The sequence below is a fragment of the Corythoichthys intestinalis genome, chromosome 8, assembly GCF_030265065.1.
Source record: "Corythoichthys intestinalis isolate RoL2023-P3 chromosome 8, ASM3026506v1, whole genome shotgun sequence".
NCBI lineage: Eukaryota > Metazoa > Chordata > Actinopteri > Syngnathiformes > Syngnathidae > Corythoichthys > Corythoichthys intestinalis.
In genome coordinates, this window is record NC_080402.1 from 17,216,326 (window position 1) to 17,433,078 (window position 216,753).

The 216,753-nt window shown below is 39.6% G+C and overlaps 2 protein-coding genes across 3 annotated transcripts; one reads left to right on the forward strand and one right to left on the reverse strand.

Annotated features, from left to right (window-relative positions):
• Positions 1-39,688: 39,688 nt before the first annotated feature.
• Positions 39,689-147,739, reverse strand: lcor (ligand dependent nuclear receptor corepressor). 2 transcript variants are annotated; one of them, XM_057843121.1, is made up of 8 exons: positions 147,583-147,739; positions 143,623-143,780; positions 83,237-83,302; positions 74,949-75,028; positions 65,038-65,173; positions 58,567-58,965; positions 50,067-50,142; positions 39,689-42,441 (listed from the first exon to the last, which is right to left on the reverse strand). In XM_057843121.1, exons 2-8 carry the CDS (start codon positions 143,753-143,755, stop codon positions 41,286-41,288), a joined length of 2,046 nt encoding a protein of 681 aa, XP_057699104.1. In that variant the 5' UTR covers positions 143,756-143,780; positions 147,583-147,739; the 3' UTR covers positions 39,689-41,285. The 2 variants fall into 2 exon arrangements, with proteins under 2 accessions (XP_057699104.1, XP_057699105.1); XM_057843122.1 differs by lacking the exons at positions 143,623-143,780; positions 147,583-147,739 and adding an exon at positions 139,247-139,415.
• A 144-nt stretch (positions 147,740-147,883) lies between these two features.
• LOC130920837 (MORN repeat-containing protein 4-like) lies at positions 147,884-189,536 on the forward strand. Its single transcript, XM_057844317.1, has 5 exons — positions 147,884-148,003; positions 154,599-154,670; positions 177,755-177,869; positions 177,950-178,059; positions 185,094-189,536. Exons 2-5 carry the CDS (start codon positions 154,604-154,606, stop codon positions 185,234-185,236), a joined length of 435 nt encoding a protein of 144 aa, XP_057700300.1. The 5' UTR covers positions 147,884-148,003; positions 154,599-154,603; the 3' UTR covers positions 185,237-189,536.
• Positions 189,537-216,753: the final 27,217 nt, after the last annotated feature.

Consider the following 216,753-nt stretch of genomic DNA (forward strand, 5'->3'; position numbering starts at 1 on the left):
AGAGATTGGCTAAGGGCAAAGTGGGTGGGGCTTAGCAGCGAGCAGCGGCGTTTAATGAGTGATTGATGCATCCCCCCGCGACCATAAAAGATAATATACATCCCCCCACCACGCCAAATGCCCCTACGCCTTAGCATGCACAAAGGAAGGGTGCAGCCAAAGCAGTCATGCGTCCTACACTTCACTTCTGCTCACGCACATAAATATGCACTCACACATACAAAATAATGGAAACACCTAACATTTTGGCATTATAGTCATTGAACATAATTGTTAAAGAATAGCATGAGGAACATTGTAATAAAGTTGAGCATATCATAATGTCAGTAGAATCCCCAGACCTCAACATTATTGAGCATTTAAAGTGCATGTGACGCGAAAAAGCATGTTTATTTCATAATACACGCGGTATTTAATGCTCCTGAATGATATGGACCACTTGGATGTGTGTGGAAGCGATCGCTATATTTATTTAGTTTTTTTAATCCCGCGCCATGAAAATGAGTGACTTCCACCTTCGGTCTTGCATTGAGGAGGAGGGCGCTGTGACATGTACGGTTGAAGGCGTCCTCTTCCCTTTCCAGCCGTACTGTTGTGAATGAGAACTAAGGATTCAGTTGATTTTGCGGATTAATACGTTTACTTTTCGCATCACGCCAGCCAAACGGCTGCAGAAAAATCTTGCTTTATGAGGGAGAGGCGTGTGCGCCTTTTTGGAGTTTCAAAAGGTTCCCATTCACCGTGGATATTGGCCAAAAAAAGTCCGAATACTGTGAGACCACTGGACTTATGAGGAAGTGAGTAAACATCTTGTTTTGTATTATGTCAAATACGAATACAGTGATTACAAAGTAAACACTACAAACTTTCTTTAAATAAAGGACTACTTACGTTTGATCATTGATAGGCATGTAAAAAGCTCTCCTCATGCACATTAGCTGCACGTTAGCTGCACAACAACCGCAGCCGCCCTCCTTCGGAGAACGAGCTGTAAATTGCTCTCCGCCGGGCGGTTTGCCGGTCCGCAAAGACAATCGACAACCCAGTCGTCATGTCAAATAATCCGGGCTAGTTATGTGCGATTTTCCGCTTCGCAGACTTTGAAACATCACTCGGTTCGGGTTAGCATGTCGGCTAGCTGCCACACCTCTTGGTTTGTTTACATTCTCCGAAGCCAGGAAAGGGAAATGACATATGTCCGAGTTAGGTGTCATAAAATATCGTTCAGGAGGTGCGACAGTAAAGGTGAAGTCGACAGTTTTGACCATTATGGAGTAATTTTGCCATGTCGTCCTCAATAAGTGCATTTTTATTATTTCATATTCCATTTAGCATAGGACTGTTAATTGTCATGACCTTGCCATTTATTTAGCAATTGGGGAAAATACTTGGATAAAAAGAATATCCTGTAAAAATATTGAAGTAAAGAGACAGAAACAATGACATTTTGCAGCTCTCTTCGTCGCGTTTTCCTCGTTGTGAATACTTCCCCCTCGACGGGCTGACTGGTCCTTCTCAAGCCATTTATTTAGCTATTGTGGAAAAATACTTGGATAAAAAGAATATCCTGTAAAAATATTGGAGTAGAGAGACTGAAACAATGACATTTTGCGGCTCTCTTCGTCGCGCTTTCCTCGTTCTGAATAATTCCCCCTCAATGGGCTAAATAGTAAAACCGATAAACCCAGTCTCCCGCTGACGTCATCCACCTGTTGGGGACGCTCGAGCCCTATAACGGTAGGCGTGGCTAACCGGCAGATTAAAAGACTAATTTCTCGTCATCTGCGCTTTGCTAAATTGTCGTATATAGTCGAATCGTCTCAAAATATGATTCTAATTCACATAATAATGCTATTTAAGACTTTTTTTCTCCTGTCGTATGCTTTGAGGTCAGTTTTAGAGATTCAATTAAGATGTGGATTTCCACCGCCATCGTCTCTAAAACCTATAAGGTCTCTAAAAGGGTGTGTTAACTAAAGTATGGATTAAAATTCCTTTGGAAACAGTTCACAAGTTTTATTAATCAATACCTCGGAGAATTGAGGCTGTAATTGCTGCAAAAAGCGGACCTACACCATACTAAATTACTTTTTGTTGATTTCTTTTAAGGTCTTTCCATTATTTTGCCCAACCGCTGTATATGCGTACAAACTTTTAATTAATAATAATTTAATTTTGGAAGACGACAGGAGACAACATGCTGGCGGATCGTACGTCCATTTAACGACATCTTTTATTGAAGTTGCCTTTATGTGGGTCGTACGACAGAGTATTTGGAGCTAATTTAGCTGAATAAGCACCTACGTACTTTACGCAGCGCGTTGCCGCGTACATTAAAATCAACAATATTGAAAGCATCTTGTGTATTAGAATCAGGTTTTACAAATAAGGAAATCCTTATTATGTTGCTTCATCTGCATCAAACTATAATAAATAGAAGAATTTATACTAATGCTAATCAGTACGTGTAGATGGCACAATTATGTCAACACATAAAAGCAAATGTAACAAGTTTTTTGTTTGTTTGTTTACGGGTGGAAAACGTTGTTAGGCAAGCGAAAATAAGTTGATGTGCCTGACTTAATGTACGTTGATGGACATATATCGAGGGTATGTGCGTTCTCCCCGTGGGTGGCCGAGAGGCTGGGGCTGGAGACGGGGACTCGCCTCGCAGCCAACCGTCAGGTCGATCCCGAGATCCAACTACGAGCTTTAAACTGCAGCAACTTTAAGATACGCTATTGCAGCTGGAATTACCGAGGACAGCGGGATAAAGCCCGTTCGGATGCCGCCGAGGGTCTGCGTAATGTCGGCTCAAAGTTTCGCGAAGCTCTCAAGCCGCTCTGGAGCTTTGCTGACTGACATCATATTCTTGCATGCTATTTTTTCTAATTTCATAAATTGTGATTTATTAACCTGTTTTCCACGTGCACCGATCGTTTTAAATAAAACAAGAAATGGAATCATGTTGTCCGAATGTTTTTTATTGCGATCAATATCAGCAATAAAAAAGAATGACATACTAGTTTTGTTTAAATGTACATACCTTGTAGTATTTCCCTGTAACAACAAAATCCGTGTTAGCCCCTCTGCATTCGGCAAATGTACTATAATGTGTAATTTCATCTTATTTTGGTCACTCAAGTGGCCGGCGTATCTATACCTCACGTCAACACAGGCTGACAGGTTGGTATAATTTTGTCTACAAATGATCAACAAAGTGATAAGAACAATCATACAATCTCATTTACGTCTCATTTACGTCGTGCTGAATCCGTTTTTTGGAGATTCCGTGAGTTTTTCTGGCTTGATTTTGCTGTTTTAACTTCGTCAACACACTGCTGACTTCAACCGCAACTCATAAGGTTATTTCTGAACCGGAAGTTCCAAGCAGAAATTTTCCAAGATCGCACCGCCCATATTTCGCTCAGGAAACTTGGCTATAGACTCAGTAGATGCACAATATTATTCCAACTCACTATTACATCATTCACATAATACCACTTAAAGCTACTATGTAGCTGGGAGCTAAGACAAAGTATTAGTATAAACAGGGGTGAAAGTGGGCCAGAACGGTCAGGAACGCAGTTCTGGTATAAGATTCAGGGCTGGAACGCAGTTCCGGTATAAGATTCAGGGCTGGAATGCTGTTTCGGTACACGGTGCTTTGATTCCAAAAATATGACGGCAACTGTCAAAACGCTAGTGTTGTATCGGTCACGAACGATTCGTTCTTTTTGAACGAATTGTTTGGGTGAACGAGACCGAACTAATCACCATCTGCACTGATTCGTTCTATGAAGTTGGTGCTTGTTCACTGCGTGGGAGGGCGTTGAGCAAGCGGCAGCGTCTTCTGACATCGCACACGACCAATCAGACGCCAGCCTCATCGCGGGCAGGGGAGGGACCGGAAGCAGAATCAGCGCGTATGTCACTCACTTCCACGTGTGGCCAATAAGCAGCCAGCGTGCAGGCAGGGGGGCAAGACTGAGTTTTGTCACTTCCCGTTCAGTGACTCGGTCCTCCGGCTCCTGACCTAGCTTGCTGCTAACTTGACTTTCCAGTAATGACTATGCGGTGAACGAATCAAATAATGAAAGGAAAGGACTTTGTCACATATTTGTTAACGTGGAGCCTATCAAATGCAGCTCTAAAAGACAAAAACACCACACAAATCTAGCGAGCATGGTTTAGTGTACTACTTTTCTCAACAGACTCGGGACTACCTATTACGACATACTATCAAATTTACAGTAATTTAAAACACGGGTAGCTACGAGGCAAGCAAAAGCTGAGCTGCGGTCGCGTGACGGCAATGAAGGAGGCAAAGAACTGTCACTATATGGAGGCTTCATGGCAGCGATATTTACCTCATATGTGCACAGAAAAAAAGAATATATAGTATGATCACCATAATACTGATTTGCAATTAAACGGTATATACATGTCCATTTTTTCCAAGTGTTTTATTTTTTTTTTCGTGTCAGATGTTGGTTGGTTTGACAAATTATGTCAATCCGTCCATCATGTGCTACTCAAGCGCCCCAAAACAACGCACATGGACACGGGAGATGTCGCAATATGTCTACATTTTTCTTATCAGACTAATGAGAGTAGAAAGGCGATATCGTAAAGAGCAAACAATTTTCTCGTCAGCATTTGACGATCTGAGATGCGGGGACGACAGGGGAGCTGACCGGATTATTTTATTTATTAATACCAGTGCAAAAATTCAATACGATCACCATAATACTGATTTGCAATGAAACTATATACATGTCAATTTTTTCCGAGTGTTTTTTTTTTTTTTTCGTGCCAGAGTGTGTCGGTTGGTTTGACAAATTATGTCAATCCGTCCATCATGCGCTACTCAAGCGCCCCAAAACAACGCACGCGGACACGGGAGATGTCGCAATATGTCTACATTTTTCTTAACAGACTAATGAGGGTAGAAAGGCGACATCGTAAAGAGCAAGCAATCATTTCTCGTCAGCATTTGACGATCTGAGATGCGGGGACGACAGGGGAGTTGACCGGATTATTTTATTTATTAATACCAGTGCAAAAATTCAATACGATCATCTTAATACTGATTTGCAATTAAACTGGCAAATATCAAAATGTAGTATTGTCTTTATTTCAGAGCAGCACATTCGACAACTAGCTATTTACACTTATATTTTTAACAATAGTGACTAAAAATAATAGTGATAATAGTGATGAGCATAAAAACAAAAATACAACAGAGCGAGATGTAAATATGATGTGTTGGTCGTTCCATATTCAGAAATTAAACTTTCGATTTATTTTTATTTTCGTGACAGCAAGCATGCTGCGTTGGCTGGTAGCAAGCAGCATTGTAAATGTGATCAAGAAAATGCTAATGAAAGTCCGTGCGCCCCCGACCCCAACCCCCCGCTCCCCCCACAAAAGGAAAATGTTTAACCGTGTCCTCAATCGAAATGCAAGCACGAGCCATGACTTTGAGCCCATAGAACTAGGACAGACGACGCGGAAGTTCTCCCTCGCTTTAGCAGCAGCGGGAGGGCGATGAGGCTGTCTGTGAAAGCAGAATGATATCGCCTGTCACTCATTTCTGAAACTACGACGAGTGGTCAATGTGCAAGAGAGGGAGGGACCAAGCAATGTCACTTCCCGTTCAGTTATACTGCGAAGCGGTCTTTGGTGATTCGTTCGGCAACGTCACTTCCCGTTCACTAACCGAACGATTCATTTGGGCGGGGAGGGAGATGAGGGGGGCGAACGATTCGTTGAACGATTCGTTTGAACGAATCTTTTTACTGAACGATCCGGAATGGATTCGTTTACTCAAGTGAACGACAGATCCCGTCACTACAAAACGCTATGTAAAAGAGTTGAGGAGGCTTATTTATCATATTTAGTTTTATTTGCTCTGATGGGGAGGTTCAGAACATCTTAGCTGTTAATGTGCACTTTGGACTGTTGAAATTCGCCTCCCCAGACAAGCCGCACGGAAACAGCGACAGCTGAACAACAGCTCCACGCGCGCCAACCGGGAAGGCGGAACTTCGCGCTTTCATCTCTGATATTAATCCTTTGTATTGACTCCATGTTCCAAAAGTTTGAAAAAGACTCACCGAAAGCAGGTTGACAATTTATTCGTCGACAATGGTCAAAAAACAAGGCAAAAATAGACGACGGAGGGACAATTCTGGATCCAAAACAAGGCTACATGTTTCCGAGCAGCAAAATCTGTCTTATCTCAGTGTCCAGTGTTTTTTAAGTCTGTGGGCCGGCCAGAGGTGTATCCAGGCATTGCTTTGGGATCATCCCTCTCTGGCCGGTTTCGGGCTGTTTAGGTTCGTGCGTGGATGGGATGTGGTTGTCACAGCGACCGACGCTGTCTTGACGTCAGAAGCGCCTGCTATCAACTTTGTTATCCAGGCTGGCACTACTTGTTTTAGGACAAAGCGCGCTGGTCTTTGTCCTTGTTCGTTTGTCGGGAGGACTGATTGCCAGAGTTTGTAGCGTCAATCTTGCTAGTGGCGCACACGTTTTGGGCTTCTGTGATAAGATGACATTGTGTATCTATTCTTTAAACTATGGTGTGCTATTTATTTTACATTAGGTGTGTTAGAGTAGTGTAGTCCTACAGTGAATATGAGAAATGATACTATTCCCTGATTGATTATATCACGTGTGTTCGAGTAATGCAAACAGTTGCAAACGGTGATACGAGAAACGGTACCATTTTTCCTTTTCCCCCTCATGAGCGCCGATAAGGTGATTCACTTTACTGTGTTCAAGGCCACTGAGTGGAGTCTGCCTAAACTATAGTTAAATGATGTGTTATACTAATGCAAACAATTATATGGTGTGTGCGAGAACGGTACCTTTTCCCTTCAGGACTTATATTTGTTCATCTATGTTTGGGTACTTATTCATTTCCTTATGATTTAAAAAGGTCAATGTTTGCACGATATCAAAATATATTCCATTTCACTCTGCATCATATAAGTCATTTGTACTTATTTTTCTGTATGTATGTTACTTATATCTTTGTTATTTAAAAAAAAAAAAAAAAAAAAAAAAGCAAAAGTAAATGTTTACAATAACTTCAATTTTAATATAAATCCTTTGTTCTTAAGTAGTTGAAATTGAGATTTGGCATTTAGTATGTGAGGAAATTAGGAAAAATAAAAATTAGTAGATGAAGTTAGATGGGTTATTGCTGTTTTTGTTAACTTTTAATTTTGCAAATCATTGAAAAAAATACAATTTTGAATGAAAATCTGTATTTGTATGTGTTATAGAAAGAACAGTTTTCTTTGCATTTCAGTAGTTGTAGGAGGTTTGAACACCCCCCCCCCCCAAAAAATAAATAAATAAATAAATAAATAAACAAACTTTCTGGTTCCGTGGCGACCTTCACGTAGGGGAGTTCTGGCAAGAAATTCTAGCCACTTTCATCCCTGAGTATAAATCAATCCATTGATCTTAATGTGATGTAGATGAGCCAAAATAATAAAGATTTTCTTATTTGTAAAACCGATTCTAAGACATAAAATGCTTTCAATATTGTGGATTTTAACAGAGGCAAAGTGCTACGTAAAGTAACAGGTGATTAGCTACATACAGTACCTACGTAATATGACTTTTTTTTCTTGTAGTAATAGTATGAGAAAAAAGTTGTTGCTATTGGTACGAGAAAAAATGTCGGACTATTTCTACGAAAATGAGTAGTATTATTTATTATTTTTATGTTCTCATTAGTAACATGTTGAAACTAGGGCTGTCAAATGATTAAAATTTTTAATCGAGTTAATTATAGCTTAAAAATTTATTAATCGTAATTAATCGCAATTAATCGCAATTCAAACCATCTATAAAATATGCCATATTTTTCTGTAAATTATATATATTCTGTTAAATAAATTGTTGGAATGGAAAGTTAAGACACAAGATGGATATATACATTCAACGTATGGTACATAAGGACTGTAGTGGGCATTTCACTCTACTATCATTTAAATCTGTCTATGCTGTCCTCACTCCGAAGCGTCTACTTTTTCCAAAGCTAGACAGCTAGTGAACGACGCCTTAATAATCAGACTTCTTCTTTTTTCATCTGATTTATTAATAAAATAGCCTCAAACCATTGTCCTCTTTAGACTGTCATAAAACTACAAAAAAAAAAAGTACACAAGCATTGCATTAGCAACAATGTTAGCTTAGCACGCTATACAGCTTCACTAAACATAAACAAAAAGCGTCTCATACAAAAAATAGAACATTTCGCTTACTAACATAATATGTACATTCTTTACAACAACCATACTTACGGACAAATTTTGTCCAAGGATCATATAAGCACAACATTACAACGTAGGCTTCAGCCCGAGACGTCGTGCAGCCATATGAACTGGCAAGAAAAAAAATAAACCATGTCGCAAAGCGACCACAAGAGTTCGCTGTTGTGCTGCAGCATAAAAAGCCTTGCTGTAAAACTTACCAAAAGGCAGAATACTGTCTGAGCGGGACATGTGCGTTAATTGCGTCAAATATTTTAACGTGATTAATTTAAAAAATTAATTACCGCGCGTTAACGCGATAATTTTGACAGCCCTAGTTGAAACATCTTACGAACACTAGTTCCATTGGCGCTTCTTATCAGTTCATTGCTCATCCTTTTACATCATTTACTTGCACCACAAAAACTGACTGTGACTGCTAATTGCATATTCAACCTGCCACTAAAATGACAAGTTGTTATCTAAATAAACACCTGTTTCCGCTATTTCTTTTACTCTTTGCAGTCCCAGCTATACTTTGATCCTCCTCAAATTCTTCCTTTTTTTGTATCAGTCCATTTCTTCATTCCTAAACGCACATTTTGGCTACCTCAGTCATCGTCTCCCTCCCCCAACATCTCAGTTTTTTTTTTTTTATTGATATGATGAAGATGATGAAGATGATGCTTAGTGCTCTCTAGGTGCCCGTTGCGAATGCACATCCACACATAGCAATAAGTCCAAGTGAGGACAAGAGAAGGAGGAAGCAAAAAAGAGGTGTGAGGGGGGATATGAAATGAAAAGATGGGGGAAGGGATTTTTTTTCTTTCTATCTTATGGGAGAGCTGCAGGCAACACGAATAATTTGACAGCAAAAGCGCCTTTGGAAAAAGAGGAGGAGGGGAAAGTATCTTCTGGATGAAAACGGCCAATCAGCATGAAGCTTACTTGGGTGTGCTTGAAATGGTTTTCTCTGATTGTCAGATTTTTTTTTTGTCTCATTCTATTACAAATTTGAATTAACTTTATTGTTGTAGATAGACATTATACGGGGAAAACACAGTTAAACGTACATACATACATATACTGAATAAATATATATACCTTAATTTTCAGATTATAAACCGCTACAATCTTCCCTCATTTTGAATCCTGCGGCTCATAGTCCAGTGCGGCTTATTTGTTGATTTATTTGGGTTAATAGGTAACACTTTATTTGACAGCGGCGTCATAAGACTGCCATAAAGCTGTCATAATTATGACATGACATTATCATGGGTATTAATGAATGCTGATGAAAGATGTCATTAAGTGTCATCCCGTAAATTACAGTGCCTTGCAAAAGTATTCGGCCCCCTTGAACCTTGCAACCTTTCACCACATTTCCGGCTTCAAACATAAAGATATAAAATTTTAATTTTTTGTCAAGAATCAACAACAAGTGGGACACAATCGTGAAGTGGAACAAAATTTATTGGATAATTTAAACTTTTTTACCAAATAAAAAACTGAAAAGTGGGGCGTGCAATATTATTCTGCCCCCTTGCGTTAATACTTTGTAGCGCCACCTTTTGCTCCAATTACAGCTGCAAGTCGCTTGGGGTATGTTTCTATCAGTTTTGCACATCGAGAGACTGACATTCTTGCCCATTCTTCCTTGCAAAACAACTTGAGCTCAGTGAGGTTGGATGGAGAGTGTTTGTGAACAGCAGTCTTCAGCTCTTTCCACAGATTCTCGATTGGATTCAGGTCTGGACTTTGACTTGGCCATTCTAACACCTGGATACGTTTATTTTTGAACCATTCCATTGTAGATTTGGCTTTATGTTTTGGATCATTGTCCTGTTGGAAGATAAATCTCCGTCCCAGTCTCAGGTCTTGTGCAGATACCAACAGGTTTTCTTCCAGAATGTTCCTGTATTTGGCTGCATCCATCTTCCCGTTAATTTTAACCATCTTCCCTGTCCCTGCTGAAGAAAAGCAGGCCCAAACCATGATGCTGCCACCACCATGTTTGACAGTGGGGAAGTGTGTTCAGGGTGATGATCTGTGTTGCTTTTACCCCAAACATATCGTTTTGCATTGTGGCCAAAAAGTTCAATTTTGGTTTCATCTGACCAGAGCACCTTCTTCCACATGTTTGGTGTGTCTCCCAGGTGGCTTGTGGCAAACTTTAAACAAGACTTTTTTATGGATATCTTTGAGAAATGGCTTTCTTCTTGCCACTCTTCCATAAAGGCCAGATTTGTGCAGTGTACGACTGATTGTTGTCCTATGGACAGACTCTCCCACCTCAGCTGTAGATCTCTGCAGTTCATCCAGAGTGATCATGGGCCTCTTGGCTGCATCTCTAATCAGTTTTCTCCTTGTTTGAGAAGAAAGTTTGGAAGGCGGCCGGGTCTTGGTAGATTTGCAGTGGTCTGATGCTCCTTCCATTTCAATATGATGGCTTGCACAGTGCTCCTTGAGATGTTTAAAGCTTGGGAAATCTTTTTGTATCCAAATCCGGCTTTAAACTTCTCCACAACCGTATCTCGGACCTGCCTGGTGTGTTCCTTGGTTTTCATAATGCTCTCTGCACTTTAAACAGAACCCTGAGACTATCACAGAGCAGGTGCATTTATATGGAGACTTGATTACACACAGGTGGATTCTATTTATCATCATCGGTCATTTAGGACAACATTGGATCATTCAGAGATCCTCACTGAACTTCTGGAGTGAGTTTGCTGCACTGAAAGTAAAGGGGCCGAATAATATTGCACGCCCCACTTTTCATTTTTTTATTTGTTAAAAAAGTTTAAATTATCCAATAAATGTTGTTCCACTTGACGATTGTGTCCCACTTGTTGTTGATTCTTGACAAAAAAATTAAATTTCATATCATTATGTTTGAAGCCTGAAATGTGGCAAAAGGTTGCAAGATTCAAGGGGACCAAATACTATTGCAAGGCACTGTATATATATATATATATATATATATATATATATATATATATATGAGTATCCTTATGGTCTGAACAGTTAATGTATGAAATGGGAGTTTGATATACTCCCATTGTGGTTGTTTATTATGTTTTATTTATTATGATAAAGCAGCAAACAGGATGGAGTCATGGGAGGACAGAAAGAAAAGAAGCAGACAAAAGAGGAGAAGACCAAACAACAATAAGAAATACATCGTTACACGCCTATGCTTCATATGAACATAGTGGTGCTAGCGTTAGCAAATTATGTCTACCACTGGACACCATGTGGGGGGCATGATAAACGAGGAGTAAGAGGAGGGAAAGTAAATCAAAAGGAAACGTGATTAGGCGCTGTGGAGCATACACAATTTAGCAAGGTGAGGTGGGAAACCTAGTATTTAGTAAATCTCCTGTAAGTGTGGATATGCTGACATCCTATTCTATGCTACTTGATCACTAAACCTGGCACCGACAAGTTCTCTATTTCTATCTATCTATATTCTTTATGTAATATACACTCACCGGCCACTTCATTAGGTACACCATGCTAGCAATGGGTTGGAACCCCTTTTGCCTTCAGAATTGCTTCAATTCTTCGTGGCATAGATTCAACAAGGTGCTGGAAGAATTCCTCAGAGAGTTTGGTCCATATTGACATGATGGCATCACACAGTTGGTGCAGATTTGTCAGCTGCACATCCATGATGCGAATCTCCCGTTCTACCACATTCCAAAGATGCTCTATTGGATTGAGATCTGGTGACTGTGGAGGCTATTTGGGTTGTGACGGCCCCTGGCCGTTTAACAGTTAATTTCTGAGATTTTTCCAGTCAGCTGATCGTCGCCTCCACCAGCTGGCTGCTTCCCCTCCCACTGTGACGGAAGCTGATCGACGCAGGACGGACCAACGACGTCGCCGCAGCTGATTGGCCAAGAAAAAGGCGCCAAGCTTCATAAACCTGCCGCTGTCAACGTTCTATGAGGTCGCAATTTGGCAGTATTCTGTCGCGTTCCTCCTCGCTAGCTGTTTGCTCGCCATTCACGCTCGTTTGCATTTTGATCGCTAGTTTGATACACTCCCGCTTTTTCGGTGAGATCTTTTGTGTTTATTCGTTATTGGATCGTTTTTGTTCACCACTGTAAATAAGAGCACTGAAGCAAGTAAGGGTAAGTCGCCATTTCTGTTCAACCCGTTTTCTCCTGTTTTGTATAGAGTAGGCAGTTAGGTTAGACGCTGTCTTTTCTTTGTTCCTTTTACATGACCAGGGTTTAGTTAGCGGGTGGGGTTTAAGTGTAGTTCCTTCTGTTTGTTGTTTTGGCCTGGGCTTACCCTGAAGTCACGCTTCCTCGGCATTTTGTACATATTCATTGCGAGTTTGATTATTGTGTAAATAAATTTGTGTCCACTTGTACAGTTGTGTGGCTTGTTTTATGTTACGCCTTTCGCGAGCCATCTTTGGCACGTAACAGGGTACAGTGAACTCATTGTCATGTTCAAGAAACCAGTCTGAGATGATTCCAGCTTTATGACAAGGCGCATTATCCTGCTGAAAGTAGCCATCAGAAGTTGGGTACATTGTGGTCATAAAGGGATGGACATGGTCAGCAACAATACTCAGGTAGGCTGTGGCATTTCAACGATGCTCCATTGGTACGGGCCCCAAAAGAGTGCCAAGAAAATATTCCCCACACCATTACACCACCACCACCAGCCTGAACCGTCGATACAAGGCAGGATGGATCCATGCTTTCATGTTGTTGACGCCAAATTCTGACCCTACCATCCGAATGTCGCAGCAGAAATCAAGACTCATCAGACCAGGCAACGTTTTTCCAATCTTCTATTGTCCAATTTCGATGAGCTTGTGCAAATTGTAGCCTCAGTTTCCTGTTCTTAGCTTAAAGGAGTGGCACCCGGCGTGGTCGTCTGCTGTTGTAGCCCATCTGCCTCAAAGTTCGACGTACTGTGCGTTCAGAGATGCTCTTCTGCCTACCTTGGTTGTAACGGGTTGTTATTTGAGTCACTGTTGCCTTTCTATCAGCTCGAACCAGTCTGGCCATTCTCCTCTGACCTCTGGCATCAACAAGGCATTTCCGCCCACAGAACTGCCGCTCACTGGATATTTTTTCTTTTTCGGACCATTCTCTGTAAACCCTAGAGATGGTTGTGCGTGAAAATCCCAGTAGATCAGCAGTTTCTGAAATACTCAGACCAGCCTTTCTGGCACCAACAACCATGCCGCGTTCAAAGTCATTCAAATCACCTTTCTTCCCCATACTGATGCTCGGTTTGAACTGCAAGAGATTGTCTTAAACCATGTCTACATGCCTAAATGCACTGAGTTGCCGCCATGTGATTGGCTGATTAGAAATTAAGTGTTAACAAGCAGTTGGACAGGTATACCTAATAAAGTAGCCGGTGAGTGTATTTTTCATGTGAAAAACATTCTTCTGTAAAATGTTTTGAAAAATTCAATTACCTTTAAAAAGTTGTTTTTTCCTTTTGGCTTCTTTTGATCCTTTTCATTAGCCAAGTGTTTTGATTACATGCTTATAGGAGAAAGCCACTTGTAAATAGCTGTACACTACAGCAACGACTGTCCCTGAAGGGATTTTAATACTATATTGCCAAAATATTTCAACTTTTCTTGTTGATACAAAAAAATAAAATGTGGTGTGTGTGTGTGTGTCAAAATGAGTGAGTGTAAATTGAGGAGAGGCACCGTGTATAGTCATTAATCAGTAAGGGGGTGGGGTACCTGCTGTGGGCAACCGTGTGGGGGGAACTGAACTCTGTTGAGCCTGCTGACATTCTCGCAGCATGTGTGAAAGAGAGAGACAGAGACAGAAAGGTCATCAAATGGTATTTTTCTATGTGCGGTTTCACATGACCACCTTTGACAACACTTTGTTTACTGACCATTCACGCAAAATGTTTAAAATTATATACTGTATATACTGTATATTTTTAAGTTCGCTATCGTTAAAGCCGGGTTGGTCAAACTCACCTTTGTCGTAGTCATGGTTGCTTTCGGAGGGTCATCATGTCTACCGACTATTGCTGCCACCATTAATGGGTGATCAAATTAATCGACAACTAATTTGATAGTCGTGTTGTCCGATAATGACTTCTTAACCGATAACCAATATAATAATCCGATACTACTATCGAACCGATACCGATATATGCGATCATGGACTTAACATATTATGGCTAATTGTATTGTGATGCCCTACTGGATGCTTTAATAATGATAACGCTCACATAACAAATCCCAAGCATCTTATTTTGGAGATATCTAAAGGTCGATAAGCATAACTGCTGTGCCAAACTGTAACCAGCCCTTGTACAAAGGCAGAAGGCTTCTACAATAATTTTGAAGGCAACATGCATATTGGCCCAAAACCGGAAATGAAAAGTCGATTTCAATATCCAGTGTTGTCTCTAACGCGTTACTATGTAACGTGTTATTGTAATCTGATTACTTTCTTTCAGTAACGAGCAATCTAACGCGTTCATTTTTCCATAGCAGTAATCTGATTAGTTTCCTTAGTATCTGTGTGTTACTATTTTGTTATTGCCTCATAATGTATGTAGAATGAAGAATATTGTAGTCATGTACAAAGAGCATTTTGAATAGAAAATGTTTGAAAGGTTCCCACTAAGCGTTCGTTTCCATGGTAACCACTCATAGTTACTTCCTGTTTTGGTCTCGGGTGACACATGCCAAGTGTTTTGGGACTGAGAAAGGCATGTGCCAGTTCGGGTGCCCATTTGAGCCGAGTGCAGCCACCTGTTGAGATTTGCAAGGGAATGTTGATCTGTGCGCGTCCATGAATGAACGTGAATATTTTTCCTTCATTCTGGACGGTTCCAGCGATAGGTTGGAGCCGCTACATGCGCAGTTGTTTAGTAGCTTTGGCCTTGCAAAGGCGAGTAGTCATTGCTCACGCTCGTCCTTGTGACATTGGGGAGCATTGTTTACATCATAGTCGTGTTGCTCATTTATGCAATCTTTGGGATGAGTTGTAAGTCCAACTGAGTGTAAATTGCTTAGTTGCCGCCACATTTTGTGGCTAAATTGAACACGTGTGTGTACGTGGTACTTCTGGGTTGTGCGCGCAGTCGCGCCTGCCCCCACCTTTGTGTTTATTGCACTCTGCAATTCATTTGTGTGTTGTTGATTATTGTGCAGTCAATTTGCATTGTTTTACATTGGCACTGATATGCTGTTAACCCTAACTCCTAAACCCGAAGTTCAGAATTTTTTACATTAGGCCTAATCTTTGAGTAAGCGAGGGTTTTACCTTATTTTTTGGACTATAAGTCGCACCTTAGTATAAGTTGCGCTAGCCAAAAATGCGCAATGAAAAGGAAAAAAGACATAAATAAGTAGCACTGGAGTATAAGTGCATTTATTTGATAGAATCCAGCACCAAGAACAGACATGTTATCTTGAAAGGCAATAAAATAAAAAATAAAATAAAAATACAATACAGAACATTATTCTGAATAAGTGTACGGTATGCTAACGTTACATGACGAATAAACAACGAACTGAGAACCTGCCTGTTATGTTAATGTAACGTAGCTATTAAGAGTTATTCAAATAATCATAGCATACAGAACATGCTAACGACCAACAATGATATTATAATGTGTTAATAATTTCACACATAAGTCGCTCCAGAGTATAAGACGCACCCTCTGCCAAACTACGAAAAAAACTGCGACTTATAGTCCGAAAAATACGGAAATTAGTTGGGGGAGTCGATTTCAACAAATTCCATGCATTTTGTCAGTGATTTGTTAGTTTCAGGGCTCCGGAGAGGCTAAGCTAGCGCTAGTCAATGATGGTTGAAATCAACTCCTTCGACTAATCAAACCCCCGCTAACTCGAAGATTAGGCCTTAAGTGAAAAATTCTGATCATTCCCTTTAAATTCAATTATCGGAAAGTCAATTACATGCGATGACATTTTTCCGTTGTCATTCTTATGTTGAGGAAGCAAATTGAGAAAAATTGGTAAAAAGTAACTGATTAATTCATTTTAAAGTAACTTTGATTACTTTTTTCAGGCGCTATCAGTAATTAAATTACTTTTTCAAGTAGTCTGTGACAACACTGTCAATTAGTGCTGGAAAGATTAATCGGTTAACTCGAGTAATTCGAAGAGAAAAAAAGATTTGAATTAAATTTAACTGCTTAGAGTATTTAATTAAAGTGGCGTAACGGTTGTTTTGAAAGTGTTTGCATTTAGTTTTATTGATCTGGTGGGGTTCCCCGCCCTTTCTTGGTGACAGTAAATATGACATAACTCATTTCACATGGCTGAATCCAGATGCTCCCTGTTAAGAACAACATAAGCTAAGTTTTTGTCTGAGCTAATGTTTTGTTAATGCATTCGTAATTTAGTTTATAGGTAGATTTAGCTGTTTTTGTGGGAATATGTGTTTGAACCATTTATTAAGAGCATTGTAAAAGAAAAAAATGTTAGCATTTGATAGCATTTAAGCTAGTGGACTTTTGCTATTTAAATTAGCCAATTGATCTTTTGTTGTACTTAGATCCTCATTTATTATTTTTTTTAAATACCATTTCAGGCTCAGCTCAGGTACTCTAATTTTTTATGTTCCTTATCCGATCACTCGATTATTCGAACTAACTAGTTCATCGATTAATGAACTAATAAAATAATCAATCGCTCCAGCCCTACTGTCAATATCATCCGATATCATTTTAAAATGCTAAACTCTATTTTATAGTATATTGGTTGTTTAGAAACATTGCTGATTTCATAATTTTCCACATCCTTTTTTGAGCATCTTAATAGTTATAGTAATTATTTTCAATTGTATTTATTAATTTATTTTATTATTTTACACTTTGCTAATTAAAACACATTTAAAAAAAAAAAAAAAACTAAAATCGTCTATATTGTATTTTTATTTTACGTATAAAGTGAAAGAGATTTCTTTTTACTTTTTTTTTTCTTTTTTTTTTTAAAGATTCTCACATTGTTGTAGTCCTTAATCTTTCATCAAAGATGACAGCTATTTTATTTTGAATTTTATTATCGCAAGAAACATGAAGTCGCTGCTCATGTTTCATGTTTTACTATCACAGGCCACAAAAATGATGTGGTGGGGCCTTGAGTTTGACACCTGTGCAATGGAGTACATAAATAGTGTAAACCATTGACTGTACAGTGGCCCATTCCCGTGGAACGTGTGCAAATTCGCAACACATCCCCATTCAAACAGTACGTATAGTGTTCTCTACATGGTATTTACGGTACTATACCGTCATATAGTCTAGTGTGATGTATGTGGCGCGGTTGCATATGCAGTATGCGAGGAGCGGCGAGGCCTTTTGGAGCCCGAGGCACTGTGTGAAAATAAATATTTGATGGGAGGATGGCCTACTTCTTCCGATACTTTCTCTGCCCTCTAAACTTATTTGTCTTTTTGCGGCCAGCGTCTTTTCTCCTCGGGGCTCCGAGACGCGTTGAAGGGCAGTCAGACGTTACGCTCCACATCTACGCACACACACACGGAAGAACAATATCCACACCAGGACAAATAACACAATAATGTGAGTATTATCTTGACAATCATTTTTATGTTACTAAAAAGTCAAACAATATTGTGTGTTTCAATCTGAATGAATCTCACAGTGTGGCATTTGCTTGCATGGAGGCAAAAGTAGATTAAAGCAATAAAGTTGGACACTTGTTTTATTTTGACAACCAAATTTATTAGAAGAATAGTGGTTTTGAAAGAAGGTTCTAGCATCCAGTGAATACTACCTTTTACACGACATCACAGCTGAAATGTGAAATGTTGCTTTTTTTCTTTCTGCTTTGTCTTATTCTTAGCAAATTGAAGAGAGAGATAACATAATAATAATACGTTTTTACACATGCACAAAGACAGATCTAATCAGCGGCGCAAAATAGGAAAAGAAAATCAGCATCCTGCTTTTTTTTCCTCTTTCATTTGTCTCCAAAATAAACACGATTAAAAAAAAAACAAAAAACAAAGACAAGGCGAGACATTTTACTGTTGTCCGATCGGATTTCAGCACCCGAACAAACAGGAAACAGTGCATTCAATCAATTAGAAATCAATCAGAAATCATCGATAATGAACAGTGACGTTAAGTGCTGATGTACTCTCGGAACAGAAGCCTACGAGTCACATGAAAAAAGGTACAAAACAACCAAAAACTTTATTGTACATAAATAAAACTACGTGAGAAAAAGCATTTGTTGAAAGTATATTTTTCCCATCCAACTGTAAACAGCATCGAAAGAAAGGAAGAAAGAAGAGGTCCTTTTTGGGGATTTTTTTTTTTATTTTTGGAAAAACTGTGTGTTGGGGTGCGTGCATGTGTGTGAGGTACAGTGTGGAAGGGGTGCTTGGGTGTCCTGAGCATCGGCACAGCGCCCCCTGGGGCCGTCTGGGCGGAAGGAATGAGGTATTTATACATATAGTCAAACCCGAAATGACGAGACGACAAGATCGAGAAGAAAAAAAACATCGGGGGAAACTACAGAAAGCACGGATGTTGCTTGATGCTGTCGACGCTAACCAACGGGAATGTCGGAAGTAGTTTTGGGGTAATACACCTGTATATATATATATATAATTTTAGGGGAATTGTTCAGTACAAAAAACACGCATTTAGCCTGAATACGCAACTTTATCTTCTGTGTACGAAAGAAAGCAGGAGTGACTATTGATATTCCGAGCTAACTTTGTATTCCAAGCCTAATAGGAAGGCATTGGTAAGATTCTGAAAAACAACAAGACATTTTTGAAGAAGAACGCAAAAAATCGGAACACAGCGGGAATGTCGGAAGCAGTAGCTAAAAATGTTTGGGAAATATTCTGTTTGAATGCTAGTTACAAAAAAAAAAAAAAAAAAAATCTGCCGATACGCTCATTTTCCGAAACTTAGGCTACGTCTACTCAAGGACGGATAATTTTCTCCAGGGTATTTTGCAGCACTTACATTTAAGGTGCGTTTAAGCCCCCCACTTCTGCAAGGTACGCCTGCATTTGCACTAACTACGCATGCATAGAAAGGAGCAGCTTCATATGTTGTGTCATCGCCCGCGCGGTTTACCTCTGAACCGGAAACTCATTACTCGCCAGTGGGAAATTACCGTATTGGCCCGAATATAAGACTGTGTTTTTTGCAATGAAAGAAGACTGACAAAGAGGGGGTCGTCTTATATCCGCAGTCTAGACATTATACCCATTCCCGACGCTAGATGGCGCCAGATATCATTGAAGCGATGTTCTGTCATGACAGATCTCAGCTACTCTAAAGTTCAACCAGTTTGCATTATTTTATTGCAATGTTTTTCCTTATTCCGATTTGTTTCAAGACTACAGTGACAGTTAGACTTCACTTTGATGGTTAATGCAGTTATTGCAATTTTGTTGTTTTATCACAACAGATTGGTTTATTTACATTTCAAAAACCAGAAGCCATTCATTTACGAATGTGATTGCACTTTACTTTATATTAGGGCTGTCAAAATTATCGCGTTAATGGGCGGTAATTAATTTTTTAAATTATTCATGTTAAAATATTTGACGCAATTAACGCACATGCCCCGCTCAAATAGATTAAAATGACAGCACAGTGTCACAATGTCCACTTGTTATTTGTGTTTTTTTGGAGTTTTGTTGCCCTCTGCTGGCGCTTGGGTGCGACTGATATTATGGGCTTAAGCACCCATGAGGATTGTGTAATTATTGACATCAACAATGGCGGGCTACGAGTTAATTTTCTGATTGAAAATTTCACAAATTTTATTAAAACATTAAGGGTTTTAATATAAAATTTCAATAACTTGTACTAACATTTATCTTTTAAGAACTACAAGTCTTTCTATCCATGGATTGCTTTAACAGAATGTTAATAATGTTAATGCCATCTTGTTGATTTATTGTTATAATAAACAAATACAGTACTTAAGTACCGTATGTTGAATGTATATATCCATCTTGTGTATTATCTTTTCATTCCAACAATAATTTACAGAAAAATATGGCATATTTTATTGAGGGTTTGAATTGCCATTAATTACGACTAATTACGATTAATTAATTTTTAAGCTGTAATTAATTCGATTAAAAATTTTAATCGTTTAACAGCCCTAGTTTATATATTTAAATGTTCAGATTAGAGCTGAAACGAATACTCGAGCAACTCAGGTAACTCGAGTTTAAAACTGACCCGAGTAATTTTATTCACCTCGAGGAATAGTTTCATTTTGCCAGCTCTAAGCATCATGTTTTGCCCGGACTACTTTTAATGCGTGACAACGTGCTGAAGTCACGTGCGTCAAGGAAGAAGCAATTTAAAAAAAAAAAAAAAAAAAAAAAAGCTACAAACTAGCCGACATTGCTAAAAACTACGCCCGCATGATGCTAGTGTGGTAGCAGGTAATGTCCAAGGCATCTCATAGATATAGCATGCATTTAGAACTAGATGCGAAATGACAGACTGGGCCGCGTCTGGGCAGCGTTAGTAAACAGCCGCCATCTTTAAGCAGTAGACTTCTCAGCGCTAATAAATATAACGTATACTGTCACTCGCTCACGTAACGTTAGCCCTTCGGAGGGCTAGGTTTCTATTGATTATGACCACTGTCGATGCGTGGCTAACGTGTCTTTCATACAGGCTTTTTTTAATCTGTAAAAACACAGCACTGTAGAGTGATGAGGGTGTAAAATTAAAACATAATAAAGCTAACTGTCAGTTTTAGCTCAGTAGTCATTGCTGAATAAAATACCAAGTAGCACTGGTCCCTAATGTGCTCCAATACAGCAGGTATGCTACATTTATTTTGAACACTGCAAAAACTCAAAATCCTATCAGTACTTACAGTTTAGACTAACTTAAAACTTAACTAGAACTTAAAAATAGCTTGACACAAATGGAAATTCACGTGGGAAAAGCACATAGCTTTCAAGTGATGTGTGTTATCAAGCGTAATTACATTTTTAGGTAAGAAATATGTTTGTTTTTTTTATAAGACCTAGAAGTTTTTTTGAGTGACAGCAGTGAATTTTTTCTTCAAGTCACATCTGAGATGCAATTGTTGGCTGTTTTCAACAATGTACATCGAAAATAAAGACATTGATTGACTGAAAATGGTTCATTATTGGATTAAATGTCTTTTTTTCTCATGTATATTTATAATTGCTCTTTACCTAAAAAAAAGTTTTACTCGATTAATCGATAGAATTTTCAGTCGATTACTAAAATATTCGATAGCTGCAGCCCTACTTCGATGGTTAATGCAGTTATTACAATTTTGTTGTTTTATCACAATAGATTGGTTTATTTACATTTCAAAAACCAGAAGCCATTAATTTATGAATGTGATTGCACTTTACATATTTAAATGTCCAGATATTCAGATTTCAATGAGGCAAAATAACATGCTTTTTCTCTCAAATACATTGTTATAATCATTTGTTTCGGATGTACTGTAATTATTTTCTGTATAAAAATGAATTTGGTGTTCAAAAAGTCTTTTTTCAAACTTGAGTCTTGAAAAAGAGGGGGTCGTCAAATAATCAGGACTGTCTTATATTCGGGCCAATACGGTAAATTACTACACCCTCTAGACCAGGGGTAGGGAACTTTGTTTCGTGATCACTGTTTTTTCGTGAACGCATCACGAGGGAGAAAGGGAGAGCACGCGAGGCTTTTATGAGCAGTCGCCGAGTTGTGATTGAAATAAATCTTTAGAAAAAAAACAACGAAAGCCTGAAATCGTTACTTGGGATTTTACAATCGATGCTCAGTTGTGCTATCGCCACGTGGAAAATAACTAATAGAAACATATGGTGTGGCGCTGTGTATATTTCCCGGAAGCTGCAACCAGGAGTGCCTGTGCATAACGGTGGCAATCCTGGAAGTGGCGACAGTTTTGACAGGCAGAAATATCATGAAAAAACTGATCTCGTGCCTCTTTGACGGGGGGTACATTTTGGGGTCACTTCTCGGGGTTTAATTTTTCATTACGCATTTTTATATACTCATGTTCGGTCGGCATTGAGGGGCCAGCTCTGCAGCTGGCTGATCGGAGACAAAGCGGGAGACGACCTCTGTAAAAAAAACGCTTATTTCCGCGTCATCCGCATTGGGAGGGCCACAAATGGGCACTGAATAGAAGCAGATTATTACGACGTAAATTGAAGGTTTAAGAAAAATGTGTGGAAAGGAAAAGAGGAGCGAGAATGCCACGTCATGATCGTCTGCTTCCTTCGTATCCGACTGTTGTACGGAGACAGCAGTCCGTATTAAGCAGCGGGTAATATTACCCGCCTGCATTATCCGTGTAACAACTAACCCAAGATAATAGGCATACTAGTGTAGCCGACATGCTGTATAGTTAATTACACATTTAAGACCATTATCCGTCCTAGTGTAGACGTAGCCTTAGGTGCATGAATTTCTGAAAGCAATGTCATGGTGCTTCTAATAACAGGAAAAATCTGGTGACGTCCAAATCAGATTTTATCTCAACGTATCAACTGAAAAAAAAAAAAAGTCACGACAAAAATTCAAAATCAAGCACTTTTTTTTTTCAAATCGTAAAAAAGTCAAAAGAAGCAACGTTGTCCGTTTTTCTTGTACTTGTTGTACCTGAACAAAGTTTGTGAGGGTCCCTGAGGGGTTCTGGGTAATGTATACTTTCCGATTCCGACACTTTTCATGAGTGACGAAAAAATAACGGACGCCAATTAAAATAATGATGATAAACGTCTTGCACACGAATAAACGTTACATACACAACCGGGAAGAAAAATGATTGCAAAAGAGCTTTAAAAAAAAAAAAAAAAAAAAGTCAACGGATTGTTTCCGATGGCGTTGCGTTTTCCCGACCTTTTCTTTCAAACAAAATGGGCAGATGGGGGCACATTTTATTTACACCGGCATGCAAAGCTGCAGAACCTTCGCTTGGCGTGGTCCAACAGTCGTTAAAAACACAGAGAAGAAAAAAAAATCAAACGTACGCTCGGCCTGAGGAAAAAGAGACTCCGAGGGTAAAGCATTTTTATATACAAGCGTCCTCAAGCCCCCTTATGTGACGTCATAAAAACAGAAAGCCCCTATAACCCGAGAGTTTCCAAAAAGGAGAAACTAGTGACTGGACGCCGAGACGTGAACATACTGCGCGGAACTGCCAGAATGTTTTCCCTGAATTATATCCGGAAAAGGCACCGCCCTCTCCCGCTTCAAGATAAAACTTTATTCTATGGACAATTAGACACTTTTTTTTTTCAAATATACATTGTGTGTCATTTTACGTGTATGTGTGTGTACGTGTATTAGAGGTTAGTTGTGTTTACATTCACTTGACGCGGCTCAAGAGGTATACGGAATGCCAAAAGGAATGTGAACGTGCACTTTCGAGCCCAAATAACGTGTGGGAATAATCTCTTGTCAGGAATAACTGCAATGTGGACATGAAGGGCACGAGAAGATGAGTGATGATGATCAGTTGGAAAGACATTGTGGTAAGCAATAAAATCTCCATCATCTTGTTGCTGTTTATTATTTCTGGTCTATAAAAACAAAGGATAATATGGTGCAAAGAGTTAAGAATGATTTTCTGTATGTCAAGAATGGTACTTCTTCAGTGAGTATACAATAATATGATAATACTAAGTTTACATATGTTTTTTAATTACTCCTTATGTGCACCGTTGGGAACAAAACTGTTGAAGAAGAAGACTTTCGTATTCTCTCTGGGAATATCTCTGACCGAGTTTGTAATTTCGCCCTTTTTTGTTTGTACTTTTCTCATTTTAACCCTATTATTTACATCATTTTCTCTCACAGCATTAAGGATCTTTGACCAAAGCCAACTTTAATTGTAATGGTAACCATCGACATAGACTTCAAAATTGTATTGACGGGTCACATCCGTCAGCCACTGCGCAACGCCTTCATGTAGGGCAGGGATCCCCAACCTTTTTTTGCACCACGGACCGGTGTGATTTGGGTCTTTATTTGGGCCGAAAAAAAGGGCAGCAGGCTTCCAGCTAATATTAAAGAAGCCGAGACAGTCTGCACATTTAAGATTAGATTAAAAACGTTCCTATTCAACAAAGCTTATGGTCAGGCTAGTTGAAGTCGGAGTAGACTCAAAGTTTAGTCTAAGCTGCACTAGAAGCTATAACGCTGGGGGAAGTACAGCCACTGAGTTCTATCTCCTTTTTCTCACTCTACCTACCACTTATCTTACTTTATTTCTATTTTCCAATGTTAATATCTAGTTGTCTAGTCTCTTCATCACTAGTCACCCGGTGTCCCCTTTCCCCCTCTCCCCTCTGGGGAGGGGCTATTTTTCAGCTGCAGCCTCCTGACTGTCCGGACCCCTGGCTGGATGGACGTCCTCGTTGCTACCCCCGTCTCATCTGGCTAGATGGACCTCTTCTTGTTCCTTTACTCCACTGCATCTTTACGTGCTGTAACTTCGCCTGCTAATTCCCATTAGCAGTCCTGGGGCTTCCTGTCTATCCGTCCTGGGATTGGATCTCTCCTGACTGTGGTACTCCCCAAGGTTTCTCATTTTCTCCCAAAGACTCTGGAGTTTTTCCTTGCCGACATGGAGGGTCTAAGGAAGGGGGATACCCAGGACTTGAATTTATTTATTCATCTTTGTTGCTTCATTTGTTGTTTCTGATTGTGTATCATATTGCCTCTGCAAAGCCCTTTGAGACAACGTTGTTGTGATCCAGGGCTATACAAATAAAATTGAATTGAATTGAATTGAAAATGTCCTAATTATTTGAATCTAAAGTTACGCTAATGTGTAAAATCCAACATTGGCGGCCATTACATAAGAAAGAGCTTTTTAAGTTGAAAATACTTGTAAATAAATGCGTAAATCCCGGAATTTCTATAGATATGAACGTAAAACAGTCTAGATTCTTGGTTAAAAGCAAAAAAAAAAAAAAAACAGGCAGTAATCATTCATTTTACGTAAATATGTCAAGCTAAAGTTACGCTAATGTTTTCCATACATTTCATTTTTTCACAACGTTTCAAAGTGCAAGCATAGTGCTATTTTATATAATAATTACATTGAATCCTCTACCAAGTTACTTTTGAGACACTCAAAACTTTCGTCCTGTTTCCACCTAAATCCGGCGTTAAAACACAGCCTTTGTTTGAGTTTATCACAGTGAAAGCCCCCTACGGGAAGCCGTGGCGCAATGTCTGTAGGAGATGTCTCTTCAACTAATAGTGAAGTCTATGTGCCAAACCTTTCAATCGAACGAACCCTCTGCGTAAAACTAATTCTATCCACGGCATAAATAACTTCATAATAATTTTTTGTCAGTCATCATGATAATTTAGCTCTATATAGAAGAAATTAGTCACCTATGTGCATTCAACTGAAAGATGACGTCCTAGAAACCTGCAATCATCTTTTTCGGGTATTTGCTGTACGTAGCTGAAGCTCGGACCAAAAAAAATAAACCCTACAAGAACAAGGCTTACAAGATGATGTGAGATTCTCCTACCACAATTGTTTTTCTGAGGTATTCAGTGTTTTTTCCCCTCTTATACTTTCTAATATCGTTTACACACCATAAACAAAGCACAAAAACTGGTTGGAATATTCCTAAATATTGTTTTTTTTTGTTGTTTTTGGTCTTCAGGAACAGCTCTCCAAAAATACAACATTTGAGTGTGATCTTGTACAAGGTGAGGTGTGAACTATGAGGTATGGATTTGCACAATCGCAGCGGTTTATAAAGCACTAAAGAGTTTTAGGCCAGAAAAAAAAATTTGAAAAAAAAAACATGATGCTAGAAGGCTTTTCAATGATTCAATGATTCCCCAAGCAGGAAAGGTACAGAAAAAATCGGCAACAACAATGACTGATACCTTGACGATATATTTGAGGTTACATGTGGTTCTTAGAAACTGTCAATCAACAAAGACACTGTGAAAATATCAGGAAACTAAAATACCGGCAAGGGATGGGCGCCGATTTACTGTTTTCCATCGCACAATGTAAATAAAATCCAAGAGTTTCAGAAGACGGCAGAATAAGTGGACGGTTCCTGAGTGACAAGACAATTCACAGCAAAGCCTAACTTTCGGGGTTGAGGTAGCAAGAATGCTAACGAACATCTCAGACATGAGACACCTCTTGGTAGGGAATGATGTGGAAGGGTTGCCATGGCTACGCACTCAGAAAACATTTTCTCCGGGCGGGCAATTTCCACTTCTATCTCGAAAAATAGATTTTTTTTAGAATTTGATTGCTGGACATGAGATGACTTGGATAAAAGAGCATGAGCGATGTCATATTTACCTCTAGCAGTTACAGTGGGGAGAACAAGTATTTGATACACTGCCTCCTGTAAATATTCAGATTTTTCCAGGTTATTTCATTCTGTGGGCATTGAATCAATCACAACTGTTGTTCTGGTCATTTTAGAAGATTCTGATGTAAAATGTAATCTTACTCTTTCCATAATCCAACTGTAATGCAGAAAAAACTAACCAGACCCAACCCTAGTCCTAATCCAATTCTAACCAATCCAAAATCGATATAAACCCAAGCCTAAATCCTAAACCAACTCTCACGCTACGTTCACAGTACGTATTGTAAATTCCGGTATATTCGTGTAGTAGTGTAGCATATGCGGCTCGCAGTGTGAAAGGGCCATTCATGTGCCGTCACACGCATGCGCACTGCGACCCGTGTGACAAGACATCACGTGTTACAGCTATGTGTCTAAGCTGTCAGGCTTTTGTGGCAATTTTTGAGGATTTCATGCTACCGGAGCTAACAGTTTTCTTAAAAACCTGATAGCTTCTCGTTCGGTATCAAGAAGCAAAAGCTATTGTGTGTGCCTTTATCCGCCATTGTTGGTTCATGACTTTTGTCGAACAGTGGCGACGTATTTCACTTGTTGATAACGTGTAGATTGGATGTGTAGAGATGAGCGCTCACGGTGCAGATGCATCGGAAACATATTTAATTTAGTCTATCCACATTAAAAAAAAAAAGGCTCAGGTTGAGTTTGAAACCACCAGAATTGGCCTGTACATACTGGATGAAAATGTCAGATACAGTGGTACCTCTACTTACGACATTAATTGGTCCTGGAAGTAGTCTCGTAACTAGACATGTGTCAATTACCGGTTTCAACGTATACCGTGGTATGAAAACGTCAAGGCTTCAAAACCGCAAAAAATTTCCATCATACCGTCCCTAAGCATTAGCTCTGTGGTTTTCAACCTTGCTAAGGGTACTGAACCCCACAAGTTTCACATGAGCATACACCGAACCATTCGGAATTAAACAATAAAGCAATTTTTTCCAAATTCAAAACTGATATAGCTAAGCTATAGCAAGCTAATATCTGAGTGATTACCCATTAAAATTACCTCAAATTTCAAATATACTACAGATAATTGTGCCTTTTTCTGTTGATATTCATGTTGGGAAATGAATTTATTGTTTTCATATCTACATTCTCACTTAGTGTTGCATCCTTGCATCACATACTATTTTCATAGTGTAAAATGTGACAATTTTATTTTTTGGGGGGGTTATCCTTCCTCGTACCAAGTGCGGGTCAACCTTCCACTGAGCAAACCAGTTTCTGCTCCCATTAGATAGACGGCTAGCAATTGAAAGAAACTGAATTACCGTAATTTAGGAAATAAGCCACTACTTTTCCCCTCATTTTGAATCCTGCGGTTTATAGTCCAGTGCGGCTTATTTGTCGATTTATTTGTCATAACACTGTCATTGAACAGTTATGTTATAATTATGACTATAATTATGACTTTCCACTGTCATGGGCATTAATAAATTCTTATGAGAGATGTCGGTCCGGCAAATTTAGTCCCTAACTCCTTTTCTATCCAGCTCAGATCATTTACATGCATCCAAAAGGGAGATCATTTGCCGTATAACACTAAATGACATCTGTCACAAGTATTCATTAATTAGGACAGCTGTGGCTTGTAGTCCGGTGCACCTTATCTATGAACAAATGCCATTTTTGAGTCAAAAATCAGCGGTTTATAGTCAGATTCGCCTTATAGTCTGAAATTTAAAGTAAGCTTGTAAATTGGGGGCAAACCAGTCCAAAATAGTCTAAAACAACAATTTGCCTTCAGTCTGTTTACAAAAACAGGGCCCCGTGTGTCTTAACCATCATCGAACACCTTAGACTTACTCACCGAACCCCTGGGGTTCGATCGAACCCAGGTTAAGAACCACTGCATTAGCTATTTCTACATCCCAAAAATGCATGGAGAAACCCCTCGCTTGCAGCTGCAAGGCTTCACCCTCCCTCACTGGTTGTTGCTCGGTGTCAGTGAGTCAGCTGCGCTACACTGTGGCTGGAGGAGGTGAAACACCTGAACATTTTTTCCCCATTGAAGAAAATAAAATCACTGGTATGGGAATAATTCGGCTACAGAAAAGTTACAGACGGCGGCGGCTTAGAGGAGGAGGGCCAACCGACATGTAAAACATGTTTGCGGAGGATGGCTGCTGAGGAGGCAATACCTTCAATATGATTTGGCAATTATACAAATTTAAAGGTTAGTTAACACTGTCATGAACGTTTCCGACCAGCTATAAGAGTTAACTCCAGCTTGTTTAGAGTGTGTAGCTGTGGTAAAGCGTGTTTTTTTTCTCTCTGGCAACTGTCTGCGTTGAGAAAGAGAGTGAGTGTATAATGTAAACATGATACGAGTCCTACAAACGTGTATTTTATGGAAAATAATTCAATTATTTTTGTTCTGATGGTAATAATGTTGAGCTGTGGCTGTGGGTATAGGCTCACCTAATGGACTGCATTTCTTTTAACTAGAATATATACTTAGCATTTTACTTATGTTCCAATTTGCTCATATGTTTTGAAAAATAAAAATCCCGTTCAATGGATTTTTTTTCAAAGATATCTCAAAGTAACACATTTTAGAGCTGTAATTGCAAAATACCTTGATACCATGAAAACTGTGATTTTTTGGCTTAAGGTTATCATACTGTCAGAATATCACACAGGCACATGCCTACTCGTGACCCGAAAATTCCTTAAGTAGAGACGGGTTTTCCATGTAAATGCCCTAATCCGTTCCAAGTGCTAATGAAACGCCACATTAAATTTTATAATTGGGGTAAAACCGGAAAAAAACAGCCACATTACAAGTATTAACAACCGTTAATACCTGTAATGAAGTAGATGATAAAACATAATGCAAAGGTAAAAAACAAAAAATTTATTATCTTACTTTTCGAGTGAGGCTATCTCATTCTTCGTGACACAAAAACATGGGGTGACCTGTGCTCTAATGTGCTACTAATGTAGTGAACAGTGTGTGGGCTTAAAAAAAAAAGAGGTCGACCCGCAATAACAACACCGTTGCGCCTGTCACGTCATCATACAGTGTCACACTCAAATTGAAACGTCATCAACAATTGGCCACTAGGATAGCAGAATATCATTAATGAAGCATGATGGGAAAGGTTATGACCAATAGGGCAACAGGAACTTATGGTGCGACATTTGCAAGCAGAAAGAAGGAGGTACATATGTATCTTTTACAATAGTGTATTGTATTTTTGCCTCTCGTAACGTGAAAATTACGTTCATACAGATGTTCGTAAGTAGAGGTACCACTGTATGAGTAGCATATGGACAAAAAATCCGAACTGACCTCCAGTGTGAACGTAGCAATTAACAATTAACCAAAGTATCAATGCAACAAGTGGCCTTTATGGAATGAGAACTTCAATAACGATTTAATGTATCAATTGAGATTACATTGATAAAACACAGAATGGCAGGCCGAGTTACGATTACGATTGTTTTAGTACATATTGTTCATTGAAAATTGGCAGCCAAACAGAGAAGGATTTTTTCTGAGTGGCAGACGAACCCAAATGATCGAGCAGATATTTTGAAAAATGATAAGGTTTATGCTGATTTAAACGTTTTAAAACCAGATTCTCTAATAGCAATATCACACAAAAACATCAGCATAAGGGTTTTTTTTAACGTAAAAAACAAACACTCCATTATCCAATTCTCAAAAACCTGTCACATTGTTACGTAAATGTAAACCAATGCTAATTAAATCAAGCCCAAGCTCAAACTCTAGGATTCAGTGATACCCATCAAAATCAAACCTTTCTCTGCTCCTAAAGCTGAGTAATTGAGCCTGTTCAAAGCTCAATTCTGACCTTTCTCAATCAAAGCAAATCTCAAGCCTTCTTGAATGTTCTTGGTCATGGAGTGAGCGTCTAGAGAGATCGAGAGGCTACTTAAGAATGGTCATAGACCAATCGTTGCGCTTTCTAACAATCTGAAGAGAAGCACACTGTGTTTTTGAAATTCGGGTTCTAAAGACCATTACAAATTTATTTTCTGATTGATTTGATTGGACAGTTGACACACTACCAAAGCCTACAAGACTCAAGTGAAACCTTATTGCAAAATGTTAGCCCCCTAAATCGTAGACTAATGTAATTCCAAAACCTCTAGCATGTACTCCAATGCAACCCCAAATAACAGTTTATATGAAAAGTCTATACATGCCTGTTCATGTTTTCCAACATTAATGTGACCAATAACCTTTACAAAAAAATGTATTTTTGTTGAGTCTTTTAAAGAGAGGGATTGTAACAAATTGAAATAAATTGCCTGCACAAAAATGTCAGCCTTGGTCAGTGGTGCGGGAAGTGGGGTGCTGAGGGTGCTGCATCATCCCCTGGTGTTGGGGGGGAAAAGTGTTCTGGTAGATTCTTTTTTGTTGTTGTTGTGGTTAAAAATAAATCAAGAAATAAAACCTATTGAGAAAAAAAAGCATATTTAACTTTGGGTCATTAAACATCTATGTTGAAAAGCTTTTTTTTCCCCTGTTGTTGTTAATAACATGGTCACTAACTGACACCTTGCATGCTACCAGGTCACGTCGAATAAAGCGCTTTTAGAACAGAAAAGTTAAATGTTGAAAGAGGAGGCGTTAACATGGAGCAAAAACGAATTAGCGATTTCTTTTCTTTACTAAAACAGCTAAATTTGCTATAACTCAACTCGAGGCCGAAAATGAAGATGTTTATGATAGTTTATAATAGTGTCCAGTGAGAAAAAGTTAGCTGCAGATTTACACCGTGGAGAACTTCAAATAGCTTGCATTGTAGTCATATTATTGTTTGTTGTTGCTGTTGAGCTGCCGCCGTGCAGAGTGCTGTTGGATATTTCTGTGCAATTTATTTACATGTTGTGAAAAGTGGGTGATAAACCGAGGCTTATCGGACCTTTTAGCTTTCAAATGTGTTTGTGTGTCATTGCGCCGTCTAGCTGCGGGGATTTGAATTATAATACACGGGCGCTTTTATTTCCAATACAAAAACTCCAACACACACTGTAAGTGAATTAGAATGCTGTCTTTGTAGCAGCCTAGTAGTAGTACTTAAACTATCCAGCATGCGTGTACTGCCATTGTGTACGCCTTGGATGGAGAAAAAGCACGAGCATAATAAATTTGGACCGAAACTACTGTTTTTGGATGGGGAAAAAAAAAAAAAGATCCTCAGCACCCCCTGCTGTGAGTGACTTCCAGCGCCCCTGGCCTTGGTTTCATTGAAACACAGAAAAGAAAAAAAAACTCCCAAGCATACAATTTAAAGAAGTTATGTTCTGATCATAAAATCGAGATTGATAGAAATAACTAGTGTTAGCTGCAAAACCTGAATATGAGCACAGCCACATCTTACAGGGTGTGCACACATCTGCAACCACATTTCATTTGCTTAAGTTTATCTTCTCTCAATGATTAAAATCTTATATTCAATAGAGTTGTCATGGGTCACATTAATGATAGAATTTTTTTTAAATGATTAATTTTGGTCTCATTTTTACATCACAAAAAAACTGCATTTGATCAGGGGTTTATGGACTTTTTGTATCACATATAGGTGACAAGTATTATTCTTAGAAAAAATCTGAAGCCGTTGTTCCTAAGGGTCTGTTGGCCTTTTAAGGTCTGCATTTAACTTTCTAGAACGCACTGGCACAATCGCTTTGACATTTTACTGAGTCTCCCAGGTTTGAGAGTCTCTATTAGCTTCAAATAACCCAAGGTGATTGTTAGCTATTACATCCACGTGAAAGGTAGGACTAATACAGTGTTCCTCATAGATTTCTAAGTGTTTTTTCATGGGTTTTTACAGAATTCAGAAGAAGTTTCTTTCAGTGTTATACTATGTGACACAAACGCCAGACAGCAGAGGTCCACTCAAATAAATTCCATGTAATTAGGCAGCAAAAGTGCCAATCTAAAGCTAGGTTCACACCGCAGGTCCTAATGCACAAATCCGATTTTTTTCCCCGTGTTTTTCCGACTCGAGCGAGGCATTAGCTTGACGATCTGAACGGGAATCAGAAGTCGCTTAGAAGTGAACCATTTCAAATCAGATCGCAGTCACTTTCGTATGTGGTTAAAATCCGATCTGGGACACATTTTTCAAATTGTGGCAGCAGTTTGAACTGTCAAGTCTTCCAAATCGGAATTCATGTAGCAATTCATGTAGCAATTATGTCAGCGTAGAAAGAGATGCGGGGAGGACGGCAGCGATTGAGCTACGGATTACTGTTAGCGCCTAGCTTGAACACTGCTTTTAGGACCACGGTCATAAAAAAGAAAAGAAAAAAAAGGTTAAGCCTGAGAATGCTCAGTTTTCTTTCTGAGTGCCAAATGAGCAATATTTCAATATTGCTAACAAGGCCGAGAGTCGGGGCAAACTGATCGTATGTGTGTGCGTCATGCACGCACAGTGCGTTCATTCGTTTAATCAATGCATATACAGTGCCCTCCATAATTATTGGCACCCCTGAAAAAGATGTGTTATTTAGCTTCTAATATTTTTTTTTTCAATTCAAATAACATGGGACCTTAATGGAAAAAAAGATAAAAATCCAACCTTCAATACAAGTGCATTCGTTCAGTGGGGAAAAAATCCCACATAAAGAAAAAAATATTTGACATCAAATAATGTGTGTCACAATTAATAGCACCCCTGGTGTTAATACTTTTGTACAACCCCCATTTTGCCAACAAAACAAAGTCTGGGGACTGAGATGGCCATGGGAGGAGCTTGATTTTGTGTCTGGTGAACCATTTCTGTGTAGATTTGGCCATATGTTTAGGGTAATTGTCTTGCTGAAAGACCCAGTGACGACCCATCTTCAGCTTTCGGGCAGAGGGCAACAGATTTTCATTTAAAATGTCCTGGTATTTCAAAGCATTCATGGTGCCATGCACCCTAACAAGGTTCCCAAGGCCTATGGAAGCGAAACAGCCCCACAGCATCTGGGACCGTGTGTATTTTTGTGTGTGACCAAGATTGAGCTTTTTGGCAACAAACACTCGAAGTGGGTCTGGCGTGCCACGAAAGATGCGCATGCTGAAAAGCACCTCATACCCACTGTGAAGTATGGGGGTGGGTCAGTGATGCTGTGGGGCTGTTTCGCTTCCAAAGGCCCTGGGAACCTTGTTAGGGTACATGGCATCATGAATGCTTTGAAATACCAGGACATTTTAAATCAAAATCTGTTGCCCTCTGCCCGAAAGCTGAAGATGGGTCGTCACTGGGTCTTTCAGCAAGACAATGACCCTAAACATATGGCCAAATCTACACAGATATGGTTCACCAGACACAAAATCAAGCTCCTCCCATGGCCATCTCAGTCCCCAGACCTTGTTTTGTTGGCAAAAGGGGGTTGTACAAAGTATTAACACCAGGGGTGCTAATAATTGTGACACACATTATTTGATGCCAATAATTTTTTCTTTATGTGGGATTTTTTCCCCACTGAATGAATGCACTTGTATTGAAGGTTGGATTTTTATCCTTTTTTCCATTAAGGTCTCATATTATTTGAATTAAAAAAATATATATTAGAAGCTAAAAAACACATCTTTTTCAGGGGTGCCAATAATTATGGAGTTCACGGTAAACTTTGAATATAAGAGTAAACAGGGATGACGTATCTATGTATGTTATTTGTGTACTCTTTTTGGAAATCAAAACATGGTCACCCTAGAATAACGGAGGGCCAGCATGTGTAGTCATTTGTTTTGATGCTTTTGCGCATGCAGGTCTGGACATGCGTAATACTTGAACGGCTCAATGGAAACTGGCAGTCTGAACTGGCAAAAAAAAAACGGATATGAAGAAAAATCTGAATTGTGCATCAATACTTGCGGTCTGAACCTAGCCTAAGTGTCATACTCACAGCACAGAGAAAATAAATCCGTGAGAATATAAACTGTCTGCATCTGTTGCTGCTCAATGTGTCGACGAGTAGCATTAGCACATCTATTGCATATCTTATTATACTTTAGCATTAACATAGTGGGCTTTTATTAAACGGTTTGGTTAAATATTTTGGTATACAAAATTGAATTATCTCATGTTTTATGTGTCAGTTTTATACTACAGTACACAAACAGCTTGATGCAATCTCTTTGCTTTCTCAAAGTGATTTTATACTGTATCATAGCCTCCCACTTCTTGGCAGCAGGAGTGCGAGAACAGGTGATAAGTTACAATAAAAAGTGTTTTATTAGGTTTAAATGCATGTAAGGGCTAAAACTACAGTATATAAATGATGTTTCTATATGGCTGCTTTTGACTTAATCGCATTCAGCAAAGTATTGGTAATTTCCATCTTTTAACAGACATTGATGACGTTTCTATATGGCTCCTTTTGACTTAATCGCATTCAGCAAAGTATTGGTAACTTCCATCTTTTGACAGACATTTTTTACATTTAGGAAGTGTCGGAAAAGAAGGCAGAGGAAAAAGATGTTCACAGAAGCATTGGCGACAAATGGAGCAAACGCGCCCACCACCTTCTTCGAATCGAGACATGCAATTAACCGTCTGAATCCGCCCACTCAACATATGGCTACCTGACGATGAGTGTGTGCATGTGTGCGTGCGTGTGCTCAAGAGAATAAGACGGTGCTTATTCACAGCAAACCTGACTTTTCAAAACTTAGATAAATCATTTTTTCCCAACAAGGAAAACAACAATACTAACAAGGGACAAAGATTCTTTTAAAAAGGGCTAAAAATCTGTAAAGTAGCGGCACTAAAAATCCTGATTTTTCATGCTTTGTGTGTGTTGCTATTGTACAATCAGCTGCTTCGATAAAGTGGTCAGACCTGAGGTATCCAACGACAACCACAAGTGGAAACAACCATGACGGGGGTAGACAAGATGACAGCGGGCAACGTGGTGTCTGAGAGGTTAGCGCAGTTTTCGTTTCTGGCAGTCTTGGAGACAAAAACACAAAAGAACAAAAATGATTGAACCAAGCACGTACAACATAAAAGCATCACATATTTACGTCTCCGATTTCACGGGTGAGAAAGTCAGGCAGACAAAAGGCGGGGTCAGTTTTTGTTGCCCCGGAGGGTGAAACTCAACCGCAGAAACCCAAAAAGTTGTTTTTAGGCATCCCACTTGGATCTGCCCCATGACTTCTCTAAGGTTGTGAGTGTGTAAGTGTGTGAAATAGAAAAAAATACGAGGTAGGGTGGCAAATATTGGTCAGTCAGACACTTGACACCTCATCCTCATGAAGAGGGAGGAAACTTAAAAAAACAAAAATGAAAGAAGAAAAAAATAATACACAGTTCTAACAATGGGAAAATACATTTCCCGTCGCTAGGATAGAGCAAAGTACGAGGCACGGCAAGTAAGTCCTTCTAGTGAGATTGAGGTATAACGTGTGGTCCATATATCATATTTCATATTCTATTCATATAATCTATAAATATGTCCATCTTCTTCAGGTAGTTATGTGAGTGCGCCACTATTTTTTTCCGACTGACTAATATTGCTGACCCCATCCCGCCGGCTGCATCCTGAGACGTTTACAGTAATGAAGGCTACCGTTCTTTTCTACATTCAACATGAGAGCCAGCGTGTTTTGTACAGATACATTGATCCTGCTATCATTTAGTATGTCAGAAGCATGATGAGGACTATATTGTTGTTGTTGTGACTGTGGACAGTCAAAAAACAAGACTGGACAACATCAAAAGAAATGGCATGCACCCCCGAGTCCAGTGGGCTCCTACAACGTTCGAGCCAGCTCAACATCTGCACTAGGGGGCCCTCAAGAGGAGTTAACAGTCAATGGAACATGGAATTTAAAAAAAAAATTTTTTTAAGTCTTTTTTTTTTTTTTTTGCTTGCTGGGTCATATTGAGGAAGAACAGACTAACGTTAAAGATTAAGGTAGTTTGTTTTGATGTTTTGAACATTTTCACATGATGCAAACTATTGTTTTAAATACAGCTCTGGATAAATCTAAGACACTAAAGAAAAATTATTCATTTCACTGATTTTGCTGTTAATTGGTGTCCCAAAATGGAGGGAGAAATCACTCCTCCTCAAGTTGTTGCTCAGTGTCAGGACATGAAACACATGAACTTTTTTCCCCATCGAAGAAAACAAAGTCGCTGGTATAGGAATACTTCGGGTACAGGAAAGTTACAGACAGCCATGGCTTAGGTGGGGCAACCAACATGTAAAACATGTTTGCGGGGGGTGGCTACCAAAGAAGGCAGTATCTCCACTATGATTTCGCATTTACACAAAATTAAAGGTTAGTCAATGCTGTCATGAACATTTCCCACTAGCTGCGAGAGTTAACTCCAGCGTGTGTAATATGTCTAGCATTGGTAAAACATACTGTTAATACTTTTAATTTATTTAACTTAAAATTTTACTTGTATTCCAATTTGTTATTATTTTTTGTAACTCAAAAATCTCAAAATTAAACATTTTAGAGCTGTAATTGTAATACTATGATACCGTGAAACAGTGATGTTTTTGCTTCAGGTTATCATACTGGCACATGCCTAGTCTTGGCAGACTAAAACATAACGAGACGAACGCCAGTTTTCTTCTGATGAGACTAGAACGAGATGAAAATGTGCCATAGTTTCCGTCTTATGTTCACAATGTGTGACATTTTTTAATCGTATTTGTAGTTAGCATCATAGCAGTGTTTGGTCCTGTCACTCATGTGACGTGCTGCGCTCTACCGCCCCACACACACGCACCAGTGTCCTCTCCAAGCTCCAGACTTGCTTGTTTTGAAACAAAAAGATTTGTTCTGTTATCTTTATTAGAGATAATATGCCATGTTGCTTTAGCCTTTAAATGTCTGTGCTGAGTGATCATCACACACTACATGTAACTTGCAGCGTTAGCATAGCGTTCTTGTTAGCATTAGCAATTAGTGTGGCGAGCGTCATCTTAAAATCTTGGACAACTTTTTTTTTTTTCAACCATACAGTTCGTGGCGTCTAGGTGGCTTTAATTAATTGAAAATAGTGTACTGTTTCCCTGCTAAGAGTGTATTATCATTGTGAAGACACTACAATTATGTGCATGTCTGTCAATGTTCCTTTGAAATTGTTGGAAACCTTTATTTATTTATTTTGAAATAAAACTTTTTGAGTTTTACAGACGAAAACATTTTAAGTAATTGTCGAGTAAAACTAGACGAAGACGAACATATTTTGAAATGACTAAAATATGACAAAGAATAGCAAGGATTTTAATCCTAAATACTAATACAAAAATAAAAGGGCTGCCAAAAACACTGATTTGCAGAATGTAAAAAAAAAAAAAAAAAAAAAAAAAAAGGCAAAATACCCCTTCAAAAAGGTTTTCTATGTTTCATTTTTCCCCCCAGAGCTGTATTTAGACCTAATTATTCAATCTCGGTTTTGGTTGATCTTATTTAATACTGATTTTCATACATTTGCAGTTACCTTTATACATATAGGTGGTTTATTCATGGTTACATGACTTTTTAATTTTGCACATTGCTGTTGTAGATTAACCCCCTCAAAAATAAGGGATAAGTGCTGCTAGTTTTTTCATGTAAAAATCTGCGCAATAAGTGCCAATTTTGTCTGTTTTTTTATCTTTACTTTTAAATAAACACAAATTCATACGCTCCACGCTAAAAACAAAATGGATGCCAATTTGTTTTGTAGCGGTGATTGGTCACTGATTGGAAGCTTTTTTTTTTTTAGACACTTCAAATGCTCGGCATTGTTCAAAGTGTGGTTGCATTTCATGCAAGATGTCTTTTCTCCTTTGGCCGCACATGCCTGCCAATTAAGTCACGAACGATTGTATGAAGCAGGTAATGAGTGGCGCTAATTAAATAAGCATCAATTGACTGGACAGGATCAATATCCTATAGGAGTAAGACCGCGAGCCTGCGTATTAAAATCAGCCCCAAACTAAAGCGGTGCATGCCATTTTCAAGGAAAACAATCAAATAAATAAATGTACAGTACATTTAGAGGAGTGAATTGTCAGGTTCAAAAGATATCTCTAACCAGGCATTGCCAGAGCTAACAAAATCAAGCAAAAAAAAGAACACAAAAGAACAACAAACAAACAAAAGCTAAAGTATAGGCTCTATAGAGCCTATAGACACGACAGAGGAAAAATGTAATTGTGGCTAAAAGAAATTAAAGATATAGCATGCGCACAAAAATGCTCATTTATGGGTTTAATACAGTTGCCCTTATACAACTTTTAAATGTAGCACACCTTTTCCCCCAAGTTTTCTGAATGATATTATCATTCATTTGTAAAAAGTATGTTTGTGTGTGTGTGTGTGTGCATAATCTACATACAGAGTGATCACATAATTTTTGTGCGCATGGAATACTTATTTATGTGTTTGACATCAACTTGAACATCTGGGGGCGCGTATGTTGCGCACCATGGCTAGAAACTGTCCTGTAGGAACATCTATATTGAAGCCACAATTCATTTCTTTACCCCCATATCATGTCTGAGGCTCCATACAAAAGACTGCAAACAAAAGCCTTTTTTCTTTCCATCCATCCTCTGAGTGATGTTTGTCCCACTACTCCCCCCATCCCCCAGCGAGAGGCGGACCTAAGTGGTGTCGGTGCGCTAAAGCTAGCTCCGCCTCACCCCCCGCCCCCAGAGAAATGTCAGGCTACTGTACATGCACAACCTGGCATCTTTAATGTCCCAAAGTGCTATGATGTGTATTAGTAGGAGGATGGTCGGGAGTGTTTTTTTTTTTTTTTTTTTTTTGAGTTGCGGTGCAATGTGCGGCAGGTCAGCTTGGCCGCCGCCGCGCCGCTTGCTGTTTTTGCTAAGTAGTCTCGTTTGAAAGCCACGTCTCAGTTACACCCTGAGTTCACAACCAGCAGAAAAGAAACAATTGGCTTTTTTTCAGTCGTAATAATTTATAATATATTAAATCTGACTATCAGCTAACCCCTCCCACCCCCACTGCATATGAACCCACCCTCCCTCCCGCCCTATATAAATGCACATTGTCATAGTAAACTGCCTTTAAAACTTGAAATTGGATGGAGAGCAACTCGATTAGCTGAGCTTGATTAGAAGAGAGATAAGAAAACAGGAAAAAAACAAACATTAGCAAAGTGTCTTGGCTTATCACAGGCTAGCTAGCTAGCTAGCTAGCTAAAGTGATTAGCCAAGGCCCCGCTAAAACATTAGCATAGGAGCGGGGGCTCATCGAGTGGATAGCAGCCGAGCTTCAGGCCCATCCTGAAAGGCCAAAACTGTGATGGCCTTCTATGGTTGGACACTGATGGAGGTCCATGAGGTAGCGCCGCCGCCGCTGCAGTGGATCCGTAACCGAATCTGGAGTGAGCGGCGTCGGCGGGCCCTCCCGACCCGGCTTGTGAGACGGACCGTAATAAGTGCATGATGCGAGGGCAACAATGCCGAGGTAACCTGGTCCGCCAGAGCGCCGGACCCAAAGTGTAGTGCAAAAGAAAGCAAAACCAAAAAAAAAGAAATAAAAAACATAAAGAAGGAAAATAATGATCTCACCAGTCAGTAGTTTGTCACAAAACTCACAAACATGCATCCCTGAATGACTTTTTGTGTGTCTTCTTGTTCCGCGCAGAACTCGGCGGGACGTCGCGGTCAGGAAAGAAAGGTCTTGCAGTTAAAGCATCATGGCTACCTGGCAGGTGGGTTCAGATTCACAACCCTGACGAGGAATCTTGACGGCGTTGATTCAAACGTACACTTAAGTCACTTTCCAATTTTTTTTTTCCCAACCGTATACCCCCCCCCCCCCACCCCCAACTCCATTTGTCTCTTTGCCCAGATTGGAATGTTCCCAAGAGACTGCATACATAAGCAGTAAGGGTCCAGGTCCAGAGAAGCGGCAGGGGCGGCAGTGTTTGGTTTTCAAGTTTTTTTGATCTGGGGATTAGGGTTGCAAAGTTCCAGGAATTTTCATGGTTGGAAACACTCCACGGGAATTAACGACAATTTATGGGAATAAATTAGGAATTTACAAAGTGAAAAGTATGCTTTCTCGGGGAAATGTAAATATATTTTTGTATTATCCTGACTAATTTGTATTTCATGCAATAAAAGTGGCCTTAACAGAAGATTTTTGACTAGCCATTGCATGTTTGAAATCTGAGGTACATTTAGCAATTAAGGTAACCGTAATGTACTGTAATGCCTTGGCATGCAGGCTCTCAATTTTGCAAGGAAATCTGTTCATGGCAAACCGCAATTTTGTTTAATATACTTGTATTATGATACTTTGCCACCTAATTACCCATAATTCCCAGTTAATTCCCATGGAAAGAGAATTTCCAAAATTTCTTTTGAGGTTTCAATAATTTACCGCAATCTTTCAGGAAAATGAACTTGAAATTCACCACCCGTCTGGGGATTAGCCGCATGCTTGAATAAATTTCATAAAATTGTCGTTGTTTGTATCGAGTAGAAAAATCTCAACAAAAATGTTTCCGATTAGTGGTTGGTCTCCGAGAACCCATCTTGCTTTTTCATCCCTGCATTTGTGCTCAGCCAGGATGCTGCAGAGGAAATTGGCACAAATAAAGCCCCATGGTTCTGGAGAAGTCTAGTGAGGTTAATTTTAATCAATGGGTTCCATCTCTTCCTTGACATCCACCTTGAGCTCGGCAGGGCCAAGCGACGGGGGTGCGGCGCCGCAGGCCACGTTGCTCAGGGTGACAGCAGGTGTATTCTCTGTGTCACCTGGGAATTCAGGACCGCCTGTCTCCATCTTCATCATCAGCTTGAGCTTCTTCTTTGGGGGGTTCTTTAGAGTACCCATGCGCTCCTTGACTTTGTACTCCAGGGTACTGTGAGGGATTCCGTACATGTTCTGCGCCTTGGAGACGCTCATTTTGCCGCTCATCACCACGGCAATAGCCTCCTCCAGGATCTCGCTGTTGTACTGCCGATAGCGCCCCCTCTTCTTCCGTGGCTGCTTGGAGTTGGGGTCCCCCTCCATGTCCGAGGTAGAATACGCCGGCCCGGAGGCAGAGTGTTCCAGGTCGGCGGTCCAGTATTCCGCTGCGCCGTCCAGCAGGCTTCCTAAACTCCCACCCCGCCGGTTCTGCTTGGGCAGGATGGCCCTCAGCTTCCGGTTCAAGGTGTTCTCGCTCAGGCCTCCACCACCTCCGGGTCCAATTCCACCATACCCGTACAGGTCGGAGGCGGGGGAGTCCCAAGAGAGATCCATGCCCCGGACCTGCGGGATCTTCAGGTCAACTGGGGGCGAATGATCCCGCTTGGCATCGTGGTGGTGATGCTGGGCCTTGGAGACCTGATTGTGGTGGTGAAGAAGGGAACTCTTGAAGGAGAAGGCGCCGTGGTGGTTGTGGTGGTTCTCCAGGAACTTAGGCAGGTCTTTGAGGTCCCCGAAAGTCCCGCTCAAGGCCCCGCTGGCCTGTTTCAGCTTGATCAGACTCTCCAGGTGAGCCTTGCTGCCCCAGAAGGACGAGGAGCCCTTCTGGCCCAGCAAAGAGTGCGACTGGCCGTGATTGAGGAGGCCGGCTGACTCCAGACTGGCCAATGAGAGTGCAGCAGGCTGACTCAGAAGGCGGTGCTTCTGGCTGAGCAGCTCCTCCTTAATGCGCAGTGAGCGGGCTAGCGGTGGCTTAAAAGAGCTGATCAAGTTCTCCCTCAAGCCGTCCTGAAAGCTTTGTGGTAGCATGACGTCGTCCTCGTCCGCATCCGGCATGGAACGGTCCACCTTTATGGAAGCGTCCATCTTCACGGGGCGCCTGTGTAGAGGAAAACAAGCAGTTGGTAAGATCTGTTCAGGGTAAGGAGTATCAAGACTTCTGAAGGAATAGTATCTTTTCTCGTATTTACTGTTTGACTGTTTGTATTACTCTAACGTACCAAATATAAAATAAAAAAAAACATTGATATCATAGTTTAAGAAAATCAAGCAGAATATATTTGACATTTGGCATAAGAGATACATGACGCCTTCTGACCACGGAAGCCCAATGCGTGCGTCATGCAGCTGACCGAGCAAGATTGACGCTGACTACTAGGTGAAAGGCAAGACATCTACAAGCCCACGTCTGCAACACCAAAACCTGCAATTAGCTCCTCAGGACAGTTCAGAACAAATGGCGGGACGTCCTGCACTACCACAACACCCGATAAAAAAAAATAACTCTAAGTTTGATAGCTCAGCACCTCTCAGAGGGGGAGGCGCGCCGAACCTCTCACCTCAGTTGCCTCATTAACCATGACCCAGCAACGGTGACACACGAACTTGACTGCCCAAATCTGCATCAGAAGAAGACCCAAACACACCCCTCTTCCTGCCCACGGCCAGCCCCACAAGAGCCTTCAAAAAGACTGAATGTTTAACTAATCGTTGTCAATTTTTCTCGTGAATCTTTTGTTGACTTGTGATATGCCAACCCTTGAACCATTCTGCGTCCTCGCCTGGGTCTGTTGATGTTTTGCCTTGCCGTTTGATCACTGTCGAACGGAATAAAAATGTCAACTTGTGTTTCGAAGCCTTTTTCCAGGTTTTAAAATGGAGTCGGTACAAGGGGATAAGACTAAGGTGAACGCGCGGAGTTTGGCCTTTTGGCCGCGTTTCGCTGGCCTGGGTCGTTGGAGCTGCGCCAGCGCGGGTCCGGCTGCGGTGATTGCGGCAATCTGGCTAAAAGGTCAGATTCCTTCAAATAATACTAAGAAAAATGTCAACAACAAATGTAAAAGTTCCAGGTTCGAAGTCACAAAATAAACCATGAACCAGTGAAGACCAGAACCAGGTCAAAAATCTGTCAAGACAAAGCTATGCATCTTCCATGTATCTTTCAGTTGTTCTGGTACTTTGGACTTTACTCAAGTGCTCACTCATGGACAATACCAAGAACAAATTCAAAGTTAAAAACCAGACTGGGCAATGCTCTAGTTTAGGAACATCTGGGTTTTCAACTTGTTAGATCGACTGACCGACTGAGAGACAAAGGATCGGGGACCTATGCAAATTTGACAAGAAATGAACAGACTGCTTTGCGGTAGCATCATAATGTGTCTGTGGCGAGACGAAAGAGGCAAAGGGCTTCCATTTAAGTGCTTCCATGGCAACAGAAGAAAAAGAAGAGGGGGAGGAAAGAAACGAATAAAAGGAGGAAGAAGAAGGCCACTCTCTCAGTAAACACTGATTAGACGGGTACAAAAGTATGACATATTTTTTTCTAAATCAGGGGAGTCAAAGGCGAGAGGACCAATTAAGCCCGAGGGGGTTCTTCGGATGTTAAAATACAGTGTACAAGGTTTTACTAAAGTAGCATAACTTTTTTCAAAGCTGAAATGAATGATTTATATTACTGGAAAGTTATGTTCAATAAAACAAATGTTTTAATCAGAGGTGGGTAGTAACAGATTAAATTTACTCCGTTACATTTACTTAAGTAACTTTTTGAGAAAAATGTACTTCAGATAGTAGTTTTACCATGCAAGACTTTTTACTTTTACTTGAGTAGATTTATGAGCAAGAAACACTACTCTGACTCGATTACTTTGGGCTATACTATAGTCATTACATTTTTCGGCTTTATTCGACACATTGACTTAATACTTTCCAGAGATGATTTTTGTATCATCTTTTTGGCCTAATATGGTAATGTAATAGGTTATAGTCAGTGTTGTTAATCTTACTTAAAAAAAAGTAATTAATTACAGTTACAAATTACTTCTCCCAAAAAGTAATTGCATAAGTAACTCAGTTACCTGAATGTAAGAGTAATTAGTTACATGGCAAAGTAACTGGTAATATTTTTTTTTTTTTAAACAACAAACAAACAAACAAAAAAACAGGTCACACAATGTGAAGTTTAAAGGGTTGTTGGGACAATTGGCCCAAGCCCAATTCTTTACCCTAAATTGAACTAGACACAGGGGTATTGCGGATATTGCGATAAATAGATCGTAACCTTTGCTATGTGTGGAAGTCATTTAATGTTGTGAATCAACCATTAAAGTTGTTAAAATTTACCGTTTAGGGCTGCAGCTATCGAACATTTTAGTAATCGAGTAATCGACTGAAAATTCTATCGATTAATCGAGTAATCGGATAAAACATTTTTTTTTTTTTTTAGGTAAAGAGCAATTATACATATAGATGAGAAAACAAGACATTTCATGTAATATTGAACCATTTTCAGTCAGTCAATGTCTTCATTTTCAATGTACATTGTTGAAAACAGCCAACAATTGCATCTCAAATGTGACTAAAAAAAAAAGACTAGTTCACTGCTTACACTCCTAATACTTTTAGATCTTATAAAAAATATATATATTTCTTACCTAAAAATGTCATGACGCTTGATAACACACATGACTTAAAAGTTAGGTGTTTTTCCTCAGTGTTTCAATTGAATTTCCACTTGTGTCAAGCTATAAGTTTGAGTGCTCAGAAGTGTACTGCTTTAAGATGGCGGCTGTTTCATTAACGCCGCCGAGTCGGTCATTTTGCATCTAGTTCTACGTACGTGTGATACCTATGACATGCATCAGACGCTACATGCTAGGCTGCTACCACCGTAGCAACATGCGGGCGTAGTTTTTAGCAACGTTGGCGCAGTTTGTAAAGGCTGCAGTAAGGTATTTTTTATTCCTTCTTCCTCTACGCACGTGACGTCAGCGCGTTGTCCCGCATTAAAAGTAGTCCGGGCAAAACGTGATGCTTAGAGCTGGCAAAATTAAAGGATTCCTCGAGGTGAATAAAATTACTTGGATCAGTTTTTAAACTCGAGTTACTCGAGTATTCGTTTCAGCTCTACTCCCATTATTGCATTAGTTCCCTTCTGTCTATTTTCGACATGCTTAAGTTTTAAAACTGTTTCATCATTTAAACATAGATTAAAGTTAAGTTTTACCGATATAGGAGTATTTTAGATAAAAAGTTACTTAAGTTCGCTAGGAAGGTTTTCTACAACAGAGCCTTCTTGAGAAGTCTACTACTTTAAGATGGCGGCTTTTTACTAACGCATTTAGTTCTTTATTATACATGTTGCTAACGCCGCCGTGTCTGTCATTTGCATCTAGTTCTGTATATATGTGCTATCTACCAAAGCATCATGTGGGCGTAGTTTGTAGGCTATCGGCTACAGTCAGGTATTATTGGAGCCACCTAGCATAGCAGCATCGCGGTTGCAACGGCGTCACCCTCCCTTGCCACCTCCCCACTCCTGCTCTCCTCTCTTGTCTCCGTGAGTCCGTCTTTTTCAGACTTTTCTCGCGTCAGTCAACCAACATCGCAACGCACAGTAGCGCTCGCTTTTACCCGCCTCAGTAACGGCGTTGCCAAGATGAGAAAACTAATTAATTAGATTACTCACTACTGAAGAAAATAACAAAGTTAGTAACGCCATTATATTCTAACGCCGTTATTAACAACACCGGTTATAGTACAGTATAAAAATAACAGTTCATATACATGAAGTTGTGGTGAGAAAAAAAATATACCACAGTTAAAAAACAAGCAACAAAAAAATCAGACGTTGTAAGCTGTCACTCACAGTTGACTGATGACTTGTGTATTCTTCTCAATGAATACTTTTTTCACTTGTGCTTGAGTAAATTTTTGGAAGACTACTTTTACTTTTACTTAACTAATATAATGTAGAAGAATCTCTCCTCTTACTTGAGTAAAATTTTGGCTACCCTGCCCACTTCTGGTTTTAATTGACAAACGCTGAGAAGAAGAGAAGAATCAATCAAATTTGTAACTTCAGGTTCCACTGTTTACAGAATATTTCGTAGGTGTAAGGGTGTGTGTACATGCGTGGGGGGAGGAGTCCTCAGCTGGAGCCTGAAAACAGATTATCACAGTGGGAGGGTCTCGGCCTCTTGGAGAATAATAATATGAGGTTAGTGACGGAAGCCAGAGTCCACATTACAATGGAGTCATCAGGAAGGCTGACATAAATAATGGTCTACACAAGTGATCTGCAACCTTCTACAGAGCCTCAGGTGGCTGTTTCATCCTTCTGTTGTGGCTTTCCATTACTAGGAAATAAATTATGAGTGTTTCATTTTTTTGTAATGTTATTCTAAAGTTTAAGAATATGGTGCTCTTGTTAATAATTTGTCAGTCAAACTACATCCTGATATAAGACACTCGATGTCAAAATGTTATGCTATAAAAGATTGTTCTGAACCTTACGGTTGTGCGACGCCTGTAAACCTGAAGTGCTGAAGCTGTGTACTTACATCATAGTTCATGTCTACTGTAAACATTCACATTCTATTCTACACGTAAGCTTAACATTGTATATTCCAGTGTATTTTTAATGTTGCATCTAGTACGTTGTTGTTTCAAACAAGAGCAATCAACCTGCTGAGTGAGGGAGTGCACATGGGGCAGTAGTGATCCATCCATGAGTGAATATTTCATGAGAAAATCATTAGAGAATTCCACTTGGGTTCTGTGCCTTAGGGGGGCCTGGAGGGCTCTTCGGGTCCCAAAGACCCCTGAAGACCCCCAAGCCGACTCCTGACTCCTGTCCTCAGGGCCTGTGCTGAATTTGGAAGCAGGACATTTGAGAATCACCTCCCCCATCAAGGTAGACGTAAATATGACAGAATGGTTTATATATAGCACTAAAGATGCACGATAATATCGGATACCGATAATTATCGGCCGATAATGGCAATTAGGATGTCACACTGATAATCCAGATAAAAATAAAAAATTCAACCCATAATGCAATCCGATAATTACATACTCGATTTAGCCTCCAAATGTGCACAACCGAAGAATTCAGCACCGCCGCCTCCTCAACCCCTCCCATCTCGGAAGCCCCTGAGGGAGGAGGGGTTGAGGAGTACGGCGTCATAGAGGAGGCGGCGTTACACAACAGGGTTGAGGCGCTCTCACTAGCGTGCGTTGATTTTTCCGTGTGTGAAATAAACGACGCTCTCGCCATCTACAAAACATGCAATGCAGAAGTTCCACGAGGCGGAAAGAAAGCCTCCTCATTCAACACCACTAACCCAGCAGCCTTTTAAAACTGCATCACACAGATTTTTGGAATGAATACGGGGCTGCTGCTAGCGTGAATGCTAAAGCTATTTCAAACAAAAATAAACTAAGCTAAGCTATGGGGCTTGTGACGATACAGATCTAAGGCTAAACACCGGCACGAGAACAATAGTCGACAAGTAGCCGTCTTCCGACGGAGCCCGCCGCTCTGGCCGGTCCGGCAGGCCACAGCCGCCTCGCCCTAAGCGGGGCGAGCAGGCAGCGGGACCTCCGGCGAACACCTCGGTTTCTCGAGCAATCCCCCACGGCGTGCGGGATGCGAGGCGCGCACTTCCGTCCGGAGCAGAGCCATGCCCCGAATATGTCGCGGCGAGCCAGCCGGTGCGGGCGGATATCCACCCCGGCCAGCTCGCCGCAGCCACTCGTCTCCAGTTCAACTCATCTAGCACCACGGCCAGACATAGGCCTGGCGCGGGTGCTAATTTGGCGGCCGGATGGACTGAAGGGCACAGGCGGGAGGAGATGCCGGACGAGAGACGTTTTCTATTACAGAAATGACCCGAGAGCCAAACCCCCGGATTTAAAAAAATGCAGTTTATACGACCACCTTTCTTCATAAAAGACATGCCGATCACATCAGTTTCACCACAAACATTTGGACAAGTGATGTCAAGTAAGCATGCTTATCATGACGGCACAGTGATTAGATGATAATTGTAACATCCACCAAACCACACAAAGAAGTCAGCCAGTCAGTAATGCATTCAGTACGCTGTAAATTTGACGTCTTAATCAGATCATTCTTCTTAAATCTAGTCAAATAATTTTCCCCATTTTGTTTTGAGTGTTAAAGACTAGTTAACAGATGAATGCGCCAGATTACTCCACTTACTTGAAGTAAATATTGCCTTTTGTTCTTCCTAAGCCTATACATCTTTTAAAAAATAAAATAAATAAATAAATCAAGAAAAAATTGCTTTCAAATAATGTTTTGAACCATACCTATTCTTGAATGAAGAACATTTCTGTTTTTTTTTAGGATTAAGTATAATAGTTTATTGCCTAAAATAAGGCTATTAAGCTTATTTTCAACAAGCTATTTTTCTTCAAGAAATCTGAGTGAAATATACTTGAAGCACTGGCAGATAATTTCACCTATTTCCAATAGATTTACACTGAAAACAAGGGAATTGAACTAGTTTTAAGGATGTGTGTTTTTGCTGTGTAGTAATGTTATACGTTAGGAATGGCTTACTTTTAAAGGCATTTTTGTGCAACTTAGGTACTCTGTAAGTAATTGTTGCCAAAAGTTTACCATTACACAATGTCAGACAATCAGTCTTTATTTAGATGTTGGAATTTACTACTTGTTCACATTTGATGTTAAAAAAGAGCAATAAATTACATTTTTGCACAGTAATATTTTCTCTTGTGTATAATTTAAAATTTTACATAAATCTTTTAATAGAATTATCGGCTTGACATTATCAGTTATCGGTTGGAACGTTGAGGAAATTATCGGTTATCGGTATCGGTTGAAAAATGTATTATTGTGCACTATATAGAACATTTAAAATAGACAGATTTCCCCTGAATGTACCACTACATATTTGTTTTCCATGACAACATTAGAGATGTTCAGTACACAATATGTAATGTGCCTGCTGAGGTAAATAACTTGAAGCAATACTATGATATCATGGCCTTGTCTTGACACCTTCAAAATGTAACCCTGATTTTAAGTGCTTGCTTGAAACCCCACATGCGATTAACGGCTATAGAACTCTATTCCATTTGAACAGGGGAGGTAAAAAGTGATCTATCACCTCAGTGGCAGCCAATGAGTTAACCATGGCTTCAAACCCCAATTTGATAACCAAATGTGGGCGGTAACCGTAATTTGAAACCTTAATCAATAACCATGGTATCGTACTTAGATTAAAAAAGACAAGGTTGTAACCTTTAGGCACGGTTGAAACCCTAACCTTTTGTTTAAAGCAATAATGCCGGCCTTATACCCTAATTTGAAACCCACAGCCACGCTTACAGTGCACCTTAACGTAAAACCTAACTCATTAAAAACCCTAATGAGGCAGTGACACACAATTTCAAACCTAACCTTGACTTGACACTCAATTTGGAAACATGAAACTCTAATAAAATCTTGGTTGATGAATAAACCTTGTTGAAACCCTAAATTTAAACCAGACATTGAACGGGAACCACAAGTTGCAACTACTACCACTACATCAAAACCCTAACCTAGCTGGTGCTAGGTGCTAAGCACTTCCAGTCTGCACTCTAAAGACATGTGTTGATTGACAGGCGGACACTCCTAACAGTGTTTTGATTGATAGGTGATGAGGTGAGGTGAGGTGTGTGTTTTACCCTTTGAGGCCATGAGGGGAGGAAAAGCCCTGCTTGTCACTCTGGTTCTTCTTAGTGGAAAGATCCAGAACACCATCTAAACGAACCACACAAAGAAATCCAATTTCCGATTAGTTATAGTCAATATTTTTCCCTATTCGGTAAAAATAAAATATGTACATGACATTATTTAAACAACATTTTCTTCTTGAATTTGTTTCTCCTCCTGGTATATACAGTAGAGTGATCCCTCATTTTTCGCAGTTAATGGGGACCAGAATCCGCCGCAATAAGTGAAAAACCGCAAAGCGGACCCAAATTTGTGTGTGTGTTCAATGTATTTATTCAGATTTAGCATTGGAAAAAGACACATACTGTATACAGTGGGGCAAATGAGTATTTAGTCAACCACCAATTGTGCAAGTTCTCCTACTTCAAAAGAGTCGAGAGGCCTGTAATTGTCAACATGGGTAATCCTCAACAATGACAGACAGAATGTAGAAAAAAAAAAAGACTAAAAATAATTTATTTCCAAATTAGAGTGGAAAATAAGTATTTGGTTACATACAAACAAGCAAGATTTCTGGCTGAAAAAAGAAAAAGAGGACTAACTTCTTCTTACGAGGTCTGACGAGGCTCAACTCGTTACCTGTATTAATGGCACCTGTGTTAACTCATTATCGGTATAAAAGACACCTGTCCACAACCTCAGTCAGTCACACTCCAAACTCCACTATGGACAAGACCAAAGAGCTGTCGAAGGACACCATAGACAAAATTGTAGACCTGCACCAGGCTGGGAAGACTGAATCTGCAATAGGTAAAACGCTTGGTGTAAAGAAATCAACTGTGGGAGCAATTATTAGAAAATGGAAGACATACAAGACCACTGATAATCTCCCTCGATCTAGGGCTCCATGCAAGATCTCACCTCGTGGCGTCAAAATGAAAACAAGAACGGTGAGCAAAAATCCCAGAACCACACGGCGGGACCTAGTGAATGACCTACAGAGAGCTGGGACCACAGTAACAAAGGCTACTATCAGTAACACAATGCGCCGCCAGAGACTCAAATCCTGCACTGCCAGACGTGTCCCCCTGCTGAAGCCAGTACACGTCCTGGCCCGTCTACAGTTCGCTAGAGAGCATTTGGATGATCCAGAAGAGGGCTGGGAGAATGTGTTATGGTCAGATGAAACCAAAATAGAACTTTTTGGTAGAAACACAGGTTCTCGTGTTTGGAGGAGAAAGAATACTGAATTGCATCCGAAGAACACCATACCCACTGTGAAGCATGGGGGTGGAAACATCATGCTTTTGGGCTATTTTTCTGCAAAGGGACCAGGACGATTGATCTGCGTATAGGAAAGAATGAATGGGACCATGTATCGAGAGATTTTGAGTGAAAATCTCCTTCCATCAGCAAGGGCATTGAAGATGAGACGTGGCTGGGTCTTTCAGCATGACAATGATCCTGAAAACACAGCCAGGGCAACAAAGGAGTGGCTTCATAAAAGCATTTCAAGGTCCTGGAGTGGCCTAGCCAGTCTCCAGATCTCAACCCCATAGAAAATCTGTGGAGGGAGTTGATAGTCCGTGTTGCCAACGACAGCCCTAAAACATCACTGCTCTAGAGGAAATCTGCATGGAGGAATGGGCCAAAATACCAGCAACAGTGTGTGAAAAGCTTGTGAAGAGTTACAGAAAATGTTTGGCCTCCGTTATTGCCAACAAAGGGTACATAGCAAAGTATTGAGATGCACTTTTGGTATTGGCCAAATATTTATTTTCCACCATGATTGCAAAGAAATTCTTTAAAAATTGAACAATGTGATTTTCTGTTTTTTTTCCATATTCTGTCTCTCATGGTTGAGGTTTACCCATGTTGACAATTACAGGCCTCTAATATTTTCAAGTGGGAGAACTTGCACAATTAGTGGTTGACTAAATACTTATTTGCCTCACTGTAAGACATATTTTTTTCACTTTTATCCCCAAAGTATAATTAAAAAAAAAAAAAACTTTGGGTTGGTTTAGCACTTCAAATGTATAATTATACGTTTTAAACATGTTACTGTTCCACCGAATTATTTTTAAACAAGAGTAATGTAGACAATGCTTGTCTTTATTAAATGCTTCATTGAGTAAGTCCACTAAAATCTGCTCACGCTGCTCACTTACACACAATGAGTTGCCAAAGCAGGTGTTTTAACTAGCTAAACAAATAATGGCCACATGCGGCGCTTTGAAGTTTTCGCTTCCAAGCATCTCTGGCAAGATCAAACCTATTCATTCTTTTTTTTTTTTTAATTAAAAAAAAATCCGCGATGGACTGAGGGCGCAAAGTTTGAAGGGTGAAGTAGCGAGGGATCACTGTATATGCTTTATCTCTACCGATAACAAATGGAGGCTTTTTTTTTTTTAAATCTTTTGTTCATTCACTTTAAAAAAAATAATAAATAAATAAATAACACAAATATATATACTATTTTCATAGGTCCGTGCTGTTAGCTAACCTTAAAATTTTTTTTTTAATGTTTAGACCTGGACAAATGTGCTCAAAAATGTTTTCATTAACATTTAATTGGGAGCCACATTTCGCATTGTGTCGCTCCCCTAATTGATTGGACAGTACTGCTCATATCATTAACCCAAATTTGTACTTTTTTTCAAATGTTTTTTTTATCAAAGTTCCTTCAACAACTTTGCAATTACGCTTCAAGAGTGACATCGTTACCACGGCAACACAGCCACATTGGGCTGTCAGCTAGCTGGCTTTTAGCTCGCTTACGACACGTCCGCACTAATCACTTTGCCGCTTACTAGTGGAGACAAGTCTATATTAGGCAGCATTAGCCAGTGGCCCTTATAATTAATTAGTCAATCAATCGATCAATCAACCAATCAATCAATCAATCATAAAGCTGTGAACCACCAATTAGAGGCAGAGGAGGGAAAATGAGACGTGAGTAATGTGTCACTGCCAAATATAACATTAGCTGTATACATTTACGAAAATGGCATACACATAATCTAACGATAATATACAAGTATATACTGTATGTGAAGTATCTATGTAATGTAAGACCTGGAATTCCTGGTAGACCATTTGTTAACTATAACAATCTATACAATTTAGTCCGTATTCTGTGGGCTGTGAAACATCAGTCAAATATGGCCAGTACCAAAGAGGGTTGTGTTGTGAGAAAATGGCTGGGATTGGACGAGTTAATTCAAGATCATAACAGATCATAAAAGACAAAAAAGTGACGAGAACAAAAAAAACCTAGACTGTTGTTGTGTTTTTCTTTCTAATGACTTCTAAGTGCTGTGTGTTTATTTAACATGCTGTTTTTCTTTCTGTGTTTGACGACTATAGTAATCCCTGAAGTGCAGCTGACCCTGCTGACCCGCACAGGCAAAGCAGGCCTGCTTTAAATGGGCCACAGAGCCGCTATGCCATGCTAAGCTATGCTACACTAGCCAATGCTTATCTTTAGTCTCAGCTTTTAGCATTTAATCGCACCAAAAAGAAAAGACGAGGTAGTACTGTAATGAACAACAACAACAGGATTATTTCTTTTGTGTAAACAAATATAAGGCAAAGCTAGTTATAAACAAAGTACTCATCATAATAAATGTTACAACAGTGTTACCTTGATTTACTGGTTACTTAGATGTTTACTTAGACTATGTCAGGAGTAAAAATTATAACTTATGAGTTGTAGATGGTGTGACAGAAAATGGCATAAGTTGTAGTTTGTCATTAGGCAAACTACAATCGAAAGTCTGTGCGTGCATGACCTCTAATGGATAACTCGTAACCTACATGCAATACAGGCACCAATAAATCCGTAATTAATTAATCAACCCTGACAAACACACACACAAAAAAATTGGGCTCAAGGATCAATAAATACTAACCAGTACTACATAGCTAACAAGTTACAAGATGATCGATTCACAAATGACTTATGAGTAGGACTTCAGAAGTTACATTCCACAAGAAGAACAACAACTACTTGATTGGCTACTTTAAAGGCCTTCAGCCTAATGGCAAGTGCTTGCTTCAGTAGTTATAACTAAGCCTGTCGCAATATGAAATAATTCCATTTATCGCGCGGTAAATAAAAATGAAGGCGATCATTTTTCCGCTGCGATTTATCGCCTTGCGTGCACCTATGTGCGCGTGTGCGGCTGACGTGCTGTTAAAAGTTCGGCTTCCTTGTTACCAACTACGCAAAATGCATTTTTGTTCTGAGTCCGGCAAAAAATAGCGCCGGAGTCAATTTGTTCCCATTATACATACGTTATACACTCAACGTATACCGGCCGCGTCAGTGCTCCGGATTGACTGCGGACCATCTCCGGCGTGCCGGAGCCCGCCGGATGGTTTAGGCTATTTTTTTAGTTTAGTGCAGTTTAAGTTTAGTGCAGGTGGAGAAAAAAAAAAGGTGACGCTTACCATTGAAATGAAGATGTGAATGATAGCAAAATATAAGCATGGTGTGTGCATCCATGAACTGGGTCGACAATAGGGCCGTAGAATGCGATCTCGGTCGGCGGTCTTCCTCCGTTCGCCAGTCTTTATAAGTGACAGTTCTTATTGTGGTAACATCGCCATAGAAATCGCCAGCTTCGTCAGGTTCCTAATCATTTATTCCATCAACTCGCCCAGTGTCCACTGCTGTTGACGCCAGGATCGAAACAGAAAGTAAAATAGCGCTCTCCTGCTCATCGTCAGCCCCGCGGTGCGTTCAGGTACAGCAAAAAAAAGTCCGCCACATTAGAAGCCGATTCGTTACATTATTACAGGTACTGTATTATTGTTATTATTGCTATTATTATATTATTGTTGATCTGATTTTTATTCATATTTTATTTGTTTTGTTCTTTGTAATTGCTATTTGCAATAGTAACAGCAGTATTTATTAAGGATGTAGTGTGGGTTTTTGGGCTGTGGAACGAATTATTGGAATTATAATGTATTCTTATGGGAAAATCCTGCTCGACATACGACCATTTCGACTTATAAACAAGCTCCTGGAACGAATTAACTTCATATGTAGAGGTACCACTGTATTACACATGGAATGCCATAGCAGAAGCTATGAGTGGAAAAGATTTAATTTGCCTAGATGCTTAAATTATTAAGTGGAATTTTTTTTTTTTTCCTTAAAAAACACATTTTATTTCTTCTGTGCTTCTGTGCAGTATTGATAATGTTGTCTTTTACTTAAAAGAGGCATGATCTATTGTTTTTAGTTGTGATTTCTCAAAAAGTATTTTTGAATTTAAGAGTAAACATTTATTGCGTTTAAATGGGTGTACGTGATCTATTCTATACTGTATTCTTAGTGTTTTTTTTAATTTTTTTTTTATTCTATCGCATATCGCAATAATTTATTAAATAAATTATCGCACACTAAAATTTGTTATCGCGACAGGCCTAGTTATCACACCTAATTTAAGTATAAACAGCCCTCAACATCAGTAGTCTCTTTTACTGTTAAAGTGAAGGGATCACATTATAACTTTATTGGCCTCAAAATAAATCAATAATGACGCATTAAGAAATAGTTGATATGATGTTTGATTCAAACATTCCTGCCAGCATGAGAGCGGACCAGAAAGCCCAAATAAATCCTTTTTTGAAAATGGACGAAGCTTACAAAGTGCTAAGATAAGCCGCTTCCTAAAAGCCTGTTCTTAAAACCAGGAATCTTAACGAGGGCAGGCGGCGGTCACACTGCACTGAGGGGGGATTGTACAGTCCTGGCGGTCACTGTGTCACTTTGATTATCGGTATATTTATTGACTTGAATTCATTTAGGTGTGTGTTATCAAGGTGGTCAGATGACACTTTAAAAAAATTAATTTTTGTAACTGCTGTTATACGAATTATCTCTAAAAGTCGACAATTGTTGTCGTTTGATGTGAGATTTCACTAGAGGAAGATCGCGGCTCAAAACCAGTCGCATATGGAGATGTGAGAATGTGAATGGTCATGTGATACATCATTGTCCTGTAGTGTACAAATCCAAAAAAGGGGTTTCCATTGTGCTCTTGTGATATGTTTTAAAATTGATATGCAAGGACGTAGGTTTGTTCTCCATGTTGGTAGGGTTAGGGTACAGCACAACCAGCATGTACTTTTTGCTGGGGACGGGACATCAATAAGACCAAACAGACTGGGTGAACGGCTGTCAGGGCTACATTTCTCACCAATAAGAACCATGACATATTAACTTTCACACTGTAAATTTACAGTATAACATCTTAATCTGATATTTCTTAAACTAGTCGATTAATTTTCTTCATCTTGTTTTGAGTCTTAAAGGCTAGTTAATAGATTAATGTTTCAGATTCTTCCAGTTTTTGGAAATACCGTTTGTTTTTAAGACCAAAAATCTAAAAGTCGGTCATTTTTTACCTAAATCCCCCCCAAAAAAATGCTTTCAAATAATGTTTTGAACAATATCTATTCTCGAGTTAAGAACATTTCTGACACACCAGTTTAAGATTAAATATAGAAACTTTTTGCTTGAAATAAGTCTGTTAAGGGGTTCAAGTCAGCAGCCAATCAAACGTGCGTTTGAGGAAAAAAAACATGGACTGGCTCATTCAGCAAGTGAAAAAGGGGTAAATGTAAGTCAGAACACAAAGAAAATTATTCATTTAATAATGGTAGGGTCGATTCTATCGTTACAACACATGGGAAGACAATCTAAATGACATATAACTGAACACATTATATACTGCAAATAAGGTTGCTTAAAAGTTGGTGGGGACAATTTGAGCCTCCTGAAAAGTTGGTAATGTTTTGTCCTTACCGTACCTATGCAAACCTACGCCCTCGTTGATATGTCTGAAAAACCTCCACATGAAAACGTCAAAATCTTTCTTTCGATATTTAGTGTATAATTCAGGCATTTCCATTACCAGTTTTTATTGGCGAGATTTCGGTTTTGCCAACTACGAGGGGTAATGGAAACGCAGCAAGTGTGAATTTCAAGCTTTGAAACTATTTTATTTCTTCACAATCGCTAGTTGTTGGCAGCAAAGTGGTATTCTCAATCTGCAGGGCTCTAAGTTAAAAGCTTCCCAACGGGCCTGGGTAATTTAAAAAAAGACGACAGGCAAGGTAAACCATATAACATTCTCGATCGAGCAAGCATATTAAAAAAATATAATGAGTGATTTAACCCTTTAACACCGAACGTGTCGACGGCAACAAAATTACGCATATCTTTGTAGCCTCGTCTGTAATTACGTCACCTACGTGCTACTGGTTGGTTTCATTTGAAAGTTCGGAAGTTGAGGTCCATGCCTGTTTTTACTTAAAGTCACTTGACAGGAGATAATGTCATTTAAGTTTTATAGTTTAATTGCCCTCATAAATAAGCATTAAAACGCTGCATGGACCATGTGTTTATGTCCATATTTCCAATTCTTGTCCTTTTTCAAAACTGCAAGCACCACGAAAGACTACATATCCCAGGAGCCATTGTGAGGTCAACAAGAACGGACATAATGTGAACATGTTTATTAAATTGCCGAGCGAGGCGTCACCTAAGGAGAGGGAGGCCAGGTAGCGAGCGACGGCCGGTTGGATTGAGTGAGCGACTTTGAAACATGAATGAATCTAAAACTAAATTGAGCGCAAGCTAATGCATTATTTCATCAACTCAAGGAAGAGGATGGACCAGATTTGTCGTTGTTTTCTTCGGATGAGTCGGCGAGTTGGGAAGAGTGACAGGCTGACAGCGCAAACGGAAGAGTGGGCTGTGTGACTTTGTCCTGTTCAAGGGGGAACTGAGTGGCATGCCTGAAAAATTGAACTGAACTAGTTTATTGTCAAATTTTTTTAAAAGACTTTTTTCCAATGTTGTATTAGATTTTTTTATTCACTATCAATCTTTTCAATTTGTATGATGTGCGTGTTCGAGAAGGTTGATTGTATATATATACTTCCGATAAGGTGATAGGAACAATACCTAACCTCACAAAGAGATATCCTCCAAACCCTTTTTTGTGTTAGATGATATATATGTATTTATATAAATATTTTCACTATTTTGCACTGTTGGTCTACTGTATATAAACTGTTTTGACCATAGTATGTGTAAAGGCCAACAACGCCTATGACCATTCCTGCTGTTTGTGTTGAATGTCAAATATAAAACTATTCAGTCTTAATTTTTTCTGTTGTCATTGGCACATCAATATTACAAATTTTGACAAAAGATTTTTTCGGGGGATTTTTTTTTTTTTTTTTTTTTGGGGTCCAAAATGTTGACTATAATTGGTCAGCGAAGAAAACAACAGTTTGGACATGAAGGTTATGGTGTCCTGAAAATCGGGACCCAAAAAGGCCATTGTAAACAATTTTTTTCTTTCCAATATAAAGGCAACATCAAAGGCATGCACATTCCGACAAAATAAGATCAGGTTTTAAAGGGTTAAATAAAATGCGCTGTCCACTTATGTTTTCACCCATGTGTGTGCACATGCATCTCACCCTGCTGGACAGGGGTCTCGGTTTCGGCCGGGCTCTTCTTGACGGTGAGGTCCAGTGGGCCGTCTTGGTCGGCCATGAGCAGCTTACTGAGGACGGGATTCTGCGTAGAGGCGGCAGCGGTGGTTGCGCCCCCCTCAGTGTTAGGGGGGCTGAGGCAGGGCGACGGCGAGGAGCAGGAGGCGGACGAGGGTGGCGAGCCTGGCGGTGGCCCCGGGGTTGGAGGCGGAGGCGAGCAGGGCGGCAGGCTTTGGTCCTTCATGGCCCCGTTGGGCGGCAGCGGAGGCGGGCAGGCGTCCTGAGTGCTTTTTGAGGTATATTCGGCAGCAAACTGGCGGATCATTCGCTGCATGATCTCACGAGCCACTAAGGGAATGTGGGGGTCCGACAAACTTGGGAGGTCTGTAGGATGAAAACAATGAGAGAAAGAATTAAATAACTTGACAAAAAAAAATACTGAAATTATGAATTGATGAAGGCGAAATTATCTACCAATCGAGAAAAAAAAATACTTGGTAAGATATCAAAACCAGTAAAGCCTAAAATGCCTTAAATTGCCTAAAATTGCCTAAAATTTTCTCTTGACAAAAAAAAATCAGCTTCAATATTTAGCCTGGGTTAAATTGTCATTATTACAGTGACGAACAAAAAAATTTGAAAGACCAACACGAGAGGCGCATCCTGCTGGAATAATCCTGGTGTGATGCTGAAATAATCCCCCAAATCACCCACGAGATCTCTAATCCCGCTTTGACACCAGATTACCGAGCACCATTTCTCTGTTTACAAACACTCAAAAAAAATTTGATGTAAATTTCTGATTTCTAGTGTTATTTTTTTTTCTAATGCTCTTTAGAAATCAGTAGCGTTCATACAAAAACCTTAAAAAATACTGCATTTGAGTATTAAAAACATTATACCCGACAGCTTCTATACCAAACACCATCCATGCAGGTTAACACAGAATTTGTGTGCACTGTCACACAGAAATACAACATTCAGTCAAGAAAGGGCAAGAAGGTTTTTACATGTAAAAATGTCCATCTGACCAAGATGTGTGCATCAGATTTTTTTCCTAACAAAAATAGGGCACAATATAGCTGCAGTTGCAACAGAAAATTCAGCATTCATAAAAGCCTTTCACACAAAACACAGCATTCATCAGAAAATATTAATGTTCTATTTTTAATTATTATTTTACACACATATCCCGAGTATTACAGAATACCCTTATACAAACACGTGGTGTCTAATCTGACTAGTTGGTATTAAAAGATATTGAAATAATAATCACAGTGGTTTGTTTAATCAAATTCATTTTAATCTCTTTATTTATTTGGAGGCTGACATGCAAACATCACAGCAGGCGGCCATCCAGGGGGCAGCCAAATATATAAATCCTTTTTGCGCATTAAAAAGGAGGACAAAAAAAAAAAAAAAGAGACCAATGTTCTATTGGAACGATGATTTATTATCCAGCGCCACTTGTAGTATATATATACAGTATATATGTTTATATATTTACTTCAGAAGATGAAAGTAAAAAAAGTGTCAAACATCGACTCATTACTTTACCTGTCATTAAGTGATTGTTTAATTATCTTTTGTCATTTCAATCCCATATCGAGGAGGTCACAGTGGAAGTTAATTGTCAACAACAGCTTCTTGCTTTTCAACGTTGCACCTCGATGCTTTATGTCTATTTATATCCATACTTCACGTTCAGTGTCGCTTCTCTGATTCTCTTGCTTGTCAACAACAAAAGCAAAGTACATACTGTACATACTTATCTAAATCAATACTCAACCAAAAAATGTCGTTAGGTATTAAATACTCTTGTACAAGTGAGGTAATCATAAAAACGTAATTTTACTCTGTGGCACTGTCAATAAAAAGTAAGCATTATTCTCGTGTTTTTGAACTGAATCTAATTGAGTCCTACCCATAGTTATCTGTTCCAGTCAGTTTATTTGGTGAAAATGACATAAAAATCAATCAGGAGAGTGTTATCCGGCTCACAAAACTGGGTCAGCGCCTGTGGCCCACTTTGTAATACTTTTACTTAGTTTTATCTTAGATTAATTACGTCTACCTGCAGGCATCACATCTATTCTGTTTAAAAAAAAAAAAAAAAAAAAAAAAGTATGTCCGTTTCCCTCAGGGTTTTATACTTTGCCCTCATTTTATTTGACTTTCTTTTAGTCATTCTCACCAAAATAATTAAAACAGATGTACAGAATTTTGTAAATTCGTATTTTTAATGATTTGTTAAGATTTCTGTCCTAATGCAAAAGTTTTTTTTTTGTCTAATTACAGCCACAGAACTCTTTAGCCCCTTTCACAAACATATGCCGGTAAATTGCTGCTGGTGCGATTTTATAACCTGTCATTTTTGATCTGCATCAATATTGGTCAAATCGTGTTTTGTTACAGAGCCGGTTGTGGGAGCGTTCCCGACGTCGTAACTGCAGCCAATTCAAACTCATTGAGACTATTTAAGCCCAGGCGATCCAAGAGAAGGGTGCCGAGATATTAACTTGCTGGCCGCCATTCGACACCTTGCACTCTCGAATTTTGTGCATTTGCTAGCTTGTTTGTCTGCCGCCCTCGTTTTGAAATCCCCAACGTTGTGCTGGTATTTGAGTATATTTGTTTTGTTGTCTTATCGGCTCTCTGCCTACCGCTTAGGTTAGTATTATTGATCCAGTCGACCTACTGTAACAGACCCTTGTGTTATTCCCCTTTTTCCGCGATCACATGTATTTTTGTTTGTATTTAATAAACCCTTGAACGCGTCCCTCCGTTGTTTTGTGCATTGAGGTACAAATGCTTGTTCCTGCAGTTGCGGACCCTAACATCTGCAACAAAATAAACCACATACTTCCAAAGATGGACGATGGACTCTCTTCCTCGGCTCTATGATCCAGTAGCAATTTAATTTTGCTATGTTTTCCAGTTTAATTAAGCTATTTCCAGTTTGCTCTGTTGAGATTGCTATGTTTGTTTACCGCTTTTCGTCTTACTGCGAATAAAGAGGACGTGACGATCGGCCTGCAATGATGTTCATATCACCAGCCATCATGCTGTGACCTGGGAATTTAACGCTTGCTTTCACATACGCCTCGTCCCAGGAAAGTCCCGGACATTATATAAAGACGTGCACTTTAAATGTCCGCCTAATCTCCGTGTCCGTCGACCCGGGAAGTTGTTTTCACATACAAGGCCGATTTAAACGGTGCTCTGGCGTATGTGAAATGGGCTTTGGCCTCATTTTAATTGAGTGACGCTACTTAATAGAGGTGTGCGAAATTTCCGATTCTTAGATTATTCGCGATTCGGCCGTGGAAGATTCGAGAACGATTCACAAACAACAAAATTCCAATTATTGAAATATGTCGAGCAAAGCAGAACTAAAACACAGTCAGCGCGGTCTACAGGACGCAGTGAGGAATGGACTGCATTGTGTCCCGAGAGTAAACATCATGCTTGTCATTACCCGGGTAATGACAATGCTCAACTCACGGCTCTGGATCAACTCAGGCCGCTAGATAAAAAAAGCAATAATACCTGACTGCTGCCGACAGCCGCTACAAACTAAGTCCACATCATGCTACGTTAGATAATAGATATCATACGTATATAGAACTAGAAATGACAGACTCGACGGCATTAGCAGCATATGTATTGCAAAATAGATGCGAAATGACAAACTTGCCGGCGTTAGTAAACAGCCGCTATCTTAAAGCAGGAGACTTCCCTAGAAGGCTGTTGTAGCGAACCTTCCAAGCAAATCTAATTAACTTTTTATCCAAAAAACTCCTAAATCGGCAAAATCTTGACTTATCTTTAAAACAGTTTTAAAACTTTCACATGTCGAAATTAGAAGGGAAATTATGGAATAATGGGAGCAATTTTAACAACTTTAACGGTTGATTCATAATTAAATTAATCAAAATTTAGTTTAAAGCTGCTGATACAGAATGGGGTCTTGAGTATTTTATTTACTGTTTTGAACTGTTAACTTGATACTGAAATAGTCGTTTATTTAAGTCTGAGAGGCTTTTTGTACAATTTATGTAACTAATGTACGAAACATTGAAAGCAGCTAATAGCTTGGGAGGTTTGTGGGTGTCATCAATAATCGATTTATAATCGAATCATAGCCTCTGAATCGTAATCGTAATCGAATCGTTAGGTGCCCAAAGAGTCCCACCTCTACTAGTTAATATCTTTACAATTTCTTTATGCATATGTAACGGGTACACGCATGTCCGTTGTGGAGTGTGGAAACCTCCCTGCCGATTCCTGCGCCGTTGGCTCGAGCTTTATTGGCACAGTGGTTACCGTCCTTGCCTGCCGAGTGGAAGCGTCGTGGCGCGCGGGTTCGCGTCCTGGCCTGGTCAGAGGTGGGAGCGGAACGCGGGGCGGCGCTGACACACCGGTTACATTGGTGCCGTGACCCGCATCGGCAGTGAAGGTTTCTGGGGGGTGAGTGTAACGGGTACACGCAGGTCCGTTGTGGAGCGTGGAAACCTCCCTGCCGATTCCTTCATGTAAGGACGCTAACGGCTGCGCCGTTTGCTCGGGCTGTATTCGCGCAGTGTTTACCGTCCTTGCCTTCTGAGTGGAAGCGTCATGGCGCGCGGGTTCGCATCCCGGCCTGGTCAGAGGTGGGAACGGAACGCGGGGCGGCGCTGACACACCTGTTACACATATATCCTGTCCAGGGGTCGCGTTAACCGGATATTTTCCGTCGTTGACCGGTTTTTTAAAACGGTGACGGAAAAAACTGAAGTCCGTCCGTCATTTTGACAGGTTGCAATTCACACCCCAGACCACAGGGTGGCGAGTTAGCATATTAATGAGCTATTGTCTCTTTTAATGCATGACGTCGTTGGCTCTTCTGTCAGAATATTGTAGCGTCACCGGGGTCTGGCGGCGGCATGGTGATTGACACATCAACGCGAGGTTCTTATTGGTGCACCCGGTGTGCCAGCGCGTCATCCAATTGATGGACAAGATTGCCGCCTGTGTATAAACCCCAATCACATGACGTCACAACTCCGCCCCCCTGACTGGAGCCGCCATATTGTGTGTCAGCTCGTCATGTTTACACATTACCGCTACGTATATGCCTCCTATTACTGCGTTTTTTTCTGCTCGTTAATATTAATAATCAAAATGGTGAAGGCGTGTGTGGCGGTTGGTTGCTGTAACAGAGAAGATAGACGGAGAGACTTGAAGTTCTACCGTATTCTGAGAGACCCGAAGATGAGAGCGAGATGGACTGCTGTAATTCGACAAGAAATCTGGGCACCAAACGATCACCACAGACTATGTAGTAGTCATTATATCTGGTAAGATGCATTTAATATATATTTAGAAGATTTTGGGCTGACAACCACAATTAAGATCATTGTGTGACGTTGGTGATTGGGGTCTATATCGTTGCCTCTTTTTCTTTGGGGGCGGAGTTGTTGGCGGTAAGCAGAGTAAAAAGGGAGAAAAATACCACGACTTCCGTGTCTAATTTTTCGCCGCCAAGCAAGCGTTACAATATTAATTGAAAATGAATGAAAACTAAATACTATTGAATATGTCATCATTATCATTTTAAAAATTTAAGTGACGGGTAAAAATAGACTATGACCGGATTTTTATGACCCTGTCAGTCAAAATGACAGACAACGAAAATGTCTAGCGCAACCTCTGATCCTGTCCAATGACAATGGAGGAAATGACGATCGGCCCGTCATGATATTTACGTCATCAACCTTCGCGCCGTGACCCGGGAATTAAACGGCTGCTTTCACACATGCCGCGTCCCGGGTAAGTCCCAGACATTACTCTAGGACGTAAACAGGTTAAATCCTGGGAGTTCAGCGTATGTCTGAAAGGGGCTTAATTGTCCACTGGAACACAACCCCCACACAGACATTGGACGGTCCACTCGGGAGGTCCAGTTTATGCTCATCGCACAAGGCCCTGTTCACATTTGCTCCGCCACTGTATACATTATATACAATACATTAAAAATATTGATGTTTCCGTTAAAGCATTTTTTAATGCCATTCTTCTATTTTGAATATTTTACCAAACAGGTCAAGGTTAAAATGTGTAAAGAATGTGTTTTAGTTAACTTGTGAGCTCTTCAAACATACTGTATTTAGATTATTAGGCCATGTACAAAAGTGAAAATCTAAATTTGGAGCAACTGAAAGGTATTAAAAAGTCAAATATTAATCATCCTCATACCAGAGCAGAAATGATTATATCCTCTGTATGTACTGTACGTGTGTGTGTGTGTTCTTTTTCGGGGGTGTACCCTCCTCAAATTGGTTAATTTCCCAGTGGAAGGAAGGAAATTCCCTGACTTAACCTGCCAGAAAGAACCTTTAGAAAAGCACTCATCCTCATATTTATGACTTTGAAGGGAAATGAGAGTGTGTGTGTGGTGTGTGTGTTACCATGTACCTTTTCTGTGAAACACAGCATTGAGGAAGTCTTGCGCTTGTCTCTCTAGTCGGCTGAGGCGAGTCTGTTCCCGTTTCGCGTCCTCTCCCTCCGATAGCAGCTGGACGTCAGCGACCGTGTCGTCGGCACTGTGATCCTGTGGGAAGATAGTTCAGAATATTAGGAACACACCACTTAACACGTGCGAAATGCGAATCACAGATTTCTTGGCATTGCTTATCGGTCCAGATTTTCGAGCTGTGGCTTATTTGATGCTATACCTCGTGAGTAAAAATTTCAAATCATCATGACTTATTTTTCACACATTATGAAGAATGCATCTGAGTAGTGTTTGATTACCTGTCTGTATGTATTACTACAGATGTTGTGTCGAAATATTCGTTTGTAAAAATTGATTTTTTTTTTTTTTTTTTTTAAGTATTTCTTAGTGTTTTAACGATCAAAGAAGTCATTCCAAGTACATCAAGGTATATGGGAACTGCTATAGAGGAATAATATACAATATACTTCATCGTTATTCTTCATTTCGACAAATTTTTGGGCAGTTTAGGGTTAAATTCCAGAGTTTGACGCCCACCTCACTCATGTGGAGTAGGAGAGAGCGCACATTTAACTGAACTGAGTGCATGAACTAACCAAGATTTTCTAGCAGAATATTCGGTTATATTTAGCATTGACTAAGCTTTCCGAAGATACCTTGATCATTACAAATGGTGAGGAAAAAAAGTAAGTTAGAGCTCTTTACCTTGCACCATTGGATAAATGGGTCACAAAGTCAGGTCCAGAGAATTAATGAATTTCTATTACTGTATTTTTCGGACTATAAGTCGCACTTTGTTTTTTTTACATAGTTTTTTTACATAGACTTATACTCAGGAGTGACTTATGTGTGAAATTATTAACACATTATGATATCATTTCACATGTTATTTTGGTGTTTTGGAGTGACACTGATGGTTTGGTAAACTTATTAGCATGTTCTTTATGCTATGGTTATCTGAATAACTCTTAATAGCTATGGCTACGATCGCGTTCTGCATTTGGCAATGTGTGTTCAATTGTATTATTGACTTTTTAAAATTGAAATGCAATGCTTTTCGTTTGTGGCGCTTTCACGCCCAAGTGGGGGCGCACTCGCACTTGTTTACGCAAAGAAGAGCGCTCACACGCCAGAAGAAGACTGACAGCTACGCAGCGTCTCTGAGCGAGTCGGCGAGAGAGAGAGAAACTCGGCTGCGAACCTGCGTTCATTGATTATGCTTGTAAAATATCTCTAGAGGCAGCGCCTATGTGTATCATCTTTTCTGTTGTTGTAGTGTGTTTTCCACCCACGATCGGACACTTAGAGCCAGTTGTGTGGTTGTTTGAACGATGTGCTAATGCTAGCGAAGGCATGCTAACCATTTGTGTCATTGCTGTAATAACACCTAATTATCATTTATTTACGTTGATGCGAACCTGTTTGGTATCGAGGACGAAATGCATTCAGCAAATTATACGGATGTCCAGCATCTTCATTTGGGAGTTTAGCTCGCTGTATAGCCAGGCTCGAGCCATAGCGCCCTTGTGAGGACAGTATATTCGCATTTCGTTGTTCATGCATCATGTATTACATTTTAAGATATTATTATTTGTTTTTAAATGTTTGAATAATCTTGCGCCGCCATATCTGTCAGAACTGCCTCAGCCTTACAGTCCAACCAGAACCCTCAGATCAGCTGACCACCTGCTACTAGAAGTCCCAAGATCAAGGCTGAAGCTTAGGGGTGACCGTGCATTTGCAGTGATGGCACCCAGGCTGTCGAATCAATTACCACTTACTATTAGACAGGCCCCTTCACTTACGGATTTTAAATCACGCCTTAAAACATTTTATTTTTCTTCAGCTTTTAATGTGCAATGACTGTTTGTTTATTTTATTTATATGTGTTTGTTTTATCTTTGAAAGTTAACTAATTTTGCTGTTTTATGGTATGTAAAGCACTTTGGGCTCCTTGGCGGATTTTTTAAAAATGTGCTATACAAATAAAGTTGATTGACTGATTGATTGATGTAACATCACACTGTACACTTATTCAGCATGTTGTTCTCTATTGTATTTTTATATTAAATTCCCTTTCAAGATGACATATCTGTTCTATGTGTTAGATTTTATCTAGTAAATTTCCCCCCAAAATGTGACTTATACTCCGGTGCGACTTATATATGTTTTTTCCCTCTTCGTTGGGCATTCTATGGCTGGTGCGACGTATACTCAGGTGCAACTGATAGTGCGAAAAATACGGTACACTCGTTGCCCAAAACTACCCCTACTTTCCCGACCTTTAAACGACCATCTTTGTTACTGCTTGACATAGAATTGTGATTTAAACGACCATCTTTGTTACAGCTTTCCATAGAATAATGATCATTTTATCATTGGAATCATGCTTTCATTCATATTCAAATTATTTTATTATGTTTTGTTTGCATCTCAAAAACCTAATTTTTTGGTCACTTACCTATACCTTTATAATGTAGATTCAATAATGAATGTTTTATCACATACTATTTTTATTGATGAATTTGACTTTATGCACAGTGAGTTGTGTCTACTATGAAAGTCCCTTTAATAAGTAAATACTAGTATATTCATTTTGACTATATTTAGTTATTGAAACAGCAAAAACTGTCAGCATACATGTGTGTGCTTGTATTTTAATGCGTAAGATAAAGTGCAGATATAAATTAACTGCCTCGCTCTTGATGTTTGTCTTTGGCATTCAATCAATGAATCTCGCCACAAAACAAAACACAAAAAGATGGTATTGAACACGGGAATACAATGGTGGCGTTTTATTTATCTATCTCACCGCATTGCCGTCAGGCTTTTTCTTCTTTTATTTTTAGATCGATTTCCATCTCAATTTTAATGCTCCACGCGAATGCTGTTTGGTTTAAAAAAAATAAAAAAATATATTAAAAAAAAAGAAGAGGGAAGAGCTACCGCTTCTTAGCAGGACAGATGGAATGGGACAATAGGGATGTCGGGGGGTTGTTTTGAGGATATTTTTAGGAGGCAGATGGCTGACCTGGGAGGTCAGAGCAGGGTCAAGTCAGAGAACAAGAGACACTCGACGAGATATTCTTACTTTCTTTGTACCCATGTGAAGCACCTCCCCCTCCCACAACAGAAACCTAATAGCACATTTAGCCCCGGCAAAAGCTAAAGTAATGTACTGTACTATTATAATTTGATCATTGAAGAACTGGCTTGAACTAAAAGAGTAAGAACATATTTGTGCAATTATGTGAACACTAACAAACATCTGAAAACAGCAAACAGACGAGTGATGAGCAATCTCATTGGCAGGGCTTTTTGCACTAGTGGTAGCAGGGCCATTCCCAGCAGCAGTGAGCGTTCGTGGCCTTTTTGCGCAGAAGGGCAAAATGAGAATTTTGCTGTACAACTATTTCAGAGCAGCAAACTCTGAGCAGACCAAATAGCATAGGTGCTGCCATAGATATATGTATCTTGCTGTTTTGGCAGATGTATAAACACAAGTCACAGCAAAGGAAAATAAATGCGCTTTTTAAACTCAAAAAATGGCGCATACATCTCTCTCTATTAAGTTAAACAATGTCTCGATTTGGTTGGAAGTGTAGTTCACGTACGACATTAAAGTATCCATGTTTTCGCCCAACCAAGCAAAGTCCTTTTCACGGCTGCTATAATCTCCTGTTCCTCTTCAAAATGAGAAAAGTCATGGCTTTTTTGAGCAAAAACGAAATATAAACGTATTCGTGGTTCACTTCCTTATGGGGCCTTCTTCTTTTTGCCCTACTGAGTTGCAGTATCCGCTGGACCTATTCACACTAGGCTGCCGCTTGTGTAAAATGTACTTTAAAGTGCATGTGACACGAAAAAGCATGTTTATTTCATAATACATGTGGTATTTAATGCTCCTGAATGATATGGACCGCATGGATGTGTGTGGAAGCGATCGCTATATTTATTTAGTTTTTTTAATCCCGTGCCATGAAAATGAGTGACTTCCGGCTTCGGTCTTGCATTGAGGAGGAGGGCGCTGTGACGTCTACAGGTGAAGGCGTCCTCTTCACTAAACAGCCGTACTGTTGTGTATGAGGACTAAGGATTCAGCTGATTTTGCGGATTAATACGTTTATTTTCCGCATCACGCCAGCCAAACGGCTGCAGAAAAATCTTGCTTTATGAGGGAAAGGCGTGTGCGCCTTTTTGGAGTTTCAAAAGGTTTCCATTCACCGTGGATATTGGCCAAAACAAGCCCTACTACTGTGGGACCATTGGATTTACGAGGAAGTGAGTAAACATCTTGTTTTGTATTATGTCAAATATGAATACAGCGATTACAAAGTAAACACTACAAACTTTCTTTAAATAAAGGACTACTTACGTTTGATCATTGATAGGCATGTAAAAAGCTCTCCTCGTGCACATTAGCTGCACGTTAGCTGCAGAACAACTGCAGCCGCCCTCCTCCGGGGAAGGAACTGTAAATTGCTCTCCGCCGGGCGGTTTGCCAATCCGCGAAGACAATCGACAACCCAGTCGTCATGTCAAATAATCCGGGCTAGTTATGTGTGATTTTCCGCTTCGAAGACTTTGAAACATCACTTGGTTCGGGTTAGCATGTCGGCTAGCTGTCACGCCTCTGGGTTTGCTTACATTCTCCGAAGCCGGGGAAGGGAAATGACATATGTCCGATTTAGGTGTCATAAAATATCGTTCGGGAGGTGCGACAGTAAAGGTGAAGTCGACAGTTTTGACCATTATGGAGTAATTTTGCCATGTCGTCCTGAATAAGTGCATTTTTATTATTTCATATTCCATTTAGCACAAGACTGTTATTTGTCATGACCATGCCATTTATTTAGCAATTGGGGAAAATACTTGGATAAAAAGAATATCCTGTAAAAATATTGAAGTAAAGAGACAGAAACAATGACATTTTGCAGCTCTCTTCGTCGCGTTTTCCTCGTTGTGAATAGTTCCCCCTCGACGGGCTGACTGGTCCTTCTCAAGCCATTTATTTAGCTATTGGGGAAAAATACTTGGATAAAAAGAATATCCTGTAAAAATATTGGAGTAGAGAGACTGAAACAATGACATTTTGTGGCTCTCTTCGTCGCGTTTTCCTCGTTCTGAATAATTCCCCCTCAATGGGCTGAATAGTAAAACCGATGAACCCAGGCACCCGCTGACGTCATCCACCTATTGGTGACGCTAGAGCCCTATAATGGTAGGTGTGGCTAACCGGCAGATTAAAAGACTAATTTCTCTTCATCTACGCTTTGCTAAATTGTTGTATATAGTCGAATCGTCTCAAAATATGATTCTAATTCACATAATAATGCTATTTAAGATTTTTTTTTCTTCTGTCGTATGCTCTTTTTAAGGCTTAATGTTTAGCAATAGATGTGTGTGGACCCGAAATCAATGTTGTAGGCCTACATAGTTGTAAAGATTTGTTGGTTTTTCATCAATCGCTATCAAAGAATCGATGTAGAGCAAAACTAACTTGGTAGTAGTTTTTGTGAACATAAAAAACAAGTCAAATTTACTATTTTAAGCATGCGGCTGTAGCTCAAAGCTAACATGCGATCACATTTGATGTCTGACAACATGTGGAATGTCCAGTTATTGTTCACACTCACCTACCATGAACAAGTGTGATAACCGCAGCAATTTAAGACCGTTGCTTTGCGCCTGCCTTCAATATTAATTACTATTAACACATCTGTTTATTTTTTTCCCCAGTAGCTAACATTTGTCAGCTGGTAAAAGCAGCAGTCACATTTGCTCAAATCTAACGTTTTAGCATATTTGACGTATGAAAGTAGCAATTCATCATTGCTTCTATTTTTTAAGTAATTGTTTTGATTTTTTTTTACACCTTTCACAGTAGCCTTCAGTTCTAATTTGTGTGGTGACATGCCAGGCAAAACTGAATTTGATCGATTGGAAGAGGCGCAGTGTATATAAAAATCTAGAAGAAGAGGCAGAAAAGGCCTCCAAATAAAGTCTACTAGTTTGTCATTTAAACAGAACTGAGAGAAAATACACCTATGATAAGTGTTGTTGCTCCATGATTTTTTTTACCTACAAATAAAGCAGGGGGGTTCTCAACTTCAACGCATTTCAGGCCATTCCCAAACCCTACGCAACACATTACCGTAATTTTCGGACTATAAGCCACATCTGACTATAGACCCTACCCACCGACGTCACAAAATCACGTGCTCGCTGTATGGTTCCGCCCACTTGTCCGTCATTTTGTGTCTGTATTATCAATGGTCTCAATTGATCGAGCAATTTATAATGCGTTTCATGGAAGACCCGGTGCTTTCGGATGCCGTAAACTCACTTGATGCGTTGCATAAAAGGCGTTATGTGGAAAAGCTTCAGTTTATCCATTCGCCAGATCCATATTTGATGCCTAAATCGATGTTTTTCGACCCGCTGTCTCCGCCGTATTTGCCTGACATCTGCTAGCTACCCTGAACTGTACAACTATCTTGTCCACACAAAATCAGCCTATTCTCACGAAAGTTTGAAAAACTTTAAGAGCTTGGAGGCTTATAAATACTTCGTTGCTGGTTGGGTGAAACAGGTCCTCGTCCACGAAAATTCGTCAGGAATCTATCTTGTGCTTGGAAAGGTGAGTTACGAAATTTTCAATTCAAAATCTTTTGTTCTTGCTAACATCCACTGTCAAGTCTAATGTATTTCATGTCATTTGTCAATGGAGTTAGGGCTTTTAATGTTTATATGGTTTAGCGATAGCACTCTCACTACATACATACGTGTATGTTGTCGGCGATTAGCCTAGCAATGATCTTAATTGTGGTTGTCAGCCCAAAACCCTCTAAATATATATTAAATGCATCTTACCAGATATAAAATGACTACTACATAATCTGTGGTAATCGTTTGGAGCCCAGTTTTCTCGTCGAATTGCAGCAGCCATCTCGCTCTCTCCTCTCCGGGTCTCTCGGAATCCGGTAGAACTTCAAGTCTCTCCGTCTTCTCCGTCTATCTTCGCTGTTATTGCAACCGACCGCCACACACGCCTTCACCATTTTGCTTATTAATGTTAACGAGCAGAAAAACACGTCGTAAATAGGAGGAATGTACGTAGCCGTAACAGGGAAACATGATGTGTTGACGGACAATTGGGCGGCACCAGTCAGGAGGAAGGAGTTGTGACGTCACGTGGGTAGGGTCTATAGGCCGCACCCAGCAAAATTTGACACGAAATTGGCATTTGTTCATAGATAAACTGCACAGGACTATAAACCGCAGCTGTCCTCACTGTATTATGGGATATTTACACCAAAAGATATTAACTAGTAACACTTTATTTTACAGTGGCGTCATAATACTGTCATTACATAATCATAATCATGTCATGACACTGTCAGGAGCATGATGGCATGATCCAGCAAATTATCTCACTTTTGAATGGATGTTAAAACTCCGGACTGAACATGAATCATGCTAGTGACAAAATTTGCAGGATGACACTTAACTCATTCACTCCCAGCTATTTTCACCGGTGCAACCCCCTTCGCTCCTGGCCGACTGGATTTTGACTGATTTTGCAAGGCCTACAGAAAATTCTGTTCTATTGCTATATAAACATGGAACCCATGCAAAGAAAGAATCTTCTTTCAGCAGGAAAAAAAAGGTAGATCATATCTTTTTCCATTCTTTCGAAATCAGCATTAGAAAATAGCTTAGTTTGAGCAATTTTCCAATTTCTGATGAAAAAACAGAGAAATTGAGCTTTTTGTGAAAACATACATTTCAAACATAACTTTGACTTTAACAAAGCTATTTTTTGCTTATGTGACATCCCAAACATCTGAATAATGTTTTCGTTCTACAAAATAACAAACAACAAGAAAAATAAAGCTTTTGATCGCAAAGTAACAATTTATTTACACATAATTAAACTACTGAACTGTTGAACTATTTGCGCAAATAACAACGGGGAAGCCTCAGTAATCTGATGAGTCCGGATCAAGATCGGTCTCACTTTTTTCATCTTCTTCATCATCTTCATCGTTGGTTTCAACCTCGGGCTAAGGAGTGACGCAACGTGAGCTCCGCAGAACGCGTGTGGAACCTGACGCTGTTGTGGACGTCACCGTCTGTCTCATCAAGATAGATTTTTTTGAATCCTTCTTTGACGATGTTTTCGTATTCTTTTCAAAACACTCCTGCAGTGCCATTTGCCTTTTTTTCCGATCGTTCTCCACATTTTTCTCAAATTCTCACGCGTCTTCACAAGATCCCTCCAACTTCCGTTTCAATCAATCAAATTTATTTATATAGCCCTTTAAAAAACCTGAAAGGCCCTCAAAGTGCTTTACAACAAAACGTTTGTTTCCTGACTATTTTTCTTCACTTCCTTTCTTAGCCTGAGATGAGTTCTTACCAAATGCGCTACTGACCACCAGTGGCCAGTTTTATTGTTTTAAAATGGGTTTTGAGCTTTGTGCATTGTATCTTAGATACATCGGTACCTATAGATGCGTTTTATAAAAAAAATAAATAAATAAAAAAAGACGCATAAATAGGTTTTTGGGACACTGAAGCAAATAAAAATAGAACGCATTTCTACGTTTTTGGGAGCAAATGAGTTAACTAGTAGCACTTTATTTTACTGTGGCATCATAAGACTGTCATTAGATAATTATAATCATGACATGACACTGTCAGGAGCATGATGGCATTATCCAGCAAATTATCTCTCTTTTGAATGGATGTAAAAGATCCGGACTGAACATAAATCAAGGTAGTGACAAAATTTGCTGGATGACACTTAATGACATCTGTCATAAGCATTCATTAATGCCCATGACAATGTCATATCATAATTATGACGGTCTTATGACAATCTTATAACGCTGCTGTCAAATAAAGTGTTACCCATGAACTCAAATATATCAAGAAATAAGCCACTATGGACCATGAGCCGCATGATTCAAAATGAGGGAAAAAAGCAGCGGTTTATAGTGCGAAAATTATGGTACATTTCTCATGCCCATGCCATTTACATTTGCCCATATTGATCTAAAACAATGTGCACTATCACTACAATGTGGTCCGCCACATAGATATTACATAAATCCAGCCATATGTCTAAAGACTGAGTCTGCAGTTTAAGTAACAGGCGGCCATCTTGTGTCGGAGGAATACTCTCGCTTGCTCTATTGTAGTGGATGTACATAAGGTGAGTGTTTTCCTCCACTAAAATACTGTTAATTCGCTGAATTCTTGACGAATTTACGAGTCGCTTGTTATATAACAAACTGTATTACATAGTTGCATTGAGTTCATTTTGCACACTTATAGACGAAGGCGGAAGTGTTCGCTGAAACATGTCATGTAATTAAATCACCTACTACTATAAAAATTTGACTGAACTGTATTACAGATGCTATGATTGTTTCTGGATTTTGAGAAAATGTTATATATATTCTTAAATTTTCAATAAATTTATTGCATTTCTGATTTTGTGATACATGAAGTCGTTTGAAAATCAGTTTGAAATGGAGCAATCTGTAGTTAGTCTTGACAGTTCAGACAGCCAGTCACGTTATGAAAAAATGTGGCCCAGATCGGATTTGAACCACATACGAAAGTGACTCAGGTCGGATTTGAAATGGTCCACTTCTATATGACTTGTCCCGTTCAGACTGTCAAGTTAATACCTGACTCGAGTCGGAAAAACACGAAAAAAATCGGATTCGTGCATTAAGACCTGTAGTATGAACCTAGCCTATGTTAGCGTAGCACTAGCATACTTTATTTATTATATGGTTTGGTTGAACAAAGCAAAAAAAAAAATCTTTTGGATGTGGATTAGGTAGCTCAGGCTTACCTTAACTTTCTCCCGTCGCAGGCAGCAAAAAAGACAGTTGTCATCAAACGACCAGTCGGCCACTTCCTCCGGCTCGCAATCTGTAAAACATAGGCACTTAATTGTGACAGGGTAACAGTTGACATGCACTTGAGAGTAAATGATGTCAGGTAATGAGATGACCGTGTGGACTTCAGTGTGGACCCAGTTTTTGTTTTGCATAATTGTGAAAGGACCTGAAGCGACAATCTTATATGATATTGTGTAAAACCAAAAAAAAAAAACAAAAGGAAGGCTGAAATGCACACAAAGGATACGCTTGCTGTGACATGCTATGCCTTAACATAAATCAATGGATTCCTTACTAAATAGCTAATAGGTTCATTTTTATTCAAGCTGCAACTAATGATATCCTATAAAAACTGGTACATCCCTGCCCTTCACCCAAAACCCAGCCAAGCGAGATTTTAAGAAATCAATGTCAGATTTTTTGTGCTGATAGCGCTGGGTGTCAAATAAAACTGATGAAGATGCAAATGTCTTGACCAATCAGATGAGCAGACAGACCCCTTCCCCCACCTACTCGCGCACTGCTCCCTACCATATGAGAAAAGAGGTCAACGTGGCATTCAGGATTCATGTGACCTCCCCCACCAACTTAGGGCATTTCAAAAAATGTACTTCTGACTCCTTTGTGACACATATGTGGAAAAACACATACATAAGCATCATTATACAATGTATGTGCTTATACTGTATATAATGGTCCTTCTAAAAAAAAAATTGCATATTGTAATAAAGTTCATTATTTTCTGTAATGTACTGATAAACATTAGACTTTCATATATTTTAGATTCATTGCACACAACTGAAGCAGTTCGAGCCTTTTATTGTTGTAATATTGATGATTTTGGCAAAAAAGTCAAGAAAATTCAAAAATCCCTATCTAAAAAAATTAGCATATCATGACAAGGTACTCTAAAGAAGCTACTAACCTAACCATCTGAATCAACGAACTAACTAAAAACCCCTGCGGAAGATACCTGAGGCTTTTAAAAACTCCCAGCCTGGTTCATTACTCAAAACCGCAATCATGGGCAAGACTGCCGACCTGACTGCTGTCCAGAAGAACTGTCCAGGCAACTGGACAAACTAAGCACCTGCGTCCGAGATATAAATACCTGGATGAGCACTAACTATCTTCTACTTAATCCTGAAAAGACAGAAGTCCTTATAATAGGCCCGAAAAGTGTGAGAGACTCTTTAGCTGCCCAGATAGTCACTCTGGACAATGTAAGTGTAGCCTCCAGCACCACAGTTAAAAACCTAGTTTTATTCGAACCTGACTTATCGTTTAAAGCTCACATTAAACAAACCTGCAGAACGGCCTTCTTTCACCTGCGCAACATAGCCAAAATGAGAAATATTTTATCTAAAAGCGATGCAGAAAAATTAATTCACGCATTCGTTACATCGAGATTGGATTACTGTAACTCCCTACTTGCAGCTTGTCCTGAAAGTTCTCTAAAAGGTCTTCAGCTTGTCCAAAACGCAACAGCAAGACTTTTAACAGGAACCAATAGAAGAGAACACATCACCCCTGTCCTCCAGGCCCTTCACTGGCTTCCAGTCGAGTTTAGAATTAAATTTAAAATCCTCCTTCTTACATTTAAGACCATTAATGGTTTAGGGCGATCTTATCTCACCGATGCTCTGGTTCCATACTGCCCCAACAGAACACTCCGCTCTCAGAATGCAGGTCTACTGGTAGTTCCCAGGGTTTCTAAAAGTACTGTCGGAGCTAGAGCCTTGAGCCACCAAGCCCGTTTTATGGAATCAGCTTCCAGCTAGTATTAAAGAAGCCGAGACAGTCTGCACATTTAAGATTAGATTGAGAACATTCCTATTCAACAAAGCTTATGGTCAGGCTAGTTGAAGTAGGAGTAGACTCAAAGTTTAGTCTAAGCTGCACTAGAAGCTATAAAGCTGGGGGAAGTACAGCCACTGAGTTCTATCTCCTTTTTCTCACTCTACCTACCACTTATCTTACTTTATTTCTATTTTCCAATGTTAATATCTAGTTGTCTAGTCTCTTCATCACTAGTCACCCGGTGTCCCCTTTCCCCCTCCCCACTGGGGAGGAGCTATTTTTCAGCTGCAGCCTCCTGACTTTCCGGACCCCACGCTGGATGGACGTCCTCATTGCTACCCCCGTCTCATCTGGCTAGATGGACCGCTTCTTGTTCCTTTACTCCACTGCATCTTTACAGACTGTAACTTCGCCTGCTAATTCCTATTAGCGGTCCTGGGGCTTCCTGTCTATCCGTCCTGGGAGTGGATCTCTCCTGACTGTGGTACTCCCCGAGGCTTCTCATTTTTCTCCCGAAGACTCTGTGGAGTTTTTGGAGTTTTTCCTTGCCGACATGGAGGGTCTAAGGATGGGGGAAACCCAGGACTTGAATTTATTCATTCATCTTTGTTGCTTCATTTGCTGTTTCTGATTGTGTATCATATTGCCTCTGCAAAGCCCTTTGAGACAATGTTGTTGTGATCTAGGGCTATACAAATAAAATTGAACTGAAGTGAATTGACAGAAGGCCATCATTGACACCCTCAAGCAAGAGGCTAAGACACAGAAAGAAATTTCTGAGCGAAAGGCTGTTCCCAGAGTGCTGTATCAAGGCACCTCAGTGGGAAGTCTGTGGGAAGGAAAAAGTGTGGCAGGAAACGCTGCACAATCAGAGGAGGGGACCGCACCCTGAGAAAGATTGTGGTGAAGGGCCGATTCCAGACCTTAGGGGACCTGGAGAAACAGTGGACTGAGTCTGGATTAGAAACATCCAGTGCCACCCTGCACAGGCGTGTGCTGGAAATGGCAGAAGCGCCTGAACTGGGCTCCAGAGAAGCAGCACTGGACTGTTGCTCAGTGGTCCAAAGTACTTTTTTCAGATGAAAGCAAATTTTGCATGTCATTCAGAAATCAAGGTGCCAGAGTTTGGAGGAAGACTGGGGTGAAGGAAATGCCAAATGCCTGAGGTCCATTGTCAAGTACCCACAGTCAGTGATGGTCTGGGGTGCCATGTCAGCTGCTGGTGTTGGTCTACTGTGTTTTATCAAGGGCAGGGTCAATGCAGTTAGCGATCAGGAGATTTTGGAACACTTCATGCTTCCATCTGCTGAAAAGCTTTATGGAGATGAAGATATAATTTTTCAGCACGACCTGGCACCTGCTCACAGTGCCAAAACCACTGGTAAATGGTTTACTGACCATGGCATTACTGTGCTCAATTGGCCTGCCAACTCTCCTGACCTGAGCCCCATAGAGAATCTATGGGATATTGTGAAGAGGAAGTTGAGAGACACCGGACCCAACACTGTGAATGAGCTTAAGGCCGCCATCGAAGCAGCCTGGGCCTCCATAACGCCTCAGCATTGCCAAAGGCTGATTGCCTCCATGCCACGCCGCATTGAAGCAGTCATTTCTGCAAAAGGATTCCCGACCAAGTATTGAGTGCATAGCTGATATCATTAATTGAAAGTTGACTTTTTTTGTATTAAAAACACGTTTTTGTATTGGTCGGATGAATTATGCTAATGTTTTGAGATAGGGACTTTTGGTTTTTCTTGACTTTTTTGCCAAAATCATCAATATTAAAACAATAAACGGCTGTGACTACTTCAGTTGTGTGTAATGAATCTAAAATATATAAAAGTCTAATGTTTATCACATTACAGAAAATAATGACCTTTATCACAATATGCTAATTTTTTTAGGAGGACTAGTACAAGATATCATACCTTTATTGAATACATGTTTATAATTGTATTTGAGAAAGGTTTACGATATTATACTCAATTCTTTTATATTTTTACCTGTCTGAAATAGCTAAACAAGCAAAACATGAATTTGTCATTTCAATTTTTTAATGATGGTTAATAAAATGATGAGATGAAAATATTAGTGCTGCACGAATTAATTGATTAACTCGAGTATTCGATTAGAAAAAAAGATTCGAATTAAATTTTGCTGCTTCGAGTATTCGTTTAATTAAAGTGCCGTTGTAACGGTTTGTTTTGAAAGTGTTTGAATTTAGTTTTATTGATTTGGGTGGATACACGGCCCTCTAGTCTACCTCATTTCACATGGCTGAATCCACCTGCTCCCTGTTAAGATCAACATAAGCTAGGTTTATGTTTCAGCTAATGTTTTTTTCCAATGCATTTGTAATTTAGTTTATAGGTAGATTTAGCCTGTGCGTGAACCATTTGCTAAGAGTATTGTAAAAAAAAAAATATATATAGCATTTTAGCTAGCGGACTTTTGTTCTGTAAGTTAGCCAACTGTTCTTTTGTTGTACATAGATCCTCATACTTATTTCTTTTTTAAATACCGTTTGAGGCTCAGCTATTTAAATTTTTTATGTTCCTTATCCGATTAATCGATTATTCGAACTGAATAGTTCATCGATGAATCGACTACTAAAATAATTGATAGCTCCAGATAATATTCAACTAAATAAAAAATGAATCCATTAAACAAAAGTAGAGATCGAACCGACATGACCGACTGTCTATTTGCATAGGTTGGCAGATCAATGGCTCCTAGGGTGCCTTGTGTGTAAAACCGAAAACATATTTTCGGAGTGAGATTTTAGTCTGGTGCGGCAACATTGCTCTGTGCAGCGGCCATAAAATACACTTGCCCTGACCATGGCCCTTACGGTCCATCGGTAGAAAACCTAACTAAACTCTAGATAGTGATACTGGCCCAGGCCTAGTTAGTTGGGTTCCTTGCACATCTTATATTCCTTGGGGTTCATTTCAGGTGTTTGCAATAAGAAAAGTAGAGCACACTCAGGCTAATTTTAAGCAAACTTGTCCAAAACAAGAAGCCCATTTGTCCTCTGATCATTTCTATTATTTGCCATTGAAATGGTTAGCCATGAGTTTTCTTTGTACAGACTACCATTATTGGTTTGTTTAGGAGGTAGCCAAACTCCTTGTAGGTGTTCTTGTCCTTCTCCCTTTTTAATGTGTTTATCGGCATGCTCTTTCCATAATGAGGTGCACAGTTTGTCCTTGGATTGTTAGCCTTCTACCTTTGTATTTGTGTTTACGCTAAGAAAAATCACGGCATACTTGTCCAGAAAAAAGATGCATTATTGTCATTCAAACATTGTGAATTAATGCAGAGAAAAAGTTTTTACTTATTTTTTAAATGCTTAGCCATGAGGTTTCTTTGCATACACTACCATAATTGTGTGTGTTTCCTGTCTTTTGTCGTTATTTTAGCAGGCATGAAAATGGGTCAGGGGTTAAAAAGGTGAGAAGGGTGTGGAGGAAATATGTTCCAGTACACTGTACACCCCAACAAAATATTGAGCTCTGTCGACCCACACTGTGTTTCAGCAGGGCCGTGCAGAGACCGGTGGAGGGGCGGGTGCTCGTAGATCAAAAGGGGCACATGAACAAGTATTTAATACACCTTAAAACAACATAACTTCAATTTTAACCAGCTTTAGATAATAATTGGCTGCGACTGTGACATACTTTAATTGGGAGGGGGCAACAGTGAATAGAAATCAAAACTGTCATCAACACTTTCTGGCTGTGACTCAGTCAGTCTGCCTCTTTTTTCTTCTTTTTCTGCTACGAGGCATGTCTATGTAATGAAATATAAAAATTTAAGAAAAAAAAAAAAACTGACTCCCCGGTGGCTTTTAGTTTTAAAGCTTTCTTAATTTCTTTCTCTCTCAATAACGATGGAGGTAGATTTGTGTTTTTATTATTCAATCAAAAAACAAAGTTACTTCTATCAAAAACAAAGTTGCTTCAATAATAATACAGTATATACTTTTAATCCCAAAAAAGTCACTTCAATAAAAAAAAATTGTTTTTGATTGCAAAAATAAATTTGAGACAAAAAAGCATTTGAAAACTATTTTTCTTGATTGAAACAAATTTTTCCTTTGAAGTAATGTTGTTTTGTGTTTGGGCCACATTTTGGCTAGGACATTTGTGTCTTTATTATTCAATCAAATAAGTTGCTTCAAACAAAAAAATATATATAAAAAGAAAAACTTTGCACATGTGTCAATCACCGTTTAACAAAGCCTGAGAGGGTTTGAGTAGACTCACTATGAAGCATTTAATAAAGCCAAGCATTTTCTTACTACTTTATTCTTGTTTAAAAATAATTTGGTGGGGCAGTAACATGTTTAAAACTTATCATAATTCTTACATTTTGAAGTGCTTGAAAACCATTTATGAATGATACTTTGGTGAAAAAAGTGAAAAAACATGTCATATATATGTATCTTTTTTCCAATGTAAAATCTGAATAAATACATTGAGCACGCACAAAAAAATGGGGGGTCGCTACTTCGCGGTTTTCACTTATTGCGACGGGTTCTGGTCCCCATTAACTGCGAAAAACGAGGGATCCCTGTATTTCTGAAAAGCTTTAAGAAGCAAGAGTCATTCCCACCACTCGTCGGGCCGGTGTTGTGCCGACACCGGCCGTCAGCTCAAGTCCCAGCCGAAAATAACGCGTCTCGGGCGAACGATGGAAGCGATGCGAGGCGCCCCCCCTCCATCCGAGAGCATGCTGCTTAATTTGACTCAACAGTGTGTTTCTTCATTTATATTACCGCTAAATACACAAGCTTGGCGCCAATTTAACGGGAGCTATGTTTTCACGGGAGATTTGGCTAGCTCTGGCAGTGTTCAACGCAAGCTGCAAAGAATGGCAGTAACTTTACTATATCGCAAAATATGAAAACAATTGAAACCATTACTCACCAAATTCAACCTGCTGGCAAATACAGGCAAGTGTGTATGCTGCGCTCTGGTCTGCTTCAGTGTGGATAAGGCCTGCTTTTTGTTTTCGCAGCCTTTCAATGCAACCAAAGGCTCTCCAAGCACTCCATTTACACGTAGAGTGCGCGCGATTGGAATAATGGAACGCTGTTTGGGCCGATGATTGGTTCTCGTCTGCGAATCATCTCGAAGGATTTTCTGACTGTCCAAGTGTCACTTTTATAAAGAACCGATTTCTTAAGTGCTCAGTTTACGTACTAAGTTAATCACATGATGATAATAATAATTAAATAAAACCTCCCGACCCCCCCCCTCCCAAAAATAATTTCTCCTCGGATCTACGCAATTCACGTAGCTCGCCCTTTTTGACTTCAAAACGGCGAATTTCGCCGAAAGGTGAGAGATTTTCATGCCTGTTTTAGGCAAGCATGTTTACATCGAGAAACGTAGTTGGACACTCATCCATAATGAGACACACATTGATGGTAATCTGTTAATAAATAACAAGGATATAATGGGCTGCTAAAACATTAAACGAGGCAAATTCGACATGCATTCGTTTTAGGATGAAGAAAAACTAGGATTGGAGTGCATCGCGCTGCAGTCACATTATAGCTACAGTACGTCATCAGTTTCTGCACTCTGAAAGTGGAAAAATACCTGCTGCATTTATCGTGAGCCGGTAATGTTCTGGACATTTTACTCGGATGCGAGGCGAAAATGTTCCGGCAAATATCTGTGTCAGCTGAGCCGGCAAATTACATTTACAATTGGACTCTAAAGCCCCTTTCAGATATACGCTGAACTCCGGTTAAATCCCATGATTTAAACGGGTATGAAACGGAGATGACATGGACATTAACTGTGTCACGTCCAAGTATAATGTCCGGTACTTACATGTACAGTGGGGAGAACAAGTATTTGATACACTGCCAATGGGATTGGCAGTGTATCAAATACTTGTTCTCCCCACTATATGTGTGAAAGCAGCAGTTTAATTCCCGGTTCACAGTGTGAAGGCTGATGACATAAATATCATGGCGGGCTGATCGTCATTTCCTCTTTCTTCGCAGTAAGATAAAAAGCGGTAAACAAACATCGCAATTATCAACATGGCAAACTGGAAAGACAACAAAATTAAATTGGAAACATAACGAAATTAAAATGCTACTGGATCTTAGAGCCGAGGAAGTGACAGTCCATCGTCCATCTTTGGAAATGTGCGGTTTATTTTGTTGGTGATGCTGACCAAAAATGACGAAATTTCCGGGTCATAAAAGCCTGCCCTCCACGCACAGAGAGTGCAGAGTCGCCAACATGGGACAAGTCTGAAGGTGTCTAACCCAGGTAATTCCCGGAAATCTCCCAATTTCTGAAAGCCATGACACGGGTAAATCCCACGTCACCTCACACAGGAATTTAGCGGGATATAAGTCTGAAACGGGCTTTAGTCTTAGAACATGTCAGGTAAATATATATGTGCTTGTTACCTTGAAACAGGGTGCTATCTTTGACTACTCCCGGCCCAAACAAGCCTTCCAGGATGCTTTCAAATCCTGCAAAGAAGAGAAGCCACATTAGCGCCCACACAACCATCATGTGATCACTATTAAAAACGCTTTCACTTTGTTGTGTGTATGTATATGCACATTACACGTATATGCCTGCATGTGTCAGAAATCGTGCAGTTCATGCAAACTAACTTAAATGATAATAAAACACAGGACTGCATCATTGTGTCAACGCAGTCTGACAAACACACACACTTAGTCGCAACAGTTACTCCATGCAAGCTGCACTGACATTAGCCAGCAAGATCTACTCAAATAAAGACATGTCTGGAGCTTGTTTTATGTTCACAAACACGCAGCCACACACTCACACACACACCCTGTCTTTCTTCTCTTTAGCGCTAATACACTAGCCAACTAATGCCACTCACTTTTTATTAACAGTAAACACCTAGCTGTGGCTGTTACCTAGCGACTGCATACAGTCTGCATAAATATATAAGACAGCCCCACACCCCCCACGCGCAGCCCCACCCCCCCCAAAAAAATCCGCCCACACGCAACACCAACACCCATCTCCCTTCCCCCGTTGCAAGCTTCCTTGTATAGAAATGTATAGAAAATGAAGACACACAAAGACGTGTGTGTTGAAATGCAAAAAGGTTAATAGGGCACACTCACAGTTCTGCCTAAAGGCTTCTCAGAAATGTTTTTTTAAAGAAAATACTGTATAACGGGGAAGCAGTGATGGTAACACATTGATGCTTGTCATTGCTTCAGCATGTAAAATGTATGAAATTTGGCAAAAATGTGTTGATTTTTGTAATGTTTTCAACTTGAGGGTTTGTGTCAAATATGATGTCACGAGGGTAGAAAAATGGTAAATAGAGAGGACTCATACTGGTATAGTGCTTTATCTACACCAATAAAGTGATGTAAGCACTTTAAAGGATGACATTCAGCCATTCACACAACAGTAGGCAGAAGGGGTGTGACAAAATATCGAAATGGTGATATATCGTGATACTTTGTATCCCAAAAGGTTAGGGATATGCTCCTGCCAAGAATCGTGATATCGTTTTAAAACGGTGTCAATGTTTTAAAAAAAAAAAAAAAAAAAAAAAAAACCTAACAAGTTGCTACCAAAATCGTCCACCATAATAATATCTCAGGGGCCGTTTACATTGTGACTCTCCAAAAATACGAAAAATTTCAAATTTGCATTTGCGTCTTCATTTGAACAATGTCGCAATTCCGCATGAAAACGATGTAGTATTCATGTAGTATTGAAGATTTACAGGGCAACAGAGAATGATGCACTTTGACCCCACCAAGCTCCCTCAGCTCAGAAAAAAAATATGCCCGCCCACTCGAAGCAACGTCATTTTTCTTTTATTCAAAAAGGCACAAAAATTGAAACATTCAACATATTTAATTTAAAAATATTATTCAAACAGTAAATTAAAGCCGACATTCCGCCATATTTGCTGTTTTTAATGTTTAATAGCACCGCTGCACACACCCAATGTGACGTGTACGAGTGCTGACGTTAACGGCGCGGTCTCGCGCCGCAGGAGCCTTTGATATGCATGCCGAGGAAGCCCCCCTCAACCCCCTGCAATCGGATTCTTCCACTTTGGAGGCAGGATTCAGAATTTTTCGTCTTTGCCTTCCGTCTTCTCCGACACCATATGTACGCCAGGCGAGTCCGCTACTCAGTCATTACGTCTTTGTGTCACAGAGTCGCCATGTAAACTGCCCCTCAGTTAACTCTAAGGCTGCCATTGACGGTGCGCAACGCCCAATTCATTTAGACTGGGAACATCATTCGGTTCGATTTTCGGGGCACTTACTTTTCATTTTAGGGCATTTACAGGTCATTTTCTGTTGAGTTCGAGTCACTGCCTTCGTGTTCTGTAACTCAAAATAAAGAGGTTGTGACCCGACCCATAAAATACCCCAAAATCTACAGTAAGTAACTGAAAATCAACTGGTAAATGATCTTAAATGGCCCAAAATCACCTCATTGCCTGGCATTGGGTGTCACTGACGGCCATAGACGTTCAATCCGTTTGAAGTGGGAGGGATGGCAGCGAATGAACGAATGTTCATTTTCTGCCACCCTCCCAGTTCAAATGGATTGGACGTCTATTAGTGATAAACTCATTCCAATTCCCAGCAGAAGCTTGTTTTTCTGTTTATTAGTTGTTTGTAGAATATCCTACAATGATTTCCATACCAATGTATCGATAATCGTTGTATCGCCATATCGTCAGATCATTGTTATCGTGAACTTTGTATCGCAAATCGTATCGTATCGTTAGGTACCAAGAGGTTCCCACCCCTAGTAGGCAGTGCTGCTGCCATGCAAGGCAGGTGCTGTGATGCCCACTGAGAGATATTCAAGGTTCAGTACGTTGACACGGAAAACTTCGAAAGTGGGCAGTCAGGACGAGAATTGAACTGCTGACCTTTCAGTGACTAGACATTATATATAAAGTGCAAAACATGCCGAATCAGCTTAATTGGCCATATGCACAGTAGACTCCAATGATGATGTATATGGCAGACAACACAGACAAAAGCAGTTTCTGCTCTTGCACCCCTCTTTAAAACAAACTGCTGTATTTTAAGCCAAAAGAACTGTTTTGTTTGATAGAACAATATGTCTATATTCTGCCATAGCAGTTTCATGGCGCATTAAGCCCCCGAACTATTTTCAATTTGTCCGTTTTACCCTGGAGAGCCCTGTTTACAGACACCGAGCAACCGCTTTTGTTTCAACCCAGCCATAAAAAGAAGTAATTATATTATTTGAAATGTATCATTTTTAGCTTGGACTCATTAATTGATGTCTAATATTTAGTTAAAAAAAAAACGACTTTATAAAATTGTTCTTTCACATAGTTTAAACTTTTAAACAAAATACATCACAATGAAAAAAAAAAGTGTCTGTAAATGGGTCACGGTTACTGCCGATATTTTAGATGATAAATAATCGATCCAAAAAAAGGAAAAATTGAAGAAAAAAAAGACAACGGGAAGATAATTTGAAAAAGAAAATCTCGACCACTCCTTGATGTCTGTAATTTCTGCATTGCGACGCTTGTTATATTACCGCGTTCTGCCAATAAAATCCTCAAAAAGTCCAGCTGTGGCCATTCACACCTGTGTCTTGACACTCGGTGAGACATGCTACACGGAGTTTTTGGATCAAAACAAAGAAAGTACGCGATAATCTCTCGTTAAAATCATGGTGTCTTTAATCATGTCCTCTCATGCGCTCACCTCGAGGTAGGGTTTACGGGTTTAATTTTTACTTTTTTTAAAATGCCTTCCTGTTAAAAAAATTTCCTCCCCCAGAAAATTGAGATTTTAAGCTTTCCAATGATGTATCACAAATGCATATAGGACAATTTTGAAATTTGCTCAAACTGGGGGTCTCAGAGCGAAACATTAAGTCACCTGAGTGTTTTCCGCTATATACATTGTAAGATCAGTGGAAACAGAATGCAACTAAATTCAGTTTTCTGCTTCATGGATTTAAAAAAAACAGTTTTGAATAAAATATGTATACATGATAGAGCTGGGCGAATTTGAGATTAAGGTCTTAGATCGAAAACATTTTTTAGGCTGATCTTGGTGACTCCATGCCCACTGATATCAGGTGCACTGGGCAATCTCAACACTAACAAAAGCCATCTGGAGCAGGGCTGGGCAAACTGTTCCACAAAAGGCCGCAGTGAGTGCGGGGTTTCGCTCCAACTCATCAAGACAACACCTTTTCACCAATCTGGTGTCTTACAAGTGCAATCAATTGATTGCAGCTAGGTGTTTGTTTCTGCAGAAACCTCATTGCTTAAACTATCTGTGTGGGATTGGTTGGAACAAAGACCAAGACCTACAGTGGCCCTTGAGGAACGGCTTACCCACCCCTGATCTGGAGGTTGCCACTCACTGGTTCTAATATTTGCATAGAGAATATAAATGAGGCATATTTTAAATCTATACATGTACATTTGCTGTGATTTAGTACAATGCTTTTGTCGCATGACCAGTTTCTGTCTATGTCCCGTTTTTTCCCATGACCCCCCCGATCTTTTCATGGGTTGCATGCCAGCAAAAGTCAACCTCTAACAGTGATCCCCAGTCTTGACGAAGCGTATGTGTGTGTTGGCGTCAAATGAGTGAATGTTGTATTTGAGCCCAAAAAGGACCAACCTTGAAAAATATCATTCTTAAAACAAGCGATTGCGCATTTCCATGTCTTTTGTCGGTCACTCAGGATCTTCTACAAAGACTGAGTTCCTACCTGCAATTTCAAAGTCCCGCCTTCCCACCCTCCACCGATAGCCACGCACAGAAATGAACTTTAGCCGCGGTCCCTTTCTTCCAATTCAATGAATCATCTTCTGGGGTCAATGGTAGTTCGCAAACCAACCAAGTGGTGCGTTACCACCTTCTCAAACTTGTTTGGCATTGAGTGCCGTGGTGGCCGAGGACCGTGCATGCTAAGCCACAATCTATACCGGCGCCTGTCGACCCTAAAACGTTCAGTGGAGTAAAGCGCCAAGCAAACTTTAAGCCAAAAAAGACATAGCAGTCAACGATGACAATGAATAATGTTTAATAAGCAAAACTCATTTACATTAAACGTTGTGAACAGACAGGATATTATGGGATATATTATTAACATGGGATGCGATTGGCCAAATGAGATAACAGTCAGCCACAGGCGAAAAAGCTTACCAATGTAGGTCATGCGCACACACACACACGCTCAGGGAAGCACGTAAACACACACTATGTGAATGATACATGCTGTACTGTACATACATTGCATGAGACGGGATGCAGACAGCATACACACTACGCTCACATGAAAATACTGTACATGTCGGGAAGTATGTTCACAGAAACATGTATGGAGGGACTCACACAAAACACACACTTGCAGGTATTGTAAGTATATTAGCAGAGCACTTCCTAATTCCCAGAGGAAGATGATGGGCGCCATACCATTTATTTATTTATTTGTATTCTGGGGCAGCAGTGAGAGGAGGGGGGGCCTAATAATCTGACTTATTAACTAATGAAAGAAGAAAGATCTAAATATTACTGTAACCTATTACCTAAGACTAACTTTGCCCTAAAACTTTTGATAATTATTTTGTTTTATTTTATTCTTACTAGGGCTGGGCGGTGTAGGCGAAAAATGATCAGGATTTTTTCCCCCCTCATATAATAATAATTCTTTTGTGATTGTGTTAAAAAAAAATGAATGAATAAATAAATATTGTAAAACCAATTCACAATTCACAAATGTAACGTATATAAGGGAAATAAATAATAACTGACAAACTATTGTCCTCAATGAATTGATGAACTACTGAAGGCAAAGAGTAAAAATGGCCTGTTTTAAGTTAATGTCATGAATTGTTTTAAGTTTTACTCTTGATGTGAGACAGCTCAAACGTAGTGGAACCGTAAAAAAAAGGAGTATACAGTAGTTTATTCATATTTGCCAGTGAGGAAGCTTGTGAGCAGTTGGGAAACATGTGTAGGAAGTCCATGGAATGTTGACGTTTCTTGTGACTAGCACATAGCAGCTAAATATAGTGCAGCATGAACATTCATAATTCAGCATGACCAAAGCCTCATTCTTGGCCAATCAATAGCTCATTAGGGCCAGAGAGCAGCGGGGGGGCGGGACTTAGGTCACAACCGCACTTGACATCCATTCAGCTTCATTCATTATTAACATGCTTCATTTAGCTGTTAGCATTAGCAACGGCACCAAGCTCCTTTTGGCTGTGATAAGGAAACAACAAACAACACTGCCAAACAGTTTTTAAGCTAATTTGAAATGGAAAGGTGACTTTGTACAAGATTTCAATATCTTTCACCGTTTCAAGCATGAGACTGAATTGAGTGGATGAAGTTTTTTTGTAAGTCAAAGCACCCAGCATAAGAGCAGATTTGAAATTGGTGACGATGTGATGCCATACCGCAAATTATGCAAAGTGCCTGATCACTTAACACTCAGTACATGCCCACTCATCTCAGAAGGACATCTCACTGCTGCTTTAATGATGTCCAAAGCTGGTGAAGACCGCAACGCTCAGACAAGTTTAGAAATTGCTATAATTTATTTTGGGAGAAATCCCAAAGCATTTCCGAATATGGACATTTGGAATGATTCCGCTGGCATTCAGAAATGGCAACACTATTGCGAGCTGTTTCCTCCACAAGCTAACCCCAATAACCTTCGTCTGTTTTTCAGACAAACACAGGACCGTTGTGCCGAATTAAAACCGCAACATGGAAAAACATGTTGTGCGACAATGGCAGACACACCGACAAAATTCGTGATGACACGGCGACATGACATGACATGTCAGCTGATACGCTGTTTCTTCACACAGATGCATTTCCATAGATGTTTCAAGTGTGAATAACTTGCAGAATAATTTGTACAAGTCTTCTTATAGTTTTTAATTCATATCTTCTTGCACATGGTCTTCTATATTAGGGAGGCCATTTTGACACGCTATTGGCGGGTAACGTGCACATGACACTGTGACAACATTTGTTTTTAGTGGAAACATTTTGTTCTCCCGAGTTGAGTGGTTCATTTTGAACCACTTCAGATGTTAGTGATGATTAGCAATATGTTAATAAAATATTAAACACAATAAGAGTGTGTGTTCTGAAAAGAAATTGGATGCTGAATGTCATGCTACTGTTGTTCAGGCAGAAAAAAAGTGACACATGCTCACTTCAATAGTTGCTGTTAACTGATGATTAATTAAATGGATTGTAGCATTTCAGTTACAAATTAATGAGATATATCTCCTCTTAATTGAAGTAAAGAAGCATTTATTCATGATATGCTATCAATACAAATGACATTTCATTCAGTTTCAGATGAGCAGACAACTACATTTCTTTGCGCAAAAATTCCACAGGTCTGAAATAACCCATTTCCAACAATAAGTTGATGCCGATGACATCACAGCTACATATAAGACATTGCTTCATTAATTCTGTTAATTCTGTCAAATAAGCTATTTGTCATCAGTGTGGTTGACCATAATGGAACTCCAAAATTAAATAAATTAAAACAATTTAAAATAAATACTATGAGCGTTTTTCACAAGGTATTTTTTTTCACTTTGTCTTTTTCTACAAAGGCCTTTCAATTTCACAATGTCGTTTTCCAGCACAACTAAGCGTGTGCTATCAATCAAATACATAAGGCGGAGTCCAGAGTCGGTTAAGGCAGGGGTCCCCATCTGCCGGGCCGCGGACCGGTACCGGTCCGTGGCGTATTTGCTACCGGGCCGCACAGGAATAATAATTTATTAACGACCGCATTCTGGCCGCTTTAACCCTGTGCCCCTGCTTAACACACCGATATCCCTGTCTACTCTAGATATAATACTACAGGATAAATTAGAATGTCGTCAAGAAATCCATTAATTGGACTGCTAGCAGTACATCTTGTTTTGTGTATATAATATATCTATGTGCGCTTCTCCTCGATAATAACGTATTACTAGGCCGCAGGAGCAGCACATTTGTTCCAAGAAATAATTAGCAAACACGAGCAAAGATGACTGGAAAACAGACGTCTTTGGAGATATTTGTTACGGCGAAAAGGGCACCTGACAAGCCAGAAGATGAGCCTACAACCTCGAAGACCCATGAACTGCGAAGGAGTGGATTCGTGACCGGTTTGTGAATAAACCGAGTGATTCAAGCATGTCTGTGCAACAGAAGGATCAGCTTGTAGAGATCGCAAATGATGGCGACCTTAAACGTACATTTGAGACAACAACTCTATCAAGGTTCTGGATTAATGTCATTCCGGAATATCCTGACACCGCTACAAGAGCATTGAAAACCTTGCTACAGTTTCCAACATCGTATCTTTGTGAAGTGGGCTTCTTAATTAATGCTTAACGACAAGGCGAAGTGGTGTGCAGTTGTTGTGTGCAGCTAACACGGCAGGATGTATCTGAGGAGAACTTCTCTACAAGTCCTTCCATGATCAAACGTAAGTTAATATTCCTTTCTTTAAAGAAAGTTTGTAGTGTTTACTTTGGAATCGCTGCATTGACGGCCATGTTTAACGTTACGCGCATGCGCAGAACCTAATCGTTGCAGTTTTTGATGGGTTGCAAAATTTGTCAGAACACTGGTCCGTGAAAAAAAGACCCAAATAACACCGGTCCGTGGTGCAAAAAAGGCTGGGGAACCCTGGGTTAAGGGATACGCTGGATCTGGCTAGCTGTGCTAGTTTTTGGTAGCGTCACTTTCAGAGTTACTCAGAGAAGTTGCGAACCAGTTGGATAGTAACAAAAGGCCTTTACCGAGAATTTCAGCAAAATGTTTTTGATTAGATGGCTTCTGGAAGTTTACCTAACAGTTCATCGACGCTACCAAATGTTAACGACCAAACATTACCAAATGCTAGTCCAGCAAGCCAGACTACACCATCCAGCCAATCACTTAACTGACTCCGCCTTATGTATTTGATGGACAGAAGGCAATTCATTGTGCTGAAAAACGACATTATGAAATAAAAAGGCCATTGTGGAAAAAGACATGAAAAAAAATTATTTGTAAAAAAACACTTTTCATCTAGTAAAATCCGTTTGTGCTGAAAAACGACATTATGAAATTAAAAAAAAAAAAAAAAAAAAAAACTGAAAAACTATATCTTATAAAATCTTTTTCATAATAATATTTCCTTATTTTACAATTTAAGGGCCATATTGCATATATTTATTACATATTATATATGCAATATATAAAATATATTACATATATTTGTTATGTTATTTATCATAATGGTATTTATTTAAAAATGTTTTTATTTATTTAATTTTAACCCTTTTGGGGTTCCATAGACCAGCTGTACATCTAACTCAGGGATTGGAAAACTTCCACAAAGAGCTGCAGTGGGTGCAGGTTTCCGTTCCAACCCAACAAGAGGAAACCTTTTCACCAATCTGGTGTCTTGCAAGTGCAATCATTTCATCGTAGTCAGGTGCTTCTTGTTTCAGCCGAAACCTCATTGGTTAAACTGTCTGTGCTGGATGAGTTGGAACAAAGACCAGGACCCACTACGGCTCTTGAGCACCAGTTTGCCCACCCTTGATCTAACGTCTTGTGGGATTTGGACCACACTTGATTTTACCCTATGAACTATACCTTGTACAGCATGTGGCAGTCTATCACTCTGTGAATATATGTGACTGTCTGGGGGTGAGCAGCAGGTTGTGTGCTAAAATGTGTGTCTTTAAGTGTCTGTGTTTGTGCGCAGGGGTTGTTGAGGTGTGTGCGCGTTTGTGTGTCTCTTTGTTTTTGTGTTAGTATGCTCATGGGTGAACCAAAGACGGGTCAACACACGCTCACAATAATACACGCACACGCCCTAAATGCGGCGTATAGATTCAATCTGACGCGTCTGCCAAAGCAAATCCCAAATCTCATTTCATCCTTTTCTCTCAAGAAAAACACATGAGGAAACCTCAAAGGAGGCTGATGCACTGACGTGCACGCACACTCACACACACTCAGAATTGCAATCAAACACATTGGATTGCTGGAGTTGCTATCGATTGTGCAAATTAACACAATAATTCATGGCCACACCCCTCACATACATGGACAATCATACACAAACACACACGCAGCAGTGCTTTAACATGGTGTGGTTTGACTTTGATTTATCACAGTAGTATCTCAAAAAAAACAAGAATCAGCAACAAAATAGTGCCAAATGTATGCAAAATAATTAGGGCTGTCCAACGATTAAAATTTTTAATTGAGTTAATTACAGCTTAAAAATTAATTAATCGTAATTAATCGCAATTCAAACCATCTATAAAATATGCCATATTTTTCTGTAAATTATTGTTGGAATGGAAAGATAAGACACAAGATGGATATATACATTCAACATACGGTACATAAGGACTATTTGTTTATTATAATAATAAATCAACAAGATGGCATTAACATCATTAACATTCTGTTAAAGCGATCCATGGATAGAAAGACTTGTAGTTCTTAAAAGATAAATGTTAGTACAAGTTATATACATTTTATATTAAAACCCCTCTTAATGTTTTCGTTTTAATATAATTTGTAAAATTTTCAATCAAAAAATGAACTAGTAGCTCGCCATTGTTGATGTCAATAATTACTTACACAATGCTCATGGGTGCTGAAGCCTATAAAATCCGTCGCACCCAAGCGCCAGCAGAAAGCGGCAAAACTCCATAAAACACAATTAACAAGTGGGCATTTCACTGTACTGTCATTTAAATCTGTCTGAGCGGGGCATGTGCGTTAATTGCGTCAAATATTTTGACGTGATTAATTTAAAAAATTAATTACCGCCCGTTAACGCGATAATTTTGACAGCCCTCAAAATAATATTATACTTTTTAGCATTAAAATATGCCGTATAATTTCACATTACTATTGTGGATGAACACAATTCAGTGGTACCTCTACATATGAAGTTAATTCGTTCCAGGGCCGAGATGGTCATATGTCTAGCAGGATTTTCTCATAAGAATACATTATAATACCATTAATTCGTTCCACAGCCTGAAAACCTAGACTAAGTCCTAAATAAATTCTGCTGGTACTATTGCAAATAGCAATTTCACAGAGCAAAACAAATAAATCATGAATAAAAATCGGAATAATAAAATAATAATAATAATACCTGTAATAATGCAACGAATCGGGTTCCAATGTGGCGGATGTTTTTTGTGTGGTGTACCTGAACGCATCGTGTCGCTGATTTGACAGAGTGAGAGAGGACTTTTTACTTTCACTTTGTTCAGCTGCGGCAGACAGTAGATGTTTAAAAACCTGACAAAGCTGGCGATGTCACCACATAATAACTGTCACCTTAACTTATAAAGACTGGAATGGAGGTCAGAGGAGGACTGTCGAGACCTCACCTTTTTTCTTTTTCGCCACCTGGACTAACATTCTTGAAACCCATGTTGATTTCTCTCACAAGAAAATCCGTTGTGCGTCAGTCTTGCGGGAAAACAAAGAAACTGCGGTGCTGTCATAAATCGTCGTATTTTGAGCATGTCGTCAGATGTAGAAACAAATCGCTTCGACACACGATCTTTTCGACATCCGATGTGAAATTTGACTCGCCATTTGTTTCTACATCCGACGACATGCTCTAAATACGACGATCTATCACAGCACCGCAGTTTCTTTTCCCGCAAGACACATGGCAGATTTTCTTGTGAGGGGAATCAACAATGCTAGTGCAGGTGGTGAAAAAAAGGAAAAAAGGGGATGCTTAATGTTACCATTGACATAAAGATATGATAGAAAAATACGAGCATGAAGTGCGCATCAGTGATATGGGTCACTCAACAATACATTCATTACATTCAATTCATATATGCAACAATAACATCAATTTTTATTGAGAAATGGGAAAATCCTGCTCGGCATATGACCATTTCGACTTACAAACAACATCCTGGAACGAATTAATTTCGTATGTAGAGGTAGCACTGTATTTAAAAACAAATTACATTTTGAAAGTATTTCAAAATGAGCAAAAGGCAATTTATTGTTTCTTCACGGCCCTGTAAATAATAACGGAATCTCTCATAAATGATGACACTGGGGGAAAAAAGACTTGCATGGCATTTATTGAATTAGATCTGAAAATTTAAAGAAATAAAACACAGTTGAATTTGGTCAGTGACAAAAGTGCATAATTCCAGCCTATATATAGCCTAATGCTTTGGCAAGTGAGGGGAAAATGGGTTACTAATTTGCAGGATTGTTTTTCTGAATATTAGGGCTGTCCCAAACGACTAATTTTCTCCCGATTAGTCAGCCGACTATTTTTACGATTAGTCGACTAATCTAATAATTTAAAAAAAATTTTTTTTTTTTTTTTTTTACTAATTTAGCAATGAAATTTTTGTTGACGCTTATCAATTCATAAAAACATATTGGAACACTCAAATTATTTATTAAAGTAAAAATAAACACGTAAATGACAATAATAAATCACAAATAAACAATGAGTTCAAATGCTGATAGAATTAACTAGTGTAGCATCCCGATTGAAAAGATGGTCTCTTAAACTGATGGTTTACAACTTTGATTCCATCCTTGATGTAAACACACCGTAAGAGCTACGGTGCACACAAATAAAGCAACACAATTAGAAATTAACAAAAACTTTCCACCTTTTTTCTTTTAAACCTTATTTATATATCTATGAATTGCCTTTACCTTAATTTATTACCTTATCATTGACAATCTCTCCCTTGAGTGCAATCACTGTATATACTGTATATATTTATGACCTTTTAACCTTATATAATTTTCTATACCATAAAATAAACCTTTCAATTAGCATTAAGAACAATACTAATAGCACATATAGGCCCATTGGCAATGAAACATTATTATTTAGTAAGGCGACAGCACCCTCTGGTGTACAAAAAATGAAAAGAAAAAAAAACTTACAAACTGCGTGAAGGCGCTTAGTGTTTATTCACGGCCGACGTGCAGCCAAGCTTGGCATTGAAGAGACAGGACAGAAGAGTGTACTCTCCTTTGTTTCTTTGAAATAAGTCAATGTTTTGGACACTCTGGTGCGCTTTTTTTTTGGCTTTGTGCCGCTTTCCCCGCTTGCAAACAGCATCCGACATTCTAACTTTCCACGCATGTTTTTTTAACCCTTCATTAACCGTCGACGGGATGTTGTGCTTGTCGACGGATTTACGTCATCGATGACGTCGACTATGTCGACTAGTCGGGACAGCTCTACTGAATATTGCCTAGTTGTTTGAACAAAACAAATAAAAAGCAAAAAACTTTAATCTGATTATGCAAAATTTCAAGGTAAACAAGATTTAAGAAACATGTTATGGTGATGTATTTTCAGGATGTCAAGGAATATCTCGAATATTATCATCCGACAAGTGTGCAAAGTTTTGGTAGCAAGCTTAGCATGCCTCCACAACCCGAATACACATTAGCCCGTTTCAAAATAAAAGCCCAATAATCATCTGTAACGTCAAACAGTACAAAGTATTGCTTTTATTTTGAAGATGCTCCATGACTACAATCTTACGTTGACTTTCTCACGATAGCTGCTCAAAAATTGATGTATAAGGCGGAAAACACAGACAAGACTGAAGAAGCATTTTCTGCTCTTGCACTCCTTTTCAAAATAAACTGCTGTATTTTAAGCCAAAAGAACTGTTGTGTTTGATAGAACAATATGTCTATATGCTCCTATAGCAGATTAATGACGCATTAAGCCCCCGAAGTATTTTTAATTTGTCCCTTTTACCCTGGAAAGCCCCGTTTACAGAAGTCGCGCAACCGCTTTTGTTTTAACCCAGCCATTAAAACAAGGTAAGTAATTATATTTATCAATCAAAATGTCTTTCATTTTTATCTTAGAATCCTTAATTGATGTCTAATATTTCGTTTGAAAAAAAAAACGACTTTAAAAAATGATTCACTCCCATATTTTAAACTTTTAAACAAATTACGTCACAATGAATAAAATGCCGTCTGTAAAAAAGTCACCTATATCTACCTCATAACTATCGATTAATTGTATTGTTTTGTTACTGTCACATTTTCCCCAATATGTTAGACGATAAATAATCGATCCAAACAAATTTAAGTTTAAAAGGGTAAATATATGAAAAAGAAAATCTCGTCCACTCCTTGATGTCTGCGATTTCTGCATCGCGACCCTTGTTATATTACCATGTTTCACCCATAAAATCCCCCAAAAATCTGGCTGTGGCCATTCACATCTGTGTCTTGACACTCGATGATATGTGCTACATCGAGTTTTTGGATCGAAACAAGGTAAGTATGCAATAAAATCTCGTTAAAATCATGGCGTCTATAATTCTGCTCTCGCATGCTCTCGCCTCCAGTTCGGGTTTTGCTGTTTAATTTTTTTTTTTTTTTAAATGCCCTCCAGTTAAAAAATATTCTTCCCCCCAAAAATAAAGATTTTAAGCTTTCCAATGATGTATCACACATGCAAATAGGACAATTTTGAAGTATACTCAAATTGGGGGTCTCAGAGCAGAACTTCAAGTCACCTGAATGTTTTCCGCCATAACTATATTACTGGGGGACTTTGTATCAACTGAGGAGCTTGCCATCAATACGCTCGTATCTCGTCTTCACGAACAAACATTTGTTTGAATCATTTTTTATTTATTTTTTAATAATAATGATGCTGATGCCAACACTACTGCAAACATCAAAATAGTGACATCACATCTGTTGATAAGTGACAAATTTGACTTTAATAGACTTGTTTACCACCAAAATGGCTCTAAACAATGTTATAGCACCGAAAAAAAAACTTTGGTGGTGCCTCATAAAAATGAGAACGATAACAGCGCAGACACATACACTCACACACACAATTGTTGGTCATTTGAGTGAAATTACTGTGCTAATGAGCTTATTAAGCTGTGAAGACCAGGAAGGAGGCCGCTCAGCGCTAATTGCCGCAAACCCTCCGAAAGTGAAGACCGCTGCCAAGAAAACACCCATTGTGCGCGTAAATGTGCTAACGAGAAGCTAATTAAAAGCAATTAGTAACTAGGAATGAATGAGCTCAGTCTGTGTGAGCCGCTGGGCTGGTGGCTCGGGACCATACCTGACACTTCAAGCGCAGGTTGTTTAGCCTAGAGCATCTTATCAAACCGCTGCTTTAACTATTGTTGCCTATCCGCCGGCCTATTGGCCTCCAAGGTGTTTGGTGCTGGTGTGGCTCCTATGGAAGCACTAAGTAGTGGTTGGCCTTGACTGTCTAGCTGAGTGAAATAAGGATTCTGTGGGGTTGGCAGAATAGCGACACATGTGTGATTAATATTTCCAGAGTGGTGGAAATCTTTGTTCAGTGGCATTAATATGGTCCTCACATTAACCTAAATGCGACTTCTGGTCAGCAACAAAATTGATTTGAAATGATAAATATGACAAACAAGAAACTCTTTTAAACTGGAGGACAAAGAAGACTACGGAATTCAAGAGTCAAAGGGCGTCGGTGTGGTTTTCTGCTGTGTGTCAAGGTCGCACAAAAATAAAGAAGAAGAAAAGGAAGTACGGCGCAGTGGAGGCGGTGGCTGGGACTCATTGAAAGTCTCAAACAAAAGGAGAGCGAGCTCGCGAGGCGCCCAGAGAGCAAGGTAACATTTTCTGTATTATTTTTCTTTCATCAACCTTCTTTAAATTCCTCTCAGGCAGCAGAACAAATTATTCCTGTGAAAAGACAGCAAATGAAAGACGCGAAAATATTTCTATACAGGAAGCTAAAGGCAGCGACCTTGTCTTTCCACTTTTGCCAATAAGTACCTTGGTGAGCACCAGGTTGACATTCTCCTTGCATTCAAACTTTTTCAAAAAAGAATGCAGTCGCATGAAAGTACAGTTAATGTATAAATATTTTGGGGTCATTTCTCTTCTTAGTTTCCTGTTTTTTCATTATGCTGCATTTTTAACTTTGACAGGTTCCTGATTAAATTCTATTAAAATATAACGTCCCATTTCAGGTGAAAAAAACATTTGGAGTTTACTTAGATGGAAATCTTTTTATATTAAATGTTTAAAATATCATCAAAGTTCTTTTTGTCTGTTGGAAATATTTTGCACCAAATGTTCTGAGTTTTCAAAATATATATTTTTTTAATCTATTCTTGTTTGTTTTTAAATCAATTTAGCTTTACTGAAGGACTATACTGTACAGTGCTGGCCAAAAGTATTGGCACCCCTGCAATTATGTCAGATAATGCTCAATTTCTCCCAGAAAATGACTGATGCTTTGGTCGTAATATGTTCATTTATTTTGCTTCCAATGAAAAAACACAAAAGACAATGAAAAAAAAAATTAAATCATTATCATTTTACACAAAACTTCCCCCCAAAAAAAGCTCTAATTTTGTCTCATCTGACGAGAGAACATTCTTCCAAAACGTTTTTGGCTTTCTCAGGTAAATTTCGCAAACTCCAACCACTCAAACATACAAACAAACTCCAGAAGTGGGGTTTTCCTGGGTATCCTACTATAGAGTCTCTTTTCATTCAGACGCCGACGGATAGTACTGGTTGACACTGTTGTACCCTCGGACAGCAGGACAGCTTGAACTTGTTTGGATGTTAGTCGAGGTTCTTTATCCACCATCCTCACAATCTTTTGTTGAAATATCTCGCCAATTTTTCTTTTCCGTCCACATCTAAGGAGGTTAGCCACAGTGCCATGGGCTTTACACTTAATGATGACACTGCGTACAGTAGACACAGGAACATTCAGGTCTTTGGAGATGGACTTGTAGCCTTAAGATTGCCCATGCTTCCTCACAATTTTGCTTCTCAAGTACTCAGACAGTTCTTTGGTCTTCTTTCTTTTCTCCATGCACAATGTGGTACACAGACGGACACAGGACAGAGGTTGAGTCAACTTTAATCCATTTTAACTGGCTGCACGTATGATTTAATTATTGCCACCACCTGTTATGTGCCACAGGTAAGTAACACGTGTTGTTAATTACACAAATTAGAGAAGTATCACATGATTTTTCAAAGGGTGCCAAAACTTTTGTCTGGCCCATTTTTGGAGTTTTGTGTAAAATAATAATGATTTAATTTTTTTCCCATTGTCCTTTTTTTTTTTTTAATTGCAAGCAAAATAAATGAAGATATTACTAACAAAGCATTTGGAATTGCAATCATTTTCTGGGAGAAATCGAGCATTATCTGACAGAAATGGAGGGATGCAAATACCTTTGGCCAGCACTGTATGTATGTTTGGGGTTGTTATTATTTATTGAGTTTATTTAATTAGAGTACATACACATAAGAAAAATCAAACATACAGTATTGATACAAGTAAATACAAAATGTGAATGAGTACAGGGAAAGAAGAATAAATGTGGTACTTTCTGCTCCTTTTAACATGCAATATTTGCATTTCACTTCATTCCATCATGGGCTATCAAACTCAATTTAGTACAAACAACTTGGCGCTTTTTTGCTATTACGTCACATACTTGACCGTCAAACTACGCCTATTACCCGAAAAATGCATCTTCACTTGTCTTTTGTGTTATTTAGGCAACGAAGGATTCTCATGTGACGTCATCTAAAATAGTGTGCCACCATATTTGCCATCTACCAAATATAGTACACATATGATGACACATCGTGCTACACCATTCATCCATCAATCCATTATCCCTTTACGTCATAATTCAAAAGTTTATCATTTTTAGCGGGCTTTTGCCTTTTTATTCCCCAAAAAACAGGCTGTCTCAAGAACTGTATTGCTTTTGGGAGCACAAACTGAGAGGTGTACACTGTACACACTGTATACCACTGTACAGTACAGTGATGTGAAAATATTCGTTAAAAAAACAACAACATTGAAGGAAAAAGTAAATGCTGCACGACTGAATGTGAAACGTTCCGATTTGCTGGACTAAATGAACATTTAACGATAACTTAAATGCAGAATTTTAGAATATATATTTTGAATATCCTCTTGTATATATTTAATTCTGCCTTAAGATCGATGGGATCACAGAGGAAAAGACCATCTGTAGTTGCTTCAGAAGAAAGTCAGGATTTTGCATGGAAAACCAGCCAACGAGCATGTTAGGTTTGCCGAGTCTGTTAGCACGTTGACTGATTTGGAATTCAGCTTCCTTACTTCTCTTGCTTACTTATGTCTCTTTTAAATAGATACATCAGGCTTTCCCTCATCTCAGGCTCATTGACCTCTTGGCTTTCATATAAACTGCCTGGTAGAATACCCACAAGAGCAAATGATGGAGGGCATCAGATTTGTCGTGACATCACGATAGGCGAACAGCTGAGCTACTGGAGAGAAGAAAATCCAATTTGTGCAGGCTGGGGCTCAGCCAACAAACACAGTGGGCAACAGTGAGGGTAGTTAGTAGGTAGGTAGGTTTTTAGCATTTAAAGCTGTTGATCAAAGGTAGAGGAGGGTATAGGCAGTGAGCTAAGCAAGGCTAAAACAAATACATCCATCCCTCCATCTTCTGCCGCTTATCCAAAATATGGAGTCTAAAAACTTTTGACAAAGGGTATACAGTACATTGTGCAAGCTAATAAACACTATTGTACACTGTCACACAAAACGAGAACGGGAAAGATGGTTAAACTATTCATTTAAATTGACATGCAAAAACATTTTTTTCAAATTTAATTCATCTGTTTCTTTGATCAAAAGCATAGAGAAAAAAAACCAAATTTTGAAAATTTACACATTGAAATTTTTTTCAGAAATTTATATGAACAATTACAAGATTTGGAATTTTTGGATAAGTGCTTAGCACGTCTCTCTCGCAGTTCTGAGATCAAGAGTTAATTTCCGGGCTCTGGCCTTCCTGTGTTGAGTTTACATGTTCTCCCTGTGCCTGGTTGGGTTTTCCCAGGGTACTCCGACATTGTATTTAACAAGATAGTTGTTCCCTGGCCACGTCTGCAGCTCCTGCCTCGTTCTCCTGATTGACTCGGTCATCTGATGGCTTTATGGCTAGAAACTTGGAAGTTTGCAAGATGGTCCTGTATGATGAATGAACAAATCATACAGGACCGTCTTGTTAGCAAGCATCGGTGTTTTTGGCAGCCCTTTTAATTTTTGTTTTAGTCTTAGTCTTTTGGACAAAAATACTGAGTAGTCTTAGTCATATTTTACTCATTTCAAAATGTGTTCATTTTCATCTAGTTTTAGTCGACGAAATCGCATTAAAATTTCGTCTAGTTTTAGTTGACAGTTACTCAAAATGTTTTTGTCTGTAAAATTCAAAAGTTTTAGTCCAAAAATAAAGGTTTCCAACAATTTCAAATGAACATAGACAGACGAGCACAAACTGTAGCGTCTACAAGGACAACTTGGTGATGGTAATACAGACTCAGCAGGAAAATTACATAATTTTCAACTAAACCCACCTGGAAGGCACGAACTGTATGTTAAAAAATGTTTTCCGAACGTTTAACAATGGGAAGTTTAGGATTTTTTTTTGCTATTCTTAGAGTCTAGCCAGAAATCCGTATTTCCCAGTAATGGCTCATTTACCAAACAAAACTGCTGAAGTGGGCTATCAGCTGAATGCCATTTCACCAACGGGCTCTCCTCTAGACTTACTGACCAGAAAAGCCAAGTGGCTCCGCTTTAGACTGTCCAGCATTTTACTAGGATGCTTGCCATTCTGAAGCTAATGCTAACGCGAACGCTACACTAGCGCTAGGAGTTACATTTAGCATCTGATGATCACTCAGTACAGACCTTTAAAGGCTAAAGTAGCACTGCATATTCTCTCTTGCCAAGAAAAAAAAACAAATCTTACCGTGCTTTCAAACAAGCAAGATTGACTGCAGCTTAGCTGCTACGATGCAAGCTGACGCACTCCATGTACAAAATGAAAATGTCACGGATTGTGAATATATAAAAGAAAGTATGTCGCATTTTCCTAAAACTGGCATTTGTCTCATTATGTTCTAGTCTCCCAAGATGTTCGTCGACGAAATATTTCCGTTATTGTCATTGTTGACAAACACAACACTGCTAGCAAAGCTACCGGTTTCATCCAAAATCCGAAAAACTAGGTACTGTATCAGTATGTGTGCGAGTGATTGTCTCCTTGTGCCCTGCAATTGGTTGCCAACCAATTGAGTGTGTACCCTGCCTACTGCCCATAGTTAGCTGGCATAAGTGGCAGAGATGAATAAATTAATGAGTTTTTCCTCATTTTTAATGCAAATGACTAACATGTTCATGTTATCTTTTGACAATTTCGTTTCACGTTTAAAATGCAGTGTATCTTTAAATATATTTAAAATGTACTTATTCTTTTAGACTACATCTACACTACAATGGATAAGGTTATTTAGAGTAGGAAGGTGAAAAAAAAAATTCATACCCTACATGATACCTTGCCACAAACTGCTAATTGGGATGTAAGGCCCATACTTCCAAGGTTGTGTGTGCTGAGCAGCCAGGGCACGTGGTTAAATTCCTCCTGAGATTTAAAACCTCGGGATGACACAAAGGGGTGCATGTACGAGAATCAAAGAAAGAGCGCCACACAGATTTTATTCTTTTAAAAATACAAACAAAAAACATCAGCATTCAAAACCAGTCTTGCTTGGCAGTTATAGTACACTTTGTAGGTATGTCTATCATTAGTTGTCAGACAAAAAAACTATCAAATAGCTGTAATATAGCCCAATAATAATAATAATAACAACAGCAAAAGTAATAGCTGCCCATCGGCTAACAATATTAGCTAGCCGTTAGCACACAGTGACAATGGCTTGCTTTTAGCGCTAAGCCGTAGGTGTAGACCAGCGGTCGGCAACCCGCGGTTCCAGAGCCGCATGGGGCTCTTCAAACAATTTGATGTGGCTCCTTATGTAAAATTTAAAAATGTGCATTTCATGTATTGTGGCGCTTAGAAGATTCAAAGGTACTATACCGAAATTTTTGTGTAGATTTAAAATAATTTTCTACTTCATGAATGCTCCACTAATTCCCTGATAAGTACACAGAGCCCTGCAATTTTAACTGAGACTGCCCCAAAAAGCCCTTTTCTTCTCTTCAATAGAGAGTATTGGGGTCGTACGTTTGCTGTTTTTACATTTCTGGTGCTGATTTGATGGGTCAAACGCTCATTGCTTTATGTTCATGCTTGTACAAGCATGCACACAGGCTGCAGTTACGCTTTAGGCCGGAGGCGGCAGTTACGAGTAAAAAAGTGACAAACTCCGTATGGCATCTTTAACAGAGGGATTTGGCTTCGCTTTATAAAGCAGAACAATTCAGGCTCACATTTATTATATCTTTGTTAGCAGAACACTCACACGGGTCATTAATTCATATATATTATACAATATATACATTTATATTAGGGGTGTAGTGGTACGCACGACTCGGTATGTACTGTATCTTGGAACGGGTGTTTCGGTTCGGGAAAACAAAAGGGTTTTTTTATCACAGAATTGGAAAGTTTGTTCTGTTGGCTAAAACTAAAAATAAGCTCTTATTAAAGTGCAAAATATAAATAGAAGAGAACATCAAACTTGTGAATTTGTCTTTTTATTATTCTAACATTCTTTAGTTAACAATTTATGCACAAAAATAGACAACACACCATTGGCCCCATTTCCATGCAACTCTGCTCGGTCTTCCTAGATTTAACACATGGTGTCCTCCCTCACTCACTTTAATCATCTCATTTTTAGCTCACTTTCTTTTGCTTTTCTATGCCTTTCCGTCGTCACGGAAACTAAGCTTTCCCAGTGACAATACACATATTAAGATAGGTGCCGCAAAGGCCACACACACACACACACACGGCAACAACAAAGCAGAACAAAGGGATAAAGGAAGCAAGTGAGCAGTGACCACTGACTCACATTGAACAAGAGAAGGATGAAATAAACCAGTAAAACCAGCGCATGAACACGTCTATTAGTGATGCCATCTTTACACAAAAGTTCTCTGAAATATTAAATAACATGTTTTGTCTCCATTTTAATATAATAATAACTGAATGAGTTTGTTTGTGCTTTTGGGTATTTATTTGTATGATTTTGGAACAGATTCTTGTGTTTTTTTAAGGGTTTTTTTTGTGTTTTTCTTAAGTTTAATTTGTACATGTTTTATGTAGTTAAAAAAAAATCTATTTCGGACTTTTTATTTTATTTTATTTTATTTTACCAATTCTACTTCGTTTTACTTGTTGTTTCTTACATTCCAAGGCAAGTTTTTGTATGTGTTTTTGTGCATTTTTGTCTTTTATGCCTTTTTAAATACGGGCTCTTTTGGTAAGTTTGACTGGACTTATGCACTTCTCTCAACTGATTTTGCATTAGTTTTAAGTAGGCCTGTCAAAATTATCGCGTTGACAGGCGGTAATTAATTTTTTTTAATTAATCACGTTCAAATATTTGACGCATTTGACGCACATGCCCCCCTCAAACAGATTAAAATGACAGCACAGTGTCATGTCCACTTGTTACTTGTACTTTTTTGGTGTTTTGTCGCCCTCTGCTGGCGCTTGGGTGCGACTGATTTTAAGGGTTTCAGCACCATCAGCATTGTGTAATTATTGACATCAATAATGGCGAGCTACTAGTTTATTTTTTTATTGAAAATTTTACAAATTTTATTAAAACGAAAACATTGAGGGGTTTTAATATAAAATGTCTATAACTTGCACTAACATTTATCTTTTAAGAACTAGAAGTCTTTCTATCCATGGCTCTCTTTAATAGAATGTTAATAATGTTAATGCCATCTTGTTGATTTATTGTTATAATAAACAAATACAGTACGTATGTACAGTATGTTGAATGTATATATCCGTCTTGTGTCTTATCTTTCCATTCCAACAATAATTTACAGAAAAATATGGCATATTTTATAGATGGTTTGAATTGCGATTAATTACAATTAATTAATTTTTAAGCTGTGATTAACTTGATTAAAATTTTTAATCGACAGCCCTAGTTTTAAGTCATTTGGGGCGTATTGTATGTTCATTTGAACCTTTTATGAGTATGCTTTCTTGTTTTTGAGATTGGCGGTGATGAATGTTTAGGACATGTTTGCAATTGAGATGTTTTTTGCATTATTAAATCTTTTTTTAAACGAATTTTCTTTCTTATATTTTTTTGTGTGTTTGATAGTAGATACAGACAGACAGACAGACAGACAGACAATGTAATTAAATACATGTTTTGTCTATTATACAACAGGTTATATGTTTGTTCTTGGATTTTTTTTCCTGGGTTTTGTTTATTTCCTTTGAAATATTTGAGATTTTTTTTTTTTTCATTTTTCTATGGGGACAGTTTTTTAGGTGCTTGTTATGTTTGTTTTAATGCATTTTTAAGGTGTTTTTATTTTTAAGCGCCTTTGCAAATACTTTTTTGTTGCCCATGTTCAATACACGTTTAACTATGTATTTGTGTATGTTTCACTTTGAGGTATTTAATAATATTTTTGTGCTGTGTTTTAATTGAAGGTGTTTTCAACTGGCCGCTGTTAGCAGCTGTGGGGATTGTCTGAAATGAGGGTGCGCTAACGAGGTCAGGGGGCCCCGAGCTGCTAAATCAAAGAAATATTTCGGACTCGCATGTGTGTGCGGTGGGGGGGGGGGGTGTTGTTTATATGTGCGCTTTGGTTATCATATGATGTCCACATGAAGCAGAGCTGCAGGCAGAGGACAAAGAAGCTCACAATGTTCTTCTTCTTTGTCTTCTCGGCGGATGTCTTGGTCTCATTTGGACATTAAGCAAGTCAACTCTGACCTATTTGCAAACGCGCCAGCGCACCCCCTACTTCTTGCTACTACACTAACCACCCCCCATACACACAAATACTGTAGGTAAAACCATAGGCAGCAGGCTTCACAGTGGCCAGATGGCAGCGTGGAAACGGACCAAAATAAAATATGCATACAAGAACGTGATGTGCCTTTTTGAAAGCCAATGTACACTTCAGAAGGTACACTATTTAACCGCTCTTTATTGAAGCTGATATTGCTCGAAGCCGTAATGGGCCTTCCTACAATATTTGTAAATATATGTCTATACATCATCAGAGGTACTCACTATGTCGATCGCGATTGACTGGTAGATCTCAAAGATAGTGTCACTCAATTAAGTCCTTTTTTGGAAAAAAAAAAAAAAAAGTTAACCAAGTCCTTCATCTCTTGCTATTGGATTTTATTTTGAGACACATACAGGTCAACCAGTTAAGCTTTAGCAGAGGGGCCAACGTCAGGGTCCCTTTAGCCTATCCCCCACCCTCTTGACATCTGGGTTTTGACTGACAAACAGTACATGACAACAAGTCACATCTCATTTTTACACACAGTCACAACACATGTAGAGTGAACCACAAAATTTTGGTCACCATTCAATTTTTTCTGCAAGCCTGACTTGTTTCGTTGTTGTTGTTTGTTTTTGTTTGTTTTTTTTAAAGCAAAGGCTTCCTTCTGAGTGAGTTTCCATTTAGTTCAAATAATTAGAGCAAGGTAATGACAAAAACACCTTCAATTGTTGTTGTTTTTGTAAATACACAAGCAGCTTGTTGGCGAGTGGGAATGCAGAAGGCATTTTGGAGGCTTAAGAACTTCACTGAGTTTATTGGGGCACATGACACACACGCACACACGTACGTGCATGAGCACAAATTTAAACACAGAGTTCAGACTTTCAGGGCGCATGCCCAGAACAAACCTCTATATAATAACAATAATATATATATATATATGTATATATATATATATATATATATATATATATATATATATATATATATATATATATATATATATATATATGTATTATATATACTAGGGATGTCCCGTTCCAGGTTTTTGCACTTCCAATCCGATACCGATATTGTTTTGCACTTCCGATCCGATACCAATACTGGCAGATACCGATACCGACCTTTCTGAGCATGTGTTAAAGTTTAAAGTTATTTAGCCTCCTTACTTAGTAGAGCTGGGAATCTTTGGGCACCTAACGATTCGATTACGATTACGATTCAGATGGTCCGATTCGATTCTAAAACGATTATTGATGAACCCCCCCTTTTTTTTGTTTAAAAATTTTTTTTTTTTAATGTTTTGTACATTTGTTCAAAAATACTCTCAGGCTAAACCAAACTACTATTTCAGTATCAAGTTAACATATAGCAGTAAACAAATATACAAAAATAACAGTAAATAAAAAACTCCAGTCCCCATTCTGTATCAGCAGCTTTAAACTACATTCAATTAATTTAATGTTGTGAATCAACCGTTAAAGTTGTTAAAATTGCTCCCGTTAATCCATAATTTCCCTTTTGTCAACTTTCGACATGTGAAAGTTTTAAAACTATTTTAAAGATAGATTCAAGTCAATATTTTACCGATTTAGGAGTATTTTAGATAAAAAGTTAATTCGGTTTGCTTGGAAGGTTCGCTACAACAGCCTTGCAGAGAAGTGTACTGCTTTAAGATGGCGGCCGTTTACTACGTTTGCATCTAGCTTTTTGTAGATGTGCTGCAAATGCTACCGCTACCGTAGTGCATCTAGTCTCATATAAATGATATATCTACCGTACCGTTATGTGGATGACGTACTTTTGTAGCAGCTTCAGGTATGTTGTTGTGTTTTTTTATCTCGTGGCATGAGTTGAGCTAGAGCCGTGAGTTGAGCATTGGCATTACCCGAGGGGCCGGGTAATGAGAAGCATGATGTTTAGCTACTCTCGCTCCGTTGCTCATTGACCGCGCGGCGAGCTGAGTGTGTTGTACATCCACTTTACTTGGCATATTTCAATAATCGGAATTTGGATGTTTGTGAATCGTTCTCGAATCTTCCACGGCCGAATCGCGAATAATCTAAGAATCGGAAATTTTGCACACCTCTATTACTTAGTTGTCAGACTCATGTTGAAAAAGGTTTTAGTACTCTTGATAACAACTAGCCAGCTGAATTAGGTGAGTTGGAATATCACACAGCGGTTGGTAACAAGAAACTGACCTGTTTATTCAGTGACAAACACAAAACATTATAAATAACAAACAGAAATGGCATAGTCAGTCAGTAAAACGTGCAAATAATGTTGTAAACTGTCTTAAAAAAGCAAAACACACCAACAACCTCAGTGGAAAATCCCACAAATCCCCCAAGCTATTAGATGCTTTTAGGGATTCGTGCATTAGTTACAAAAATTGTATAAAAAGCCTCTCGGGTTTAAATAAACGACTATTTCAGTATCAAGTTAACATTTTAAAACAGTAAATAAAATACTCAAGTCCCCATTCTGTATCAGCAGCTTTAAACTACATTCAAGTCTTTTAATTTTGCGAATCAACTGTTAAAGTTGTTAAAATTGCTCCCGTTATTCCATAAGTTCCCTTCTGTCTACTTTCGACATGTGAAAGTTTTAAAACTGTTTTGAAGATCGATTCAAGTCAAGATTTTGCCGATTTAGGAGTATTTTAAATAAAAAGTTAATTAGGTTCACTTGGAAGGTTCACAACAGCCAACTAGGGAAGTCTTCTGCTTTAAGATGGCGGCTGTTTACTAACGCATCTGGTTTTCAATACTTCAATGTTGCTAACGCAGTTGAGTCGGTCGTGAAGCATCTGGTTCTATATACATATGATATCTATTATCTCCAGTAAAACGACGTTGACGTAGTTTGTAGTGGCTGTCAGCAGCAGTCAGGTATTCTTGTGTTTTTTATTCAGCGGCATGAGTTGAGCTAAAGCCGTGAGTTGAGCATTGGCATTACCCGGGTCTAAGACAAGTTATGTTTACTTTCAGGACGCAATGCGGTCAGTTTCTCATTGCGTCCCGAAGACCGCGCTGTGTATTAGTTCCGCTTTACTTGACAAATTTCAATAATCGGAATTTGGGTGTTTGTGAATCGTTCTCGAATCTTCCACGGCTGAATCGCGTGTTGGATGGTGCGTCTTTACTCACGTGAGATAATGGCTTGTCATCCAGAATGAATTCTTCGGCAATGACTCTTGTTATTCCCTGGGCTTTGGGACTGTCGAATGCCAGTTTGTCACGCATAGCAAAAGTTTCTGCCAATGTTAGTTGCGTAGGACCTTTCTTTTTGTCTTCGGTTTTCTTAACATACTCCTCATATTGGTTGTGGTGGTATTTCACTAAATGCTTGATTAGGTTGGTTGTATTAAAACTTCTTACAGCTTTACCACTACACTTGACTTTATTGTGGCATATGTTGCTCTCTGCCTCTTTGTCTTTGTCGTCCTTTAAGGTGAAATGATCTCACACAGCTGACATTTTTACCGATAAAGTCTCTCGGTAAAGGTCTCACGGTACAGTTTTAAAACTTTCACATGTCGAAAGTAGACAGGAGGGAAACAATTGATTCGCAAAATTAAATGAATTGAATGTAGTTTAAAGCTGCCGATACAGAATGGGGACTTGAGTATTTTATTTACTGTTTTAAAATGTTAACTTGATACTGAAATAGTCGTTTATTTAAACCTGAGAGGCTTTTTATACAATTTTTGTAACTAATGCAGGAAACATTAAAAGCATCTAATAGCTTGGGGGATTTGTGGGATTTTCCACTGAGGTTGTTGGTGTGTTTTGCTTTTTTAAGACAGTTTACAATATTATTTGCATGTTTTAATGACTGACTATGCCATTTCCGTTTGTTATTTATAATGTTTTGTGTTTGTCACTGAATAAACAGGTCAGTTTCTTGTTACCAACCGCTGTGTGTGGTTTTCAAACTCACCTAATTCAGCTGGCTAGTTGTTATCAAGAGTACTAAAACCTTTTTTCAACATGAGTCTGACAACTAAGTAAGGAGGCTAAATAACTTTAAACTTTAACACATGCTCAGATAGGTCGGTATCGGCCAGTATCGGATCGGAAGTGCAAAACAATATCGGCATTGGATCGGAAGTGCAAAAACCTGGATCGGGACATCCCTACTGTGAATGCTCTGGTTTTGAATGAAAAAACTTTCCCAGTCTAAATGGATTGGGCGTCGAGCACCGTCAATGGCAGCCTTAGAGTTAACTGAGACACTATTATGGTGAAAGATTTTGGTAGCAACTTGATGGTTCCTTCGATTCTCGACAAGAGCATATCGATAACCTTTTGGGATACAAAGTATCACGATATAGCACCTTTTCGATATTTTGTCACTCCCCTAAAATATATATATATATATATATACATAATCTTATACTGTATATACACACATGCACGCCTACACACAGAGACATATACGGGGGAAGGTTTAACAACTGGTCATAAATATTTCCCTTTTTCAAAATCAAAGGTCTGCTCTACTCCTAATTTGCCCCTCCGTGTGTGCGCGTGTGCCTCCGTGTGTGAGATGAAGCGCACAGGCCTGTAGGAGTGGGGGAGGGTCTTTCTAGTCTAATAATATTGACATACAGGAGGAGTAGAGGAGGCTGTGTGCATGAATATTACATATTAGCCATAATCCAGAAGGAATGTACATTCATTGGCAGTGCCACACACAAGCACGCATACACGTAAATGTTTGTGGAGGTGGTCCAAAGGTGTTGGGTCCAAAGAGTGTGTGTGATAGCGCGAGACACACCTCTGCGCTAAAAAAAACACAAAAGTCGTTAAGCCTAATTTTGAAGTGAGAATTGTGGATCTCTTATTTAAGCACAACAAGGCCACCTACTTTACTGGATATTATATATAGCACAGTACATTTATGGTACTTGCAGTTTTGCTGGTGTTTTAATGAACGTTTGTTTTGCTAGCTGGTTTGGCTTTTTTTCCATTGAAGAAGTTCTCTAAACTTGTTTTTTGCACTTGTTTTGTTGGCTTGTATATTTGGTTTCACAGGTGTTTTCTCCATGTTTTGGGATGAGTTTTTTTTTCTTGTTTTACTTTCATGACTACTAAAATGCTTGGTGTGTTATAGCAAATTTTTGGGGACGTTTTTGTGCTTTATCATGTTTTTGCATGAGAGTATGTGTATTTTTTGGAGATTTTCCTTTGTTCTTTTCAGAATACGAAGACTAGAGATGTGCGAAATTTCTGATTCTTAGATTATTCGCGATTTGGCCGTGGAAGATTCGAGAGCGACTGACAAACATACAAATCCCGATTATTGAAACACGCCAAGTAAAGCGGAACTAAAACACAGTCAGTCAGCGCGGTCTTCGGGACGCAATGAGGAACGACTTGTCATAACAATGCTCAACTCACGGCTCTGGCTCAACTCATGCCGCTAGATAAAAAAACAATAACACCTGACTGCTGCCGACAGCCGCTACAAACTACGCCTACATAATGCTACGGTAGATATCACATGTATAAAGAACTCGATACGAAATGACAGTAGACTGTATGGAAAACTAGATGCGAAATGATAGACTTGCCGGCGTTACTAAACAGCCGCCATCTTAAAGCAGTAGACTTCCCTGGAAGGCTGTTGTAGCAAACCTTCCAAGTGAACTTAATTAACTTTTTGTCTAAAATACTCCTAAATCGGCAAAATCTTGACTTGAATCTTTAAATGATGAAAGTTTTAAAACTTTCACATGTCGAAAGTAGGCAGAAGGGAAATTATGGAATAACGGGAGTAATTTTAACAACTTTACGGTTGATTCAAAACATTAAATTAATTGAATGTAGCTTAAAGGTGCTGATACAGAAGGGGGACTTGAGTAATTTATTTATTGTTTTGAACTGTTAACTTGATACTGAAGTAGTCGTTTATATAAGCCTGAGAGAATTTTTGTATAAATTTTGTAACTAATGTACGTAACATTAAAAGAAGCTAATAGCGGGGGTGGGGTGCATCAATAATCGAATCGTTGCCTCTGAATCGTAATCGAATCGTTAAGTGCCCAAAGGTTCCCACCTCTAAAGAAGACAACACCATAATTGATTTCTTTACATTTGTGAGGAAAGTAGCGAGGTCGAGAGGTGGGCAGGTCACAAAAATCATACAAGGGATTCATAATTTATAATGTTTTGATGTATGATATAATTTTATGTCATGTTTGTAAATAAATCATCGTGAATTCCGCGCTTTAAGCTTGAAATCCTGAATTGAATCAAAATCGCAATATCAACCCGAAAGATCGCATTCAGATTTTTTCCCCAAAATTGTTCAGTTCTAGCTTGCGCTAATGTGAAAAGGCCTAAACGGTTATATGCAAAATTTAGTTAGAAGAAAGGGTTAGAGGTTTAAGCCTTTTGACAGTATTTAGAAGTGATTGCACTTTGGTAAGCATTAGGGTGTCGGTTTAGAATTTGGAAGTGGCTTAAACGTTAGCATACTGTTGTTAAGGTTTTGCGTTTTTTGGTTTTAAGCTTTTTGATTTGATTCACGAGGTCGTCCTTGTGGCTGAGGCGTGTAACATGATGGCAGCAAGCCACACAGGGCAGCCATTGTTGTGGTTGTGTGTGTTAATTTAGCGCAGAGGACACGTTACACGCAGCGTCTGGGAAAAATATGCTGATATTCATAGATTATCGCTCTTGAAGGAAAACACGCTTGACCCCGAACATGACAAACATTCTGTGACTTGTTTTGGCACAACACAAGTCCCTCGTGGCACTTGAGCTTCACTCTCTCATTCTTACAAATCAGCAGCAAAATAATTGTTCGTCATCATCCAGGTTACTTGTCTTCACAGCTTTGAACACATCAAATTGGTTAGGTGTGAGTCAAAAGTCAATGTCAAAGGAATGTCAAATTAGCTTTGATCTAACGTTGATTGCTAATAACTTTCAAATAAAATGCAAGCACTAATAAGTTTTACTGCTAACGTCTTCTAGGTCAAAATTAATTTTTGAAAGTACAGGTAGTCCCCGGGTTACGAATGAGTTCCTACACTGGCGACGTAACTCGAATTTCCGCTTAGGTCGGAATTAACCATTTAAGTAACCCTTGATCCCCCTTAAATCTCAAAATAACTATCCAAAAATGTGTCATTGTACTGTCCTCGCCAGTATATTGGAGCTAACTCCTAGCTAGACAGCGAGCTGAGGTCCAAAATGAAGATGTCAGATGTCCATGTGGTTTGCTGACTTTATTCAGCTGCTCATGACATCAACACTTGCAGAATAACACTAAAATAAAAATTAAACTAAATTAGTGTAATCTTCAACAACAGCAATTCAAATTTTCGTTTTAACTAGCTGTTGATGCAGCAATAACAATCCACATAAACGATTAGCATATATGTGTTAGCGCCCCACATCATCAAAAACAATTACATAAACTCCCCCCAAGTATTCAACCACAATTGAAAACCACAATAAACAGTAAAAAAAGGTGTTTCTATAGGTGATGCCTCTGTGGATGCTTCACAAGCGCAATTGTGCACGCAGGATTCCAGCCGTCATCTTTGCCCTCTCTCTTACTCGGCTGCGCAACTCACTTCTCCGTGGATCACGGTAAAAGGCTGGGTGAGGCTACGATGTGCGCAGCCAATCTACTCACAGAATAAAGCCACTCTTATTGGCGGTCTCGTTGTGTCGATCATAGTAAGGGCGACTTTGATGGCTCATTGGTTTTGTCATTTGTCAGTCTCAAACCAAAAACCAATCACATGCCTCAGATGAGTGCTATTTACAGTATGTTTTGCTGCGAAACCTTCTTTTTCGTGCCTCAAAATGAAACGACGCATATTTTTTCAGTTTTAGTTTTTTATGAATACTTTTGAAAACCCCACAAATAATTGAAACTGCCAATTTCAAAGCACGAATTGGCGAGGGATCTCTGTAATCACAGGTGACGATGTATGAACTTTACGCTTACAAATGATTCCCATAAATCCCATCTGGTCAAATGGCATATTAAACATTTCGATGGAAGCTTTAAAAACCTGAAATGAGTTTTTCAACATTCCCTTGTAGGACGTTTTCATAAGCTAAATCCTTTTATATGCTTGAAACTTTCAATCACTTATGTAACTCAAACACTAATTAAGGCAAATTAATTTGCAAATACCACATTGAGTCACATATTTCAATTTTTTAAAAAAACAACCTTGATGAGGACTATCATATTTTGTCAACGTACCTACATACAGTTAATGAGGTCTTTACCTAACAGAGTGCTTCTCAATAGATGAAAGTAGGAATGCAAAGTTTTTCCCCTCAAAGCGAAACCAATACCCAAAACTTCTTAGTTTGTTCACATTTGGATTAAATGAAAACAGTGGTTTATAGAGGTGGGAATCTTTTGGCACATAACGATTTGATTACAATCACGATTCAGAGGCTCCGATTCGATTATAAATGGATTATTGATGCCCCCGCAGTCAGGTATTATTGTTTTTTTTATCTAGCGGCATGAGTTGAACATGATATTTACTCTTGGTCCGTTCCTCATTGCGTCCCAAAGACTGCGCTGACTGTGTTTAGGTCTGCTTTACCTGGTATAATTCAATAATCTGAATTTGGATTTTTGTGAATCGTTCTCGAATCTTCCACGGCCGAAACGCGAATAATTTCAGAATCGGAAATTTCGCACGCCTCTAGTGGTTTATATCATATTTTTAAGTCTATTTGGTTGAAATAAAATACTTTGATAAAGCCATAATGAGAGCTTTTCAAAATTGTGTAAGTTTCCAACAAAGAATGTTGATTCATGAGCCAATTTGAAAACCATGATAAAAGCTTTTCATTAATATAATTAACTCTTAAGAACCAACCCCAGAAAAAGACCTGTGAATCCTGTGATACAGTAGCATGAATACAGGCTGGTGACACGATGGTAAGAGACAAAACAGTCAAAAGTTTGTGGCGCATAACTAAATACAGTAGCATTTATTCATACTGTGTGAAATGATTTTCTGTACAGTAGGCCTGAACGATATTGGGAAAAACTATTGCTGCGATTTTTGGGGGGGGTTGCGATATATTGCGATATTATATTGCGATATAAAAAAATTTTTTTTTTTTTTTTTTTTTCAAGATATTTTCACAAGATGACTTAAATAGCTGTTTGGAAAGACTTTAGATCACCACAGTGTACAGGCATCCCTTGTTTTTCGCGGTTAATGGGGACCAGAACCCGCCGCGATAAGTGAAAAACCGCGAAGTAGCCCACCCCCCCCATTTTAATTTTTTTTTTGTGTGTGTGTTTTTTGTGCCCAATGTATTTATTCAGATTTAGCATTGGAAAGAGATACATACAGGTTGACCCCAAAAAAAGTTTACACTCAGTTGACTGCTTGTTTAAAAGCCATTGAAACATATCTAAATAGGTTGTCATGCTTAAGTGATTCATTAAGGTCACTCAATGCAGCTGGTAATCTCTCGTCTCTACAATTCCTGTGCTTCTGCTGAAAATGAAGAAAACTTTAGCTGTACCTGAATTGCTGCGTGCCGGTCTGACACCTACTGAGATTGCAGCAAATCTGAGAATATCCAGATGTGCAGTCTACAAAGTTAAAAAGAAGCTGAAAGATATTGGAACAGCCTCACGAAAACCTGGGTCTGGAAGTGCTGATCTGTGCGGACCAAAAAGTTGATTGACAAGGTGATATGTGGCCACCCCAGAGTCCAGATCTCAATCCCCTGGATTATAGCATATGGGCAACTGTGGAGGACAGTGCCTGTAAGAAGCCACAAACTTCTGTGGCAGCCTTGGAGAGGTCCATTGTTAGATCTTGGGAAAAGATGACAGCATCCTACATAAAGAAGCGTTCCGCAGGCGCCTGGAGGCTGTTGTGACACTTAAGGGAGGACACATTGAAAAATAGAGTGTACTGTACATGTTCTTTACAATAATGTATAATTTGTGATTCAATTCTAATTCTAAGCTGAATAAACATGGCATTTAAGTTGTATTACGGCAGTGTAAACTTTTTTTTGGGTCACCGTGTATAAGACATAAGTGATTTTAAAAATGTATATAAATAAATGGTTTTTAAGCACTTTAAATTTCATAATTATGATGTTTTAAACATAACTGTCCAACCAAATCATTTTTGAACAAGAATAAAGTACTGTAGCAGATATATGCTTGGCTTTATTAAATGCTTCTGTTCATCTACTTTAGCTGTGACCGTTGAAGTGACATGTAGAAATTTCAAACTCCTCATGATCACTTCTGGCATTTAAATGTCTCCAACGTCCCCACAGTACACACATTCATTCCAGCGAGGCTTCCTTGCAACTGTTTAACAAGTTAAACGATGATTGACAGATGCCCGTGTGAAGTCTGCTTCTTTGGCCAGATCAAAGCCATTGTTGTGCCGCAGTGACTGAGAGGATCAAAAGGCTGGGAGAGGGAGGGTAGGAGGCTGTGCGCAGACCAGAAAGTGAGGCTTATGTGGATCAAAAAAAAGAAAAACTATCGCACGTGCTTGCGATGGGACTATTGCGCACACGCATATCGCGATGGCGATGTTTAAACGATATATCGTTCAGGCTTACTGTACAGTATGTATTCAACACGAACAAAGCCGAAACAACCAATGTGGTGATCAGTTGTAGCTTTGCTAGACATCTTGTATAAAAGGAAAAGATTTTGTAGATGTTTAAAGTTCCAACGAGTGCTTTGTCCTAGTGTAATGCCATTGAGTCAGTCACCATGAAAAAAGTGCTTTTACTTGTTGGTTACGCATAACTCCTATTACGTACGGAACAAACCCAATCAAGTACTAAGTCTAATTAAAGGCCATGGTAAGGACTTTCCAGAACTATAATGTGTTGACATCATGGACCCCTATAAAACACTTTATTTTTAAATGCTTTAACTCATTGGCTTTCATTTACAGCGATGGCCATAGATGTCTGGTGATTTAAACAAAAAATTGATTAAACTAGCAAATCTGACAGACTCGATACACTCCCTCTTCTGTAGATTCCGAGGAATTTGGAGCCTGCTGCTCACGTCGCACACTGACTTCATTGTTGTGTCCGCGGGTTTAAAGATCACCAAGAAAATGAAAAATATATATATTCTCCTCCTCCAGGAAGCTTAGGTCTACTTAGTCATCGCCACTTGGTTGTCTCCACTGTGAGCTTGAACACACAAATTAATACACAGTGACACAGTGAAGCGCTGACATTAGACGCCGGAGGACATCTTCATGTTAAAAATACAAAAGTGCCACATTTGATTCCAATGAGTTAATATGGCAACGGTGCCCACGCGTCAATTAAGTACTAAGGGTGTCTGCTGCTGCAAACACACATACATACACAGACACCCATTCACGTGCACATCAACAACACACATGCACACTAAATGGCTGATCTTAATCAAAAGTGAAACAAACCTTGGACGGCTTAGTTTTAATTTTTTGTTTTAGTATCTATTTTAAGGGGTACAAAAATTGTTCTGGGCTATAAAATTAAAAGAAACGAATTTGGATGAATTAATCATTTAGAGCCAATGTTTACCTAAAAATTCAAGTCCATCCTTGACAGTAAATCTGATTACTGTGTGTTTGCAATAATAATAATAATAATAAAATAATTCCATAGAGAAACGCAATCATCAACATTTTGCCCATTTTTTAGCATGCTAGGCCAAGCCAGTAACTTAATCATTGATTTATGTTTATGCATTGCTTCAGAAATTAAATATATCCTGATTTGGAATGTATTATTTTTAATGTTGTTGTGTTTTTTTCAATTATAGGGAGACCGTTATCATTTTAGCATTTTAAACACTTAATCATTAGCTTCAGTGAGCTTTTGGCCACAAAATAGCGAAACTAGCTGTAAACTAAGTGGCTGTTTACATGGTGACTCTCCAAGAATCCGAAAAATTTCATGTTTATATGGTTCCGTCTCCATTCAAACAATGTCGCAATTCCGCATAAAAACGATGTAGTATTCATGCCAGGCCCTAGGGGGCAGTGCAGATTTACAAGGTGACAGCCAATGATGCACTTTGACACCAACAACGGCCTCATCCCAGAAGACAACATACCCACCCACTCCATGCACTGGCATTTTTCTTATGCTCCAGAAGGCACAAAAATTGAAACATTCAACATATTTAAGTTAAAAATACTACAAAAACAGTAAATTAAAGCCGACGTTCCGCCATATTTGCTGTTTTAATGTTTAATAGCACTGCTGCGCATGCCCCATGTGACGTGTACGAGTGCTGACGTTATCGGCGCGGGAGCTTTCCATTGATATGGATGCAGCGCAAGCCCTATCAAGGCCCCGCAATCGAATCCTTCCACTATTGAGGCAGCATTCAAAGGTTTACGTCTTCGCCTTCCGTTTTCGTCGATACCGTATAAAAGGCGACGCCATTCCGCAACACAGTCATTGCATCTCCGTGTCGCAGAGTTGCCATGTAAATTGCCGCTAAGTTTGGGATGAAACTAATGCCCAACCATTAGTTACAAGTTCGCTTCTGGTCGCTCTTGTTGGAAAAGCAGCAATTTGCCAATTGCTTATATGCAAACTTTTAAGTTTTCGTCCATTTTGGTCATTTTGTTTGTCTGGCATTTTAAGACAAACATGATTCTTTTGAGCGACAGACAGGCAATTCCCTAAATTGACATGTGTCTAAACTAAGCTTAGTTTCTGCAAAGATATATTATTGTAGGAGAAGGAACCTTGGATGATGACAAAATAAAAGCCACCCAGGAGGAAGATTTAAAACCCTAGTGACATTTCAACTGACGATCACGTCGACCTTCACTCCCTGCATGTGCGTGTATGCGTGCGCATATCAGTGTGTGTGTGTGGGGAGTGCGTGTGCACATATGTATCAGTGTGTACACACTCGGGTGGGCTTGACACCTAAGTGATGGTGACAGAAAAGAGAGACAGAGAGCCTAAAGCTTGCTCAGCCTTCATGCAGCTGCTGCTGTAACCAAAGAGCGTGTGCACGTGAGTGTGTGTGTAAGGCTACGTTCAGATCACAGCTTGAAGTGAACCAAATTGCGTATTTTTTTTCCTTTAACTGATTCAAATGAGATTTTCTCATGATGGTCTGTACTCTGTACAGGCCAAGTCACATGGAATCTGATATTTTCGTATCAGATCTAGGTAGGGTGACCATATTTTGATTTCCAAAAAAGAGGACATTTTGCCCAGCCTCGAGATACTTGAATTTTACTCGAAGTTCACTCAAAGATGCCTAAATCACTTTAATATATTTAAAGTGTGCCTCCTCCGTCCGGACAGAAAAATTCAGTTTTATTAAAAAAAAAAAAAAAGCCAAATAATAATAAATAATTTTTTTGCTCAAAAGGCTTTATTTTTACTAAAAAATAACCCCCCCCCCCCAAAAAAACAAAAAATTAAATAATGAAAAAATATATATATCATGCAGACCCGTGGAAATATAGTACAGTCAATACAGACACACAGTAGGCTTGTGGCACATAAACATTTTTATAAATTATTATCACGACAATTGTCGTTGAGAAATTGTCATTCCCATTCAATTTTTATTCTCATTCAATGTTCTAGATTGCATGCAAACAATAACTAAAATAAACTGACAAACTATTCAGCCGGCATGTTTCCAAACGCAGCAGTTCAAAACTACGTTTCCCATAATGCGTAGCGCGGCTTAGTTAGCTCACTGATAGCTACCCTATTAGCGAGTACCGGGAGACGAGGCAAAAACAAACTTTGCTATATAAGTTTACAATCATCTGTAGCACAACGATGCAACACCAAACAGGATTTTACAGATCACGCCAGTACAAACCTCCGACAGAAGTCAACAGTTGCCATTACATACGTATTTATAGTAAAACACTTAACAACTGTGCAGGCGCTCCCACTTAGAATATAATACTAACATTCAACCAAATACACGAATGCAGAACAATTAATACAAGACTAATACAACATACTGCATCTCTTTGTACCCATATATTGTATAGTATATAACAGAAGACACATGAGCGACATTAACAGAAGATAAACTTACAGAAAGGTGTACGGAGCACTATAAACGTCTCTTAAAACTACTCCTTATTGTAGTCTGTAACTGCCTGTTTTCTTGCAAAACCGTCAACCGAGTAGATGGCGGTAATGCCCCATAGTACAAGGGGTAAACTGTACTCGTTCTCCCGCCCCTACTAGTAGGAGCCACGACAACACAGGCAAGCGCTGCCCCCCAGCGGCCGGAGGGATTCTCTTCAAATTGATCCCGTGAAAAATCATAAAAACCGGACATTTTCATGAATTTATAAAACCTGGCCGGATTACGAGGACACGACGTGAAAGTAGGACATGTCCGGGCAAAAGAGGACGTTTGGTCACCCTAGATCTAGGCCACTTTCAATTCGGTTTTCAATCTAACAGTCTATCAGACTGACAATTTGTTAGATTTTTCAGAATGTGACTGCTGTCTGAACAATCTCGTGACCTGAAATTCAAATTATTGTGACAATGAAGCAAATTTGTATAGCAGGAAACGGTGGGAGAATCAAAAACAAACACGGGGAACAGTACAAATGGAGGGGTGCAGTGGAGGAACAGCAAAGTGTTATAGCCAGGGGTGCACATAAGTGGTCCGCATGCGCGCATGCGTACCGGACGTAGACAAACGCGCTGGCCCTCAACGACTTCCATACGCTTTTGCGTACCGATGGCTGACCACCGTATTTGCGGCGGACACGAGAAAATAACTTCTCAAAATGTCAAAGAGGCAGGCCACACTGAGTAATGACTTCCGTGTTCCCCGACCCCCGTCAAAAGACAGACAGACGACAGAGACGTCACCGGAGCTACCGAAAAAAGGACTTTTGCTGAAAAGTAGGAGGTACCATGGCTAGAAGCAAATGATGCTCGCACGAAAATGCGGTACAAAATGTGCTGTGAGAATCCCAATGTCGCCGATAAGAGCAGCGCATTTTATGTCGGGTCAAAGAATTTCAGCCATCCAAACTTTGAAAAGCACGAAAAAAAGAGCATGTGGCAATTAAGCAAACTATCGATATCAAACAGGACCCCGCTCGCCCTATGGACAAGTGGCGGAATAAAGGTAATGAACAGCGACATGCACTGACAAACGTGTTTTTGCTCGCATTTTACAAAGCTAAACATGCACGTTCAATAAGGTCTTATGAGGAGGACATCCCACTTTTAAAAAGGCTTGGAGTTAATGTGGGAGCCGCATAATGCCCTTTATTTTGAATTGGTGCTTTTTGTTTCTTTACATTTCAAAGTAATGGCAATTTTGTTGTGCCAGTTGATGTTAATCAAGCATTAATTGTTAATATAATTAATTAAAGTTAATTGGCTCTAAGTAAAGCTTGTCATAAATTTATCGCATCAGGCGGGTTGGCTCTCAAGCTCAATGAGGACCAAGTCACATTTCCAGGTCCTCCTCTGAGAACCTGGGCAAAAAAATTATGTGCACCCCTGGTTATAGCTATAAAGAGTGGACAGACAAACGGACACACAGACCGGCCGGTCAACATTTGTACCCCCATCAATGAATGATTGAAATAAATTGGTATTGTTTAATTTGTACAGTAATGTACAGTAATGTCTTTGTTAATGAGACATTACTACTTAGCACGGAGCGCTAGGCTAGTTAGCAATTATGCTAATCAATGTCCTAAGTGTCCGTTTGTATTGTGGAGAAGCATAGTACCGCTTGAGTTATTGCTAGATAGTAAAGTTGTCTCATTTCTTTTTATAAAAGAAACCACTCACATAAACCAATTCATAAAACAGCTGAGAATCTCCTTTCAACACAAGCTCCCATTCAAACTAAATTGCCATACAAGAGAAAATGCTTTGAAATTGGATTTGGATTGTATTTACTGTATGAAAAACTGTTTGATAAAGAAAACTGATTCATTACAGTCTGCCTCCTCCTTATTCGATTTTGTTGTTTAGTTTTTTTTTTTAAAGAAAATAAATGAGTAATTGACACAACTTGCCCACAAGACAAAAATTGTCATTCAGGAGCATTTTTTAAAATTTGAATGAACAGGACTTTTGTCTTATTTGTGTACTGAGAAAATGTTTGTTTTTTATACTCAGAACCTTTATTAAAAACGTTAACACGTTTTATGTACTTAAAACAGCACAGTTGTAGAAAACAGTTAAGTCCGGAAGGCTGAATAAATTATGATTTTTGAAGGAAATAGTCATCCATTTTGTCTTCATTGTTACATACAACATGCCTGAACAACTTCAAGTTAAAATGTGAAGGTAATTGAAAAATGTCCTGAAAAAAGGGACATTTATCTAATTAATCGATTAATTCTTTAATTAATCGTCCGCTTAATCGTTTATAATAAATAATTGTTGGTTGCAGCCCTAGTGCCTGCTCATTCTTGGTCTAGACCTGGTCCAGATATACTGTGATTTATTATTTTTTATTTTTGATGGCTCTTATTACATCCGTAAGACAATGTGTTAGAACTTGTCAAAATTGTGAATAATTAATTGATGCCGGTGTTTTGCTCTCATTAGGGGCTGTTTGATGTTTCAATCTGAGCGCGTGAAAGAGATCCGCAAGAGAGGTAAGACGTCTCACACTGTTGGAAGTCACCGACACATGAGAGGAAGTGAAGCTTGCTCACTAACAAGCTCTTTAGAGGCGTAATCACATTAGCGGCAGGCTGAGCGCACGTCTCTGTCCTCAAAAATTCTAGATCTGGGATTTGTTTACCAAGCGCTTTCACACAGACTTTACAGTTTGTCCCATATAAGATACATATATGCATGAAAACATCACAAAAGTGTAGTACAAAACAAATTTGAACAATCCTGGGACTGCGACAAAAAATGCAATATGGGTGATCTAAATTTGATGCAAACAACAAAAGTGAAAATATCACTTTAATGAGAATGTTACATAACCATGCAGATAAATGTATATAAATACCGTCCATTTACCATTACATCCAAATAGAGCTGGGCGATATACTGAAAATTTACCGTTACCGAAATTCTTCACGATAACCAACGTAATTTTGACCATATCGGTAAATTTGATCATTTTAATAAAACAAGAAAATATAGTCTTTTTATCCTGCTTTGACTTTGTTGTTCGGCTATGTTCATTCCCCTTTAAGAAAGCAGTCAGTGTGCTTGCGTATGAAGTCACATGGTTATCCGGAATTCAAACAAACAGAAGCCCAGTAAGCTAACGCTAGCGGCTATCACTAAAAGCAAACGTGATGGAGTCAGGCTTAAGGGAGCTTCGCCAAACTTTCACCCAACGTTAAGTCGACTCTTGGCGGCCTCCAAACGGGGTTTCACTCGCTTTCCTCCTTGGTTCTCACGATTTCAGGAGAGGGTGCTTTAACTGCTTTTTCTACTGGAAGCCAGGCCATAGGCTAACGCTAGCTACAAATGAACGTAATGGAGTCAGATCGCGGCTCTAAACTTGTCAAAACAGCTGAACTTAATGGGTGGATTGGACATGGAATGCATCTAGCAATTAGTGTTATGCGTTATTTTGTATCTGTGTGTGATTTCTTTGATATCCCTTTTATGATGGTAAAGCATACATAAAAAATTATAATCCAACAGTAAAGCCTATAATATGACCATTTAATGACCACAGCTATTCTTTTGTATGTGCTTGCTTTATTCTGTGCAAAATCTTAAATGTTTCATTGGCAAAAGAGCAATAGACCTTTAATGTGTGTATGTGTCTGTGTGAGGGGTGCATATGTACGTGCATGTATTAAAAATGCTCTGGAAAAAAAAAACTGAAACCTTGGCGTAAACACTTGTGTTGAGTAATTATGTCACAGCAGCCATTAACAATAAGTTGTCTGTTTGAAGTGTACTGTTCAAACTGTAAGTCATTTTTGTTATAATGACATGTTTGCACATTAGTCGTATTCATTTTTATAATGTTGTCATACAAGCTGTTATAAATGTTCATACTTGAATTCTTATTGTTTGCAATAATTTTGTATATTATTTAATGTTTAGAGTGCATGTACAATTCTTAAATATGTTGAATTGAAAGCTGGTAAATAAATCAAAGAGAAACAGTTTATAATTTATCGTCATTTATCGTTATTGAGGTAAATCTGCTCAATTTACCGTGATACGTACGTAAGGCCATATCGCCCAGCCCTACATTCAAATATGCAATCTCAGATTTCGGTGAAATCACACATTTGCCATTTGGCAGTCTGTCAGAAAAAATGAACAATGCCACCAAATTAGGTCATGTAAATCATGAAATTTGTTGCCATTTCACAAATACTCGTACAGTGGTCCCTCGACATACGAACACTTCGACATACGATCCTTTCAACATCCGACGTAAAATTTGACTCGTCTTGTGTCTCGACATGCTCAAAATACGACGATTTACAACAGCGTCGCAATTGTCATTTAATCAATCCCGCAAGACGGCAGCACAGAAGATTTTCTTGTGAGAAAAATCAACATGGGTCCCAAGAGGGCTAGTGCAAGTGGTGAAAAAATGAAAAAGGTGACACTTACCATTGAAATTAGGATGGAAATAATGGAATATGTCTGCGATCTCAACGGTCCTCCTCCGACCTCCGTTCGCCAGTCTTTATAAGTTAAGGTGGCAATTATTATTATTGTAACATCGCCGAGGAAGTTGCCAGCTTCGTCAGGTTTTTAATCATTTATTTTAGAACTTGTGCAACACAACATGGCTACCGTCCGCCTTAGCAGAAGCCAACAACAACAAAACATGAAAAGTGAAAGTAAAAAGCCGTCCGCACCTCTCTCACTTTCTCATCAGTCACGGTGTGTTCAGGAACGGCATGCGAAACACAACTGCCACATTATAACCCGATTCGTTAGATTATTATTATTATATTATTATTCCGATTTGTATCTATTTATTTGTTTTGCTATTTGTAATTGTACAAGCAGTATTTATGAAGGATTTAGCGTATGTTTTTGGGCTTTGAAACTAATTAATCGAATTATAATGTATTCTTGTTGGAAAATCCAGCTTGACGTATAACCATATCAATTTACAATCCAGGTCCTGGAACGAAATAAATTCATACGTAGAGGTACCACTGTATATGAGGATATGAACATGTTATTTTCATTTCATTTCATATACAACGAATCGGATAACTTTACAAAACAATGTTTAATATTTTTGCCAATATTCTGGCATTTTACGTGACCAAACCTGTACCAGAATCACAGAAGATTTTTAATATTTATCATTTACACGTTTTAATTATTATTTCACAGGCCCAATATTTTTTTAATAACATGTGGTGTTCATATATATGTATGTGTATTTAACACATATCAGCGGTGTGGATATATTACACATTTTTTCGAAAAAACATTTGTACCCTGCTTTAAAGTCAAGACTGGCATTATGATTTGTGATATTTAATTTGAAAAAAAAAAAAAAAAAGGCTATAGCTCCTTAACAGTGATCCTTGGTTGCTTGACTGACAGGCTTCATACATTCCCATTAGCACCTAACTGAGGTGTCATCTGTGGTTGCCATGGTCTTTAATTAAGTGTAGATTTGAACAATTGAGAGGGGGAGGGTCACAACAAAGCATGTTTTAGCTTCTTTAAAGACCGCCGGGAGGAAGGTCTCAAAATCTCTCGTACTTTGTTCTTTTTTTTTTAATTGTTATTCTTGAGGAGGACACTAAAGACCCCTTCAGACATACCAAAAAGTCTGGCAATGTTCTGGTATTTATCCAGGTTGCTCTTGTGTCTGAAAGTAATTTCTCAGGTCGGTTCACTCTGACATTACCTAGAAATTTAGCGTCTCGCCAGTCGCGACCTAGTTAAATTTCCCGAACTTTCCCAAGTAGCATTATGTCTAAATACAGCCAGTTATGTTCCACATCAAAGCACAGAAGCCGATGACGTAGCTTTTTCGTGACTCCATTACATTTCTACACTTTTCACTTTAAAACGAAATAACTACATTTGACAAGCAGTAGAGAAAAAATGTTATGTACTAACTTCTCAACAAACTACATCCAACAACTGTTTGCCATTAGGGCTTAGGAAGAGACTTAACTTTTGAATTGGACAGCATGGAACTGAGCAAAGGAAGTACACATGTTCAGAGAATATTTTCTTGGTATTTTTTTATCATTTTTTTAAATAAATGTGATTTAGAGCGTGCCTTTGTTGAGAGTGGTCTCTACAAATGGATGGATCAGATCAGTATGTAAATGAACTTTATTTCTTCAGCAGAATCTAAAAAAAGTAACCAGGCATGATGTCTTGCCCGAGTCATACGCGGCATGTGAAAGCTGTCGAGCCAGGTAAGTACCACTATACCACTACATTTCCCTTTGTCTGAAAGCCACTACCAGATTGCGGTTCACATTGCACGGTAATGTTGCGGTATATCCCGGTACGTCTGAAAGCAGCTTAACTAAAATTGCTACTCCTCTGTTAATGGGGAACGGATCAGAATGAATTTTGGTAGGTATAGTGTCGAAATGTACACTACTTTAACCTTGGAGCCAGATTTTGTTTGTTGTCACAGGGCCAAATCATTTCATTAATCAATTGTGGATTCCTGTATTCCTTTGTTATTCATGTTCAGATAAGAATTAAATTTGGTATGTATGTTCTACAGACTCATGCACATCGACTCTATGAACCAGAATTTTTATTTTTTGCCTCAGAACAGATTAATTAATTTCAGAATTGAAATTGCTTCTCCTCAATTATTCGTGGGTGGATCACAATGAAATTTGGTAGGTATATTCCTAGTGTACTCCTCAGGGCCCCCATTTCTAATTTTTGTCTCAGGCCTGATTAGTTACATTAATTAATTGCGGACTAATTGTTGCCTGTGGGTTCCGATTCAGTCAGTAGAGGGAGCCAGGCCACCTTGACTCTGACCTTGATATAACTAGGAATGGGTAACGAAACCTGGTATCAATTTGGTATCGGTTCTGAAGCAACCGGTGGTAAGTGAACTGAATAAAAACGATCATTTCAGTGCCGCATTTCGATGCCTAAGCATACATGTCTTCGGAATTCTTGCTCATTGTGCTTTGTCAGCCTCTAGTGGATCTTTGGTGTAGCTAATCGCAGTTCTGTAGCTGTACCAGTAATACCATGATGTCTTGACTTCAATCTTCGTCAGCTATTGTACACTGCAAATTTACATCTTACGTCTTAATCAAATTATTTTTGTTAAAGCTAGTCAAAGAATTTTCTCCATCTTGTTTTGAGTATTAAAGACAAGTTAACAGATTAATGTGTCAGATTATTTCAATTACTTTGAATAAATATTACTATTTGTACTCACTAAGACCATACATCTAAAAGTTATCGTAATTTTCGGAATATAAGCCGCTACTTTTTTCCCCTCATTTGAATCCTGGTTTATAGTCCAGTGCGGCTTACTTGTTGAATTGTTTGGGTTAATAGGAAACACTATTTGACAGCGGCATTGTAAGACTGTGATAAGACCGTCATAATTATGACATGACACTGTCATGTGCATTAATAAATGCTTATTAGAGATGTCATTAAGTGTCATCAGGCAAATTTTGTCACCAACTCCACTTATGTCCAGCTTTGATCTTTTACATCCATTCAAAAGTGAGATAATTTGCCGGATGACTCGAAATAACATTTTTCAAGTCATAATTATGACAGTCTTATGACGCCGCTGTCAAATAAAGTGGCACCGGTTGATATATTTTGGTGTAAATATCCCATAACACAGTGAGGACAGCTGCGGCTTATAGTCCTATAGCTTAGTTATCTATGAACAAATGCCGTTTCCGTGTCAAATTTGGTGGGCGGAGGCTGATTGTCAGGTGCCCCTTAGTCCGAAAATTACGGTAGTAAGTTTTCACCTAAAGCAAGAAAAATTGGCTTTCAAATAATGTTTTGAACAATATCTATTCTTGAATGGGGAACATTCAAGCAACTGCTTTTTTTTAAAATAAGATATACTAATTCATTTCTTGAAATAAATCTTTAAGAAAAATAGCTAGCTGAAAATAATCTTATTTTTCTTGTACTTTTAAGTACTGGCAGATAATGTCATTATTTTGCTAGTAGATTTACACTTACTATTGCTTCTCACTTTTTGTGCCTTTGACTAACATCACTTGTGATTAAGAATCTGCCTTTGTTCCATGTAACATGAGTGTTAAGAAGCACATTTGTGCCATGAATATTTCATTTGTTTAATTTTACACTGTTTGGTGCTTAGCACGTCTGCACTGGCACTGTAAATTAAAGAGTCGTGATTATTGACTAAATTTATGTGTGTTTTGTTTTTTGAAATATCGGTTCAACCATTTAAATTGCATATTGTGTTCAAGTAAAAATTGACAAGTTTCAAGTTTGACTATTCAAAAATCGATCGTACTTTTTGCATATCCAAACTTGAGATCAGGTCAATCTTGACCCGAAAACAATACACAACAAAGGCTCAGTATTTTCAAGCTGAGTTAAATCACAGATCAAATTTGATCCACTGGCAAAAATGTGGGCAGATTTCTAACACAATACGGTTCCATTTAGTAGATTTTAAAGGTAACCTAACCTTTTTAACATCATTGTTTTTAATCACCTTCTATGTTGTTTTATTGGGATTAAAAGAAAATTTCCTTGTCAAGATGATTTTGGGATTCTTTATTGCTTACCTCTGCAAAAAGTGGTTTCTCATTGATAGTTTCTAACTGGATTGAATTTAAATTTAAATTTAAACGCTTTACTCTGATCGGTGGGCGAGCGACTAGTAATACGCATATTTGCCAAAACATATTTTCATTAAATAGTTTTGTTGATGCCAGTTGTCCACGCTGGCTTCAGCCGATTACCCGCTATCATCACAGGAACAGCAGACGAGTTCATTTTGTGGGTAGTTTGGAAATGTTTCATGGTTGCAATCTCAGAACTGAAACAACAAACAATACACTAGATCTGAAGGCTGTCGAAACCAAAGCCAGTAACATGACTGAAAAATCAGTTTTTAAAACAGACACCCGACAGCAATGTTGCTCCGCATGAGACATGGAAGTGAAAACTCCTGCTAAGAAACAAGACAACATGGGTGCAATAATTTCACACTGTTTTACATATGACAGGGCTGGTATGAATGTAAAAAATTCCTCCTTCGCAGCAGTCAAAAGCGAATCTCAGGCCCTGTCCCTTTAACTGCTGCCGACTAAGCTACCCGCTCATCTCCATTATTGTCATTATTGTCTCGTTAGCGCAGAACGCACTGCCTCTTAATATTCATTAATTGTTCGCGGACGTCCGGGTGACGCCGCCTGTAATTTCATTAACGGTCAATTCTCACTACACTTTGCTATGAACTAGGAGGACAGGGACAAGGAGAAAGATGAGGTGGGAGGGCCAGGGGAAGGTAAGTTTTCTTAAAAACTTTTTTTACCGTCAGACAGTTAAGTGTTCCTACACGTGTAGTAGCTAGTTTATAGCCTTTGATTCGAATGTCCACAAACTCTTTGTACTACTTTATCCCGTTAACTAGAAGTGTTATAATCAATTGAACACTAATTGTTTATCAAATACATCGATAATTAATTTAATAATCAGTTAATCGTTTAAAGATCATACCTTGAAAATGTCCAAATCCTATTTCATTCTCTTGAAGTAATCTCTCTTTTCTGTAAACCTTCATAAAACAGATTCATTTTTGTGTTTTTTCGATCATTCATTCATCTTCTGAACAGTTTCTCCTTACGAGGGCCGCGGGGGTTCTGGAACCTATTCCAGCTAACAATTAGCAGGAGGCAGAGTCCATCCTGAACTGGTTGCCAGCCAGTTGCAGTGTCTTTAATCAAAATGATAAAAAGCGAAAATTGACAATTAATTCCAAGCAGTAACCTGAGTCACAAATGGTTTCAGTGCAAGTGCTGGGTTTAAACTATTTCAGGTTTCTTATCCAACATTTTCCCCTGTCAGATTTGCACTATTTCTTACACCTGCCAGGCTATCCATTTCAGTTTCATTTATTTACCTCTGTGGAGATTGGGAGGAGTGAATGTGGAAATTCCGTAGAGCTGGGAATCTTTGGGCACCTAACGATTCGATTACGATTACGATTCAGAGGCACCGATTCGATTATTAAACGATTATTGATGCATCCCCTCCTTTTTTATTTTTAAATTTTTTTTTTTTATGTTTTGTACATTAGTTCTAAAATTGTTCAAAAATACTCTCAGGCTAAACCAAACTACTATTTCAGGATCAAGTTAACATATAACAGTAAACAAATATACAAAAATACGGTAAATAAAAAACCCCAGTCCCCATTCTGTATCAGCAGCTTTAAACTACATTCAATTAATGTTGTGAATCAACTGTTACAGTTGTTAAAATTGCCCCCGTTATTCCATAATTTCCCTTCTGTCTACTTTTGTCGAAGTTTTAAAACTATTTCATCATTTAAAGATAGATTCAAGACAAGATTCTGCCGATTTAGGAGTATTTTAGATAAAAAGTTAATTAGGTTCGCTACAACAGAGCCTTCTAGAGAGGTCTACTGCTTTAAGATGGCGGCTGTCTACTTACGCCGGAAAGTCTGTCATTTCGCATCTCTGTTCAATAATACATGTTCTAACATCAACGTCGTCTGTCATTTTGCATCTAGTTCTACATATACAGTGGGGAGAACAAGTATTTGATACACTGCCAATGGGAAAACCCATTAGCAGTGTATCAAATACTTGTTCTCCCCACTGTATATTATATCTACTGTAGCCGTATGTTTGTAGCAACTAGCAACTGGGCGTTGTTTGTAGCGGCTGTCAGCCGCAGTCATGTATGATTGTTTTTGTTTATCTAGCGGCATGAGTTGAACATGATATTTACTCTTGGTCCATTCCTCCTCGTGTCCCAAAGACCGCGTTGACTGTGTTTTACTTCCGCTTTACCTGGTACAATTCAATAATCGGAATTTGGATATTTGTGAATCGTTCTCGAATCTTCCACGGCCAAATCGCGAATAATCTAAGAATCGGAAATTTCGCACGCCTCTAGAATTCAGTTGACGAATATATTAGTCATTGGGAGGGGACGTCTGACTCGGGGATTCGCACTACCAGAGGAGTGTCGGGAGGCGGTCCCGAGACCTGCGCCACCAAGGAAAAAGCTTCAGATGGCAGCCGAAGGACATTTATGTAACTTGCCAGCAAAGCCACCAACTCGTATGTACAATCTCCATCAGTCTATTTTTTCCTTGTGTTGGGTGATGTACTGGCCTACCAAATCTATAGTCAATGACCACAGCAACAAACTAGGTACATGACTTGACCTTAGACTTCAGTAAATAAATATTTACCAGTCCATGCCTTGCTGAAAACGCAGAATTTGGTATCACCTTTTCTTTTTTCCTCATAGCCTGCACCCTGCAAGCAATTGCTTCACGTGTGAGCATGTTCATATCCGTTCTGCTTTTCAAATTAAAAGCAACAAATTGGTATTGCATGCACAGAATAAATACTTGCTCGCTTTTTATTTTTAAGGGTTATTTAGCAAGCCACACAGAAATGCCCAATGGGCTGCATGTTACAGCTCAACATGATGACAGCTGCAGGCAAATGTACAGTACAGTCTATGGAATGTTTTTGAAGATCTAGTGACTTAGAATTTAGTACGATATGGTCGAGGTACATTTTTTTGGGACCGTGAAAAATGTAAAATGTGCCGCAAGGCATGAGAATGGCCTAAAATGTGTGAGAGACACATTCAACGCTAGAGAGTTGGGAACCCTGAAATACCGTAATTTCCTGAATATAAGGCGCACCCGTGTATAACACGCACCCCAACTTTACCTGTAAAATCTAGGGAAAATTCTTGTACCCGTGTATAAAGCGCACCCTAATTTTAGCACCAATATGAATCTCGTGTCTCGAACTTTTATAAAGTACGCGGTTGCAGCATTTTTTAATCCTTTTGTCAATTTTTTTTTTTTTTAAATAGAATATTAATTGTCTGCGGTAAAATTGGTATACAATAATAATTTTCACAAAGTAAGCGAGTAGCGAGTTTTAACAGAATTCACCAGCGAAACTAATGTTGACAAGTTGTGTAGTTCCCGGGGGGGAGAGTTTAGTTAAGGGAACAGCCGGAAGTAAACAAATGTCCCACGATTTGGTGCAAGACGTACGTTGTTACTTTGTGAGTTTCAAGGTAAATAAAACAACGCGGCTTGGCTCAGTGGTTCGACACTCTTCCTCAGACTCCTGTCCTAGCTCGCCACACGGTCAACATTTATACGAAAAGGATCGCCGTATACGTTCTCTTCAAGACAACATCGCCGTGTGCCGGCATGTTGCAACGCAAAGGTAAGAAAAATGTACCGGTAAATAATAAACGAAAAGTACAAAAAAAAAAAATAATTTTATGAGATGTGAAAAACAATAATGAAAACAATTATTTACCACATGAAACCCGATTATCATATCACTGTCGTTCAGATTAGGTAATATTGTGCTGGTCCATGCTTACAATGGAACATGAATCATGATGAATTTTTTCCTGTCTCCATCCCTGTACCCGTGAATAACGCGCACCCATGATTTCACGAGTAAATTTTGGGGAAAAAAAGTGCCCGTTATATTCGGGAAATTACGGTAGTGACTTTATACCAATTTTCAATATAAGCTGATTTTTGTTTTTTAATCCAAAGATCAAAAATGACAGGACTTTTTGCGGAAACAAGAACATCCACATAGTGAACATTCTTTGACAAATCCTTCTTGTCGACACAATCCACCAGCCACTGACCTTCAGCCTCCAAGAAACAAAACACTCTATATTATACACCATGTCTCAAACTGGTTTTTAGACATGCACGCATGCACACATGCACATACACTTCATACCAACAACCAAAAGCTGTGTGAGAAAAAAGCAGCTCAAATATGACCTTCCATACAAAGAAGGGTTTTATTCTAAAAAGGAATTCACCAAAAGGAGGGCGGGTCCGTGTCAACATTTTGTGTGTGTTGAGTTTGTGTATTTAGTCAAACTACTCCCAATCTCGTATGAGCTCACATGGTGTCGATGTCCAAGACAAAACCAATCAAACCAAAGCAGGGGTCATATAACTGGCAAAACAAAAGGCCACACATACAAAGGAAGACTTGCACAGATTGGGGGGAGAGGTAGTACATTGCGCACACATTTGTAATTATAACAGCAATAAACACTGCCTGTGGGTCCTGTATAGCATATAGTAGCTTGTTCTTCAATGGCAGCTAGCGGCAAGATGGTTTCCCTTATGTACGTAAGAGGGTAGCAACTAGCATTAAGCCAATCGATAACATTCAGCCTCAAATAAGTATGTAGCTGCTTGTTATTTTACAGTAAATACCATTGTAAATCTTATCCACATGTAGATTATAGTAAGCATGTAGAAGTTAAGATGTAGCCTGTCACTTCTCACTAGCACAATGCTTCTTGATAGTATGTCTTGTCAGTCTGTGTCAGCCAGGGCAACAATTGTAAGTTGTTGCTGTTGCAACTTGCATAAACATCCTGTTGCTTCTCAAATAGCATGTAGCTTCTCAATAGCATGTAGCTACTCGTTAGCATGTAGCTGCTTGGTATCATGTAGCAGCTTGGTTGGCTCCCCTCCAAACACACTTGCCATTTGTTTAGGTGCGTGTGCATGTGTGTACATAATGAGCAAGTCAGTACAAAGATATACAGACCTCCCACTCTCATGCATCCACTTCAAATGTTTTTGGTTTTTTCCAAAAGAAGCAGATAAGAGACTGGCAGTCAAGCTCAGGGCATGGGAGAGTGTAGGTGGGGAAGGTGTTCCATCTGTGCATTATGACAGAAAGCATTGGGGCTGGGGCTTACAGGCACGCAACGTTTTGTCACATTAACCATAAGTGGGGAAGCACTTGACGACATCATATTCAAAGTAGAAAGCTGGCATTTCTCCCTTTGGTATTTGTTCTCTAATCAAATCTGAGTTAGCATGCTACTTAGAGTGTTAATTTAAAAGACCGCAAAAGGGTTTGTTAACTGTTGGATCACATAAATCAAAACCGAAAGGGCACAAAAACACATACTAAATCTTTGATTCCACCAACTTCCATACCGCTTATCACCGCTTAGTCATGGGGGTGCTGGAGCCTAAGCCTATCCCAACTAACTTTGGGCAGGAGGTGGGGAACACCCTGAGCTGGAGCTGCCATATATAGGCATATATAGGGCATATATAGATAGACAACATTTCACACACCTATGGAGAAGTTAGAGCTCTCAATGAGCCTACCATGTGTTTTTTTGGGATCTGGGAGGAAGCCAGACTACACAGAGAAAATCCATGTATATACCTCACAGGATCAAACTGGGATTGAACCCTCAAACTCAGAATGTGCGGCAATAACTCCCCCACTGTTTCCCTCCAACAAACCAATTCATTTCAATCTTAGGGGCCGTTTACATGGTGACTCTCCGAGAAGACAAAAAATTTCATGTTTGCATTTATATGATTCCGTCTCCATTCGAGCAATCGCAATTCCGCATGAAAACGATGTAGTATTCATGCCAGGCCCTAGGGGGCAGTGCAGATTTACAAAGCGACAGCGAATGATGCATTTGACCTCCACAGCCCGGAAGACAACATGCACGCCCACTCCATGCAATGGCATTTTCTTTTGTTCAAAAAGGCACAAAAAATGGAAACATTCAACCTATTTAAATTAAAAAATATTATAAAAACAGTCAATTAAAGCTGACGTTCCGCCATATTTGCTGTTTTTAATGTTTAGTAGCACCGCTGCGTGAGTGCTTAGCTTTTGAAATGCATACGGAGCAAGCCCCCGCAATCGAATTCTTCCACTTTGGAGGCAGGATTCCAAGGTTTGCGTCTTTCCCTTCAGTCTTCGCCGACACCATACAAACGCGAGGCCACTCCGCAACACAGTCATTGCGTCTTCGTGTTGCAGACTCGCCATGTAAACTGCCAATGAGAAACCGCTTGGTGTGTTGTTTGTGTTAGCTTGAACACCTTAAGCTAGCATGCTACCCGGTAATACGTTATCACACAATCAAGAACAAAAAAAATGTTCATTCTCGAAAATAAAAATGTAATTCGGACTTGGACAATAAAAGGCTGAGTTAGCATGCTAGTTGCATGTTAAGCTTACAAAACCTTAGTTTACCATTTTCATATATTAACAGGCAGGTGAGAGGTATTTTATCTTATCAAGCACACAAATACAGAAATCTACCAGCCACAGGCAATACAGTACAGTACTAATGCAGTATAATTCTCAATTCCGATACAATTCTCCTCATCCTTCCACTTTGCCTCACGATTAGTGCAGTGTGTTTTGGATGACATTTAGCTGGCGTCTTATCTGCTAACACATTACGTGAAATGTATGTGTTCACACACACATGCACACACACACACCTACGCGCACACACACACAAAAAGCATAAAATGGCTATGGGTTTGATTAAGCATGGGGATTTGCCAAGGTGTTGAAGATCGTTTAAACAATAAATTAAAAGGACAACATCTGCCAATCAAACAAACACACAAAACCAAAGTGTAATACCAATGCAAGTCTGTAGCTTGGTACCTTATGCTAACATAATGATATAGCAAGCATTTGTCACTGCACCTTGTGTTAAGAGTATTTTTACTTGGCCTCCAAACAATGCCCACAGGAGAAGCGCTGTCAGGGAAGCCGTTCCCATACAACAAGTTATGGACGTTTTTTTGTTTGTTTGTTTTTTAACCTATTTAAAGACAATTTTCTTTTCAATGTTTGAATCTTTGGCTGATGTTGTGTTGACAAATAGCTTAAACAACAGAGTTTTAGCAGTCTATGATGTGTGTGTTAGTCTATTTACAAAGAAAAGAAAAGTGCAACAAAGCTTTGCATGATTTTTAGCATTTATTTGGAAAGAACAGCAATGTTGCTTTTAGAAAACTATCGACACTTTTTAAATGTTCATGCAAATTAAATCATAAAGTAAATGTACATTCACTTTAAGTGCACCACTATTCAACTTGACGTGCTAAGGACTTGGAGTATGCAAAATATCAACAAAGCAAAGAAACCACCATTCTTGTTCATTTTCTGAAGAGCCACTTAAGTTCAGAACTGTAACAATTAAGAAGATTGATTTGGTTGTACCTTTTTTTGAATACTTTAAATCTTTTTTCGGAAAATAATTGATGCGGCCTACACTAACTGAGGACCTACTGTATCCACAATTCCCCCCAAATTCAACATGAGCGAACATGCTAACACATATCGCGCTTCACTTAAATCCACGAGACAGGCCATGCATGGCCACTAATTAGCCCTCAAACCCACAAACAAGACAAACGCTGTTTTAAAAGACTTAAAAGCTGCCACTGCAAGCAGAGACTAAAAGGAAGAAACGAAGAAAAGGAAAGGAGAACGAAAGGAATTACAGTAAAACCTGCCATTAACTAAGAATCTCAAAAGATAGTGCTTTCATTTCTGTGACACATGTTCCAAAGTGGGCCACGTAATAGGAAATGGGTCATTTGTTACATGGACAACTACCTCTATAGAAATAGTGTGGGGTAGCACTGCTTGGTTCATTAGTAAGTATTCAGTTGATATGATAAAGCATAGCATAACATAGGTGAAATAAAATTTGCTTTCTGTAAGGCTGGAATAATATACATGGGGAGGAAGCTAGGTGGCTAAACTGGCTGATATACAGTAAGTACAGGAAGTAGAGCTAACATAGCATAGCTTTAGCAAGCTGCATAGGTAAATAATATAGAGAATAGACTATAGAATTAAACTGCATAAACAGATAGATTAGCTGCACCACACAGCTCCAGAATGCTCTTAAATGGGGACATCCTGCTCCTAATATTTGACATAGTGCAAGTACATTTTTCATCTATTCGTATCTACGTGAACAGAAAATGTACAGATTAAAAACAAAATCTATCAATATTATTTAATTGTATATTTTTGTTGTTGCTGACAACATCTGCTACACACTTAATCCCAGTTTTGAACTATTCTATACAAATGACTGTTCAGGTATTTATCAGTGATATAGTTTGTATATAGATTGTATACAAATGTAAATTTTAATTTCTCAAGTCGATTTACATTGCATGCCCCTAAATGTTACACCCACGCCTGTAAAATTTCAGCAAAGGAGCCACTGTTCTCCTAATAAAAATCTAAATAAATCAATACAAGCCTATATACTGTATATAAATAGAGTCTGGAGCTCTATGCTGAATAGATAATTTGATGAATTACTGTATCTTGTTCCTTAATAGATAAAACTATATGATGTGTCTGATTTATCATATTGGGTAGCGGATGGATGATAAACACAAAATGGAGACCATATCCTTAAGCCATCTCCAAAACATAAAGCAGATACATACATAGCCTAATTGGAATAACACATGCAAAGTAATGCACAACATTGAAACATGTTTTTATATGAAACTTAAAATAAGTGCTTAATACAGTAAACTAAAACTGTATATAACCATACACCGTGTGGATTAAATGGACTGAATACATTTAATTAAGTGTACATTGATGAGGAATTTAAGAGACACTTCATTGAAATCATCCCCTCTCATATTCACATGAGGAGTTTTGTTTGCTAAAAATCTTGGCAAGAATGGACCGAGTGGTTGTAAGTAAGTGATGGTTCAATGCGCAACATCTGGACACTGCTGACCCCCCCCCCCCCCCCCTCCCAAAAAAAAAAAAAAAAAAAAAAACTCGGAAAACACCACCATCCCCATTACTGCCTGTACTGCACTCCCGCTTCGGGGAAGCCGTAAAAGGCGGATTAGGCTGGCGAGGTCGCGAGATCACTGGCGGAGTGGACGATAATCTTGACATAACATCAGGACGGCTGGATGTAACCGGATTAAAACGCCAGCTAATGAAATACACCAAATGGACACTGAGGGTGGGGAAGGAGGACCGAGAAGGAGGTTTGGGGGCGGCTCGTCCAAAATAAAACACAAACAAAGAATACAACAAGAAGAAAGAAACATTTCAAGCAGGCCATGATAATCTATACTGCCATTCCCAATGCAGCTATGCGCGCTCCCAAAATCCCATTATGAAGGGATTGAGGGAGGTGGAGGGGGAGATCATGTTTGGAGATCGAGAGCGCGCACGTCCACCTCCCTCTTACCAAAAAACCCGGCCGGTGCGCGGGCACGCGGGCACACTGGCTACGCTGATTGGCCGAGGCGCGGCTCTGAAGCACCACGTGACGCTTCCGATAAATAAACAGCTCGAGAACGAAACGCTTTAGAATTAAAAAAAAACAAACAAACAAGAGAATTAATAGATGAAAAAAGAAGCCAAGCAAGGAATCGACCGCTTTATGAAAACAACGAGAAAACTTCAGTTCTCGAGCGTTCACTTCACAACCATGTCAAGAAATAAACTGACAACTCAACTGAGTCGCTTTCCCACATGCGCACACGCACACAATTCCAAGCGAGCTTACCTACACAGTGAATGAGTTTGTGCCTCCACGAGTCAAGCTCCTGCCGAAAGCCGCGCCTCTCTATCGTGCATTGCTGCCGCTTGCACAGGCTCGCCATTTTCTGTCGGCCCCTCCCGTGGGCGCGCACATACTGCTGGGCGCGCGCGTCACCCTCGCTCGCTCACTCTTCTGACGCTGGGTGGAGTGAGATGTGAGTGGACGCGACTGCAGCATCCCCCCTTTCTATACCTCTCTCTCATTCTCTCTCTCTCTCTCGTCCCACCCACCCAGCAGAAAAGACCCCCACCTACCCCTCATCCACCCCTCCCTCCCCCATCTCTCCAAGCATCACTGCAGCCATTGGTCGTCCTAAGGGATGTTTGTCTCTTTTTTTTTTTTAATGTTGTGTATGAACACCAAATGTGGCCTGGCTTAGAGGGGCCGATGTGTGTCAAAGGGCACTGGTGCCGGGCGGATTTAAGGCGTAGAGACAAGGAGCGTTGTTAGTGCGCCTGCACCACATGTAAATAAGCAGTGGTTTGCATACAAAGGGGGTTTGTTTTTGGTTGTTGTCATCATGGTTGGAATGGATGTCCGGATAGTGGATTTTAAAGGTGTGTTGATGACATAACATGTACACTTTTTAAAATATATATATATATATATATTTCATGTATTCACGTATGTTTTTATACGTATTACTCAAGTTGTACGTAAAGACAGTGAAAACACAGCTGACACGGATTACACAAAATGGATGAAAACGCCCATGTCAGACATGTCCAAAGTCCAGCCCGGGGGCCAAATGCGGCCCGTGGTCAAATTTCATCCGGCCCCCAGCCTCTGTCATAAAATCAATAACGTCTGGCCCGCACACAGACTTAATGAAGTGGTCAGCAGTACTGCAACCAGCATATGAAGTAGCTTACACACAAAATGCTGCTCCTCATTTACCCACTAAAAGGTAGCAGCACTTTAACCCTTTATTGCCAAATATATAACATTTGATACACCTAAAATTTCATGAATTTGAGACTAATTTAGAATTTTGACATTTCTTCTTGAAAAAAAAATGATGGATGCAATTCAACATATGCATCTGCAGGTTCCATGAGAATAAAAAAACATGATTTAGCATGGGTTATAGATATTAGAGCGCTTATTACACATATTCATTTTGATTTTTCTTTTAACAAATTTGAAAACATGGTTTCATTAGGACCTTATTTTTTCCAATTTTGGGATTCTCTGATAATTGCTTCATGTTGCTGGCATTTAACACTATGTTGCTAAGCAACATTACCCGTGTGACCCATTTCTTCCATTTTCTAAAATGGCGACAATCAACAAAAAAAATTAAGTTGACTGTGACGGCCGACGCTTCAAGGATAGGTGGAAATTGGACTATTTCTTCACTAAAATACGCAACAACTGTGTCTGCCTCATTTGCAAAGAGACAGTCGCTGTTTTTAAAGATTTCAATGTGAGGCGATATTACCAAACACGACACGCTGACATGTACGACAAGATTACAGGGAAGAAACACAGCGAGAACTTGAAGCAACTTGAAGCCTGTTTAATTTCACAGCAGCAATATTTCGCAAGAGCCAGAGAGTCGAAAGAGAACGCCAAAAAGGCTAGTTGAGAGATTGTTTAAATTATTCATTAAAAAAATAATAAAGCAAATGTGATACACTGAATGGCTTGCTAAAATTTGCTTAAATATTGCCACAGGAGCCTTTGATAAGCATGCCAAGGAAGCCCCCCTCAAACCCCCGCAATCGGATTCTTCCACTTTGGAGGCAGGATTCAGAATTTTTTGTCTTCGCCGACACCATATGCACGCGAGGCTAGTCCGCTACTCAGTCATTGCGTCTTTGTGTCGCAGAGTCGCCATGTAAACTGCCCCATAGTCTTCGCTTTGCTTTCACTAGCTAGTGGGTAGCGCGTGACATGAGGCATGATCGTTACGCATGTTTATGACCGATCAAGCAGTTGATTAAAATATTTTCTAAAAGTACCAAAATGTACATTTTCATTCAGTCTTTTGACTACCAGTTCTGTACCCAACTGTAGAGAGGTAAGCAGCCAGGTGGACTGTTCAATATATACGCTACAGAAATATCTGAAACATCTGGCAGACGGTCTAATTGTGACAGTTTTAATGGGAGGAACCTTAAAAACATATGTGGCTACTGATAATAGCGATGGCTCTTCTCGTCCCACTCATCACCGACCAATCCACATTAAGCCACAGTATGATATACAGTTGTGGTCAAAAGTTTACATACACTTGTGAAGAGCATAATGTCATGGCTCTCTTGAGTTTCCAGTTATTTCTACAACTCGGATTTTTCTCTGATAGAGTGATTGGAACAGATACTTCTTTGTCACAAAAAACATTCATGAAGTTTGGTTCTTTTATGACTTTATTATGGGTGAACAGAAAAAAGTGATCAAATCTGCTGGGTCAAAAATATACATACAGCAGCGCTAATATTTGGTAACATGTCCTTTGGCCATTTTCACTTCAATTAGGCGCTTTTGGTAGCCATCCACAAGCTTCTGGCAAGCTTCTGGTTGAATCTTTGACCACTCCTCTTGACAGAATTGGTGCAGTTCAGTTAAATTTGATGGCTTTCTGACATGGACTTGTTTCTTCAGCATTGTCCACAAGTTTAAGTCAGGACTTTGGGAAGGCCATTCGAAAACCTTAATTCTAGCCTGATTTAGCCATTCCATTGCCACTTTTGATGTGTGTTTGGGGTCATTGTCCTGTTGGAACACCCAACTGCGCCCAAGACCCAATCTTCGGGCTGATGACTTTAGGTTATTTTGAAGAATTTGAAGGTAATCCTCCTTCTTCATTATCCCATTTACTCTCTGTAAAGCACCAGTTCCATTGGCAGCAAAACAGCCCCACAGCATAATACTACCACCACCGTGCTTGACGGTAGGCATGGTGTACTCGGGGTTAAAGGCCTCACCTTTTCTCCTCCAAACATATTGCAGGGCATTGTGGCCAAACAGCTCGATTTTTGTTTCGTCTGACCACAGAACTTTCCTCCAGAAGGTCTTATCTTTGTCCATGTGATCAGCAGCAAACTTCAGTTGAGCCTTAATGTGCTGCTTTTGGAGCAAGGGATTCCTTCTTGCACGGCAGCCTCTTAGTCCATGGAGATGCAAAACACGCTTGACTGTGGACACTGACACCTGTGTTCCAGCAGCTTCTAATTCTTGGCAGATCTGCTTTTTGGTGATTTTCGGTTGAATCTTCACCCTCCTGACCAATTTTCTCTCAGCAGCAGGTGATAGCTTGCGTTTTCTTCCTGATCGTGGCAGTGACAAAACAGTGCCATGCACTTTATACTTACAAACAATTGTTTGCACTGTTGCTCTTGGGACCTGCAGCTGCTTTGAAATGGCTCCAAGTGACTTTCCTGACTTGTTCAAGTCAATGATTCGCTTTTTCGGATCCATGTATGTATATTTATGACCCAGCAGATTTGATCACTTTTTCTGTTAACCCATAATAAAGTCATAAAAGAACCAAACTTCATAAATGTTTTTTGTGACAAAGAAGTATCTGTTCCAATCACTCTATCGGAGAAAAATCAGAGTTGTAGAAATAAATGGAAACTCAAGAGAGCCATGACATTATGTTCTTCACAAGTGTATGTAAACTTTTGACCACAACTGTATGTCTTGAAGAAAAGCAAAAACAAAATTTCCTGTCAAAAAAGCTTTTAGTGATGTTGTTTGCTCCTCTATTACTGAGGAAAATTTATTTCTGTATTTCTGACAAAACTTCAGAAGTTGACCCATCTACATGAACTGCTTTGCACTCCGCCATTCTGTTCAACCATATAGTAGCTACCTGGTTCTTCTGCAGCTCCTGCCTCTTTCCCCTGATTGGTTGAGACATTAGAAGGCCGATAGCTGTTTTGCTCCGCAAGGCTACTCAAGAAACTTTAAAAAAAAAAAAAAAAAAAAAAAAAAGTTTATTTTATTATTTTCACTTTTATTTCTGAAGCCAAGGTATAGCGAGTGCAGACATTTCGCCTACACAGTCTCGCTCATCCAGTCACAAATCTAACAGCAGCCTCGTTAGATTTAAGATGCACAGTCTGCAGGAGAGGAGCATTGATGGCGGCACACATGTATGCTTTTGCTGATGATAGTTTCACCAAATATGGACAAAAAGCACATAATCAAAACTAAAAGCAGTGAAATCCATAACAATAACTCAGTGGTACTTCACTTAACCTACGATCAATCTCCACTTGGTATTTCGGTATCATTGATTTTGGTATATTTATGGTCGAATTTATTTATATGGGCAATAATCACTATTACGGGAATGTCAATTATTCGCTACAGTTTCTTTGTTTACTCACCTTGCTGCTGGGACTTTTGTGTCACATCTTTGCATGGTTGCAGTGCATGGTTTCCTCCTTGCCTGCAGTCCTCTCTCAAGTAAGATTTGCCATTTACTGCACATGTGGAGAACATGATTTTTCCCCCTTTCATTTACAGTGAAATGGCCTCTCGGTCTCTGTCAGGGAAATATTCAAACACTGTTGACATCCACACTAATGCGGTCATTTAGCCAATTAAAGTATTACTAACTTCTCCTTAAAAGGATTAGAACGAACCCTTTGTTAATGGTTTAATGTGCTAAAATAATCGCATTAAAATCCTATGCTTGTTTCTTCTATGGTTTTTGTCATATCTAGTGGCTGTTCTGTTTAGGCCGTAACGGGAAAATCCTATGTTTTATATAATGTCTTTGACCTATTTTAATTGTCAAATGACTAACTGAATATGAATATATCATGTGGAAATAAACTGTGCTAATGTTTTATGCAGGGGTGACCAAAGTACTCACACTCTGTACTTCTGTAAATAAACAAAAAAGGTAAAAGCAGCAGTACTGATTCAACTTCTTTAGGAAAAATAATGCAGACTATCAACTTCAGACTTTTTTTTTACTCTTGGATTTGGTAAAACCACACTTGTCCTGTACTGCAATACTAACTGACTAGATTTTGGCTTTTTTTTTTTTTTTTTTTTATAAGACTGTTATTCGGAGATTAGGTGATGAGCAAAATAAGGCTGCTGCTATAGGGATTCTACAACAATCAGGACAAGATCTAAGGGCAACTTCCCCGAAGGTGTTGCTGCATCGACTAACCTGAATAGGTCCTGAGAAAATACATTCCCTCAGAGGATTCTACCTGCAGCACCTGCCTGCCCTCGTGATACTACTACATACTGAAAACTAATATTGCAGGCTATCATTTCATGAAAATATGATGCTTTCTCAAGGTTATTCACCTCTCCTCCACAAAATACTGGCAGGTTTCCGATGATTGATGAAGGTCTACATACAAGCCTAATTCCAACTAAGTTGGGACGTTGTCTTAAACACAAATAAAACCAGAATACAGAATACAACCAACAGTATATTTGATTGAATACACTACAAAGACAAGATATTTAATGCTCAAACGGAAGAACTTGATTGTTTTTAGCCAATTATCATAAAATTTGAATTTTATGGAATTACATTCCCAAAAAACTGGGAGATTTACCATTGTTTTACGACACCCTTTTTTTTTTTTAAACAACAATCAATACATGTGTGGAAACTGAGGACACTAATTGTTGAAGCTTTTTTTTGTGGAAGTCTTTCCCATACTTTTGCTTCAGCTGTTCAACAGTCCAGGTTCTCTGTTGTCATATTTTACGTTTCATAATGCACCACACGTTTTCAATGAGAGACAAATCTGGACTACAGGCAGGGCAGTCTAGTACCCACACTCACACAGGAGCTGCAGTGATGAATCGATTAACTCAAGTAATTCGATTAGAAAAGAACTTTGAATAAAATCAATCGGTTAATTAGGGGCGTAGTAATGGTTTGTTTTTAAAGTAATTGCATTTAATGTTATTGATTTGGGTGGATACACTGCCCTCTAGTGGCAACAGTGAATATGACATAACTCATTTAACAGCTGGATCAAGCTGCTCCTTGTTAAGACCAACGTAAGGTTATAAGTTTTTGTTTGAGCTAATATGATTGTTTATGCAGTCGTAATGAGGTGTATTTAGCAGTTTACTTGTGGGAATATGTGTTTGAACAATTTAAGAGAATTTTGTAAAAACCGTTAGCATTTTATAGCATTTAGGTTAACGGACTTTTGCTATGCAAGTTAGCCAATTCTTCTTTTGTTGTATTTTGATCGTCATTTATCAACATTTTTTTAATACTGTTTAAGGCTAAGCTCTTGTATTTTAATTTATTTTTAAATGCATTTATTGCTCGTGAAATGAAAGTGCAATTTTGCATAGTTTGAAAAAAACACTCGGGAGTTTTGTTTTTTATTCGCATTTATGGCTCTTTTGAAAGTGCAATCTTAGCAAGCTTTCGACATTTCTGAAACGCATTAAATGTTTCTAATCCTATCACTCGATCATTCAAATTAATTGATAGATTAATCGATTACTTAAATAATCAATAGCTGCAGTCCTAATCCACACCCTTTTACTACGAAGCCAAGCTGTTGTAATAGGTGTGAATTAGGTTTGGCGTTGCCTTGCTGAAATAGGCAGGAGTGATGGGGTGTCCATGAAAAAGATTTTGCTTGGATAGCGGTATGTTTCTCCAAAACCTTTACGTACCTTTCACCATTAAAGGTGCACTCATATGTAGATGTGTAAGTTACCCATCCCATTTGCACTAACACAGTCCCATACCATTACAGATGCTGGCTTTTGAACTTTGCGTTCATAACAGTCTGGATGATTCTATTCTTCTTTGGCCCTGAGCTACGAAGTCCACAATTTCCTTAAAACAATTCTAAATGTGGAATCTTCAGGGTCTGGGTGTTGTTGATAAATGCTTTCGCTTCGTAAAATGGAGTTTTAAATTGCCTTACAAATGTAGCGCTGAACTGTATTTACTGATATTGGTTTTCTGAAGGGTTCCTGAGCCCATGTGATGATATCCTTTACATATTGATCTTGGTTTTTGATACAGTATCACCAGAGGAATCGAAGGTCACTGATATTCAATGTTGGTTTTCAGTGCTGCCATTTACATGCAGTGATTTCTCCAGATTCTCTGAACTTTTTGATAATATTTTGGATCGTAGATAATGAAATCCCTAAAGTCCTTGCAACTGAACATTGTTGAATTTAAACTGTTCGACCATTTTCCCACGCACTTGCTCACAAAGTGGAGAACCTTGCCCCATCTTTGCTTCTGAATGACAGAACAATTATACCTTATACCCAATCATGGCACTCAATGATTCTAATTAGTCTGTTTACCTGTGAGATGTTCCAACCAGGTGTTTAATGAGTATTCCTTATCTTTCTCAGTCTTTTGCCACTTGTCTCAGGTTTTTTGGAACGTGTTCTACCCATAAAATTCAAAGTTACTGATTATTTGCGAAAAAATAAAAAGTGTATCAGTTTGAACTTTAAATACATTGCCTTTGTAGTGCATTCAATTAAACACGGGTTGCACATGATTTGCATATCATTGTATTTCTTTTATTTGTTCAACACATCCCAACTTTATTGGAATTGGGGTTGTAAAATAACTTGGCTTGACTCTGAAACGTACTTCAGTACAAAAGTAAATATGAAAGGTTACGCAAAGTGATTAGCTATTTATCTTGCTCTTTCAGTATTTTATCTTTTATGTCTGTTGACATCCACATCCAAGTGCACAAGAAATTATGCCTTTTACCAATCAATGGGTGGAGGGCTGCAAGTTGTATGCATTTTAAGAAAAGTGAAGTCCAACATCCTAATTTATGTTACTGCAGCAGGAAAAAATATCTCTTCGGGAGAATTTACTGTTTTCTCCTAATGGCTGTCCTTCAAAACAGAATAAAAAACATTTGAGAATCCCATGGATGGGTGTTGGAGTAAACTATGTTACAGCTCCGTGCATCCTCATTTGTTAGTTTTACACCCTACCTTGGCCCACTCAGACCGCCTTTACGCCCGAAACCGGGCCCCCTTGAGGCCCAGCCCCACCACCAGCCCCCTAGCTCCGCCCCTGCTTGTAATCATTCCTTCCCACTACTAGGTTTCTGGCACTGCTATGCGTTTTGAGTGCTGGGGGAAATAATTATCACCACCCTGCCTTAATTAATCCCCAGGAAGTCGGCGTGTTTTAATTTGGGTCACCTTGCTGTTTTTTTTTAATCCTCGTCAGCTTTTTAGTGAATTGAAAAGAGACATCAGGCAGTTATTTTGAACATCAACGCCATCCTGCCCTAGGCTCATTGCAGCTGCCCTACTCCTACTAGGGCACGTAAATCAAGTTCCATAAAACTCACCAAAAACGTGGGCCTAATCACCAAATTGAAAAGCGAAATGGCACGGTGTCATTAAAAGGGGGGAAAGCTCGATGCCCTTTTGTAATCCCGCTGCACATAAAATGCAGCAAGGGCAAACGTTTTAAAGAGAAGTGCACTCCGGCTAATTAAGTCGTTGAACCCGTTGCCCTCGACAAAGATGTCGCTATCTCGGTACGTCGAGTAGGGAAAATCTAGCCAATGAGATCAGAGCATGAATTGAAGTGGAGCGGAATAGACCAATGGCGACGTCGCACATTGGCGTTGCTTTATTCAGCACATCCGGGAAAATACTAAGGAAGGGGCTAATTTGTCGTCGCTCGGAGCTGATTCCCGCCATCTGTCGGCGCTGAGTTCAGCGATGTAGTAGCGAGACAACCGAGTTCACAGTTTTATTAAACAGGTAAACGCTTTATTTTTGTTTCCTTTGCGTGTATTTGATTGTAATGTGATTGGGGGCTGGCGTCGTCCAGATGCCGACAGGATGAAAGGGATCCAGGCGCCGTTACTGTGGCAACATTCGATGGAGGAAAACGCTCCTCCTCCACCACTCAGCTCATCACACTAAACAATGGCACTTCACAAACAATAACGTCTAATAAAACAGTATACGGAGGCGTGTCTGTCATTATAAACGTTTACTGTGTTACCCTGGAATAATACAAAAGGAAGCAATACAAGGATGTATGTCATCAGTTGGTATTTTAGCAAATATACTAAAAAATACTTGTATTCCCTACTAAGTGCTAATTATTCCTGTCACATTACTGGATCATACTCATACATACATTTGCATCATGATTGTCACTCACAATATTCAATTCTGATGGATTTAAAAAATAATTTGAATATGCACCAAATTAGGTGAAAGTTTTCATATTGATACCTCAGTACATAAACTACTGTTATGTACTAGGGGCAGTTGCGTAGTCATAGGCGGATCTACTATTCATGCGAAGTAGGCGATTGCCTTTGGCCCCCAACCAGTAGGGGGCCCACAACCAGCTGCCCTTGCCCCAACGAGCAAGGGCTTGGGCCACCGGAGCCAGCAGCACCCCCAACTATTCGTCATGTATAATTATGTCAGCATAACAAACAAATAACAAAACAAAAAAGAAAGCCATTTGAATGCTGCATTTATATTATCTCCCTCCCACACACACGCACTACAATGGACTGTTCCACGACGACGAACTGAGTATCAGTCGCTTAGCTTCATTTAGCGCCGTTTAGCTTTGCTTAGCTCCATTTAGCATCGCGTAGCTCCGCTTAGCTGTTCTTTAGCTTCACTTGGCTTTCCCGCGTTTTTCACGCCACTAAGCTCGGTATTTTTACAGCTCACTTGCTACTATGCACGACAGCACACCCTGTGGCCAAACAATGCAGTACAGTTCCAATCAGTCATACAATAACACTCAACAGCTGGTAAACAGCATTTGCTAATAGAAAAAAACTTTAAATATATTAGTGACACCACGAGCAATGACGAAGAATGTTTTTTACGGAGTGTAAAGCTTTCGTTTAGCGGTTTAGCGAACATACCTCCGGTGAACATTTAAAAATAAAAGCACATCATGTTCATCATATAAATAACGATTTCTGGAGTTAATCCCACATACTTCAGAATTAATAATATAATATGTAGAGCAAATACTACAGAATACAGATTCTACACTAAGAATAGCTTTCAAATTACACTTTTTATGACAAATATGATTGGTAATGAATAATTATTATAATTATTATACTACTACTATATATAGCAGTATACTATAATGATAATGCTAGATTTTTTTTTTTTTTAGAATAGTTTTGAATAATGTTGGAAAGGCAAAGTCAGTGTTCTGAATCTGTTTACTTTCCATTCTTTTGCACTAGTAAATGCTATCAGTATTTAACCTAATTGTTTATTTGTGATTAATTATTGTTATTCACATGATTATTTGTATTTTAATAAAGAATTTAAGTGTTCCAGAATAGTTTTGTGAATTAATAAGCATCACCAAAAATTTCATTGCTAAATTAGTAAAAAAAAAAAAAAGAAAATTATTAGATTAGTCGACTAATCATAAAACTAGTCGGTTGGCTAATCAGGAGAAAATTTGTCGTTTAGGACAGCCCTAGTGTACCGGAACATATTTTCTCCACACCCTTCTCACCTTTTTAACCCCTGACCCATGAAGAGGGCCCCTGGATATGTTCGCCTTAGGCCCCAAAATTGCCAAGTCCGCCACTGTGTGTATTGTTATCTAAATCTGTCAGATCTCCGATGACAAGGTTAAATGATGGAAACTTTCTTACATCCTGTGTATTTTAAGTGCTACCTCTGCTAGGGAAAATGCTTTTGTAATTTTTTTCCACACACTCAGAGCTCTGCTTCTGTAAGTAGAAGCCGCTTGTCTCGTCACAGCGCCTTTGCTCTCTACCCCCTGGCAGAGACTCGGCAACAGTGCAGGAAATGTATAGCCTTGCAATCATGATGGTACTTCCTGATTCATTGATTCATCATGTAGAACTGTCTTGCAAGCCTCAACTGGCAAACCACTTCACCGGTCATCTGAAGTTTCGAGCCAATCAGGATAAAGAGGCGAGAGCTACAGACGTGACCAGGAAGCAACTATCTGGTTGAATAGAATGTCAGTACAAAGTGGTGTCTTGTACATAGTTCATTTTCTGAAGTATTGTCGGAAATACAGTTAATTTCCTCATTAAAAGAAGAGGGAAGAACATCACGAATAGGCATGTTGCCAGTATGAGATTCTGACGGTATGATAATCTTCAGTTAAAATATCATGGTATCACGGTATTGCAATTACAGCTCTAAAATGTGTTACTTTGAGATATCCGGGATAACGAAAAAAAAGCTTTTTCCAATGAACAGGATTTTAATTTTTTTTTTAAATATTAGCAATTGGAACATAAATATAATGTTAATTTAAAAAACGAAATAAAAATAAATTTTCTAAATAAAATTGAAATAAATAGTCCTTTTGGTGAGCCTAAACTCACAGCAACAGCTGAACATTATTACCATCAGAACAAAAATAATTGAATTATTTTCCATAAAAAGCTTGTGTGTATGACTAGTATCATGTTTAGATTGCACACACTCTCTTCCTCAACACAGACAGTTGCCAGAGAGAAAAAAAAAACATTTTACCACCGCTAGACATACTAAACACGCTGGCGTTAACTCTCATAGCTGGTGAGAAACGTTCATGACAGTGTTCATTAATACCTTTAATTTTGTATAAATGCGAAATCATATTGGAGGTACTGCCTCCTCGGTAGCTACCCTCCGCAAACATGTTTTACATGTCAGTTGGCCCTCCTCTAAGCCGCGGCCGTCTGTAACTTTTCTGTCGCCGAAGCATTCCCATATCAGCGATTTCCTGCAAATCGCGGGAAAAAGTTCATGAGTTTCACCTACTCCAGCCATCGTGTAGCACCGCTGACTCACTGACAATGAGCAACAACCGGTGGGGGAGGGTTGAGCCTTGCAGCCGCAAGCGAGAAATTTCTGCATTTTTGGGACATAAAAAAAAAATAGGTCGTACCCTAGGGACGGTATGACGGAAATTGTTTGCGCTTTTGAAACTGTGACGTTTTCATACCATGGTATACCTTGAAACTGGTAATAGGCACATGTCTAATAACGGAAAGCTTTTCTTGACGGGAAGCAATGTTTTTGCTTTTCCGCGAACCAATACAGTACATCGTAATGTGGATTGGTCGCCTTCTGATGGCGAGCCAATCAAGGGAAAGCGGTGGGAGCTGCGGACATGCCCAGGAAGTAACTATCTGCTTCAATAATATAGCGGAATGCAAATCGTGTTTTGTAGATAGGCCAATTTCCTAAGTTTAGTCTGAAATCGACTTAATTTCCTCATTAAAAGAGGAGCAAATAAAATCATTAAAGCTTTTTATGAGAGGATACGATTTTTTCCGTGAGTGTGACGAGAAGAGCCATCATCCAAGCTGCAGCCATATGTTTTTTTAAGGTTCCTCCCATGAAACAGGTCTCGATTGGATTTTTTCCAGATTGATATGTGGAATATATTTGGAACAATCAATCTGGCGTGCCAGGTAAGGAAATGTAGGCATTTACCTTGGACTAAAGGTGCCCAAGGGACAGTAGTCTTTTGTTTGTACCAATGTCACTGAGGGCTCCAAACTGTCCGTAAATGGGGGCATTTTGCCATTAAAATTTGGCACAATTTTCCATCTACTCGCTCCTTTACAACCTGTAAATTTCCTTGCCACACTTAAGTCGAGTTGTTGCATGTTTACTTTCAGCCAATAATTGGATTTTAGAGGTAACCAAGTCCATGTAAACATTCAAAAAGCCAAGTATACTCATATTCTGTGTTGTGCATGCTCCACTTACTAGAAATCTTAATGTTGTGTGTACAGGAAGTAGGTGATGCTTCATAATAAATGGTGAAAAACAAAAGCAAAACGCTTTTAAGTGAGAAAGACCTAATTACTGTAGTGACGTATTTAAACATTATGTCTTTTATTGGTGGTAGAAAGTACTGGAATAACGAGATTTACATAAAGGTTTGTAAAACTTTCCAAGTTTGACAAGATTAACATCACTTTCTTCTCTTTGCGTGATGACATTGGACAAATGTTATAAAACACGAATATTGGCCTTAACTCAAATATTTACTGCAAGTAAATGTAGAATAAAAGAAATAATGTTCACATATTTTACCACACTAATAAAGTCATGAGTTTCTTCTTCACTCCAAAAGCGTTTTGTCTTGCGAGTCACCAGGTATTATTTAGAAAAATATTCCTTTCAAAGCAGATATCTCAACAGCCATAAACAAGGTCAAATATTTTGATTAGAAAACTAGTTAAACAGGAGTGATAGTTGGGTTTTAAAAAACAACATAGAGCCATATTCATATATATATATTGCCGAAATGCTCATCCTAGATGCTCAAAAAATGTAAATTATTTATTGTTTAAAAATGTATTATACGGCACAAGATGCGAGCATTAGCAGCTAGTGACTAAGACCGGCGCCACTGTGGTACACAAATGATGTCACTCAGCCAAATAATTTCCAGTCCAAGTACAGTGGGGCAAATAAGTATTTAGTTAACCACCAATTGTGCAAGTTCTTCTACTTGAAAAGATTTGAGAGGCTTGTAATTGTCAGCATGGGTAGCCCTCAACCACGAGAGACAGAATGTGGAAAGGAAAAAAAACAGAAAATCACATTGTTTGATTTTTAAAGAATTTATTTCCAAATTAGAGTGAAAAATAAGTATTTGGTCACCTACAAACAAGCAAGATTTCTGGTTGTCAAAGAGGTCTAACTTCTAACGAGACTCTACTCGTTACCTGTATTAATGGCACCTGTTTTAACTCATTATCGGTATAAAAGACACCTGTCCACAATGTCAGTCAGTCAGTCACACGCCAAACTCCACTATGGCCAAGACCAAAGAGCTGTCGAAGGACACCAGAGACAAAATTGTAGACCTGCACCAGGCTGGGAAGACTGAATCTGCAATAGGTAAAACGCTTGGTGTAAAGAAATCAACTGTGGGAGCAATTATTAGAAAATGGAAGACATACAAGACCACTGATAATCTCCCTCGATCTGGGGCTCCATGCAAGATCTCACCCCGTGGCATCAAAATGATAACAAGAACGGTAGCAAAAATCCCAGAACCACGCGGGGGGACCTAGTGAATGACCTACATAGAGCTGGGAGCACAGTAACAAAGGCTTCTATCAGTAACACAATGCGCCGCCAGGGACTCAAATCCTGCAGTGTCAGACGTGTCCCCCTGCTGAAGAAAGTACACGTCCAGGCCCGTCTGCGGTTCGCTAGAGAGCATTTGGATGATCCAGAAGAGGACTGGGAGAATGTGTTATGGTCAGATGAAACCAAAATGTAACTTTTTGGTAGAAACACAGGTTCTCGTGTTTGGAGGAGAAAGAATACTGAATTGCATCCGAAGAACACCATACCCACTGTGAAGCACGGGGGTGGAAACATCATGCTTTGGGGCTGTTTTTCTGCAAAAGGGCCAGGACGGTTGATCTGTGTAAAGGAAAGAATGAATGGGGCCATGTATCGAAAGATTTTGAGTGAAAATCTCCTTCCATCAGCAAGACCATTGAAGATGAGACGTGGCTGGGTCTTTCAGCATGACAATGATCCCAAACACACGGCCAGGGCAACAAAGGAGTGGCTTTGTAAGAAGCATTTCAAGGTCCTGGAGTGACCTAGCCAGTCTCCAGATCTCAACCCCATAGATAATCTGTGGAGGGAGTTGAAAGTCTGTGTTGCCCAACGACAGCCCCAAAACATCACTGCTCTAGAGGAGATCTGCATGGAGGAATGGGCCAAAATACCAGCAGCAGTGTGTGAAAAGCTTGTGAAGAGTTACAGAAAACATTTGTCCTCCGTTATTGCCAACAAAGGGTACATAACAAAGGATTGAGATGAACCTTTGGTATTGACCAAATACTTCTTATCCACCATGATTTGCAAATAAATTCTTTAAAAATCAAACAATGTGATTTTCTGTTTTTTTTTTCCACATTCTGTCTCTCATGGTTGAAGTTTACCCATGTTGACAATTACAGGCCTCTCTAATATTTTCAAGTGGGAGAACTTGCACAATTAGTGGTTGACTAAATACTTATTTGCCCCACTGTACATATAATGCAGAAATGCTCATTCTAGATGCTCAAAAAATGTGAATTATTTATTGTTTAAAAATGTATGATACGGCACAAGTTGCAAGCATTAGCAGCTAGCGACTAAGACCGGCACCACTGTGGTACACTGATGATGTCACTCTGCCAAATAATTTCCAGTCTATGTATTATTAGCGTTTTTTTCCCCCTCGTTGTTATTAGTTTTTTTTTTTTTGAGTAGTAGTGGCACATTTTTGCTAAGAAAAAAGGTTCCCCTATCATGTAACTGCCATGTTGATTCTAATATAGTGTGTGCATTTGTATGTGTGCAGAACCCATGACCCTGACACGAGGTTCCTTCACATACTCGAGCGGCGAGGAATACCACGGGGAATGGCGAGAAGGCAAGGAAGGCGCACATGCGTCGACTGCATGATGACCCGGCTCAACATCATCATCTTCATCATCATCATGGTCATGCTACACATGTGTGTATTTCGTGTTGGGTTTTTTTTTTCCCCTCCCATGTGCTGAAGCAAGCGCATTGTGACAAGGAGGCCTGAAGGTCGAGCTGGGAGATAGTCATGTCATGTCATGTGTGCTTACAAGAACCACACCACATCACTCAGTCAGCATGTATTATGTCTTTCACGTTACAAGGGTTTCTGTTTAAGTGTCAGCTCTTCTGACCATGCTGTATGTCATTAGTAGCCCCCTTTTGTAGCTAGATTTGGAAAAATAGCTGAATCAGCATATATTCACCTGTATCATTCATACAGAACCCCTAAGGCAGTGGTCGGGAATCTTTTTGACTGAGAGAGCCAAAAAAAAACCACACATATTTTAAAATGTGATTCCATGCGAGCAGTTAGTATTGCTTGTCTGAATCTGTTTTCTGAGCCCTGCTATTTCTGTGTCATTCTTGAATGCTTCACTAGCCACACGGGAGAGGGAGAGAGAGAGACAGAGAGAGAGAGAGACAGAGAGTGTTTGCTTGCTGCTCACTTTTGAGAGCAGTCGCCGTGTTGTGATTGAATTAAATCTTTAGAAAGCAATAACGAAAGCCTAACGCCATTCCTTGGAGTGTACAAAATTGTTGCTCCACAAGGTTTATGTGTACATGAAAGCTGAGACTCCAATAAATCTCTCCTGAACTATATTAGAAGCAAGATCGTTAGCGCTTTGTTGTGACGTAGGGCCAGGCATGCCCCCATTTCCACAGTTGCAAGCCACAGACAGATACAATTGCCACTGGCTGAGAGACTGGAGGCTAACAAGCTCTGTTGCCAAACAGTCACGAGTCTCGAGAAGGTGGGCGCTAACGGCCATGTCCGTGCAAACCGCAATGAGCGGACCACCAATGGGCACTGAATTGAAGCATTTTATCATGACGTACAGTACATTTGAAGTGTCAAAGATCAATTTTTTATAAATGAGCAGCTCGTCACACCTCGCACATGTCAGGTGAACCAGTTCCAAACTTAAAATGTCGGGTGCTGTCGGAGTTGGAGGAGAGGCAGTGTCTGTCACTCCTTCTTCAGTGACTGTCATTGGCTGATTTTGGGGAGCCACATTCAAGGAGAGGTGCATAGGAGATGTATTTGCCTGTGCTTTTGCCACAAAACCCATCATGTGTTAACTATGTCAGCATGTATTACTCCTCCCACTCTGACTGTTGGATCAGACTGTCTGACCATCATGTATGTTATTGACTGGGTTTTCAGTAGCCTGGGGACAGAGGTTATGTATTCAGTTCCCTATGTCTGTCTATATGTATATGTTGATGATAACTCAAGAACAACTAAAGGAATTATTGTCAAATCTGCAGGATACGAAAGAGGTAATTGCATTTTGGGTTCATGAGGTCAAAGGTCACACAGGTCAGAAAAAGCTTATTAGCTAATTTTCAAAATATTTTTGTAATATAAAACAGAAGAAGTGATTATATTTTGGTTATGGAGCCAAAGATTTGGTTGTATTTAACAAAACTCAAAAACAACTAAAGGGAATATTATCAAACTTGCAGGATATGTTTGTAATGTGAAACTGAAGAGGTGATTAAATTTTGGAGTCATGAGGTCAGAGATCAAAGAGGTCAGAAAAGGAATTTCTCAATAATTTGATAACTGATTATCCTATTTAACTAAAATTTGCAGGGTAGGTGATATGATGACGATGGAAAGAGAGATTACATTTTGGGGCATGAAGGAAGTGAGTGCCCCCAAATATAGTAAATAGGGCTGCAGCTATCGAATATTTTAGTAATCGAGTACTCGACTGAAAATTCTATCGAGTAATCGGATAAAACATTTTTTTTAGGTAAAGAGCAATTATAAATATACATGAGAAAAAAAGACATTTAATCCAATATTGAACCATTTTCAGTCAATCAATGTCTTTATTTTCGATGTACATTGTTGAAAACAGCCAACAGTTGCATCTCAGATGTGACTAGAAAAAAAAAAAATCACTGCTTTCACTCAAAAACTTCTAGATCTTATTTTTTTAAAAAAACATATTTCTTACCTAAAAATGTAATTAGGCTTGATAACACACATCACGTGAAAGCTACGTGTTTTTCCCACGAGTTTCAATTTAATTTCCATTTGTGTCAAGCTATTTTTAAGTTCTAGTTAAGTTTTAAGTTAGTCTAAACTGCAAGTACTGATAGGATTTCGAGTTTTTGCAGTGTTCAAAATAAATGTATGATACCTGCTGTATTGGAGCACATTAGGGACCAGTGCTACTTGGTGTTTTATTCAACAGTGACTCCTGAGCTAAAACTGACAGTTAGCTTTATTATGTTTTAATTTTACACCCTCATCACTCTACAGCGCTGTGTTATTACAGATTAAATAAAGCCTGTATGTAAGACACGTTAGCCACGCATCGACAGTGGTCATAATCAATAGAATCCTAGCCCTCCGAAGGGCTAACGTTACGTGAGCGAGTGACAGTAACGTTATATTTATTAGCGATGAGAAGTCTACTGCTTAAAGATGGCGGCTGTTTACTAACGCTGCCCAGACGCGGCCGAGTCTGTCATTTCGCATCTAGTCCTAAATGCATGCGATATCTATGAGACGCATCGGACACTACCTGCTACCACACTAGCATTATGCGGGCATAGTTTTTAGCAATGTCGGCGTAGTTTGTAGCGGCTGTCGGCTGCAGTAAGTTTTTTTTTTTTTTTTTTCAATATTGCTTCTTCCTCTGCGCACGTGACGTCAGCGCGTTGTCCCGCATTAAAAGTAGTCCGGGCAAAAACGTAATGCTTAGAGCTGGCAAAATTAAACGATTCCTCGAGGTGAATAAAATAACTCGGATCAGTTTTTAAATCTGAGTTACTCGAGTTGCCCGAGTATTCGTTTCAGCTCTAATAGTGAGGCTTTAAATGTGTCTGCTCGGCGGAGAGTGCTCCTCGAGTTTCCAGTATATGCTATTAGCATGTTAGAGACGTAAAATTGAGTGTGCTGTACTCTTCTAGTACGTATTAAAATGGACCCACGCATATTCACAGTTGGGCGGTTCCAAATACTTTGTGAAATTATAAGATTCATGAATTATTTTCACAAACTGTGACCATTCTTGGTCCCTTTTAATTAACATCCTGAGCATGTGGCATTCTTCTCCCATGTTATGTAATTATTGTTATTTTTGGGCCCGACTCAATTTGAATAGAATCCTGTAGTGTGCGGTACCCCTGATTTGTTCAATCCTGTAGTGTGTTTAAGCCTGTCACAATATGCAATAATTCCATTTATCGCACCACGGTAAATGAAAATGAAGGCGGTAATTTTTCCGCTGCGATTTATCGCCTCGCGTGCACGTGCATGTGCGCGCGTGTGCGGCAGACGTGCTGTTAAAAGTTCGGCTTCCTTGTTACCAATCACGCAAAATGGATCTATGTTCCGGGTCTGGCAAAAAATAGTGCCAGAGCCAATCTGCTCCCATTATTTCCTATTGTTCAACGTATACCGGCCGCGTCAGTGCTCTGGATTGACTGCAGACTGTCTCCGGCGTGCCGGAGCCTGCCGGTTGGTTTAGGCAATTTTTTGTTTTTGCCGAAGACGCATCCGTCAAAATGGGCAAAGCCGGCCCTGGAGCTAACAGCCCAGTTGCTTATTCACGGTTTAACCAGCGAACATGGACGAAGAACGCTTCATCATAGAGGTGGAAGGTCACAAAGTGATTTATGATGCAGCAGATCATCATTATAAGGACAACATTAAAAAGGAAGCTGTATGGTGTCCTATTATGTGCGTTTTTCTGGCAATGATATCAAACACACGACGTGCTGACAGCTTTGTTTTTTTATTAACACACGGCGCTAACAACACTTCCTCAACCTGTGGCTCTCGGCAGGCTGTGCCGCGTCACATGAACAAAACAACATCACTGTTGTGTGCGCTTCAGGGTGCCTCGGAAAACATCCAATCAGAAAATTACACATGGTACGCCATAGCAGAAGCTATGAGGGTAAAAGTTTTCATTTGCCTGAATGCTTAAGTTATTAAGTGCAATTTATTTTTTATTTTTTTTCTTGAAAAATATATTTTATTTCTTCTGTGTTTCTGTGCGGTATTAATATTGTTGTCTTTTACTTAAGAGGCAGGGTCTACTGTTTTTAGTTGTGATTTCATAAAAAGTATTTTTGAATTTAAGAGTAAACATTTATCGCGTTTAAATGGGTGTACTTGATCTATTAATACCTACTGTATTCTCATTGTGTTATTGTAAATTGTTTTTTAAAAGATGGGGGGGCGCAATAATATTGCATATCGCAATAATTTATGAGAAAAATTATTGCACACTAAAATTTGTTATCGCGACAGGCCTAAGTGTGTGCATTTTTTGCTCACCTAGCAAGAGAATTGAAACGATAATCCTATAGTGTCATGCTACTAGATTTCAATGTGCAGATTATCTTGTAGTGTAAGACTACATTTACTGTATGTGAACATGTTAAGTTCACTAGAAGAAGAAGACGTAAAAGTGTAAGCACATGCACCATCTGCTATATACCGGGATTCACGATCACACCACCTCAGCCCATATTTTTCCTTTCAAGTTTTTTTGTTGTTTAAACACTTTGGGGAAAGGTTCAATATGCCTGCCAAGGTGCGAGGTGGAGATGAGTGAACATATGCTCACCATCGCGTCAACAGGCATAAAGTGGCAACTGCGTTGGCTGCCAAGTCCTCTTTGTTTTCACTACACAACATTTAGTGGACAATAACAACGAAAATGTTGATGCAGCTGCACGGCAAACGTTGCTATATTAACCCTTTGTGGGGACTCATTTAGATACTATGAAATTAACAAAAAACCTTAACAGTTGTATTGGTGGGGGGGCTATAACTACAGTGTATTTATGTTCTTATTGATTTTGTATCAAAGCAGTTTTTATCAATCGTATGAATTTTTAATTGTTTTTATTCATTAATGGGGTTAAGGTAAGCATTATTTAAATGACCCAAAATAGTTCCCTTGCCCTATAAAAATTGGTTGCAGTACAAGGTTAAATAAATGGGGCAAAATTGATCCGTATTTTTAAGTAGCAATTTCATGATGTCAAACTATTTATTAGGATGATCATCCAAGCAAAAAAGGTGTCACTTTCAGCAAGAATAGTAAATGGGCTTACACTTACAGTGCTGGCCAAAACTATTGGCACCCCTGCAATTCTGTCAGATAATGCTCAATTTCTCCCTGAAAATGATTGAGATTACAAATGCTTTGGTAGTCCTATCTTCATTTATTTTGCTTGAAATGAAAAAACACAAAAAAATGATTTTTTAAAATAAATCATTATCATTTTACATAAAATTCCAAAAATGGGCCGGACAAAAGTATTGGCACCCTCAGCCTAATACTTAAATACAAAATAACTGCGAACAACCGCTTCTGGTATCCATCAATGAGTTCTAACAATGCTCTTCTGGAATTTTAGACCATTCTTCTTTGGCCAATTAATTTAGGTCTCTGATATTTGAAGGGTGCCTTCTCCAAACTGCCATGATCTCTGAAGGAGACCCGGCTTTCTCACACTGGGCCCTACATTATGCTGCTAAATTTGTTGGTAGTCTTCAGACTTCATAATGCTATGCACACGGTCAAACAGACCAGTGCCAGAGGTAGCAAAGCAACCCCAAAACATCAGGGAACCTCTGCCATGTTTGACTGTAGAGACTGTGTTCTTTTCTTTGAAGGTCTTTTTTTCCCCTGTAAATTCTATGTTTATGCCTTTTCCCAAAAAGCTCTACTTTTGTCTCAGTTGACCTGAGAACATTCGTCCAAAATGTTTTTGGCTTTCTCAGGTAAGTTTTGGCAAACTCCAGCCTGGCCTTTTTATGTGTCTGGGTCAGAAGTGGGGTCTTCCTAGGCATCCTACCATGGACTCCCTTTTCATTCAGACGCCGACGGATAGTACGGTTTGACACAGTTGTACCCTTGGACTGCAGGACAGCTTGAACTTGTTTGTATCTTAGTCGAGGTTCTTTATCCACCAGCCGCACAATCATTCGTTGAAATCTCTCGTCCATTTTTCTTTTCCGTCCACATCTAAGGAGGGCTTTACACTCATTGATGACACTGCACATGGTAGACACAGGAACATTCAGGTCTTTGGAGGCCTTGAGATTGCCCATGCGTTCTCACAATTTTCCTTCTCAAGTCTTCAGACAGTTCTTTGGTCTTTTTTCTTTTCTTCATGCTCAATGTGGTACACACAGGGACACACGACACAGGCTGAGTCAACTTTAATCCATTTTAACTGACAGCAAATGCGATTTAGTTATTGCCACCACCTGTTATGTGCCACAGGTAAGTAACAGGTGCTGTTAATTACACAAATTACAGAAGCATCACGTGATTTTTCAAATGGTGCCAATACTTTTTTCCTGCCCATTTTTGTGTAAAATGATGATTTTATTTTTCCATTCTCTCTGTTTTTTCATTGCAAGCAAAATAAATGAAGATATTACTACCAAAGCATTTGTAATTGCATTCATTATCTTGGAGAAATTTTGCATTATCTGACAGAATGGCAGGGGTACCAATACTTTTGGCCAGCACTGTATACAGCATTTTTCTACCTGTAAGGTACTTTAAAGCACTTTGACACTATATATCCTCATTTACCTACGGATGCCGCAGCATTAAAAGCAACATGGGGTTCCTTTTCTTGCTCACGAGCACTTAGAGAAGGTCACCAGAGCTTCTGCAAGACAAGTGCAGAATCTGACCCAAAACATCTAATTTGGTGTAGGATTACTCTACGCGCCACGCCTCCCCAATTAATCGTAAGAATGATGGTATATTTTTTCAGAGTAAACAGTCGTACTGTAATGTCACATTTCAAGGCGTCCTGTGTAAAGGTTGCATGTTCCCTCCGTGCCTGCATGACTTTTCTCTCCGCTTTGGTTTATGCCAAAAATATGCATTGCAGGTCGAATGCACACTATAAATTCTCCAAATGACTGTAAGCAAGAACACTATTTGGTCTTTATATACAGTAGGTGCCCTACAATATACTGTATGTGTCAAAATATTTGGAGAATTGAATGTTTTTATATAAGAAAAACAATCCTAATCTTACAAGGATAAAGTCATTATACTATGTTTTTTCCCCCCTCATAATATCATAGAAACAAAACCAATATTACAAGGGGGGAAAAGCAAAATATTACGAGAAAAGTTGTATTTTGAAGTGAAATAGTAGTTATTGTTTTTAATTTTGAACAAAATAGGTAATACTCAGAATATGGTTTCAAAATTAACAAAAAGTGGCTGTGTATGTCTATGGCTGTGTGCATGTATGTGTTGTTGAATAATTCAGTGAGCGATCAAGTTACAGGAAGTAGGTCAACAAACATCTACAACAGCAGGAAGCCTTTTTAACTACTACTCGCTCGTTTAGCTTCCGCAATTAGCCAGCGACACTGACCAAAAGGATGTGAAACACGGATTACATTCCAACTGGACGGATCAAGTCCAACCACATGACATTATCCACAGATAATCTGTCACTGAAACCCATGTTCTGGAAAGCAAAATAAAACACATCTTTCTGTCTCAAATTGTGAAGGATAACAAAATTTCTTCTAAGTCACTTGATTCCTGAAACAAAACTAAAAATAAGCAAAGATTACAAAAAAAATATTCAATGTCTTGAGGTCTTTCATATTGTAGTACCTCAGCAACATACAACTTTTCAGGTTTCACTGAGCTTGTCAATGATGTAATGATCTTACAGGGAGTAAGGAGAGAAGTACCTTATGGAATAAATATTTTACAGTATTTTTACAAAAATAAAAGCTTGCCTAGCATTTTTAAAAATACCAAAGTAGTGATATTTTCAGGAGCTAAAAATAGTCACTTATGGGAAAATAAATTTTCCAGTGGGGATATACCGTATTGGCCTGAATATAAGACAGTGGTTTTTGCATTAAAATAACACTGAAAAAGAGGGGGTCGTCTTAAATTCGCGATCTAGACATTATACCCATTCACGACGCTAGATGGTGCCAGATATCATTGAAGCGATGTTCTGTCATGACAGATCTCAGCTACTCTCCCCATTCACGACGCTAAATGGCGCCAGATATCATTGAAGTGATGTTCTGTCATGATAGATCTCAGCTACTCTCAAGTTTAACCAGTTGGCATTATTTTATTGCAATGTTTTTCCTTATTCAGTTTTGTTTCAAGACTACAGTTAGTTGACTTCACTTTGATGGTTAATGCAGTTATTGCAATTTGTTGTTTTATCACAACTGATTGGTTTATTTACGTTTCAAAAACCAGAAGCCATTCATTTACGAATGTGATTGCACTTTAGTTTACATATTTAAATGTTCAGATATTAAGATTTGAATGAAGCAAAATAATATGCTTTTTCCCTCAAATATATTGTTATAATCATGTTTCGGATGTACTGTAATTATTTTCTGTATAAAAATTAATTTGGTGTTCAAAAAGTCTTTTTTTCAAACTTGAGTCTTGAAAACGAGTAGGTCGTCTTATAATCAGGGCCGTCTTATATTTTCGTGCCAATACGGTAGTAATATTTCAAGAATAAGATTAAAGTGTAGTGTTTTATGATTTTATAGCAATAGAGACCCATTTGTTCGTATACATAATGTATATTAATTTCCAAAATGGCTATCTTACAAGAAATCTGGACTAAGTTTTCCCAAATCTCTGGTCCAAATCACCCGCTGAGATTAAAGGAGAAGCTGCACTCTTCTGACAGATGGAGTGTTAATTTACTTGGCCATTAGCAAACTGGCTGGCCGCTGTAAAGATCCTACAACCCTACCCCCTTTCCATAACACCCCCCCAACCTCCCTTCACCCACCTTCCCTAAACGCCACTAAATCATGTTCCTCACTTAGAACTCCTGCGAGGAACCTGCAGCCACTTATGGGCCTCGTTTGCTAACGAGATGTGCTCGTTGCTCTAGTGCCCCCGCTGGGAATATTCAAATGTGAAAAGAGACCGTGGATCCGGGAATATTCTGATAACGGGGGTGAAAAAAATCTCATGAAATGGCTTTATTCTCACGCTCAAAAGCCTTCATCACACGCCATCCAGTTCCACATTGATCTAAGCACCAAAAAAAGACCCATATTAAAACCCTCGTATCTCCTTTTTTCACAGTGACGTTTCAAAATGTACAACAATCGTAGACAGTAAATGCAATGACCAAACTTTAGATTCTGCAGCTTCATTTTTCTATTATTCCTGCCTGCTTTAATTTGGAGTTTATTCACAAGTATGAGTTTGTAAAACTAACAGACAGACCGACCAATCGTCAAACTCACTGATTGATATCATTGTTAATTAAAGCTACGTTCACACTACAGATTTTTTGTCATATCTGCTTTTGTGGGATGCCCGTTCACACTGCCTTTGTCCATTGAACCCATTCAAGTATTACGCATGCGCACTAATTAGCAGTCCGACAAGCGCTGAGCAAAATGACCCTTCATGCGCAGAAGCATCAAAACAAATAACTACGCACCGCGTGCATGATGCACACACATAAGCCTTATACAGTGGGGCAAATAAGTATTTAGTCAACCACTAATTGTGCAAGTTCTCCCACTTGAAAATATTAGAGGCCTATAATTGTCAACATGGGTAAACCTCAACCATGAGAGACAGAATGTGGAAAAAAAAAACAGAAAATCACATTGTTTGATTTTTAAAGAATTTATTTGCAAATCATGGTGGAAAATAAGTATTTGGTCAATACCAAAAGTAAATCTCAATACTTTGTTATGTACCCTTTGTTGGCAATAACGAAGGCCAAACATTTTCTGTAACTCTTCACAAGCTTTTCACACACTGTTGCTGGTATTTTGGCCCATTCCTCCATGCAGATCTGCTCTAGAGCAGTGATATTTTGGGGCTGTCGTTAGGCAACACGGACTTTCAACTCCCTCCACAGATTTTCTATGGGGTTGAGATCTGGTGACTGGCTAGGCCACTCCAGGACCTTGAAATGCTTCTTACGAAGCCACTCCTTTGTTGCCCTGGCTGTGCGTTTGGGATCATTGTCATGCTGAAAGACCCAGCCACGTCTCATCTTCAATGGTCTTACTGATGGAAGGAGATTTTCACTCAAAATCTCTTGATACATGGCCCCATTCATTCTTTCTTTTACAAAGATCAGTCGTCCTGGTCCCTTTGCAGAAAAACAGCCCCAAAGCATGATGTTTCTACCCCCATGCTTCACAGTTGGGATGGTGTTCTTCGGATGCAATTCAGTATTCTTTCTCCTCCAAACACGAGAACTTGTGTTTCTACCAAAAAGTTCTATTTTGGTTTCATCTGACCATAACACATTTTCCCAGTCCTCTTCTGGATCATCCAAATGCTCTCTAGCGAACCGCAGACGGGCCTGGATGTGTACTTTATTCAGCAGGGGGACTCATCTGCCAGTGCAGAATTTGAGTCCCTGGCGGCGCATTGTGTAACTGATAGTAGCCTGTGTTACTGTGGTCCCAGCTCTCTGTAGGTCATTCACTAGGTCCCCCTGTGTGGTTCTGGGATTTTTCCTCACCGTTCTTGTTATCATTTTGGCGCCACGGGGTGAGATCTTGCATGGAGCCCCAGATCGAGGGAGATTATCAGTGGTCTTGTATGTCTTCCATTTTCTAATAATTGCTCCCACAGTTGATTTCTTTACACCAAGCGTTTTACCTATTGCAGATTCAGTCTTCCCAGCCTGGTGCAGGTCGTCCTTCGACAGCTCTTTGGTCTTGGCCATAGTGCCGTTTGGAGTGTGACTGACTGAAGTTGTGGACAGGTGTATTTTATACCGATAATGAGTTAAAACAGGTGCCATTAATACAGGTAACGAGTGGAGCCTCGTTAGAACTCATTAGAAGAAGTTAAACCTCTTTGACAGCCAGAAATCTTGCTTGTTTGTAGGCGACCAAATACTTATTTTTCACTCTAATTTGGAAATAAATTCTTTAAAAATTAAACAATGTGATTTCCTGTTTTTTTTCCACATTCTGTCTCTCATGGTTGAGGTTTACCCATGTTGACAATTACAGGCCTCTCTAATCTATAAAAGTAGGAGAACTTGCACAATTTGTGGTTGACTAAATACTTATTTGCTAGACTGTATGTGTACGCCAGTTTGCCCCGACTCGGCCATGTAAGCAATACTGAAGTATTGCTCATTTGGCGCACAGTAACAAACTGAGCATTATCAGGCTCATCCTGTTCTTCATTGTATTTTTTATGATTGCGGTCAAGCTGGCCTCCTGCGTAGTAAAAGCCGAGTTCAAGCTAGGCGCTAATGCTAATGAACAGATACATCGCTGCCATCTTTTTTTTTTTTTTTTTTTTTTTTTTTTTTTTTTTTATTATGACAAAGCAGCGAACAGGAAGGGATTATGGGGGGACAGAAGAAAAGAAATACAAGAGAAGAAGGAAAAGAAACACATACACAAACAACAACTAGATATACATTGAACATCTAAACTAGTTACTAATATGCTGGTGCTATCGTCAGCGAGATGTATTTCCGGTTTACACCATGTGGGGGCCTATTGGCCAGTGAAAGAGGAGAATGGGGGTGGGGGTGTCTATAAGCCTATAAGCTAAGTGATTGAAAGGGGTAGAGTGTGCACAAATCAGTTCTGTGATCTAGAACCCAGTAATCGTGTGAATCTCTTACGAGTAAGCCCGTTGGCGACCAACCCTACGCCGCCGCATCGCCAATCCCGGCACCGGGACCCCCGACCCGAGAATGCCCTACCACATCCAGCAGCACGCAGGCCCCACCGGGCGCGCGACAGCCACGCAGACGGGCGGAGAAGCCGCGCGGGCGCCAACCCAGGGCCACAGCCCCCACCCAGCCAGCCCGGGGAGGGAGGGAGGGCGGGCGCGGGGGCGGGGGGCCACGCGCAGCCCATCCCTCCTCCCGCAGCCCAGCAAAGGAGCCATCGTCCCCCCCCCGGGACCCAGGGTGGTCCCCCGGGCCACCCGCGCACCCATCAACCGGCCTTCAGGGATGGCAGGAGGGGACGCACCACCAACCCCACGCCTACACCCACTCCCGCCCGCCCACCCGGGCCACGAGCCACAGCCCCCCAACCGGCACGGCACGCCACGGGACCCCCAGCGGCCCACCAAGCCCAAGGCAAGGCAGGGTCCCCCGCCGGTGCAGGCGACACCCCGCTGATACACCGGCGCCCAGTCAGCGACCCGCGACGGAGCGCAGGGCGGATGCCCAGCCAGAGAAGAGAGGGGAAGGCGGAGGCAGGAGAACGTCCAGGAACTGCCACGGGGCGATGCAAGATCGGGGACCCGACCCCCCAACCTACTCCCGCGGCCGGCAGCCGAGGCAGAGGGGAGGCCACACCCCAGGAGCCACGCCATATAAAAAAGTGTGGGACCCACCTACCACCCTATTACTGTGGCTGCCAGGTTCCCGACTGGCAGCCATCACCCAGCACCGTGATGGGGGTGTGAGGGGAGGGTAGTGCAATGTATGCATTAAAATAGGAGAGCTTGGCTTGGGGCAGTGGGACCGCAGCATGGAGCTTCTGCCCAGCCGCCCGTCCCACCGCCCTTTGCCAGAGCTCTCCTGTGGAGTATGATGTGTGGTGCATTCAAAAAAGGTGCAGAGATGACGGGGCCTGTGGTGAGGAGGCAGCCGTGAGGTACCCCCACCCCCAACAGGTCCCAACCATCCCACAACCTTGGTGTGTGGTGCATTAAAAACAGGGGGGAGCCGGGCCGGGACTGTAAAGCCCCGTCCCAACTCTCCCCGGAGAAATGTATGAGCATGTAAGTGCCAAGGTGAAAAATATTTACAGTGCCGAAGTGAGAAGTGCGTGAGTTAAGAGGCAGGCTCCCGCGGGCGTGGCCCCGTCCACCAGAACCACCGGCCGCAGGGCAGAAGAGGCGTCAGGGCCCCGATCAATCCCCGCCCCAGACCACCCACGGCGCCTCCGCGACCGCCCCCCCCCCCCCACCACCGAGCACCCACCCCGCACCCCGAGCAGGCGCCACACCAAGCGCCGGCGACCAGGGGACGTCCACCCCACCGGCAAGGGACAGCAAGCCTCACCCAAGGCCCCGCGGGCCCCAAGAGGCCCCGCCAACGACTCCGCCGGCCGGGGGGCAGCAGTGGCCGCCGCGGCCCAGGGAGGCGGACAGGGCCGGAAGCAGACCAAGGGGACGGAAGCGCGCCCCCCACAACCCACCCCCGGGCCAGGAGGGGCGCGCGGCATGACACCAGAGGGCACCTCCCCGGCACCCGGTACAGGGAGACGCGGCTCCGGCCGGGCGGACCTGGGAGGGAACCATGGCTGCCGCATGTACCCCCCGGCCCCCACCCCAACTCCACCCCACCCCACCCCGGCCGGCCGGGGAAGGGCCGCGGCCCCGGACCGGCACCCGCGCGGCCCCCCCACCCGCCCACGACACCAGCGCGCGCCCGACGGGACCCCCGCACAGCCAGACGCAACCAGACAAGCCCCGGCCGAAAATCCCGGGGGCCAAGACCGGCGACGGGACGGCCCAGGGCAGGACGCCAACAAACTCCACCTGCAAAGCTGACAGAAGAAGAGGTTTATCAAACACCATTAGATGTATGCCAAGGACCGGTGAAGTGTATTATTTACGCATAGTTCCTTAATTGTTCCAAGTCTGATAATATATAGGGTGTTCCAAAAAAAAGTTGCATATGTTCCCCAGCAGCTGGAAACCAAATTGTCTATGAGTATCCTTGTAAAATAAGCCCATTGACCGACTAAACTGTGAAGGAAGAAAGTGTATTTATTACATGCTGTTGGGAGTGTACAAAACAGTTTGGATTTAAACATGTCCTGTTTCGAGCTGCAGAAGGATGCATACAACTTCCCTGGACACCCCGCATACATCAATTTATGTGTACATTTTTATTATTTTTGTGGCATTCCTTCGCAGGTGAGAGAGAATCCTTATTCTATGTTCATCATTCTTGCGACCGTTTCCCACTGTTGTTCGTATTTGTCCATTTTATTTGTCTGTTTGGCAGATATTTTCTCTAATGTTATATATTCAATGATTAGATTTAGCCATTGGTTAATGTTAATGTTTTGTTTGTTTTTCCAATTCAACAATATTGTTTTTTTGGCTATCGTTAGACTTGCTAGTAGTGGACGGGTTTGATGGATAGAGATATTCACTGTATTCAGATCGCCAAGCAGACAAAGAGTTGGAGACAATGGAATCCTGCAGTTCAATAGGAAAGAGAGTTTCTTCGTTACCTGTGCCCAGAAATCTTGTATTGGTTTACATTGCCAAAGAGCATGAATGTATGTATCTGAAGTATCTTCGTTGCAGTTTGTACATTTATCGGATTGGGAGAACCCCATTTTGTGCATTTTAGATTGAGTAATATGCCATCTGTGCAGTATTTTAAACTGTATAAGCTGAAGGTTCTTATTCTTTGTCATTATAAATGTATTTTTACAGATGTTGGACCAATAGTTATTATCTAATGTTACCGAAAGTTCGTTATTCCATTTTTCGATTGGTAGGCAAGTAGAGTTGTTACATGAGAGGGCTTTATATACTTTTGAAAGTATTTTTTTTTTGTTGAGGATGTATATTTATTATTTTATTTACGAAAGGTGGTGGGTCTAACGTATCCGTTAGTGATGGAAATTTGCTTCTGATGGCTGCCCTGATTTTATTGTATTGCAGGAAATTGACCCCTTTGATCTGGAAATCTTGCATTATTTTTTCATATGACATGAATGTATTATCTTTAAACAAATGCTGTAACTGGTTTATTCCCGTATCATCCCATGCGCTGAAAAAAATAGGAATTTTATTAACTCCAAAGTCTGGGTTGTGCCAGATTGGTGAGAATTTACACGGGGCTTGTTGTGATTGCGTAATTTCCATACCTCTCCACCAGGCTTTCAAGGTACATGCTATCATTGGGTTTTTGAAGCAGCTATCGTGCTTAATACTAGAGCTAATAAAGGGGAGGTTTGCCAATTGTATTTGGTTGCAGTCTGTTTGCTCTAATTCTAGCCATGACTGTTGTTCAGTGTTAAGATATAACCACCTAATAAGATATTGTATTTGATTTGCTATATAATAGTGTTGGAAATTAGGGGCCTCTAGACCCCCCTCTGGTTTATATCTTTGCAATTTGGCAAGGCTAATTCTGTTTTTCTTGTTTTTAAAGTAGAATTTTGTGACGGCTGAGTCTAGGTCTTGAAACCATTTTTGAGTGGGTTTAAAGGGGATCATTGAGAACAAATAGTTTATTTGTGGTAATACTTTCATTTTGACTGTTGCTATCCGGCCCAAAAGTGAGATGGGTAGATTATTCCAGTGTGTCAAATCTTCACATATTTTTGCTAAGAGAGGTGTATGGTTTAGTTTAGTTAATTCTGTAAGTTTTGGTGAAATGTTGATTCCAAGATACTTTATATTCCCTATTGGAATATTGTGATTTTGATTTGCAGGATTCCATGAGTTTGTTGATAAGGGCATTATAATTGATTTCGACCAATTTATAGCATAATCTGATATTTGTGAAAATGTCTTTATTAGTTCAAAAGTCTCATGTAGGGAGGATTCTGGTTTTTCTAGATATAATAGTATATCGTCTGCGTATAAGTTAATTTTGTGTTCTGATGTGCGCGAGCAAATCCCTTTGATATTAGCGTTTTGTCTTATTGCAATTGCTAATGGTTCAATAAATAGAGCGAATAATAGGGGTGAGAGTGGACAGCCTTGTCGAGTTCCCCTTTGAAGACAGAAACTTTGTGAAATGACCCCGTTTGTGTTTACAGTGGCTTTTGGGGCGTTGTAGAATATTTTTATCCAGCGGATAAATGGCTCACCGAAGCCAAATTTTTCCAAAACTTTGAAGAGAAAAATCCAGTTGACTTTGTCAAATGCTTTTTCTGCGTCCAAAGAGAGGATAATTGCTTTCTGTTTATAATTCTGTGCAATATTAATAAGATTTAACAAGCGTCTTATATTGTTTGTAGAGTTACGTCCTTTAATAAAGCCGGTCTGGTCTTTATGAATTATAGTGGGAAGAGTTTGTTCTAATCTAGTAGCTAAAGCCTTTGCAATAATTTTAATATCTGTATTCATTAAGGATATTGGTCTATAGTTTGCTGGTTGGGTTAGGTCTTTCCCTTCTTTTGGCAGTAGTTTGATTACTGCAGTGTTCATATTGTCTCTAATTTGACCCTTGGCACTGATTTCTTGAACCATTCTATAGAAAAGTGGTGCCAGCATATTCCAAAAGTGTTTAAAATATGATGTCGAGAACCCGTCGGGCCCCGGTGCGCGACCTGTTGGCATGTCCTTTACGGCATTCCATAATTCAGCGAGGGTAAGTGGGGTATCTAGCAATTGTTGGCTTTCTAAAGTTATTTGGGGGATGTCAAGATTATTAATGAATAGGTCAATGTCTTCATTATGATCATTTGTCACCGAGTATAAGTTTTTGTAGTAGCTGTAGAAAGTTTCGTTAATTTTTTCTGGTGATTGTGTTATTATGCCGGCTGAATCTTGTATTGTTGTAATTAATGTTTTTTCTTTGTTACGTTCGAGTTGGTTTGCTAAATATTTCCCGGATTTGTTATTATGCTCAAAGTTGGTATATCGTAGTTGTTGTAACAGAAACTGAGTTTTTTTAGACAGAATACTATTGAGTTGTTCTTTGGCGCTGAAAAGTTCTTTTGTGGTATTGTCCGTGGGATTATTGGCGAATTCCTCTGTCAGTTGTTTGATTTTTATTTCTAACTCGTTTTCCAACTTCTGTTCTTGTTTTTTTTTATATGATGAATATGAGATAATCTTGCCTCGAATTACGCATTTTCCTGTTTCCCAAAGCAGCGATGGTGAGATGTTTGGGGAATCGTTAAGTTCCATGAAGTCTTTCCATTCTTTCTTAACGAATGTATCAAATGCTGGGTCATCTAATAAGGAATCATTACAGCGCCAGGTTGCAGGGGGTATTGTGCGGGAGTCAATTTTAAGGGCTAAAGAAATTGGTGCATGATCACTGATGATTATTGGATGTATTCTTGGCGAAATATTATTAATAGCGGAATTATTCGCTAGAAAAAAATCGATTCTTGAACACGAACCATGGGCTAGGGATTGAAAGGTATATTCCCTTTTTGTTAAATGTTTTGCTCTCCAGACGTCACTTAAGCCAAAATTTTCCATATATTTCCTAATGGTTCTTGCAGTTTGTGACTGTTTAGTGAGTTTAAAATTGGAGCTATCTATACTTGGATCAAGTGTTGTGTTAAAGTCCCCTCCTATAATAATTGTTGAGTTCACTGACATGTCACTCAGTTTACCAAATATATTGTGGAAGAACTGTGTGTCCTCGTTGTTTGGGGCATATATGTTCACTAATGTGAACAGTTTATTACTTATGGTGGCTTGTACTATTATGAATCTACCTTCCGGGTCTGCAATTGCACTATTTAATGTGAACGAGATTCTTTTATTTATTAATATTGATACTCCTCTTTGTCTGCTGTTGTAGCTGGCTGAATACATCAAGTTAAAATTTGAGTGTTTAAAATATTTCTCTTCGGATTTGGCTAGATGTGACTCTTGCATAAAGAAGAGGTCTGCCTTTAATTTGGTGATGTATTCCATAATTTTAGTTCTCTTTGCCTGCGATCGGAAGCCATTCACATTAAATGAAACAAAATTTATATACGTCATATGCAGATATTTATAACTATCTTAAGGAAAGTAATGATCTCAGGATGTGAGTTATAATATTCGGTCCTGAATGTCAACGACCATTCACATTCATTAGAAGCCATACGAGTATGTAATAAATCAAGTTCTAATAAAACTGAATGCAATTTTTTGTAAACCTCTTGGCATAATTCACACAACATTAAGACGTTGTTAGAAGGATTAAATACATGGGTAGCATCAACACAAAACATTACAATTTTAAAGCGTGTACTTAGTGTGTGTTTGAAAACAGCGGTGTGGAAAAGGTGAGACAAATAACCCAGAAAAAGAAGAAAAGATATGAGCGCCAGTATAGAAATGTGTAGTGTGAGACATGCGTGACTCTTCTAGACTAAGTGATTATCATGCAACCCTGATCTGTACGTGTGCATTGTTGAAATCAAATCTACTTAATACGGCATTGTGTACATATTGGAAGTGTTTAGGAAATACAGACAAAGTGATTATCATGCAATCCTAATCTACACATGTGCCTTGCTCAAACAAAAAACAACTTAATTCAGCATTGTATATGAACTGGAAGTGTTTCGAAGGTACAGACAAAATAGTTATCATGCAGCCCTAATCTACATATGTGCCTTACTCAAACCAAAACAATTTAATTCAGCATTATATGCATACTGGAAGTGTTTAGGAATAGCAAACTAAGTATTAAGCATCCCTAATCTATACATTTGTCTTACTTAAATCAAGACAGCTACGTTCAGCATTGTATGCATAATAGAAATATTTAGGCATTACTTATCGGTCAGAATAGCCATGGGGTGAGCACTTGGTCTCGGTATAGTTGACCATCCACATAAAGTTTGTCGACTGCGATAACTGCACGTTTGCCCTCTGCTCTGGACCGCTTCAGAATTGGATAGAGGATTTTCCGTCTGTCGTTGATCTCGCGCGGGAAATGATCATTCATACCGAATCTTGTTCCTTGTAATTCTCTTCCTTTGGATTTCACCAGTACTTTCTGCTGGTAGAGCTCGAACTTGGCGATTATTGGACGCGGACCGATTCCTCTTGGCTTCCCAAGACGGTGTACCCTCGTAAATTTGATCGAATCCACAATTTCCTTGGGCAGCTTGAGAGATGTTGCCATAAATGACTTGACGAGGGCTTCTGGTTTGTCTACTGTGTTTTCTTCGATGCCAGAGAAAATTAAATTGTCCCTCATGCTCCTTGATTGGATGTCTAACATTGACTCCTTCATTATTTTGTTCTCTTTTTTAATAGATTCTAATGCTCCGGTCGTCGACTCGAAGGCGTCTCTCAGTATAGCGTTTTGCGATTTGAGATACGTTACCTCGTGCTGTGTAAACACGAGGCTTTCTTTTAAATCTTTAATCTCGGCTTGAAGGATTTCTAATGCAATCGATATTTTCTTATCGATTGATCCAATTCCCTCGCTAATTGACTTTGTGTATTCGGGCGGGCTTGCTAACAATAAATCATCGGTCGATGTAGCCGAATCAATAGAATCTGCCTTTTTACGCTTCGCCGGGAGATCACTGCGTTGGCTAGATGTTGCCATGGTGTTTTCTTGATGTGTGGCGGAGTCGGAGAAAAAAGGTGAATCACGATTGTGAAAAATCTGAGGTAAAAATTAGTTGGAAGTCTACTTGAGCAAAGTTACTTGCTAGCCTAGCCAGTTGATTGCGTCATGCGTCTACGGAGTCTCGCGAGAGTAACGACGTCACTGCATGGTCAATTTCCACATCACTGCCATCTTACCTGCTGCTCTTGCTCTTTGGTGACGTAATTGATGCATGAATTCCGATTTGGGAGACTTGACAGTTCAGACCGCCACCACATTCATGAAAAATGCGGCCCAGATCAGATTTAAACCACATACGAAAGTCACCCAGATCGAATTTGAAATGGTTCGCTTCTATGCAGCATTTCCCGTTCAGACCGGCAAGTTAATGCCTCACTCGCGTCGGAAAAACATGAAAAAATCAGATTCGTGCATTAAGACCTGCGGTATGAGCCTAGCCTGTAAGCATTAGAAATTAAGAATTAGATTTTTTTTTAATCTACTTTCCTGACCTGAACAACAGAAACCAATATTATTTTCTGATTTGGCACAGAGGCCAACTGACACAAAAACTGAGTGCACTTGTCTAGCATATCTGGACATTCAAAAATTTCCCAAGAAGCCATACCGAAACAGAACATGAAGTGGACCATTTTGGTTCAAGGATTGAGTTGATTTCTAGGTGTGGTGCTTTGACGAACATCTAGGCAATTCATTTAAATGAGGAATCAGAAAACCGGTATACTGGATGGGTGGGTGATGTTAGTACGGCATTAAAGTTTGATGCATCATTACGAAGATTCACTAAAGTTACAGTACACTGTCGTGAATGTTAGCTTTGTGTATTTGTCTGTGGTGTCACTCAGCTATGACGTCTTATGACAAAAGCTCAAGTTAGCTTAGCTGGAGAACAAACAGCCAAGATGTGACAAAATGGTTTTGTCAGAGGCACACCATGGGGACGTCATTCAGGACAGCTCAGAGACCGCCATGACAGAAGTTGTCACTCTGATAGGATTTCACAGCTCAAATCTGACAGACAAATAAAAACAAGACCAAAAAAGAAAAGAAAACACAATTCATCTTCGCTCAATAAGAGAGCGTTGCCGTGTTTATTAACGTTTATGAAACACACTTCTAAAAATAGTCTCGTGATGCCAGTTGAGAAAGCACTGTTTTGATCTTCCACATCACATTCACTTTCATTCCCATTCTTGCACTCATTTTTCCTATAAATTGACTTTTCCTTGTGTTTTAATCTCTGTGAAGCTTCTAGTACACTTCATGTGCCATTAATTCGAGTGAAGTCTAGATCAGTGATGTCAAACGTACAGCCGTGGGCTGGAAGCAGGTCATCAGGGGGTCCACTCCGGGGTTGTTCTGTCTGACAGGCACGTTTAGTTAATATACATTCAAAATCACATGCTTTTATTTATTTTATTTTATTTTATTTATTTATTTTTTAAAACCTGTCCTGTTCAGCTGTTTGACACGGAGAATGGAAGTCTAAGTGCCCGGTTGGTCTGAACAGGTTTAATGTTTCACTTTGGGAGTATGACATACTCCCATTGTGATCATTCAGCATACCTCGTTTATTATGACAAAGCAGCGAACAGGAAGGGGTTATGGGGGAGCAGAAGAAAAAGAACACGAGAGAAGAAAGAAAAGAAATACAAACAACAACAAGAAATACATTGAACGTCTACACTAACTACTAATATGTTGGCGCTATCGTCAGCTAGATGTATTTTCGGTTGACACCATGTGGGGGAGCCTGTTGACCAGGGAAAGAGGGGGACGGGGGAGTCTATAAGCTAAGTGATTGAAAGGGGTAGAGTGTACACAAATCAGCTCTGTGATCTAGAACCTAGTAATCGTGTGAATCCCTTGTGAGTGTAAGCCCGTTGGCGACCGACCCTACACCGCCCCATCGCCAATCCCGTCACCGGGACCCCCCACCTGAGCGCGCCCTATCACATCAAGTCGCACGCGAGCTGCACCAAGCGCTCGACCGCCACGCAGACAAGCGGAGATGCCATGCGGTCGCCAACCCAGGGCAACGGCCCCCACCCAGCCAGCCTAGGGAGGGCAGGCGGATGTTTCAGCGCAGCCCATCCCTCCTCCCGCAGCCCAGCAAAGGAGTCAACCTTACCTGAATTATATCAGCTACGCACTCAATACTTTGTCGGAAATCCTTTTGCAGAAATGACTGCTTCAATGCGGCGTGGCCTGGAGGCAATCAGCCTGTGGCACTGCTGAGGTGTTATGGAGGCCCAGGATGCTTCGATAGCGGCCTTAAGATAATCCACAGTGTTGGGTCTGGTGTCTCTTTTAACTTCCTCTTCACAATATCCCACAGATTCTCTATGGGGTTCAGGTCAGGAGAGTTGGCAGGCCAATTGAGCACAGTAACGCCATGGTCAGTAAACCATTTACCAGTGGTTTTGGCACTGCTAGCAGGTGCCAGGTCGTGCAGAAAAATGAAATCTTCATCTCCATAAAGCTTTTCAGCAGATGGAAGCATGAAGTGCTCCAAAATCTCCTGATAGCTAGCTGCATTGACCCTGCCCTTGATAAAACACAGTAGACCAACATCAGCAGCTGACATGGCACCCCAGACCATCACTGACTGTGGGTACTTGACATTGGACTTCAGGCGTTTTGGCATTTCCTTCACCCCAGTCTTCCTCTAAACTCTGGCACCTTGATTTCCTAATGACATGCAAAATTTGCTTTCATCTGAAAAAAGTACTTTGGACCACTGAGCAACAGTCCAGTGCTGCTTCTCTGTATCCCAGGTCAGGCGCTTCTGCCGCTGTTTCAGATTCAAAAGTGGCTCCAGCACACGCCTGTGCACGATGGCTATGGATGTTTCTACTCCAGACTCAGTCCACTGTTTCTGCAGGTCCCCCAAGGTCTGGAATCGGCCCTTCTCCACAATGTTTCTCAGAATGCGGTCACCTCTTCTGGTGGTGCTGCATTTCCTGCCACACTTTTTCCGTCCCACAGACTTCCCACTGATGTGCCTTGATACAGCACTCTGGGAACAGCCTATTTGCTCAGAAATTTCTTTCTGTGCCTTTAGCCTCTTGCTTGAGGGTGTTAATGATGGCCTTCTGGACAGCAGTCAGGTCGGCAGTCTTGCTCATGATTGCGGTTTTGAGTAATGAACCAGGCTGGGAGTTTTTAAAAGCCTCAGGTATCTTTCGCAGGGGTTTTGAGTTAATTCGTCGATTCAGATGATTAGGTAATTAGCTTCTTTAGAGTGCCTTTTCACGATATAATTTTTCGACATAGGGATTTTTGTTTTTTCTTGACTTTTTTGCCAAAATCATCTAAAATATATGAAAGTCTTATGTTTATCAGTACATTACAGAAAAAATGAACTTTATCACAATATGCTATTTTTTTTAGAAGGACTAAGTATACTGGTGAGAATAAAGTTTCTCTTCAGAAACCCGAGCCACTGCTGACAAAGGCAAAGCAGATGCATAAAGTCAGCGTTTTTTATTATAACATGATGTTTTAGATTGACTTTGAACATTTTTCCAGCAGTCCTTCATTTTTTAAACATTTGAATTTTAGAGTTCACCCAAACATGAAATTTGGTAGGCATGTCTTTCATGAGCAGACCTCCAAACGTACACATTTGTCTGTCTTTTTACATAAAAATTTCTGTTATAGGTCTTCGTCACGGCCGTGGCCAGTTGACCTTCAGTGACGGAACCTGCTACACGGGCCAGTTCGAAAACGGACTCTTCAACGGCTGCGGTGTGCTGGTCTTCGCCGACGGCTCCAGGTCTGACCAAGGAAGCGTCTCCTGCTGCTCTGTTTCTGGCAACTGTCATTAAATGTCATATGCTCTTTGGTGTTGTTAAGGTATGAAGGAGAGTTTGTGCAGGGGAAGTTCCAAGGTGCTGGTGTCTTTACACGCTTCGATGGAATGACGTTTGAGGGAGACTTTAGAAGTGGTTGTGTGGAAGGTTCCGGTAAGATGAGTCCAGTTGCTCACCCCAGTCTTGTTGCTCTTCTATGTAGTGGTTGAAGTTGACTCAGTTCATTCTGACGCCATTAACACTGTTCATCTAACATGGCTTTTTCCTGCCTCACTGTCCTGAATGAAAGGTGTCGTGTTTAAAGTCAACCTCCAATTTTTCGGTTGTTGGGATAGAGTTGTAGAACTAGCTTTTTGAGCCACTCATTTAAAGCTGAAGTTCAGAAATTTTGACATTAGGCTTAATCTTCAAGTTAGCAGGTATTTAATTAGTTGGTGGAGTTGATTTCAACAAATTCCGTGCAGTTTGCAAGTTATTTGTTAGTTTCAGGGCTCCGCAGTGGCTAAGCTAGTGCAAGTCAATGTTCCATCAACTTCATAGCATGCCAATAAAAAACAGATCTACGAACGGATCCAACATAGTCAAATAAAATTCAAAACACAGATCTAGAGCTGAAACGAATACTCGAGCAACTCAAGTAACTCGAGTTTAAAAACGGATCCGAGTAATTTTATTCACCTCGAGGAATCGTTTAATTTTGCCAGCTCTAAGCATCACGTTTTGCCCGGACTACTTTTAATGGGTGACAACACGCTGACGTCACGTGCGTAGAAGCAATAAAAGCAAATACATTTTTTTTAAAAACTTACTGCAGCCGACAGCCGCTATAAACTATGCCGACGTTGCTAAAAACTACGCCCGCATGATGCTAGTGTGGTAGCAGGTAGTGTCCGATGCGTCTCATAGATATTGCATGCATTTAGAACTAGATGCGAAATGACAGACTCGGCCGTGTCTGGGCAGTGTTAGTAAACAGCCGCCATCTTTAAGCAGTGGACTTCTCAGCGCTAATAAATATAACGTTACTGTCACTCGCTCACGTAACGTTAGCCCTTCGGAGGGCTAGGTTTCTATTTATTATGACCACTGTCGATGCGTGGCTAACGTGTCTTACATACAGGCTTTATTTAACCTGTAAAAACACAGCGCTGTAGAGTGATGAGGGTGTAAAATTAAAACATAATAAAACTAACTGTCAGTTTTAGCTCAGTAGTCATTGCTGAATAAAACACCAAGTAGCACTGGTCCCTAATGTGCTCCAATACAGCAGGTATTATACATTTATTTTGAACACTGCAAAAACTCAAAATCCTATCAGTACTTACAGTTTAGACTAACTTAAAACTTAACCAGAACTTAAAAATAGCTTGACACAAATGGAAATTGAATTGAAACACGTGGGAAAAGCACATAGCTTTGAAGTGATGCGTGTTATCAAGCGTAATTACATTTTTTGAGGTAAGAAATATGTTGTTGTTGTTATTGTTTTTTTTATAAGATTTTAAGTTTTTTGAGTGAAAGCAGTGAATTTTTTTTTTCCAGTCACATCTGAGATGCAATTGTTGGCTCTTTTCAACAATGTACATCGGAAATAAAGACATTGATTGACTGAAAATGGTTCAATATTGGATTAAATGTCTTTTTTTTCTCATGTATATTTTTATAATTGCTCTTTACTTAAAAAAAAAAAAAAAAAGGTTTTTCCGATTACTCGATTAATCGATAGAATTTTCAGTCGATTACTCTATTACTAAAATATTCGATAGCTGCAGCCCTACACAGATCATTGTTCCAAAACACACGTGCGGCCAAAACAATGTCCCACCAAACTGCCATAGTTCATTTCATTCTGCAGGTCTATTTTTTTAGATGAGTAATACGACCACAATTAAAAGGAGTGCTTCGGCCACTCGTGCTCAAGCTGCCTTCGAGGAAGGTGGGAAGTCGGACTTATCCCACTCGGCCAGTTGCGACCTCAAAGCGTTGCAAGCGAATGTAAACAGCAAAGATGGCTGATCGCGACAAGTTGTTTTTTATTTTGGCCATTAGAAGACATTTTGACATCCAGCAAACCTGCCTTCTCATGAGCAAATAGTGGAGGCGTTCCAATGATATTTTTCCAGGTTGGAAACTGACTTCCCACCTTCCTCGGATGCAGCATCAGTCTGCTGAGTTAACTGTCGGCCGGCAATATGGCGAAATGTGCATTTAGAGACTGTGGAAACAGACAGAATAAATGGGAAAAGGAGAGTTTCCACAAATTCCCCCATGAAGAATGAGGAACAATATAAACTGGTTACTTGCTGCTGGCCACAAGCCCACAACATAAAAAATCAGCGGTGAGAAAAGACGACGTGATATCACTCCGCCCTGCTCCTCTGCAGAGGTTCTGGATTACAAATGTTTCTGTTCATACTGCTATTATTGAAATGCAATGATAAGTTTTAATAACTTTATCCTGAAAACATAGCCAACACTATTGATTGCATGGGTCATCGACGATTTTCATGTGTGCATATGTTGTTTTTTATTAGTATGCTATGAAGGTGCCATTGACTCGTGCTAGCTTAGCCACTCCGGAAACCTTAAACTAAGAAATTACTTGCAAACGAAACGGAATTTGTTGAAATCATCTCCACCGTATAATTAAACTAGTGATGCACGATAATACATTTTTCAACCGATACTGATAACCGATAATTTCCTCCTCATTCCAACCGATAACCGATAATGTCAAGCCAATAATTCTATTAAAAGATTTATGTAAAATTTTAAAGTATACACAAAACAAAATCTTACTGTGCAAAAATATGATTTATTGCTCTTTTTTTCAACATAAAATATGAAAAAGTCGCCAATTCCAATATCTAAATAATGACAGATTGTCTGATATTGTGTAATGGTAAACTTTTGGCAACAATTACTTACAGAGTAAATACCTAGGTTGCACAAAAATGCCTTTAAAAGTAAGCCATTCCTAACATATATAACATTGATACACTGCACAACACACCTCCTTAAAACTAGTCAGTTTTAAGTGTAAATCTATTGGAAATAAGTGAAATTATCTGCCAGCGCTTCAAGTGTATGTCTCTCAGATTTCTTGAAAGAAAAATAACTAGCTGAAAAAAATCTTAACAGCCTTATTTTAAGCAATACATTATTATACTTAATCCTAAAAAAAAAACTTGGAAGAAGAAAAGATTTTGAATAATACTTGTGGCTACAGAATATTATTATTTCATTACAACAGGAATGTGCATATTTAAATTGATAAGTGTTAATAAGTGCCAATAAGTTTTGATTATCTACTGTGACTGTAATTGAGCAGACAAAAGGGTTAAATTCATTTGAAAAGTGATTGCTAATGTTATATGCTTTGTTGCACACTGTGAAAAGGATTAACTCAAAAGAGCGAGATGTCATGTACCCATTCGGCAGCGCTATGTTTACATTTGCAGCACTCACGACATTTGCTTTACAGCAGCTAAACTGATACACGGCAGTACTATTTGGATGGAGTTGGAGCTCGCATCTCCGTGCGTGTTGTTTTGTGCCTGAGTTTTGTTAAGCCGAAAATAAAGGCAGCGTTACAAAGTCATCTGACCGCTCGTCATTTTACATACTGAATGCATTATTGACTGGCTGACTTCGTTTTCTCCATGTTTAAATGATCATCTAACCACTGTGCCGTCATGATAAGCTTGCTTACTGGACATCACTTTTCCAAATGTACGTGGTGAAAATGTGATTGGCATGTTTTTCATGAAGAATGGTGGTCGTATAAACTGCATTATTTTTTTATCCAGGGCTTTGGCTCTCCGGTCATTTCGGTGTTAAAAAAATCGTGTCTCGTCTCGGCGGCTTCTACGTTCATACCGGATAATCTGCCCGCACTGGCCGGTTCGCCGCGGCATATTCGGAGCCTGGCTCTGCTCGCACGCCGTGAGGGAACACTCGAGAAACCGGGGTGTTCGCCGGAGGTCCTAAAGCCGGGGAACCGGGCTCTGCCTGCCCCGCCAACGGCGAGGCGGCGGCAGCCTGCCGGACCGGCCAGAGCGGCGGGCTCCGTCGGGAGACGGCTACTTGCCGACTATCGGTCTCCAGTCGTGCCGGTGTTTAGCCTTAGATGCGAGTTTACCACCCGCCTTGGGCTGCTTTCCCAAACAACCCGACTCTGTATCGTCACAAGCCCCGTAGTTTAACTTAGTGTTTACAATAGCTTTAGCATTCCCACTAGCAGCAGCCTCGTATTCGTTCCAAAAATGTTTGTGATGCAGTTTTAAATTGATGCTGGGTTAGTGGTTTTGAATGAGGACGCTTTCTTTCGGCCTCGTGGAACTTCTGCGGTACATGTTTCGCAGATGGTGAGAGCGTCGTTTTTATAGTAACAGCCGCCATAATTTTCAACTATTTGTCGTGTAACTCCGCCTCCTCAACCCCTCCTCCCTCAGGGGCTTCAGAGAGGGGAGGGGTTGAGGAGGCGGCGTGCCAAATTCTTCGGTTGTGCACATTTGAAGGCTAAATCAAGTATATAATTATCGCATTGCATTATCGGTTGAATTTTTTAAAATTATCTGGATAATCTGTGTGACATCATAATTTCCATTATCGGCCGATAATTATCGGCGACCGATATTATCGTGTATCTTTAAATTAAACCCTCGCTAACCCTAATATTAGCCTGAAAAATCAAAATCCTTAACTTCCCCTTTTAGACAGCTTCTTTTCCAGTTTTTTGTCCTATATATAAAAGTACAAAAATGGCGACCTGGTAAATTTATAGTTTTTGAAGGTCTACCAGGATAGTCTCTTTCAATTCAAGCATCAGTGCTATCTTTATCTCAGTCTGAGCTCACCAAACTGGGCGTAAGGTGCCATAATGAGGGGTTGAAGTCGATTGCTGCTGAAAACCTGAATAGCATGTTTTGTCCAATGGATTTGAGGTGTGTTTTTTAGGAGTGGCCAAATGTCCCAAATGTTGTCATGTGTTAAACATTAACACAATGTTTGGCTAACATTTAACAGAAACACTACACTGCTGACTCAAGTCCAAGGCAGGCCTTGGTTTGATGTGACACCCATCACACATGCCCTACAGCTATCTGTCAAATATACTACAGTGGGGCAAATAAGTATTTAGTCAACCACTAATTGTGCAAGTTCTCCCACTTGAAAATATTAGAGAGGCTTGTAACTGTCAACAGGGGTAAACCTCAACCATGAGAGACAGAATGTGGGGGGAAAAAAACCAGAAAATCACATTGTTTGATTTGTAAAGAATTTATTTGCAAATCATGGGAGAAAATAAGTATTTGGGCAATACCAAAAGTTAATCGCAATACTTTGGTATGTACCCTTTGTTGGCAATAACAGAGGCCAAACATTTTCTGTAACTCTTCACAAGCTTTTCACACACTGTTGCTGGTATTTTGGCCCATTCCTCCATGCAGATCTCCTCCAGAGCAGTGATGTTTTGGAGCTGTCGTTGGCCAACACGGACTTTCAACTCCCTCCACAGATTTTCTATAGGGTTGAGATCCGGAGACTGGCTAGGCCACTCCAGGACCTTGAAATGCTTCTTACGAAGCCACTCCTTTGTTGCCCTGGCTGTGTGTTTGGGATCATTGTCATGCTGAAAGACCCAGCTACGTTTCATCTTCAATGCCCTTGCTGATGGAAGGAGATTTTCACTCAAAATCTCTCGATACATGGCCCCATTCATTCTTTCCTTTACACCAGTGGTGTCCAAACTATTCCACATAGGGCCGCAGTGGGTACAGATTTTTGTTCAAACCCATCATGAGGACAACCTTTCACCAATCTGGTATCTCACAAGTGTAATTTTTTAAATTTTGATTGCAGTCAGGTGCTGCTTGCTTTAGCACAAACTTCATTGGTTAAACTGCCTGTGCTCGATTGGTAGGAACAAAAACCACGACCCAGAGCGGCCCTTGAGGACAGGTTTGGACACCCATGCTTTACACAGATCAGTCGTCCTGGTCCCTCTGCAGGAAAACAGCCCCAAAGCATGATGTTTCCACCCCCGTGCTTCACAGTGGGTATGGTGTTCTTCGGATGCCATTCAGTATTTTCTCCTCCAAACACGAGAACCTGTGTTTCTACCAAAAATTTCTATTTTGGTTTCATCTGACCATAACACATTCTCCCAGCCCTTTTCTGGATCATCCAAATGCTCTCTAGCTAACCGCAGACGGGCCTAGACATGTACTGGCTTCAGCAGGGGAACACGTCTGGCAGTGCAGGATTTGAGTCCCTGGCGGCGCATTGTGTTACTGATAGTAGCATTTGTTACTGTGGTCCCAGCTCTCTGTAGGTCATTCACTAGGTCCCCCCCGTGTGGTTCTGAGATTTTTGCTCACCGTTCTTGTTATCATTTTGACGCGACAGGGTGAGATGTTGCATGGAGCCCCAGATCGAGGGAGATTAGCAATGGTCTTGTATGTCTTCCATTTTCTAATAATTGCTCCCACAGTTGATTTCTTTACACTAAGCGTTTTACCTATTGCAGATTCAGTCTTCCCAGCCTGGTGTTTTGTCTCTGGTGTCCTTGGACAGCTCTTTGTTCTTGGCCATAGTGGAGTTTGGAGTGTGACTGATTGAGTTGTGGACAGGTGTATTTTATACCGATAATGAGTTAAAACAGGTGCCATTAACACAGGTAACGAGTGGAGCCTCGTTAGACCTTGTTAGAAGAAGTTAGACCTCTTTGACAGCCTGAAATCTTGCTTGTTTGTAGGTGACCAAATACTTCTTTTCCACTCTGATTTGGAAATAAATTCTTTAAAAATAAAAAAATGTAATCTTTTTTACCACATTCTGTCTCTTATGGTTGAGGTTTACCCATGTTGACAATTACAGGCCTCTTTAATCTTTTCAAGTAGGAGAACTTGCACAATTGGTGGTTGACTAAATGCTTATTTGCCCCACTGTATATTTTAAGTTTTTATACATCATTTTTGCATTTTGGACTTGATGTGTTCTAGATCATGATGAAGACAACGAGTAAAAGTTTAATTAACTCAGTCACTGCAATAGATATTCAATCAATTTTAACTAGGATGGCATGCATTGAATGATCATGTTTTACTTCCAACATTGTGCAGCTTGATAATGACAAACTGTGGTTTGAAAGTGTTTCTGAAATGTGTGTGTGTGTGACACAGGACTGTTGACATTTGTGGATGGCGGTGGTGGCTGCCATGAAGGTATCTTTGAGAGCAGCCAGCTGATGCGGCGGGAGAGCAGCCAGGCCGCAGTCCAGCGGGCCCAGGCAGCTGCCGCCAAGGCCCGCACACTAGCCATGTGACACGGGCGACGACATCGCAGTCTCCTCGTCTGTTTCAACTTTGACTGCATCGTAACGTAACGCCCAATGTCACTTTTCTTTCTCCGTGTTTTTTTGTTGGGAGTCACTGATTCTGGATCAGCAGGACACCTACATATTGGTGCTACCACGCGTCACGCTCAACTGACCTGAAACAACTCAGAGGTTCATTCAGCCGTAGTTTTTTTCACTGTGTCTCCATCTCCAAAACAATGTTTATATGTACATTTCACCGAAACAATGTGGCTGTATTGACCGCTTTAATTGCTAAACGCTGTAATTTAATTACCATGGTTACAACACTACTATGCGAATTATTGATCAGTTGCTTGCTGCAATAGGTTTTGGAATTAAATTAATGAAATCGAAGCAATGGTAATGCTTACACACTTCTTCTGTCGACCTCACAATGGCCAAAGCAGACGTCTCATTGGTGCTCCTGAAGCAGGAAGTCCAAGGGTGTCTTCTCGCCTCCACGTTTTGCCTCGTTGGATCACTCAGTGCCCTTTCAACGCTTGGTCTGATCTCAGACCAGCAGCCATCAGTTACCTCCTCCTTCAGTGCCAACCGCTCAGTGCCAGGCGGCATCTGCTGATCCAGAATTAGTAACATATTCGGCGTTTCTAAAAGTGCCCTCTCAAAATATGACGATTCAGAATCAAAGCTTAAGACTGAATAAGGTTACTGTATAAACAGTAATTACGAGGTCAATGTAGTTTTATGAGCTGTCGTTTAGTATTTTTATTTTTTCTTTTGTTTAGCCAAAACTTTTTTTTTTTCGGATTTGCCTCTGCTCATGTAAAAAAAACATGAGTTATAGCATTTTGATGCATTACAGTGGGAAAAAGTGATTTGTTACATGAAAAAAAATTCAGTTTTAAGCTTAGTCAAACAGCTAAAATAATAATTCATCCGTTTTGGATTTTTCCACAAGGATCGCCGCAGCAAAACAGTCCATTTCGCATGATAGATTTGGCACACATGTGTTTGCCATGCTTTTGCTCTTCCTGACATAACCTTCACAATGGCAGCATGGCACTTAGCTCACTGAGCTACACTGCTGGCCACAAGTATTGGCACCCCTGCAATTCTGTCAGATAATGCTCAATTTCTCCCAGAAAATGATTGCAATTACAAATGCTGTAGTAGTAATATCTTCATTTATTTTGCTTGCAATGAAAAAACACGAAGGAGAATGGGAAAAAAATTAAATCATTATCATTTTACACAAAACTCCAAAAATGGGCCGGAAAAAAATATTGGCACCCTTCGAAAAATCATGTGATGCTTCTCTAATTTGTGTAATTAACAGCACCTGTTACTTACCTGTGGCATATAACAGGTGGTGGCAATAACTAAATCACAATTGCTGTCAGTTAAAATGGATTAAACTTGACTCAACCTGGGTCCTGTGTCCTTGTGTGTACCACATTGAGCATGAAGAAAAGAAAAAAGACCAAAGAACTGTCTGAAGACTTGAGAAGGAAAATTGTGAGAAAGCATAGGCAATCTCAAGGCTACAAGTCCACCTCCAAAGACCTGAATGTTCCTGTGTCTACCATGTGCAGTGTCATCAATGAGTGTAAAGCCCTCCTTAGATGTGGACGGAAAAGAAAAATGGACGAGAGATTTCAACGAAAGATTGTGCGGCTGGTGGATAAAGAACCTCGACTAACATCCAAACAAGTTCAAGCTGTCCTGCAGTCCGAGGGTACAACTGTGTCAAACCGTACTATCCGTCGGCGTCTGTATGAAAAGGGAGTACATGGTAGTATACCCAGGAAGACCCCACTTCTGACCCAGACACATAAAAAAGCCAGGCTGGAGTTTGCCAAAACTTACCTGAGAATAACAATAACTAAATCACACTTGCAGCCAGTTAAAATTGATTAAAGTTGACTCAATCTCTGTCCTGTGTCCTTCTGTGTACCACATTGAGCATGGAGAAAAGAAAGAAGATCAAAGAACTGTCTGGGGACTTGAGAAGCAAAATTGTGAGGAAGCATGGCAATCTCAAGGCTACAAGTCCATCTCCAAGGACCTGAATGTTGCTGTGTCTACCGTGCGCAGTGTCATCAGTAAATGTAAAGCCCATGGCACTGTGGATAACCTCCCTAGATGTGGACGGACAAGAAAAATTGCCGGGAGATTTCAATGAAAGATTGCGCGGATGGTGGATAAAGAACCTCGACTAACATCCAAACAAGTTCAAGCTGTCCTGCAGTCCGAGGGTACAACAGTGTCAACCCGTACTTCCATCGGTGTTTGAATGAAAAGGGACTCTATAGTAGGATACCTAGGAGGACCCCACTTCTGACACATAGACATTGAAAAGCTAGGCTGGAGTTTGCCAAAAGTTACCTGAGAAAGCCAAAAACGTTTTGGAAGAATGTTCTCTGGTCAGATAAAATAAAAGTAGAGCTTTTTGGGAAAAGGCGTCAACATAGAATTTACAGGAAAAACACGAGGCCTTCAAAGAAAAGAATACGGTCCCCACAGTCAAAAATGGCGGAGGTTCCCTGATGTTTTGGGGTTGCTTTGCTACCTCTGGCACTGGACTGCTTGACCCTGTGCATTGCATTATGAAGTCTGAAGACTATCAACAAATTTTGCTGCATAATGTAGGGCCCAGTGTGAGAAAGCTGGGTCTCCCTCAGAGGTCATGGGTCTTCCAGCAGGACAATGACCCAAAACACACTTCAAAAAGCACTAGAAAATGGTTTGAGAGAAAGCACTGGAGACTTCTAAAGGGGCCAGCAATGAGTCCAGACCTGAATCCCATAGAACACCTGTGGAGGGATCTAAAAATGGTGGTTTGGAGAAGGCACCATTCAAATCTCAAAGAGCTGAAGCAGTTGGCCAAAGAAGAATGGTCTAAAATTCCAGAAGAGCATTGTAACAAACTCACTGATGGATACCAGAAGTGGTTGTTCGCAGTTATTTTGTCTAGGGGTGAGGGTGCCAATACTTTTGTCCGGCCCATTTTGGAGTTTTGTGTAAAATGATCATGATTTGATTTTTTTTTTCATTCCATTTTGTGTTTTTTCATTGCAAGCAAAATAAATGAAGATGTTACTACCAAAGCATTTGTAATTGCAGTCATTTAGAAATTGAGCATAACCTGACAGAATGCCAATAATTTTGGCCAGCACTGTACCACCTGGGCATAATAGTAAATAATAAGTAAAAAATAATCAATATAAACACAAATATACTCTGGTTATGGCCTCCCAAGAACAGTCTAAAGTGTTTTTGTTCCCCCGTTTAAATTTCATTATATTTAAGTCATTGATTGCCAGTGACGTCCAATACTGTACTGGCTGTGAATGCATTTTTCACTGCCACTGACAAGGCTTAAACGTCCAATCCATTTTGACTGGGAGAGAGACTGGCAACGATCAGACGTCTAGTGCCATCAATGAGTTAAAATGAGTGCCCTATAAAGAGTTAATGTTATAATTAAGTACATTTTGAGGTTTAGCATACACGATTCTTCACTTTTATTATTTGCGTCGTAGTGCTAAGAGGCGTGTGATGACTTAGAATGAAGTCGACGTGCCTGTTGGGAATTGTCTACATTACGTGTTTATGTGGGTGTAGTGTAAAACAGTAAATGGAGTCAATTGTCAGTTATGTGATTATCTGGGAGCACGTTTAATTTGGGATTTATGCACGTGCCGGGGGGAAAAATCACACTCTTTTTATTGACTCTGGGATCAGGGTCCTTGAAGACTGTTACTCTTAAATTATGTGTATGTCGCTCTACTTGTGTGTATTGTAGTCAAAATGTATTTGTGCGTTTCACAACTGGAACACAAAAGCCCTTTAAAAGCACCTTAAGCCACTTCACAGCATTCTTACGGGGAACATTCTGGATGCCTCCATCGCACTTGCTTGGAGCTTTGAGGAGCTATTGCTCATTTCTTGGAGGGAAACACTTCTGTTGTTTTTGTTTTGTCGTAAATAACAAAAGATGAATTAATGTTGGGCTCATGCCAAGTGGGAGATTTGCTCAAATTAGCATCCAGAGAGACTAATGTACGTTGAGCAGGGGTGGGGGATCACAGCGTGTCAGAATTTCTTTTTTTAAAGTATACAATACATGGTACAGAGGGGCAAAAAAGTATCTAGTCAACTACCAATTGTGCAAGTTCTCCTACTTGAAAGATTAGAGAGGCCTGTAATTGTCAACATGGGTAAACCTCAACCATGAGAGACAGAATGTGGGGGAAAAAAACAGAAAATCACATCGTTTGATTTTTAAAGAATTTATTTCCAAATTAGAGCGGAAAATAAGTGTTTGGTCACTTACAAACAAGCTAGATTTCTGGCTGTCAAAGAGGTCTAACTTCTTCTAACGAGGTCTAACGAGGCTCCACTCGTTACCTAAATTAATGGCACCTGTTTTAACTCATTATCGGTATAAAAGACATCTGTCCACAACCTCAGTTAGTCACACTCCAAACTCCACTATGGCCAAGACCAAAGAGCTGCCAAAGGACACCAGAGACAAAATTGTAGACCTGCACCAGGCTGGGAAGACTGAATCTGCAATAGGTAAAACGCTTGGTGTAAAGAAATCAACTGTGGGAGCAAGTATTAAAAAATGGAAGACATACAAGACCACTGATAATCTCCCTCGATCTGGGGCTCAATGCAAGATCTCACCCCGTGGCGCCAAAATGATAACAAGAACGGTGAGCAAAAATCTCGCAACCACACGGGAGGACCTAGTGAATGACCTACACAGAGCTGGGACCACAGTAAGAAAGGCTACTATCAGTAACACAATGCGCCGCCAGGGACTCAAATCCTGCACTGCCAGACATGTCCCCCTGCTGGAGAAAGTACACGTCCAGGCCCGTCTGCGGTTCGCTAGAGAGCATTTGGATGATCCAGAAGAAGACTGGGATAATGTGTTATGGTCAGATGAAACCAAAATAGAACTTTTTGGTAGAAACACAGGTTCTCGTGCTTGGAGGAGAAGGAATACTGAATTGCGTCCGAGGAACACCATACCCACTGTGAAGCATGGGGGTTGAAACATCATGCTTTGGGGCTGGTTTTCCAGGTGGACCAGGACGACTGATCTGTGTAAAGGAAAGAATGAATGGGGCCATATATCGAGAGATTTTAAGTGAAAATCTCCTTTCATCAGCAAGGGCATCGAAGATGAGACGTGGCTGGGTCTTTCAGCATGACAATGATCCCAAACACACAGCCAGGGCAACAAAGGAGTGGCTTCGTAAGAAGCATTTCAAGGGCCTGCAGTGGCCTACAGTAGATCTCAACCCCATAGTAAATCTGTGGAGGGAGTTGAAAGTCCGTGTTGCCCAACGACAGCCCCAAAACATCACTGCTCTAGAGGAGATCTGCATGGAGGAATGGGCCAAAATACTAGTTGACAATTACAGGCCTGTCTAACATTTTCAAGTGGGAGAACTTGCACAATTAGTGGTTGACTAAATACCTATTTGCCCCACTCTATATACAAACAGATACAGTATATATTTATACAATTAAATGCTCGAAATGGACACTCGAAGGAGGTGAGCCTGTACCCTTATTTTAAAAAATTAAATAAAAAAGTTTAAAAACTTAAAGGCCTGCAACATGAATCAATTGTCAGAGAATCCCAAAATTTGGAAAAATAAGGTCTAAATGGAACCCTTTCTTCAAATTTGTAAAATAAATAGGTAAATTTGTGTAAAAATCACTCTAATATCTATAACCCGTGCTAAGTCCTGATTTTTTTTCTCATGGAAGCTACAGATTCATTTGCAAGGAATTTCAAAATTCTTAATTCAAGTCTCAAAATCATGAAATTCTTACTGTATGAAATGGGATATAAACAGTCAGGGACGAAATTATTGGCAACCCTAGAATTTTTCCAGAAAATACAGCATTTCTCACACAAATGCTTTGAGCATGAATGTGTTTATGTGTTGCATGTGCATTGGAAAAACACGAAACAGATGAGGAGAAAAGTCAAATTTGACACATTTTTCATCTCATATCATTTGGAAGAAAAAACAGAAAGCAATCGCTTCCTATAACCATTAACAAGTTTCATGAACCTCTCAGATGGAATTTTGGACCACTCTTCTTTTGCGAACCGTTCCAGGTCTCTCAGATTTGAAGGGTGCCTTCTTGAAACACCAATTTTGAGATCTCTTGATAGTGTTCAATATGATTTCGATCCGGATTCATCGATGGCCACCTCAAAATTCTCCAGCGCTTTGTCTCCAACCATTTATTGGTGCTATTTGAGGTATGTATTGGGTCATTGTCCTGTTGGGACACCTATGACCTCTGACAGAGACCCAGTTTTCTGACACTACACCCTACATTCAGGCCCAAAACATTTTGATAGTCTCCATATTTCATGACTCCTTGCACACTGTCAAGGCACCCAGTGCCAGAAAGAAGAATGAGCCTTACAAAGAAAAGAGCACAGTGCCTATAGTCCATCTGTTGTGTGACGATTAGGAAATGCCGGGGACCCAATTGCAGAGGTGGTTAAGTGTTTATTCAAAAAACTAGTGATGTCACGAGGTGCGCCGAGCCTTCGAAGCGTGTGTCGAGTAATGAAGGGACTTTTCCGCGAAGCGCGTACCGAGGCCCGCTTCATTTAGGGGAGGTTCCAAAAATGATGACGTCCGAAGCCTCGCTGCCCAGTTGTACCACGTGATTGCTTCACAGAGTACTTTAGATTTGTTGCGCGGTTTGACAGCTCGCTATAGTCTATCAACACCTCTGGTTGTCTTAGCAAGAAAGAGGACTTCCTCTCTGTGGATTTTTTGTTTTTTTTATTAAAGCAGAATGAAAATCCCCACCATCCTCAAGCTCCATCAATGTCCAAATTACACAGGCATAATTAGTACCCTTTTTCATGTTACACAAACACGTTTACTGTTCTGTCCCTGATTACGTGTAGGGTACACGCAGGTCCGTTGGCTTCTGGCTTGGTGGTCAGAGCATCCGCCTGCCGTGCTGGATGTGTTGTACGCATGGGTTCGAGTTCTGCCCTGGGCAAATGGGGCAGATTGTGTCGCGCGGGGTAGAGCCATGCAACACCGACTGCATATGCACGTGTCATTTTCAGGGGGGAAAAAAAACATTGCACAACCTGCCACATTAGGATAATGCCATTTATGGCATCATTTTGTCACATACACCCACTACATTAAAAAAAATATATAATGTAAGTTTTACTTCATGAGGGACGTATGACTGTGACTGTATGTGGCCACTCCTCTCACTGGACCCAAAAGTTCATACGTTTATATGTATAATTTGTTGTACGTTGATTTTTGGGGAGCTGCTTGGCACTGCTGACCTACAGGAGACATCACCATATCATATATTTTTATGACTGTGAGGTACTTTTTATGTCTGTGCGTTTTTGTTTCATATGTATAGGTCCTTTTTGGGGTTTTTTGTTTTCTTTTTGATTCAGAGGGTACTGCCCCCCCCCCCCCCCCCCCCCCCCATACATTACGGTCAGTCAGGTTATGAGTTTGATCCCATTGCTGAAGATGTATGCCAAATTTAACTTCTGTGCCAGGAAAACAATGAAAAGAAAGTTAAGGAAAAAATATATATTTATGTGATAATCTATGTACATCGAGGATTTGGTGAGACAATATTTTGCTCATGTCACGTCCCAAGGACGGCTGGCAAAGAGCGTAACATAAAACAAGCCACACAAGTTTTCAAGTGGACACAAATTTATTTACACAATAATCAAACTTTCAATGAATATATACAAAATGCGGAAGAACCGCGGCTTCATGGTAAGCCCAGGCCAAAACAACAAACAAAAGGAACTACACGTAACACCCCCCCCCCCCCCCCCCCCCGCTAACTAAACCCTGATCGTGAAAAAGAACAAAGAAAAGACGGCCACTAACCTAGCTTCTTACAATAAACAAAACAGGAGAAAACGGGTTGAACAGAAATGGCGACTTACTCCTACTGCTTCAGTGCTCTATTTACAGTGGTGAACAAAAACGATCCAATAATGGCAAAACACAAAAGACCTCACCGAAAAAGCGGGAGTGTATTAAACTAGCGATCAAACGCACACGAGAGTGTATGGCGAGCAAACAGCTGGCGAGGAGGACCGCGGCACGAATGCTGTCAAAGGCGACCTCCCAGAGTGTTGACAGCGGCAGGTTTTTGAAGCTTGGCGCCTTTTCGTCGTGGCCAATCAGTGGCGGCGTCTGTCCGTCCGGCGTTGATCAGCTTACGTCACAGTGAGAGGGTAGGCAGCCAGCACGCGGAGGTGACGATCAGCTGACTGGAGGCTTCTCAAAATAAAACAACAGTTAAACGGCCAGGGCCGTCACACTAAATAATACCCTCCCAACAGACACACAAAAATTGACAAATCACTCATGTGGTTGGGAGACAAATGACTGTGATTATAGACTTAGCCCATAGGTGGTTCCGTGGACTCATGAAGCTCCGAGATATGAACCCTTTCTCGAACCAATTGGGTCTAGTGGTGCAATGCCTCATGAGGCTTAATTTCACCATCACTACAAAAAACTAAGTGTCAAGCGAAAGGTCACCTTAAAGGGGAAAAACATCCTACGAAAAGAGTATTCGGGAAACAGTCTTCTCAGGAGTGAGGCTTCTGAGTGCTTGTGCTGGAATCTTCTGGCAACTGTTGCATGTTTGGCCTGGGCTTAAAGGGTATGTCATGCCCTGGGAAAATGTTAATATTCCATCATTCATCCATAAACGCATGCCTTCTGTGTTCATATCATGCCACTTCGTGTAATTACACACAAGAAAATGAGAGAAATTTGGCTCGATTGTCAAGCTAAAACGACCGGCGCCCGAAATCTGGCAGATTGTGTGCGTGACGTCACGACAAGTGAAGACTGTGCCACCGGCCACTAGGGGGGCAGCGCCTGTCTGCATCAATATAATTCCTTCTAGTGAGGGGAGAATTAGGGGTGTTTTGAGCTGTTTATGCTGATGCATTGTGTTCGTCCTGCACATATTCCAGGTTCCCTCATGAAGAAACACCCCTCGTTGTCAATAAAAGAGAATTCAGAATTTACAGTGAGAGGTGTTTCTTCAACAAGAAAAAGGCTCAGTGCTTTAATACTGAATGGCGGCAATGATGGCAGACAATTTCGTTTCTAGTTTCACCGACGAATCCGACGTAGAAGGACGTAACAAATGTTCATCTAATGGTGACGAGGAGAGTTACGAAGCTTTAATCGGTGTTTTACGTTACCAATTTGAGCCCAAACGAACGCCAATGCAGCGTAATGAAACGGTCATTGAGGGGAGCAATGACACTGATGAAACATCGGCAGCAGATCGTGTGGGAAACACCAATTATTTGTTTTGCATTTCTTTTTGTGAAGCTGATACACCGTGACTGCAAAATAAAGGAATGCATAGAATAATTATCATTTATTGCGCTATCATAGCTTTTCGCTCTGCCAACAGACACAAATATGTATGGGATCAGAGAATTTGTTCTATATATTTTACGAACGATAATTTATACATGTGTCCAGTCCTGTATCCAATGCGTGACATTTTTTTATTATAAAAGAGTACTCACTCTAGCCATTTCGAGCTTGGCTGCTCCCCTCCTTTGCTTAGCCTTAGCCTCCTTTGCTAGTCATCGTCCTCTTTCTTGATATCTCGGGACATTTAGGTGGCTGCCCGTGTATGGTCGGCACCGCATCTCCTTTGAGCAGCAATCTTTTCGCAAAATCCGATTTCGCTTGTCCATAGTTCGAGAAGCTTTCAGGTGGAAAATGCACACCACAGAAAAGCGTGCCGGAGGCTGTGTCTAGAAAATTAGCCCTCTTTGCACGGACGAACTTTACCCATTGTCTGCGTAGTCCAGCTTTTTTTATCGCATTCGGGAACTCATGGATACTATATTCCGATAAATAACTATTTGTACACCACATAGCACAGCAGTTTTGAACCATTTTTGTGATGTTTTCGTCAAACAAACCCCAACGCTACTCTCTCGTCATTAAAAAACAATGGCACCTGGCTCCGCCTCGACTGTCAATAACTTGTCGTGACGTCCCCGCCCCATTCGGCTGTTTCCGGAACACTTTCGGGAATGTTCGTCATTTTCGATCTATTTTCGATAATTGCTCATTAATGTGATTGATTTTTTTGTTAACTTTATCAATATTTGTTATCTTGGCACATACTGGTTCTATTGATGTCTCACACCCCCTTTGCTGCTACATACCCTTTAAAAAGCCTCTACTAATGAGCCGCAGGTGTTGCTGGTTAGCTTCTGAGGAGACCGGTCCCTCTCGCACCCGTACAGCGTACAGAGAGGGAGAAAGGCATTAATGCTGAACATGTCGCAGGATCGTAACACAAACATGGTGCAGGTCCAATGATGTTTTGGGGCACTGGGTGCCTTAACAGTGTTCAAGGAGTCATGAAATCTGGAGACTATCAAAATGTTTTGGGCCGCAATGTAGGATGTAGTGTCAGAAAACTGGGTCTGCGTCAGGGGTAATGGGTGATCTTACAGTACAATGACCCAAAACATACCTCAAATAGTACCAAAAAATGGTTGGAGACAAAGCGTTGGAGAATTCTGAGGTGGCTATCGATGTGTCTGGATCTAAAACACACTGAACACCTATGAAGAGATCTCAAAATTGCTGTTGCAAGAAGGCACCCTTCAAATCTGAGAGACCTGGAACAGTTCGCAGAGGAGGAGTGGTCCAAAATTCCACCTGAGAGGTGCACAAAACTTGATGGTTATAGGAAGCGTTTGTTTTCTGTTATTTCTTCCAAATGATGTGCAACCAAATGTTGATGTGAGGGTGCCAACAATTTGTCCAGCCTATTTTTTGGGTTATGTCTAAAAATTTGTCAATTTTGACTTTTTTCCTCAGCTGTTTGGGGTTTTTCCAATCCACATCCAAGAAATAAACACATTCATACTGAAAACATTTGTAATTGCATTAATTTATGTGAGAAACTGTTATTTTCAAGGGTTTAAAAAATGGTTCAAAATGCCTCCTAGAATTGGTTTCACAAAGTCATGTTAAATTAGCTAAATCCACAAAAAGTCTAAAAAGCCGTGCCTCTAAAGATATGGGACATTTGCTATTTTGGCTCCAAGAAGTGTTTCTCCATTAACTTTCAAGTGCAGTATAATACAGTGGGGCAAATAAGTATTTAGTCTACCACTAATTGTGCAAGTTCTCCCACTTGAAAATATTAGAGAGGCCTGTAATTGTCAACATGGGTAAACCTCAACCATGAGAGACAGAATGTGGAAAAAAACCCAGAAAATCACATTGTTTGATTTTTAAAGAATTTATTTGCAAATCATGGGGGGAAATAAGTACTTGGTCAATACCAAAAGTCCATCGAAATACTTTGTTATGTACCCTTTGTTGGCAATAACGGAGGCCAAATGTTTTTTGTAACTATTTTGGCCCTTTCCTCCATGCAGATCTCCTCTAGAGCAGTGATGTTTTGGGGCTGTCGTTGGGCAACACGGATTTTCAACTCCCTCCACAGATTTTCTATGGGGTTGAGATCTGGAGACTGGCTAGGCCACTCCAGGACCTTGAAATGCTTCTTACGAAGCCACTCCTTTGTTGCCCTGGCTGTGTGTTTGGGATCATTGTCATGCTTAAAGACCCAGCCACATCACAAGGAGATTTTCACTCAAAATCTCTCGATACATGGCCCCATTCATTCTTTCCTTTACACAGATCAGTCGTCCTGGTCCCTTTGCAGAAAAACAGCCCCAAAGCATGATGTTTCCAACCCCATGCTTCACAGTGGGTATGGTGTTGTTCGGATGCAATTCAGTATTCTTTCTCTTTCAAACACGAGAACCTGTGTTTCTACCAAAAAGTTTTATTTTGGTTTCATCTGACCATAACACATTCTCCCAGTCCTCTTCTGGATCATCCAAATGCTCTCTAGCGAACCGCAGACGGGCCTGGATGTGGACTGGCTTCAGCAGGGGGACACGTCTGGCAGTGCAGGATTTGAGTCCCTGGCAGCACATTGTGTTACTGATAGTAGCCTTTATTTGGTCCCAGTTTTCCGTAGGTCATTCACTAGGTCCCCCCGTGTGGTTCTGGGATTTTTGCTCACCGTTCTTGTTATCATTTTGACACCACGGGGGGAGATCTTGCAAGGAGCCCCAGATCGAGGGAGATTATCAGTAGTCTTATATGTCTTCCATTTTCTAATAATTGCTCCCACAGTTGATTTCTTTACACCAAGCGTTTTACCTATTACAGCTTCAGTCTTCCCAGCTTGGTGACGGTCTACAATTTTGTCTCTGGTGTCCTTAGACAGCTTTTTGGTCATGGCCATAGTTGAGTTTGGAGCAGGGGTGGGCAAACCGGTCCTCGAGGGCCGCAGTGGGTCCTGGTCTTTGTTCCAACTGATCCAGCACAGAGCATTTAACCAATGAGGTTTCAATGGAAACAAGAAGCACCTGACTGCAATCAACTGATTGCACTTATAACACACCAGATTGGTGAAAAGGTGTCCTCTTGGTGGGTTGCAGCAAAAACCCGCACCCACAGCGGCCCTTTGTGGAATAGTTTGCCCACCCCTGGTTTGGAGTGTGACTGACTGAGTTTGTGGACAGGTGTCTTTTATACCGATAATGAGTTAAAACAGGTGCCATTAATGCAGGTAACGAGTGGAGCCTTGTTAGACCTCGTTAAAAGAAGTTAGACCTCTTTGACAGCCAGAAATCTTGCTTGTTTGTAGGTGACCAAATACTTATTTTCCACCATGATTTGCAAATAAATTCTTTAAAAATCAAACAATGTGATTTTCTGTTTTTTTTTTCCACAGTCGGTCTCTCATGGTTGAGGTTTACCCATATGGTAAATGGACTGTACTTATATAGCGCATTTATCTGCATGGTTATCATGCCCAAAGCGCTTGACATTAGCACACATTTACCCATTCACATACACCAATGGGGCTGCTGCCATGCAAGGCGCTGTCAACCCATTGGAGGCAAATCGGGGTTCAGTGCCTTGCCCAAGGGCACCCTCGACAGTGGGCAGTCGTAGCCGAGAATCGAACCACTGACCCTTCAGTCCAAGGACAACTCTAGCTACCAACTGCGCCACAGCCGCATATTGACAATTACAGGCCTCGGTGGTTGGCGGTGGTGGTTGACTAAACACTTATTTGCCGCACTTTACAAAGGATGACGAGCTGTTTATCCTGGTAAATTTTTACACCTTGCAAGGTAGGATTTGGTAAACATGTCCATCAGGAGTAGACAGAAAAAAAAAAACATTTCCCAGAAATTTCACTGGAAAATCTTCCATTCTAATTCTAACTATCAGTTTTAGATGTTTTTTCTTATTCTAAATCTGCACTTGGCACTTCCAATTTCATTAAAATTCTTTAAACTGGCAATAAAACAGCCATCTGTTCACAATTACACACCCCAAATTTTGCATGCCCAAAGGAGTGAGGGTGCGAGAGTCTGTTCATTATTTCTCCAAGAAGGCAGTAGAAAGAGCAGTAATTGCCTGACACGTCGTTTGTTCTTGTTTGTCACGTTAGCATCCGTCACCTTTTTATTTTGAACTAATCTGTAAGATTAAGATGTAAGATTTGTCATATTCTATTTTGTTGAAAATAAGGATCATATATTTACAGTGCTGGCCAAAAGCATTGGCACCCCTGCAGTTCTGTCAGATAATGCTCAATTTCTCCCAGAAAATGATTACAATTACAAATGCTTTGGTAGTAATATCTTAATTTATTGTGCTTGCAATGAAAAAACACAATAATTTTTAAAAAATTAAATCATTGTCAATTTACAGAAAAACTCCAAAAATGGGCCGGACAAAAGTATTGGCACCCTCAGCCTAATACTCGGTACACACAAGTACCAAGCACAACCTTTAGACGAAATAACTGCTAACAACCGCTTCCGGTATCCATCAATGAGATTGTTACAATGCTCTGCTGGAATTTTAGACCATTCTTCTATGGCCAACTACTCCAGGTCTCTGAGATTTGAAGGGGGCCTTCTCCAAACCGCCATGACCTCTGGGCCCTACATTATGCTGCAAAATTTGTTGGCATTCTTCAGACTTCATAATGCCATGCACACGGTCAAACAGTCCAGTGCCAGAGGCAGCAAAGCAACCCCAAAACATCAGGGAACCTCAGCCATGTTTGACTTTGGGGACCGTGTTCTTTTCTTTGAAGGCCTGTTTTTTTTTTTCCTGTAAACTTTATGTTGATGTCTTTTCCCAAAAAGCTCTACTTTTGTCTCAATTGCCCAGAGAACGTTCTTCAAAAATGTTTTTGGTAGGGCTGTCAAACGATTAAAATTTTTAATCGAGTTAATTACAGCTTAAAAATTAATTAATCGCAATTCAAACCATCTATAAAATATGCCATATTTTTCTGTAAATTATATATATATTCTGTAAAATAAATTGTTGGAATGGAAAGATAAGACACAAGATGGATATATACATTCAACATACAGTACATAAGGATTGTAGTGGGCATTTCACTCTACTGTCATTTAAATCTGTCTATGCTGTCCTCACTCCGAACTGTCCGAAGCGTCTACTTTTTCCAAAGCTAGTGAACGACGCCGTAATAATCAGACTTCTTCCTTTTTCAACTGATTTATTAATAAAATGGCCTCAAACCATTGTCCTCTTTAGACCGTAGTAAAACTCAAAAAAAAAAAAAGTACACAAGCATTGCATTAGCAACAACGTTAGCTTAGCACGCTATACAGGTTCACTAAACATAAACAAAAAGCGTCTCATACAAAAAATATAACATTTCGCTTACTAACATAATATGTACATTCTTTACAACAACCATACTTACAGACAAATCCTGTCCAAGGATCATATAAGCACAACATTACCACGTAGGCGTCAGCCCGAGACGTCGTGCAGCCATATTGAACTGGCAGAAAGCAATAAACCATGTCGCAAAGCGACCACAAGAGTTCGCTGTTAGACAGCACAAAAAACCTTGCTGTAAAACTTACCAAAAGGCAGAATACTGTCTGAGCGGGACATGTGCGTTAATTGCGTCAAATATTTTAACGTGATTAATTTAAAAAATTAATTACCGCGCGTTAACGCGATAATTTTGACAGCCCTAGTTTTTGGCTTTGTCAGGTAAGTTATGGCAAACTCCAGCCTGGCTTTTTTATGTCTCTGGGTTAGAAGTGAGGTCTTCCTGGGTATCCTACCATAGAGTCCCTTTTCATTCAGACGCTGATGGATAGTACGGGTTGAGACTGTTGTACCCTCGGTACCCATGTACAACAGTAGGACAGCATGAACTTGTTTGGATGTTAGTCGAGGTTCTTAATCCACCATCCGCACAATCTTTCGTTGAAATCTCTCGTCAGTTTTTTTTTTCCGTCCACATCTAGGGAGGTTAGCCAAAGTGCCATGAGCTTTACACTTATTGATGACCAGTGTTGTTAATAACGGCGTTAGAATATAGCGGCATTATTAATGGCGTTATTTTCTTCATTAGTGAGTAATCTAATTCATTACTTTTCTCATCTTGGCAACGCCGTTACGGTTACTGAGGCGGGAAAGGCGTGTGCGTTACTATGCGTTACTATGTTGGTTGACTGATGCAAGAAAATGAGAAAGACGGACTCACGGAGACGAGAGAGCAGAGCAGGAGTGGGGAGGAGGCAAGGGAGTGTGACGCCGTTGCAAATGTGATGCTACTATGCTAGGTGGCTGTAATAATACCTGACTGTAGCCGATAGCCTACAAACTACGCCCACATGATGCTTTGGTAGATATCACATATATACAGAACTAGATGCAAATGACAGACCAGGCTGCATTACCAACATGTATAATAAAGAACTAGATGCATTAGTATACAGCCGCCATCTTAAAGACGTACACATCTCAGGAAGGTTGTGTTGTAGAGAATCTTCCTAGTGGACCTAAGTTACTTCTTATCTAAAATGCTCCTAAATCAGCAAAATCTTGACTTAAATCGATCTTTAAATGAAACAGTTTTAAAACTTACACATGTCGAAAGTATGCAGAAGGGAACTAATGCAATAACAGGAGCAATTTTAACTGCCGATCGATCGGGTCCGATCACGTCATTTTCAAAGTATCGGAATCGGCAAAAAAATATCGGACATGCCTTTTTTTAATATATATATATTTTAATTAAATTGTTTTCTAATTGTATTTAACATTACAGACAAAATGTCTTACACTCATCCAGAGTCTTTAGTTTTGGCTTAAAGTAGGGCTATCAAATTTATCGCGTTAACGGCGGTAATTAATTTTTTAAAAATTCATCACGTTAAAATATTTAACGCAAATAACGCATGCGCTGCACGACCCACTCAGGCATTGTCGCGTTCAATCTATAAAGGCGCCGTTTTACCCGTATATAGAGCTAAAAGGCAGCGTAAAATGAGTAGAGTGAATTTTGGCAGTCTTTGGAGCCTTTTTTTAATTGGCTAAAGCCTTACAATCCCTCTCTTATCAATTAGAAATATCGTGAGAAGCAATGTGCGGAAGAAAGGTAGTAATTGATCTTTTTCTTAACACCCTATGTTATTTCCCAACGCAGAGAAGATATATCAATTGGTGCCACTACGCACAGTCATGGTTGCACTTCCCATCATGCATTTGGGCAGGACAGTTAAATGGCTACAGGATCATTTACTGAAAGCTCAGCAAATACTCTGGATGGCAATATTTAGTCACAATATACAAAGTCACATTTATCCTTTAAGAATTACAAGTCTTTCTATCTGTGGATCCCTCTCACAGAAAGAATGTTAATAATGTAAATGCCATCTTGAGGATTTATTGTCATAATAAACAAATACAGTACTTATGTACTGTATGTTGAATGTATATATTCGTCCAAGTTTTATTCATTTTTTTCTTAATGCATTGCCAAAATGTATATGATCGGGAAAAATTATCGGGAATGATTGGAATTGAATCGGGAGGGGAAAAAAGCAATCGGATCGGGAAATATCGGGATCGGCAGATACTCAAACTAAAACGATCGGATCGGGAGCAAGAAAACATGATCGGAACAACCCTAATTTTAACGTTAATGTCTTCCACACATAGCAAAGGTTACTATCTAGTTATCGCCATATCCGCAATACCCCTGTGTCTAGTTAAGTTTAGGGTAAAGAATTGGGCTAGGGCCAATTGTCATAAAAACCCTTTAAACTTCACATTGTGTGACCGTTTTTTGTTTGTTTGTTTGTTTGTTTGTTTGTTTGTTTGTTTGTTGTTGTTTTTTGATAAAAAAAAAACATGAAAATTATCACCAGTTACTTTGCCAAGTAACTAATTACTCTTACATTCAGGTAACTGAGTTACTAACACAATTACTTTTTGGGAGAAGTAATTTGTAACTATAAATAATTACTTTTTTAAAGTAGATTAACAACACTGTTGATGACACTGCGCACGGTAGACACAGGAACATTCAGGTCTTTGGAGATGGACTTGTAGTCTTGAGATTGCCAATGCTTCCTCACGATTTTGCTTCTCAAGTCCTCACACAGTTCTTTGGTCTTCTTTCTTTTCTCTATGCTCAATGTGGCACACACAGGACAGAGGTTGAGTCAACTTTAATCCATTTTAAATGGCTGCAAGTGTGATTTAGTTATCGCCACCGCCTGTTATGTGCCACAGGTAAGTAACAGGTGCTGTTACACAAATTAGAGAAGCATCACATGATTTCACAAAGGGTGCCAATACTTTTGTCCGGCCCATTTTTGGAGTTTTGTGGAAAATGATAATGATTTTTTTTTTAAAATCCATTCTCTTTTGTGCTTTTTAATTGCAAGCAAAATAAATGAAGATATTACTACCAAAGCATTTGTAATTGCAATCATTTTCTGGGAGAAATTGAGCGTTATCTGACAGAATTGCAGGGATGCCAATACTTTTGGCCAGCACTGTATTTAACAAATTTGTCAGTGTTTCCCAAATGCTCAACTGTGTATTTTAGCTGAAAATAATTCACTGCATTGGTACTGCATGTCCGCGATGTTCTTTAGTTGTCTTTTGTGTACATTTTGAATTGGTGTTGGCAAAAACCAACAAAAAAAATCCATCAACATGTTTGCGAAATATAAAAATATGTTGGACAACCTTGAGAGTCCACCGTGTGCCTGGGAAAAAAATGACTGCACTTTGGGTCCTTTAATCACTGTCGCACTCTTTAAATACCTACAGAGTCATTTCAGTTTCATAAAATAAGATTTCGATGAAAAGACTGTGGCTGCAAGGTCTTCTGAATTTTAAATATGAAGTCGCATAATAAAAGATGTTATAGATGTTAGTCAAGAAAGATGCTGAAATGAGATGTAAAAAAGAAAAGGTAAAAAGTAAATGGGCGAGTCGCCTTAAAAAACATGAAAGAACTTCCCTAGGGCAAAAGTCAAAGCTCTTTGAAATCAAATATTAACTTTTGTCAAGGTTTTACTCAGAGGAATTTGTATCGTCCTGATGCTTCTCAAAAACTGTTAATACGGTAATATATAATTATTAACTCCTTGGCTGCCATTGACTGTGATAGATGTCCAATTCATTTGCACCGGGATGGCTGGCAGTGAATGTAAATAAAGATACTTCTTCACAAAATCACATCCTTCCTCTCTTGACATTTTTGAGACACGCCACATACAAATACGTATTGGATGTCAGTTGCGTCAATGGCAGTCGATGAGGTTTGCTATGTCAAAGTTGGACAACATTAAAAGTTGTCCCACATCGCTATGAGAAGTTGGACTTATTGCACTTTTAATCACTTGTTACATGCATTCTAATGATTTGAATTCACATCACATTGTCACTTTGTTGTGTGGAATTGAAATTCAAAAGAATCAAATGAAAAATGTATTTACACATTTTGTGGGCTTTTGTCTTTATTTTAAATCTTAAAAATGTGATTTAAAAAATCTGTAAAAGGGTTTTTGATTTATTTATTTTTTAATTATTTTAAAGGTTTTAAAAATACAGGGTTAGCATATGATAATACTTTATGGTTAGATTCAGTGAATATACATGAACAGGCGTCAGAGGGGTACAGTGGCATGCAAAAGTTTAGAATTCTTGCATGTTGCTGTATGTAAAAAAATATATATTTGGCGGAAAACATAGACAAGACTGAAAAAGCAGTTTCTGCTCTTGCACTCCTCTTTAAAAGAAACTGCTGTATTTTAAGCCAAAACAACTGTTGCGTTTGATAGAACAATATGTCTATATGCTACCATAGCAGATTCATGGCGCATTAAGCCCCCGAACTATTTTTAATTTGTCCGTTTTACCCTGGAAAGCCCCGTTTACAAATGTAGCGCAACCACTTTTGTTTCAAACCAGCCATAAAACGAAGGTAATTAATTATATTTATTGTTCAAAATGTCTGTCATTTTTAGCTTAGAATCATTAATTGAGGTCTAATATTTTGTTTGAAAAAAAACGACTTTAAAAAATTATTCACTCGCATATTTTAAACTTTTAAACAAATTACGTCACCATGAAAAAAATGGTGTCTGTAAAAAAGTCACGTATATCTACCTCATAACGATTTTTTTTTTTTTTTTTTTTTTTTGTTACTGTCGCATTTTCTACGATATGTTAGCTCAGTAGTCAGTCCCCAAACTATGGCCTGCGGGCCGAATACGGCCCGCCTCCACATTTGGTCCGGCCCCCTGAACAATACCAGAGAGCATTTTGAATTTTTTTTTTGTTTTTCTCAATAGTGTGACTTATTTCCTGGCCTTTTTCTGTGAAGAACTGAGAGAGGGTTATTTGGTTATTATCTATGTAATTAATAGTGTTATTATTATTATTTATTATTATTATTAAATTATATTATTATTTTATTTACTTTTGTTCCGAGAAGAATCCAGTCAGGGTTATTTGATTGTGGCTTTCTGAAAAACAATAAACACATTTAGGTACTCCTGCAATCGTCACACTTTTTCTGTTACAAACTGACCCCGGCCTCTCATCAGAGAAGGGAAAAGTTATGTGGCCCTCACAGGAAAAAGTTTGGGGACCCCTGTGTTAGATAATAGATAATCGATCCAAGCAAAGAAAAATTGAAAAAAAAAAAAAAGTTTAAAAGGGTAAATATATGAAAAAGAAAGTCTCGACCACTCCTTGATGTCTGGGATTTCTGCATCACGACCCTTGTTATATTACCATGTTTCACCCATAAAATCCCAGAAAAATCCAGCTGTGGCCATTCACAGCTGCGTCTTGACACTCAGTGATACATGCTACATGGAGTTTTTGAATGGAAACAAGGTAAGTACGCGATAATACCTCGTTAAAGTCATGGTGTCTTTAATTCTGCTCTTTCATGCTCTCACCTCCTGATAGGGTTTCGCGGTTTAATTTTTATTTTATTTTTTAATGCCCTCCTGTTCAAAATTTTTCTTCCCCCAGAAAATTGAGATTTTAAGCTTTCCAATGATGTATCACACATGCCTATCGGACAATTTCGAAAGTTGGCCAAATTGGGGGAACTTCAAGACACCTGAGTGTTTTCCGCCATACAATAATAGTCATATTAATCTTTTGGAAAATATGTATTTTATACAGATTTTCATTTTACATTTTGCTATTTTATTTCAAGAGAAAATTTGTGAGTTAGTGAATATATAATATTATTAAGAATTTTTATTAATTATCCTAATTATGGGTTCATGATGAGTGTAACAATACAGCGGTATGGTGCTATGCCGCAGCGCTTTGTATCCCAATAGGTTATCAATATGCTCCCCCAGAGAATTGATTTATGGTTCTAAAATAGATAAATAAAAATAAATGAAATTTATGAATGAAATCAAATGAATGAAATGCCAATTTGGCCAAATTTCAAAACTGTCCTATATGCATGTAAGATACATCATTGGAAAGCTTAAAATCTCAATTTTCTGGGGGAAGAATTTTGAACAGCTGGGCATTTTTTAAAAAAGAACATTTTAAACAGCGAAACCCTAACTGGAGGTGAGAGCATAAGAGAGCATAATTAAAGACACCATGATGTTAACAAGATTTTATCGTGTACTTACCTTGTTTCGATCCCAAAACTCCATGTAGCATGTATGACCGAGTGTCAAGACACAGATGTGAATGGCCACAGCCGGATTTTGGGAGGATTTTATGGGTGAAACATGGTTATATAACAATAGCCGCGATGCAGAAATCGCAGACATCAAGGAGTGGTCGAGATTTTCTTTTTCATTTATTTACCCTTTTAAACATTTTTTTTTCAATTTCTCTTTGTTCGGATCCGATTATTTATCATCTAAAATTTGGAGGAAAATGCGACAGTAACAAAATAAAATATAATTAAGCGATAGTTATTAGGCAGATATCCGTGACTTATTTACAGACAGTTTTTTCATGTAATTTGTTTAAAAGTTTAAAATATGCAAGTGAATAATTTTTTAAAGTCGTTTTTTTTTGTTTTTTTAACTAAATATTAGGGCTGTCAAAATTATCGCGTTAACGCGCGTTAATTAATTTTTTAAATTAATCACGTTAAAATATTTGACGCAATTAACGCACTAGGCCCGCTCAGACAGATTTAAATGCCAGTACAGTGAAAGGCCAACTTGTTAATTGTGTTTTATGGAGTTTTTCCGCCCTCTGCTGGCGCTTGGGTGCGACTTGCATATGTTATCTGGCGTAATGTCGCCCTCTGCTGGCGATTCAGTGCAGCTGATTATTTGGGTTTCGGCGCGCTTTTCTGACGTAATTATATGTCGACGCGAACTCACACTAATAGACAGTGCTATTCAGACCAGCTAACGTCCGCATCCAGTATTCAGTGGCAGTTCTCATAGCCCCATCACAGTTTGTGTCTAATACATGCATCGCTTGTGAGTTATATTCCTCCTTTGTTTATATTCATGAGCATTAGATAGTTATTGATGATGTGTATTTGAATTTGTTCACATATATGGTGAAATGCAGTTACATTGTTAGATGCTTGTGAGCTAATTGGCTAGTGCCACTGCTCAAATGGACACGTGTGTGTACATTTTATGATTATGCAAGTTATTGACACATTGCCTTGTTATTTTCAGTTTTACAAAAATACAAGAAACGTGCTCCTGTCAAAAAGAGATGACTTCAGTAAAGCCCATGCAACTTTGCCACACCGTCTGATTTCTTTTTGGAACTTATTTTCGCTATCTGTCAATTTGTGTACTCACACACATTGAGGACAGAATAGGGCTACTAGTTTATTTTTTGATTGAAAATTTTACAAATTTTATTAAAACGAAAACATTGAGGCGTTTTAATATAACATTTCTATAACTTGTGCTAATATTCATCTTTTAAGAACTACAAGTCTTTCTATCCATGGATCACTTTACCAGAATGTTAATAATATTAATGCCATCTTGTTGATTTATTGTTATAATAAACAAATACAGTCCTTATGTACCGTATGTTGAATGTATATATCCATCTTGTCTTATCTTTCCATTCCAACAATAATTTACAGAAAAATATGGCATATTTTATAGATGGTTTGAATTGCGATTAATTACGATTAATTAATTTCTAAGCTGTAATTAACTCGATTAAAAATTTTCATCGTTTGACAGCCCTACCAAATATTAGACATCAATGAATGGTTCTAAGCTAAAAATGACAGACATCGACAAAAATTGTAATCTTCCAAGAATGGCATTTTTTAAATCCAGGACAAGCTCACATCCCACAATTGAGACAGCTATGGGAAAGTGGCATAAAAGCAGTGTTTTATTCTTTTGTGTTGCTCTGAGACATCAAACACACACAGATGCACACACACATTTATGATGAGCATATGGAGGATTTTGAAGTGGGATCGCACTACCTGGCAGGTCCAGCAATTTTTTTCCCTTTTTTTTTTCGGCTGTCATGGAGTGTTTTCCCTCCCCCCAAGTTCACCCTCCCCCGCCCTTAGCCAGTGTCACTTAAATAGCTTTAAGGTGTGTTTGGGTTGGACTTTCACCTCCTTCTGTGTTTCCCCGGCAACCGTCCAGAGTTGCCTTTAATTTGTATCATCTCCATCCCGAGTGTGGCGCTTTAGCTTCGTTGCCGCGGCAGAGCCTGTTGCCATGGCGAACTGTTTAAATATCAACTGCGGATCACTTTTTTTTTCATATTATTTCTCCAACAGACATGCGTGTTTGACTTTGTGTGTTTTTGACATATACTGTTTGTTTCTGTGTGTGTTTCTATTTTTGTTTGATTGTGTATGTATTCGTGTATGTTTGGAATGTCCAGGTGTGTTTGTTGTGCATTAGTGTTAGTCTTCGTGGTTGTCCATTTGTCTCTGTCGGTATATTTCACTGCGCAAGCGTGCATATATGTGTGTGTCTTTGAGTATGTTTTGTATTTGTGTCTGTGCGTGTGTATGTGTGCCAACAAAGGTGTTCCCTTAGTCCCAAATGTCTTTTTTCCTCTTTTTAAATGATCATTTTGTTAATCCATCTCCACAGGGAGGATGCCCCTATTTTTGCGTCTTGTGTAAAAACAAGGGAGGCGTGGAAAAAAGCCTTTTGTGTGTCGTCTTATCAGCGCAGATTCCCAAATGATTGTTTTCCCTGTTTAGAGAGGACATGCTCTCGCGCATGCTGATAAGACACAATAAAAATGAAACGTGTTTCCACTATACGCACACACTTATTATATACTGTACATGATGACAGTGGGACAAAATGTCCTCACAAAGTTTGGGGTCGCGTAAAAATTTCAATCACCGGGATCACTTAAAAGTGTCGTCGCGTATAAATATACAATAAACATTAACTAATCTTATCATTTTTTTCAAAGGTGAAGGGGGAAAAAAGCTGTCTTTTAACCCTTTGCAAGTCAAGTGACTATTTTTTAAATTATTTACACATGATGACTTCACATTTTGGATCATGTAGGCCACAATATTAAAGGGATCCATGGATAAAGACTTATAGTTCTTAAAAGATAAACGTTATTATTACGGTTGTTCCGATCATGTTTTTCTGGTCCCGATCGTTTTAGTTTGAGTTTCTGCCAATCCCGATATTTCCCGATCCGATTGCTTTTTTTTGCTCCCGATTCAATTCCAATCATTCCCGATAATTTTTTTCGATCATATACATTTTGGCAATGCATTAAGAAAAAAATGAATAAAACTCGGACGAATATATACATTCAACATACTGTACATACAGTGCCTTGCAAAAGTATTCGGCCCCCTTGAACCTTGCAACCTTTCGCCACATTTCAGGCTTCAAACATAATGATATAAAATTTTAATTTTTTGTCAAGAATCAACAACAAGTGGGACACAATTGTGAAGTGGAACAAAATTTATTGGATAATTTAAACTTTTTTAACAAATAAAAAACTGAAAAGTGGGGCGTGCAATATTATTCGGCCCCCTTGCGTTAATACTTTGTAGCGCCACCTTTTGCTCCAATTACAGCTGCAAGTCGCTTGGGGTATGTTTCTATCAGTTTTGCACATCGAGAGACTGACATTCTTGCCCATTCTTCCTTGCAAAACAGCTCGAGCTCAGTGAGGTTGGATGGAGAGTGTTTGTGAACAGCAGTCTTCAGCTCTTTCCACAGATTCTCGATTGGATTCAGGTCTGGACTTTGACTTGGCCATTCTAACACCTGGATACTTTTATTTTTGAACCATTCCATTGTAGATTTGGCTTTATGTTTTGGATCATTGTCCTGTTGGAAGATAAATCTCCGTCCCAGTCTCAGGTTTTGTGCAGATACCAACAGGTTTTCTTCCAGAATGTTCCTGTATTTGGCTGCATCCATCTTCCCGTCAATTTTAACCATCTTCCCTGTCCCTGCTGAAGAAAAGCAGGCCCAAACCATGATGCTGCCACCACCATGTTTGACAGTGGGGATGGTGTGTTCAGGGTGATGAGCTGTGTTGCTTTTACGCCAAACATATCGTTTTGCATTGTGGCCAAAAAGTTCAATTTTGGTTTCATCTGACCAGAGCACCTTCTTCCACATGTTTAGTGTGTCTCCCAGGTGGCTTGTGGCAAACTTTAAACGAGACTTTTTATGGATATCTTTGAGAAATGGCTTTCTTCTTGCCACTCTTCCATAAAGGCCAGATTTGTGCAGTGTACGACTGATTGTTGTCCTATCGACAGACTCTCCCACCTCAGCTGTAGATCTCTGCAGTTCATCCAGAGTGATCATGGGCCGCTTGGCTGCATCTCTGATCAGTTTTCTCCTTGTTTGAGAAGAAAGTTTGGAAGGACGGCCGGGTCTTGGTAGATTTGCAGTGGTCTGATGCTCCTTCCATTTCAATATGATGGCTTGCACAGTGCTCCTTGAGATGTTTAAAGCTTGGGAAATCTTTTTGTATCCAAATCCGGCTTTAAACTTCTCCACAACCGTATCTCGGACCTGCCTGGTGTGTTCCTTGGTTTTCATAATGCTCTCTGCACTTTAAACAGAACCCTGAGACTATCACAGAGCAGGTGCATTTATACGGAGACTTGATTACACCCAGGTGGATTCTATTTATCATCATCGGTCATTTAGGACAACATTGGATCATTCAGAGATCCTCGCTGAACTTCTGGAGTGAGTTTGCTGCACTGAAAGTAAAGGGGCCGAATAATATTGCACGCCCCACTTTTCAGTTTTTTGTTAAAAAAGTTTAAATTATCCAATAAATGTTGTTCCACTTCACGATTGTGTCCCACTTGTTGTTGATTCTTGACAAAAAAATTAAATTTCATATCTTTATGTTTGAAGCCTGAAATGTGGCGAAAGTTTGCAAGATTCAAGGGGGCCGAATACTTTTGCAAGGCACTGTAAGTACTGTATTTGTTTATTATGACAATAAATCCTCAAGATGGCATTTACATTATTAACATTCTTTCTGTGAGAGGGATCCACGGATAGAAAGACTTGTGACTTTGTATATTGTGACTAAATATTGCCATGTAGTGTATTTGTTGAGCTTTCAGTAAATGATACTGCAGCCATTCAACCCAAATGCATGATGGGAAGTGGAACCATGACTGTGCTACCAATTGATATATCTTCTCTGCGTTGGGAAATAACATAAGGTCTTAAGAAAAAGATCAATTGCTACCTTGCTTCCCCACATTGCTTCCGATGATATTTTGAATCGTAGGGAGAGGGATTGTAAGGTTTTAGCCTATTAAAAAAAGGCTCCAAAAGCTGCCAAAATTCACTCTACTCATTTTACGCTGCCTTTTATCTCTCTATATAGGTAAAACGGCGCCATTACCGATTGAGCGCGACAATGCATGGGTGGGTCGTGCAACGCATGCATTAATTGCGTTAAATATTTTAACGTGATACATTTTTTAGAAAATTAATTACCGCCGTTATCGGGATAAATTTGATAATCCTACCTTAAGCCTGAACTAAAGACTCTGGATGAGTGTAACATATTATGTCTGTAACGTTAAATACAATTAGAAAACGATTTAATAAAAAAACATATATATATATAAAAAAAGGCATGGTCGATATTTTTTTGCAGATTCCGATACTTGAAATGATGTGATCGGACCCGATCGATCGGGATGCCGATCGATCAGAATGCCGATCGATCGGGACATCTCTAGTTATTATGATTTAAAATAATTTGATATGAAAACCCCTCTTGATGTTTTTGTTTTTATATAATTTGTAAAATTTGATTAGCTAGTAGGTCGCCCTTGTTGTTGACGTCGCAGGGCGGTGACATCACATGGTTACGCTGCCGGACTTCCAGAGTATGACTCTAGCGACATAAACATGTCATCTGTTCAACCCTGTCATTTTGAAACCCAGAGGAACATTAACTCATTTACTCCCAGCCCAGTCTTCTAAAAAAAACAAATCTGGATGCCTCAACCATTAGTAATTATAGGCCAATATCAAATCTGACATTCCTGGTAAAAATTATCGAAAGGGTTGTGTTTGAACAGATCCAAGTTTTTATGTTGCAAAACAATGTTTTTAACTAATTTCAGTCTGGATTTCGGCCACAACACTGCACCGAGACCGTGCTAATCAAAGTCCTAAATGATATTCGTCGGAATACCGATGCAGGCAAATCATCTGTTCTGCTACTATTGGATCCCAGCACCGCATTCGGTACGGTTGATCACAACGTAGTACTCGGCAGATTGGAACAGTGGGTAGGGCTTACTGACACTGTTCTTCAGTGGTTCACATCTTATTTACATGATAAGGATTTCCATGTAGATTGTATCACTGAGTGTCAAGACACAGCTGTGAATGGCCACAGCTGGATTTTGGGGGGATTTTATGGGTGAAACATGGTAATATAATAAGGGTTGCGATGCAGAAATCACAGCCACCAAGCGGTGGTCGAGATTTTCTTTTTCATATATTTACCCTTTTAAACTTTTTTAATTTTTCTTTGTTTGGATCGATTATTTAACATCTAACATATTGGAGAAAATGCGACAGTAACCAAAAAAAAAAAAACAAACAATTAAGTAAGATGTCCCGATCGGGTCCGATCACATCATTTTCAAAGTCTCGGAATCGGCAAAAAAATATCGGACATGCCTTTTTTTAATATATATATATATTTTAATTAAATCGTTTTCTAATTGTATTTAACGTTACAGACAAAATGTCTAACATTCATCCAGAGTCTTTAGTTTTGGCTTAAAGTAGGGCTATCAAATTCAGCGCGATAACGGCGGTAATTAATTTTTTTAAAATTAATCACGTTAAAATATTTAATGCAAATAACGTATGCGCTGCACGACCCACTCACGCGTTGTCGCGTTCAATCTATAATGGCGCCGTTTTACCTATATGTAGAGCTAAAAGGCAGGATAAAATGAGTAGAGATAATTTTGGCAGTCTTTGGAGCCTTTTTTTAATTGGCTAAAGCCTTTAAATCCCTCTCTCAGCAATTAGAAATTTCGTGGGAAGCAATGTGGGGAAGAAAGGTAGTGGTTGATCTTTTCCTTAACACCCTATGTTACATCCCAACGCAGAGAAGATATATCAATTGGTGCCACTACGCACAGTCATAGTTGCACTTCCCATCATGCATTTGGGCAGAACAGTTAAATGGCTACAGTATCATTTACTGAAAGCTCAACAAATACACTAGATGGCAATATTTAGTCACAATATACAAAGTCACATTTATCCTTTAAGAATTACAAGTCTTTCTATCCGTGGATCCCTCTCACAGAAAGAACGTTAATAATGTAAATGCCATCTTGAGGATTTATTGTCATAATAAACAAATACAGTACTTATGTACTGTATGTTGAATGTATATATTCGTCCGAGTTTTATTCATTTTTTTCTTAATGCATTGCCAAAATGTATATGATCGGGAAAAATTATCGGGAATGATTGGAATTGAATCGGGAGCAAAAAAAAAAAAAAAGCAATCGGATCAGGAAATATCGGGATCGGCAGATACTCAAACTAAAACGATCGGGATCGGATTGGGAGCAAAAAAACATGATCGGAACAACCCTACAATTAAGCGATAGTTATGAGGTAGATATTCGTGACTTTTTTACAGACACCCTTTTTTTCATTGTGACGTCATTTGTTTAAAAGTTAAAAATATGCGAGTGAATAATTTTTTAAGGTAATTTTTTTTAAAACAAATATTAGATATCAATTAACGGTTCTAAGCTAAAAATGACATTTTGAATAAAAAATATAATTAATTAACTTCATTTTATGGCTGGGTTGAAACATAAGCAGTTGTGCGACGTCTATAAACGGGGGTTTCCAGGGTAAAACGGACAAATTAAAAATAGTTCGGGGGCTTAATGCGCCACGAATCTGCTATTGCAGCATATAGACATATTGTTCTATCAAATACAACAGTTGTTTTGTCTTAAAATGCAGCAGTTTCTTTTAAATAAGAGTGCAAAAGCAGAAACTGCTTTTTCAGTCTTGTCTGTGTTTTCCGCCATACACAGTGCCCTCCATAATTATTGGCACCCCTGAAAAAGATGTGTTTTTTAGCTTCTAATATTTTTTTTTAATTCAAATAATATGGGACCTTAATGGAAAAAAAGAGAAAAATCCTACCTTCAATACAAGTGCATTCATTCAGTGGGGAAAAAAATCCCACTTAAAGAAAAAATTATTTGACATCAGATAATGTGTGTCACAATTATTAGCACCCCTGGTGTTAATACTTTGTACAACCCCCTTTTGCCAACAAAACAAAGTCTGGGGACTGAGATGGCCACGGGAGGAGCTTGATTTTATGTCTGGTGAACCATTTCTGTGTAGATTTGGCCATATGTTTAGGGTCATTGTCTTGCTGAAAGACCCAGTGACAACCCATCTTCAGCTTTCGGGCAGAGGGCAACAGATTTTGATTTAAAAATGTCCTGGTATTTCAAAGCATTCATGATGCCATACACCCTAACAAGGTTCCCAGGGCCTTCGGAAGCGAAACAGCCCCACAGCATCACTGACCCACCCCCATACTTCACAGTGGGTATGAGGTGCTTTTCATGTGCATCTTTCGTGGCACGCCAGACCCACTTACAGTGTTTGTTGCCAAAAAGCTCAATCTTGGTCTCACACAAAAATACACACGGTCCCAGGCTTCAACTGGGACCGTTTGCTTTGGTCAGAAGGTCCCCAGACCTTGTTTTGTTGGCAAAAGGGGTTTGTACAAAGTATTAACACCAGGGGTGCTAATATTTGTGACACACATTATTTGATGTCAAATAATTTTTTCTTTATGTGGGATTTTTTCCCCACCGAATGATTTCACTTGTATTGAAGGTTGGATTTTTCTCTTTTTTTCCATTAAGGTCCCATATTATTTGAATAAAAAAATAATTATTAGAAGCTAAAAAACACATCTTTTTCAGGGGTGCCAATAATTATGGAGGGCACTGTACAATTACCATTTACATTGACATATACAGTTGTGGTCAAAAGTTTACATACACTTGTGAAGAACATAATGTCATGGCTCTCTTGAGTTTCCAGTTATTTCTACAACTCTGATTTTTCTCTGATAGAGTGATTGGAACAGATACTTCTTTGTCACAAAAAACATGAAGTTTGGTTCTTTTATGACTTTATTATGGGTGAACAGAAAAAAGTGATCAAATCTGCTGGGTCAAAAATATACATACATGGATCTGAAAAAGCAAATCATTTACTTGAACAAGTGAGGAAAGTCACTTGGAGCCATTTCAAAGCAGCTGCAGGTCCCAAGAGCAACAGTGCAAACAATTGTTTGTAAGTATAAAGTGCATGGCACTGTTTTGTCACTGCCACGATCAGGAAGAAAACGCAAGCTATCACCTGCTGCTGAGAGAAAATTGGTCAGGAGGGTGAAGATTCAACCAAGAATCACCAAAAAGCAGATCTGCCAAGAATTAGAAGCTGCTGGAACACAGGTGTCAGTGTCCAGTCAAGCGTGTTTTGCATCTCCATGGACTGAGAGGCTGCCGTGCAAGAAGGAAGCCCTTGCTCCAAAAGCGGCACCTTAAGGCTCGACTGAAGTTTGCTGCTGATCACATGGACAAAGATAAGACCTTCTGGAGGAAAGTTCTGTGGTCAGACAAAAAAAATCCAGCTGTTTGGCCACAATGCCCAGCAATATGTTTGGAGGAGAAAAGGTGAGGCCTTTAACCCCAAGTACACCATGCCTACCGTCAAGCACGGTGGTGGTAGTATTATGCTGTGGAGTTGTTTTGCTGCCAGTGGAACTGGTGCTTTACAGAGAGTAAATGGGATAATGAAGAAGGAGGATTACCTTCAAATTCTTCAAGATAACCTAACGTCATCAGCCCGAAGATTGGGTCTTGGGCGCAGTTGGGTGTTCCAACTGGACAATGACCCCAAACACACATCAAAAGTGGCAATGGAATGGCTAAATCAGGCTAGAATTAAGGTTTTCGAATGGCCTTCCCAAAGTCCTGACTTAAACTTGTGGACAATGCTGAAGAAACAAGTCCATGTCAGAAAGCCATCAAATTTAACTGAACTGCACCAATTCTGTGAAGAGGAGTGGTCAAAGACTCAACCAGAAGCTTGCCAGAAGCTTGTGGATGGCTACCAAAAGCGCCAAATTGAATTGAAAATGGCCAAGGGACATGTTACCAAATATTAGCGCTGCTGTATGTATATTTTTGACCCAGCAGATTTGATCACTTTTTTCTGTTCACCCATAATAAAGTCAAAAAAGAACCAAACTTCATGAATGTTTTTTGTGACAAAGAAGTATCTGTTCTAATCACTCTATCAGAGAAAAATCAGAGTTGCAGAAATAACTGGAAACTCAAGAGAGCCATGACATTATGTCCTTCACAAGTGTATGTAAACTTTTGACCACAACTGTATAGTTTAATGATAGTCCTTTTTGTTTAAATTGTGCCTCGAAAAGCTGTATGTGTCAGGGCCAACTTTTTTTTCATGAGGATGAGTCACATGTCTTCAAACAGAAAAA

Bases quoted from the DNA above. Each gene is read 5' to 3' on its own strand.
- lcor (XM_057843121.1), bottom strand. From the start codon at position 143,755: ATGAAAGGGGGAAAAATCATGTTCTCCACATGTGCAGTAAATGGCAAA. The intron at 58,966-65,037 runs GTACATGGTAAC...TTCATCCTACAG, and splicing joins TGCTGTGTTTCACAGAAAAG to ACCTCCCAAGTTTGTCGGAC. The intron at 50,143-58,566 runs GTGAGATGCATG...TGGTTCGTTTAG, and splicing joins CGAGACCCCTGTCCAGCAGG to ATGGTGTTCTGGATCTTTCC.
- LOC130920837 (XM_057844317.1), top strand. From the start codon at position 154,604: ATGACCCTGACACGAGGTTCCTTCACATACTCGAGCGGCGAGGAATAC. The intron at 154,671-177,754 runs GCAAGGAAGGCG...TTTCTGTTATAG, and splicing joins CCACGGGGAATGGCGAGAAG to GTCTTCGTCACGGCCGTGGC. The intron at 178,060-185,093 runs GTAAGATGAGTC...TGTGTGACACAG, and splicing joins TGGTTGTGTGGAAGGTTCCG to GACTGTTGACATTTGTGGAT.